Below are 264,955 nucleotides of genomic sequence, written 5' to 3' on the forward strand. Positions count from 1 at the left end.
ACTCCCTAATCCTGATTTTCTCTACGTCATGGAAACAGATGCTTCTGACGCAGCTATCGGGGCTGTCCTTTCTCAGCAACGATCGCCTCAAGATCCTCTCCATCCAGTGGCTTTTTTCTCACGATCTATGTCTCCTGCTGAACGAAATTATCTTATAGGAGAAAAAGAATTGTTAAGTATTAAAGCAGCATTCGAAAACTGGCGACACATACTTGAAGACTCACGCACTCCTGTAATTGTTTACACTGACCACAGGAACCTTGAATATCTTCATTCGAACAAAACTCTCTCTGCCAGACAAGTAAGATGGAATCTTTTCTTTGCCCGATTCAATTTTCAAATTATTTACAGACCTGGATCCAGAAACAAAAAAGCAGATGCTCTGTCCAGAATTCAACAAGATCTTCCTGTGATTGGAACTCCCCCACCTAAAATCATAGGTATCATTTCGTCATTAATAGATGATATTAAACATCTTAAAGAAGAAGATCTTGAGCTTCCCAAACAAAAGAAACTATCAAAAAAGGACGGTCTCTACTACTTCAAAAACAGGTTATACATTCCTCCCTTGTTTAGGAATAAAATTCTCACCTTAATACATGATTCCCCTCTGGCTGGTCATCCGGGTACAAGGAAAACACTGGAGCTGTCTAAAAGATATTACTGGTGGCCTCGCCAGGACAGAACCATAGAATCTTATGTCAAAACCTGTCCAACCTGTCTGAGATCAAAATCTGACCATCATCCACCATTCGGTCAACTATTAAGCCTACCGATCCCAGAAAGACCTTGGCAGTCCATTTCAATGGATTTCTTGGTGGAACTCCCTCCTTCGCAACATCATAACACCATTTTAGTAGTGGTAGACCGTTTCACCAAAATGTCTCATTTTATTCCTTTAAGGAAATTACCCTCTTCATCTGAGCTTGCAAAAATATTCATCGACAACATAGTGAAACTCCATGGACTTCCTGAAGAAATCATTTCAGACAGGGGAACACAGTTCACCTCCAAGTTCTGGAATGAGATGTGTTCCTCTCTCAGTATTCAACGTAAATTGTCTTCAGCCTATCATCCCCAAACCAACGGACAAACAGAGAGAGTTAACCAGTGTGTTGAACAATACTTGAGGTGTTATTGCTCTCACTTACAAGACGATTGGATCACATGGTTACCTATGGCAGAATTCTCATATAACAACTCTGTACACGCTAGCAGTAAAATGACTCCATTCTTTTCAAATTACGGATTCCATCCCTCTTCGATTCCTGATCAGGGACTCCCTTCTTCTAATCCATACGTCTCCAACCACAACGCTTTCATGTCTGCCCTCTTCCTCAAGTTGCGTGATAACCTCAAAAATGCATCATCTGCTCAGAAAAAGTTTTTCGATACTGGCAGACGACCTTCCCCTGCTTACAACGTTGGTGATCTCGTATGGCTCTCTTCAAAGAACATTGTCACAAACCGTCCCTCAAAGAAACTGAGTTCTCTCTTCCTTGGCCCTTTTCGTATATTGTCTCTTATCAACGAAAACGTGGTCAGATTGAAACTTCCACCTACCATGAAACTTCATCCTGTCTTTCATGTGTCTCTGCTTAAACCACACCGCTCCGACCCTTTTCTAAGGGATGCTCTTACCACTCCTGATCCCCTTCTGGTACAAGGTGAGGAAGAATACGAGGTCCAGAGGATCCTGGATTCGCGAATCCATCGTGGTTCCTTACAGTATCTTATCCGGTGGAAAGGCTACGGAGTTGACGAGGATTCCTGGGTGTCGTCCTCCGCGGTGCATGCTCGTCGACTCATCAACGCGTTCCATGCTCGCTACCCTTCCAGACCTCGTTGACAGCATCCGGTGGCTGCTTCTTATGGGGGGGGTTCTGTCAGACCTTCCGGCATCCGTACTCCGGGGACTTCCGGGTAGACGGAGCGCGGCCACTCCCCCTCCTCTGACGCGGTCACTCCCAGGATACAAAGGGAGACCGCGGCAACACCTCAGTGCTGGATCAATTTGAAAGCCTCCCGCGAAAACTTCAAAGCTAAGTGTATCTGTGTTTACCTCTCCTGTGTATCGGACCCGGACTGTTTATCGTTTACCTGCCTTCTCCTCTCCTCGACCACGGACTTGCCTTTGGATACTCTTTTGTCTGCAGCCAACTTAATCCTCTCTGAGAAACATCTCTCATCAAACCGGATTACCACCCCTACAAAGCTAAGTAGAACTCATCTGCCTAAACAGGAGTATTGTTATCCTGCATCTCTGCTTACCTTCTTTTGCTTCACCCTAACTAATTGTTCTGCTGCCATTTAACAATTCTACATTGGAATCTCATCTCTGTTCAGACTAAAATATTGCCTCACCCTAATCTTCTCTGCAAATCCTGCTGCTGCTTAATTTTCTGACAAGGAATTAAAGAGACAGTTCAACTTGAATTTTACTTTATTTCAATTATAACAATTTAATAAACAATTTCAGTTATCTACAGTTGTGATCCATATTGTCAATAAGTGACCATTACAAGAACTAATTTTATAACAAATCAACATAATATAATTATGTATACATAATAAATGCAAAATGCAGTCCAAATTTTGATCCCGGTGCTTTTTCATGTATCGGGATAGAAAAGGTGTGTCTGGATGAGAGGGGTGGAGATTTAGTATTAAAATTAAGACAGAGAGAAGGCTATTGGATTCATACCCTAAAAACAATGCAACCTGAAGGTATGAATGTGGACTTTGATATGGCATGTTTTCTGTGACTGTTTATTTGATTTTTAGTATGAGGGTTTTACGGTGATTTATAAGAGTTTTATGATATATTACTATGCTGTGTCTTTATTTTAATATAACCTTTTTTTTTTATTGTCAATTTTTAAAGCCATCCATTTCTTATATATTTTTTCAATATATATATTTTTTATACTTGTTTTTTATTTACTAACCAATACCTGTTGGTTTTTCCTGATGGGAGTGCCTGTGCATCCCATTCTAGGAGTCCTATTGACTTTTTCCGTTTGAAGTGGAACGCATATGCGTTCCAAGGAGAGTGGTTTGTCTTTTCCGGATCGGGTGGAACGCATATGCGTTCCACACATGGACTTACGATAACTTCCAGTGTCGCCCGGAAGTGACGAAACGCAAGCGTTCGAAATGTGGACTGGCGACCATTTCCGGTATTATGGAGAGTGAGGCTTGGGACGCAAGCGCTTTCAAGAAGCGCGAAAAAAGAAAAAAGAAAAAAGAATTAACACGGACAGAAGAAATTACTTTCAGGTGGACTTATTTGGAAGTTTTTATGATTGGTTAAAGGTTTTTTATGGCAGGGTATTTAAATGTATGTGTTTGTGTACTGTGTATTGTTGCCACAAGCCCCTGACGAAGTCTTCCAGACGAAACGCGTAGGGTGGCAAGCTTTATTTCACTTTTGAAAATTATTTTACTGTGGACTCTTTTCATCCAGTTTTGTCTTTTTATCCTGGCGGTTTCATCTGTACATGGTAGCAGACAGTGGATGTATATATTGATGGGCCTTTTTAACTTCTTTATTTTGTAAGTGTACACAATAAAGCATTTCTTGGAATATTATACAGTTATACACTATGCTTTTTTTCTGTGCTTTGTTTTAAGTACTTATCTTCATACACAAGAAGAAAAGAAGCACTTGAAGAAGACTGATTATACCCTGCCTTTTTACTTCTATGTTTGTTAGTGTTTTATAGTTCCCCTTTTTTTATGTTTTTTAGCTCTTTTTTGCCTGCACTATTGGTCTCCCTTTGTACTTTTAGGTCGTGCTATTTATGGTTTTATGTTTAAGATATTGAAGACCTTGAGGAGTCTTCGCATTTCCTATTTCTGGGTATTTATATAAATTTTATATTTTACCTTTGTAATAGCCACAGAGGGTTTTTTTGCATTCTGTAGTGCAAATCACTTTTTTCTGATTGATATATAACCTGCCTGCTCATCCGTAATCTATCGCGAATACGTGAGATATGCAGTGCTCTTATGTTACAACTGAGACTGTATTTCCCCCAGTATGTACCAAATATTGAACAACTATAAATAAAGAATATATATTAAAAACCTGCTATATTTCTGTGTATGCAATGTTTCAAACTGAAACGCTGCATAAACAAACTCTAAGTACCATGACCATTTAATAAAAAATGAAGAGGACATGAAATGTGTAGTAACTCTTTAATATTTTACAGATGTCAAAATAGCTCATTTTAAATATCTTATTTTTAAATATTTAATTCAGACTTATAATTGTGATACTTTTAGAACCTATACATTAAACCAACGTCTAAAGTGAGAAACATCAATATAAATGCAATATAAAAGTAAGGAGAAAGATCTTGTTGTGTAGTCTACAGAATAGTGTCAGTAACGGTGCAAAGGAATCATAGTAGACAATGCTGACAGAGATAGTGTAGATGATATGCCATGATATTCTACGTATGTTAATGGGAATTTAAAAATGGGATAATAGTTTGACTTGAAGTTCGCATCGAATTACTGTCAGCTTTTCCCCAATGCTCACACATTCCGTAAAGGTTCTCATCACACATTAAAATTCCCTTATTTAATTTCACAGAAAGTTGGCCCAATTTTCTATATAAACGTTGTGAAGTTGTTTGCTAATTAAAATAATTAGATATCCAATTGCATTATTAGATGTGCTATGTTAATTTACATATAATGTAAGCACTTACCATGAGAATTTTTAATCCAGCTAATTATAGCTAATTATGTATATATTTTTTGCAACATACAATGGCATTAGTAAAATATAATAGCTACAGTTATCTGAACTGCTAATTTTTACAATCATATGTACTGTTTTATTTTCTTTAGACAATAATGTAATTTATTTTAACCATTTTAACTCTTTACAATCTGCATAGCAGTAAGCAATATATGTTCAAGCATCAACTACCCGCAGAAGCTTAGCTATCTGAGATCAATAAAATCAATATCCTTTTTTTTCAGTAATACTATCAGCACTCCAGGACTTCATATAAACTAAATGCAACTTTTCTGGTTATATAATTTGAATCCTTTGTGATTGTTCATAGATTTTCCCAACAAAAATATGAAAAATGTGTTTAGTGACAAAACAAGTAACATTGATTAACTTAAAGAACATACTTGGTAAATCTCTACATTTTGCTAAATCATACGGCCCACGTATCTGCCTAAAACAAGCTCTTCCTCTGCCATCATAACAAGTGATAGTATGCATTAGTAATCCTTACCTACAAATATATAAATTCAATTATTGCGTTGATTAAAGTGAGAGGACAAATATAAAAAATAATGCTAATACTAATGCAATGAAATGTAGGATTCACTTTACTGTTACTGTTTTTTTTTTTTTTCAACAATGGCACATATTATAGCATAGATCTCAAGAGTATTAGCATGCCTCAAACCATTTTTTCTGATTGCCTCATCTGTCAAAATCTATCACGTTCCTATAATCACTATTTTTACAATAAGATAAGCTCTTAAGGGGCTTATTTATTTTAAGCAGTTCTTCCTGTAGACACAATTCTGCCGATAGCATTTTCTGATATTTCCTTTCTTATATGCACTTACCAGTCATCTTCTTTTTTTCTTGCAATAATTGTATAACTTTTGAATATATATATATATATATATATATATATATATATATATATATATATATATATATATACTTACCATGTCTTGTTTGTATGCATATACAGTATATACAAAATACAATAAAGATCTAGCACAATCCTTACAGTGACCCTTTATTGTGGTGTCAAGATAACAGGTAACATCAGAAAAACATGTCTTTATCAAACATACAGACCAGAGGAACTAAAGTACATATACACTGATCAATATAATCCAATGGGAACCATGCACACTCAATTATATGCTATCAAACAAAGAGTATTTTTATTTAAAAGAAATAATTGGGATACAGTTATATACTCCAACATTTATGAATTTGTCTTAATTTAGACAATTGGATGGTACCAAAAAAGGACCAACATGGCAATCAGCTTTAGAGGCATACACTTGCACACCATGGCAAATAGCTCTAGATTAATAAAATTGGCACACCATGTCAATCAGCTTTAGAGGCATACCATTTGCACAGCTTGGCAATTTGTTTTAGATGCATAAAATTGGCACATCATGTCAGTTTTAGATGCATAACATTGACACATCATATCAATCAGTTTTAGAGGTATACAATTGACACACCATAGCAATCAGTTTTAGAGGCATACAATTGGCACACCATGACAATCTGCTTTAGATGGATACAATTGGCACACCATGGCAGCTTAGGGTGACAGCGTGGGGGGTGGTGAGGGTTACAGTGTGTGTGGGGAGGTCCGGGTGACATTGTGAGTGGGAGGTGAGGGTGACAGTGTGAGGGGAGGAGAGGGTGGAAGTGTGGGGGGGAGATGAAGGTGACAGTGTCGGGTGTGGTAAAGGTTATAGCGTGTGGGTGGAGGTGAGGGTAACAGTGTGGGGGGAGGTGAGGGTGACCGAGTGTGGGAGGAGGTGAGGTGACAGTGTGTGTGGGGAGGTGAGGGTAAATGTGTGGGTGGAGGTGAGGGTGATAGTGTAGGGGGAGGTGAGTGTGACAGTGTGGGGGGGAGGTGAGGGTAACTGTGTGGGGGAGGTGATGGTGACAGTGTAGAGGGAGGTGAGGGTAACAGTGTGGGGGGAGGTGAGGGTGACAGTGTGGGAGAGGTGAGGGTGACCTCTGTTATCAATGCTTGCTGGAAGAACCTTTAATTGAATGCAAGTTGTCAAAGAAACATGCTACTGAAAAATAACTGTTTAGTAGATATACCCACAAAGAAACTGGGCAGGTAATTGTTTTGCTTTTTTGCATGTTTTCTGAGGTTATATGAAGCCTTAGATCAAGTACTCCTCTTCTTTCCCAGCATAGACTATATGTGGCAGTCCAATTATGCTTTCTGAACTCCACATTTCTCCTTGACCCACTTCATCTGGCTTCCACCCCTTCCATTCTTCTGAGACTGCTCTGACTAAATTAACTAACAATCTAACTGCAGATCAGTTTCAAAGCCCTTTACTCCATATTTATTATTCTAGACCTCTCTGCTGCCTTTTGACATTGTAGTTGATGTTCTCCTTCTTTAAACTCTTTACACTCTTTCTGTGACACCGTCGTGGTTTTTGTCCCATCTCTAACATTATGTTAGTGTCTCCATCACCTCCTCCCCTGCACATGTCTCAGCTAGGGTCTCCCAAGGCTCTGTTCTTGACCCACATTTGTTTTCTCTTTATATTGCCACGCTCGGCAAACTCATTAATTACATTGGATTCCTCTACCAACTGTATGCCAATGATCCCCAGATATATCTCTCCTCCCATTATCTCTCTTACTGGTTGCCACTATTCCATCTCCAACTGTATGTCCTTCGCTCTCTAAACCTCAGTCTATCTAAAACTAAGGTTTATCTTTCCTTCTCATAATAAAAATCCTCCTCTATTATGCAGTTAATGGTATGTGCAACAGCCCATCATTGCAAGCTTGCTGTCTTAGTGTTATCTTTGATTCTGGCCTCACCTTTACACCTCACATCCAGTCTGTTGCCAATCTTGCCAATTCCAAGTTAAAAATGTGGCCAACGTCCAACCCTTTTTGTGCAAGATTCTACTACTAGACCTGTTCATGCTTTTATAATTTCTTTCATTGGTTACTGTAATTACAAAACCATAGCCATAACCATAACCATAATCCATAACCATTATAGCACTTTGTAGTGGTTATGATGCTTGAAGTGTTCTTATAATGTAATTAGTCCCTTCAAAACTTTTAGCTCTAGGCCCATGAGGCACTTATTGGTTAGAGTAGATTTTTTTTTGATTTTTTTTTTTAAATAATAATTAGATTATATTTTTTTTAGAGCCACTTTAGAATTTTATGTTTTATTTGACATCACTTATAGCAAAATGTGATGATTAACAGGAGAAATAGGACAGCAATTTTTAAAACCTATTTTTCTAAGCATATATATATAATGGAAATTTGATGTTTCATATTTCTAAATGTTGATTGAGTAAATATGATTTCTGTGAAAAAGGTATATATATATATATATATATATATATATATATATATATATATACATATATATATATATATACACACCTTTTTACATAATTGAGATTTTATGTTTCATATTCCTATATTCCTAAATCATATTTACTCAATCAACATTTAGGAATATAGGAATATGAAACATAAAATATCAATTACATAAAAACGTGTGTATATATATATATATATATATATATATATCTTTTTCACATAAATCATATTTACTCAATCAACATTTAGGAATATGAAACATAAAATTTCCATAAAAATAATAATAAAGACTTTTTAATGACGAAAATGATCTGCAGCTGTACTATATAAATAGCAACCTTTCAAAAATAAAATATTACAAATCATACAAATCTATTCCTCTACCATTAAGTTAGGACATTTAAGTCTATCTCTTGTAGCTACATAATCAATCCATGAGTATCACTGTCCTGCACATTTAGGGCATTTACATGACAGTGAGGTCAATCCTACTAAGCCATTGTTCTTTTGTAGAGCTTCAGGGCTTCTCCAGAGGGCAGGCACCAACAACTTTATGGCATTAAGAAGGGGCTCTAAAATTGATTTTTATTTATTTTTTTATTTTTTTATTTAGAGAGCGGTAGCAGTGCCACATGCATGAGCATATGATCAAATTAAAATAATGGTGTTGTAATTTACTGCCTGATATTTGGTGCTAATCAAGCTTTTATACTGCATCACCAGCACCGTGTCCCATTGGGTATCAGTTAATGTCTTACTCAGGAGTACTCCAACTAGAATAGGCCCAACATGGTCCTTCCCAATTTGGCAACCCTCCTGACACTAAACCTCATACCATACAAGCTCCCTATGGATTAAATATGTATTTGGCAAGTGTCTGTAAAAATGTCTAATGAGGGTAAAGAAAACCCCATATTGTCACGATCAAGTTGCACACACTGTTTCTTTTGAGACATGCCATTCAAAGATTGTCTGGAGTGTCGCTGCTTGATACTATATATGAAAGTCTGGCAACTTCAAGCCACCTCTTTTCCATGGGATTCATAGGACATTGTGGCGCAGGTGGGATCTTTCTCTCCATCATACATATGTAATCAATGAGGATCTCTGATCTCAAAGCCACAAAGAATGCTCTAGGAAGATATATTGGGATCAAATGAAAAAGGTAAAGCAGTCTAGGCAATATGTTCATCTATATTGCTGATATCCAGCCTAGCCATGAAATATGACGGTAACTCCACTGTTTCAGATCTGCCTGAAAGTTACTGACAAGAGGCAAAAAAAATAGAGCTCATCCTGATTTTCCATGGCGCACACCTCTAAATACTTTATCTGAGTTTTGCACCAGCAGAAGGAGAACTGCAAAGTCTGCCCTGGGAACAGTCACATTTAGCACCTCACATTTCATGGTGTTCATTTTAAGATTAGAAAAGTCACCATGTTCTTAAAATATTCTCGTTAAGCAGGGAGAGATGTTCTCGAGTTCAGAATAGATTTTGTCTCTATATGCAGTGACTTTATGTTCCTCATCATACCATCTGAATGATGTTAAGTTTTAAAATATTTATATGCACGTTACTGCTTATTGCATTGAGGCAAAAAGGCTCTGGGCTTAGGGCAAACAGAAAGGGTGAGTGCAAGCATCCCTGCCTAGACTTGTTACTTATTTGTATATAGCATACAACGCTTAATTTTTCTTGAGACTAGTCCATATGTTCATTACATATAGAATACTGTGACAACTCAATAAAAATACAAACATTAAAATCACATTAGACAACATGCAGGAACTTATAATAATAATAGTGACATATTGATAAAGGGGTCTGAAAGACAATACTTACTAGAAAATTTCTCTCCAGCATGCAGAATTAGCAATATGCAAATCTACCCAAATGTGCAAATTAGCTAGCCGTGCTATTCAGGTAGTGCATATATAGCTGTTGCTAGATCCTTGCAACCAACAGGTGGCGCTGTACAGCCAAATCCACCAAGTTGATTGCAAGCATTAGCATGACAGGAGATAACATTACCCACACACACCCTGCACCCACAATGGACACAGTGTGACTTAAACATAGGAATAGTCCAGGGCCCTACATATAATGTCTGTATGAAACCCCAGGTGATAGTGACTACTGTCACAATATCAATCAATTATTTATTGCCAGGTAGGTGTTAGTTATCTAACCTGACATATCAAAGCCACTGAAGAGAACATCTTGGATATACAGGATCAGCAGACTAACAATTTTTGGGTATCTGAGCTGCATTCACAACAAGTAGACATCATAGGAAGAGTTGATGCCAAAGGTATTGGAGCAAAACAATGGGTACTGTATGTATGTACTTGAAAATGCCTGTATAGACTTGACAAGAACTGCTGCACATGGGTCCTGAGAGACATCTCTACAGAACCCAAGGTTTTGAGTTTTTCATCATTTTGATGAATTGAAAACTTAATTTTCTTTTTGTTCTTTAAAATTTATTTTGACAGCTTTGTAACTAGACAACATTCATGAAGCCTGGCTCGGAGGAGTATCTGTATGATGACTTGAAACTTGTTTGACTGTTTGGAATAGAAACCCTACACCTTCCTTCATATAGATCACCATTACTCATTTCTGTATATTTTTCTGTATGTACTTGTCAGGTGCATGTCTACCAATAGTCTGTATTCTTGTTTTACCAGATTAATGCAATCAAATATTTATGATTTCATGTTATTACATTGAAGACAGTTGTTGTCATTCTCTGTTGACATTTGACACTTTTGTATAATGTTTTGTTTTTTGTATGATGGTATTTTACTCACTCAATAAAATACATAGTTACATAGTTACATAGCTGAAAAGAGACTTGCGTCCATCAAGTTCAGCCTTCCTCACATATATTTTTGCTGTTGATCCAAAAGAAGGCAAAAAACCTAGTCTGAAACGCTTCCAATTTTGCAACAAACTAGGAATATATTCCTTACTGAGCCTAAAATAGCAGTCAGATGTCTCCTTGGATCAAGCAGCTATTACCCCCCTAATTAGAAATTATATCCCTGTATGTTATGTTTTTGCAAGTATTTATCCAATTGCAGTTTAAACATCTGTAATGACTCTGACAAAACCACCTCTTCCCAAAACCCTCTTTTCTGCACCAAGACTTTAGCCACGCATGGACCTCTCTAATCTCTCGCTGCCTTTCTGCTGTAGCACGCGGCACAGGTAATATTTCTGAAAATATTACCTTGGAGCTCATTTTCTTTAGCTTACTTCCTAGTTCCCTGAACTCATTCTTTAAGACCTTCCATTTTCCTCTGACTTTGTCATTTGTACCAATATGGACCATGACAGCTGGGTCATCCCCAGCCTCTCCCAATAATCCCTCCACTCTGTCGGCAACATGCCGGACCCGAGCACCCGGGAGACAGAAAACTGTCCGGTTGAGACAACCTGTCTAGACTTCCTTACCCTCTCGACCTCACCCATACTAGAGGGACTGTTCCCACGGCTGTTAGAAGGAACAGCTTCCTACAGTACAGCTACTCCTGAGCTGATGCTCCCAACATCTTCCCTCAAACAGGCAAATCTGTTGGGCTGCACAAGATCAGGACTAGCTAAACCTTTCCTCTTCCCTCCCCCTCTGCTTCCTCGCCCCACTGTTACCCAGCTATGTGTCTGCTCTCCAACTGTCTCATCTCCTCCCACTCCACTAACTGCACCCACTCAGACTCCTCTCAAGATTGTCAATCCAATGGCCACTGGAGTAACTAAATTACCTCCATTTGTTCAAATATACATAGGGATTAAGGGGAGAGCACAGGTAACTCTTTTTTCTTTGGTTTTTAACTATACAGTGGGACCTCGGTTTACAAATGCCTCAGTTAACATAATTTTCAGTTTACAAATGAAAATTCGTTGAAAATAATGCCTCGGTTTACAATTTTGTTTTGCAATACAAAGCAAGTTTCCCCAGGATGCATTGCATCTGGGAGATTTATAGCACCACCCCCTGCATGCTGGAGCCTGTGGGTAGCACGTGGCGTTGAGTGTGTAGGTGTTGGAATGGCTTTTGCATAGAGTTTTGGAGGCATTCTGGAAATTGTTTGCAGTTGTTTTGGGACTTTTTGGTGCATTTCTCAAGCTGTGGAAAGGTAGAGAGCTGAGCTTTGTCGTTTCCATGCCTTTTATTGTGTGTTCTGCATTGTGGGTTGGTTTCCATGCCAGCTCATTTTGACTTCTTTTCTGACCTCCAGAACGGATTAATTGGTTTTCAATGCATTCCTATGGGAAACCGCGTTTCGGTTTACAAATTTTTCGCAATAAGAAACGTCCCGGAGAACGCATTAAATTCGTAAACCGTGGTCCCACTGTATATTGGGGCTGATGTGTACTGTGATCGTTGCTGCCGCCCAGGAGTAATGGGAGTGAGCGCAGGACTTATCTTTTTGTATTTGTATTCACTTTTTGTATCACACAGCTTTGTTACAATGCTGCCGCCCATCCCATGTGTTCCCTATTAAGGGTTGACGTTGGCAGGCAGGCATTCGTTCCAATGGCCATTGGAGTAACTAAATGACCTCCATTTGTTCAAATATACATAGGGATTTAGGAGAGAGCGCAGGTAACTTTTTCTTTGCTTTTTGCTGAGATTATTGCTAAATTGGCATATTTTTAAATATAAAATCAAACTTTCCCTTTAAATCTAAAAAGAATTATAATACTTCTTTGAAGGATTTAAATGTTTACTAGATTATTTTAGAGATGGAAAAAGGTCAGTTATTTAACCGCTTAACGACGAGTGACGGACCTCGTCCGTCACCCGTTAAAATTAACCCCAGATTGCCGCAATCGTGGCGATCGCGGGGTTAATGGTGCTCCGGTCTGCCTCTGTATTAGAGGCAGCCCGGGAGCACCGGATCCGGCTGTCCCAGCTCATGTGCCCGCTCTGACAGCATGTCAGAGCGGGCACATGTGCTCAGTATACTCACCTCCGCCTCCCTGCACTTCCGGGTTCACTGTGTGCAGGGAGACGGATCAGTGCTGATCCTGCCCCCTGGTGGAAAAAAAAAAAAGTTAAATTAAAATCCCACCCCCCTTTACCCATTTTAATAAAAAATGAACCCCTTCCCTGCCAATTGATCACTGACTACAGTGATCAATTGGCAGGGATTACATTTTACTATGATCTGATTTTTTTTTCAACACCTGAGGGTTAATTCTTTTCTTTTTTTTTTAACCCTCAGGGGTTAAATTTATTTTTTTAATTAATTTAAATATTTTAAAATTATAAATTTAGCTAGCTGGGGAGAGTGGAAGTTAGTGGGGAATTGGGGGATTTAGTGTTAGGCTAACTAGGGGTTAACGTTAAAGTTTTAAAATAAGCTTTAAAAAGTTACAAAATTAAGTTAAAAACAGTTTTAATAACGTTTAAGTAAAAAATTAAAAAAATAAACCCAGTCCAAATAAAAATTAACCCCTTCCCTGCCAGTCGATCACTGCCTACAGTGATCAAAATACAGATCACAGTATTATACTGTGATCTAATATTTTTTAATCCCTGACGATTAACTTTTATTTATATTTTAACCCTCAGGGGTTAAATTTATTTAATTAACTAATTTAAATATTGTATAATTAAATATTTTGCTAGCTGGGGTGGGTGGGAGTTATGGGAAAATGGGGAATTTATTGTTAGTGCTGATTACCGCTAGTTAGGGGTTAACGGTAAAAAAAAAGCTTAGAAAAATGTTAAATCTGTAAAAAAAAGTTTTACGAAAGTTTAGGAAACCTTAAAAAAATTCATAAGCAAAACAAAAGTTTAAAAAATAGTTTTAAAAAGTAAAAAAAGTTTTTAAAAGTAAAAAAATACATTTAATAACGCTCATTACCACTACACCTGGTAAATGCTAGCGGAAAAATGACCCACGCTAAGGTTCAAAATATGCCTGTTGAAATACCCTGGGATGTCTTCTTTAAGAAATGGTATGGCTTTATGGGGTATTTGGATTATATAGCCTGGTAAAATACTCTAAAATGGGACATGGGCACAGCGTAAAAATTTAAAGTTTGAAAAAAAATTTAATGGCTGTGTCCCAAATGTGCCCCTCCGATGTCCACATATACATGGCAAAGGTACATACGGGGGTATTTTTGTACTCAGCAGACATAGCTGAGTAACATATGAAGTATTATACAGTGGTAGTACACATATAGTTTGCAAAATATACTGTGCAAACTCACTTTGTGTGTCAAAAAGGCAGAAAAAAACGCTTATTACCACTACCCTTGGTACACGCTAGCGGAAAAATGATCCCACGCTAAGGTTCAAAATATGCCTTTTAAAAATACCCTGGGGTGTCTACTTTAAGAAATGGTAGGCCTTTGTGGAGTAGTTTGAATTTAAAACCTGCAAAGATGCTTGGAAATTGCACATAGGCCCAGCGTCAAAATTCAAAGTTCGGTACAATCTGATATGGCTTGGTCTCCTATATGGCACTGTAGCTTCACGAAATAGTGGGGGGGTCTTTTTACTCAGAAGACTTAGCTGAGCATAATTTGGGGGTTTTGAACTTAGTGGCACATATGAAATATGCAAAATGCCCAGCAAAAATGCAATCCATATGTAAAAAAATGCCCAAAATATTTTTTTTACCACATACTTTGGCATATATTGGTGGAAAAATGGGGGCATGCTAAGGCACAATATGCACATTATGAGATACCCTGGAGTGTCTACTTTTACAAATGGTAGGCCTTTGTGGGTTTTTTATGAACAGTCAAACTGTTATAATACCCCATATGGAAGCATAGGCTCATTAAATCCGTCTCTCAAAACTCTACAGTGAATACTGAAAAGGGCAGGTCTCCTGTATGGCACTGTAGCTTCACGAAATAGTGCCAAAGACATACAATGGGGGTGTCCTTTTACTCAGAAGACTTAGCTGAGCATAATTTGGGGGGTTTGAACTTAGTGGCACATATGAAATATACAAAATGCCCAGCAAAAATGCAATCCGTATGTAAAAAATGCACAAAATTATTTTTTACCACATACTTTGTCATATATTGGTGAAATAATGGGGGCATGTTAAGGCACAATATGCACCTTATGAGATACCTTGGAGTGTATTTTACAAATGGTAGGCCTTTGTGTTTTTTTTTTTTTTAACAGTCAAACTATTATAATACCCCAAATGGAAGCATAGGCTCATTAAATCCGTCTCTCAAAATTCGACTGTGAATACTGAAAAGGACAGGTCTCCTATATGGCACTGTAGCTTCACAAAATAGTGCCAAAGACATACAATGGGGGTGTCATTTTACTCAGCAGATGTAACTGAATACAAAATAAAACTTTGCACAGGAATAGCACACACCAACTTTACAAAATACAGTTCTTTGTTATAAGTTTGTGTGCCAAAACTACCCCAAAATACAATTTTACTCCAATATTTAGCAGAGGTTGGCGGTGAAATGGCTACGTAGAAAGTGTCAAAACAACCTTAGGTAAATAGCATGTGGTGTCTACTTTATTTAAATATATACTTTTGTGTGGCAATTTTGTTTTCTTTTATGGCTATTAAGCTTACAAGCCCAGGACTTCAGTTTATTTTTGATAGCCACATAAAAACAATACAAGGAGTAAAATACAATTGTGGAACAATTTTAGAATTTGGTATGTTTGTCTTCTAAGTTTAATAGACATCACAGAAACAAAAGTGCCACACAAAAGTGTATATTTGTGTACAGTAGATATCACAGGGTATTAATCCATGGGTCTTTATCATGCTCAAGATGTAGAAGGAAACACCGTCTGGAGTGAAAGAAGAAGCATGAACATATAACACTCTCTTACAGGAGCTTAAATACAGACGCATGACTAGTTCTGTAGAAAGTTGTTTCAGAGAAACTCAGAATAATATGGCCAAGACTCTAGGTGAGAGAATCAAGTTGACATCTCGTAAGCAAGAATGTCTGGGTCTGGAGGTCTGCCAAAACTAATACCTTTGAGCAGATAACAGACAAAAGAATTATGTACGATATTCGTTTTATCTACACACTTGTGACGAGACAAAATTGCAGACTGAAAAAGCTTAATTGTATCATAAGCATGACTGGAATCAAAGGAACTAATAAGGGATGCAGTTGAAAATATTTCCTGCAAGAGATGCACCTGCAAGAAGTTGAAGAGTTTACTGTGAAACATTGTTGATAGCCAACGGTCCTTTCAAATCACCTAAACCTGCAAATGCTGGATGAGTGTTCACTCCAAGTCCAGAAGGTGATAGTCGAAATGCAGCAGTAGACAAGTAAAGCCTATGGGCATCTCCAACAGTGGAATACACCATGGCTTGGATGGCCAAAATGTCATAGGAACCAAAGTTCCATTGAGACACCACAGGTGAAGCAGACTGCAGGAGATTAGGGCAAATGGCTGGAAAGCATAGTGTCTATGAAAGGAAGGGTCTTGTAAAAACAGTCTCCTCTAGAAGACCAAGGATGACCTATTTGGGAGCAGAAGGAGGGCAAGGGCTTGGAATCCTGGAATGTAGGTCATGCAGAAAAGAAGCCTCTGTTCAGTCTTGAACATTGAAATCCACAGCCAGAAAGATGGGCCCTGACTCTTCCAGACCCTCCTAAAACCCTTGAGAATACTTTAGCATATTATTATGTGCCTTGTCTAAGGAAAATTATCCCAGGTCCTTCACAAATAACACTTCAAACTGTAGACTTTTCACCTGGGAACTTTATTCATTGAGAGCTAGGTTGACCAATTTATACTATGTTTTTAGTAGTTCTGCCTCACTGCACTCAGTAGTAACCATGGTTGTGATCCATAGGGACGTGGGCTTTCAGCCCAAAGCTTCTTATGGCTTACCTTCAACAAAGGCATAGATTCACGGAATTCCATTCGCGAGTATGCTTATCTATGTTCAGGGAAGTTTCTCTGAACGTAGATACGTAAGATTCCATTTGCGTGTAAACTAATCTATGTTCGGGGAAGCTTTCCCGAACATAGATTTGCAGTATTCTATTAGCGAGTAAGCTAATCTATGTTTGGAAAAGTTTCCCCGAACATAGGTTTGCAAGATTCCATGCCCTAGTGAAAAGGTCTATGTTCGGGGGAATTCTCCCCAAAATTAGATCTGCTTTCTAGCACACATTTTTCCCCAAAATAAGACCTCCCCCGAAAAAAAATTGGGGGGAAAAAATGTAAATAAGACCCAGTCTTGTTTTCAGGGAAACATGGTATATTCTCATAGAAACCCTTATGTGGGAACAAAATGTAAGTAAGGTATGCAAAATGACAGCTACAAGGTGAAATACCCAAAACAGAGATCCTCTGGAGCAGTGAACAATAGGCATTGTGATAACAATAGGACAACCACTAGGGGAAAACCCAGAAAATAAAAAAGTTCAGTGTTGATTGAAAAAGGCAAAAAGGAGGCATGAGAAGAGTGTGTAGGTAACAGAAAAAAAGCCATCCAATTGCCACACAAGCTGCCCAGAAACTGGTGAATGTGCCAGAGATGACTTTTTGCAGGTTTTACCAAGCCCCATGATAGCTGGATGTAAGGCAGACCCAGTGAGTAACCAAAAAGATGGCCTCCATGTGTGTAAATGCACATGTGCGTCCACTCAGGCTCTAAAAATATGGCCGCTGCAATCGCCTCCACCAGTACTGCCTCAGTGAATATAAGGCCAAGAGACAAGACAGTTGGAAATCTACAAGCTCAGGAAAATGCAGGGCAGTGTGTCAAGGTCACAACCATGACAGGTAAAAGAAAAAAGGAGGCCTCTGTGAGTAGAGAATTAAAAGCAATGTAAGTTAATGTTAACAAAATGCAAATAAAAACCAGAATGAAAAAAAATGGAACAAAGCTAGTAATCTAAGGCTTAGTACACATAGAACATGCCACAAAGCAAAGAAAAAATACAGCAATAATATTAAGTGGGCATCTGAGAAAAGTTCAAGTGATTACAGTACTTATCTGAGGGAGGCTCTTCAGGCACTATTCACAATATGGTGTTTTCAGACAATACATAGAATAAATTATAAAAGCATATTAATAAAACTTTCTATTTAAAAATTTATACTGCAGCCTCCCTTCCAATATAGATAATCTTTATTTTATAGAGAACTTACAAAACACTGTTTGTTCAGACTGTTCCAACCTCAACCTAATGTGTTTCGTGCAAAAGCATGCACATAAACGAGGGCTGTTTTTGTTTTTTTTCTTGAAGATTTTTTCATTTTTACTATAACATAAACTTCTATATTATCCATTAAGGCATTCTGTGTATATCATACGTGTTTATGCAACTCCTCATCTAACATAAAAAAATATTAGACTAAAAAAACCTCACAAAGTTTTGCTTATTGTGACTTGTATAAAATTAGTGCAGCTAAACAAAAGTATAAAAAAACAATGTTACCAAGTTGCCTTTATTTTGGGAATACCTGATTTGCTTAGGGTTTTGTCATATTTATTAAAGTTATACCAAAAGGAATGCATTCTTGTATACAAATGAATAGTCAGAAATTTTGATATATTGGCTATCTAATACTGTTCACCAAACCTAAACATCTTTTGTATGTAGTGTTGATGTTTGAATACAGGGATTTATTTGTGTGCAGTCTTAGCGAGATGCTGAGATGTATGCACATATGCACATTCACATTCACATTCACCTACTTGACTTTCTTATACTTTCTACCACTCTCAGGTCTCTACTAAGAATGCTGAAATGATACTAATCAATTATTTCATCTTTTAATTTTTTGGCACCTCCACCCTCACATTACCTCATTAAGTTGGCTTCCATTTCAAGGTTCCATTTTGCGCCTCTTTCTGTATTCACTGTATGCAACTTTTCTTGACTATCTAATCATTTTCTTTGAATTCACTATACACCTATATGTTGATGACATTTCTAAACAAATGTTTACATCAAAAAAGATACACTGGGGCACTTACCTATATGGCTTTTGGTGCTGTTGATTGCATTACCTGTCAACATTTCAGGTAATATGTTTAACCCCTTAAGACCGCAGCCAAATGTACACGTTGTGAACAGAACAAAACGTAAACAAAACCTGGCATTTGCGCTATATGTCTGTCCAACCGTAATTCACCTCTTTCATATTAAATGCACCCCCCTTATTATATATCATTTTATTCAGGGGAAACAGGGCTTTCATTTAACATCAAATATTTAGGTATGGAACATAATTTAATATAAAAAATATATTAAAAAAATGGGAGAAAATAAGAATTTTTTCAATTTTTTTAGCTCCACGTGACATTTTGCTTGTGGATGTCAAAATACTGTTTGCTTTTACTGCAATACAATACACATATTTGTATTCAGCGATGTCTCACGTGTAAAACAGTACCCCCTATGTACAGGTTTTATTATGTTTTGGGAAGTTACAGGGTCAAATATAGCGTGTTACATTTGAAATTGAAATTCGCCAGATTGGTTACGTTGCCTTTGAGACTGTATAGTAGCCCAGGAATTAAATTTACACCCATAATGGCATACCATTTGCAATAGTAGACAACCCCAGGTATTGCAAATGGGGTATGTCCAGTCTTTTATAGTAGCCATTTGGTCACAAACACTGGCCAAAGTTAGCGTTAGTATTTGTTTGTGTGTGAAAAATGCAAAAAACGCCAATTTTGAACAGTGTTTGTGACTAAGTGGCTACTAAAAAAGACTGGACATACCCCATTTTCAATACCTTGGGTTGTCTACTATTGCAAATAGTATGCCATCATAGGGGTAATTTTCATTCTTGGGCTACCATAGGGTCATAAAGGCAACGTAAGCAATCTGGCTAATTTTAATGTGAAAAAAATGAAACATAAGCCTTATATTTGACGCTGTAATTTTTGAAAACACCATAAAACCTGTACATGAGGGGTACTGTTGTACTCGGGAGACTTCGCTGAACACAAATATTTGTGTTTCAAAACAGTAAAAAGTATTGCAGCAATAATATCGTCTGTGTAAGTGCTGTTTGTGAGTGAATAATGCAAAAAACGTCACTTTTACTGGCGATATGAGCGTTGTAATACATTTTACTGTTTTGAAACACTAATATTTGTGTTCAGCGAAGTCTCTTGAGTAAAACAGTACCCCCCATGTACAGGTTGTATGGTGTCTTGGAAAGTTGTAGGGTTAAATATAGTGCTAGCAAATTAAATTCCCTATACTTTCGGCATGGGTGGTCAGGCAGGTCCCGCTAATTGTAATTAATTAGGATACCTAATTATGTAAAATTATTACATAAATATATGTGTAGAATTAATATATGTATATATATATATATATGTGTATATATACGTATATATATATATAATTTTTTTTAAATATTTTTATTTATATATAGGTATATATATAGTGATATATACGTATATATTTATGTACTTTCTGTATTCACTATATGCAGCTTTTCTTGGCTATCTAATAATTTTCTTTGAATTCCAGTACACACCTATATGTTGATGAACTCAACCCTGAACTCTCTTCTACTTACCTTCATATGTCTTGGTCAAGATTACTTCAGTTCCCACTTCTCTAAACTTAATCTCTTCACAAATCTCTTCAGTCTCTTAAACATGCTTATTGTCTTTAATCTTTTGAACTGCTAAGTCTTCCTTTATGTCAACAGTGCTGCGATCAAACTTACCCCACACGATTGTTGCATTTGTTTTTTACATTAAACGCTTTATTACTCCTCACATCCAGTCAACTGCTGAATCTTATCAATTTTATTGATTTCCACAAGAAAGCTTGTACTCGCCCATTCCTAACAGAATGCCTCAATTGAGTACACTCTTTTCAGAATGTTCCTCCTAGACTTACTCTTCAATGCGCTGTTTTCAACCTTATCCTTCTGTGAGTCATTGCATGGGCTCTCTGTATACTTCACAATTAAGTTTAAACCCATTTTTATCTGCAAACCTCTCCATAAAGAAACTTAAATTTATGATATCTACCGTATTTATCGGCATATATCACACACCGGCATATAACACGCACCTCATTTTAAGAAGGAAATTCCAGGAAATTTTCCCCCCCTCCCAGAGCACACGCTCCCGCCGGAAACCGGAACCTGAAATTGAAGTTCCAGTACCGCGGTGCGCGCTGAACACCGGCCCACGCTTCAAGACAGGTAAGTAAATATGGTATATCGGCGTATAACACGCACCCATCAGTTTCCCCCTATTTTCAGGGAGAAAAAGTGTGTGTTATACGCCGATAAATACGGTAATCGTGAACTCTTTCTAAATTATTATCATGTTGCATCAGTGTTTGAGTGGTTACATTTAAGGATGTCCATTTAAGCATTTCACTGGACTGAAAAAGATATTTGAATATGAACACACTGAATTTGGTAATGCATTGTCTCTTAAGAAGACATGTAAGAACACATGTAATAGAAAATGGTTCCATTTATATTTAAGATGGTAGGGAATTAATGTTGTTTAATTCTTTATTGTGGGCATGGAATTAATATTGTATCACAATAGTAGGCATTTCTGAGAAATTATGACATAGAGAAATATGTTAGTACAAGCCTATCCTTCAAAGCTAATAATCAAGTAGCTACCCCATGAGGTAGGTAGAGAATTGTTTTTCAAATTTTCAGTTGTTTCCTATGATAATGTTGGAATATGGAACTTGCGGCACTCTTTATTATATATCTGCTTCATATTTCTGAGTAGCACTGTTTAAGTGAGTTGGATTGGTCATCTTTCCTGCAACCTGCCTCACAGCCACATGGGGTATAGATAGGTACTCTAGACATTGGCTTTAACATCTCTCTTGCTTTTGTTGGGCATGGAATTTAGAAACACTACTGGTTGACAATGGTCCCACCAAATACTCACAATGACTGCATTATCCCATATCCAACAGCATGTGAATGGCAAAACACTTACTTTATTAACCCTCATATCACCTCCAATGGCATCGGTGAATGGGTATCCTCATTAACAGGGGATCCTGGGCATCTCTGTTTTCTTTATATATTTTATATGTATGTTTTAGTTTTCTCTCATTAATATTTAAATCTATTTCCAAATCTATACATTCAGAGTAAACGTGAATGTAATCGTGTTTCTAATAAATATCCACACGCCCTGTCATTTCTATGCATCGTTGGCATGTTGGGCGTTAACATATTACCAGACTTTGTTTAGATCTGAATTACCATGTTTTGAAAAGTTATTTTGAGTTGAACTGTGGCATTTCCTCTGAATTTTGCAATTGAGATGCTTTTTCAGACAATGAGGAATGTCCACATATGTGATTGTTGTCTATGGTCAATAATTGATTAATCAAGTTATTTTATTACATATGGATGACCCATAATTTGTAATAAGTACAAATCTATACAAATTGTAAAAATGTTCATAACTATTTCTTAGGTGTCACATGTCACTACATGCAAATCATTTTATGTTGTACTCTAATAAGTTGTGCTGTTATATGAACAAAATTCACTGTCCTTTCATTGAAACTTGTTTTAATAGATTCTTTATGTATGACTGTTAATAGAATTATTTTATCCATTTTGCTATAGCCGTTGATGAATAAAGCAATGTTAGATCCATTTGAAGCAAACCACAAAAGATTTTTAAAATACCATTACATTTTAGTTTTGAGTTTGATGAAATAGAAACATACAATAATAAAAAATACAAATATGAGTAGTAACATTGATTTTCCCTTTCTTTAGCATATTTAACCATTAAATCGCTAAGCGCTGGACACAGGTAACTTGAGATGAATTAAAGCCCAGTGAGGACTAACAGTTTTGTATATGTGATTGTTGAATAGATTCGGTCATTCAGCATTTGATGCATTATTATAACTGTAAATATTGCCACGATTAGCTCCTAAAGAAAGAATTATGTAGAGGCAAGGAATGAATCCAACTTTACTGTAGAATTTCAGCTATCAAGCAAAATCAAGCTTTATCCTCCTGGCGAGAGAAACATCGCAGAACACAGAGACAAAACATTTAGGTACATAAATTGTCCAAAATATGTAAAGCATGAAGCATTTGTACAGTCACATTTTATGGTAATTCTTTGTACCTTGAAAATGAAATTCAATTAACAATTAAATCCTGTCATTTGACAATTGACAATGTACTGCTGTCATAAGACATTTCCAAGAAGAACGATAACTTGTATGTTTCTCGACTTCAGACCAATGGAGTATATTTTTTTTTATTTGGAACTTAGAAATTTTTTAGACATATGACTATATGACTATGAAATCTAGAAAATACTTAGATCTTTGGTATGTCTCTATTAAACCCCTGCCGCTGTGTTCCATAATATTCAGTTGTGGCAGTTCATTTATATAATGTGGAACATAGTGGGGGATGTTAATAGTACCAGATCTTCCAATAAGAAATTAATAACACTGGCCTCTCAGATTTGCTTAATCCCTATAGTGTCAGAGAGGTGTGTCAATCCTTGGGCACTCTTGGGAATATGTTAGCACTCTATGTCCCTTAACTGAAAAGACATAAAACACCCACACCGGGATGTTGTTGTTTGAGTTAATAAATATCTGTTTACTTTTTTGTTACATTATTTTATATTATAAAGTATGTTTAACGAAGACCCAAAGAAACACATATTAAAATGTATTCTTATATGTTCTGGACATGTTTACAAATATATATAAACACACAAACTATATATGTATATATCACCTGGGCATATGGGCATAGGTATGAGAGCATTTGGGCATAGGTATGAGAGCATTTCCACCAGGTAATTTACAAAGAACATTGTCTGACCTGTTTGTTCCATTCCAGAATAGCGTGTGTGCCTTAAAATGACAGATTATCATATGGTATAAAAAAAAAATAAACTTTAGGACAAACTTGCCATGAACAAAATGTAACTTGGAATGTTAAATCCTGCAATACAAGATGCTGTATTGGCTAGAGTTTCAATGTCCCTTTATTTTGTAGGCATTTGGCATTTTGCCAATAAAGCTTATTGTATTGCAAGATATTCATGTTTCAGTTCTCATTATTTCAACAACAAGCGAGTGTGAAGCTTGTTTTCCTTTATGGTAATTTATGTCAGACTGGGCATTCTTCATGTGAACACACATTTAGAACGTGAAAGTAATCATTTATCTTAGTGGTCTGAGCCCTCATTTTATGTTTGTCATGGAGATTCATGTGAGATGCATAAAAACAGGAGGATAGCCACAGGATGCCCAGGTTTGCTCTAGAGCAGGCATAGGCAACATTTGGCACTCCAGATGTTTTGGACTACACCTGTCATGATGCTTTGCCCGCATTATGGGTATAAGAGCATTATGGGGGATGTAGTCCACAACATCTGGAGTGCCGAAGGTTGCCTATTCCTGTTCTAGAGTATTCCTGCTACCTTCAGGTGTATTTACTGAAATGGCCATTGTGGGAAATTTGTAAAGTGCAAAATTAAATCCAAAATAGTTGAGTTAAAATATAGCTGTTACATTTTTTGTAAGCCATTTTTATCTTTGTAACTCTATCAGGGTTATTTACTAAAGTGAGAATTGCTGGAAATTCAAAGTGAGTTTCAAATTTTATGCCAAAAAAATCAAACTGAAAAAAAAAAAAATTACTTGCATTTGTCTAAATTGGCTACCTGGACATACGTTTTAAAATGTACTTTCAGTTCCCAGCAAGTCTCACATTTCTGTACTGCACTAAACAGTTAATGTTGAAAGGTTTTGTTTATGTAAAAAACATATATTTAGAATTTTTATTCATCTGAATCCAAATGTTTATCGATTTGTTAAACAAGAATTATGGATAGTGGAAGAAAACAGCAACTAAAGATTTTTCCTTTTTTGGTTTCATAAAATTGGCTTAAATGTCAGCTTCAGACAAGTACAGGGCTTAGGGATCATTTCATGAAGACACATTTTGAACAGGTTATGTGTACCATAGTTTGTAAACCACACATTTGACAAGAGACTTCGCTCCGAGGCACTGCGTCCCGTACTCCACATGGAAAAGGAAATAGGGAAAACAAAACTCATAGAGTTTGACAGCTACTGAGGCAACACTTGCCATTTACAATATAAGCCCAAATATTTTTTTTTTTTGCAACACAACTATATATTAATTTAATAAAATACACAATATAGCTCTTATACACTCAACAATTTGGCTCATATGCACTAAAATTGCAAAAAGAAAATCATAAAAATATGTAATTTGATGTAAACACATTTATATTTTCTTACATTTGCACATTTAAATGGCGATATGATCTTTGCTTGAATGAATAGGACATACCACTTTCCTGAGCAATTTTAGTGTCCACAAATCAATAAATAAAAGATATTAAAGACATTGTAATTTTTTCTTATATAGCAAATTACTTTAACAACCACATTAAAAAAATTAGGTTGAAAAACAATGTCTGCAAATATCTGTGTATATATTTTTGTAGGACACTAAAATTCTTATTATTCAACACTTTTGTTCATTTTACATAAAGTGAATTAGCGTATGCATGTGCAGGACACAATAAATTGACTATATAATTTTATATATTACTATGTGTGTCATGGAAATGCACTAAATGACTGATTTTTTTTATTGAAAATGTTTTGGAATGTTTTTCATTTATGTAGAAAATGGATTCCACAAATGGGTGTTGATGTTTGGTGCAGCTAGGACTACAGCAAAATTAGTTGGGATTTTAATTAGACGCTACTGACGCTTGCTTAAAATCCACCCTTAAATTAGTTAACCCTGTTAATTCATTGGGTTGGTTTTTTTTTTCTCCAGCAAACAGAAAGTCAGCATCTACTACAGTACGAAGTTGCAAAACTCCATAGTCCTGTTCCCTTTTATACCAGATTGTCAAATTTCACCACAATGTTTCCTTGACTTTGTCCAAGGGATTATTTTTTTGTCAAAATAAAGCCAGTGTAATAGTAGACAAAGTAAAATCACAGAAAAGGTTGTGGGGCACTTGAACTGTTCTCATGTAGTCACAAAGCAGCATCAGTGTTTTAGCTCCCCTGCCAATGTGCTGTACCCAGGACAAAATATTTATTTTACTGGGAAAAGGCAAATACAACAAGTCTTTCTGTTCCGTCTACTTTCTTACAGCCACAGGTTCACTTCCTCGACAGTCTTGTAAAAGCTTGTCAATTTCTCTCACAACTTCCTCAGCATCGACTGACTCTCGGCCCATATCACGATTTGAATGCTCCAACTGCTCCAAAACAACGTCCATCTCGCTTGAGTCTCGGCTTACTCTGGAATGCACGTCAGCAAATACACGAGCCATTGGATCTGATGCAATATACTGGGGGTCTTTTGTCTGTTTAGTAGGTGATATGAACTGACTGTCAGAAGATAGGTAAGGGTTAGTTGTTTCTGCCAAGACTCCTGATTTTATTTCACAGCCATTCAAAGGTCCCTTAGTTGAGGCACAAGGCTCAATGCATGTCTTGGTAGGGCTGCTTGATGCAGAGGGACCCTCTTGAAGCAGAGGACTCAGGGCACGCTTGGCTTTTAAATATGGTTTAACATTGGCAATGAGAATGGTGTGCTCTCGTTTGTCTTTTCCAAATGTACAAAATGTCTTTTTTCCAGTGGGGTTCACAGTTTCATATGTTTCAGTCTCAACGTGAGCTTCAACAGTTGGAACAAAGAGATTTGTGCGATAATCAGCATTTTCAACTGGGTTTGTGGTGGGGAACTGTGGCATCCAACACCGATCGGAATGCCCAAGCACTCTGCATTCATCTGTGCAGTTTATGCATTCCTCTTGCTCTGTAAAAGAAAGCACAGTGACTTTAGTGTGTTTTAACACATGATTAACAATGACAGTTATTTCAATACATTCCCGTACATTACAAAAAGGTAAAAATATATTTCAGACATTATCGTAATTATTTATGAAGCCAGAAATTCTCATTTGACAAGGGAATTACACATTTTAGGCAAAAACACATTGGGACATGTTTCCAACTCAGTGATTTGACATTATATTGGCCCCAAATATTTGATTCCTTTGTCAATTAAGCACAATTTTCAGTTCAGTGAATAAACCCTGAAATGTATTTCAATTAGAAGTTCCTGTTAATTGAAGTATACAATTCAGTGTCAGAAAGGAATATTTCAAATTAAACCATAATAAACAAAAAGTATCATGCAGTGAGTAACAAGTAACAATGCTTGATGTGTGAGGGATTTCTGGAAAGGAGTTTCCCTCATTATTTGGAGCTCTTGTACGCCTTACGATATAAGGCAAGGTAAGCACTATACTTAAAATAAATTGCTTACCAACATGATTACAGTCCCTTCTAGATGATGCTTAAAGTAATGCATCATACAAAAATGTCAACCATTTAGTAGATACAACCAAAAATGAGCATTTTTGTATTTATTGGGGAGGAAATATAAAAAGCTAGCTTACGTTAGCTGAATCATTAGTATCTGCAGCTACTGTAAACCAGCACATTGTCTCCAGCACATACTTTTCCATCTGTGCTTGACACTGCCCAATCAAAAAACATGTTACTGAGAAGTCTTGTAGACCCACTGCACATGCAAATGACTGGCCAATCATACACTTCTGAATGAGCTGAACTGTAGTTCATTGAGAAGTGCATGAAAGACAAGCACTCGTACTGGTGTAGCTCCTTACTTCCGATTTGTATTATAGTTCAAAGTAAGCAAAGCAGAAACTTTCTCAACTGTCTAACTGAAAGTCAAGAAGGTGTGGCAAAGGTGTTTTAGTAGCACTTTTATATAATAGGAATGCACAGACAGGCAAGTTAACCATGATGTTATTTTGAATGTTGAAGTTTGGAATGTTCCTTTAAAGGGTTACTTCATGCACCATGACCACATCAGTGTTTTGAAGTGGTCATAGAACTTGGAGTCTGTATGTTCCGAGTTTCTGCTAAAGTGAAATATGTGTATGATAAATGTCCATTGACAGCATGTATAGCGTGCTGGTGACGGACGTCCAATGGCAGTATGCCATCTCCCCATTGCTCCCCTAGTTCTTTATACACTCTGCCTCCAGGACATAGCTTCCCCCTGCATTGAGGGGATGAATTCATAGAAGAAGGAGAGGCTTACAGGGAAAACTGGCAAATAATTGTAAGTTGTGTGTTTTTGTTTTTTAAGGGGGGGGGTGCAAGCAATGGTTACTCCAACCATAAACAGCGCTTTATTAAAACACAGGTTTTCTTTTGGTTGGATTAAATAGTCCAGTGGTTAAGTGTAAATGTTTTTATTCTCATGATAACCTTTAACTTCCTGGAGTTATTTATCATTTTAGTCAAACTTTAGAAACTATTATAAGCAAAGATATGGACAACATCGTGTGGTTTTATTTAAGGAGGTTTTCGAGAAGATCATACCTCTTCTTATTAAAAACTGCATCTCAGAGGGGATATTATAGCATTGTATAATATATTCAGGGTAAAAACAAACTATTGTCTGGAAATCTATTCTTAAACAGGACTATACATAGTCACAAGTCACACATTAAAAATGGAAAAAGGAAATGTACAGATGTTTAAACAGCAACTGGATGAATACTTGCAAAATACATAATATTCAGGGATATAATTTCTAATTTGTGGGGTAATACCTTCTTGATCCAATGAGATATTTGACTACCATTCTGGGGTGAAGAATACATTTTTGTTGCAAAATTGGAAGCACTTCAAGTTGTGTTTTTTGCCTTCTTTTGAATCAAAAGCAATAACATATGTGAGAAAGGCTGAACTGGATGGATGCATATATATTTTCAGCTATGTAATCACGTGACATAATGCAAAAAAGGCCTCAGTCACTGATTTTAAGAATAACCTTAATCACAAATGGGTTAAGTTGTACCAGGAGCAGAAAGAGGGAATCATGGTTTTTGCAAGAAGCTATTAATAATTGGATGATGTAGAACAAGGCTATTTATAGTGTAGTAAGACTTGTTAAAAATGCTCAAATGTAAAAGTGAATATGTCAATAGGTTCGGAAGGAATGTACCATGGGTATTAAAACAGATTCAGCTTGTAGCACTGTTAACTGAACTGTTTAACCAGATTGACATGAGTAGTTCCAGTCGATTGGAGAGTGAAAAATATAGTACTGCTTCTGGAAAAAAGGTGCACACAGGAGACTGTATGGAAATAGCTATAGATTTGTTGCTCTCATATCATCTGTGCAAAATTCAACATAAACACTAATGTAGAAATAATAACTGCAACTAGAGAATTCGTGGAAACTTGTATTTGCTGCATGAACAGAACGCCAGGCAAATGTATATGACCCTTTTAACTTGAAAACTAAAATATTTAACAATCATTGAGCTACAATATATAGCTTTTTGATATTACTTTAGACATTATATCAAATTGTATCACACAATAAAAACTCAAAAATAGTCATTATGAACGAAGGTCAGTTGATAAAGCTCTAGCTGTGTATGTGGCATACAAATTATACCACCTGTAATAGGTGGGAGGTTCAGTATGATATATTAGTATATTAGTAAGTAATCAAATAATTTTAGGCTATTATTATTTGGTAGAAATAACAAAAATCATCAATAGAGGCATCAAACCAAGAACTGGGAAATAAAAATTTAAAAAACTGTAATCAATGGAGTATCATCAGATGGGGGATATCACAGTTTCTTTAGATCATGTTAATTCCTGCATGGCAGAACTGCCCCGATGATGTCAGCATTATTTTCAAAATACAGATTAAGGACTAGCGTACTGTAGTTTTAACATTTACAAGGCTACTTAAAATAACCAATCTCAGCAAACAAATATGAGGACTAAGTTCCACCATAAGGTCATATAGTGTAAAGCCCACCACCATATTTGGTGGGTCCTGCACTTATTTTAACATGGGTCAGAAACAACTACTTTAATAGTGACAGTGCTAAATTATTATGACTAAACTAAAGTGCATTAAATGTATCCATTGTAAGTGCTCTATATCACTCAAAATGTGAGCAAAAACAAACATCAAGTGTCATAACTAAATAATGAAAGTGACAGTGCTTTTATGTATGTATTAACAATGTGTTGTAATAAACCTGCTCTTTATAAAATAAATATTGTTATAGTAATATTGCTATCCAAAACCTCCTCAAATGTATACTTTCCTGTGGTCACCTTAAAAGGGGCAATTGAAACAGAGGGGTGGAATGGGTTGCTCAACCCAAAATAAATCTGGTCAAGACTCCAGACATACATAGAAAAAAGGGGAATTGGGGGCACACCCAAAACATGAATTTATTTCAGCAGTAGTGCTTAAAGGAACACTACAGGGTCAGGAACACTAACATATATTCCTGACCCTATAGTGTTAAAACCACCATCTAGCCCCCCGTAGCCTCCCTACATTTAGTCAAGTCCTACTTGTATTCAAGTCTACAGCTGCCGCCTCTTCCCCTTATCTCCCTGCTTACAGCTGACATCATCACAATGTTTTCCCATAGGATTGGCTGAGACTGTCAAGGAGGTATTGGTCCCACCTGATTGTCAGCTTGGTGCCACTATATCTGCCCAATCCTAAGCAGGTAAGGCACCAAGTATTAACTGAGACCTGGATATCCCAAGAGTGAGCAGGGTTTTAAACCTGCTCACACCTAACATGGAGGATGTTCCATGGTATACCAAGGGGCTTTAAAGCTGACTGTTTCTATGAAAGCCTATATGTGGCCTATATAATGATATTATGGAGTTAAGTGTTATACAGAAAAATATAGCAACATATTACAAATCAGATTCAAAAGAGCATAATATAAAATGAATGGCAACTTAAACAGAGGCCAACAGTGTAATATAATAAGCTGAAAAGTGTTGAAAAAATGTAGAATGTCATATTGGAACCATAAGAAGCAGTAGGAATAAATACTTGTACAAACTGACCTTGATATTTCTATGCTGCTGGGAAGACCCTTACATAAGAGGAAATTAACACATCAGTCAATTGAAAAACTGGAAATAAATTGGTAAATGGTGTAAATACAACTAATAAAACATAAAACAGGACTTCATTAAAAAATATAAAAATCCTGGAAAAAAAGATGAAGCAGAACTGTAATTGTGTATTAGTCTATTTTAAATTATAGGTTTTAGAGGTTAATTGTGGGACTAAAATCCTAATTTACCTTCAGATTGTTAAGGGATGAGTGGGCTGATAATTGTATATTGTATGTACACATACTGCATGATGGTCAGTATATTAACACCTACACGTCAGCGTGGGAAGTCATGATGTTACTCTTCTTCTGGCTTACAGAACTTGAGACAATTGAAATTATGGGGCTAGAACTTCTATTGTCTATTTAGAGGTGATCATCCTATTTTGAGTGAATACATTTTTATTTGTATATATTTAATAACATTTGCATTTTTAATACAACATCTCTTACTGGTTATATTAATAGCTGGTTTATAAAGTAGAGTACACTTCTAATATGTATCTGCTGAGTGTAAGCAAGACATGTGTAAGCAATATTCCCCTACATACAGGGTAGACATTGTACTGCCAACAAACTGTTTTATTACTTGTAATTACAATATAGCAGTTTAAAACACTTAGAGTTTTGTTTAAATTTCAGGGTTTCACAAATGAAAAAAAAGGGAACTTTGAATTGTAGGCTACCAGGTAAAGGTGTAACATATTTGGAACGTATGTTCACGCTAGATTTGATTAGATCATTAGAAATGATTATTCCAATGCATGAGCTGAATGTTTTTCTTTCTTTTTTATGTTCATGTGTTGGCATCAGGGCCAGACTGGCCCACCGGAATACTGGGAAATTTCTCGGTGGACTGCAGCATGCTGGGGCCGGGCAGACAGCTCTAATAATCAGCATGATAAATCCTCCCCTCGGACTGTGCCAGCCTGTCAGTCTGAGGGGAATAAGGAGCTGGAGGCTGGTGTGGCTGCCAGCAGCCGCAAGGAGACCTGTCAGTCTTTCTGCACAGTCTAAAACAATTTTGGTCGCATGCCCCGCCCCCACACGGAAGCTCCACCTCCAGCACACAAGCTCTGCCCCACCCCCTCACACACTGCTGGAAAGCTGCGCACCTGACCAACAGGAAACTAACAGGTATTTATCTTTTTACAGCTCCCTACCCACCATTCAGACCTCCCCACCCAGCATGCAGCCCCCTCACAGACAGTTCCCCTACCCACTATACAGCTTCCCCTACCCACCTCACAGCCCCCCTACCCACTATACAGCCCTCCTACCCACTATACATCCCCCCTACCCTTTACACAGCCCCCTACCAACATCACAGCCCCTTACCCACTATACAGTCCCCCTACCCACTATACAGCCCCCTCACCCACCTCAGTCCCCCTACCCACGTCACAGTCCCCATACCCAACATACAGCCCCCCTACCCACTCACAGTTCCCCTACCCACTCACAGTTTCTGTACCCACTTTACAGAACTCCTACCCACCATACAGCCCCCTACCCACGTCACAGTCCCCCTACCTACTATACAACCCCCTACCCATGTCACAGTCCCCCTACCCACTATGCAGCCCCCCAACCCACCTCACAGTCCCCCTACCCATTATACAGCCCCCCCCCCCACCCACTCACAGCCCTCCTACCCACCATATTAGAAAAAATTATATATATATATATATATATATATATATATATATATATACCAATAATTTGTAAGGCATATATGTATGCATGTATTGCCACCCCAGATGATTGAGTAATATATACACGCAATATATATATATATATATATATATATATATATATATATATATATATATATATATACGTATATATATATATATATATATTGCGTGTATATATTACTCAATCATCTGGGGTGGCAACACATAGCCGTATATATTACATGTGACAATACATGGTGCAGTGACTTATGGGGCTGGCATAGATTTTTTTTCCAGGGCTGCTTTGTATCCCCAGTCCGGCCCTGGTTGTCGTTATGTTGGTACTGTCTAGCATTGTTTGGAATACCTTACCAAGTAAGGTTCCAGACAGTATTCGTCATAGCATTTTGGAAATAAGTAGATTTGGTTATTCTCTGTGACAGCCCTATTCCACAAAAAAATGCATCAACGTCCTTCCTTCGATTAGCATGAGATCAATAGGCATATTGCAAAGCAAGTGTGCATTGCTTAAATATAAGGGGGGAAAAAAACAAGCCAACTGTTTGCATGTATACACAAGTTACATTATTCAAAAACAACCAGTCTTGTTGCCTATTAAAATTAGTAGTGATGTGCACTTGAGAGGTCTGTTATAAAAAAATGTAAATAAGTGAAAGAATAATAGTGAAATATTACTCTATTAATATATAGTCGGTTTTAAATGTAGATGAAGTGTATTGTGTAATTATGCATGTGCACTAATGCAATTACTATCATGTACATTCATCTGCACGGAGGAACAACAGTCAAAAGATTTTATATAAAATGTATATAATGGGCAGCCTGTAGGAATTGAGGATATAGTTTCCCACAATAACAAATTAATTTCTATACACACACACTCTCTCTCTCTACACATGTACACATTCACTATATTTATACAACACTGTCTCACTGCTCAATCTGTACCATTAATAAGTAAAATTATTTTTGTTTCTGTTGTGCAGTCCTGTGCAGTCCTAGGCAACCCTCCTGTGACTCACACAGCCAACATTAAACAATTGTTTTATTTTCAATCAGATCTGACATCACAGTGTTTTTACTTTAGAAGTTATTATTTCCTGCTTTGTTAATCGAACTTTAATCACACATTTCAACTCCTGCAGGGTTTAGCAGGCAATCAACAGGTTAGGAAGGCAATCAAAACATCAAAGGAGGAGACTATATTTAAAAGAAGAAAAACTACCACAACAAGAGGACACAGTCTTAAATTAGAGGGGCAATGGTATAAAAATAATATCAGGAAGTATTACTTTACTGAGAGGGTAGTGGATGCATGGAATAACCTTCCAGCTGAAGTGGTAGAGATTAACACAGTGAAGGAGTTTAAGCATGCGTGGGATAGGCATCAGGCTATCCTAGATATAAGATAAGGTCAGGAACTAATAATAGTATTTAGAAAATTGGGCAGACTAGATGGGACGAATGGTTCTTATCTGCCGTCACATTCTATGTTTCTATGAGACAAGAAATTCTAAATTAAACTGACTGTGACATAAACGTAATTTAAACATTATATCTCTCTTCACATAAAAGTATACAGAGACTGTGTAGGTCGCATGCAGGGGAGGTGTGGGTGGAACTGCAGATATTGCATTTAACTCCTACATTGCAGATAATTGAGAAGCTATACTGCAGGAGCATGATTTACTAAAACATTCTATACAGCTAAAGTTGTTTTGGTGCTTACAATTTGACAAATTAGAAAAAAAAAATCTCCTAGTAAGCTATAGTCACAGCTTCGATATTTAAACCTGAATTTAGTATTTAGTAAATAAACCCCACATTATGTGTTGACTGTTACATCCTGTGCTCCATCAACAATGGGGCATATATTTTCTTCTTGTGATTAAATGAAAAAGTAATTACTCTGTTTTACCAATACATATGTATATTGCTAATTCTGTGAGTTAAAGCAAGTGCTCTGCAGGTTCTATTTTGTCTCATGGACACATATCTTTTATCAAACCAGAACTGTTATATTCTTGGGATTACCTCTCCATGTGAGAGAGTTTGCAATTCTCATCTCACCAATCCCCAACAATAATCTGTGTCAGTATCAGTCATCAAAACAATAGGAGGTTCTGTTAAGTACCAATTTCAAGAGTGATGACAAAGCCTTACTCTATTGATCTCCATGAGAAAGAACTCAACAGAAAAGGAAGTACATTTTTCAACTACAAGATACTGTTATAACTAAAATACTTTTTTGCAAAAATAAATTCATACTGAAGTGAGCTGCAGTGACTATGAGACATACACTATACCTATATTGTAAGTACCACTAATTAAAACTTTTTTTTTTTGCCAATTATATTTATTGCTAAAATATATTGTGTATGGCCATAAAGGACAGATCAGGCTTTTGATCCTTTTTCAATGCATCATGAAGTTGGCCAAATAAATAAATCATAGCAAATAGAGAAACAGGAAATAGCTCTGAAAGTGCCTTGTTTGCTGCAAAGTTTGTTCCTTGGCAAGAACATGCGAGTGATGGAGATTCTTGGCCGACCCTGGTTTTCATATTGTTTTTCATAGAATACAAATAATCTTTTTGAAATCTCCAATTCAGGACTGGATTCTGTCACTAGAGCTAGATATAACTCTGGTAAATGAATAGCAGTTGTCCTATTGATATCTATAATTGAACTACAATTCAATTACCAGAGATATTCCAATCTCTTATGACAGAATATATCACAAAAACTTAATTTAAAAAATACTGTTAGTAAATACTTTGTTTCAATCATTTGATTTGACTTGGGATATTGATAATGTTTTTCTATGATTTACTGTTTAGATTTTAATGCAAACTGAACAAAATGTTCAATATATAATACCCTCTATACCAAAAGAAAGTATACAAGAATAACTGTCCTCCCCATAATTCACTTTATGAACACAGAGGTGAAGGCTTAGATGCCACATCCTAGTCAAGCTTAATCCTAAACATTAGATTAGATAGAACTAGACACTTGTAAGTGTTCGAATGGTTCCCCATTTTCTCACCTTTTCTGCTCTTTTATTAACTGAATTAAATTAAATGACTTCTGAACATAAATGTATTGATAAAAACTTGTTGATATAAATATATAATGTCCATAACCCTTTCTACCATTATTACCATATACCACAGTCACCAAAATTACTAACAAATTACTATCCAGATGTGGAATCTGTACTCACCACCTCAAATGCATCCACACCACATTTAATAAATGTAGGGGCATTTCTCTATGGAGTGTCTATGTGAGTGTGATTGCAAACGCGTTAAGGATCCGTGTGTATTTTTTTGGTGGACCAGTATGTGTGAGTGCAGATGTGAATGTGTGTAGATGGTCCGTATGTGAGTGAATGCAAGGATGTATGTGTGTGACTGTGATTATAGAGTTGTGTTGATAGTCAATATGTGTGTGAATGTGGGGGTGTAGTTGCACCTCCTATTGTCTGCAGCCTCTTCTCCCTTTCCTACGATAACCAATAACTATTTTCCACCTTTGAAACTAGTAATACGTTTTCTCTGTTAGGTCAATAGCTCATTTCCACCCTTATCACATTTTCCACCTTTCCTCCACATATTTGGTAACCCCTTCCATCCTTTTTCCCCTCCATGGCTAATAACTCATTCCCCCACTACCCGAAACCATATCTCTTAATATGAGGCATACCTAATTTGCATACAACTACCAGCAGTGTTGCCTCATCTAAAAGCAGAGCGCCACAGAGTTTATGTGCTCTACAACGCTGATCAGTGGACCTCTGTATAGCTTGCCCTGTAGGAAGGTACATCAATAATCACAACGTACAGCTGGAGCTGTGCTGAGCTGCTTTGATCTGTACTGTACAGCACACCGAGTGCAGCGGTTCTCATTTCCCTAGCAGAAGCTCTCCTGTAGCCTCTGCCGGCTTTCTTCACACTCGTGGACAGCTATGGGTACAACTTATACAAACTCATTTTCCACGTATCTTTTGTGTTAGGGTGACTGTAAATCTTATGTTAAGGTTTTACCTATTTGATAGGAACAGGATGAAGATTTTTTTTAAAATTTACATGATTTAACTGTAAAGTCGGTATAACGCACTGTAGATGTTTTTACAAATACAAATATGATGTTACCATTTTACACTTCTTAATGAAATGGGCTACAGGCCTTCTTATAAAAGAAAAGATGTGTTATTAGCAACAAACATTGATTTTGCATTGTATATCATCTTGAAAGAACAATAGTTTGTGTGTGTCAAAAAGTCATTACAAAACAATAAATTCTTGCTGAGATAATTATAAAGCTATCAAGGTCCAATTCAAGGATAAACTCACATTACAGACAAAATCATGTGTTTGCCGATGTATTCTCTCATTTGTAAATATATTCTTATTCACAAATACAGTTAAAAAAAAATTAATTAATTCCCCACACCTAACACAGATAGAAATCACAAAAAAATTGTAAATGCAGGCATAAATAAACCCTAACACGCAAAAGTTTAAGGTTCTTAATGGGTTTATATTAGAGATTACACATATTTCAAGTATTAACCCTTGGTTATTTGTGCTCCAAAGTTTAAACTATAAGTTAGATATGGACTTCTTGTGTAATGTGCTAGAAGGGGTATGAGCTGTACTTTGCTATTATGTTGATGTCCTCTGAGAGGGGGAACAATCTAATACGCTAATGTTATAGGCTTCCAATGTAACAGCATAGTAGGCTAAACTCAACTGAGACCTATTAAGACAGAGCTAAACATAGGGCAAGCTATAAAATGTTTGTACTGAGCAAGTATACATTGCCCCTTGTTTTGTCTGGTTTGTATAGCTTAGGCTCTCTTGGCAAGGGATTCACGTCTAATGGATATGCCAGACATGAATCCCTCGCCAGCCCTGTAGGCAGTTCTATTTAGAATGACTATCACTACACACTTTAGAACCACTTGAAAAAGGCACTAAGTCAATATGTTGCTATGTTTGAAATCTGTGAAGGTAGTGCTGTTTTATGAATCTGTTTGGAAATGTTGTGATTAATGTTCATGTATAACGGATGGTACTTTAATCATTTTTGAGACTATTGTAAGCATTCTTTTGATTGAACAATTATGAACTGTTTTTCTATTTCTACGTATATGTTAATAAAGACTGCCCTATTACCTAACCAGTGCTTTGTGTTTATATATTTATGTCTATAGTGTTTAATGTTAAGAATAGTGTACCATTAGCACCCTTTTGTACATGTTTGTTTCTTCATTTGAGCCTACAAGAGGTGCACACTATATTATTTATATCATAAATGTTTACCACAGAGTCCCAGCCATGAATTATTATACACAGACCCTCCAACTGAAAATGAATAAAGTATGGAAACTATCTCCATCCAACAAGTCCTATTACTATGACAACTGAAACCTCAAATAAAAGGGATGATTCTTAAGATGCTAAAATCAACATCAGTATAATAAAATATAATTCTTAGTAAATGAATGTAATTTCTCAAACATCGCACATTTTATTCTACATCATTATTACCTTTACTATCCAGGTGAAGATGGGTGCAAATACATCAGCATTTTAACATTTAAATAAAAAAAAAAAAAACACTTAAACTGATATGCATTGTGAATACAGCTTCTAATTGGTTGATTGTAGCTTGATATTTGTATCAATACTAGTCTGTGTGAAATTCACCACCCAGCTTTCTTGAACCATTTGAGTACATCTGGTAGTAAAATATGGTAGTGCCACACAGTGTTTTGATTCTTAAGGTAGAATATGCAACCCTAAAAAGATAACGTTACTTCTATTTCACAAAAACAAGTTGAAATCACTTGAAGCTTTTAATTTAGCATGATGGCAAAAACATTATGCTACGATCATGTGTCAACTCAAATATTTTCCCCTTTATGTTCATTTGTAATGTCATTTGATGAGCAACATTGTAAATAAACCTACTGCTGTATAATAACTCCATGGGAACAGTAAAATATGCAAGGATAATAGGATTTATGCATAACAAGCAAGCAGGTTATCACTAGGTCACAGATGGTAGCAAAACTTGAAAATGAAAATGACAAGTTAAGCATTACTGAATCGTATTACACCTCCTGTCTACTTTGTTATTCCATCACAGATAGACGAACACACTTTAAATTTATAGAGGGCATATTTCATTAGCAAGAGGACAAAGTGTCACTGGTGGACGCCTTACGCATGACCTTATCAAGTGTGTAATGTCATACTCTAACTAAAAATCCACACAACCTAGTTGATGATACAACTGAAGAAAGTAGAAATTAGTCATGTAATGGGAAAATTGTCTAAAAATAATCAACATGTTAAAGGGGCACTATAGTCACCAGAACACTTACAGCTTATTGTATTTGTTTTGGTGAGTAGAATTATTACCTTCAGGCTTTTTGCTGTAAACACTGTCCACTCCTCAGATGGCTGTTAGAGATCCTTCCTGGGTCATGGCTACCTAAAATGCATCCCTCTGCATGCAGACACTGAACTTTCCTCATAGAGATGCATTGATTCAATTCATCTCTATGAGGAGATGCTGATTGGCTAGTTCTGTGTTTGAATTGTGCTGGCTCTGTCCTTGATCTGCCTCTTTGTCAATCTCAGCCAATCTTATGTGGACGCATTGCAATTGGATCAGGCTACCACTTCTGCTGATGCCAGCAGGCAGAAGGAAACAGAGCCAGAGCTAGCAGCTCCAGACTTGAATACTAGTAAGATTTTGCTATTTTGGGGAGGCATGAGGGGAACAGGGGGGCTAGATGGTGGTTTTAACCCTATATGGTCAGGAATACATGTTTGTGTTCCTGACCCTCTAGTGCTCCTTTAAATTAAAACTGAAAAACATAGCTATTTCTTTTAAGAACGATTCAAGTTTACAAGCTTTGGTTTGGTTTCAAAATACTACATATTTCTCCTGCATTTGATGACTGACTTTCAAGCTAAATAAAAATATAAATCGATTAATTTTCAGGTTATTTCAACACACCTTTGCATTACGGAGCTATACATAGTAAAGCACTCAGAAAGTGTACTGAATACAAAATAGAATTGACGTATAAAGCATAGGTAGAAAACACTGCCATAACTTAATGTTTCTCTGAGTATATGTATATGGTGTAATAATGCCCCCTAATATTTCTCTCTCATTCATGATATAATAGAGAATGTTTATTAATCTACATTATCCTATCTGAATACAGATACTAGTTTGTAAAGCTTTCCCCATCTATCTATCTATCCATAGTAAGACAAATGCATGGGGGCCAATGTCATGACTTCATTTATTAAAATATTAAGTGAAATTATACTACTATACACTTATCTAGATTCTATGATATTCATTATATATGTGACATGACAAAGTATTAACTAAGATTAGATTGGTTGCACAGACAATGTTTAGAAAAAAAAAAAAAAGATAAACGTATTTCATTGATGAAAGATTAGAGCACTAGCTAGTTCAGTTATGCACCGTTACATGTATATGATTCAAACAACATTATGTAAATTGTTATATCTGAAAATTGCAGAAGCATACAAAGAGTTGGGTGGAAAGAAATGCCCTAGATTTTCTAAGAATAGTTATACACCTATCTTTTTATTAAAGTGCAATTTTCTTTAAAATGTCACCGTGATTTTTATGCATAAATGTTAGATTAAAGTGCATAATTATAACCTAAATTCCATCTTTATCCATCTGCAAGAAGCAAATAGTGATTTAATTCCCATGCTGGTTCAATTATTAGTCTATATCAGTTTATCTGATTAAAAGTTTATGTGGGAGTGAAATAAACTTGTTCTAAGTCAAAATCTGTAAAGGTTCTCTTCATTTTATAATTCACCTCAAACAATTTTAAGGTTTGATTTAATTGTAAAATATCCACCTTCAATAGCAAACGTGACTGATTTCAGCTACTATACTCATACTTAGAGACATTAGTTACAACCGGGCATGGTCAGTTAAAAATACCTCTGTGAATCTACCTCTGTTATGTGCATGCTGCTGATCTGCTATACTAATGCTTAGATCTGAGGATTGCGGTTGGACAAGCTCTCTCCCTGTATATTATTTATGTATTTATTACTGGCTTTTATAAAGCACCAACAAATTCCGCAGCACTGTACAATTGGAAAAAAAACAAACACAATAAGAACAGAGCGATACAAGAGGACCCTGCCCGTGAGCTTACATTCTAAAGGTTGGGGAGATGAGACGAGAGGTAGCAGAGGAATTTGTATGTGATGGCAGAGAGAGCTAATAGTATAGCTGGTAAGTGTGGGGGCAAGGCGGCGGGAGGAGGAATGGAGCAGGCCAGCCATTGTTATAAACAATTAAATATGCGTCAACTAAAATTCTAACAGCCAGATTATTAGTAACTACATGTAACAGCAAGTACAAAATATTACAGTAGTAAACTATATGAAACAATGGTAGCATCATTATAGTAAAATAAGAATCTTGTATTTTAATAACAAGTAGTAAATCTAGAGGAGATTAGTGAGCTGGTCTGTAGGAAACCATGTTTTGAACCAATGTCCACTTAATTTACTCCTGGTACATACCATCCAAAATTTCAAATTTTGTAATTTTGTAATTTTAGAAGTGTGAAGGATATACAGTTCCTAAAAAAAAGAGTGACAATACGGTAGAAAAGAGGGATAGAGGGATTTAGGCCCACGATAGGGTTGATACCCTTGGGAGGTATGCTGTATTTTGTTCTTATCCCACCTTCAATGTTCAAATACCCTTACAATCCAAGAAAGTTTGTTTTAAGGACCCTGCTCAAATGAGCTTACAATATAGGTAACCTTATTTGGCCAGGATCCTCATTAACCTTTTTTTCGCTTTTAACATGTGTAATATTTTGACTCACTTGCTGTGTTATCCTCATATTAAAACTGTTCAGAATATGTTGGCACAGTATAAATGATTATAATAACAAGAAGAATAACACATGAATAATTGAAAGGCCCACACTGTAAAAAAGCATTGCTCTCTGTTTAGATTTCCTCAATATTTTCTAATGTCTGTAGGCATCTTATGAAAATTACAGGGTTTATTTACTAAAAGGAGATTTGTGACAAGTAGACAACTGAGTTGCAAAAATAAAGGCCAAAATAATAAAATGATTTTCACATCATGCACAATGAGTGTAGTTTTGGAGTGTGCATGTTATTATTATTATTATTATGCCATTTATATAGCGCTATCAAATTCCGCAGCGCTTTACAATGGGTGGATGAACAAACATGTAGTTGTAACCAGACAAGTTGGACACACAGGAACAGAGGGGTTGAGGGCCCTGCTCGATGAGCTTACATGCTAGAGGAAGTGGGGTAAAATGACACAAAAAGGTAAGGATAGTGTTAGACTAGTGACAGTTGCAGAAGAGGAGTCAGTCGGGAGCTATTAACAGTTTAATTGATATGCTTTTATGAAGAAGTGGGTTTTTAATGATTTTTTGAAGGAGTGGAGACTGGGTGAGCATCATGTGAATGCAGGGGTGTTTGTGTGGAGGATACATATGTGTGTATGTGAATGCAAAGATCTGTTTATATGGAGGATATGTGTGTGTGTGTGTATGCATGGGTGTGTTTGGGGTGTCAGTATGTGTTGTGAATGCAGGAGTGTATTTTGTGTGGAGGGTCAGTGCATGTGTGTGTGACGTTATGTTTGAAGGGAGGGATCCATTTTGTGTTGAGGGTCAGTGAATGAGTGTCACATGTGTATGAAGTTAGGAATATATTTAATGTGGATGGTCATATTTTGTATTTGTGTGTATATAAGTGTGAGTGGGAATGAGTGAAGTGAGGGTGTGGATTGACATTGTTTGTGTTCAATCCAGGGATGTACTTGTGTGGTGGTCTCTTGTATATTAATGCAGAGATGCATTGTGACTAAATATTATCTATTTGTCTGTAATACATTTTTCTATAGCTAGTGATTCAAAATAAATGTACAAACATAATTTACTGTATAATGACATAAACAAAATATTGCCAGCTTTTCTTTGTCACAAAACAATGTTGCCTGGTTAACTGTGTAATATAATAAAACATTTAAATGGGCGGCTCTGCCTTTACAAGCCTGGGCATTATTTTTGTCCCAGACTGGCCTTAGTTACAACAATATCTTTTCATCTGTGCTAACAATACAAATATGCCTAATTGGGTTTAGATGACAGGGAGTGTGCAATTTCTGAAAAATTGCTTTCTCTCTGCATTCTTGGCTTGCATTATTGTCTTACATATTTTAAACAATATAGTACCTTCAACAACTGTACAGCAGGATGCAATTCTCAGGAGCTAAAATTACAGCAACAATTGGTTTAGCCAGATGGTATCACTGATAGAGTCATTATATTATTTTCTCTCTTATAGATAGAGAAGACACAATTTCAAAATGAATTATCGTGCACCTTGAAGTATCATTTCAGGTTTTAATTTAAGTGACTTTATTTGTGTATTGAATGGATTACTGCCAAGTAAACTGCTGATATTTTGCAGATTGATATCTTTCCCTTTAGAAAATCTTAGTACTATATGTTATATGCCGTTGCATATACATCAAGTCGAAGGAGAGGATTTACGTTTCCTTTGTATGCGTGGAGCTTGATTTACAACTAAACTCTAAATATAGGCCCGGCTAATGTGCCACATAGCTAAGATTGGATCCACCTACCACTCACACTGTGTTTCTAGTTATAAAAGAACATTTATATGGTGGGTCTTATATGGTAGTTATTTTTGTATGACAAATTCTTTTAAACAATTCTTGATTTTTTTTTTTTTTTATGATATATCGCTGTAGCAGATGCCATTAAAAAATGATTGGAATTGGCTTTAATCATTAGAATTTTAACAAACTGGTTTAAAAACCTAAAACCAAGGGATGAAAGCGAAATTACTATGTGACAAAATAATGTTTCCATAGTGTCTCACAATGTGCAACAGTGCAAGAGTAATGCTTCAGACAAACATGTTTAGTCATACTGAAAGATGAATTTTAATTCTTTACCCAGTTTCTATGGTGTCCTTTTTGTATTTATAATACAAAGAATGTTGCATTAATAAAAGCAAATGCATACCTCCATGTCATCAATATCAATTACCTCAACCTAGCAAAGTGATAAAAGGCGGGGAGCACAATGGGTGGATTGTCCCAGCATTCTCAACCTATCATTCAAATCCAGGTTGGATTAAATTGATACTGACAATACAGAGGTGTAATTTCTACATTATCAATGCAAATGGAAATGGGATGGACTATGAGATGGAGGCAACCAGTGAAGTGTTTAGATGGCTGATCTATGTCTATTCCACATCATATCCAATGAATGAGAGGACAAGAAGAGACTTTTAAAAATCGGCCAGGGAGACTCTCAATCTTATACATGCAAATATTGCATTTGTATATCTTTATTTATATAATTCAGAGTATTATTTCCTCCTGCAGATATCCAGAACCTATACTATTTCCAACTGAGTTTATAGAGTACAGGTGAATTATAGTATTTGAAAAAAATTAAATAAAAAAAAAAATAAAAAAAATATATATATATGTTATCGTTGGACTTCTTGTTCAGGTTTATATTTACTCGTGTAACTAGTAAGATATACAGTGTGTTTGTTTTATTCTTTTAGGTTTGTTCAATCTTCTAGAAATGCTGTAATAGGGATCTTAGTGTGTTTTGCAAGTCAATTATTTAAATGGCTAGTCACCACAAAGTATACACAGGAGTATTTACAGGTCAAACACAGGTCAGACCTAAACATTAAAGTGCATTTCAAGGATTTGGCTGTGGGAAAGAAATTGATTTTGCAGACTTATTTTTTGTTGTTGTTGTTGTTTTATACATGTGTATATATATATATATATATATATATATATATATATATAAATATATATATATACACCTAAAAGTCTTTGAAATTCCTTGCACTCTAGGCTCCAAAATATGCCGGGTGCTTTAAGTCCAGGGCTCAATATACAGTTAGTTCGAATAGGGATAGGCTAGCACTCACAGTGTTGTAGTTAAAAGTTCCTACACCTATATCAACAGGGGAAAATCATAGACTACAAAGACCTGCCGGACAGCGAAACACTTACAACTGCGGACCATTTCCGCTACATCCAGCTCAGAGACCTAGCCAGACAGCCAATCATCAAACAAGCGGGGACCTCGCCCCCAACACCATTTGAGAAAAGATGCTTCGACGCACCCTTGCACTCTGGGCAAATCTCCAGATTATACGCCACCCTAACAACGCATTCCTCACACATCAACCTCACCTATATTGCCGCATGGGAAAGGGACCTGGGACCACCGGAAGAACCGAGCGACTGGGCGGAAATCTGTGAGGCAACAAACTCCCTGACAGTGTGTGTCACCCACAAGGAACAAGCGTACAAAACGCTGTTCCGGTGGTATTTGACACCATACAGACTCCACAAAATGGGACAAAAACCAGACACCCTGTGCTGGAAGCTGTGTGGCGAAGCTGGCTCCTACATACACTGCTGGTGGTCCTGCCCAAAACTTAAACCGCTGTGGGCGGCAATCAGCGGTCTCATAGAACAAATAGTCAACAAACCTTACCCGGCGCTACCGTGGACGGCACTACTCAACAAACCGCTGGACTCCCTCACCAGGAGCGAGAACAAGCTAGCCGCAAGGATAACCCTAGCGACAAGAAGAGCGATCGCGGAGCGGTGGGCCGACCACCAAATTCCCGCACTCTCAACCATCATCAACAAGATAATAGAAACCCGAGACCTGGACGAGCTCACCGCGCAGATCCACGACTCTTACAAAGCATTCCACCGAACCTGGGATCCCTGGGACATAAACTACCCAACGCTGGACACCATGGTCAGAGCGTAAACGCTCCATCGGACAGCCGTCCCCACCAGCCCCACCACCTGGCGGACCTCGCGGCATGTCCAGACCCCGCACAGCGGACCCATCAACGTCTGCACCCCTCTCCCCTGCCCTACAAACCCACTCCCCTCACGCACCACCCCCAGGGGGGGCCCCGGCGGGCGCGGGCGGCCGGGGGGGACAATACCCACGACCCCACCACAGGACTCCCCAGTTGTTAGAGGAGGAGGAAGCCCAGGAAATAAAGGGGGCATCCCGGGACAGATCCCATACCCGCCCCTGACCACGACAATCGAACTACTGCCACCCCACGGGCCGAAGGTGGGAATCCCAACCGAGACGTACACCCGCCCAGAGCCTAAGCACCAGACGGTTGGGGCCCAACACGGCACAGCTCCACGGCTCCAACCATTACAATACGGCAATGGTCCACAAAGACCAGATACCGAGGCCAGAGGCGGGATCCCGCACCGCACAACGACGGGATGAACCCCGAAGACACTAGGCCTCCACCATAGGCCCCCCCGACTACACATTCCAAACCCCCACACACAACCAAGGAAGAAGCAAACAGTGAGAATACCCACCCCCCCACCACCGACACGCTTAGGCGGACAGCCAAGCGCACCACACGCACCCACAACAATCACTGACCCTGGCCCCCCCCCCTTCCTTTTTTTTTTTTTCTTTCTTTTTTTTCCTTTTTCCTTCTTTTTCTCTCTCTCCCTTCTCTCCCTCCTCCTCTACGGTACCCCCTTCCCCCACAACCCCAACAGAAACGGGAAGAGATACTGCCAACAACCAACAAGAGAAGCTCATAGACCCCGGGACCAAGTACCCCAGTTCACCCCCACCCGGTTAAAAGGATAATGTACACCAATCAGTCAGATTGGACATGGGATAAATTTGGGAACTGTTTGTGCTCAGCAGCTAGCAACAGCAACACTACCATGAACAACGCGACAGTGTTAAGAAACCGGCTTTCATTGATGTACCACCATGTCATGATCTGTATGTAAGCCTAAATATGCACCTTTGAAAATAAAGAATTTATAAAAAAAAAAGTTCCTTACTTTATTGAAAAATCATTAAAACATGCAGATCGATGTTTCAGTCCCTGTCCAGCACTTTCCTCAGGATCATAGACAACGTCTATGATTTTTCCTGTGAGTGCTAGGGATAGGCTAGCACTCACAGTGTTGTAGTAAAAAATGCCTTACTTTATTGTCTATAATCCTGAGGAGAGTCCCGGACGAGAACTGAAACGTTGATCTGCATGTTTTTATGATTTTTCAATAAAGTAAGGAACTTTTAACTACAACACTGTGAGTGCTAGCCTATCCCTATTCGAACTTGCCTAATTGAGTTTAGATATATTATCTGTTTCTTACATCTATATATAGGTAGATAGATAGGTAGGTTGGTAGATAGATAGATAGATAGATAGATATTCCAGTGAAACAACTGCTATTAAATGCTAATAACTTCACATTTTCTTTAACTTCAGCGTGTTTGTTTACACATATTAGATTGGAAGATTATTGTGTAGGCAAGGGCAAGTATAAAAACCAATAGTGTGAATCTTCCCATCTGATAATTCTGTGAGCAAAGGATTCAGGCTTAACCTTAAATTGATTTCAACTTCTCATAAACACTTAACTGTTGGTGTTAATTTCAATTTATCATTTCTGCTTCTAGTAAAAAAAATAAGCCTTATTCGATTTTTCCCTTCACTATTAGCTCACTCGTCAAAATTAAAGGCTAATGGCGAGATAAAGATTTCATAATGTATACGAATCAATAAAATATGCCAACTTACAATATATAATATTCTGAAAGAATTCATATTCTATGTATCACCAACAAAGAACCAAAGAACTTGATGACAGATAAGAACCCAAAGGTGTTTGTCATTGATTGGTAGTTTCTGTAAGAAAGAGATTTGAGCACAAATGCTAGTCTGTAGGGCTACAGGGGGCATAAGGGCAGTGGTAAGTGCAAGGTATAACAGGGTCTGTGCTAGGTGCAGGAGGAAAATGGCTTTAGTGGGTGCAAGGGGTAAATAGAGGCTGCACTGGGTGCAAGGAGTATTAGGGGCTTTAGTGTGTGGAGTGGAGAGATAAGGGCTGTAGTTGGTGCAGATGGCATAGGGGCTGTAGTTGCTAATAGGGGCTGTACTTGTTGCAGGGGAGTGATAGTGCTTATAATGTATACAGAGGAATGAGAGGAGCTTTCATGGGTACGGATAGTGGCAGTAATAGATTTAAAGGGTAATAGGGGTTGTAGTGGGTGCATGGAGGATATGGGCTGCAGTGGGTAATAGGGGCTATAGTGAGTGCAGGTCAGGGTTAGAATCTGTAGTATGTACATGGGGCAATAGAGGCTGTGGTGAGTAATGGAGGATGAAATGGGTGCAAGGAGGGTAGGGACTTTAGTGGATGCAGGGGGTAATTGGCACTGCTGTTAGTGTGTGGCAGTTATATTGGCTTTAGTGGGTAAAGGGGATAGGGTCTGTGGTCTGTCTCATGCTAACATGCAGAAATGCTCTTATACAGTAGAAGGAGGGAGGCCAAGTTATTCTTCCTCCCTCTTGGCATCTGGGAGCCTCGACAATAAGGGAGATCTTTGATCTCTCCATTAGCCATGAACATTTGTGCAGGAAAATGTATACTTTTGTTTAAGATAATGCTGCAATCTGGTGCAATCTGTGGAAATTGAAAAATTACTAGCGAATATACACATTTTTCTACATGTACACTCCAGAAAAACAGCACATTTCACAAAAGATGCTCACTAAAGTATAGATTGTCCAGAGATGTTTGGATATCCCCAAAGATCACATAATAAAATGTGCATGAAGTGTTTCTTCTAATGAAAGAATTAAATTAATGACTCCTATAATGATACGGAACAGATCTGGCTCTTCACTTAGGTATTGAGCAGTTATAACATTAAAGCCTTTTTTTTCTGTATTATATCGAGGATGATTTATTAGAAATTTAAAGAAAAGGCAACATTCTATACTAATATTCCATGACATTAAAAAGGAAATATACCCTTGTTTAAGAAACAGAAACTAAGGACAGACCAGTAATGCATTTGCAATTTAATCAATTGCTCCAAATACCAAAATTACATTTGCTCTTTGTCAAGGTTGAGGTACAAGGAATCAACTGTCTTTCTTCATCCAGTTTATTATTGGTAAAGGACCGGGGTGCCCAAAAAGTTGATCCCCAGATGTCTTAAAACTACAGCTTCTATGATGTTCTACAACATCTGTGGATCTAACGTTTGGGCATCTAAGGTATAGGGATCCATAAAAATCACTGCAGCTATATACTAACCTCTACTATGTGACATCATGGAGTTACCTGTATCCAATGTATCATTGTGATTAAATAAAAAAAAAAAAAAAAAAAAAGACGACACAAGTCACTAAAATATGTGATATTCTCTTTGGGAGGACCAAGACAGGAAAAACAGCAAAAAACATAAAATGTGCAATAAATAAGAAAAATTCAGAGATGTATTTTTATCTTTATTTATTTAATAGAACCTGGAGTATTAATTTTAGGTTAATATGCTTAGAATACGCATCTGCATTTTTTGTTCAACCAAAAGACTTATAGAAATGTATCACTGTATTCTTAAGGAAATTAAAAATACCCAAACTACTAAACATGTGCATGTATTTGTTTCATCATCAATAGGCTCTAGAACAGTGAGATCACTGATTGTACTACAAGTCACAAACTGGACACATTTGCAAACTTTTTTTTTTGCCAAACATTTAGTGTCATTAATAAGAAACATATTCATGAGTCAGTACTGACACTGGCACATAGAAGACATTGTTACTCAAAAGAGGCCAATCCGGTTGCTAACCTTCAAGTTAATATATCTTTTTTGATTACTGAAAAAAATAAATTCACTGAATATGACAAGCAGCCATCTTCAGTCAAGGTTATTAAATACAACATTCTTTTACAGGAGCATACAATTCAAAAAGCTGGTAACTCAACACTGAAAATTATTTGGCAGATGGATCTGGATAATGGACAGAGATTTTTTTTATCCTAATGAGAACACTTATTGGTAAATGCATTGCAAATCTAATTAGATGGTTATCTCAAATTTTACCTCCTTATGTGTAGTGTTTATATATATATACATAACATTTATTGCTATCTGTAGCAATACTATACCTAAATATGTACTAATTCAATTAAAATAATAATAATAATTAAATATAGTGTGTGGAAGAATACCACAGTATCAAAATATGCCAATACAAAATGCATAACATCAACAAAATTGTTAGTCTATTCAGTTGTTATGGATTTATTAAAATAAAATTTAGAAAAAAGACCATGTTGTGACAAACTCCCCTTCCCATGTGAGTTCTGAACCCCTTAACCGATCTGGGTGATTTTTAGATACATTGGTCACCTGTATCGGAGCTATCAGGGGATGTAACTTTTGTGGGGTTTTTATGTGTTTTAAAAGTATTTTTGGGGTTTTGCAATTTTGTATGTTTTTTGTGCCTGGAGATAATTTGGTTAGTTCAGTTCCTGAGTCAATTATCTCTCAGGAACAGAGGAGGACTTTGTAACTTGTAACTAGTTCCCACTCAGGTCCAGAATATGGATTATCCTGTTTGTGTGCGAGTGTCAAGGGTGTGCTTAACTGTGTCTTAAATTGTATAAAAGCAGGCCATCTGGCCAGATTACAACATTCCAGCTTGTACTCACAGATAGTGATGTCCCGAACGTTTCGCTGGCGAATAGTTCCTGGCGAACATAGCTTGTTCGCGTTCGCCACGGACGGCGAACATATGCGATGTTCGGTCCGCCCCCTATTCATCATCATTGAGTAAACTTTGACCCTGTACCTCACAGTCAGCAGACACAATCCAGCCAATCAGCAGCAGACCCTCCCTCCCAGACCCTCCCACCTCCTAGACAGCATACAATTTAGATTAAATCTGAAGCTGCATTCATTTTTATTTATTTTTTGTATTCTTTTTTTTGTGAGTGTTTGTGTTTATTATATATTATCCTCCCATATATATCTATATATTCAGAAGTTTCCCTGAATATATAGATATAATATAGGAGGGTAATCCTGCATTTATTGGATACCTTATTGATTTTATGTTTTTGCAATTTGGTGTAACTTTTTGTTGCACACTTTTATTGCGCATGTCAAGCATAAAGGCTTATTTCACCCTATTTTAACCCCTAAAGGACACATGACATGTGTGACATGTCATTATTCTCTTTTATTCCAGAAGTTTGGCCCTTAAGGGGTTGGCAGGTGTATTGCTGTACTGTGATTGATGATATCATCACAAATGTAAAAAAAATTAAATACAACTTTTTTTTAAAATAGATTTAATATCACATTTTTTTGTATTGTGGTATGGGCAGCTAAGAGGGCATTTTTTCTCTTAAGTCGTTATTGAAAATTTTAGAAATTAGATAAATAAACATACATACATTTCTGATACCAGCACCTTAGTTATACTTAACTGAGTGCCAGCAACCCAAGCATTGTTTGGTATTATTTCAATATTTATTCAATTTATTTATGTGCATTATCTAGATTGGTAAATAGTGTACTGTATTTGGAAAACCTATCCTGGCTCCTTTAATGTGTTAGTTCATACCACTACACATTCATTGAGGTGCAAATTAAAAGTAAGATTACTTTAACGCTGAAGTTTGCACCCAAGTGACCTTACATTATATATTTCCCAGCAGCTGTTACACCACATCTATCCATGATATTTAATACACTTAATTCAGCTGTAGTGCCAATTTCCAGTAACAGTAGATAGTTAATGTCTGCTAGGTACAGCCTGTGACAGGGTCCAGAGGGCGCACACCCTTGAGATAGCTGCTATAGCCATTTAGTAAGTGTTAGCGCTTTAATGCACATTCTGCAATTTAATCCGTTACTGCGGAGACCTTGCACCAAACTTGTGATTATAAGAAAAAACAGGCCATTTCTATGAAAAGCAATGTAGAAGGAAAACGGTTAAAGAAAGTGCTGATATGAAGTATTAATATATGTCCAAAATTCCACTAACAGTCTTGTAAAGCCATCAGTTGACATGGTAACCCTTATATTGCTAATCACATGGAGCACTGATTTTTCATAATCAGACATTTTTTCAGCTGCATAACTGTAGTGCAATGAATTAATGTAGTCTTGACAGGCCCACCAATAACTTGAATTTCAGTCATATACCATTAACTATAAGAGAAGTGGTTTCTCATGGTAGCCGAGTATTTTTTTTTTACAAAGAATGAGATTAATACATTGCAAACCTGTTAAATTTGTTATGCTCGATGCCTACCAGATATAAGCTTTCCATGCATGACATCATATTGGTAATCAGGCCATTCTTGTACTACAAGTTAAAGACTGAATGTTCCATGCCAAACCCATCAGCATTAATTTCCCATACTGTGTAATACAGCGATCTATGAAGTCTGTGTTACAACTATATTTCTATAAAATAAATTAAAATTCAAGTGTTTCACCAAAAGTTTTATTCATTCCAAAAAATACAAAATAAGTACGATAATAACATGATAACATGGTAGTTCCTGTGGAACTCTCTTCCCTCCTCCGTTAGATGCTCACCCAGTCTCCACTCCTTCAAAAAATCGTTAAAAACACACTTCTTCATAAAAGTGTATCAATTAAACTGTTAATAGCTCCCAACTGATTCCTCTTCTGCAACTGTCACTAGTCTAATACTATCCTTACATTTTGTGTCATTTTACTCAACTCCCTCTAGCATGTAAGCTCATTGAGCAGGGCCCTCTCTTCCTGTGTGTCCAACTTGTCTGGTTACAACTACATGTCTGTTCGTCCACCCATTGTAAAGCGCTGCGGAATTTGACGGCGCTCTATAAATATAATAATAATAATAATAATAATAATAATAATAATAGAAAAGACATGGGATAGGAGACTATTTTTGTACATTAATGTTTATAAATCATGACTATTTGTGCATTTCTAAATTTTCCCATTTGTTATTTCATGGACAAAACGATCCAATATAAATTGTGTGCTCCATTTCAATTTTATCAGTAAATTCGCTCAGATTGAATTTCTTCTGAGCTGCAACTGTTGAGACTATAAAACCAGACTGTTGGTTGCAGATGGTTTAATGCAATAACATTTCAAAACAGAAGTTTTGAAAAAAACCTCCTGGTCTCTTTATACCAACCCACTAAACATCTATACAGCATTTTGGGGTTAATTGCAACTATTTAGATTGTCTCGAAAGTCAATAAAATTCAGTTTAAAAAAGATATAGCTGTGAGTTACTTATGGAATAAGAACACCCTATATTTTGTTTTCATATTGTATGATTCTACATAGCAATAATTAAATTATGTTGTTGTTGGGTTTTTGTTTGTTTTTTGTGCTTCTTTAATGGTCTACTCCTTGAAGCAAAGTGCACTTATGTCTTTGATTTGTATTCAGTCCCTATAACGTTTACTGCAGACAAACCTAATACATCTGTGCTTGCCTATTAAGGGAAAAGATTGTGGAAAACGTATACTTATAGGGCATTTTATAACAGTACACACAAATTTGGTCATTTTATCTAAGTCAAGCAATATAACGCATGTACAACACTTCAAAAATTCTGGTAGTGATTTGAGCAGCCATCATTCACCAAAGAAAGAAACATTAATAATAAAAGAGTTATAAAAATTAGTATAAATGTTGATATTATTATTAATAATATCATTTTGATTCAAGGAGATATGTGATCACCATTATAATTTCAATGCAGGTTTTAGGCGTCTATTAGATCAACAGCAGCAATACAGGTGCTCAGACAATTGAATAAATGCCCCCCCCACCCCCCTCCCCAAGTTAAATTACTGTTACTAGGTTACCAAGACTGAGATTAGAGAGTACATTCCAAATCCATATATTCTAATTATATGAGCCATATCTGGATAACATTAACATTTCATTCATACACGCAGGTATACCATAAAACATTTATGTACATGTAGGTATTGTTTTTCTGTTCCGAACAAGAAAATTGTCTTGACTGGAAAATGTTCTGAAGTGAAAAGTGCATTTATCACTATGTTGCAAATAAATGGAGAAAAATAATAGGATTTGTGCCTCGTTGTAAACGTTAGGGGTTATGTGACACTTCTGATGAGAACAATAAACTGAAGCAGTGCTTCTGATTGCAGGTACCTATTTAATTACAATTGATTTGACATAAATAATCCGAGGTAAATAAATAGTTCTCTGCATTTGTTTGCAGTTATTAAACGGAGACATCTGCAATATTCACGCTACTGGCTTGTCTATTTATTGTTTTTAATTCAGCCTGTCAACACTTTAAATTGCTTGCATTAGCATACTGATTGGCAGTAAAACAAAATGAACCTCCGCATTTTAAAGCTTCACAAAGGATAGATTTCATTTTTGAGCCAATGTTGTAAACTATATTTTGAGAAAAAAAATGTTAAGCAAAAAGTTTGTATTGATTTTCTAGTCCAGAACTGTCCACCTAGAGGTTTGCTAATCAATTAAAGGCTGCCTGAGAAAGCCACAAACATTAATTTATTTCATTATTAGCAAAGAGCAAAAAGTGCTTTATATTCCATGGAATCATTTGCAAATCTGAGCACATTTAACCCCCCCCCCCCCTAAAAAAAAAAAAAAAACTATTTTCATGCAAGATAATGGTCAAGGAAAGAAAACCTATGAAATGCATATATATTTTTTTTCATCTGTTATAATATGCCACTACAATTGTTACTATTTGCATTAAAAATGTGATCATATAAGCTGAATAAATGCTTCCGTGTATAAATGGCATGTGCCTCTGCAGATAGTAATTGCTATTTATTATGTAAAGGCGAAGTCCTGATATGCATTAAGCCTGCATGTGAAGCACGGTTTCTAGCTTTTTGACATTGAAGAGGAAAGTTTTATCAGTCACGAATAATAACATCAAAGTCATACACCTTGCCCACAGTAGAATATTAATACTGATGACCTAAACTGCTATCAGTTAAAGGAACATTCTAAACACCTGAAGCGCTTTAGATCTTTGTTTATCATTTTGCAAAAACTGGAGATTTCCGTAGAAATTGGCAGTTTTCTAAATTAACCTTGTTTCTTCCCCCTGGCTATTAATCTGACAACCGGTTCTGTTGCATCCTGGCTATCTAAGGCAGGCGATTGCCAAGAGCACCTGCCTTGCAAAGACTTCTCAAATGAGCTGCATTGTGAAGTCTGTGATTGGAGAGCCATAGAAAGTATGTGCTGGAGAAAAATGTGAGGGCTTGCAAAGGCTGCAGATAAGAGATCTGCAGCTTTTGCAAGCTGGTTTCTAAATACCTTAAAAATAGCATAATTAATGCATGTATGGTTTCCTTGGGGATATATCTACTGATCGTATTTATTTGTATTATTTGGGCTGTGGAGTGTCCCTTTAATTAGTCAGTAGGTTAATTACTGCAAAGGGAATCAAGATTGTAAAACAGATCCATCTGGCTTCTTAATTGAATTGTCAGGTAATGTACTAATAACATTTCAGGGGTATAAAATGGAAGTAGCGAATCAAAATAAATAGTATCAATTTTCTTTCAAAAATGTGTACAAGTATATTTTCATAATTTGGAAAGTAAAACCACACACATGGGGGGAAATAAATCACAGTTAATTTAAAACTTGCAAAAACAGAATATTCAAGGATATAATCTTTCAATGTAAGGCTATAACTGATTGATCCAAGGATAAATCTGACTGCCATTCTGGGGTCAAGAAGGAATTTTTTCCTAGCTTGTTGTAAAATTGGAAGTGCTTCAAACTGGGTTTTTTTGCCTTCTTTTGGATCAACAGCAAAAAACATATGTGAGGAAGGCTGAACTTGATGGACGCAAGTCTCTTTTCAGCTATGTAACTATGTAACTATGTAAAAAAAATAGTATAAAACATTGTTTGCTTTAGTAAATAATATGTTCTCTTATTACTGACTTAAAATAAAGTAACCCCTGAACAGTCTAGGCAATATGGTTAACCTTGGCATACACAAGTTAATGATTCCCTTGATGGTATTTGCCTACAAGGAGGCTGATTGAAGATTGGACAAGTGTCATAAGAAGTATGACTCCCAATCATTTGTGGTTCCAAGATTATCCACTGTTCTCAAGCCTTCGTACTATTGCAAAATGGAATTTGTGTTAGAATTCATATATACTTCTGGCACTGACTAATATATGCAAATGATTTCTCCTCAATTTACGAGACTTTTCCCCCCAATTGTATAATAACAACAAATCTGAGCAGCAATGTTTGATTCTTTATAGTCTCAAAGTACTATATCCTATTCTGACAAAGAAATCAAACAGGCCAGTCTTTACAGAGGTATTATTTGGCTTTTCTAAGCAGCTCTGCAGGAAGATATATACAAGACAGTTAATTTGTTGTTTCAGAGGGAAAATGTGAAACATAAAAAGATTCACTCCCCAAAGCTTTACATTTTCTAACACCAAGGGAACCAGATGTATTTGTAAAACTAATGCCTTGGGTAGGTTTCCAGAGTTACTTCTGAACAAATATCTGCCTCTGTGTTAAACACATGCAATTATTCTGGTGCAGTGATGAATCTCAGTGGTAAGTACATGAACAAAATAACAATATTAAGAGGACCGAATAGAAAAAAAAGTCATCTGTATGCTTTTCTCTTACAAATGTAATGTATTAAAATCGCCTTGAAAATATATTAAAGCCTGAATGTCCATTGTTTTGGATAATCTTTTCCTTCTAATACCTCTGCACTTACATCTGCAGACTGTTCTCTCCTAATCATTATTATCCCTTTTGTGTGTATCTGCATGTGTGTCTCTGTATCCAGATGTACGTCAGTGTATGTCTGTGTGCATGCCTGTGTATCAGTGTGTGTGTGGGGGGGGGGGGGGGGGGGAGTGTTTGTGGGTGGCAGTGTAAACATCTCAGCATTCAAACTCAAACACTACATGTAGACATAGCCCTACATTTAAAGGCAAACACTGCACACAGGTAAACCACTGGTTTCAAATGGCAACAGTACATATAAACAAACAAAACACTACATTCACACACATACATATTCCATACAAAAACATGCTGACATTCAAATATACAAAAATGTCTAAGTGCTAAAAGCAACAATGCAAGTATGGGCAAATAGTAGAGCCCTAACTGGCAAAGCATTGCAGGAGTTGTATGACATGGGGATCTACCTTTTTTCCATCCTTGGGTGGTGGGGGCGGTTCAAAAACATTTCTTGAACCTGAGCCCTTTCTCAGTTTAGTTCCACCACAGATTCATAGACATGGATGTCCGAACTGAAGGTATGGAAGGAACAACCCCATCTCCTCAGAAAATCTGGTGCAGCTCTACATGGTTATTCACAAGGGTGAGACTTTAAAATGAATTGAAAGTAGATTTAATTTTTAAGGTCAAAGTTGCCAAACTAGAAAAATCTCTAATTCAGCTATGCTTTGAGTTTAGCTTCATTGGCCCTAAATTTGACATTCACTTGGAAACTTTTTTGGTCTACACCGCCCATGATGCTTTGTCAGCACTATGGGTGTAAGAGCATTATGGGGGATGTAGTCCACAACATCTGGAGTGCTGAAGGCTGCCTATCCCTGTCCTACACCAATGCTCATACACACCCAACATTAATGGTTTATTTGTATTTTTACTGTGGAGCATTGCAATCCACTTACACATTGCATATTACAGTTAATTTTATAGCATTATTATGTGATACATGCTTGTACATTGCACACTGTGCAGGAAGCTGAGTGACATGGAAAAAGGGTTTTTCATTTTTTTTCTGACCTCCATTTTGCATTTCGTTTATCTAGTGCATTTTTTCGGTCTGTAATATTTTAACTTTAGGCTGTGCTGTGTTTATCCAGTTCTAGATAGCATAAGATCTCTTTACAATCTATCAGAATTGTTTAAAGTCAACTCTTCTCTTATTCTGTCAGTATCTAAGCCCGAGTCTGTCTGCTGTAATAGCAGTTGTTAAAATCATGAGTTACTTATCACCTCACACTCCCATACCCAGCTTGCTTTGTCATTTCAAATCATTTGATATAGTTAGTTTTAAAAACCAACGCACAGAATATTTTGTTCTTGTCTCGCATAATAAAATATCAGAACAATGCTGAGAGCATTGCAAATGTTTTTCCTCTGAACAGTTAACAACGGAGGAATAAACTGTATTCTGATATATAACATAATGTGTTTACTCATTATGGTGACATTTGGTTTGATTGAATTAAAACGCACATAGATAGCCGGGATAAACTTCATGATGTAAGAAGGCTTCAGTTCGAGATGAGATGTAATAAAGGATAAACATTTATATTTTTAACAAAACTGGATTGACTGGGTGACTCATCCATTTCCTTTAGAGAATCAGGCACAACACTTCCCCCACATATTTTTGGCATTCTTTAAGGAAGAAATGAAAATGACTGAAATAAATATGGAAAGAGAGCTGTGCACAAACAAATGCACATACAGATGTGTTGCCTAGGTACACTAATGTAAAGGTTTTTTATCAGCTCGGCTTTTGACTGTGGTATATGGTTTATTCATTAACAGGCCCAGTGTGTTCTAATAATAACAGTGATACAGTATTGTTTTCAATTTTCCTTCCTGTAAGAGATGATTACGGCCAAGTGCATGACATTTTAGACAATTAGGAGGCTAACACAATACTTCTCCTTTATTTATTAATGCAAGTCAACAAATAGAGTATTACCTTAAAATTATGTTTATTTCAGTTTTATTTAATATTTTTGAATGGATATCTGTAGAAGCTGCAAATAGCTGTGCAAGACAGTAGCAGTATTGTAATTTTATATAAATATGATATTTTATTTCACATAAAACATATATGAAAATATACAGAGAGGGGGATGTTTTTTTTAATCAAAATCAATGGCAAGCATGCCCCCCTGAAAGTGACCATGTTGGGTCAATGCTCTTCCAGGGCAGACCCCACTAAAGTGATATCGCATGAAAAAAGCCCTGTATTCTGCACAGTGCAAGAAAATTGAATGACACACTTGTGCTGCATTTGCTTGTGACATCCCTTTTTCTCCATAAGTGGCCAAGGAAGGGAACTATGCATGTGTTTGGAGGGAGGTTGTGGGATTGTGTGTGTGTGTGTGTGTAGAGTGAGCTGATTGTGGTGTATTTTTTTGTAAATAGGTCTCAGTTGTGTTGTGTTTGTAGTGTAATATGTAGTGCAGCTGTAGGGAGTGAAAGAATGTGTGTACATATGGGGGCATTGTGTGTGTAGGGACTGTAGTGTCTTTGTGTGTATAGGTAATGTAGTCTGTAGGGACTGTAGAGAGTGTGTGTTTAGGGCAGGGGTTCCCAATTAATTTTTCCAGTGGAACCCTTTGACATAGTGTATCAACATTGTGGAACCACCCCTCCCTCCCCCCAGTAAATGGGCCAGTGTGTGTCTGTGTGTCAAGGTGTGTGTATCTGTGTTTGTATGTGCCAGTGTGTGTATCTGTGTGTCAATGTGCATCTGCGTGTGTGTATGTATCTGACAAACAGATACACACACACTCGCACATAGTGGCACACAGATACACACACCTTGACGCACAGTGTGTATCTGTGTGTGTGTGTGTGTGTGTATATGTGTGTCAAAGTGTGTGTATCTGTGTTTGTATGTGCCAGTGTGTATGAATTTGACACACAGATGCACACACACTGGCAAATAGTGGCACACAGATACACACACTGACACAGATACACACACCTTGACGCACAGTGTGTATCTGTGTGTGTGTGTGTATATGTGTGTCAAAGTGTGTGTATCTGTGTTTGTATGTGCCAGTGTGTATGAATTTGACACACAGATGCACACACACTGGCAAATAGTGGCACACAGATACACACACTGACACAGATACACACACCTTGACACACAGTGTGTATCTGAGTGTGTGTATGTATCTGTGTGTTAAGGTATGTGTATCTAAGTGTCAAAGTGTGTGTATCTCTGTTTGTATGTGCCAGTGTGTGTATCTCTGTGTCAGTGTGAGTGCGTGTGTGTGTGTATATATGTATCTGACACACAGATACAGACACTGGCACATAGTGGCACACGGATACACACTAACACACAGACACACACACCTTGACGCACAGATAGACACACTCAGATACACATACACACACTCAGAGGCACACAGTGATGTACACACAACTTGACTCACAAATAAACACACACCCAGATACACACAGTGACATATACAAACACTTGCACCCACCGATACACACATTGACACATACACACAGCGTCATATACACAAACTGATACACTCAGATACACACACAATGATATACACTGACACATACACACACACATATACTGACATACACACACACGCATATACACATAGTGACACATAAACAAACCTTGACACACATATTCTTTGACAGACACACATACACTCTCACTGACAAGCACACATTCTCTTTGAAAGACACACATACACTCTCACTTACAAACACACATACTCTTTTACAGATACACATACAAACACATATACACTCTCACTGATAAGCGCACATACATTCTCACTGACAAACACATACACTCTCACTGACAAACACACATACATTCTTTGAGAGACACACAAACACATACAATTTTTTTTTTTAAAAAAAAAATGTTACTCCACCCAGCCTTCCTACCTTTGGGAGTGCTGGTATGGAGTCTCTATGTCCATGTGGTCCAGTGGGGCTGCTGGGCTGAGCGTGCGGTACCTGGGGTCCAGTGGGGCTGCTGAGCAGCTGGCATACAGTCCCTGGGGTCCAGTGGGGCTCCTGAGTGGCTGGCATGCGATCTCCCTGCTCAGCTCCCTTGCGCGCCTCTTCGTGATGCCAGATCTGGAGTGATGTCATATTCTGGCTCTGGCATCACTGCTGGGCCCGCGAGGGAGCTGAGCAGGGATATCACTGCCCACTGCTCCCTCGCCGCTCGCCATTTTGTTTTCAGAAATCTTGTCAGAACCCCATTTGTGTTCTCGCGGAACCCCAGGGCTTTGCGGAAAACCAATTGGGAAACCCTGGTTTAGGGAATTTAGTTTTTGTTTGTGTAATCTAGTGTGTGCAGAGGGGATCCAGAGTGTTTTTGTCAAGGGTGATGTGTGTGTGAGTGGTGCATTGTGTGTGGGGTGTAATGCGTGTGAGGGGTATAGTGTGTGTGAGGGTTGTAGTGTGTGAGTGTGTGTGAGGTGTGCAGCGCTTTCCCGGTGGCCAGTCTGGGTCTGGTTATGGTGAAAAAAGTATTTTGGTGCCATCCTCCTGGTTTTCAGTGGTTTGTTGCAGTTACGGTGTTTGCAGTGGCGTTTTAACTATGTTCACTACAATTGTAATTTTAAACAAATACTGCCCTAGTTGTAATGTTATATCAATCAAGACTTGTCTTGGGAATTATAATGTTCTCTACAGGTAGAAATTAGATGCTAATATCGAATACTAATACTAATATCAAATTAAAAACTGCAGGAACCAACTTATTTAATCAATTTCAATCACTCATTAAACTAAACTAAACATATTCCAAGTCAATTATAATTAAATGATTTTGCTAACAAAAGATTTAATATCTGTGTTGACTTATTTTGGTAGTGTCAACCCCTGGTTTAGTTTACTATATTTTATTTTTAAATTCAGAGAATATAAACAGGTTTGAGTATAATATATTCTGATTAGTCTAGGAGTTTTGTTTTGTTACAAACTGAAATTCATTGGAATTTGGGTTGATCCGCATCACTGATCTCTAAGCTACCATATAGACTAATCATGAAGCAAACGATTCATACAATGGATGAGCATGTTCATTTGATTTGTAATTCAGAGTTCAGCTGTGATGGGAAAAAATAGATAATTAATGGGAAAAAAGATTAATGATGGTTAGGGGACAGCCATTAAATGTTGGTTTATTCACAGATTAAGTGAGAAGTGAACAATAGATAAAAAAAAAAAAAGGAGGAAAAATAAAAAAAATTATAAATATATATTTAGATATTTTAAATACATAAATAATAAAAAAAAATCTGCTTCTCTTCTTTTTCCCTATTAGGTTTTTTCACTTGATCTTATAGGCAGGAAAATGCTCCTATCAGTGTACTGCAAATTATATATTTTTTTTTTTTTTCGAACTATGAGGTTTTTTACCCACATGCACCCGTCTAATCCTCACTTATAAGCACAGAGCCCTCATCCACTTGTTAATGTAAGCCAAATGTGTCTAATTGTATTACCATGCATATCTCAGTCACCTATTCTACGGCATTATAGAGCAGGGGTAGGCAACCTTCTGCACTCCACATGCTGTAGACTACATCTCCCATAATGCTCTTCCAGCCATAATGCTGACAAAGCATCAGGGGAGATGGAGTGCCGAATGTTGTTGATCTTTGCTATTGAGTGTGCTGGCACAAATGAAATTATTATTAATAACAAAGAATTTCTCAGTTCTTTATTTATTCTAACCCAGGCCCACATTATAGAATTGATCAAGAGATATGCTCTTTTCTTCTCAACTCATATTTAATAAAATAGCATAATAATGTGATTATCTGCTCACTTCCTTAAAATAAACATTGCAGATCTAGAATTATATGCATATAAAAAAAAAATTGTCAGAAGAATCTGAAAACTATAAATGTAGTTAAACCTTATTAAATAGGGGGCGGGGCCTGGCCGCCGAGCTGGCCGGTCGCACGGCACAACAGCTCCAGCAAATATAGATTGCTAAACTTAAAATATGGACCTATTCCACCCACCCGATGGCACACCGCGGTGGACCGGCACCTAAGGAGACACTGGACACGGGGAGAGGCTGGCGATCGATGTTTCAGTCCCCCGGAGAGGCATGCATCGCTCCATTCGGATGAGGCCTACTCAGGCGGTGAGTGAGGCGGACGGCCGCCGCCCACTATCCTGCCCGATGCTGCCCAGCCAGGCTCCTTCGGCTGGGAGGACCAGGCCCTGTTCCCCCCCCTCTAGGCCGGTGGGGGTAATCCCGGCCTACACCCTGTACGCCCGGTGGCTCCTGCTACAGGAGACTAGAGTACAGCCTAGGCCACATCTAAGATGGCGGCACCGTGATTCTGCAGGCGTGCGTGAGCACCTCTTGCTACCAAGGAGATAGTACCCTCCTGTAATGCACACCTGAAAAGGAAAACCCAGCACCCACTCACAACATGGCTCAGTCCTGAAATTCCGGACTACTATCCCTCCACAACGGCACAGCGAAAGTAATAAGCCAGACTGCAGGGAGAGGACACCAAAAAGCATGCCTTCAGCGTCCAAGCCAACTCAATCTAGACAAGACGAAACAGCCCTGGACTCACTGGGGGCGCATAGCCTGAATAACACCCCTCTTTGGAGCACAAATACCTGCCTACCACTGGAGCGTTGGGGTGTCCCTATAATATAAGCGAGTGACCTCAGGACTCTAAATACCTACCAAGCGAAGACCTCCGCAACAGCACAGTGCACCGACCAACACAGGGGGCACGCACTCAGCCCCAACACGGCATTGGCCGACCCAACAGGGACTTGGACTCAATCCCAGGCATGGTATGCGCTGTAATCCAGCCTCATGTACCTCAAATGGACCCACACGACCATCTATTTGCTAAATGCATCCATGTGTAGCTATAAGTGGCTAGGGGTTGATGGTGTATCTCTCAGACCTTACCTAATGCATCCATGTGCAGCTAAGGGGCGTGGGGGTTGATATTATATCGTATATACTTAAGCATGTACCTAACTAACCTAAGCAATTGCCTGCATGTAACCGTATACTCATTACTTGATATTATGCTGACAGTTACTAAGCGTTATAAGACTCATCTACTAAATCAAAAAATGTGCCAGTTACTCGTATGCCACTAATATGTTCACGACTTTACGAATACTTCGCTTGTCAGAGCTGCTGTGGCTATGCAAGCAATGCTGTAACCTCCTATGCACAACAAAAATAAAAAATTCAAAAAAAAAAATACCTTATTAAATATTCACAAAGTATTTTCCAAAGCATTGAAAAATAATGTGCAGTCTGAGGAAAGATCCCATGTGGATTGAAACATCACTCAATTTATTTTAAACACTTGTACTTGAGAATAACCATTTTTAATTCACTGGATATCCATTTTTACAAAAATTTGTGGATTATTTAGAACAGTTCACTATGTAAGCATAAGAGAAGGAGACACTTGGGCCTATCCACTATACTTTTTTTACCGACTTTGATATTGGTCAGTTAAAAGCAGTTCTGACAAAGGCTCTCCCAATTTTCCCACCCCAACTCAATATTCCCCCAACATAATTCATGGGCATCCTGCTTTTCACCATGTATTTCTATATTTATATTGTCATTGGATCTTCCTTCAACCTTTATGCTAAGCCTCTGATGATACATATACTCATCTCACTAAAAAAGACAAAATGCAAAACCGTATGTACAGCTAGCTACCTGTGTGCCATGTCCATTGTTCATGCTTATTAACGCAGCATGCCTCCTTTTAAAAGAACATTGTCACATCTGCCAGTTTTAAAATTTCTATAGATATACTCATAAAATAATCTGTTAAAAACTAATTACACGCATATTAGTAAATATGGTCAATACATCAACAAAATACTTTTTCTGTCCTGAGAAATAATTATTTTGCAAATAAAACAGAAAGTGGGCAACTAATCTTGAACAAGAAGCCATAAAAATGTTTCATAGCTTCCAACATTTGAAACGTAAAAAGAAGAGTTAAATTTAATGCAAAGTTGACATGGTTGTAGCTGGCCTGAGAAATTTTAGGTGACTTACTATTAACAATTTATGCAACTAAAATGTGACTTAGAACAAGAACAATGTATCTTGCTTATACAGAGTAATTTTAAACACATTTATTGTAGTTTAAAGGGACACTATAGTCACCCAGACCACTTCAACTCAATGAAGTGGTCTGGGTGCCAGGTCCCCCAGGTGCTTTCCTATGGACTGTTTGAATGCGCGCGCCTCTTGCCGTGCATGCGCATTCCGCTCCACTTGCGAGCTGACGTCTGCGGGGAAGGAGAAGTCACCAGCGCCGAGGGAGCCCGGTGCTGGATAAAGGTAACCGGATAAAGGTAAGCGCCGAGGGAGGGGAACCCTGAGGGTGGGGGGTCCTAAGGATAATATAGTGTCAGGAAAATGAGTTGGTTTTCCTCACAGTATAGTGATTCTAGAGTATTATTGCTGTTGAGCTGGCTCTACACTCAAAAACACCAGCAACAGCTCATAGAAAAGGGGCATACAGATAGAAATGAGGGACAGAGAGATTTGGACCCAAAATAGGGACACTTGGGATATATGCTATTTCTAAATATTAATGAGGGAATATAGCATAAGCAAGGAGGACAGCTAAGTGGATATTAACCTACTATATAACATGCTCAATGATAAAAACACTTTTTATGACTATTTCGCGTACACTGTTGATTAATGCAAATTTGGTTTAAGGTGACAGTTAAACTATGAGCTCTTGCAGAGATTTAAATATATATTTTGATGTAATGTCCAGGGAGAGTGTGCAAAGACTGAAAACCTGCTCACTAAAAAGTAATTTGCCCTACTGGGTTTTCTGTGGATGAGGGTAGTAGACAGCTGCTGCTTTGGGAAATTGGGATTGGCCCATATAGGAAAGAAAAAGTATCACAAAAATAAAAGATACAATGATAATGAGCATGCTCCACACTTTTTGTTACACTGACACAGGGATTCATACTAGATTTTTATCTTTTAGTATCCTTTTACTACTGGCATTAATTTATTGAATGATGTTGAATGATTGATACCTGTCATGTAAGAGTGATGTGGTATCACATTATCCAGTGGTTAAAGGGTTATATAGTGTATATAGTGGTTAAAGGGTTACTACCAGCACCAGCTGGCCATTTCAGTGATAAAATCAGTGATAAAATCTGTAAGTGCTGTGCTTTCCTATAAAACGCTGCCGATACTGAGTTTAACACCTTTGCTGCTGGAGGTGTAAGATTGCACTCTGCAGCACTGGATTAGGAAGCACTTCAAGTGGAAACTGTCTGACGGCAACTACAGGTATTCCTAGGCAGCAATGTAAACAGTGCCTTTTCTATGAAAAGGCATCATTTACACTGCTCACCCTGCAGGGCAGGCTATAGATACCAGTACCACTACATTAAGCTGTAGTGGTTATGGCAACTACAGTGTCCCTTTAAATGCCTTAAATAATACAAATATAAATTTGTGCAGCAGTTTTGATTTCTATAACTGATTTTAAGTTGTAGACTCATTAGACCAGATCCCAAAGAGTATCTTACCTCACTCACTTGAATAAACTCTAGTTTAAAACAGAAGTGAATGTTTCTCATTGAGAGGCATTGGTTTCAACTCTTTGCTCTTAAAATCAATGTTGGCGGGTTAAAGTGGTTTCTGTGTATGCACCGTGTGTCCACCTGATTGGACACAAGTAATCAGTAATGATAAATTCACAGGGATGGATCAGAGCTATAGTGAAGAGATTCTCCTGGTGCTAAAATAAAGGGGAATTTAATAGTATCTCCACACTTTCAGTGCCATTGTGAGGAGAATATGAACACAACTATAGTAACTTTATTGCCATTGATATTTGACATTAAACATGCACTAAAATATCCCCAGACACCATGACGTGCAACTGTCACGGGTTCTTTACAGTAAAATATGATCACATAAATAAACAAGTTTATAAGTGCAGAATGTAAAATCCATTTTTTCACATTCTACTTTTCTTTGCAAACAGGATGCATGGAAATTACTTTAAATGATCCTCATACAAGTGAACCCAAAGCACTAGACCATCTCAACATAAATGAATGCTAAAAGAAAATGTCTTTCACTAAGGTCAGACTTATTACATGTGCTGAAACTATGCATCCTTGTTATAAATAACAAAGCAGTATGGGCATCATGAAATATGAAGTGCTATGAAGGTCGTTTCACAGGAATGTAGAAGGGTCTTGAGGCTATGCACAGTTTTAATAGCTCACACAATTTACAGAAACACTTGGAATGGTGGTTATTAAAATATCTTTCCATTGACTTGGTACTGTATAGGGGAGTATAATTGCATCTGGGATGTAAAGAAAGAAATATTGTTACATAAATGTGTGAGAATAAATAACTATTTGGTGTTATGAATGAACAAAAGCAGATATACAACAAGAATAATGGAAATTGAACACTTTGACTAAAGGAACACTATAGTATTGGGCAGTGGCGTACCTACCATGGTCGCAGGGGTCACAGCTGTGACGGGGCCCGTCACTCCAAGGCGCCTGGCCACAGCTGCAACCCCTGTTGAGTGAGAAGTTCACCCCTTTCCGGACACACTCTGTGCTCTCCCAGACACTCTTTTATTAACAGCCTGGGAGAGTTGGAAAAGTATCCTAGAGGTGGGTGTTGTGTTATTTCCCCAGGGTCCTAGCACTGCCGTTAAGGGGGTTGTGGACGATGCTATCATTCAGTGTGTGCTCTGGGGTCTCCTAGACGGCTTTCAGCATGAATCTGTCCGGGTTCCAGCTCACTGAGAAATCTGATCTGATGTTCAGTGGTTTCATGACCCTATACTTCTTCCTGCCGAACTACCCAAGCTGCTGTGTGGGCTGTTCTTCCAGCAGCCCCTCAGGCCAGACAGGAAGGACAGGAGGATGGCTGGCACCTGCCCAGGATCTGGGAGGAGCACAGGAGCGCCGTACAGAAAGCAGAGGACCTGCTAAACCTGCTCCCTGCATGACAAGGAGCAGCTGCTGGAGAAGCTGAGGACAGCGCCCGAATAGAACCTACCCCAAGAAATCACTGCTCTTGTGGGGGTGATGGGAAAGGACCATAAGGATCATGATGTCTGATAGAAGAAGGATAAGATGAAAGAGGTGGGCATTATGAACTGCTGTTACCTGTGTATGCTAAATGCTGGCAGCACTTGTATAATAGTTGAGTGTGTGTGACAGTATGTGTGTGGCAAATTAGAGTGAGTGTCTAGTGAGTGTCTGTGTGTCTGTCAGTGTGTATGGGTCTGTCAGTGTGTGTGTGTCAATCAGTGAGTGTCTGTCAGCATGTGTCAAATCAATTAGAGTGTGTCTGTGAGTGAGTGAGTGAGTGTCAGTTTGTGTAAAATCAGTGAGAGTGTGTGTCTGTCAGTGTGTGTCAGTGAGTGTGTTTGTCTGTCTGTCACTGAGAGAGTGTCTGTCAGTGTGTGTCAAATCAATGAGAGTGTGTGTCTGTCAGTTAGTGTGTGTGTCAGTGAGTGAATATCAGGGAGCGTGTAAGGGGGGCCCTCCAGGGATTCTTGCACTGGGGCACTGTGATTCCTGGTTACACCCCTGATGTTGGAAATGCAAAACTTTTTTTCTAACACTATAGTGTCCCTCACCACACCTCCAATGCCCCTCTTTTTTTGTTGCAGTTAAAGGTTGAAGTTGTTAAGTTAAAGTTGTGTCTGTCTGTGTGTGCCTGTTTGTGTGTACCTGTTGGTGTAACTGTGTGTATGTCAAGAGATGTGTTAAGTGGTGGAATAGGGGAAGGGGTGGGGTTTGGGGTGTTTTGGGGCCAGGTGTTTTTTGACTCTAGCAACACCCCAGGTCAGACTTACAGTATGTACAACAGAACATTTTAATATAACAAACATGCATTTTGTATGAAAGTTTTTTAAACAAACATATATTTTGTTTGAAAAAAAATGACAGCACTGTCATTAAATATTTTAGTTCAAAAAAGATTAAATTGAAAAATATTGGACACATAGCCAGCCTGGAGATGTTTGTGTGATTTTGATATTTACTTTGAGTTCCTGATAATTCAAACTTTATAAGAATAATCCTTTCAGTTGGAATGCATGCTTTAGTGATCTAATAGATAGACACGGTTATTCACCAAAGTGAGAATTGCCAGAAATAAAAAAATTGAGAATGTCAACATATAGGCCGAAATAAGCAAAATTATCCAAGTCAGTTCCATTTTAAAATTTGAAATTCACTTTGATGCACTTTGAATTTGTGGCAGTAAATAATTACTTATAATAATTACATATTATAATGACACTTTAATGCTTTAGTAAATAACACTGCACGTGATTTTAAAGCTTAGAAAACTTTTAATGTGTGGATCTCTGTGAATGACTTTGTAAACGTAAGGCAAACAGATACAATAAAATATGGGTAGTTATTGTCCATAAATGAAAACATTTAAATAAAAAAACAGCTAGAAGTAGGAAGGTGAGACCTGAGGCAACTTCATTTTTCTTATTATTAAAGACTTTAAATTCCATTGAAAGATCTATGTCAAAATCTACGGATGACCTACAATTATGTTGGGTAATAAAATCAAATATAGGATGTTTGTTCTTCGCAAATTGATTTGGAATGTGCCAGTAAATGGCCGGTGAGGCTCAAGAAAGGTTAATAGAAGGTTATTTTATTTGGAAACATAAAATAAACCACCAATTACTAGGGTAATTAATATTCCCTTGAGTTAACTGCATATTGTTCTGCCTACGTTTTACAGTATTGTATTGTACTTACTATTCTGTTGTATTAACCACCAGTAAATAAATAAATATATATATATATATATATATATATATATATATATATATATATATATAATTTTGCAATATAATGCAAACAATAAAAAAATAGTTCAACTAATTAACTTTATTCTTTGTTGCTCATTCTGTAGGTTGATTAGCATTAGACCTTATAACAGCAATACGCGAGGTTCATGGCCAGTCAGTATATGAAGAAGATGTGAAACATATAATGTTTTTTTTTTTTGTTTTTTTTATCATATTATGAATTTCATTCAAAGAGTTCATATTAAGAATCTCTAAGTAGCTCCTAGGAAACACGCAAGAGAAAGGTAAACAGTAATATGTGTTACTTCATGAATCAGTTTGATGCAGTTGATTTGTGTTGCTTTCTTGCTGCGTGCTTTTTGTTGTTTTGTTTTGTCTTCATTTAATTTTACATATTACAGTAGAAAACTGAACAAATCCAACATCCACAAAAACTGGTGGGGGCACAAACTGTATATAAAAGAGTATATGATAAAGTAATTGCCAATTCTTCTCTCCTGCTAGCTCTAGTATTTCCATTGGTTCTGAGTCAAAGTAAACATGTTCCATCATATTATAATACTTTACAATGTTCCAGTCTTCTTCTGTAGATGGTATCATGCCAGCTCTTCCCTACTGCTATTTTATCCATCAAAGAAATTACATAAAAAATTTATTGAATAGTCTAAAAATACACATATATAAACTCACAAACATCAACACAGGTACATCCAGTTACAGGGTACACACTGACAGTCACACATTTTCCAACACAATCTTCCTGGCACACACAATGCTAAACATATACACAATAACATTGATAAATGCAAACACACTGCAATGTGGCCTGCCCCATGTGTGTCCTGAGATTTTATTACCAGGACTGCCATCAGCTGGTTACAGTACGGCTGTATCCCCCTGATGGCAGTCCTGGCGATAAAATCCCTGGAATTCTTCCTTAGACAAAATTGGAAGTTAATACCAGTAGTTCTCTATATAGTATGTAGAAAAATATATACTCCCATTTAATTTTTATTATATTTGTATATGACCACAACATATATATTATGGTCCCCATTTTATTATATACTTTCCAACATCTATCTGATTCTCAAGGAAAAGCTCTGGAAATGTTTGCCGGTGGTAAATATCAATGGAATTAAAAAAACATAACTCACAGTTTGGCAGTATGGTATTATATAATGATATGTAGGGATCGTAAATATGTGTACAGCACTGTAATTAATTTTGCAGTACAGAAATATACATCTCATGCTGTTTTAAGGTTCAAGCGAGATAAAGTCACAATTGTTAATAGGAACACAGCTAACGTGAATAGTAGGGCACATTGTCTGTCTCTCTCTCCAGCACGTTACCTGGCATATCAGTAAGGGGAGAGGACAGAACTGTATACAGCAAAAAATAGCTGTATAAGTGTATGTGTATATGTGTGTCTGTGAGAGTAGGAAACCAAACATTGTTGACACTATAAAACTCCAATACAATATATATATGCGCATTGTGATTAGTTAGATAGTTAGACAGACAGAAAGATAGATGGATATTGTCTGATTCAGCTCTTAATTTAAAATGTTTAAATAAAAACCATAATATTAATGTGATAGTTGAAAGAAAAACAGATATCACATCTATTGAATTGCATTTCAATGACATATTACAGTCGCATGCAAGCAATAGTTTACTGTTTTACACTGAATTCAAATAAATTCAGAGGCAGCTGGATGCTTACATGTTCCTCCGGCAATTCCAGCTATTTAATGCACCTGCGCACCTTCAGGGAATGTTTCGATATCCAGCTGACACACTGGATAGAATGCGACTAATATTAAAAGCATGGTGAGAGGAAAGTGTTGGCAACCACTACAATATCCTCTGGGAGGAAAATGTGAAGCGAAATTGGGCAGAAAGCTATAAACAGAAAATATAACCGAGGTGCAAAAAAAAGCAACTTAAAAGAGAAATATTTTTGATACATTGGTTAGTAAATAATGTTTGTGTTCTTGGGTTTTTAAAAGCTGTCAGAAGAAAGGGAAAAAAGGCAAGAATGAAAGAACAAAAATGGGGGAAATAACGGGGTAAATAATAGCAGTAATCGATTTTATAAAAGCATTGATGAGTTGATAGGGTTCATTTTGGCAGTATGAATTCCAGTTTCCATGCCTTTCAAATTTTAGTATGTTAGTCCATGAAGTAATCAAGCTTAGCTGTTAATTTCTCCATGTAAAAAAAAAAGAAACAAAAACAAAAAAAAAACAAGAAAAACAATATTCTGTTTCGGCAATGATGGGAGCAAAGTCCTTCCTTCATTTTGATATGCAAATAAGTTCTGCAGTTCTTTAAACGGATACTACGGTGCTAAAAATACAAAGCTGTATTCCTAGCTCTATAGCTCCCACCCCAGCAGTGTACGGATTAATAAACCCTTGCTGTACTTACTCAATTCCAGCGCCGATCTCCCTCGGTGCTGGGATGGCATTCTGTCACCTCCAACGTCACACAAAAGGGGGTGCTAACGCGATGCCAGCACATTAGGCCCTCCCTATAGAAAAGCATTGCTGCAATGCTTTCCTGTGGGTATTTTACTGATGCTGCATGTCCTTATGTAGAGCGTGAGGAGGTCCAGCATCAGTAAGGTGACTGAAAAGTTGCCTAGCAAGCAGGAACTGCCTCTAGACAGCCAGGCAATGTAAACTCTGCAATGTAAACTACAATAAATAACATTGCAAGGAGGTTAAAAAGACGGTCACTACACCCAGAGCACTTCAGTGAGCTGAAGTGGTCTGGGTAACTATAGTGTCCCTTTAAGGATCCATTTGTAACTTTTATGCTTTAGGAGACAAGTTCAGCCAACTAGTTGAAAAAAATATTGAGCATGGCTTATTCCCATAAACTGCATTACATAATTTCTTATCAACCTATGCCGTTTAATTTACCAGAGTCCAAAATTAAAACATTGTAGCTCCAAAAATGGCATTTACTAGTGTCTATAGCTAATAATATACACTGGCATAGTAAACTCTCTAAGTGAGCTGAGAAGCTCTCATAATGAAACAGAGAAATAGCAAGGATGAATATTAATTATGACATAGAATAAGACACTCATAAATTGATATATTTACACCAGAAATCCTATGCTTACCTAGGACTGGAGTATCTCTATAACTAATGCTACTTCTTACTTAATGACCAGTCACTACTTACAAAATACATGTTGCTACTTTTAGCAAGTAGTAGCTGTTTAATATCTGCCAATTTCACAAGTAGCAACAATGAGTTATTGGCATCTGCTACAAAAAAAGTTAGTTGCTGAGGGGCGTGGCCTGGCAGCGCGCGAACATGGACGCGTAAGCTCCCAGCTCCGACGAGGGTGACTACTTACACTGCAAATAGACGAGCATAAACTGCCTTACCCAGCACGAAAACTGAGCGGTAAGCTGCACAGACCAATAATGTCCATACGGACGGCCAAAAAAACTACATTGCGCCCGGCAGAGCTACAGATTACATCGCTCACACCACCCAGGAACCGGGCCCAAGATGGCGGCGGAGGCCCCACATCACCAGCAGCATGCTCCGATCGGAGCGACAGCACCTCTATCTCCCTGGGGAATTCAGCACCAGCCTCTGAATCCTCACTGCACAGAATGCTGCAGGAGCTGCAACACAATCTACAAAATGAATTCAGCAAGCTTGCCAGAGATGTTAGAGCTGATATCAAAGCCATAGGGGAGAGCGTACGACTATATTGGAAGAAAAAAACAGAAGAAATCATAGAGGCCCATAATAACCTAGTAGAGGCCTATGACTCCTTTGGAGCTAAAATCGACACTTTAATTGCAAAGGTGGCGGACCATGAGGACCACGATAGAAGGAACAATATACGCCTGCGCTGCATATCGGAGTATATTAAGCCAACGGAATTACAAGACTTCACCATAAAATTATTTAAAGCACTGTGCCCGGATCTTCCAGAGGCAGATCTGCGCCTGGATCGTATACACAGGCTTCCCAATCCACGATTCCTTGCAGCCTCTGTACCAAGAGATGTACTCACTAGAGTACACTATTTCACTTCTAAAGAAAGCGTCATGAGAGCAGCAAGACACAGGGATAACATCCCAAAGGAATACAATAGCATACAACTCTTCACAGATCTGTCGGCAACGACACTAGCTAAACGCAAAGAGATGGCACCGGTCACCAAAGCATTAAGGGACGCTGATATGCCTTACAAATGGGGCTACCCCACTCGGATTATTGTCAGGAAGAATGGAGTGGAGCACCAAATCCATACTGCCAGGGAAGGCGTCCAACTGCTCAAAGATTGGGACCTGCCCATCGCAACACAAGAGATCGCAGACCCGCCCAGCAAGCAACGCAAATCGCCTACAAAAGTGTCCAAAGACTGGATATCAATGTCTAAACACAAATGACAAGGACTGAGTTACAAAAAAAAAAAAATATATAAATAAAAGAAACAAACATCCTTGCGGTTGCCGTTCTCTACCATGGACCTGGTTCACAGACATAGGAATGTGTGAGCATATACACACATGATTGCAGATGTTGTTTTGTTATGAGTAGCGATTATGTCTTGTTTTTATTGTTTTATTATTTAAATGTCATCTTACCAGACAGAAATATAGGTAATATATATAGGTAAGCGTAGCATTATATGTAACCCACCAGCCTAACATTCTCACCCCCAAACTACCACAGGAATATGAGATATCACAAGGGTATTGGGCAGTTTCTCAAGCCTCACGAACACCCTCCCCCACTTTGGCTCCATAGAGCCACAGTTCTCGTTCACAGATGGAAACCGTCTGTACTCCATGTTGTATATAGTTGCCACTTGGCTATCTACCCTTCCCTCCCTCCTCCCTCCTCAAAGCTCACCTATTTCAGGGTACCCACCAGAAAAGTCCTTGACTGGTAAGGTAAACGCGCAAAAAAAGATAAGACAATACACCTTGCCTCTTTCTGTACAAATGCCAAGACAAAGTTATAAATATACACTAATAACTTCCAAATTGGTGCGATATACGCATAAAAGGATTAGGGATAGCATCAATGTACCACTTACATGGCTCTAACTATTCTTTCACTCAACACCAAGGGGCTTAATTCACCTCATAAAAGGAGATTAGCTCTAGCCGAGGCAAAGAAACTACAAGTTCACGTAGCTTTCTACCAAGAACCTCATTTTCTTAGGAACAAAATGCCTAGATTCTCGTCTAAGTTCTATCCTATTGGGTACCATGTGGGTTACACAAAAAAGAAGAGAGGCGTATCAATATTGGTCAGTAAGGATGTCTCTTTCACGCTTCACAAGAAAGTAGGGGACAAAGAAGGGAGATACCTTTTAGTATAATGTCAGATTAATAACGAACCGTACACGCTTCTGAATATCTACGGCCCTCAAGATAACCAAGGTACATATTTAGACAAAATAATTCTACTCACCCAAACACATACATTTGGTAAACTGATTATAAGGGGAGACACAAATTTTCTTCTAGATAGCAACCTAGACACTACATCAGACACCACAGTGTCACACGCCACTGCTAAGAAACGATCAGCCATTACACACCATGTTAGAAACCATATACACAAAGCAGGCCTATTAGACATCTGGAGAGTGCTACATCCTTCCAAAAAAGACTTCACTTTCCACTCCCAGGTGCACAACTCATATTCTAGGATCGATAGATTCCTGATCCCTCACTCCTTAACCCCGATAGTACAGAAAACAAGCATTGGACAGATAACATCATCAGACCATGCACCCATAAATCTTTATTAAAAGACCCCCAAATTGTTCAACACATTAGAGACGACATTAAAACGTACTTTGACATAAATTGCTCAGGAGACTCATCTGTTGACACGATATGGCAAGCCCATAAGGCGGTCATCAGGGGTTCGCTGATCAAACACGGCAGTTATGCCAAAAAGCTGAGAATGGCTAATTATGATAACCTTCTCCAACAAATCATGGTCATCACACACGCCAATAAACAAAACCCCACACAAACTCAATATGACAAGCTTTGAACACTACAAACCCAGCTCAATGAGATGGAACTAACCAAAACCAATCATATCCTACAAAGATACAGACACAATTTTTTTGCACAAGGCAACAAATCAGGGAAAATCCTCGCCTCCAAACTTAAAACACGTACTTCCCACTCACGAGTGGAATTTCTTTTATCCTCAGATAAACACAAACTGATGAACCCCCAAGATTGTGGAAGAATTCGCAAACTATTATAGCTCCCTTTACAATTTAGAGAAACAAGAGTCTACTCACGTCCCCTCTGGAACTCAAATTCAACACTTCCTGGATGACATTGACTTACCTAAACTCACGGAAGCAGAAATAGAGACCCTTACTCGCCCCATCACTAGCACAGAAATACTAAACATCATAAATAAATTGCCCACACACAAATCCCCAGGACCGGATGGCTTTACCAATGTATATTATCAGACTTTCTTCGACCTACTGTTACCTCGCTTAACAGACCTCTTAAATCATTGTTTTAAAACAGGGTCTATGCCTCCGGACATGCTACTAGCACACATTTCCACACTACCCAAACCTGGTAAAGCCCAATCTCTCTCCTCAATAGTGATACGAAAATCTACACTAAAGTTCTAGCAGAACGTTTGAAAGACATTCTCACCCGAATAACACATAACGACCAATCGGGTTTCGTTAAGAACAGACAGGGGTCGGACAACACTAGGAAAATCCTCAACATACTGGCCCATATGGAAACACATAAACTGGAAAGTCTTCTACTGGCGCTGGACGCAGAGAAGGCCTTCGATAGATTGAATTGGAGGTACATGGAGCAAGTTCTCCTAAAATTTGGCTTCCCCGTGACATTCATTACGGGCGTATTGGCCCTGTATTCCAGCTCGGCAGCTAAAGTCTCCAGTGGCGGCTTCTTATCGAACCCCTTTAAGATCACAAACGGCACGTGCCAGGGGTGTCCGCTGTCCCCCCTGTTTGTGTTATCCCTTGAACCGCTAGCATACGCAATCCGCAAGAACACAAACATCAGGGGAATACAGATAAAGCACGCAGAATACAAACTGGCCATGTTTGCGGATGATGTCCTAATATCCATGACCCAGCCTACGCAATCCCTACCACATCTCATGCGCACTTTACACAACTTTGGACAAATCTCGTATTACAAACTGAATCAAGCTAAGACCCAAGCACTCCCTATCCGACTGCCGACCACAACTGCAGTACATTGAAAACCCACTTCTCCTTCGACTGGAGACACTCTCACATCACTTATCTAGGGGTCAAAATTGCTACTACTCCTAGGAGAACAGCCATGCATAACATATCCACACTCCCTCAAATGTGTAAGCAACTTTTACATAAATGGAAGATGTGCAGATCACATGGCTAGGCAGGATAAATACTGTCAAAATGATGATACTACTGAAATTACTATATGTTTTCAGGATGTTGCCACTACCTCTCTAACCCTCGCTGAGCACTCAAATTCAGAAATTGTTATCGTTTTTTGTGTGGGAAAATAAAAAACCTTGCATTCCCCTATCACTGCTGCAAACTCCGGTTAGCTTAGGAGGATTGGGCTTCCCTAATGTTCTACAGTACCATAAGGCTGCAGTACTAGAAGCAGCTATTAAATTACATTCTCCGAAAAATACACTACAGTGGGTTGACATGGAGAATGAAAACGGTACAGGAAGCTCAGTTATACACTATATGTGGACACCTAAACGCCTACGAGACAAATCCCAAGCACTATTACCCCTTATCAGGGCCACCATACAAGTTTGGGATCAGTTACACCGTTAGCAAGCGACTAATAACAAATTCCTAAAATGGGCACCCATAGGGGCACTACAATCTATATCTCCATGGTTATCGTTAGTAAAATGGTCGGAACTGGGAATTACCCATATTAATGACCTATGTTCACAGAGGGACATCATACCCTTCCCAGATTTACAAGCCGCATATAGTCTCCCACCATCCTTCATCTTCCCATATGTTCAACTAAAGAGCATAATCAAAGAGCGAGTAATACTTACACCACAACTTGCAGATAACTCCAGCAAAGAGAGGTTGGCGCTGTATGACAGATGCCGCAAGGCCCCAGTCAAGGCCCGTTCCCTATCCCTCAGTTATGCAGCCCTAAGACATAATAACACGATGCCAGACTTCTCCTTTATGGCACAGTGGAATAAGGAACAAGCTATTCGCTTTACTAAAGATCAGTGGTTGCGATCAATCTTAGCGCTAAAAGGTATCACATCCTGCTACTCACATGTAGAAGCACACAAAAAAATGATTTATAGATGGTATCTCACACCTGATAAACTTAACAAAATATATCCACTGTCCTCAGCACAATGCTGGAGGTGCGAACAGAACAGAGGTACAATGAGTCACATATTGTGGCACTGCCCGAATATACAACCGTTATGGACGGAGGTCCAGACGATCTGTAACTCCTTAGGGGTCCTCCGGGGTAAGATCACACCTGAGATAGGTCTATTTCTTCTAATGCCTATGACCACCCCTTACCAAGATAGACAGCTAATGATCATTGTAATCATGGCAGCACGTAATCTCCTAGCATATCACTGGAAGCAGAAAGAATGCCCACCGTCACAACTATTGTATAGTAAAATACGACAATACCTTAGGTATGAGCAATTATCTACAGCTACGCCTAAACATAGGAATGCCACACACAATAATTGGCATAAATGGATAACTTTTGACACACTGTCAGTACCATAGCCAGAACTTACATCCCACATAGGTGCTGGACAACCAGATAGAAGGGAAGAACAGTATAGAATACCTCACGATAATAGGGAGCAGCACAAGTAAACATATGTAAACTCAGCAGCAACAATAACCAAAGGGCGACCACCCTCGATTGTAGGGTCGAATTGTCCAACCTTCGACGGAGGAACAACCTGCGGGCAATCATGCAGCTGTGCTCTTTAGACAGGAGTTGTTCCTCAATAACACATTCACCTGTAACACTATACTGTTAGGTATGGTATATAACTAGAATGCCACTAAATACAAAGTCAGGACTTGCAAGTTCTGAAATATGCTGACATTGTGAATTGAAATGTATTGGAGTATCATTTTTTTTTTTGGTGTGTACTTACCTTTTACCTTTTATCTCCCACCCCTCTTCTTTCTGTACCCCAATTGTTATGAAAAATTCAATAAAAGTACAAATTAAAAAAAAAAAAAAAAAAAAAGCTAGTTGCTAACAGCTCCCATTATTCTCTTATGAGAAGAGCTTAATAAGTAATTTCAGCCATGCTGCATGTGCAATCTGGCTGTTGGTAGTAGTGATGGCGGATTCTCAGTTTACCATTTGCGCTGGTTTGGTGTAACTTATATCATTACTATTTTGAATATTAGTAAACTGGAACTGTACATGTATGCTACTTCCTGATACTATGAACTAAACTAGTAAATATCATAGATAGAATCTTTTTCTTGCCTACAATCTTTTTAACATGCACTAATACAGACAGATAATGTTTTGCTCTAATCTGCACATGATAGTTAAGGCAATGATTGTAAAAATAAACAACAAAAAACTATTGTTTTACATTCTCCAACTTATTGAACTTTCAAAATATATTTACTTTATTTGTTGTTCTATATTCTATTGTTGTTTAAATTTGTATGCATTTTATTTTATCCTTATGAGTTTTGCAAAGTGTGAGAATTAACATACCAAACCATTATCTATGTTAAGGTAAAATAATTACAGATTACTAGAGAAATATTTGTGCATTAAAATGCACAGCTGCAAAATACACTATTGTTTATTATCCCTTTGACTGGAACAATGAATTATGAACGTATAAAATATCTATATGAACTGTAAAAAAGAGAGCATATTTAACAGTTATTATTTGAAATATTCAAAGACATTTTAAGTTGGGTTTGTTACTATAAAAATCACAACAAAGATAATATTACTGTAATTTAAGTTCCCATCCATACATTCATTGTGTTGAATCGTAGCAATACAATGTTATTTGACTACTACATGTTCTGAAAAAACCAACAAAACAAACAAACAGGCAAACAGTCTAATGCAGTGAAGTGCGACAGCAGCATATAGTTTAAAGTGAGTAAAGGGAGTTTAAATATGTAAAGTGATTTATAAACCTAGTATCTTTGTTGCACATATATACTCAGCCTGCTTCTAGAAGCCATATTTGCATGAATCTATTCTGCTTTGTTTCTCTCTAATTATCTTTTGTGATAGACTGCAGAAAACATATTACAACAAATTGTTAAACAATAAGACCCTTTTGGATCACTGTGATTTTTAGTGGACAGGAAGTAATATATCAGGAAACAACCCTATATATAAAGTATTCTTCAACGTGCAAGAACATTTTAAACACAATGTAGCGTTTGTTCCATAAAGCAGGTCCAGAGCAGCAACAACACCTAACACTAGTAGCCTTCACATCTGGGTGGTATCCAAATATTTTCAGACCAGGCTCACTTACCACTTTACTTACTTTAGTTATGTGGCACACGTATTGCTGCAGACCACAGGCAGTTCTGAGGTTACAACGATTATTTGTGTTTAATAAATTTATTTTAAAAAAAATTGCAAAATAAAACTCCCAGTTGAATATGAAGCTTCAAATTCCACAGATTTATATTTTTTTTTTAAAGCCGCTTCCTATTTAAACTAGCCACAGAGAATTTGTAAATAACTATCCAGAGAACTTGTCTCATCAATTTCTTCTGTACTCTTGTTAATATCTCATTTGGCTTACTGTATTTGGAATATATTATAATTTTTTTTATTTTATTCTGATGCCCAGAATTCACCTCAATTCTGCAACTGCCTCTCAGCAATATTTTTCTAGTTTTCTCCACAAAATTTCAAAATGAATCTGGCCATGCTTACATTTATTCTACTCTCCCTTAAAGCAGAGACAATACATTATTTTTATGATCAAAGTGAATAGTATTGCCATCAGCCCAAATGATGCATGAATATTCTAGTGATACCAGGTTAAAACTTTCACTTTCTTCCCGCGAAATACTGTCAAAATCCAACACTTCTTTGTCAAATGTTCAATAAATCTGTCATACCTGCTCTCACCCTAGGGAAACTTGTATTTTAAATGATTTGGTTCAAAAATATCCCCTGTGCTCCAAAACAAAATGAATTTCCACTGGGCTTTGAATTCTCTCTGTGCTTCACTTAGAATATAACAAGTGAAGTTTGTTTATTTGCTAACATATTAAAGCTAAAATAGTTACAAATAGTCACGTTGCATGGCGTCGCGGTTGTTTATTCTCAACTCTCTGTATTTCTGGCTTTAACCATGAAAATTGGTTCTTGCTGTTTTATAAATTTTTCATGTGCGCATGTAAGCTTGTTTATCATTATACTGACATGTTTGAAATACAGTCCCATGCTGCCTGGGACTGTAACTCCTAACTACTAATCAGCATCGGGACAGAAAACAGCTCCTCTTAACAGCTACACTAACCTATCACGTACACTAACTGATACTCTAAACTCTTACACTACCCTAACACATATACTAACAAAAAACATTCAACCCTTCACTACGCTAACACACTAACCTAGCCCAAACTCTTTCAATTGCCCTAGTACTAACTTTACCTTCAACTCAAACGCTAACAATAACTTCAACGCTAATACATAAAAATTAACCTGAATCCTAACACTCTAATCTAAGCCTAATTGAGAGCCTCAGTAACTTGTTACTACCATAACTACTACATGCCACTGTAGTGGTTATAGTACTTACAGAGTCCTTTTAAAGTTGTACAGAGTTCTTTCATTAAAGTCTTCATGAAAAATGAATGTAAAATCTTAACTAGAAACCACTATTTCTTAAGCAAAAAGAAATGTAAGACTTTCCTTCTCTATGTATACTCAACAGAATGAGACCGAATATACACCTGCATTTAATATCAATTACGTCGCATAAATGCTGCGGACATCACGTGCTGTCTGCAACCTTGTAAATTTATCATAAACTGTCACTGAGGATTTGCAAATGTGGTTTAATTGCAAGATGGCCACCTCTACAAACAAACTTTGACATATGTCAACATTTAGACTCTTTTGTCCTGTAACTTGCCTGAGGAAAATGTTGTAGATATATTGATGTTTGTTTTAAATTGGTTTATGGTAACAGATATTCAGATGACTGTGCCATTTTAATAGAAGTTAATAAATCACTTTACCATCACTGCTAAGATGTGGTTTTCTATTTTTTTTGAAGAAAAATGAAACTGGTAATAGTTTATATTACAAACTGGTCATAGTAGTTTACATTATGGATTTTGCAGTATAGTAGAGTGGTATGAGCAGATAAGCTAACTTTCACATTTAACAAACATATTATTGTGCTGAGGAACCACTAAAAAGTAATAAATGAACAACAACAGATTGCTTCTTATGCACAAAACACATGGAAAAAATAGTAACTAATATCTAACCTTCTGAGCTATTCCTGCATTGCAGAGAGGAATCCTTGATCTCTATGTACATATATGAAAGGACCAAGGATAGAAAAATGTGATATCTATAAGGCACATTAGACCGATTTCCTTGAGAATACTTGAAATAATACCTTTATGAAGGAAATAAAATAACAATGACTTGCAACCAGATATTCACAATAATTAAGAGATAGGGATGAACTTCATATATGAAGAGCCTTGTTAACACGAACGATGTTTTTCGCAGCATAAAATGGGCCATTGAGAAATGTAAATAAAATGTATGGAATATAATAGGGATTTAAGGAGGTGAATCTGTATCTGTAATTTTTTACTATCTTTATACACAGGGGGAAAAAGGTCTGAAAATGTTGAATTATGTCTCAACGCTCAAAGAAGTTGTCATAATAAGATGCTAAAACATAAGAAAACACAAAAAATAAGCCCAGGACATACAGGCAAGACAGGTAAAAATTACATGTACCTCTAATGGTTAAATTAGTCCATTATTATTGCTATTTGCTGAAAAAGAATGGCTGCACATTATCAATAAATAGATGTCTATAATGAATGTGAAATACAAGCTCATGAAATAGCCTATTAAATGTCATTATTTAATAATATATGATTATGCTGTGTGAGAAGGTGAATTAACACGGTACAACAAAGGCTTTTCATGAACAATGTATTTTTTCAGCACTGAAAAAGATTACTCATTATACAGAAGGTGCTATAAGTGTACTTTTACTTTGCCGTCTGACTGGAGAAGAAAATGTCAGTTTTAGAGCAGTCGCAAGCATTTTGGTTTAAAAATAAGGGACGGGGTTAATAAGAACACACATTAGCTGATCACCAGAAGTAAGTGTTTTATAGGGGTTAAAGACCAAAGGGGGTTATTCACTAAATAGTTAACTGTAGTGACATGAAAATTAAATTCCAAAATTTAGGCTGAGACTATAATGGAGTGAATTTTTTTTTTTTTTTTTTTTTTTACAAATCAGCTATTTTTGACTAACGTTTGTAATACGGATTTAAATCCATTACAATTCTAGATCTATTAGTAAAGTTTTCTGATTTAACTGAATCTATATTCCATTTTCTTTATTCTTGGTGGACCTATGACAAAAGGAATTCTTGAGTTTGATAGTTTTGTCATTCTGAAAGAAAATATGCTTGGGATCACATGTGTCAGTTCTACAATAATATGCAGTTAAACGGATAAGTCAGCCATACAAAAAGATAATTCTCATTCTCTATAGGAGAGACTCATTCACTCTGTGATTAAACCACTTTAGATGAAACAAATGAGATTCCTGCCTATCATCCATTATGTCTTTCAATCAATGTGCATGTTTTTAAACTTTTTAATATACTTTCTACAGATGTTTTATCACTGACTCTTAAAGTGCCAGCTTAATTAAATTGAGTTTTATTTTTCAGAAGGTTTATTCAAGATAGCAAACTTTAATATCAATTCACGATATAATGTATTACTTTGTGAAAACTACACAGCAATTTATGTAACCAATTTATTTTTTGTAATTGGATGTATATATTTATAGGGTTTTATTAATATTAATGAACAAAATAGTGAGAGAAGTAACACAGATAATTCTACATTGTGAATGGTTGTTCTATCACAAAAACTTAAATTGGCTCTGATGCCTAAAACTTAATTTTCTCCTGTTCCCTCATTCCTTCTTCTTTCACTATATGTTATTATTTTCTTTATTTATTTCTCTTTAAAACATAAGTCAACATAGCGACTACTGTTTTTCCTATGCTTGGAAACCTTGACAAAGGTTGTGGCCTAAGGCAAGCTCATCTAACTTTGTTAGCTTGACAAAGGAAGTGGTGCTTACCCTAAGACCCACCCATGCTATGTTTTAAATAGAGTAAACTGTTCACTCAGTGGCTGAAGTGTTTTAGAGATTAAAGAGATACTCCAGGCACTATTATAACTTTAATGCATTTAATTGGCTTTGAACTCATCAATATGCTGTATTTATTTGCAAGGTCAAGTCTATTTTTTACACGTTTTGTAGAATGCTGCACCATAAGCCTGCCTCTTTAGCCACACACCCTCACTTGAAAAAAACAAACTAAAAACGTCCTTACAAAATATATGTACATAGCTCAGCTACTGACAGTACTGTATGCAGGGGCGTATTAGCCGCGAGGCAAACAAGGCATTTGCCTTGGGCGGCATTTTCCAGGGGGCGGCAAAAAACGCCGCCCCCATATGCCCAGGGCCTTGCGGCTAACTGACAAGCCCTCTTAGCGGGCGATCTGCTGGGTGGCGCTGGCGGGCGGCTGGCGAGGGCGCACTTCCTCTGAGCTGTTTGCTCAGCTCCCTCGCGCGCCGCACAGTGAGGCTGGGAGCCGGAATATGACGTCATATTCCGGCTCCGCCTCCCAGCCTCACTCTGCAGCGCGCGAGGGAGCTGAGCAGACAGCTCAGAGGAAGTGCTCCCTCGCCAGCCGCCCGCCAGCGCCGCCCAGCAGCCACTGGACCACCAGGTAAATAAAAATAAAATTAAAAAGTGAGTGTGTGTGTGTGTATGTCTGTTAGTGTGTGTGTATGTCTGTTAGTGGATGTCTGTTAGTGTGTGTGTGTGTGTGTGTGTGTGTGTGTGTGTGTATGTTAGTGTGTATGTGTATGTTAGTGTGTGTGTGTATGGCTGTTAGTGTGTGTGTGTATGTCTGTTAGTGTGTGTGTATGTCTGTTAGTGTGTGTGTGTATGTCTGTTAGTATGTGTGTGTGTGTGTGTATGTATGTTAGTGTGTGTGTATGTCTGTTAGTGTGTGTGTATGTCTGTTAGTGTGTATGTCTGTTAGTGTGTCTGTGTTTCTGTTAGTGTGTGTGTGTCTGTTAGTGTGCGTGTGTGTGTCTGTATGTCTGTTAGTGTGTGTGTGTCTGTATGTCTGTTAGTGTGTGTGTGTGTGTGTCTGTATGTCTTTGTGTGTGTGTGTGTGTGTGTGTGTCTGTGTGTCTGTTAGTTTGTGTGTGTGTCTGTATGTCTTAGTGTGTGTGTGTGTCTGTATGTCTTAGTGTGTGTGTGTGTCTGACTGTGTGTGTGTGTCTGTTAGTGTGAGTGTGTGTGTATCTGCTAGTGAGTGTCTGTTAGTGAGTGTGTCTGTTAGTGTGTGTGTGTGTTTCTGTTAGCTAGTGTATGCGTATCTGTCAGTGAATGTGTGTGTGTGTATTTAGAAGGCGGGGCGGGGGAAGGGTTGGGTGGGGGTGGCACGGGCGGGCGGGAGGGGGGCGCCTGAGTTTTGTCCTGCCTAGGGCAGCACAAAACCAGGATACACCACTGACTGTATGATCTGAACTACAAAGCAACCAGCATTAGATAGAGAGGAAACACAGGGATATTTATAGTAAGGATATCACTACCTGTTTATAGTTTCCTGAATGTCTACAATTAAAAATAGTTCACATAGTCTCATGGTTGAGGCTGAGACTATGTACATACATTTAATAAGGAAGTCTTTCTGACATGAGGGGGTGTGGCTAAGGAGGCAGGCTTACAGTGCAGCTTACTGCAAAACATTTTTCTTTTATCTCAAATCCATTCCTATTACAACCACAACTAGTTAAATGCTTTATGCATGTGAAATGCTTGTAATATGATCATTTTTAGTTAAGCATTCCAGCGCATATCTGAAAAATTAAATTATATATATATATATATATATATATATATATATATTCTTCGTAGTAGAACATTTTATAAATGACAAAAGATATGTTTAGTATGTTAGCATTAAAATATCTGAGATGAAATCTTATGTAAAAAATATATTTATTTATAAAATATTTTACCAGGAAGGTAAAATATATATATATTTTAAGTATGTCCTTAAAATTGATCTTGGCAACTGTGACTTTATGGTATGCTAAACAAATTCAGAATAAAAACTACAAAACCTAGTGATGTGCTAGTGATGTATTGCTGGATTTGTACACGAGTTCTCATTCAGCTAGGAATTCAGTTCATGTATTGAGCAGATAACTCAATACCTTGCATTCTTTGCCATCCCCAACCATCTATAAAGCTAATTGCATATTTCAGAGCCTTTTATTGATTTGCAAAGCAAGGCTAAATATAGATTTATTCCAGAGGCAAGATTCCTAATCCCTTGTAGATCGTAAACTCTAGAAAGAAGGGCTCCCTACAGTATGTTTATTTGTTCACATGCTTTGCATGTTCTTTCTTTTGCTTGAATAATGTGGCAGAATATGTTGCAATGTTATACATAATATTCCAAACAAAATATAGGCAGTCAAACATTTACATAAAAACAACAAGCTATCTATAAAAACTGTTACAAAACAAAGGGGTTCCTCTAAGAAGGTCCCCAAATATTGGGGAACATCTAACCTAATTCAGGCCTCCCAATAACTCCAATTTTGGTGGCACAGTAACAAATTTGGGGGACTGTCCTGTAGGTCATGATTTTTTACCTGTCCGAGGGAAGCACATCTCAAAACCATTATAACACACACTTGTTCTGTGAATAATTACCAGGAGATGCAGAGAGCATTTCATCAGCTCTCTCTGCAAGGTCCTGCAGATTGGTGTCGTTCAGACAGGCTGACAGTTAACCTGGCGGGCTAACATTCCCGTGCATTGGAAAGCACACCCCTTTACTGAACAGATATGCCCAACATGGGCATGGCCAGTGAAATGTCAATGCTGGGAGGTATGTTAACTGAAAAGATGAAAGTATTCAAAAACGGCAAACAAATAAATAACTGTGCACAAAAAATAAATAAATAATTGAGACAGTTGCTCAGTCAGTAACAGAGTTTATATTCAGCCTAATATGAGCTCCAATTGCTTTGCTTACAAAAGCACCCAGGAGTGCAGCTCCACTCAGGTCTCACTGTTAAGACTTACCGATGCAGCTTTTATCATGCATTCATCATTTGTCACCCAGTAAACTAACCAGTAGTAAAGGAATTAAAATGGCACCATGAGCTAATCTGCCCTAGTACTTGCAGCTTATGATTGCAGTTTAAGGTTGGTTGGAAAATATAGAAGTCATCTTTAATTTTAACAGCTGCAAAGGAACTGGCCTATAGGGCCTGGGAGAGACCAGGTTTTTGTCAAAGTACTCAAAAATGGCTTGACAGAAAACCACAAAAACCAGCAATAGACGCATTGCAAATAAAACATACTACAATGCACTGTAGGATTTATGGTGCTTATAGTGCCCATTAGAATGCAATGTTAACAAAAAAAAATATTACCATCCAATAAATTTAAGGAAAATGTAGCATATGTTCAAAATATCTCTGCTCTTTACTAATCTGTTTGGGTTCTGTGTTTATTTTTTAGCATTATTTTTTTTCCGATTGGTGAATTTGCAGGATTCTTTTAATTCCATCACATGTATATTCAGGGAGACGTGCAAAGCGTTAATGAAGTTGGGAAATTGGGACTTTTTGGAAAACACACATTTAATTTTTTTCTCTTTTTTTTTTCTCTTTTTTTAAAGATTAACACTGCCTAGATAAAAAGGTAACGAGAAAGAGAGATAATAAAGCACACAGACATGCAAAATAAGGTTCCGTGCGCAAGCAGTTTCTTGTTAAGTGCGAAGGAAGTTGATGTCCGAACACGTCCTGGGGCTTTATGATAAACAGCTGAAGTAAAGCCAGCATGTTGTCTATAAGCAGTTTAGACCGGAATACAAGCTTTATTGTTCTCAAGAACCCGAATATCTCAAAGCTTCCACATACATCGAAATTAAAGTGCAGCTTTTCTCGCATATAACATTAATGAAATGTTATTACTCAGTTTCAACCACCTTGAATAAATTGTGGCTTACGGCCTTGAAAAATTAATCAGCGCCAGTAAACCATAATATAAATTCTGTCTTCTAACTGCAACCAGTGGATCACACCTACTCACTGCATGAAGTGCAAATTGAAGCTGTATGTCATGATGATTGGTAATCACAAGAAAGCAGTCCCTGCCAGGTTTAAGCTGCTTATAATTATGAAAAATAGCATTACCTTATGAAATAATTCTTCTTCTTTAATTTCCACTTGAGTGCATTCTAAAATGTGTTTTCTATAGAAACCAAAATCGTTGTAGTTCTGGAAGTTCTGAATAACAAGGGCTTAGAGAATGCAATTCTTGGGTTCCACAGATTAGGAATTTGTGAACAGCATATCAAATGGAATTCCTCCCTTCCATTAGTCACCTTTATCACAATGTCATACAAATTATCCTATGCTATAATCAAGGCTCTTTTCTCCTACAGTAGTTATCTCATGAAAGATACACGAACTGCTAGCAATTAACGTATCAGGTTGACATATTGTGTGCATGCACCTCATGAAAATGGATCAGCAGAAATACTAAGTTTGGCAGAAGGCTGCAAAGATAAGAGAATAGCATAGCTAAACTGCAAATGTGCTCAGTAATATTTCCTGGCACCACCAATTAAAGGGACACTCTAGACACCATAGCCATCTCATCTTTGTTTTACATAATCACTTTACTTAAGTGATTATGGGGCCAGGAGGCTACTGGAACTGTCCCACTGTTCAGTGTCAAACCACTTTAAAAATACTTTAATACAGAATGAGGGCCCCTGGCTGCATGTGGCTCCAACCCTTGCTAGATGTACAGCATACAATTAATTACATTGCATTAGCTATAGGAACTTGCTCCAATGATGGGATGCAGTGATAAGCTTAGGGCATTCAGTTGCTGGAACCCAAATTTGTTTTAAACTGTTCAAAAGTAGTTTAACACTGATCAGTGGGATGGACCACTGAAGTGAAGTGATTATGGTGTTTAGATTGTCCCTTTAAGTGTATAAATATGCAGGCCTCCCAATCATCCCAACTTTAAACGTGTCCCACGTCTTGGGGAAACCAGGGACACCAGGGTCATTAGACACACTCTTGCTACTGAACAATGAAACCGTGCTCCTTGCATAGTCTGCTCTCAGTGGGATGACTTGGCTGATTGTCAGGGAGCCTGGCCAAGTAGGTCTGCCAATTCTGCAGGTTTACAAACCCCCCCTTGCCAGGCAGTCCACACCTGTTGATGAAATCAGTGATGTAAATTGTCACTGACCCGACCCGCTTTTGCACTTTCCACCGGATTTGGGAGATATGGATATGCATGCATGTGTATGTATATATTAAAACTTATAAAAACTGTTGTGAAAAGGTTAATAATAGTCTCAGCATGTTTATAACACAATGATTAGGCAAATATATTGTACATATAGAGGAAAAAGGAAGCCTGAACAGCCACTATACTATAGTATACCAACGAGGAAAATGCTGTATTGGTCTGCACTGGTTCATCGCAAGCTTGCAGTATTGAAAGCAAAGCTATGCTTGACAAATATGCTATGAAATACAGTGGGAGAAGATTTATACATACAAAATGACATTTTCTAACCACCTCTTATGTTAATACGGGTGTGTTAGATGCATTATTACATTCATCTAAAAGTAAACTTGTCACAAAAAAAATCTATATATTGAGTAGTAAATTGCTAGAAAATATACAGCTGTAGAAAATATAGATTTTAAAACCATCAGACAAGCCCCACACGAGATATCAACAAAATATCAAATGCAAATGAATTATTTTCCAGAGAAACAGTTTTTGCTAGCAGACAAATATTGTTTTTTTAATAACGTTTTAATATGTGGTTTAATATTGTAAAGGTCTTATTTTATTTAAAACACAATAGTTATATAAAAATGAAGATTGCAGGGAGTTGAAAATTATACACAAAAATAGCCAAAATAGAAAATATATTTAGCTCCAACTCACCTATATTTGCCTTTTCTACAATTCCGGCATTAGCAAAAAAACTGAAATTTGTAGTGCTATATATCAATGTAATGCTATATATAAGTGTAATGTGTAATGCCATATGTAAATATTACTTTTCTTTTTATACAATGTGTCTATATTTTCTTTCCTTTGTTAAGGAATCTCTTTTGTTTAGTTATAAGTGTGCTGTTCCATATGTTACATAGTTACATAGCTAAAAGAGACTTGCGTCCATCAAGTTCAGTCTTCCTCAAATGTGTTTTTGCTGTTGATCCAAAAGACGGCAAAAAAACCTAGTCTGAAGCGCTTCCAATTTTGCAACAAACTTGGAAAAAATCCCTTCTTGATACCAAAATAGCAGTCATATGTCTCCTTGGATCAAGCAGCTATTACCCCACTAATTAGAAATTATACCCCTGTATGTTATGTTTTTGCAAGTATTTATCCAATTGCAGTTTAAACATCTGTATAGACTCTGACAAAACCATCTCTTCAGGCAGAGAATTCCATAGCCTTATTGCTCTTACTGTAAAAAAAAACACTTTTGTTTGTCTTCAATTAAATCTCCTTTCTTCCAGACTAAATGTGTGACCTTGTGTCCTATGTATAGCCCTGTTTATGAATAGAATTCCAGATAAAGTGTTGTACTGGCCCCGAATATATTTATGTTATGTTTTCATATCCCCTCTCAGTCGCCATTTTTCCAAACTAAACAGATTTACATTTTTTTAACCTTTCTTCATAACTAAAATGCTCCATTCCTTTTATCAATTTTGTAGCTTGTCTCGGCACTTTTTCTAGTGCCATGATATCTTTCTTTAGAACAGGTGCCCAAAATTGCACAGCATATTCAAGGTGTGGTCTTACTAGCGATTTATAAAGAGGCAAAATTATATTTTCATCCTGAGAATTTATGCCCCTATTTATACATGACAAAGCCTTACTGACCTTAAAGCTGTAATTAGCACTGGTTCAGCCTGTTAATCAAACGGACTCTGCCGTGCATAACAGTCCTGATTTAATCTGTACATAGTTTTCTCTACACAATGTAATATCTAAGCAACAAGCAAATGTACAGATTTGTAGTTATATACAAATACAATATTTGTCAAAAACTATGTTCCAGTTCTATCGATTTTGAGCAACTGGTAGGTACGCAGAGACTCGGTGCCTACTTGTACCTCACCTGACAACATCACTTATTTATGCCAAAATCAAAGCATCCCAAGCTGGGGCAATGCTTGGCTCCAGACTCATCTGTGCCTAAAGATAAGTTAGACAGAGAGGTGGAGATAAGTCATGGCCTTCCTTGCTTCTCCACGTTATGCCTCTACCTTACCTAGAAAGAGCTTGCAGATTTTGCTCCTTAGGATCTAAAAAAACAAAAAAACAAAGCCAGGTATTTAATATGAACCCAACATATTACCTTACTGAAACAGGGATGTTTAGAAATGTTATGTTACTTAGCACTCCCTCCCAGCAGTTACTTGGAGGTCACCCTCCCCGTAAGTAGACTAATGGAGCATTATACTACTGATCGTTACATTGATAACAGGAGGCTGATTTGAGAATGAATTGCATGATATAAAATAAAGACGAAAAAACACTATCATTCTTCAGCCCCCTCCATCAACTGTAGAGATCTGTGACTTTAGCCTTTAACCCCTTCAGGACCGGACTGTTTTGGCCATGTTGTACGTTAAGGACCAGGGCTGTTTTAACACTTTTGTGGTGCTTGTGTTTAGCTGTATTTTTCCTCCCTCTCATTTACTGTTCCAATACAAATTATGTATAGTTTTTTTTCAGGACAAGAAGGGCTTTCTTTACATACCATTATTTGTATCATGTCATGTAATTTAATTGAAAAAAATAATAAAACATGGTGAAAAATTGAAAAACAGACATGTTTTTTGACTTTTACTTGAAAAATCTATACTCATCTACGAAAGCTAATAAAAAGAACTGCTAAATAGATTCAAAATTTTGTTCTGACTTTAAAAACGCCCAGTGTTTACATGCTTTTTTGCTTTTCTTGCAAGTGATAGGGCTATAATTACATTGCTGTTTCAATATATATATTTTTAAAATGTATCAATAGTGACATTGTGACACTGATATTTGTCATAATATCTCTGAATCACACCCCACATTAACATATTTTTTTTTAAAGTAGACAACCCAGGGTATTCATCTAAGGATATTTTTACACTTTCTATGCAGCCATTTTTGCATAGGTAATTTCTTTGTTTGATTTTTTTTTCACATACATTGCAATTCAGGCATACATTCATAGATCCTGTTATGTGTTGCTGCCAAAAAAACACACTAATATGTGTCCAGCAATATCTCCTGAGTATAGTGATACCACCCATGCATATTCCTGTTGGGTCGTTTGGGCGCTAAAAGGCCACATTTGGCAGGTGCACATATCCGTTTTCCAACTTGGAATTTTGACATGTACGCAACCTGCGTCCATGTCCTATTTGGGCCATTTTTTAAGCCGGCCAAAGTATTTTACCCCCATCAAACCATATATTTTTGAAAAGTAGACAACTCAGGGTATTTCAAATGGTGGTATTTTAACATTTTTCATGCACTGAATTTGTCAAACCTTTGGGTAGTAACTTTTTTGTGTGTTTTTTTCACACACATTGTACTTTATGCATGAATTAACAGAACAGATCCTGTTATGTGTCACTGCTGAACGACAACACAATATGTGTTTAGCAACATCTCCTGAGTACAGTGATACCACCCATGCATAGGTTTGATGGGTTGTTTGGGGGCTAAAAGTCCACGATAGAGACTGGTGCATGTCAGTTTTTCAACATGATATTTAGGTATACTTGGCCCATATTCAGTTTGGCGTATTTTTGTATCCCCCAGTTAATGTTACCATCATAAAAGTATATATTTCTTATAAAGTAGACATGCCAGGGTATTGTATATGGGTGTGTTAACATCCTCCCCCAATCATTGTGCTAAGAAAATTTCAGCGAAAGTGCATGGGGGTAATTTTTGTAATTCTGCTTTATGATTTTAGCCAGCTGGTTATATGTTACTGCCAGAAAAGACCCCAGTTTGTTTTCTGCAAAGTCCCGTGAGTACACCTATGCCCCCCTATGCATTGGTTTGCCACGATTTTACAGTAACAAATTTTGGCCATTTTGCCCATTTTGGCTGCAATACAGTGTGCTTGCTTTGCTAGGCACATTTTTATTGAATTTATGGTTTGAAAGTATATATTTTATAAAGAAGACATCCAATATTATAGAAGATGGGGTGTTTTGACTTCTTTCCCCCAACCATTTTGCCCAAATAATTCAGAGAAAGTGTGTGGTGGTAATTTTTGAATTCTGTTTTTTATGCACCTATTGTTTTTAGATTTTGGCCAGCCGGTTATATGTTACTGCGAGAAAACTTTTTAATCAAATGCACCTTTAGCAGCAATCTCTAAACTAACTCCTGCAAAAATAATCTAACTGGAGATTTAGGGGAAGGAAACTGACTAACTAAAATTTGCCACTTTTAAAAGAAACAAAAAGAAAAAAAAAAGTATTACAAAAAGGTCTGTCCTTTTCCATTTTTCTATAACATAATCAGCAACGTTTCTGGGGATTTGCTTTTTTTCAGTTGGCGGTAACTTAAAAATAAAATGTGTAATTCTGGACTCCTCTGGCACTGACCATCTCCATAAATGATTGTAGAAATTGGAGAAAGGAGGTTTTTCCTGGATTATTTTTAAAAAAAAAGTAAAAATGAATTGTGCATTGCTACTTGCATCAGATAGCTAGCCACGTTTTTATACCAGGCTTTTGTCTTTCTTAAGATAAGATATGGCTGCATCAGCTTATCAGCCAGATCAACAACCCCCATGTGCCTGTTATAAGCCCTAATGCAAACAGGTTTGGTCTGTACTCTGCCTCAGGCAGTGACCTCTGGCATGGTTTTGTCGTGGATGGTGGTTAGCATGTTGACATCCTTCTTGTCCTTAGATTTTATTGCAAGCACTTCAGGTTTGCACAGAGCTTTGCATTCACCTTTTTTTTTTTTTTTTGCCTCAATGAGAGGTCTGGGGAAATCTTTGGCATTTGTTCTCACAGTGTTGCAGGCCAATGTCTGCATACCATAAATCGTTTGAAACAAACGCACACTACTATAAAAAATTGTCCACATAAAGGTGGTAACCTTCTTTGAACAAGGGGATCAGTAAGTCCCAAACAATTTTCCCACTTGTCCCCAGAAAGTCAGGACAGCCAGGAGGGTCCAGTTGACCATTATTCCCCTCATATACACGAAGGGCAAATAGCCACTTTCGCTCTCGCAAAGTTTGTAGAATTTTAGGCCATATCTAGAATGCTTTGAGGGGATGTATTGTTTTAATCATGATAATACATTTTGTTGGGACTAGAACAGATAGGGTTGGTGCTCCAGTAAGAGCGAATTGATGGCTTCTTTATAATCCCCATGAGCATAGTAAGAGCCCAGAATTTCTTCAGTTCAGGGACGTCTGTGGGATGCCAAGCATGTTCCCTGACTGCATAGCTACCCGAATTGGTATTAATAAATCGGGTAACATATAGATTAGTCTGGGAAGCAATCTCCTCCCAGATGGTATCCCCTAAAAATAACTCCATATATTGCATAGGGGAGAAGTCATGTACATTGAGATTAATGCCTGTGTTGGCACTAAAAGGGGGATGTTGGGCTCAGCTAACTGTGGAGGTACCCACTCCTCCTCCACATTCGGCGTAACAGGGGAAGCACTACTTCTTTTTGCGGCCGGCTCACATACAGATGACGTGTCACTAGACGTGTCAGAAAACTGACCTGGGTCAAAATCGAATGCAGTGTCAGTGGTGTCAGAGTCTGACGCCAAGAAGGCATGTGCCTCCTCCAAACTGTACCTGCACTGCATATTTCACCAACACACTACCTAACTAACTGACTAAACAAATAACTAACTCATTTTTTTTTTAATTTACAGACTAAAACTTCCTTTAGCAGCAATCTCTAAACTAACTCCTGCAAAAAGAATGTAAATGGAGATTTGGGGGAAGGAAACTGACTTACTAAAATTTGCCGCTTTTAAAAACCAGACTAAATAAGACTAAAGCACTGCTTTTTAACAAAAAATAACCCTTATGGGCAAAAAACACCCCCAAAAACAGGATTTGACAGGGAAGGGGTTAAAAAGTAATTTTATTATTGTTTTCACAGATTCTGGCACTTCTGGCAACATGTCCAGCAACAATATATCACGATCTCTGTCTCTCTCCCTCTGAAAACGCTACAGAGGAGAAAGGGGCAGAGATCACTGTCAAAGTGAATGTTTGTAACACCCACTTTGACAACAGCCAATTGTGAGCGATTGCGTGTCGCTCACACAACATAATTGGCTGTTACTATATGCCTCGCAGATATTTCAGTGAAAGCGATCTCTGATCGCTCCCGTTGCTTGTTTTCCATTATCACGGCTCAGGACCATCACCGGTCCCCGAGGGGATGTTTCCGATGACGGTCCTGAACCGTCATCAATCATCAAGGGCTTAAAGTCCCTCCTAGCAATGTCTATCCCAGGAAAGACAACATATGATATGTCAGGCATACTATGTAAATACAAAAAAAGGGAAAAGGAACTGCGCCCCAGATAGTAATTAATATATAAAATATACGTACATAAAAATTATTAACAATTATTGTAAATCCTCAGAAATAAAAACAGAGAGAAAACATCATAGTGTAGTATTATTGAGTGAAAAATGAAATAGTGGAGTGAATTAGGGTAATTTTACACTCATATTTGGTAGAGCTTTCCAGGAGCTCTACTATAATTTGCTTGGACGGACCAATCCCCGTCTAAGGATTTTTATCTCAGCGAATAACTCCAAATTTCCAATAGTGGTGGTATTATAAAAGGGATAAAAAAGAGAACTCCAATAGTATAGTATGTACTGATAAAATGAATAAAAGTATAGATAGAGAGTGTGGTACTCACATTTACTAGAGCAGAAACTTGCTCTAGTATGATCAGCTTGGGTGGTATAATCCCCACCGAAGGATATGGTAACCAGGAAGTAAAAATAGAAAATAGGTGTATATAGCTTTAAAATGTAATATTTAATAACAAATATATAAAACATAATGGCTATATATAAAAGAAAAAAAGTCCCACTTTACGCGTTTCGCCCGTCAGGCTTCTTCAGAAGTGTGAGAGAGAGTCTTAATACATGTCCTTTATATAGGTAATGCAATACTATGTAAATATTTGTTTTAATTATAACTATATGTACTAACAACTGAGCTTGTACAGGTACAGGTGAAATTATTCACAGATGCAATAATTACAAATACTCATTACAAGGAACCATGTTAGATAGTTTAGAAAGATGGATAGGCAGTTAGCTGATCGATAGACAGACTGACAGACACTGAGGAATATTTAAACATTTAAAAGGAGAGTTATTGAGATATATGTAAAGTTTACTTTTTTGTTAAAATTTTTCTTAGAAAGCAGGTCACATTAACTATGTGTGGAAATCAAAATAAAAACCTTTCTATTTTTTTTTAGAGTAACCCAACAATGAAAACCTTCAGATTGATATATGTAATAGCAAACTTTTCTTTACTTTGCTGTATCAATCTTTAACAGCGATAAAAAATAAAAAGGAAACAGGAGGCAATCATTTATGTTTGATCATGCAATGATCATTTGTGCTTCTTTGCATAAGATTTCATCTTTCATGTCTTTTCTCATGTATAAAATAGCTTGGAAGCTGCTCTTCTCTCCATGAAGCAACATCAACCACAGCATTAAATCAATCTCCACATGTCAAACAGGAAAACATAAAAATAATGTTTCTAGTCCAATGCACTTTGGGGTGAAAAAAAAAGAAAGGCAAATGTGAAGAGCTACACAAATAGACTACAAATGAAAAAGAAAATCTAATCACAGAATTGCAGGAATAATTTGTGTAACCCTCTGAATGCCATAAGAAACAGAATTCAACAATAACAATAACTGGACCTGTCAACACATCAATTCAACAACCACCTAGTCAGCTAAAATTGTAATTAAATCCATTCTACTCTGTTAGACATTATGCTATTCAATAAGTTGGGTGACAAATATGTTGTAATGAGCTGAATATTTTACCATTGACAACGTCAATCCGTCTGTCTAATTACAGTCTATTTCCAATAACTGTTCAAGAAATGTTTAGCAAATTAAAGGAATACTATAGTGTTTAGAATAAATATATATGTCATTAAGATGAAGTAGTCTGGGTGCCTTTAATGGTCCATTAAAATAGCGAATGATGTCACCTGCTATAGAACAGAATGTCATAGTTTAAAGGGACACTATAGTCACCAGAACAACTACAGCTTATAGTATTTATTCTGGTGAGTATAATCATTCCCTTCAGGCTTTTTGCAGTACACGGTCTTTTCAGAGAAAATGCAGTGTTTACATTTAAGCCTAGGGATAACTCCACTGGTTACTCCTCAAATGGCTACTAGATGTGATTTCTGGGGCAGTGCTGCACAGTGTTCAGCACTGCCATTCAGTGTCTCCACCCTCTGCATGGAGACACTGAACGTTCCTCATAAAGATGCATTGATTCAATTAATCTCTATGATGAGATGCTGATTGGCCAGGGCTGTGTATGGCTTGTGCTGGCTCTACCCCTGATCTTCCCCTTAACATTCTCAGACAATCCTATGGGAAAGTATTGTGATTGGCTCAGAACAAAACTTCTGATGATGGCAACAAAGCAGGCAGATTGGGGCAGACCCAGCACCTGCAGACTTGAACAAGTAAGTAAGTAAGATTTTACTATATTTATAAAGGCAGAGAGTTCTATTGCCAATTGGATTTTTTTTGATAAATACGGTATTTAAAAAAAAATGGATATATTCCTGGGGTGTTTAGGTGTATACTAATATATGGGCCAATAGTGTTAAATGATGTTGCAAAATCTAGGCAAAATAGAAAAGGTCTTTTAGGACTTAAGGAAAGTCAGTTAGGTATCCTTAGATATCAAAAGACATAGGTCAAGCAGGTTTGAGGACATCTGGTTATATGGGCTCCACCAAGTCTAACCACTATATGCCAACTGCCAATAGTTATAATTTTATTTTACCGCTGGTATTCCCATAAATTGCAGTGATAAACACACTTGGTGACAGGTCAGATTTCCACCCACAAGTGTTGAGCAGTGCTTTGTACATGGGAGCCTTCCAACAATCCAATCTGGCTTGTATTTTAGTCTTTTCATTGATATGTTTCTCAACAGTGATCCACAATTGTGTAACTGGCACACTCAGTGGGCCCATCTGGTATCATGCCAGCCAACGTTGCAAGAATTACCGTATATACTCGAGTATAAGCCGACCCGAATATAAGCCGAGGCCCCTAATTTTATCCCAAAAAACTGGGAAAACTTATTGACTCGAGTATAAGACTAGGGTGGGAAATGCAGCAGCTACTGGTAAATTTCTAAATAAAATTAGATCCTAAAAAAAATATATTAATTGAATATTTATTTACAGTGTGTGTATAATGAATGCAGTGTGTGCGTATGTGTGTGTGTATGAGTGCAGTGTGTGTATGAGTGCAGTGTGTGTGTGCATGAATGCAGTGTGTGTGTGCATGAATGCAGTGTGTGAATGCAGTGTGTGCAGGGCCGGTGCAAGGATATTTGCCGCCGTAGGCAAAACATTTTTTGCCGCCCCCTCCCCCCCCCCCATATGTCCTGACTTCCCCTCCTCCTCCCTCAGTGGTCCTTACCTCCCCACCCCCGTGTTCCTTCACTCCCCCCCCCCCCCAGTGGTCCTGACTCACCCCTCCCCTAGTGGTCCTTACCCTCCCCTCCCCTAGTGGTCCTTACTTCCCCCTCCCCTCTCATAGTGGTCCTTATCCCCCTTCTCCCTCCCATAGTGGTCCTTATACCCCCCATCCCTCCCATAGTGGTCCTTATACCCCCCTCCCTCCAATAGTGGTCCTTATCCCCCCCCTCCCTCCCATAGTGGTCCTTATCCCCCCCTCCCTCCCATAGTGGTCCTTATACCCCCCTCCCTCGAATAGTGGTCCTTATACCCCCCCTCCCTCCCATAGTGGTCCTTATCCCCCCCCTCCCTCCCATAGTGGTCCTTACCCCCCCCCCCTCCCTCCCATAGTGGTCCTTATACCCCCCCTCCCTCCCATAGCGGTCCTTATACCCCCCTCCCTCCCATAGTGGTCCTTAACCCACCCCCCCCCCCTCCCATAGTGGTCCTTAACCCACCCCCCCCCCCCCCCATAGTGGTCCTTATACCCCTTTTTATTATTATTATTATTATTTTTATTTTTTATTTCTTATTTAATTTATATTTTTTTTTTCGTCCCCCCTCCCTGCTTGATACATGGCAGGGAGGGGGGCTCCTTCCCTGGTGGTCCAGTGTCATTGGCAGTTCAGTGGGGGGGAGAGGGGGGCTGGCAGAGCTGTACTTACCTTCCCTGCAGCTCCTGTCAGCTCTCTCCTCCTCCGCGCCGTCCGTGCAGCTCCCTCTGTCAGCTCACACTGTAAGTCTCGCGAGAGCCGCGGCTCTCGCGAGACTTACACTGGGAGCTGACCGAGGTGCTGAACGGACGGCGCGGAGGAGGAGAGAGCTGACAGGAGCTGCAGGAAAGGTAAGTACAGCTCTGCCAGCCCCCCTCTCCCCCCAGTCTGTATTATGGCAATGCAAATTGCCATAATACAGACCTTGACTCGAGTATAAGCCGAGTTGGGGTTTTTCAGCCCAAAAAATGGGCTGAAAAACTCAGCTTATACTCGAGTATATACGGTACTTATAAAAGCCACAGGCCACTCATGAGGACATTCATATTTTGAATTCAAAGGTTAGACACTATACATATACAATATATGTAAAGATATACATTCTTATAAACAAGGTTTATTAAACACAGATATAAACTAAAGTAAAAGAAGCTCAATTAATTGATTGTTACTATAAAAGCTAAAAAATAAAATGTCCTATAAAAATATGTTGGCATTAAATGCATTCCGAATAGCAGAACAATTTAAAATGTTGCCTTGTTATTAGCTTGCTATGTACAATATATATTTTATTTGAAAAGCCCAGGAAGGATGTCTTAACAATTCACGCTTTCAAATCTTACATATATAATTTTGATCTCCTCAAGTGGAAATTCTAGGTTTTCAAATGGAGCATTTGTGATTATTTCAGGAAACAAGGATATGAAGGCAGTGCTTTTACTGATGTGCTCAAAACACTGCAATATTTCAGTAAAAATACGAAATTAAAGATAAAAAAACAGCATTACATACAATGCACTAACCTGGATTTCAGATTTTTTTTTATTTTTCTCAAAAAGCAATCCTACAGGCAATTACTTATACTTAAAAAGAGAACATATTATAATAAGCAGATTATACTTCTATTATAAGTTGTATACTGTAGAACATTAAAAATAATCACCCATTGAAAAGGAGCACACAACAGCCGAGAAGGAAATGCTATTGTCCTTGTCTGTTGTGATACTTCCATTAAAATAATGTTTCTTAATTTACCTAGTTTGTTTCTTGTATGCTACAATTTGGATACTATCCACATTTCCAAATCCATATATAAGATCTGAATACAACAGTAGTGTTATTTGTTATTGCTACTGTTATTGCCAATACTGCTTTTACTATATATATAATAAAGTACTTATAGTTTTAAAGAGATATTCTCTTTTTTATTATTTTATTTTTATATATATATATATATATATATATATATATATATATATATATATATATATATATATACTTTCTCCTGTCATCTACGTTCCTGGTGTATCCTGCATATCCTGGGTGGGGATAATACCACCAACGCTCTCCATACCAGAGCAAGCCATGCTCTGGATATTGTAAGTAGGATACCATCTTTTTATTCTTTTTATTTATGCTTGTGCATACTACACCATAAGGTTTTCTATTGTGTCTCCCCATATATACTGGAGGATAAGAACTGCAGATCCATATATATCCACAGATGGGGATTGTACCATCCAGGCGATTATCAGCAGAGCTCTCCGTAGCTCAATTAATTGTGAGTGCGCACTTTACACACTTTACTTAACATTAAATATTTCTGCTACATATTGCACTATTTGTGTATATTCTTTCTGTTTTTTTCAAGATACTTTGGAGTCACAGATGTCATCAGATATATAAGTATATATACCTCTGTTTGCACTATCAGCACTGTATATTCACTTTATAGGGCGCGGTTTATTACTCTGTCTACCCATATCTAAGATCACCATCTAAACATCCAAAATATTTACGCTTTGATATTATAAGATTTCAAAAGAATATTTGTATGGGACTACCAACTGTGATGACCAAGTATTATACAATACATGTTATACAGTACATGTTATACAATACAGGATTCATCAGAATTCTTACTTGTTTGTTAAGACTTTAAATATTCTTAATTCTGTTATTTGCATTCAAGAAGGCTGTGTAGTCATCTTGAACCAGAAAAAAAGTTCAGATATCATAAACCCTCTGAGTACCAGATGTAAAATTGATTCAATAAACTGTGTGACTCTGTCATTCAGGCGCGAGGACAGAGCATTTTTTTTTATTTTTTATTTATGATAAGGGTGGCAGAAATACAAATCCAACACTTTTGTTTCTTCTTATTTTGCCTATACCATAAAAGGTTTGCCTAAGTGGCCATGCATAATCATCATATTTTTAAATAGGAAAATGTATGCTAGTAATCTGATATTTTTCTTACTCAGCTCTATATTTGAAGCAGGAAAAGTAATTAAACAACAGGTAATACTAGGTTTAACATTTATCTAAGGAATTGTGACGTGTCTGAATAATCCACAGGATTTTCAAAGGAAGTGAGATGTTCTACATAGACTACAATTTAATTATGTTTGCTGAGGCAGCAAAAACAGACCAGGCAATGTGTATAGTTGTTGAAAGATACTGTCTAGTTATTTCTAGAACTTGCATTGTTATATAATTCCCTTTGCAACATCTGACTAAGAACAGTAGTCTGGCATGAAACATGTATCATATACTGACCTAGATTTTTGTATTATTATTATTATTTATACGATTTGAAAACCATTTCTTACTTGTATGAAAGAAAATTGTTGTGATAACAACAATGATAATATTGAAAATACTAATTTATTCCCAGATGGACTCAATATGTAACTGTTATATATGACAATAAACATTGACAGTAAAGTTCAGAAATATCCTGATAATTTTATATGAAGCTATAATAATTTCATAAACCTTAAATTCCTTTTTAAATATTTATATCTAAAGGAGCTTCTATCACTCTATGGGATAGAAAGCAGCATTTCAGGAATATGGTATAGCAATACAGGTAATATTTGAGTTATAAATGTTGAGTTATCTCTGAGAGGAACATGGCAACATTAGGTGTGTCGGGCAGGTTTTATATACAGGGAGGCAGCTATTACATAACATTTTAAAGGAACACTATAGCGTTAGGAATAGAAATGTCTATTCCTAACGCTATAATGTTCCTCAGCCACTAGGATATTGTCAGGCCTGTCCCAGGGATGGAAAGGTTAAGAAAAAAACTTTTTACGCTTTTCTCTTTCCAGCACAAAATGTCTGTCTCCACCTCTTCTGACATAGGAGATGAGGGAGATTCTGATGCACATGTGCGGCAAGCCTCACACATGCATAAGGCCCTTATGGGGATTTTTAAAGATGGTTGGTGTTCTTATGCAAACCACAAGGATATCCAGCATCAGTTCATGAAGTTAAACTCTGTGTACATGCAGAAATCGCCTCTAGTGACTGTCTGGTAAACAGCCTCAAGGGACAGTCTTAACCCTGCAATGTAAACATTGCAGTTTCTCTAAAACTGCCATGTTTTACAATGCAGGGCTAAGGGGGACAGGAACACTGCACCTAGTCCACTTCAATGAGAGGAATTGCTACCAAAGGTTTATTGAAGGACATAAAAAAAATTACAAATGTTTCTGATTGTCCCCTTTTTCAATATATGTCCTTGAACAAAGTAACCCTATTTAGGCTTTTTCATCAGTGGGAATTGCAGGGACCTCAAAGTGAATTTCAAATCGAAGGTCAAAGTTGCCAAAGTGAAAGCACAACTGACTGGGAGCATTTCTCCTGTTAGGATATTTTGGCCTGAAATGTAAAATTCACTTTGAACTCCCACCTAAAGTGAATAACCCTGCATGAGTTCCTGCAAAGGTCCCTTTAAGGGAAACTAGCAGAAGATGGATGTCATATGATAAGTGCCTAGTTCATTAGTAACCTAGCTGCAGCAGTTGTGTAATCAGCATCTTATATAGTTATGTTTGTAAGCTCCAGACATATTGCAGAAGCACTTATGCAAATTAGCATTTTCTGGAGGAATCAGAAGCAAAATTCTTTGCGTGTCTAAAAAAATATACCACAATTATAAATAACAGGTGGTCAGGATATTGTTCAATGTCCATGCATGCAATTATATTAAAAAAAATACATCATATGTTATTCTCTAAATGTGACAGTTCATTGTTCCCCTGCAAACTGAAATGCTACAGTAGCATTTATTAGGGCAAATAAGGCTGCAGAGCTAAGTAAACACATACCTCCCTATGCTGCACTTTTGCATTTTGAGCAACTTCACCATGAAGGGGAATCCAAACATTCAGGACAAAGTTCCATTTTTAATAAAGAAAGCCTTTTATACAGTCAACTCAATAAATAATCAGCTAAATTATATATTTACCCTTTTGGCATAGAAGTGCGTACAACATATAATTACCCAAAATGCATACCACAATGTGAGCATGAGATGCAAGCATTTTGTGAGTGCTTAGATACTTATGCATTGAATATGAGGGAAAAATGTTTGTAGTTTTTGTTTTTTTTGTAGTGGAGATAACGGAAAAACATAGACACAGAAGTAAACCTTGAAGAGAAACTATAGTCACCCATACCATTTCATCTAAATAAAGTGGTCTAGGTGCAGTGTACCTGTTGTTTTAATCCTGCAATGTAAAACATTGCAGTTTGTTTGTTTTTTTGAAACAGCAGTGTTAACATTGCAGGGTTAAATCCACCTCCAATAACGGTCAGTGTTGGCTGGTGAAGTTCAAGATGGTGGGGTGCCAGTCTTCTCCCCCAGAATTCTGACTCTGACCTTAAACTCTGAAGCACCCATGTTGTGACCAGTGGCATCTGTCAACTTAACATCATGTACTTAACCCCTAACAGTAGTCACTCTTCAGTACAGAGTTACTAGTTATAATGATGTGTTTCTGCTGTTATGAAACATGTCAGCTACACAGTGTACACAGGGTTAAAGCAGCAGCATACGGATATGTTCTTTATTACCTTTTCAGCTGGCAATGTAAGTAATCTGCAATAGTAATATGTAGCCAAAACAGCCGATATGGTTAACAGTAGTAACAATCATTACAGATTATAACAGACTGATATCAGAATCTGAGTCACAGCCCCAGTCTTGCAGTGTGGAGCTCTGCAACTTTTAAGCTAGCCATAGCACACCTCTCAGTTCTCAGCTACCACAAAAAATGGAGTTGCTTAATTTAATTTGCAGTACGAGTTATAAAAACTATTAGTAGCACAGTGCACAGGCAAATACTAAAGCTATTGGAGGAGATAAAATTATATTATACATTAACATATAGCCGAGGCCAGGATCTGCTACTGCTGCTGTGCTCTTTGGCTGCTACTTCCAAAATGGTATCTTACTTTTGTGTACTGTGGATACTGTAACCCCTTATCATGGTGCCATGAGCAAATTATGGCCTCTGAATAAGTAGCTAACAGCATTCCTCCCATATGGGCAGCTGGCTCTGCTGCCTGAATGGCAACTCAATGGGATGCCCCTGGAATTCCTTCTTAAACAAGACTAGGCATGTGCAAAACCTAGTGAGACAGAACAGATTTAAAATGTGTCCAATTTTTTACATTCCCTGTTGCTCTCTTAATGCTTCTCCACATAGCCACTAATGGTAACGTGTTCTGTTAATATATACATTTGTTGGTAATTTAGATAGAGTGAATACTATTTTAGTCATTGCACTATCATACATTTTTTACATGATAGACACAGCAAATTTGGTATTCTTTTTTTGCTATATATTTTAAGTGTAAACATAAATATGCAAGTTAAAAAGCACAAGTGATCTTCTTCAATGACAACGGCTAAATATAAACTGTGAAAAATGATCACATGCATGGCTTGTTCTGTGATGCATTTTACATCAGCAATTACTGAGTGGTAAGTAAACAGCCTTCACAAAGCATACATTTGAAGTAACATGATATAAAGATGTACTAACACATAGGAACATAAATACTAAAATGTTAGAAAAGTGAGAATTCAATATAATACCTATATTTAGGTACAAATAAATAATTAAAAAATATATGAATGCACACGTTTAATTATAAGCACCTTGATATTACGTGTGATTACTGAGGAGCTTATCGCTGTAACATTTTTGAAAATGTAAAATGTTCTACAGTCACTTTCTTAATGGTACTTTCTTAATGGTGTAATGTGTGATTTTACACGTTGTCTCTCCAATCTGCTTTAAATAAAGAACTACAAAAAGTGGATGCATAAGGTTTCTAATGTAACTTGTCATATTTTAGTAAATATCGCCACTAGAGCTATACCCAATTGTATTACATGGAACCATGGCTGGTATGTTCATATATTATAACCATTAACGCTATTATTAATTTTTAACTAATATTGTCACAAGTAACGTGTTACAAACAATAAGCAGTCTAAAACTGCTACACATGAAACACTCATTTTCAGTATTAGCAAACAAGCTAATTAATTGCATATAAAAAAATCAAATTGGCTGCAAACTATAGCTATTAATTATTTGAATAACTGTTTATCATAAACAAATGTTTGGACTTTATGGAGAATCATATTTTTGTGTTTTTTGTTTTCTTTTTCATCATCCAACATCTGTTGTTGTTGTTGTTTCACTCTCCCCGGAATATAATGATGTTAAAATCTTGCAATAAAACAACACACAGACTGCGTAACAATTAACAATAAAACATGTGCATGTATGATCCCACCCTCCCCCCAACACTGATATTTATTAGATTATACTGGCTTTATGTTACATTTGTAAATGTGTTTCCCTGATTGCATCTGGGGGTTTTCAGTGGCAGAAGGACCTCAAGTCACTGTTATAATTAGAATAAACAGAGGATTCACTGAACGGGTGGGGAATGCTGGAATTCCCATAAGTTTTAAAGACGTAATGCGTTCAAAATGTGCATTTCAAAATAAATTTCAAATAAATATATACGCCTTCTATATATACTCTGTATGTATGTTTTCTTGGAAGTTTTAGTGGTATGATCTTCCTCCACTGATATCTGCTGAAACCAGTAATTGGCTTACAGTTCTCTGTAAATTACTGATGTCACACTAAAATCAAAAGGAATTGAATGAACAAGAATTGATTTCTAAACACAATACTACTAATAAGTGTGAGAACCTTGGGTTTTGAATTTTACCAATGACGGTAGGAAGGTTAAATCCATCATTAATAAACATTGGCACCTTCTTAAAAAAGATAAGGAACTGTCAAAGATAATTCCAGAAAAAACGTTTGTTACTTTAAGAGGAGCACCAAGCCTCAAAACGGATTTTAACTGTTAACCACCCCAAAGCTGAAGTACCAAATACCTTTTTAAAAAGTAATAAAAAATGGTTTTTATTCCTGTGGAAAATGTGCGGGCTGCAAATGCAGCAAAAACAAAACTCTGAAAGGCATTAACAAATTTAAAACTAAATATAAGGAAGAGGATTTTTTTATAAATGAATTTATAACATGTTTTAGCAAAAATATTATTTATCTTTTAATCTGTCTGTGCGGATTACAATTTGTTGGCCGTACCATTCGCCCTCTTCATAAAAGAATATATGAACATGTCAATAATATTAAAAAAGGTTTTGAACAGCATAGTGTCTCAGCACATTTTAAAAGATACCATGGGCAAGATCCGAGTGGTTTAACGGTTTTAGGCATTCAGATGGTAAAAAAATCTTGGAGAGGTGGTAATTATATTTTAGACATAGGGAAGGAAGTGATGAAATGGGTACACAAACTGAGTACCTTAGAACCCAATGGACTTAATATCGAATTAGATTGATATAATTTTTTATAATGATATTTTTATGAAGTTCCCTTTTGGTAATATTATTACTATTATTTTATCCTTTTTACTATATATATACTATATATATATATAGCAAAATCCAAATAGGTTATGGTGGGGAAAAATTGTGATTGAAAACCCCTTCCACCTGAAGTCTGTGGATAGTTAATACAATGTTAAACAATAATCTGCACACCAGTCAAGCCATAAGACTTGCTTTTCCCACAGAAATCCCAAAACTGCAGCGATGTTGCAACCGCAAAGGATTCTGGGTGGGCATATGCAAATGTGTTAAACTTATATGTGTAAGATGGAAATAAAAGCAGACTGGGTGTGCTAGCACCTCAGATCATCTTGTACCTTCATGAAGTTTCGGCTCATGTTTGGGGGATTGGAGAACTACACTCTGGGGATTGCTATAATCACTATACTCCCCAGGGTATAATCGCTGAGCTCTGCTAAGAGCTTGTTCCTGTTCCTGCTCTCTGGAATTCGGAGAGGTCCACCTACTGGAAGCTGGACCCTGGTCTTGGGTCCAGAGTGGGTGGAGTCGGCGAGACCCCAACCAAGCTGCTGCGGTTCGTGGGGTCTGCAGTGGTTATGGTGTCAGGCAGAGTGCTTGGAGACCTCGGAAAGCACTAGGAGCATCCGTCAGCAGAGGGTACCCGGTCGGGGTGCCGGCAGTTCCGTTACACTGTGGGAAAAGCAAGTCTTTCATGTTTAAAATGGAATGAGGCAAAAATGTGATTCTTTGTTAAACTAATTTGCATATGCCCACCCAGAATCCTTTGCGGTTGCAACATCGCTGCAGTTTTGGGATTTCTGTGGGAAAAGCAAGTCTTATGGCTTGACTGGTGTGCAGATTATTGTTTAACATTGTATTAACTATCCATATATATATATATATATATATATATATATATATATATATATATATATACTTGAGCTTTTAGACAACATTATGTCCCCCCCCCTTTTTCCTTCACCATCTAGTAAGAATATTTGTAGGTTACTATTAGCAATTTTTTACATTTTTTATTAAGAGATTATTTTATCCTAATTAATAATATATAATTTTTTGATTTTATCTATTTCCATCTACACTGTTTTTTTCTGCATGTTCACTGAGGTTTATAATATATATGCTTTTTCTACTTTCATATAGTATTTTAGATTTTATGCTCTTTTTATGCATCTTGGACTAACTTGAAATTTTGATTAATTAATATGTTGGATACAGATAAAATTCTAATGTTTCCTTTTTCCTTCCCACATAGAAGAAACATTTTCTAACATTGTTTAGCATTTCTTACTACTTTATTTATACTATGCATTTCTTGACTTGTGTATAGAGGTTAGAAACATAGAATGTGACGGCAGATAAGAACCATTCGGCCCATCTAGTCTGCCCAATTTTCTAAATACTTTCATTAGTCCCTGGCCTTATCTTATAGTTAGGATAGCCTTATGCCTATCCCACGCATGCTTATACTCCTTTACTGTGTTAACATGTACCACTTCAGCTGGAAGGCTATTCCATGCATCCATTACCCTCTCAGTAAAGTAATACTTCCGGATATTATTTTTAAACCTTTTTCCCTCTAATTTAAGACTATGTCATCTTGTTGTGGTAGTTTTTCTTCTTTTAAATATAGTCTCCTCCTTTACTGTGTTGATTCCCTTTATGTATTTAAATGTTTCTATCATATCCCCCCTGTCTCGTCTTTCCTCCAAGCTATACATATATGCATTTGGGACATTTACAAAGGAATTTGTACAATATGCTCCCTCCCCTTGTTTTAGTTACAAGATATTTGGACTAATATTATATTGGACACAAAATGTTTATTTATTTTTAAATTATGACAAATTATGCCCTTCAGTTCATTTACATGAATACAAGCTACAATCAGGAACAATCAGTATGGACTTTGAAATTCCCACGCCCATGGAGGTTGATATATATTCAGACGGACGCAGACCTAAGACGTGATCTGATGAAGCCGCCCAGGTGAAACGCGTCATCACACAACAAGATGCACAATGTCGGTACGTGCCACACGAATCTTCTATTCCCGGAAGTGTTCAACCACCTGAGGACCGCAAGTGCTAGCCGCGAGTCAGAAGGTGGGAGGAGTATCACTAACCAGTATCCCAGGGAAGAGATGTTTTTTTACTTTGTAACAAATAAAGGATTTACTTGTTCAAGTTGCCATCCTGCTTGCTACATTCTACTACACCATCCTGCTGTTACATCAGGGTCCTTGATATAGGACACCGAAGCGCATAAAGTTAGAGCAGACTTATACTGCTCTACTCTTGTGAGTTGCCTAATTTTCTTTTATACTTTATACTCTCTGCACAGAGTTACACTATTATTTTTTTCCCTTGTCTCTCCTATTTTCCTATTTATGTTCGGAACAACATTAACTAAATCTGGAAAGTTATATTGCCTCAACTCCTTTTTCTACTTATTAAGGAGTAAGTGCTCTATTTTTATTAATTCTATCACAGAGTGCACAAAGTTCACTAAAAATGTGTGTAAATATTTTGTATAAATATGCACTATTGTAGCACTTTAGTTAGTGCACTGCATTGCACCTTCACTTTTTTTTTCACTGTGTATATATATGTTTAAGTAAAATACACATATGTACAAACTTTTTAAGTATTTAAAGGCATAGCACACTTTTTTGTTCCAACTATAAAATCAAAATGAAACTAGTCAGCATTTTCATCATATGAATATATGTTCAAAAAAAGTTGATCTTATTCATGTGAATAGTAAAATACAATTCAATACACTGGAAGAAGTTAAGTTGTTATGTATGTGTGTGTGTGTTTGTAGGCGGGGGGCCCATGGATCAGTTTTGCACTGGGGCCCAATAGGTGTGTGTACGCTACTGGATGCTTCTAGGGCCACTTCAAGGAATCCAAGGCATATCCTCTTGGAGTCCTGTTTTTACACTGTTCTCTGTCACAGGTGCCTTACTCCAATGCCCCTCCATGACCTTCACTTGAAGAGAGGAGGAAGCATCTCTCAAGTAATCTCATAAGAGCGAGCATTAGGTTGCTAGATTAGGACCTGCCAAAATGGGGTTCATCTGCGTTATGGCAAGCTTATGCAATGTATGTATGTACTATACCTAAACCCAAATGATTTTTGCCTAAATTAGTTGCTTTAACCCCTTAAGGACCAAACTTTTGGAATAAAAGGGAATCATGACGTGTCACACATGTCATGTGTCCTTAAGGGGTTAAATAAAAAAAAAACCTATTACATTCTGTGAGCTCTGAAATTGCTGTAAAGGTAATGAGTGAGCTCTCTGGATCTTGCATCTTGTGTGCAAATATCTATCTATCTATCTATCTATCTATCTATCTATATATATATATATATATATATATATATATATATATATATATATATATATATATATATATATAGATATGCTATACAGGCACACCTTTCTTATAGTAAAATTACCATGAAGAATTCATAATGCAATTTGTGTTGCATCCTACAATGATGAACTGACATTTTAGACATACCCATGACCGGTGTATAGTCGCCATATGGGCAGTCGGAACCTTGGACAAAGCCCCCCACATACCTTCCCCAATAAAACACTGACACTAGGGTATATGGGTCAAATTGTCCACAGCTTTTATTAAATAATTATGATATATATATATATAAATATATATATATATATATATATGTAATGATAATAACCATACTACTATAATAATGATAATAATAACTTAACATAGAAAACATGGGTCATTGCCCCATACCCCGCCCTCTCATCCGTATCCTTCAGTTAATATACAAGGCAATGACCCCCATATAAATAACACATAATATATATATATATAACATTCTTCCAACATCATTTCAACATGAACATAACTTAAAGTGCCAAACATAATTAACCATGGCAGGGGTATACCCGGATACCCCTACCCACACCAAACATAATTTAACCATGGCAGGGGTATACCCGGATACCCCTACCCCACCAGGTTCTGAGCCACCGACAGGACTCGAAACCTACCAACTTACCAATCACCACAATTTTTCCATTTCCATCAATCTTCCTAATGGGCAGCCTAGTTCCTCTCCTTCAGCTCCCTATCCCGCCGCTGTGACAAAACAGGATAACCCACTTAACCAACAAAATCCCAGGGAGGGTGGGTGGGACAAACTCAGCCAGGTAGGTAACTAAAAGAGCTGATTCCAAAATGGCTGCTTATTTAAATAGCCAAACCCCTTACCCACAACCCATCAGTCCTAGCCGCTTCCTCCTAAGCCCGCCTCCTAACCCCTGTCAAGGCCCTTTTCCGCTGAGCTGCGCTTTGGCTACATGGGGCTACATTACAGAATACAAAAAAAACATTCCCCTCCCTTATGTTATTATTAACCTACTTCAAATAAGCATGTCACTCAAGCAGTGACAGGTGTGTAGAGCAGTGAATTGACTGATACGTTGCATATCTTATTAGTTATTTATACCAAAGTAATTATTCAAGTTAGCACAATCATATGTATTTAAGATCTAAGGCATTTTTGAAATATGGTTTGCCCTGCCCTAAAAATGGCTGGACATCAGTCATTGATATAAAAAAAATTAAATATATAGAGGTGTAAGTGCTACGTAGTATGTATATTTCCGTTTTAGTGTATTGAATACTTGCAATTATTTATAGATTTCTAAGTGGACAATTGCTTTACCAAAGAAACATCTTTGTGTCACATATTTTAAATTGTAAGTTCTTAGTCTTTTTTTTTTTTCCACATTATCCATTGATTTAGCACAGGGCATGTTTGCTTGTCTTAAACAGTGACACATGAAACTGGAACACCTTACATAGGTTTTCAGATGAAACACCTTTTTTCAGATTATTGGGGCATATTTTAACATCTGAACATGCAAATTGGAAATGTATGGTCAACATAATCTTCACCATACAGTAAAAAGAAAAATAAAATAATATTCTGTTAGAAAATATATGAAGAAGTAATAGCCTAGGAAAAAAACCAGTTTATATTTTAAACAAGTGACATAGATCAGTCGTTTCTAAGTTCTCCAGCACTGATGTATGTCGGAAAAATTGGTCGACTTGGAGCTAATCCTGCCAAGACTGTAAATTATTGCAAGCATACGGATCCCAGCGCTGTATAAAATGACAGAATCTTCAATTCAAATGCATGTTCTTTCATCACAGACTGCAATAAATTCGATATTGTGACATATAAGTTGAATATAGCTGACATATATGTGCTGGTTTCTTGAACAAGTAGCTAGTGTATTCTGCATGTAATGCTGCAAATTATCCCCTGTGCATTAGGCTTTAAATAACCTCTTCCATGTAGAATATAAACATCTCAAGGTTCAATGTCTCCTTTTGGGAATGAGCTGAAGCTAAACAGACTCTTCTTTGGGGATTACACACGCTTTTAATTTAATTCTCTCTTGACACTTGACCAATTATTTATTATGTTGATCTGAAGAGGAAAGAAAATGAGGCTGTAGTTTTATCCAGTTATACCTGAATTAATACTATACAAAGTAAAATAATTGGTCCATCATTTATAAAAGAAAAAGAAACACATGCAAATCGAGTTTTTGCATAAATCTAAACATAATTGCATCCTTACATATCTATTTGGCAACGCAATGATGTTTTTCAAGGAGGAGACATCATCTGGGAATTAATGCTTTAATTTCAATGGGAAATGATATACTTTACATTTACAAGAAACATGTTAAACGTAATCTAATATACAATCTTCACAACTTCTAAATCCTTCATTATTTTCATGAAGTACCCCAGCTCTAATCCAGCACTTAGTAAGGAGCTAGACTGTTAGGATGAACACTTTTGAAGAATTGAGCAGGGGTTATTTTTTTACATTTATTTCAATTATTTATTTCAGAATTTGAAGGGAACCTATATTTCCGTAAATAATAATTGTATTTATGGGACTGTAGGTTTCCTTACCATGGGACTATAGGTTTACATTACTAGGTACTTATATTCAACACGTCTCAATCCCAACAACCACTGCTACAGAGGAAGGAAGGTACAGTGAAGCGATTGTTTCACTAGCTCCGCCCTTTCCAGACCTGCCAGGAAAAGGGGCGGATCTGCTAGACTTAACGGCAGGTTAGCCTGGTGTGAATACACAATAGGCTGTCTGTCACTCAGGCCGACCCACTGAGGTCAGGACATGCAGGGAGCACTAGTGCCCTTAATATAGCTCGAGCGAGCAGTTTGATGCGCGATCGAGCTATGATTGTAGGAGACAGATGCCTGGTGTAAAATTATCAGTGCACTTATTGCAATAAGGAGGTGTACAGTAGAGAATAACAATTTGGCGTGGCTAGTAGAAAAGGTAGTAGAAGTTTAGAGTCCTGACTTCCTAATTGTGTTTGCATAACCACTTCAGGATGCTTAAAGGGGGTAACGGTAATGTTGTTCTTTAAATATGCAAACCCCAAAAGAGCTTCAAAATATAAATCATTTTATGAAACATGCTACACTAGTACTGCTAAAGGAAGAATTCTATTAACTGAAAAAATAATCAGAAGTGATAATTCCCCCTATTGAAATCATGAAATTTTCGGATAATGAAACTATGCTTGGCATATGTTGCCAGTTTTAGCATACATACTAAATATTAAATGTACTGAGGTAGTATTGGTATAGACTATATGAAGCCCTTTCAGATCTTTCAAAATTCGTGATGGCTACGATAATGGTTAAATTGTAAATAGACAACCTGGTCTGAATGAACCAAAAAAACAACTAGAGAGGGCCTAAAAATGAATTCCACGTTTGTGTAGGGCACCTAAAAAGGCAGCTATTCAAACTGCAGTTGTACAAAATATTATACACATTGAATTTTCATATCTAAGAGTAAGCAGACATATGTAAGATAAAGAATCAGTTCTTATATGACCACAGTAAATTTCATGAATGTTTTTAACTTAAAATACAGATACATATAAAATATGGCTGAATTCATATCCCACAGTAGATGTTTTTACTAACAATAACACATATTGGTCCTTTCATGCACAAACACAATTGTGTTTTTGATTTTTTGCATGTTAGTTGCAAACACAAAATGAAAGGATGTTTTCATATTTAAATAGATCCTTTTGTTTTCTTTATATATATATATATATATATATATATATATATATATATATATATTATTTTTTAATTTTTCTTTAATTTCTTTTTGTTTTCAGCAACAGCTGGACAGGGATAATAGACTAACATCTGTCGTAAACTATTCTGCAATACATTTCTGTACAAATCCCCTTGGATGCAGTAATATGTTAAATGTGTTCAAAATTACTCAAATGTTTCAATTTCCTATATAAAAGTTGCGTTCATAAATAAATACATTAACACTCACATTAAATATTGGTATTTCTAATTTAGCTGTAATTACTGAAAATTTAAATATTTAACATGCAAAGCAGGAATAGGAATGCTTTGTTATTTGCTATACTTTATTTGTATCCTTATTGTTAATCTTCCATTTTCTATAATGTGTTAGTAGCTGAAAATACATTACATTTTACACTGCAATGTTTTTCTTATGGAAACATACTTAGACATTTCCAGTGACTATACTATTAATCAGTCAATAGATCCAGATTTACTTTTATCTTATTGTTGTTACTCATCAGTATGGCAAATAATTGTCATATGTATTCACACATTTTCTAGTAATTATATAAAACAATTGAGACCTGAACATGGCAAACTCCTCCACTATAAGTTAAATTGTTGCCAGGTCCACGTTTGATTATGAAATAAACAGTCATAATAAACTGTAGGTGTTGTAACAAAGATATGTCCTTTAATAGAAAGTCTTTACTAGATGGGTATAACTAGCAAACTGAGTAGTTTATATTTGAAAACAATTACTCAAGAAGAGCTTTATTGCCGAAGGTAGATCATTGGTCAGGTGTCACAATCGTATATAATATATATATATGTATATATATTTATATATATATATATATATATATATATATATATATATATATATATATATATATATATATATATATATATATATATATATATAAATAAACAAAACAAATCTCTACATATAAATGCTAAAGCTTAAACATAAAATTTCCAACGCAGGATAGAGATATTAAGAATAATCCAAAATCCCAAAGTTATCCCATGTTGAAGGAGATAATCATTTGTGTGTTTAATGGCCTCTGAATAAAACTGTAATACTTCTTATATGCTGTACAGGCCATAACATTATCAGATTTCCGAAATGTTTAATCACTTTAATTTCAAAGAACAAATATATAGTAACCTTTAGTAGCTTAATTAGGTGGTAAACAATTTGTTTTGGTAATTAAGATTCAGAGGTAATATCTGTTAAATTCAGCATTATGCAGCACGCTGCAAACAGAACTACGATTTGATAATGGCTCACAAAGCTTTAGGCACAGATTTAAAGTATTAAAGGATAATGGAAGACTTATTAGATTAGCCTATGCCATGATCATTTAGTGTCCTAGAAAATTATTAGTACTGATAGAATTTAGCTCTGTCTGTCTTCGTAGAATTGTACTAGATGTTACCCTCTTTATTAGCTTGATTCATTCCATAAAAATATTTACAAGTAAACAAATAATAATAAAATTAAGCTATTTAAGAAGATCTTAAAGGAACACTATAGTCACCTGAATTACTTTAGCTAAATAAAGCAGTTTTAGTGTACAGATCACTCCCCTGCAATTCCACTGCTCAATTCACTGTCATTTAGGAGTTAAATCACTTTGTTTCTGTTTATGCAGCCCTAGCCACACCTCCCCTGGCTATGATTGACAGAGCCTGCATGAATAAAAAAACTGGTTTCACTTTCAAACAGATGTAATTTACCTTAAATAATTGTATCTCAATCTCTAAATTGAACTTTAATCACATACAGGAGGCTCTTGCAGGGTCTAGAAAGCTATTAACATAGCAGGTGATAAGAAAATCTTAAACAGAACTTGCAATAAAGAAAGCCTAAATAGGGCTCTCTTTACAGGAAGTGTTTATGGAAGGCTGTGCAAGTCACATGCAGGGAGGTGTGACTAGGGTTCATAAACAAAGGGATTTAACTCCTAAATGGCAGAGGACTGAGCAGTGAGGCTGCAGGGGCATGTTCTATACACCAAAACTGCTTCATTAAGCTAAAGTTGTTCAGGTGACTATAGTGTCCCTTTAATATTATAAAATAGCTCAGTTTTCAGCATTATCCTAACCTCAATAGTTATTCTAAAATAGTGTATGTATAAATATTTTGTGAGATATTGTACTTCCCTCCAGTAGTTTTGTTAACAATGAACATATTAATCATGTTGTTGACTGTACTTAATCACAGGATGAAAGAATTACAGGACAACTGTCATCACATTTTCTGTTCTCATTTTTAAAAGTTTATTACATTTAATATATATTTTTTTAAATTACATTCTTTATTTTTGATGGGCATTAGCTTGTACATGAATAGGCATTGATAAATGACAGTTTTGCACAAGGATATGGAGACATGGTTACAATATAGTTTTGTCAAGATGAGCCTCCCTCATCAAACAAGTAAGAATCTGGCAAAATGAAAATAAAGCATAAGAAAAGTCATCTCGATCACAATTCTTTTAAATGGGGAAGGAAATACTGATAACATTCGATTGATGGACAATCCCCGTCAGACAGACATTGGGAGAGCATGGCTTAAGCGTACTAGACCATCATCTGTTGGGGAATTATTAGCAGTATTAACGTGCCACATTTTAAACCAAGTGGAAAACGCCTTTTGGCAGGCATGGTTAAAGAGGGATGAAGTATACTACTCATGGGATGTCAGCTTGTGGAGCCAAATTTAAAGGAAAGAAAAATTGCATACAAATCAAACAGACATAAGAAAATCTGCCATAATAGAACTTTGACAATTATGATTTAAGGGCTGGCTTAAAGGGTTGGGTTTAACAGGTGTCCCGTTAACCTGCAGTGAGATATGGGCAGGTCTATAATTTAGGGAGGAAAGATGAGGAGTTTAGTTTTACAAATATTTTGTTTTAGGAATCTGAAAGACATTATGTAAGAGATTAAAGAGAGGCAATCAGTGATGCATTTCAGAAGAGCAGGACAGAGGTTGGGAAAATTTAAATCTGAGTATGATCAGCATATATAGTATTGAAATCTGAAAGAGTTACAGGGACAAGAAATATATTTTTGAATTGCTATTTAGTAGATTTACCCTCATTAATTTAATTATGGAGTTTTTCATTAGGGATATATCTAAAAACAGCTAGCAAAATCTACATGCCTCTCTGTTGTAGCCTTTGCAAGTCATCTCCTTGCAAGTACACACTCGTCCACAAAAAGCACTTCCGTAAGCTAAAGTGCTTTTGAGGTCTGGAGTGTCCCTTTAATACGATTACCAAGAGAGGCAGTGAAAATGGAGAATAAAAAGGGACCAAGAACTGAGCCTTGAGAAACACCAACTAAGTGGTAGTGAGGAAATGCTAAATAGGATAAAAATCAGGAAAGTACAGTGTCATGGTGGCCAAGGTTGGGGAGGATTTGAAGAATAAAATAGTGGTTAAGATTATTTAAAGCAGCAGAATAGATGAGGTTTATTAAGAGAAAGTAATTACTTTTAGATTTGGCAGAGATTCAATTATTAGTCACTTTAGTAAGTTTCAGTAGATAGGAGAGAATAGAAGCCAAATTGAAACTGGTTGAGGAAGGAGTTAAATAAGAGTTATACATGCAAACACAAGCTGATCAAAAAGCTTGGAAGTGAAGGGGAGTAGTGATATGAGATAGTAAAGGAGAAGGAGAAGTAGGGTCCAGAGATGGCTTCTTTGGGATGAGGTTGACATGTTGCATATTTTAGGGTAGTGGTAATGATGCCAGTAGAGAGAGAGAAAGACTGAAAATATATGTTAGGAATGGGGCCAGACTAGAGGAAAGAGACAGGATAAGGCGAGGTGGAATGGGATCAAGATAACAGGTGGTGGCGAGAAAGGGTTGAATACATTTTTTGACCTCTTGTTCATAAACAAATGGAAAGGAATTAAGAGTGTAAGAAAGAACAGAATAGAAGCGGAGTATTAGAGGGGTGGAGTAATGAGGGGAGAAAATTGGATCAATAATCTGTCAATAGATCTAGATTTATTGTTATGTTATCATTGGTACACATCAGTATGGCAAATAATTGCCATATCGAGTCACATATCTTCTAGTGATTATAGAAAACGATTGCTACCTATACATGACAAAGTCCTCCCCTTTAGCTTAAACTGTTGCCAGGTCTATGTTTTTATCAAAGAGATATGCAAAATCTCTAGCTACGAGGTTAGTTAGGGGCCCGAGTGCAGTGGGAATGAGAAGGGAGTTAAAGGTATGAAAAAGGCATTTAGGGTCATGAGATTAAGTGCTGATTAGAAAGGTAAAACACTTCTACTTGGCAAGGGAGATAGATGGCGTAAGTATAGGAAATTGGCATTAACTTCTGCAAATGAATGCACACAAGCAACAAAGATTAGAATTAAAAACTTACAAATGAAAAGCTGAAGGCACAGGAGACTAGTCTACCAACCTTTTTGACTTCAAGTAAAAGTTCCTCTATCCTCTACCTAGTTAGTTACATATTGCAACATTAAGCGGTTACTATAATCCTTTTGAGATGGGGGACCTTTCTGAGTTCCAGGTTACGTAAGTCACATGTGGCCTCCAGCATACAATTTACAATTTATCTTGTATGTTCAGTGTTTCTAACAGAAACCAACCATTATGACCACTTCAAATCATTGAAGTGGTCATGCAGTTGGAGTAACCCTTTAAGCTTAGTGTGTCCAACTTGTCTGGTTACAACTACATGTTTGTTCGTCCACCCACTGTGAAGCGCTGCAGAATTTGTTGGCGCTATATAAATAATAACATAATAGTATTAATAATAATAATAATAATAATAATAATAGTGTGTTAGTATTGGTTATTGCAGAATAGGCATGCTGCTTTGCTGTTCCTTAAGAATATATGTGGATATGGATCTAGGATTTTATCTATCATTTGGTGTGCACTAATATTGTTTTTCTAGATTTTTGAAAAGCTTGCTCTACTGGTTACACTCTGTTGCTTTTATAGGATACAAGTCACTATATCATCAAATCTTCTGTGATCCTGTAATTATAGTTTTCAGCTAATGAAAGAAACAAATGTGTATTTGAAAGAGTATAAAATAAGAACGCATACAAACTAAAACTGGGGAAATTACATAATTAGATGAAGTTACCTGCTTTGTTAAACTTGGCAAAATGGTGTGAACAGCTGTGATAATTTTATCAACATTTTAATAGTGTTTATATATTGCTCTTATCCAAAGTGCTTTACAAATTTAGCCAATAATTACACATATACATTTTAACATACTGAATAGAAGGAGAGAGAACCCTGCCAGTGGGCTTTAATCTAACATCAGTAGAACGTTTTTACAAAGTGCTCCAGAAGACGGCTGGGGAGTTTGTAATCTAAACAGAATTCTTGGTATATATAAGTCCATCTCAAGAGAACAGTTCATTAAATGGACTCTCAAAGTGATGCCATCATTCACTATTTTAAAAAGGAGGTCAAAGTTTAGAAAAATAAAGGAATTAAAAATGTGTACAAATTAAAGTAGTGCTGGCATGCGCAGAAGATGCTGTTAGGAAAATATATATATTTTATGCGTGTTTCACTTCATCACTTCATGTTGTGTTTTGATATGCCTGAATATTTCTACTCATTAATTTATTCTCCCACTCTACAGGATGAGGATATGGCTTGACAGCTTCCATGGTGAGCTTTGGACATGAGAATGGATGACGCATTATGTATAAAACATCACATTGAGGAATATAGAAGCCGTTTGGTGCGGGTATAAAGCACCACAATAATATTTCCAAAGCTGCTTCAAAGATTACATTTTTAAATACAGTCTCTCCCCAATGTATTGGATATAATTTAATATTGTAGCTCATTCTTTTACCTGTTAGTCTAGGCACAATTTCAAAATCCAGTCAACATATTGCCTACACTATAGGGCAGGGGTAGGCAACCTTTGGCACTCTAGATGTTGTGGACAACATCTCCCATAATGATCTTACAGCCATCATAAGCCACAATGGTCACAAGATCTTAAGTGCTGAAGGTTGCCTACCCCTGCTCTAGGGTGCAACAATTTCTAGTCCTGTCCCTTTAAGTTAACAAATATAATATATATATCTGCGATGGCTATCAAAATGATTAACTGGAGCAATTGTTTTCCATAACATGCTTTTAAGCTACACAAAAAAAACCACAGTAAACACAGTAAAAAAAAAGAAAACAAAAATATTTTTTTGCAATTCAATTACATTGATGTCTGAACAAAATAAATATCACCCAATAAAAACACATTTACATAGTAAATAACTGTACAACAACATATACACTAATCAGCCATAACATTAAAACCACTGGCAAGTGAGGAGGATAACATTGCTTGTCATTACCATGGTGGCTGTCAAGGGCTGGGAGATATGAGGCAGCAAGTGAACAGTCAGATCTTGAGTTTCATGTGTTGGAAGCAGAGAAAAGATCTGAGTGACATTGGCAAGGGCTAAATAGTGATGGCTAGATGTATCAGAGCATCTTCAAAAGTCTTGTGGGGTGTTCCCAGTATGCAATGGTTAGTAGTTTCCAAAAGTGGTGCTAAGAAGGACAAATGATGAACTAGCATCAGGGTCATGGGTGCCCAAGCCTCATTGATACACGTGGTGAGCAAAGTCTAGCTCGTCTGGTCTGATCACACAGAAGAGCTACTGTAGCTCAAATTGCTGAAAAACGTAATGCTGGCCATGAAAGAAAGGTGTCAGAACAGAACACACAGAACATACATCACAGTGTTGTTGCAACTGTAGACTGGTCAGAGTGCCAATAGCACCTCCAGTAGGGACATGAGCATCAACACTTGACCAGAGAACAATGGCAGTGCCTGGTCTGATAAATCATATTTTCTTTAAGATCAGGTGAAGGACAGGGTATGTGTGCATCATTTACCTCAGGGAAAGATGGTAGCAAGATTCACTATGGGAAGAAGACAGGCCAGCAGACACATTGCTCTCGGCAATGTTCTGCTGGGAAACCCTGGGTCCTGCCATTCATGTGGATGCTAATGTGACACATACCACCTACTTAGAGATTGTTCAGGAATGGTTTGAGGAATATGACAAAGAGTTCAGGGGCTTCTCTTTGCCTCCAAATTCCCAGGATCTAAATCCTATTGAGCATCTGTGTGGTGTGATGTGCTGGTACAGAATATCTGATCCATGGAGGCCCCACCTTGCAACTTGCAGGGCTTAAAAGATCTGCTGCTAATGTCTTGGTGTCAGATACCAGATGATATATTCAGAGGTCTTGTGGAGTCCATGCCTCGATGCCTCAGAGCTGTTTTGGCAGCATGAGGGAGGCCTACACAATATTGGCAGGTGGTTTTACTGCTGTGGATGAACAGTGTACATATCAGATTGATAACATTTTACATATAAATATTTTTTCTTTGTTCATTAAAAGCATGTATTGGTGCATCCACAGATGTGTATTAATAGTATACTGTTATGTTTGATTTGATTATACTCTACAGTAGAATCTTTATATATGCATTCATAAGTGAGCAGATCCACACACAGCACAATATTCTTGCACTCTGGAAACCAATGTACATATTAGCATTTATTGCATAATATGTCATTTATTCTGTTAATTTGTCATATTAATCATGTTAATCATGTTAATATAGAGTGTGTCATGGGATGTATACTAAAAGCATCCCTTTCAGTATATAAATATAATAGCATAGATATTGTTAAATAGACGTCATCCATTTATATGGAATAGTAACTCCATATTATCGCAAGGGAATAAAAGAAATGCTAGCTTAAGTCCCACGAGGTACTAGGTTTACACAAAGCATTTTAGTGTATGTAAATTGCCAGAAAAAAAAATACAGCTTCTCTTGTAGGCTATGGTACTGCTAAGAGTATGTTTTCTCCTGTTCACAACCTTTTATATCGTGGATCATACTGGATCAGGACAGTTTTTTCTTCCTTCGTAATATATTTATATATGAGGTACTCATGCTTATTATATTGTGCATTAATATTGCCCAGGTATCAGGAGAATCCTATATGAAGTAGTTCATTTACATATAAGATCTGTAAACTGGGAGACTCAGTTTGAGTCCTCAGAAAGTGAGTCAAGATAGGCTAACAATATCTATGTGCCTACCTCAAATCCTCATAGATTGTAAGCTTGTTAGAGCAGGACCATCTTAACCTCTAGTCTCTGTTATATGATATGATCTGGATGTCGATTATCCCTAATCTATAATTGTAAAGTGCTGTGGAATGTGTTGGTGCTTTACAAACAACATACTAACAATAAAAGGTTGAAGTGTATTAACTTTGTGACTGGTACCCCTGTTTCTCAGTTAATATGAAAATTGACTTCCATATTAGCCATCCAATATTTGACAGACAACTGTGAGAAGTTAAATTAGTGCAACTATCTGGTTTTGCTTAAGCCCACTTTTGAGCTACTAGGTGGAATCCTTACTGAGTGACGTAACATGGCCACTATCGTAAAAGTATGGCATTAATATTGCCTAAAGCTGTGACTAGTTGCTGATGGTAATGTTTAGAAAACTAAAGCCAAGCTATTAAGGCTAGAATTACAACAATTAACTTACATTGACCCATGTAAAAGTTGGTAGAGTTATCAAAAAGTTATCAAAATAGTTACCTTGCAATTAAAAGTATAGTAAGTCATCTAATTATCAGCACAAATTTGCAGTCTGCTTTTATGGCTCAACCAGTTTAATTGTGAAGAGACACTTGTTTTAAAAAAAAAAAACTATTTAGTAGCTGTACCTCCAAATAAAATATGCATGTTATTTTTTTCCTGGATGTTTTTTTTTTGTGGGTAGAGAAAAAACAGCTTGCAAAAGCTGCAGACCTGCTGCTGTGTGCAACCTTTGCAAGCCCTCCCCTCTTTCAGTCTGTGCCAGAGAATTCACCAAGCATGTGCACACATTGAGAAGACATGGTACTCTAGTTTAGCACACCTAACACTTCCATTTGCTTTGTGACGCTAACGGAGGAAGAAGAAAAACAATTTGCCTCTCTGAGTGACAGCCAGTGAGGTGTTTCTGCCCCTATTTTGAAAAGTGCCAATTTCTATTGAATTTTGCCATTTTATAAACTGTCAAAAAAATTATAGACTCTAGACCCAGAAAGCACTTTAGCAAGTGTGCGGAGTGTTCCTTTAAAGATTGTAATTATTGTAATACTCTGTGCAACTAGTGAATAAATAACTAAAGCACTGTGAGACCTGGCACGACTCTGTTAATCAACAACTCAAATTTGTTCATATTTAGTTTACATTAGAAATAATTAATTTTGTTAATTGTACAAAAACATTTACCCTAACCAACCTGCTACTAAAAGTAAAATATATTATAAAATACGTTCACTCTTTTCCATTTGTTTTTAGAAAAGTGTGTATCCATGGGATATTCTAGCAATGTATATTTAATTGGTTTTGTAATTCATACAAACAGAAGAAAATGTTAATTAAGCCAATGCCATTTTATGTCATCATCACACTTGGTGCAACGCTAGTGACAAAATCACATTTTTAAAGGATGATATTTTTCCTCATTTGCCAAGATTACACTCCTTATACAGCAATGACATTTTTAAGAGTTTATAGCGACAAAGTGGAAATGACAACTTAAGAAGACTGTGTGAAGTGATCATCTGGAAGGGTGATGTTTCAAATCATATTCAATTTGTGTGAAATATTTACCGTATGTTAGAAGCAAGGCTAGAATTGAAGCTGTAGCTGCTACACTTGGAAAACATTTTCTAAAGCATGACATGACACAAATACAGTTTTTTTTTTTGTTTTTTTTTTTTTAAAGGATGGAAAATGCGTATTTGGTAGTTTGTTTTTGCTTCTGATTTTTATAGTTATGATTTTTATGTTTAAATATTTGATAGCATACTGCTGTTTTATGCTTAAGTTACTGTTTTCTAAACCATAAACAATGTTTTGCATCATCACTTGATATGGCCCTCTTCTAGATTCCACACTGTCCAATAAACACAACAATTTGGTGCTTACAAGTAAAAGTGAAATGAGACACCTGGGGTGTGAAATACAGCTAAAAGTTGTGTATTATCCATACCTACCAACTGTCCTAAATTGGGCCCAACTCCCTCTGTCTCTCTTTTCTATCCTTATGTTAATCTTTTCTAGGAGATTCGTATTGTTGGTGTGTCTCAGTGTATCACAGAGATTCACAGCGGTAATACTCTCAATAGTGTGTCTTTAAACAACAATAAATGTATTTAGAAATCAGTAAAGAAGATACGTAGTTCTAAATTACAGTTTAGTTGCATAAATTGCTACCATTAAGTCACCTAAAAGTTACCAGACCAGCCCCATCCCTGGCAACAACCACACTCAAACACCTGAAATTAAAGTGTCCTTAAAGTGTTTATTTGAAATGTTGAGGGTATGCTAATACTTTAGTTGAATATAGGAGAATGTGATGGTTAAATTATAACTATCTGTAACATTATGATTGAGGTATGTGGAGGGAATTTAACCCATAGTTTACCAACAACATCTATTGGAACGCTGTTTTGTTTTGTATCTTAAAGTAATACAAAAAATAATTTAGCCCCTAAAATATTTTAAATTTTTCCCTCAGCTGTGATTTTCTCCCTGGTGAGAAACTATTACTTATACCTGAGCTCTGTTTTGAGTACAACACCTTCTTTCATCACTCTTTAAAAAACTAGCTAGTTCAAACACATGGCTGTTTTTTAGCAGTAAGAGGGGTGATGGTTGGAAGACTCTGGACACACCACATACACTGTATGGATGAATTACAGGCTACCCACCATGCAATGCCACATACAGTAATACATACATTGTTTTACATTATACCATCAAGTCCCTCACATAATACCAGTAAAAAGTGTACTTACAATTTTTTTTATATTTTTGTATATTTTTATTTTCATGTTTGCTTTATGTGATAAAAAAATACTTCTGCTTATATGCAGGATTGGATTAACTAGGGCTAAAAAAGTTAAAGCTTCAGGCCTATTTACATGTAAAAGGTCCATGCTTTTCTAAAAAGATTTTCACCTTACACGTTTGCCTGTGTGCACCTGGAGCTTGTTGGCAATGGTTGTGTGGAGTGTAAGTGATTTTTTTGTTTACACCTTGGCCGACGTGCTTTCCTGTTCGACCTGTGTGTCTTGTACCACTATGTTATATGTTTTATTCAACACCAAAACAAAAACACTATGAGGCCCTTAATACAGCACTGTTTCTGTGCAAATATTAAAAATCATGTCTTAACTGTTTCATGATAAGGCAAGCCATCTCTCTATAATGTTATGTTCTTTCACTATTGTTGTAAATTAAAATAACAAATGTGCAAATTTGCATAATTAGTTTTTTTCTATCACTGAATGGCAGACTATATATACATATACAAAACACATCTGCTTGTCCTTTGTTTATGTGCTAGCTATACATTGATATTTTCTATATTTAAAAAGAAATGAATGTGGTAGTGAATGGGGGTTAATGAAAGGTTAATGTGTATATTTGTTATGCTAATCAGATATAGAATGATCTATGCCAGGACACTATATTCACCAAAACCACTATAGCCTGTCCCTGCAATGTTAGCACTGTAAACACTGACATTTCAGAGGAAAACTAGAGGTGCTTCCTGCGTCAATGATGTGTCACTGCTGCACAGTGTGCAGTGTCTCCACGCTCTGTATGGAGGCCCCGATCGTTCCCCATAGAGATGCATTGATTTATGTGTTGTACATGCACAATAGCCTCCGAATGCTTTTCTATAAGAAAGCATTGCATTGGCTGAGATCATCAAAATTGATAATCTCAGCCACGGAGGCGTGGCCAACCGCGGCAAGACCAGTGCGGCATGGGAGATTACCTTTTTACTGTGGTCTAAGGTGAGCTGTGGACCTCATTATGCATTCCAGCACTATAGTGTCAGGAATAAAAATTTGTATTTAATGAGTATGTACTATACTGTACTCACAGTACACATTTTCTTGTTCAACCAATAGAAACTAAATATATATTCCTGCTCCAGCTATTTATTCTTTAATAAAAACTTCTATTCAGCAAACAATTGTGTATGAACAAACATATATATAAAATTGTTGTTCAAATTTAAAGTTGCCATGGAAACAGGAGATCCATTCAATTGTGCACTAAAGTTCTCTTGTTACCACGGAAGCCTCTTGCCTGAACCATTGGTTTATGTATGGCTGCTCATAAGTATTCCCTTATGCTTCAATATTTTCATGCAGACTTTTATTTGGAAAACAAAATGCATTATTTTAATAATGAAACAAAAAATCATAAAATACTACCAGTTATTATGAATATGAAACAATATTTATTTCTAATCCATGTGTACAGTTTATATGTTTATATTATTAACCAAAGTGAGATTAGATATTAATAGATACTTGTATGTAAGTGAAAATATATGTATAAATAAGCATACAAATTATCTTTCGCAAAAAAGTCTTACTTGTAAGATTAAAGGAACACTATGGGGTCAGAAATATAAACACGCATTCCTGACTGAATAGTGTTAAAAACACTATTTTGGTAGCCACTCATCCTAAATAATGTTAATACTCACCTTTATTGCAGTGTCCCATGGGACTGCTGACAATGGCCCACCCCCAATCCGCCTTAACAGCTGTGATAATCAGAATTGACAATCCAATATTTTACCATAGGATGGGGGCCAGAGCCAAACGTTGCACTGGCCAATCAGCATAGCCTCATTGCGATGCATTAAATTAATGCATCTCTATGGGGAAAGTTCAGTGCCTCCATGCAGAGCGTGAATACACTGAACGTCAGAGCTGCACGTTATACAGCATTGTCCCAGGAATCCCCTCTAGGCAGTGGTGTATCTTGGTTTTGTGCTGCCCTAGGCAGGACAAAACTAAGACACCCCCCCTGTGCGCGCCACCCCCACCCAACCCTTCCCCCCTGCCCCGCCTTCTAAATACACACACACACTTTCACTGACAGATACGCATACACTAGCTAACAGACACACACACACACACAGTCAGACACACACACTAACAGACACACACACACTAACAGACACACATAGTCAGACACACACGTTAGTTGGACACACAGTCAGACACACACACACACTAACAGACACACACAGTCGGACACACAGTCAGACACACACACTAACAGACACACACAGTTGGACACACAGTCACACACACACACACTAACAGACACACACAGTCGGACACACTAACAGACACACACACACTAACAGACACACATAGTCAGACACACACACTAACAGACACACACAGTCAGACACACACAGTAACAGACACACACACAAACAGACACACAGTCAGACACACACGCTAACAGACACACACAGTCAGACACACACACTAACAGACACACACAGTCAGACACACACTAACAGACACACACACTCACTCACATTAATATTCACTTCTCTTTTTTTTTATTTAACCCCCCCCCCCAGCCTCCTTACCTTTGGGAATGCTGGGGAGGGAGGGGTTCTCCCATTCCCTGGTGGTCCAGTGGCTGCAGGGCGGCACTGGCGGGCGGCTGGCGAGGGATCACTTCCCATGAGCTCTCTGCTCAGCTCCCTCGCGTGCCGCCCGCAGAGTGAGGCTGGGAGGCGGAGCCAGAATATGACGTCATATTCCAGCTCCCAGCCTCACTCTGCAGGCGTCGCGCGAGGGAGCTGAGCAGAGCGCTCAGGGGAAGTGCTCCCTCGCCAGCCGCCCATCAGCGCCGCCCGCCAGCCCAGCATGTCGGTTAGCCGCAAGGCTAACAAGGCATTTGCCCTGGGCATTTGGGGGCGGCTTTTTTTGCCGCCCCCTGGAAAATGCCGCCCAAGGCAAATGCCTTGTTTGCCTTGCAGCTAATACATCCCTGCCTCTAGGGTCAGTCTGAGTGACTGCCACTGGAGATATCCCTAGGCAGCAATGTAAACACTGTCTTTTCTCTAAAAAGGCAGAGGTGGCAATACAATGCCTGCAGGGACATAGTATACTCACCAGAACAACTGCATTAAGCTGTAGTTCTTCTGGTGACTATAGTGTCCCTTTAAATTAATTTATAGAATAAACACATACACATGTGATTTGCGTATGATATGATTCTCTATCACACAGATTTAGAGAGTGAAAGAAAGGTGGAAATGGAGAGAGCATGTGAAAGAGATAGAGGAACGGGAAAGGAGAGAGAGAGAGTTAATCAAGGATTTTTAAATTGGCTGAAAATGTATTCAGCAATAACTAGTTCTCAATCATGTATTTATCTATTCACATAAGTAACTGAAGTGTGTTACAGGTGAGGTAAGAATAAACTACATACAGATAACATGTCCTAAAAAATGTCAGTATGGAGGTACATGTATTCAGACGGCAGAGAATACATGTAATCATGATATATTTACATACATCTATATTTCCTTGGCTTTTTTACACCATCTGTAATAATGTATACAATTTAGCATGGTGTTTGTTAGTTGGCTCTGATGAGTACCAAATAATTGTTTTCCATTAGTAAGAGAGTAATTGTATTTTCCAAATAAAGCATTGTATATGAAAGTTAGTGCAAAGAAAGCATGAGTGTGTATGTATGTATGTGTGTGTGTGTGTGTGTGTGTGTGTGTGTGTGTGTGTGATGAGCACACATTCTAAGAATAATATATGCTTGTTTAATTGTTGAAAGTAATGTGTTGGGTTTCACTAGAATAAAAGTAAATAGCAGACTTTGAACTTATTGATGGCATAATCATCAAACTATAACAAGTCAGCAGAACGCAAATATATACCCAAGCAAGCAAATGCAGTAGAGACATTATGCTGCTGTATGAAGATGCATATTGATAAGGTTCAACCCTTTGGCAATACGTTCCTCCAAGGGTTATGGCACAATACAGAGTAGCATCTCTTTTTGGCCGGTGTGCTAGCTTAATTAGCATAATGCATTTTCCTTAAAGCAAATTGCTGGTTATGTTTTCACTCCTAATGTCCTAAAGTCTAGCAAATCTGAAAGTATAACTACTTAACTTTTGCTGTCATCTGGTATTTATTGGTCCTTCTTATTTAATCTCTTTAAGTTATCATGCAACTATCAATTGCAAGCTGCAGAAAGGAAAATAATGCATACACCTGCCATTATTTTCTGGCTCTAATAAGGACTTTGCTTTTCTACATTAGGTAATCAAGTTTGTACCATTACAGGCCAGAACATTGAGAAAGATTTAAAACAATTCATGGGGACCATCAGCCATATAGCAACAGTTTGTGCCACCACTGGCACCATCGGTGATGTGTTTAGAGTCTGTACTGCCACTGGCACCAGTAGTGATGGAATTACAGCTTGTGATGCCATTGCCACCTTCATGGAATTTGTGCAGTAACTGGCACCCTCAATGATATATTGAGCCTTTGTTTTGCTTTAGGAAAAGCTAGGACAAGATCCTTTTTTTTTTTTTTTTTTTTTTTTTTAAACCACCATAGTCATATTTTTCTTCTTCCCCCATATGACTCATTTCAACTACTTTCCACATTTCATTCTCAACTAACAATACACTCCTGCATTCGTGTATATGATTTACAACAACCTGTTCTCCTCTCCACTAAAAAAAAAAAAAAATGTCTTTGACACTCCAGTGTTCCTTCCTTATCCTTTAATTTATAGTGGATACAAAATTTAGGTGACAAAACTACCTACTATACAGTATTTAAGTTATACACTGTGGATAAGAGACATTTTTCAGATAACTTATACCTTGTGTCAGTTGAATACCCATCAAATGTTTAGATTCTAAAATGTGTATTATACAACCCAGATATTTTCTGGATATTTACATGAAGATCACCTCTTCCACACTTAAACTGACAAAACACACATCCCATACTTCTTGAGATAGGTGGGTTGCATATATAATTTTTTTTGTAGATTTTACAACTATTAAAAAGGCAGAGTGGTGAAGATAGAGGCAAAACAATAAATAAAATAAATAGTAATAATTCGGCTAGAGCAATAAAACACATTTGGGTTTGACAATCTATTGATGGAATGTTATTGGCTCTAAAGTGACATCATGTTATTTTTATGACAGATACACTGGCAAGAATTCCCATTGACTAATTAACTCATAATGAACTAATGCATGCAATAATAGTATTGGCAAACCACATTGAAGACTGTTGAAGATCTAGCTTCAACCCTTTTGATGCAGTGATACTACAATTCCCATAGGGCTAGATTCTCTTAGTTAACCCCTTAAGGACTGAGCCAAATGTACACATTTTGATCAAAATAAAATGTAAACAAAACTTGGAATGTGACTATATGTCTGTTCAACCGTAGCTCACCTCTTTCATATTAGGTGCACCCACACTTATTATATATAATTTTATTCAGGAGAAATAGGGCTTTCATTTAACATCAAATATATAGCTATGAAGCATAATTTAATATGAATAAAATGTAATAAAATTGTATGAAATTAAGACATTTTGTTATTTGTTTAGTTCTGCATGACATTCTAACTGTAAATGTGATAATACTGTTTGCTTTTACTGCAAAAAAATACACATATTTGTATTCAGCAAAGTCTCACGTGTAAAACAGTACCCTCTATGTACAGGTTGTATGATGTTTTGGGAAGTTACACGGTCAAATATAGCTAGTTACATTTTTCATTTTTTTTCACATGGAAATTTGCAAGATTGGTTACATTGCCTTTGAGACCGTATGGTAGCCTAGGAATGAGAATTACCCCCATGATGGCATACCATTTGCAGTAGTAGACAACCCAAGGTATTGCAAATGGGGTATGTCCAGTCTTTTTTAGTAGCTACTTAGTCACAAACACTGGCCAAAGTTAGCGTTAATATTTGTTTGTGTATTTGAAACATGCAAAAAAAATTATTTGAACGCCAATTTTGGCCAGTTTTTGTGACTAAGTAAAAGATGTACATGAGGGGTACTGTTATACTCAGGAGACTTCTCTAAACACGAATATTAGTGTTTCAAATCCTTAAAAAATATCACAACAATTATATTGCCAGTGTAAGTGCCATTTGTGTGTGAAAATGCAAAAACCTTCACTTTCACTAATGATATCATCGTTGTAATACAATTTACTGTTTTGAAACACTAATATTTGTGTTCAGCGAAGTCTACCGAGTAAAACAGTACCCCCCATGTACAGGTTTTATAGTGTCTTGGAAAGTTACACTATAGTGCTGGCAAATAAAATTCTCTGGATTTTCTGCCTGGGTTATAAGGCAGGTCCCGCAAATTGTAATTAATAAAATTACTTAATTATGCAAAAATATTACATAGATATGTAGAATTTATATATACCGTATTTATTTGAGTATAACGCGCACATTTTTTTACCGATTTTTAATTTAAAATTAGGGGTGCGCGTTATACTCGAATAAATATACCTCCCAGGACCGCCAGAGCTGGCCGCGGGTCTCGCAAGATTTACACTGGGAAGCTGGAGGAGCTGCACGGAGGTGAGTAAACGCTTGCTGCCCGCCCCCCCAGGACCGCCGGGCTTGTAATGAGCCCGGCGGTCGGTATTATCGAGCACCCACTCGAATATTTATTCGAGTATAACAAGCACCCTAATTTTAGATTATACACGTGTGCGCGTTATACTCGAATAAATACGGTATATATATATATATATATATATATACATATATATATATATATATATATATATATATATATATATAATAAACAATACACAAGATCCAGCGCACCCCATCTTTGGCAGGGGTACATTGACGTTGTGGCAGGCTTATGCAATGTATGATCATATCATGTAACTAAATCCCCATTATTTTTTTTGCCTAGATTAGGTGTCAACATTGAAGTTGCTGTTTAGTAGATAGGAGAGTGCGCTGGATCTTGTGTATTGTTTATTGTATAATATGGCCCCCAGCAGCACCACATTTAAGCATGTTCAGGTGAGTGCAACCATCCCCCATGTTTCATATATATATATATATATATATATATATATATATATATATATATATATATATATATTTAATTAATATCATTCTACATGTATTTGATATTAATATATACGTGTATTTTGATATTAATATTAAAATACACTTAGACAGTGTATGTGTCTGTATGTGTAAGTGTATATATTTAGATTATATCTAAGTATATATTAAGTATATATTATTTTATTTTACACTGTTTTAAAACTTTATTAAACTTTTTTTCAGGCAGAAGGGGGACTACCTGTCATTCCAGGCACTCCCCCTGCTGGCACTGCTATGGACGGCTATTTTGTCCATGTGATCGTGAGGTCCTCGCAATCACATGGCCTAGGAGAGCCAGATCGGCAGCAGGGGACTCCCTTGGATGTCAGGTAAGTGAAGGATGGCGTGGACCGCCGCCCGCCGGCGTTTAGAGCCAGGTTCCCAAGGGCGGCATAGCACACCCGCCATCCATAAGGGGGTAAGAAAGCTTATATTTTGTAACTGAATATCAATTTTTCCATTGTCTTCTATGTGAAAAAAGCTATTTAATTACAAGAGAAACTTGTCATCTAATAGAATCTGGACTTTAATCCTTTACACAAATCTCATGGTACTGTCTTACTAAAATCAAAGCCTATGATTTAAGCAGAGGTATAGACATTTTGAGAGGTAGGTAATTGTAAAGGCAATTCAGAGTAGAGTGTTTACTCTTTTATTTTTTTAAATTTAAATAATTTAGGGTTCCACTGAAACAACAAATGTCTAAATAACAATTAATTATAATGTTTAATAGAATTGTTTCAGAATCTTTTCTTTATTTTTCATTACTGCTGTAACCTACATGCCCAATTAGGTGGGAACCAGACTATTTTTTTTTTTTTTTTTACTTATACATACTAAATAGTTTTTATTTTTTATCTAAAAAAACAGCAATATGTTGGCAAATGTCACATAGCTAGTGATTAAACTTATTTACAGTTACACAAAAATACTTACAAAATCAGCTCTTGCTGTTGCTGAGATTCTTTAAATACCAACGAAGCTGTGAATTTTACACATAATTAAAAAAAAACATATCAGATTTACAAGACTGCACATAGGCAACACGGAAATTAGTGAAATGTTAAGCATGCAAGTCTAGTACCTGGCATGTAAAAAGTATCTACACATTTGCATGCGTATTTAAGAGATACTATATAACATGCAGCAATTAACATTTTGAACTACATTAGCTTCAGGTTTGACACTTTATATGTGGTACACGTATACTAATGTTTGCCCAAACTTATTAAAGCAGAATATATACAGTGACTTATACCACTCATCTCTTTTTATTGTTCTAAGAAGCAAATTATAATTTACATTTATGTTCCTTTGTGTAATTTTTATGTCCTTTGTGTCATTGCGATCTTTTTCTGTGATGATGAGACAAAGGGTATATAAAGTATTAATATGCATGTGGTGGGTTACAAGGGAAATCTGATTCACTTGGTATATATAAACATTTTGCACGCATTTACTCTGTACTGTATGCTTGATAATTACTTCCAATAACCATAAGTTAAGTAGAAAGGTAAAATTACTAAAACACTATTTATTTGCATTTAAAGATGGCCTCAAGGGGGGGCCTGACAGCCGAGCTGGCAAGACGTGTGCTCAGTGAGCATCGACACAAACGGGCTCAAAACTACCTAATATCAGTAAATAATCTTGACTATAGCAGTCAAGCTCACTGATTACTCAAGGCTGAATCATGTGGGGACTCAAGGACACCCTTTTTGAGGATTTCCACCGAGGAAAACCACACTCCGCCGATGCGGCCTAACAAGGACAGCAGCCTAGTGGCAGGGAGAGGCGGCCGATCTCCCGCCCTGGGGTCCGCCAAAAGCAACAACGCTCCTGGAGTCCCGCATCCCCCCCCCTCTGGACCAGTGGGGGTTATCCCGGTCCCCACTGGGGAATCGCATATACATGCTGGACGAGGCTGGACAGCCGAAGCAGAGGACACAGTTCAGGCCCAAGATGGCCGCTGAGCAACAACCCCTGCACTATCAAGCATGCCCCACAGCCTAATCCTGGAGAGAGCAATTTGAGGCTCGATTTGATCAAATATGCCTGACATTCTGGCAGCGTATGTAGCGCAGAACCACCTACCCTGCTCTATTTGTCACAAAGGAGAAGGAGGCCGTGGCGGCAACTTACCGGCCCAGCACCCACACAAAGTCTTGTCTATCTTGCAGACAGGCCCGCCGTCGGACTCTCCCGATGCCTCTCCGCAAAACCGCAAGACAACACCAACCACCTGCCCCACGACCTCGCAACAGCCTCCCCACAAGTCTCTCAGGTAGGTGCAACCCCTATGCACCACTCCGACAGCAAGGCAGATTCCGAGCACAGCGGAGGCCCAGGAGAGAGGAGACGACTAGACAAGGTGGCGAGCCTGCTGCCGCAGACCGAGACCACACGGGCGTCCGGGACCGGAGCGACCCTCCCCCGCAGAAGGGCGGACTTTTGTTCCCAGGAGGAAACAGCCTACCATCCGCAGGCATCGGCTAAACAATCCCAGGCAGAGACAATCCCCAACATAGAGAATACCCTCACCTGCTCCCAGGGAACGAACAAACTGACTCCAATGACTCACCCACCACTCTCCCTCGGTGTACCCCCTGAGAGAAGTACTACCCTAGGGTCATGTTGCCAGACTGGCTAGTTTTCACTTTAAACTTCCAGACCCTGGATGTCACACCAACCATACAACCAACCCGGGACTGCACCTAATCTCAGTGGATGCTGTACTCTCGTTGTCATTTCTTTTTTATTGCATTTTTATTTCACTCTTATTTTCTCTTCACCATGTGATTATACCTGTCCCACCAATCTAGCTTGTTACGCACTGCACATAGCCGGCTGACTCCAAGCCTAACAATTACCTCTGCAGAAACGCAATATACTCACACATAGCCTGACACTAAGTACCCAGTGGCTTAAACACTCACAGTTAATCGTTGTTTAGCATATTATACAGTTAACTCTTATAAGACACACCTGCTGTCAGCATACACTACTCTAACATAAACTTGAAACCAAACCACCCGCTGACACTAATTGTCTTAACCTGTGAACCACGTCTTGATATGCTTAATTACCCTAGCATGTTAGTTACATAGTTACATAGTTACATAGCTGAAAAGAGACTCGCGTCCATCAAGTTCAGCCTTCCTCACGTATGTTTTTTGCTGTTGATCCAAAAGAAGGTAAAGAAAACCCAGTTTGAAGCACTTCCAATTTTGCAACAACCTAGGAAAAAAAATCCTTCTTGACCCCAGAATGGCAGTCAGATTTATCCTTGGATCAAGCAGTTATTACCCTACATTGAAAGATTATATCCTTGAATATTCTGTTTTTGCAAGTATGCATCTAGTATCTGTTTGTTAATATATGCATTGTTTATTAGCCTGTTTGTTAATATATGTTAATATATTGTTAATATATGCATTGTTTATTAGCCTGTTTTTCTTTGTGATCATATAAAAATGTGCCGACCAAACTGCCACACTTTTGAAAATGCCTGAAAACGCATGTGGACGCTGTTGTGGCTCTGCATGCTTGTTGTCATCATATGCACAAATAAAATAAAGAATTAAAAAAAAAAAAAAAAAAAGATGGCCAAATGTTATAAATGTTAAATGTTCATGGCGGTTACTTTGCTGGCCAACAATTTGTTTACTAATGTTTATATGTATAAAAAGATAGATAGAGACAGACAGATAGATAGATAGATAGATAGATAGATAGATAGATAGATATTGCTTAAATCAAAGTAAACAAACAAATGTTCCATTATAGTATAACTAGTTTAACATACCGTGCCCGTGCCCTCTACCTCACTCACACCAGATTTCAAAAGTTTAGGAGACAGCTGATACATATAAAAACACTGTGTAGATGGCTATGTGTCTGTGAGTGTGTGTGGCTATTTATGAGTCTGTATAAGGCTGAGTATGTGAATTTGTATGAAATTGTTTGTGATTGTATATAAGTTGCATGAGGGTGTGTATGTAAGTAAGTGGGAAGATCCCCCGGAAAACATAGTGATGCCCGGGGGTCATAAGGAGATGCACAGGAAATATGGGGAGATGCACTGGGACCATAGTAAGATGGACTTGGGTACATGGGGAGATTTACTGGGAGATGTTGTGATATGGGCTGGAGGAGATGTGGGGATATTGGTAGGTAGCAAGAAGGCAGCACTGTGTCCTTGGATGCAGGCAGAACAGTATATTGGACCTGCCTATTTATATTCATATACAGAATTGTTGTATGTAAACAATGAGTATTATATTAATCATGGAACAGCTAAAAGGGCAACTGTAGCCCCTTGTCGTCACATCCCTCTGAGTAACAGAAGAAGAATTATTTTCCCTGTCATGATTCTTGCAGTTAAGCTAAAATTGAAATGCAACATTCTTTACATGTTGGGGTATGCCTGTTTGATGATTGTTTATCATTTATTCAATGAGTAGATGAAAGTCCAGTAACTATAAAATTAATCACTACACTACAGAAATCGAATGTGCAACACAAAACAGCTATATGTGAGTCATCTACAGATGTTCTCATTCAACAAACACAGAGCTCTCAAAACTAGTATTCAACACCCTCTGTGATTTTGATAATGTGAGCTACAAATGTCTTACTGTTTCCGTGACAGATCCTTTATCTGTCCTTATCTTACTCTTATAGATATACATGTAGATTAAGCTGAGCCTGCATCTATATGGTGTAATATAATTTTCTAGCAAATAATGAATTCCTGATATAAACAACACCAGAAACAATACATTTGCAGTAAATAAATTCTTGCGCTCCAAATTACTCTATTTATTGAAGGGAATTAAAATTTGGTGAATAATTGTCACAATATGTGTAAAAAGAAGATGAAAAAATGACAATGATATTAAATTAAATAAGCACAATGTTGTCAAAAACTGTGTTGTTTACCAGTCTTAAATAATGTAATACACACTTTATTCTTAAACCTAAAACACTGTATATAGATTCCACTAACTAGATATTTTTGGGTGATTTAATGCATACAATAACAGAGTATATTGGCAAATCGAGTCCATAGCAGTTAAAGGGACACTGTAGGTGCTTTAACAACTTCATCTTATAGTGCCTGCAGTACTGCATCCTCCCCCCTGGTGCTTACTCCCCCCCCCTCTCCCCCCAATATTTAATAATATTCTAATTAGAAGGCTAGGAAGCACTCCAATCCCTTTCTTTATGACAGCCAGGAATCTTACTTCACAACTTGCATATTGTTAAATACTATGATGTCACAAACGCATGTGCATTAAATACAATGATTCCCTATGAAGGAATTGTAGGTGCATTGCGGTGAGTGCCCCACATGTGTCTGCGTTCCTTAATGCTCCTCCTATTAGAGAGGTGTGTTGCCACAACTTAGTAGCTACTTCAAAAATCCTTATTGGTGAAATGCATTGTTGGATTATTTTATTATTTATTTTATATTGTTATTATTAATAAAGACCTGAGATCCCTCTATTTTTTAACCTGCTTGTTTGCCTTTATTGTTATTTTTATAAATTGTATCTGTTTCTGGCATTACCTGAAGCACAACATCCTGGACTGCTACTTTTAAATTCTTGGTGGGGATTGATCTACCCACACTGCAAATACTAAGCCAATCCATTGATCAATATATAATATTATGCAGAGAACACTATATTCCATCTCCTTTTTCTTATATGTGTGAACACCGCTGGAGGACATGTGAATCAACTATATCCCTGGTTGTGGATAACACCATCTTACAACTGAAGATCTGAGCTATAATACAAAGCTCTACACTTGTAAGTGTACATGTAATATTCTGTAGTTATAATATTGCACTATTGGATTTTACTCTGTCATTTCATGTTCTACTGGGGCCCACAAAAATGACTCTGCCTACACCTATATCCACTAGTGGGGATAATACCGCTACATGCTGATATTATTGGAGCTTGTATGAAAGCTCCAAAAATGTGATTGGGCATTTAAGCACTTTGTTTTTTGTCACTAATCAAGTATACTTAATACTACTCTATTATTATACCTATTTTTTCACTCTTCTATCCATATATCCACCCAGTGAGAATGTAAAAGACTGCAAAAAACTCAGACCATTAGACGAATTTCTAGATTTCTAGACTATTTTATTGCTTATTTTTTTTATTGTATTTCATTTTATATATCCTCTAGTATCTACTTTTTGTTCCCTTTTTTATTTTAGTTATTTAGTTATTTATTTTGGCACAACCTTTTGTTTGTACTAAGTGTCACAAGGATGCCCATTCTCCGAAGTACAATGTGCCTATTAAACACAGCTATTTTGACTCCTAAATCCATCATAACCACCATAGCCACTAAATACATGCTTCTATGGTGGCTTTCCTGTTTAAAAAAAAAAGGTATTACTTGATTTTCTACGCTGGAAGTGGCTTGTTCTTATCCCTCCTGTTAGAGAGGTGTGTTGCCACAGCATCATCTTTATTTCACACCTGATTGCTATGGCTTATTTACTTATTTATTTCAGGATGTGTTGGGAGAATTGTTTGGGACATCATTCCTGACCTATTCTGATGGCAATTCATGGCTAATTTGGATAATCCTTCTCCATATCAGGACTAATCAATTCAGACTTGGATTTGCTTCATTTGGATGACTGCACATTTTGTGAATGTGCTGTGATTACGAGCCTCTGATCGTTTTGTTTGAATTTACAGAATATGCCACAGAAAATATGTCCTTTTAGTGAATGCTACTCTATATATTGTTATAAAGTAATTTCTACCCCAGACATGCACACAATACATTCTGTGCAATTTTTATAAGAATGTTCTGCTATGATACATTCTATTAAATGAGGGTGAAATAACAAGTCTGCCAAATATTGAAATAGTATTTTTAGGTAGATGAGAAAAATACACAATAGAAAAATAAATAAATTTTGCTTAAAAAAAAAAAAAAAGAATGTCGCCCTGTTTTCTAGTTCAAGGAAAATATTAAATCAAAGAAACCAAAAAACAGCAAAGAAATCATCATATACGTTGGTTACGAAACAGAGTTCTGATCAATTTATACTTTATCAAGGATAGACATTTTAACGGCTTACACTATATTTTATGCAGAAAATCACAGTTCACTTATGTATACATTTGAAGTACAAACAATCTCCTTAAAAATGTAGAAAATAAATACAAATCATTTTATTTTCCTTCTCGATTTTCTATGTGTTAAATTTTTTTGGTTGCACACAACAAAAGAGTAATTTTTCTCGTTCAGAGTTCATTGTACTTGACATGTGACTCAGTTTAATTAAGCCAGCAAGTCAACACTATGGGCTATTTGCATCAAGCAGTTACACCCATTATATGAGATGATCATTTTATTCAGTGTCCTCCTGCAGTAATGTTTCACTGTAATTGTGTGAAGTCATGTGAAAAATGATAGCTTAGAAAAATGGAGAAATCAATACGGTCAATGATTGTAGCCTGTACTTATTACTGTTAAAAACACCACACAGAGCTTGCTATACTCAATCGTTCTCATGTGATTTACTTGCTAGAGACAATCATTAAATTAAAAAAAAAAAAAGAACCACTTGTCCACATAGAGGAGATGTATAAAAGCTTAGCTGGGAGAAAATGAGTGCAATTGATGGTCAAATGGTAAGTTGTATAAGTGCCTAAATCATTAAAACCAAAGCACCAATGGTGTAAGCTCTATTGGTTTCCATGGTGACTGCTCTACTCTTAGACTTTTGCAGCACTTTAAAAAAGTGATGTGTGCAGTAAAGTGCAAGAATAACCAGGAACATTGATGTAAATTCAAGGTGAATATACAATTTAAGGCCAAAATAGCCAAACTAGAAGCATAGCTGACTGGGAGAATTTTCCCATCTCAGATATTTTGGCTTTAAACTTAAAATTCACTTTGAATTCCTAATAATTCATAACTTTGTGAGTAACTGAGCACGTTAAACCTGAAGAAATGTTTTCCTTCAACAAGGTCAAAACCAAAATACAATCACGAACCTCATAAACTTGGATTTGAATACAAGTATTGAAATAAGTTAAATATTTTATCAGACACAATTTAACAGAAACTTTTAGGATTTTAACTCATAGGCAAATCACTTCAGATGAAATGTGTTGAAATTCATATTGTGCATCATTTTCATGCACCATTTAATCTTTTCTATTGTTTCCTAGCACAAGATCATATATTTCTCTATTATATTGCTAGCATGTTATTAGCTTCACACAAGTTATGTATAATCTAAGCCAAAATGTGAAGGTGACTGTAAAGTGCATGCTGTGATTTTTAAAGTTTAATTAACATTAGCGGCAAGGAAGAAAATGATAAATTATATAATTTGCTTTAACCAGCTGTATATTTTCTTTGGGTTAAATAAAATTATCCCTCAGTACAAAAGCAAAGGCACATAGATACGACAATCTGTAAGTAAGAAGGTTAATATATTCCACTCTCATTAAATATCATAGCAATCAAAGAACTTGCTCTGCATCACTCTCCCCTATTTTCTCCTTTTAAGAGGAAATTCATAAAAGTACCGTTCACAAAAAAAGTAGACAAAATTCTACTGGACTATTTACCACCTAAATAAGTAGACTCTATGGTTTCCAGAGTGATTGCCTCACCTTTAGCATGTTCAGTTTTCTATTAGCAACAGTTTTATAACTTTCACTTACCATACCAGTTTTCAAACACATTGTGTTTGCAATTTTTGAGGTGTTGAAATTAATGTAAAAAAAAAAAAATCACATTGCCAATCATAGCCTTAAAAGTAAATAACCAGATGCGAATTCCCCAAAATTTCTAAGAAAGAAGTAAAACACTACCTTAAAACCAGTAAATCATAATTGGAATTATATACATTGAAAATATACACAATTATATGAATTAAGTATGGATGCATTGGAGTTTGTTGTAGACTTCAACCCAGTGAGAAAAAAAAAATGTTCTCTCCAAAACTCATTCTTTATACATTTCAAAATGTACTAAAACGACACTTTGTTTTATCTACACTGGAGAATGAGATTATACCTGGTTATAGTTTCCTTTGCTAGTGAAATTTTTCTTGTTTACCACACTTCAGTACATTTTCCTGCAAGGGGTTTATCATTTTCATTTAGTTGCACAATAAAATCTTTAAATGGACTCTTACCTGTGCATACAGTCTTGCATACAGACTTTGCATTACATCGATCCACATTTTTACAGCAGGGATCTGAAAGGGCAAAAACAGAGTGCTCTCTGCTCAGCAGTAAAAGGGACATTTAGCACTGTCCATTCAATACATTCAAAGCACATCACAAGCTTTTCAAAAAGTTACAAAAAAAAGTCTCAAAACTATTAATCTAAACATGTCAGCAATGCAGATTTTTAAGATCACAAAATAGCCAGCTCCGGTTAGGATATTGGATAATGTAATGCTTATATTGTTATAAAATGCAAAACTTGTCAATAAAAAAATATTTGAAAAAAATAACGGAAAATGAAATATCTAACAATATGTAAGGCTTTCAAAGGGTTAGTAACTAAACTGATATTTTGTGGCTAAATTATAAGCGGATTATAAATAATAATTTTAAAAATTGAAATTATGAATTTAAAATATATTTCAAATTCTTTGATCTTTATGCTTTTTCATAATGTGACACAAAAAACTTTGAATAATAAACAAAATATATATATTTTGATCTGAAATGTGCAATTCTCATGTCATTTCTTCACAATCACTTGTTTATTGAATTACCCTTCTGTTTCCTATTCTAATTTTTTGTGGTCTAATATATTTATTAATGTTTTATTAATATAATAATAACATAAATACAATAATGTATAAACTGCTGTCAAATAAAACAGATAAATAAGTGAAATACACATAAAAATTATAGTTACCTATATAAATGAGATAAAGTATGTACAGAAGCATGGGCGTCCGCAGGAATTTTTCCGGGGGGGGGGGGGGGAGGGGGGCGGGCATAATTGTAATGACATCCATGCTTGGCCCCTTTTTGACACTGTCATGAAGGGGAGGGGCGTAGTCATTATCACATAAAGCCTGGTTGAATAGCGTTTTCACAACTATGGTGTCAGGAATACATGTTTGTTTTCCTGACACTATAGTGTTCCTTTAATCAAATTAATGGAACATTCTGGTAACCATAACACCTTCATCTAAATGAAAATGCTATAATGCAAGGAGACCCCTGGGCGCTCTCTTTCCTTTAAGGGGTGAAACCACTCTTAAATGGTTTAACCCCAAAGACTTCCTCCAGGTCCAGATCTCCAGGTCGCTCAGTGGTATTCTGCTTCTGAAACGGAGTGTCAGGAATTGCAGATTGACTTTAGGCATGGATGCCGCTAATTGGCTAGAGTGGTTAGCTGATGCTCTAAGCCAATCACTAGTTCCCAATTCATAAAAATGTTTCACATTTTTATGAATGGGGAGCTACTGATTGGCTTTGAGTGCCAGGTGACCGCTCTAGCCAATCAGCAACACCCCTACCCAGCGGCACTCTGTGTTTCCTGACACTCAGTAAATAAAAGTGAACACATTAACACTGATATTTTTTTTACCTGGGGGAGATGAGAAGGTTCAAAGTTTCCCTGCCAGGCCAAGGTACCACAGCCTTATGAAAATTATGTTACCAAATTTTAAATGGAGGATGGAGATGGTTGGCAATATCACTTAGTGATGTCACTTCCGCCAACCATTCACACCATTGGATATTTAAAATTATGTTACCATTTAAAATGGAGGATGGAGATGTTTGGCAATATCACTTAGTGATGTTACTTCCGCCAACCATTCACACCATTGGATATTTAAAATTATGTTACCATATAAAATGGAGGATGGAGATGGTTGGCAATATCACTTAGTGATGTCACCTCCGCCAACCTTTCACACCATTGGATATTTAAAATTATGTTACCATTTAAAATGGAGGATGGAGATGGTTGGCAATATCACTTAGTGATGTTACTTCCGCCAACCATTCACACCATTGGATATTTAAAATTATGTTACCATATAAAATGGAGGATGGAGATGGTTGGCAATATCACTTAGTGATGTCACCTCCGCCAACCTTTCACACCATTGGATATTTAAAATTATGTTACCATTTAAAATGGAGGATGGAGATGGTTGGCAATATCACTTAGTGATGTCACTTCCGCCAACCATTCACACCATTGGATATTTAAAATTATGTTACTACCAATGAACATTACGTAACTAAACATCACTGATGATTGACAATTTTGTCAACAAATGAAAATTCTCTACCACAGATGTTTTCTCTTGTAACATATAATGTAGAGTGTAACCTGTTTTCCAATTTGTGATTAATTCCACACCATGTGACTTCAAGAGGAGGATCCACAAGGACTTTCGAACATTTAAAAAGGATTCCTGAGGCTATCATGCAGCTACTGAGGAAGCTCATAGAGTGAAACGCGTTTAGCTGATTATTCTGGACTTTTTATTGGACTTTTATTGGATCTTTTTACTTTCTAAGTACCCATTTATTTTGTTTTTAATGCATTATTAATAAATGTATATTTACTATTTTATACTTTAGTCCAAAGTCCTTTCTAGCCATCAGGAACTCCACTGGGGAGACTGCTATTCCCCCTCTAAAGTAGCACATTGTTTATCAACCTCAGAGCCGGGATTTCAGGGCTCTGCAGAAGGTGAGCACAACTATTTATATCTCATAATACCATTATAGTATGCGCAATTCTACACAGTTGTTTTTCTGCTTTTCTTCTCGTTGTATACTCCTGGATGGATACTACCTGGGACAAAAGGGTGTGTTGCTGCCCTAATAGCATAAAGGATCCTTTTACGGAGCCAATACCATATAGGCTCCTGTCCATGTGAGTGGTTTCAGTCATTACTTACTACCAATTATCCATTTTTGGAACATCTGCACTATTTTTTTTTTGTTTCTTGTTTTTTTGTTTCCTTTTATATGTACATTCAAGTTTTTCAAGACTGTCACTGTACCAAAGGGGTGAGTAAACCCCTCTACTGTTTAGAGCGCTCCAATTGTTTGGTATAATTTGTATACCTTATTTCTGTATATTTGTTTTTTATTGTGGGTAAGGGGTATTCCACTTTTAGTGTTGAGCAGCTTTTACATTTTGGGCACTGTAAAGAAACACTTTCTATCTCTTTTATTGAGGTAGTTTTCTCTATTGATTATGATGTGGTGTCCAGAATGAAGTGGAGGGATCACTTCACTTGTCCTTCCTGCTCCAATCTCATTTTCTTCTCCTTCATTTGACAGTCTTCTTTTTCTTCTGACACTGTCTTCTCTCCTCCTTGGCTCCTTCTGCTCTTTTACCTTTCTGCTACTTTCTGCTTATTTTGCTCCCTTCTGCTCCTTTCTCTTTCTGATCCCTTTCTCCTCCTTGCAGACAATTATTTCTCCTTGCAGGCCCTTCCTGCTCCTTACTGCCTCTTCCTGCTCCTTGCTGCCCCTTCCTGCTTCTTGCAGTCCCTTTTGAGCTCCATGCTGACCCTTTCTGTTCCATGTAGACCCGTTCTGTTCCATGTAGACCCTTTCTGTTCCTTGTAGACCCTTTCTGTTCCTTCTCCTACTTTACCTTTGTGCTCCTTCTGATTATTTCTGCTCCTTGCTGCCCCTTCTTTTTCCTTGCTGCCCCTTCCTGCTTCTTGCAGACCCTTCATGCTCCTTGCAGACCCTTCATGCTCCTTGCACCCTCTTCCTACTCCTTGCTGCCCCTTCATGCTCCTTGCATTCCCTTCATGGTCCTTGCAGACGCTTCCTACTCCTTGCTGCCCCTTCCCACTCCTTGCTGCCTCTTCCTGCTCCTTGCTGCCCCTTCCTGCTTCTTGCTGACCATTCCTGCTCCTTGCTGACCCCTCCTGCTTCTTGCTGCCCATTCCTGCTGATTTCTGCTCCTTCTACTTTACCCTCCTGCTCCTTGCAAAACTTTCCTACCCCTTCCTGCTTCTTGCTGCTCCTTCCTATTCCTTGCTGACTCCTCCTGCCCCTTGCAGAACCTTTCTGCTCCTTCTACTTTACCTTCCTGTAGGCTGTCTCCCCGCCCCCATCCCTCACTTGCCAGATCTGTAGACTGACCCCCATCCCTCATTTACCTGATCTGTAGGCTGTCTCTGCAGGCTGGGAGTTGCTGGCTCCACTCTGTGCTGCTCCCCTGCGGATTTAGTCAGGAGAGAGAAGCAGGGATAAGGTGTAGCTTCCTATCCCTGCCTCTCTCCACACACAGTGCCACCTTCTGTCCGGCACCAGTATTGCAGTGTATTCTCACACAAACAAAAAATAGCAGCACAAGCTGAAAAATCCATCCGTTGCCTCCCCTTTGCGAATGCCCATGTACAGAAGTGAAAATAAATTCAAAGAATAAGTTATAACATGGAACCAAACAAAAAGTCAGTAATTAGAACAAGCATTCAGTAAAGTCTGTATTCCTTTTTCACACCATCTTCCCACATGAACCATTCAAGTTGCAGTATAGATGTGAAGGTAGATGGTTCACGGAAAGCTAATTCACATATTTTATTTTAAATACTACAGATAAGACTTCACCCACAGTTGGTATAGAGGGTGATTTCCAGAGTCAGGAGATGATGGAATTTGCTGAGATTAAAAGATGGCCTAGTATAATTTGTTTATATCTAGGCAGGTTAGAAGGAATTTGCTTAAAGAGACAAAGACACGGGGATAAAACTACATCGAATTTTAACATTTTATTAATTAATTTGAGAATTTTCAGCCAATAAGATTTGATTTTGAGACACGAATAGAAGATGTGGAACAATGTACCAGTATGTGTCTCCAACTTTTATTATTTTCTCTAAGATTTAAGTTAAAAAGTATTCCACCAATCCTTGGATTTTGTAAAATGGATAATTTAAAGTTTTTTTGTTCCAAATAAATTAAAACAAGGGCAGAGCGGATTTTCCTAAAACAGGATAGAGGTATACGGAGAGGAACAGTCCTAAGTAAGTTTTTGGAATGAGAGTCATTTTGGAATGAGAGTCATTTTGACCGAATTAATTCTACCTAACCAAGAAATTTCGAGACCACACCATCTCTCAATGTCTTTCCTAGGTTCATAACAGACCTTTTCTAAATTACATCTATGCATCTTGGACAGATTCTTGCACAGGTTTATGCCCAGGTAAAACATATATGTGTAATCCCTCCAATCAAAATCATACATTTTCTTCATGGTTTATAAATCAAACCATGGTATAATGAATTGATACGCTTAAGTTTTTGCTGTATTTAATTTATAATATGAGATATTGCCGAATTCTTGCAGAATAGTCATTAATGGAGGTAGTGAGGTCAGGGGATTATTTTTTTTAAATGTATGATATCATCTGCAAATAGACCAACTTTATGTTCTTTATCCCTTACAGAAAAACCCTCAATGTCAACCGATTGGCGTATCAATTCTGCCAGAGGTTCCATCGCCAGCACGAATAAAAGTGGCGTTTGATAACTCAAATGTTTCAGACATGAATACAGCCGCTGAAACTTTAGCCGTAGGTCTGCAATAAAGTGCAAACACATCCCTGATGAAAGGAACAGGCAAATTGAAATGTGACAGTACCTCCCTAAGGTAATCCCAATGAATACTATCGAACGCCTTCTCTGCATCTAAAGAGAGAAGCAAAGAGGACGTGCAATCCAATTGAATTTGGTGTATCAAATTTATGAATCGGTGTATGCTATCCGTTGCCTGACGGTTCATAATAAATCCCACTTGATCATTTCTAACCAATGACAGTAAAATTGGGGATAATCTATTTGCTAATATTTTTGAGAATAACTTTGTGTCAATATTTATCAATGATATGGGTTGAAAATTTGAGCACGCAATTGGTGCTTTACCAGCCTTAGGCAACGTAATTATTTGAGCATTCAAATTCTCCTCTGGCACTGGACTGGGAGATCCTGTGTCGTAACTTGGAAGCTAGTAATGATGAGGCTTTATTGTCTTTAGCATAAAAAGTTTGTTTTAGTCTCTTTAGCATCAGGGCTGTGTGAACCAGCTTAATCATATTTATTTTGTATTTGACATCAAGTAGCTCTCCAGCAAGGGACGATGAAGGATCAAATTATTCACCAGATTTAAATTGTATAATTTCGTTTCTAAGTCTCTTAAGTTCTTTGATCTAGTTTTCTTGAAAAAGGAAGCTCGCTGAAGAAAATGACCTCTTATAACAGCTTTATGAGTGTTCCATAATGAAGTAATATCTAATTTGGGCTTTTTCCTATTCTTTATGATATTCCTATTTCTTTATTATTGAAGATAATAATAATCATCATAATCCGTTCGCAGTATTCCTAAAAGTAAGTGCAGCTCTCTGAAATATTATGTTTTTCACATTGTGTACATATAAACAAAACCCTCCTCTTTATTGTGGGACATTATGTATAATAAGAATCAGAGCAACCCTGATGTGACTTCTTTCCATTTGCTTTCAAACAAGATAATTTGATATGTTCAAAGCTTAGCAATGCTTTTTACCATAATGCAGGTATCATACTTGCCACTCAAAATCTTAAGACATGAGAGGGTCATTGAAATGTTAATATAGATTTAATAATTACTGAGGGTCGATGCGTTGCAAGTGACTAAACAATGCAAATGAGGTATCGGTTGAGTGTTTTGAGAAAAGGAATAATGATCACAGTAAAGCAACCTTTACCTTCTGTATTTGCGTAACTATGATTTAAACATGTAAACAAGCAGCTGTGGTAAGTATGTTTGAAATTAATCATTCATCACACTTTCAGTGTCTATTAAAAGAGGACAAATGCAAGTTTGCAGAAGGGGAAGCCAACATACTGATTAAGGCTTACTTCATGTCAATCACTTCTGTAAAGTAAGTCAGCAAAGACTCTGCCATTGACTCTTTTGACTGACAACTGTTAACAACTGTACAACAAACAGCTAATTATAGTGTTGCTGTATATAAAATAAAAACTTTTGAGAGACGGGCCTGCCAAAAGTACCTGGCCTTGCCCTGTCCTGGCCAACCTGGACCCAATGGTAAGCAGAAAGAAGGGTAGCTAAAAATATCAACGCGTGGGTTGTTTTTGGGTGTGTTACAGTGTGTGCCTTGCAGTTTGTGATTGTATAGCATTGTGAGTGTTTATCATTGCATGTGAGTCTTACACTGTATGTGACAATGTGCAAATATTAGCCCTGGCAGTGTGATTTTAAGTGTACCACAAATACCGCAATACCATGCAAATACACATTATAGCACAGCCCACATGAGCACAAATACAATTCTACAAAGAAGACGCAACACCCATACATAACACAAGCTGTATACGATAACACAGAAGCATAATTTAAAAAAAATAATAAAACCGGAAAACCATGGGCCTTCAAAATACTATTTTGTCACAGTGCTACTTAAAGGTTGCCTATCCTGTACTAATGTCATGTGGTTTGAAAAAAAGAAAAAACTTCCAAGGGGTGCAAACTAATGCATTAATATAACATGTTAATCCTGAGTAAAACACATCTTATAATAGGATTTTGTAACACAGATGTGTATTAGAAACAAATTGTACATTTTTTTTTTATAAAACTAGTGTACAACACAATTTTCACAACGTCACACATGTTCATATCATGTTACATTGTATTTGATTATCAGTTTTCTAATATAAAAGGTGCTGCTCATTCGTACTAGTAAACCACTGATTGAGTGCTATTGAGCGTTGTATGAAAATAAATTTGAGAAGATCTGTGAATTTATTTTTCAATGGTTTTAAATGTTTGAAAGATAACACCATCATGTAAAAAACATTCACTGTTGACGAGGAAGGAAAGGCAGTAAGGATATCACTGCTCTGATGCTAGGCCCAATACAATTAATAATGAAACATTAAGATGGTGTGTATAATGCAACTTTATATACACACTTTGTTATAGCAGAGTACATTTAGACTAAAAAACATATAAAATGTTGACTTTTATTACGTCTTATTAAAAATACAAAAAAAACATAAGAATAATTGTTCTAAAAACTTACACAGCATTCTTCTCTTAAAAGGACTCAAAGTGGTCTACATGTTATATTTGCACAATTGAGTTTGTGGTTAGAGTTAACGTTTCAAAGGCTTGATTGAACAGATATCTGTTACCTTACACATCTGTTTCTCTAAGTCACTGATAATGTATTAGTTCCATAATTAGCTGAAATATAAAAGTGTTCATAACATTATGGAATCTATGTTTATATGTATCTGTCTTGCTAATGCATGTCTGAATGGGTGGATATACCATATAGTTCTATCTATAGACATATGCACTACAAAAAGGCGTTCAAAACGGTGTTATGTGTATGTACAGAAACATCCCCAGGCCAAACACAAAGTGATAGAATACACTACAGTAGCTTGCATATAGATAATGTAGGTGCCTCGTTGAGAAACTCTAGTCAAATCTTTGGACAAAGACACCAATCACAATTTTCACAATGGATTTTTGTTCACTGGCTAGACCTAATAGATAGGTACAATATCAAAAGTGCACGTGTAACTACTGTAGTTTGCATTATTATGCGTTATGTATTGTTTGTATTGTTAACAAGGCTTAGGTTTTGTAATTTTACAATATAAGACAGTGCTCTCAGTTTTTACATTAACCATTTTTTAAAATGGCAAAAAGATACAGAAACTAGGCTTTGTGACTTATGTGTCTGATACAAATGCTAAAGTATCCTAAGGTGTTTTGAGGAGAAGTTATTAAGTACCCCTGCATTATTCATATATTTTTTCCTATTCCAATTTAGTGGTACACACAAAAACCAACAACTCTTACTCTAGGTCTCATTTTATTTACTTAAAGGGACCATATAGGCACCAAGACCACTTCAGCTCATTGAAGTGTTCTGGGCGCAGTGTGTCTGTTCCCTTAACCTGGCAATGGTAATTAATGCAGTTAATGATGACAATAATTACATTAGAGGGTTAGCGCCACGTCTAGTGGCAGTCTATTAGGTGGGTGAGCAAGGCGGGGGCGCTATAGAGGCAGCAATTTTGTATTTCTGGACTATAGTTCCCTTTAACAGAAAAACATTGACATATGAAGACAGGTGCATTATATCAACTGTAAATATTTATTAAATTTTATATGTATTTTATAATGTTTATCTCTGTAATCAAATCAAAATTAGAAACATTGCTTATCCATATTTTACAGGTATAAATAATAATAATATTAATAATAATAATAAAGGATTTAGGCATGTATGTGAATTAGTCCATTATATTCCCCTACTGTAATATTGACCATGTGCCAATAAAATACATATAAAATGTGGCCACATTTTCACAATTCCACATGAATTATACTGGTAAAACTCTTAGCCTTTCACCTATGAATCATTCCTTAAAGGATAGAGTCTACAACAAGATAATAGAGAATAATGAGAATTTAAAACATAGGAAATAATACAGTGGGACAATAACAATTTTGGCAGTTGAAAACACCAGTTTATTTACTTGAAACTCAATGTTCTCCCTAGATTTTAACGAATCATTCACATTATTGGTGCAATTTATCCTAGAACAATGCAAGCAAATGACAGGTACATAAATAAAATGCTTTCATCATCCCCAAGGGTCGGATAATTCTATGTACTGCACTTCAGATGATATCCTGCATCTTAAGAAAATGATCTCTTAGTGCCCTTTCTTTCATTTCAATTTAAAAGTAGTTTCTGAGACACCAACTGTTAGCCTTAGATAATGATGCTGACACAAACACTCTTTGACTTATCGAGCAGAAGCTCTTCCTTGCTTTTATTACAGCAGTACACAACAAAACAATGCTATGCTAAACGTCTGCACCTTACAGGATTTTCAAGTGCAAACAAAGAACAGTCAATAAAATGTGTGTTAAAAATGAGATTGACTTGCAGTAAACCTTTTAAATGATACCCTAGTGTTCTCAATTATTGGATGTTTTTTTCCCCAATAAAATTAGGAACACTAGAAAAGGATGAACAAAGCTCTATTCTTTTAAACTTATTTCCACTGGGATTTTGGGAGTGCAATATAAACTGGTTTTATGTTCACTCCATAGACAGAATTAAATGAGGTTTTTATGTGGTGTAAAGGTCATGTACGAGAGGACAGCATTATTATAGCTAATCTCCAACTACCATTAGAATTGTTTTGCTGAAGAAATAATTATGTGTGCATTAGTTTAAAGAGCAAATCATCATTAAAATATTATATGTCCTTATATCCCCTTGTTGAACGTATGATTGCATATTTTAAGAAATTCATTTATAAAATGATAATGTTATTTCCCTTAATCTTTCCTCATTGTAAGCAGTTGATATAGAGTATGGTATCAAACATTGCATCTGGGGCTATAAATGTGAGAGTTTTAGAATTTATTTACCACCAAATTAACAATTATAAAAAACCCAAATTGTGTGTTTCGAAAATTTATATGACAACAACTCTATAAACATAATACAAATCAGAGGCTTTGGTCATGTGATTTGATCCTAGTTTATTCAAACTTGCCTATCACGTTATGCGTTACAACATTGTGGAACCAAACTCTATGCTTTTGAGGTGTTGGGATAAGTATAGTCCACCAACGCCACGATTAAAAGAAAACATGTAATCCTGACACTATAGGTCTAAATGTGCCGATTAGGCCCCAAGCGCACCTGTCAGAAAGGTAAAAGGTGAGTTTACTCATTTTTTTCCAGTGCCGCGCAGTTCTCATCAGAGATGGCTCCGCCCCAACTCTTCCCCATTGGGGACGCGAAGCTCAGCCAATCCCATTCTTTCCCATATTAAAATGTTGTGAGTCTATAGCACATGCTAGTATTACGGTTTAGGAAAACAAACATCCCTACCCATCAACAAAACTATGACAACTGAAAGAGAAGCATTGGTTTGATTCACATAGAGAGGCGTAAATATGCTCCTGAGGCATTGTCTTGCATCTATGTGATTAGTATGTCTCTATACTAAGAGCTGGGACAAAATTAATACAAAATCTATGAAAACAGAGTGGGTAGAGTGACAATTTACAGAGACCAACCTAGACTCTGCTACATCGTGTAGCATAGCTCGTAAAGGGTCACTCCAGATCCATAAACAGCTTTAGCTTGCTGAAAAGCTTTATGTGTGAAGATTGTGTCCTTTTTTTCAATAGAAACTGACACTTTTATAAATTAACCTGGTTACAACCCCTTGGCTTTCATGATACTTCCTGGTTTCGTTAGCTCAATACAGCTGACCTCAAGAGGCAGCAATTGCCCAGAGAACCTGACTTACAAAGCCTTCTCATTGAGCTGCATTTGAAAGTCTGTGATTGGACAGCCACAGAAAGTATGAGCAGTGTTAGAAGGGGAGTGGCTGCAAAGGCAGCAGGCAGGAGATCTGCAGTTTTTGACAGCTGTTTTTAGATATATCACCAACGAAAAAATACATAATTAAATGCATGCATGTTTTCATTTGGGGTATATGTATTAAACAGTTTTTTTTTTTTTTTTATTTGGGCAGTGGAATGTCCCTTTAATATCTGAACAGTTGCAAACTTTATGTAGGCATGTGTCTTTTAAAGGGAACATGCCAGCCCTCCACACATGACATGCTACAGCATAGACATGCAAGCAACAAGCCTGTAAGCTCTGTTATGTTCTAAAATCTGTCATAGCATATGCACATGGGCATATCACCCTAAATCACTGACACCCGTGTAAGCATTGTGATGGTCAAGAGGAACCCAGGTGAGTTAGGAGCTCTACTATAGTACTAAATTGTGGCTTTTTGCAATTTATTTTGCAATTTACTTGTTATCGCATTCCAGGGTTGTGATCTTTTACACAATTTTTCATTGTTTGACAGTATAGTCATTAATATTAATCAATTCAGCGAGATTCCAATTGAAGCATATGTGGCCAGACGTAAAATGGGTATTCCATAGTGGTCTGTTTTTCTCCTTGGAAAAAAATATGACACAAACATGTATATTATTGCTATTAATTATAGAGAACTCCAGAAATCAATTCCCTTTAATAATTTACTTTTGAAATGCACAGATGTACTGTATACTGCTAAATATATTTTGCAACAGTTTGGAAAACATTATACCATAAGTGACAGATAGCATATGCTGCAAAATTAAACATGTGGGGGAGAGTTTAAAAAACGTAGAAAGAGCAAGCCTTAAGGAACATAACAGGCTGGTATAAACTTCAATTTTAATGATAGAGCAAGTGATAATGTCTGCCTCTCTTTTACATAGGCAGGTACTTGCATTAGCCTTTTCTCAGGTCTATACTCGAACAAATTCTATGTATGCTTTCATTTTAATGACACTGTTATTTTGAATGTAATTTTGAAATCCTGGTATATATGAAAGTACTTGCATTGGAAGAGCTATTTCCCAGGTCTATGCTCTTGCAAATGCTCTGTAATGCTTTCATTTGTAATGACAGTTATTTTAAATTCAATTTATGATTTCCTTAAATAGGACTTAACATTTTTTTGATAAAATGCTATCTGACATAAAGAGTTCTTCTCTGATAATTTTTGTTTTGTTTAAGTGTGCATATAAAACTATTTTGCATTATGGGACCAAGTTTTCATTAATTTCCATAGACTCCAAGACATACTGGACATTAACTATTCTCATCCAATGGGGGAATAAAGATGAAATCCCAGTCGGATTACTATTAGGAATCAGTATTTTGAATGAAGAAAAACAAGAACGAAACCAAAATGGGAATTCTGCACAAAGGAAGCAGGACACATCATGATAGTTGCTTCGCCAGCTGTTTGGGTAAGCCATTATATTTAGCGTGAGGAAGGTAATGTTCTTTAGCTATGAGTGGTCTATATACAACTCAGCAAAGGAAAATAATCAGAGATTGTTTTTATAGACTTGACTTTCTGGAATTGTCTTAATACATTGGCAGGCTGTGTCCTGTTCCGAGATGCAGGTGGTGCTGCATTCTCACATAAGTTATAATAAATAGTAATACCTATATATATTTGCTGTTATATTGTCCTAAATCCTTGGATGGTTCCAAGTTCTTCTGTAAGTGCTGCTTTCTATCTCTGATGTGACCCAGTCTTTTTGGATTGTATTTCCTCTGCCCTCTCTTTGCCTGCATCCTGTATTGTGCCATATGCCAAACACATAAATATCTTAGCCTAAATGTGCCTAACTTTGCAAGCCTTCCTCCCACACTATCTACTCTGAACTAAAAAAAAAAAGCTCAATGTTCACCATCCTTTCAATCAGTCCCTCCTCCGTGCCCTTTGTTTTCAGCTTAAATGATATAATACCTCTCTAGGTGTTCCAACTACATACTTACTTTCCTGATATTTCAACAGTTGTTGCAAATGCCTATAATAGATCTCTGGCCATCACCTTCAAATTCTACCTGCACCTTCTTTTCTCAACTCTGCATCACAATTTCTATATTGCAATCTCACATGGTATCAATCCATGTACTCTGTATAAACATGCTAGATGTAAGCTCACAAGCAGTGCACTCCTTTCATGTTGTACTGGTCTGTGCATTTTGTAAGCTCATGTGCTTTCAATGCAAGCAGTTGGTATAAAACTACTGTAAATGCAAGATCTCAAATCGTGGGCTGTGCCCTCTGTTCCTTTTTTCAAGTTGTGTATATACTGAATGGTTTTCCCCAGTTTACTGCACTGCAAAATATGTTGTAATTTATTAATGCTAATCGTAGTAGTAATAATAATAATATTATGCATATTTCTATCTCTTCGGCATTGTACTGTATGTCTCATGATATCTTATATCCAGTATTGCTGATGTAAACTCTTTAATGGGGATTTGGTTACATTCAGTACGCACAAACCAGGGAGTTAAACTGTTGTGGGTTGAATGTGTGCTACTGAAAAACTCTGCTTGGACATTGGGGCATGGACATTGGACATTCTCTAAAAAAATTCTATAATACAAATTTGGGCAAACCACCAGTTTTAGTGAAGGCAGTTCTATCGTTGAAATGGTTCCAATCAGTTGAAGCTTAATTTGACATTGTTAATAGTCTCTGATACATGTACCTCAACATATAAATTCATATTGAATGTGCAAATTGTTGACACTATACTAGAAACTAATTGTGAAATTGTGAAGAGAACACCTACACACACAAATACACCAACAAAACACAAAGTGCAACTGGGCATTATCAGCTATATTGGGAAATGACTTGGACCTTTGTGCTAATAATGTATTCACAATACATACTGTATATATAAGAAAATAGGTTCCACGCATACAATGTACCATAAATGTGTCCAATGGAAGATTGGTAAATTTGATAGCTGGTCCATTCAATGTAAAATGAAGTTGAGAAAGGGCCTATAGTTATGTAGTCCTAAAACATTATCGCTTATTAGTCTTTTATAATCCACTTGATCACGCTATATTTGCATGTTTCCTCAACTAGAAGATAAAGTAATGTCTCCACCAAAGGTATGGTATACATATGACAATACCTTACCTTACCATCCTTCTCCATCTCAAGGTGAAAGCTAATCGGAAGAATACCTGACCACTTTTATATTTTACTGTCATACTTACAGTATGCTATAAAACTGACCTGTCCTTTTACACTGTTTTTGCAGGCTTAACACAAGACAAGCAATCCAGTATAATGTGTCATAGATTTCACACTTATATATTGCCAAAACACAGTCCATGTGTATAAATAACACTTTGTCACAATTTCACATGCTAGCTGTGCATCCAATGTGTATTTTTTTCCCCTTTGCTTTCATACAGTCACAAGGCACAAATATAAAGGACGACCTCTTTCAGAAATAAATATAATTAATTATTAACCTTGATTTTTTTTTAGATAAAAAAAGAAACAACACATTTTTTTATTACAAATAATTTTCACAAAAAAAGCTTAAAATGAAGTGGTCATATGGACTAACATGAGACATAAACCCCCATTAATGATTCTATCATATACTTTTAAAATGTTTAATTTTCCACTAAGAGGTACTAGACATGATTACGGTCAAAAACATTTTTCCTGTCGTAGGGTCGGAAAATCACGATCAAGTGGTTAATTCATTTCTGGAACAGTAATAGCTGTAATGTTCTGACTTTCATTTCAATTGGAAAAATGCATTTTTAAAGATGCTTTCATTTGAGTAAGGAAGAAAAAAAAATGCTTCTTAAAATTAAAAAGGGTAACTCTAGTGTGAAATGTCTTCTATAAAAAGGCCACAACATATTTATACAGATCAATGTCCAATTATAAACAGAGAACCACTATGGTAAAAGGTCAGAAAATAATAATCTTTCTGGCATTTATTACTCAGAAAGCAAGGTCTTGTGCAAGGTCAACCCTCAAAATATACAATCTAAAATTACATTGCAGCATTTTAAGTATTCTGCACAGCACAATTCTGCAGTTTTCAGAACGGGAGAAAGAAAAACCTAAACCAATAAGCAACACATATGAGGGTAGCTGTGTTGGCTTGTGATATATTAAAATAAAATTAGTTCCACATCTTTGCTTTATTTCAATGGACTAATCTCGCACAAAAAAAAGTCATTACAGTGAAGTGTTTTTTTGATGGATGTAAATGTAAGAAAATATAAACGTAAAATCAAAGAAAACTATTGACCAGTCATGTTGGAGAATAATTTAATACTCTGCAAATGTTTCACTTTGATGCTTGTAATAGATCCATTTAATAATAACTTGGAGGTAGACATTTTTGCAGAGAAATAAACATAAATATATATATATATATATATATATATATATATATATATATATATATATATTATATGCCTGCGAATGAGACATGCAAAAAAAAATAAAAAAATGTAGGATGTCTGGTTTATGTTTAGCATTTTTCCCCAGATTGTCAAACTTTTTAGTCTCCTCCTAGGTACACCTGTACTCCTTAAAACAAATGCTCTGGTGAATTAAACATATTGTGCAAGTAATCTCATAGTACAATATGTGCCATTCATAACATGGCAAATATTACCCAAATAACACCTAAATATGCTAAGGTACCGGTTGTACTGTGTATTTCAATGCAACAGTATGTCGTACTTGTCAGTTTGTAGATCAGGTTTTGATGCTGTGGTAGCTAGCATCATTTAACCCTGTTGTAACCTTTGCTAATGATTGATAATGCTTCATTTCTTCAGTAAGAATTGGGGGCAAACCAGGATCATGCATTTCCCAGCAATGGTGCTGCCCGAAGACATCAAACATAATATATAATACATTCACAATGCCCTTACAACTGATTCATTAAATACACTTTAGTTCATTTAGGACTAGCACTATTTAATTTCTTTACCGTGTTAAAATTAACACCAATAGTGAGGTACATTGGCATAGTGGTGGGGTAAACATGATATGGCCATGTTATGCAGCTGAGTCCCCATAGTAATTTGCTAAGATTTGTTTGCATTGTAAAAATTAAAACTGTATTTTTGTGTGTTCCTTAATCTGCATTTTATTACTTCAGTAATACATAAATCACTTCTTGGTTTATCACTCATATCTATCTAGAATACCCATTAGGTACCATTCTAGAGCGATATGAGTGATTAGCCAAGCAGAAGAGGCATTGTGGTTGAATCCTTGTAAAATATGTGGAAGATCAAGTAGCCTAATTTCAAATGAAAGTAGAGGAAACACTCTGGGATGCATGAATCAAAACTTATTAAATCCATGGGTATGAGATTTCCAGAAGTTAATTAAATATCAAAACTCTTAATTAGTTCTACCATTTCAATAAATGTTTTCTGGCTGAAACAGTGTTATTTAAATGGGAGGCATGCTGGTCACATGGTATGAAAATCTTATTGATTGAGCAGTGCATGGGTTCCACTGTATTACAATATTTATTACAAAAAACATAGCCCTCCAACCAAAGATGATAGCTGATTCACCCACAATACAAGGTTGGACAGTACTGACTTTGAAATGTAATCTTCCCACATTATCCCAATAATTCCTGTTGGTGATGGCCCAAACCATTTAGAACATTTCCCATTAACAAATGAAACCAAGTAAAAAAAAAAAAAGATCTAGCTTAAGAAAAATGTTTAAAAATCTCCAACACCATAACTGTTGCAATCCACTGTAGTGTATATAGTGTCAGGAGTGTTCTGCTGCCCTTAACCCCTTAAGGACACATGACGTGTGAGACACGTCATGATTCCCTTTTATTCCAGAAGTTTGGTCCTTAAGGGGTTAAACAATAAGTAGTCAAACTATTTAAGAATGGTTTGACAACTTACATGGGATCGTCCAGGTGAAAAATTACTAACATCATCTCTTGGTCTTCATGTTTTAATGAACTGCATCCAATACATAAAGTAACTGTAATGGACAATAATGTTTTGTAATGTAGTATATGTAATGTAGTATATGTGATTTAAATACCCAACACTTTCTATTTGATATCCAAGTACTATTTGTCACTATAAGCAGACGCATTGTTCCCCAGCCCACTAACAAATTGTCTATTTTGGTAAAATTCACATTTTAATCTTATGAAACATAAAGAATAGTAGCAAAAAAAATAAAATGTCATGTAAATTTCTCATATACTAATGGTAATTCCATGCATTGTACATGATTATAGCATTGAAAAAAATGACTAGTTACTCTAACTAATCATGAATCTACAAGCTAAATATCACGAGACAGGCACGAGTCATCAGCTTCTGAGAATAAATTCTGATTAATTTTTTCGATTTTATCTCAATGACTACAAATGTGTAACATTGCAATGTAAGCTCTAAATAAACAGACAGGGAACTGGGAGATTACAAAAGCAAACACTTAAGATGGTGAGTGGCAGGTTGACAGAGCAGCACAATTATATAGAATGTGTGATAAATACATTATTTCTTTTCTCAACATATAGCATGAATATGAAAAAAATTAATTAATATGTTGTAGGCAAAATAATACCCAGAATATGAAAGGCACTTGGATCCATGGACTATTTACTTTTATGGTTATTCTTGGTTGATCATAGCTACGAAGAAATGTGGTCATTGGTTCTAACCACTGGTTGCCCAAGGGAGTAGACCATTTTGCTTACCTGAAATGAGCACTATTGGTTTACACACACCAGGTGAATCTTATATAAAATATTTTTTTATGCTGAACAATACTTTGGAAAATACACCTACCAAATAATGTAATGTTTGACCCATGGACTACTGGTGGTTATGTTTATTTATCCATTGATATTTTATCCTTAAAAATACACTGGCTGCTTCTTGCTCGCTGCAATTTATTATTATTTTTTTTTATATTACAGTGAATTGTGTGGACACCTCGGCTTTTCACATGGACATGCTGTACAGGTGGCTCACAATATACCGTGATATATTTTTATTCTGCCTTGTAAAAGACCCACAGGCTAACTTAAACATTTATGGCCACTACAGATTCTCAGTAGATGGCCGACAAACCATAATCAATAATATTGTAAAGTGATAAGTTAATTGTAATTAATCCGGTTTATGGAGTTCCTTTTACTCTTATTCACTGGAGCAATGTTCTAGTGAAGAGATTTCTAGGAACGAAAACAACATACACTTCCCAGGTCAACATTTACAGAGCTGTCTACCATTCTGTCTAATTTCCTTCAGTGGGCAAAAGATAAAAAACATATATATATATATTTGTTTTTCATGGCACGCTCTCTCGTGACAGGCTTATAGATCAGCTGAGAGATAAGCTGTCAAGAAAGCAAGCTTTCTCTCGTGACTCATGTGGCAAAACTGCTGTAGAAGATTTAGTTACATTTTCCTCTTATCAATTTCCTGTAATACACAGTTTATTTTACCGTGGGAGCAATGAGCGATTGTGACCAAGTTGATCTCTTGTCTCTGTGCAGATTTAAAAAAAAGTACATGTATTTTTCAAAAAGATTTTGCCTTTACGAAATCAAGATTTATTTTTTATATTTAGTGGCACTTGAAGAAACATGAGATTCAAACACGATGTGTTTACAGCACCTTCAAAAAGTAGATTTGGGTAGATTAGTTCTGAATACCAGTTGTGAGTAACTTCTTTGCCCAGATGTTTTACTAAGGATTTTTGGAAATGGATTTATGCTTCACTGGTTACATGCTACGAGTCTAATACTATCCAAAATTTGGAATATGAAATAGTCAAGTACAACAATCCGACGCATTCATTCCTTGCTGATATTTAATGGATTTTTTTATTTTGTTTTGTTTTTTACATTTATTCAGCTATACTGCTTTCTAATTACAAAATGACTTAACTTAGATTTGATTATTCAGTTGATGCAAAAATGATATCTTTATGAACATAATATCATAAATGTGATGCAAAGGTGATACCTTATATACCTTTGTTTTGTACTTTAAAAATGGACCAGAATTTGAGTTTGGGTATTGTATCACAGTTTAACTGTAGTGCTATGACACTTCACTGTGTCCTGCTGAACAACTATCAGTTTCGCTGACTTTTCATAACTCTCTTATTGAACATCACCTTTTCATATTACTTTAATCAGACAAATACCACAGCATCTGCAGGCAGGCGTATCTTACCCTAAGTAACATCTCCCTGTTTGTGTGTTTGTGTACATATATATATATATATACACGTTTCAGTCATATTAATATCATTTTGCGAAGTACCATTGCATGCAAACAATGATGATAATCATCGTGATTATCAAAATCATGTGCAAAATGTATTTAATGTTTGTACACAAACACACAAACAGGGAGATGTTACCTAGGGTAAGATAAATATACACATATAAATATACATATATGTTCAGGTGAGTGCAGTCCTCTTAGTTTTATAGATTAGATACACACATACACACATATATATATATATATATATATATATATATATATATATATATATATACACACACACACATACAACAGCCCTCTTTATTATTTTATTATTATTTTATTATTTATATAACGCCATCAGATTCCGTAGCGCTGTACTCTTAAAAAACAAAACAAAAAACATATATATATATGTTTATTTATTAATATTTAATACAAATGTCACCTTTGCATATGATTTTTCCCAAAAGTATGTTTTTGTATTTATTATACCTGTTTATTGCATTAGCATACTTCCCTTCTACATAATTTAAAAAAATGTAATGTTTTCTTGGGAAACCTTTGTCAATAAAATCAAGCATCCAAGATGCAAAATATAATGCATTTAGTGTGTGATGTATAGGCTTTGACGATTGTAAGAGTGCTGGGGTTACTCACCTTGCTCCAGTGACTGACATTTAACTGTAGTAGTTTTCATCTTAAGTGCTTCCCTTACAGACATATCACAGCAGGAACCTTTGTTGGTATCTTGATCACTATCAGCTTGATCACTATCTCCATGGCCACTGTCCCTCAGGCTGGCTCGTTCCGGGTCCTTAAAGGTTGAACTACTGATAGAATTCAAAAGAAAAAGAATTCAATTTAATTGCCCAGTAAAGAAAATATTACATACGACTGCACAGTGTAAATGATAATGCATATAATATTATTTACAATGCCTTACCTTTGAACAAACTGCTGTCTACTGCCCATGTAATTGGGCTCGGTGGGGAAATTGTCTGTCTGTAAAAAGGAAAAAAAGAAAAAAAAAACATAAAATAATGTATTGCTTAACAATGGACAAATATCCAACAGAGCAGCTAGAGTTTCTGGTGTATATAAATGATTAATAATCTTGATATTCTATTCATCTACAAATTTGTACATTTTAATTAAATTGAAAAATTCTGGAACACAAGCATACATTCGGGACAATTAAATGAATCTATTACACAAATTACCTGTTAAAATAAACATTAAGCCTTTTTCCACCATCGGAAAAAAGGCATTGTTTATGTGTTTTCATTACTTGCTTATTATAATTGAATGTTTGCGGGAACAGAAAAACATTACCTGATCACTGCATAATAAAGAAGTGAATTATTTAATGTTGCTCATTTTTATTAATATCAGTACATCATTTGCTAAGGTTTTAGTACCAGTCTGCTATCCCCTTATTATAATCTAAAAAAATTAGGAAGCAAAGCAAGCAGTATGAAAAAAAAATAAAAACTAAGAGATTTTGTTCAGATGCAATCTCCTAGTGTATTTGTTTCTCCTTTTTAATTTGTACAAAAGCTGGCTTTGCGCATATAGATAATTTCATCATTATAATTACGTTCCAGTCATATTAATATCATTTTGCGAAGTACCATTGCATGCAAACAATGATGATAATCATCTTGATTATCAAAATCATGTGCAAAATGTATTTAATGTTTGCTGTGCTTAAATCATTTTAGTAGAATGACTTAAACCATAATAACGAGTGCTTACTTTGCCCAAAAATGAGAAATCGGCAGGTTCGCACCAATTAAAACTATCGGGATGGTTTTAAGAGGCATAGCCAGAAGCAGTTAAATTGAGGAAGATGCAAAAAAATAATAAAAAAACATATAATTTATAAACCTTTATTTGCCATGTATCTGCTAGAATTGTGCGTGTCATGTGGCATACATTTTCATAAGAATCTCCTTCTTAAAGGAATATTTGGTCACGCTTTTCTATTTTGCTGTAAAAATATCCCATAGCTCATCTCTGTGGCATTCGGAACTATGTCTCTGCCCCTTAGAGCTGACACTATGATGCATCATTTATTTTAATGCCACGATGCCGCAAACTTTTTTTTTTTTCACATAACACTTAAGAACCACTGAGAGAGCACTTAATTAATGAAGCAGAAAGCCGAAGGTAATGTTTAATGTTGCACAGCAAGTGTTTACAGAAATAGCTAATCTTAAAAATTCTGCTTTTCTCTCCCCCGTGTTAATTTTTGTTAGTCTTTGCTAATCTTACTGGTTGTATTGTGTCATTACAAAGGTGATCAGTACAATGTCATATGTAAGGTTGCAAGATATTAGAAATTCAGAAATACAATATACCGTATTTATCGGCGTATAACACGCACTTTTTCTCCCTGAAAATAGGGGGAAAATGATGGGTGCGTGTTATACGCCGATATCCCATATTTACTTACCTGTCTTGAAGCGTGGGCCGGTGTTCAGCGCGCACCGCGGTACTGGAACTTCAATTTCAGGTTCCGGTTTCCGGAGGGACTGAAAGGAAGTGTGCACACTTGTGCACACTTCCTTTCAGTCCCGCCGGAAACCGGAACCTGAAATTGAAGTTCCTGTACCGCGGTGCGCGCTGTGAAGCCGGCCCACTCTTCAAGACAGGTAAGTAATTATGGGACAAGGGAAAGTGCACTATGGGACAAGGGGAGGGGGGACACTATGGGAGGGGGGTGGAGAATACTATGGGGGGGGAGAATACTATGGAAAGGGGGTGGAATACTATGGAAAGGGGGGGAATACTATGGAAAGGGGGGGATACTATGGAAAGGGGGGGATACTATGGGATGAGGGGGGTAACACTATGGGATGAGGGGGGAAAACTATGGGATGAGGGGGGGGACACTATGGGATGAGGGGGGGAACACTATGGGAGGGGGTGGAGAATACTATGGGAGGGGGTGGAGAATACTATGGAAAGGGGGGGGAGAATACTATGGAAAGGGGGGGGAGAATACTATGGAAAGGGGGGGACACACTATGGGATGAGGGGGGGGATACACTATGGGATGAGGGGGGGGGGGATTTCCTGGAATTTCCTTCTTAAAATGAGGTGCGTGTTATACGCCGGTGCGTGTTATATGCCGATAAATACTTACTTATTTACTTCAAATATCTAACTTGCTTTCTTTATCATTTACAATAATTTTCTAACTCATTCCTTCCCAAAAGCTATAAATGCGTTGCATGTAATTCTATTTTGCTCTGAACTGCAGTCTAAAACTAAACCTAACTCTAACTATGGGTGTAAAAAAGATGCTCAACTCCTAACCGGGACTGGAGCACACAAAGCTCAAAAAGCAACCAGTGAAACAGGATTAGACACTTTATGAATATTTTATATGAACTTATGTGCAGGCTTGAGAAGTAGCCTGCAATATCCTAAGTCACACTGATGCCTGGTTTTCAACAGGTAGCTGTATTTACTAAATGGAAGCATTATTTTTGCAGTCTTATGTGTTTAGATTACTTACAGATACCCAGAAGCAGGGTATTCGAGAATATTACAATTCACTACTTCCAAACCTAGTGTATATGGTAAAATATATAAAAAAAATACATTTAAAAAAAATAAGACTTCAATCACTATAACCACTATATGCGTTTTAGAGCATTTTGACATCTTACCTGGGTCCATCAGGTGCTGTTACCCACCTCCACTACAGACATCAGAGAGCCAGAAGCCATCAGAGTGGTCGCGGTGCAGGACTTGGCTCATTGGCTGAGAGCGATCAGCTGATGTTTTCAAGAGAGCTAATGGAAGCTCCTAAGCACTGAGAGGAGGCAGGAATGTTACCTGGAGGACCCCAGGCAAGAAGTCAAACTGTTCTAATGAGGCAAGAGGTGGGGGTATGCACTACAACGCTCTGTGGTGTTTATGGTGCATGAAGTGTTCCTTTCATTTAAATGATCAGGCTGGAAGGTCAATGCCTTACAAATTCTGATACCTTAAGTACCCATCATTATATTTAAGGAAAAACATATAAATAAAAATAGAAATGCTATGCTTTAAATTTGTGTTACCTAGCCATTACAAATTTTAAAATAAATAATATGGTTATCTTTTTATCAAAAGCAACTCTCATTTAAAGACTAGGAATCATCTCTAACATATAGATTTTTCTTTCTGTTATCTGCTATCTGAAATGTGTCTAATTAATGAAAAACTGGAGGAAAAAAACACCAGGTTCTGTATAAATTAAAATAATTAACTGAACAATTTAACTGGAGTTCTATTGCAAATTGCATAAACCTTTTTAAATATGCATTCTGCCCTTAAATTGTAGTTCCACAAAACAAATGTAGAGTTAAATGGTCTTGAAGTGACTGGTACTTCACCAAACACCCAAATTACCTTGACAATTGCTTGTTCTTTAAATGTTCAACACTGGTATCATCTCGTTTGTGAAAAGTAACATTCCCTTTTATATTAAAACTGTACATAACAAATTTGAAAAGGCAAAGTATTTATTAATGCTTCATTAATTCTTTGAATTCATTACCGCTAAGGTTTTAATTATCATGGGACAGAGATCAAACTATGTAACTTGATGACTGACCCGTAGAGTAAACCAATTTCATCACAAAAAGACAGCATAAAGTGCACGTATCGTGATAGCATGTCAGAGACTTTACATAAAGTCAAGCAGGTCCATTATTAGGAATACAAACATGCATCCCTAATGCTATAGTGTTCTGCTAACAGATCAGATTTGGCCAAAAAAACAAAAAAAGTATTACTTACCTTTCTTACCTCGTCATGTTGCTTTCCGCACTGTTTCCCTGTCTCCTTGGCTAAGAGTTTTCCGCTAATCCAATGCTTTCCCTTAGGAGAGCACTAGGAGACTAGTGTGCATGTGAGGCAAATTGCCACCCTGCACCAATTAATTTCAGTTTAATTTGACTCTAACAGGGAAGTGCCACTAGTGACTGTCAGGAGGACAACCACTAGAGGTGTGTTTAGCTCTGCAACTAAATATTACCATATCTACTAAACGGCAGTGTTTAAGATTGCAAAGTTAAAACGACTGCACCCAGACCACTATATTAAGAAGAAGTGGTCTAGTTACCTTTAGCAGCCCTTAACTGAACACTACAGTTTCAGGAATACAAACCTGTATTTCTGACATTATAGTCCTGAAGTGGCTGTTTAGGTTACCGGCCTCTCCTATCAAGGTAAAAAAAAAAGTAATTTTCCTCACCTTTCCTTCTACGCCGCACTGTTTTCATCATGGCTAGCTCCACCTCCATGGCTGACATCATTAATCTTGATGATTTCAGCCAATCCAATGCTTTCCCACACTGTGCAACACTGGACTAGGAACACCTCTAGTGGCCGTCTGAGTGACTGCCTCTAGAGTTGCTACTAGGCACCAATGTAAACATTGTCTTTTCTCTGAAAATACAGTGTTTATATTAAAAAGCCTGCAGGGACAGGCTACAGACACCAGATCCACTACATTAAGCTGTAGTGGTTCTGATAACTATAGAGTTTAACAATTTAAATAAATATGCATCCACTCTAATCCTAGTTTTAAAAACACTGTAGATAATTATAACCAGGGCATTAATTTGCATGGTTGCCAATTAGTTCCAGCACGTAATATGGTCATGTGAAATGTATATACACATGTTTTTTTTTCTTTCTTTATCAAGGTATTCTGTTCTAAAAAGTGATCTAAAACCAGTGGGACCAGCAGGAACATTCTATTGGTAACTCCTCCCCTATTACAATTTTGCAACTAGTTTGATAAATAACCCCCAATAATTTTCCAAGATCCAACAAAAGTATCCAAATTGGGAACCCCTGGTACACTGCCCAGTTTTTGTTCCCAGGTGCTAGCATTTTGGGATACCAGAAAAAGTTCTATAATATACACACAGGTGCATAATTTACTGCTTTATGGGCTATCCAAATGCTTTTCTGTCCATTACTTTCTGCAGAGCTCTCTGCACTGTCAACTATGGTTGTTAGTTGGACACATCATACAGTCTAAAATGGACTACCACATATATCTATTATATATTAATAATATTGTATCATTAATACCTCCATCTGGTTACACCTTTCCTCAACCGCTTAGGAGAGAATGAAAATTATGGTTTCTCTATCTCCAACAAGGCAATACTGAATTACACCACCATCTTATGCCATCCTAGTAGTAACACAAGCCATTTGGATTTTACACATTTGTGAATGTGCAATCCCTGGATTATGAGGTCCTAAAAAAAGTGCTCCATAAAGAAGCATAGTAATTATCAAGGTGATTTTACAATTTCCACTTCATCCAATATCTCTGCCTCATTTTATATCAATATGCAAAAAAAGGTTTCTTAAAAATATCAATTTATATGAATAGTAATAAGATATGTGCATGAATGTTTACCTCTCCAGTATCTCTCCTGCCCCCCTTGGATTCCTTCCTCTCCAATAAACTGTGTATCATACTTCCCAGTCACTTTTATTTATTCCCTATGATTTTCCCCATGAGTCTGCCAATATTCTTGCCATTAACACTATTATTCTTACTGCACAGTTGAGAAAGATTTCACTGAAGTCTTGACAGAACTATTTTCCTTCTCTTAAAAAAGGTTTGACAAGGCAAAGAGTTCTGATAGGACATTAGTAAGCACTGGATCAGCCATGCTACAGTGGATAGTGGCACTAGCAAGTTACAGAACTGAATAGAATAATTAGCCCTAGGCATGACACAACAGTGACACATATACACTGCTCATGGACAGCCACTACAGGTGCCTCCAACGGAATAGTCAAGTAAAACTCGGCTACTTCATTCAGGTGGTCTCAGATGGTTTCCCAAAGGAAAGCATTGGATCGATTGAGTTCATTAAAATTAATCTCAGCCAAGGAGGAAGGTTCAGCCAAAAAAGCAAGCAGCTTTGCATGGGAGAAAAGATGAGTAAAATATTATATCTAATAAATCCCCTTATGGGTTAGCGGGGGGTCAGGTCACCTAAATAAAGGTTATGGTGCTCCTTCAAAGTTTAATATGTCCTACATCTCTCAGGGTTACTAAAGTGAGAAAAGTCAGAAATTCAAAGTGAGTGAATTTCAAATTTAAAGGGACACTATAGTCACCAAAACAACTTTAGCTTAATGAAGCAGGTTTGGTGTATAGATCATGTCCCTGCAGTCTCACTGCTCAATTCTCTGCCATTTAGGAGTTAAATCACTTTGTTTATGAACCCGAGTCATACCTCCCTGCATGTGACTTGCACAGCCTTGCTAAACACTTCCTGTAAAGAGTCATCTAAAGTTTATCCTTCCTTTATTGCAAGATCTGTTTAATTTAGATTTGCTTATCCCCTGCTATGTTAATAGCTTACTAGACCCTGCAAGAGCCTCCTGTATGTGATTAAACTTCAATTTACAGAGAAAGAGATACAATTGTTTAAGGCAAATTAGATCTGATTGAAAGTGAAACCAGTTTTTTTTTCAAGAGGTGTGAGGTGTGACAAGGGCTGCATAAACAGAAACACAGTGATTTAACTCCTAAATGGCAGTGAATTGAGCATTGAAACCTGAGAAACATGATTCATACGCTAAAATTGCTTAATTAAGCTAAAGTTGTTTAGAAAACTGAAGTGTTCCTTTAAGTCCAAAATAGCTTATATGAAGACAATTTCCATGTCAGCTATGCTTCCATTTTAGCTACTTTGATCTAAAATGTTGAATTTGTTTTGGATTCTTTACATTTCTCACTTTATTAAATAAACATGTTTGTGTCTCTTGTGGATCCAAAAGAAAAGTGATTTCAAGCAATATTTATGTGCTTTTGTGGGCTCAGTTTAGTGATAAAGTATATTCGAGAAGATACGAAGAAAAAATAAAATAAAAGAAGATAAAAAAGATATACAGGGATGAAAAACAAACCTACACCAACATCAGGTATGCAAGGCTAACTCAATGAAAGGTTTGTGTTTTAAAATAGAGTCTCATTAACTGTATGACACAGTTACACCAGAACCTAGTGGAAAAGGTGAAAAGCAGGCGCAACACCTAAATTCCCACTGGAGTTGCATAGTGAGAGGGTCACAGGAGAAAATATGCTTCATAATATTTAAAGCAACTATGAAACATGGCTAATTAATGAAAAAGTGGAAAAGAGAACATATATTGTAAATTATTAACACTGTCAACTATGTTGTCAAGGGAAAATATGTCAACATTAACCAAAGATCTATTTTTAAAGTATAACAAACAAACTTTATATTTCACAGATTTTTAAATGGATTATGTTCCTTGTTTTACTTTTGAAGAGTTACTCTTAAATTAATTGCATTTTGCTCATAGACCTCACCATTGTCCATTACTGAAATGGGCATTTTTTATAATGTCTGTCCGTTTTCTGTATTCTTTTTTATGTTTTCAATAGATTTAAGAAATGGTACAGAAATCAGTGATTTGCAAGTTGTTCACATGAGTTCCACCAAATAACCATAACAAAATGAGTTTCAGAACAGACATTTTTCAGCAATATACACTCTTTGTATACCCATATGAAGTTTTCATAGCTACAGATTGTGTATATATTTTTTTAGATAAGAAATCTCTTACATAAAAATAAAATCTATAATATATATGAAGGTCTGATAATAATAATGCCTGCACCTACAAATTGTCAGTCTGTGCCTTAATGAAGACAAAGTTTTTCAGCTAAGTGCATGGGATCCTGGAATTTCATTTTACCTTATTCCATCTCTCACCAAATTATAATGTGGATATATGATTAGCATATAGGGTATATCTGTAAAGATGCATACCTCCCAACATTGGGGGGCACATGGGACCCAGAAAGGGGGCAGACCCACCCAGAAAGGGTTTGGTGTACTCAATGAAAAGTCTTGTCAGACTGGTGTCAAGGATGCCACACTGACAGACAGCCTCCAGGCAGGCCCTCAACACAGACGATCATGAGTGAGTGTTGCTGAAGTTAACAGTGTACTCAGACTGTGCTGCCTAGGGACAATTCCCTGGTGTCTCTGGATGCCAGTCTTCATGGAGAAAAATTGGGATAGTTGAGAAGCCTGAAGATGTCTTTTATCCATACAAAGACCTTTCCAAACATGCTCTATATTTAACAAGTAACACCTGATCAAATTTTTGGGTGTGGGGGTTCACTAGGCCCAACTGGTTACTATTGCATTCTGTAGGATCCCACGTTTTCCTTTGTATAATCAATGACTAGCTGGGCAGCAGGTGTGGGTGAGAGAGCCATCGACTCAAGGTAATGATGGGGACTCACAGACCCCATCGTTTTGTGTATTTGGCTTTGGCACTACCAAAAATAGCAACTGCAATATAGTGTAGGCTGACTGGGCCTTTTTTGCAGTTGTTGTGCTGCATTTTTTTAGCACTAGGTTCTAGAAAATTGGTCAGTGATACTTTATTTACTATTTCCTTGGCCATGCATTCTGTTTCCTTCATAGCTTTTAGCACTGTTAAATGTAAATAGTAAGTGCTTGTAGATTGTTTTTACTATTTTCAGTCTTAATCAATTAACTACTTTCCCTTCATTTCTCATTCTAAGGCTTACAGAACCAATAAGCTCAAAGCAAATGAGAAGAGATACTTATTTAGGGAGGATTAATCATGCAAATCTTGTGATTAATGTACTTAAAGTGACTGATTTCTCTGGCATTCAAATTAGGTAGCTTTGAAATAAACATATTGGTTGTCTTAGTATTTAAAAATCGCTACAAAGATTTATTATAAGGAGTACTCTAAGCATTTTAACCACTACAGTTATTGTGTTCGTTATGGTGTTAGAAGCATTACGGTGCAGTCCCCATTTGCTTAAAATCCCTTTGCTCAGATGTTAAGGTTTGGGCTGTATATTCTACACCTTGCCCATGGGTTTTTATGCCCAAGATGCATTATCTTACACATATCCACATTAAATGCCAGTTGCTATAACTCTGACCATTTTTCTAGTTTACCTAAATCATTTGCCATTTGGCTTATCCCTTCTTTAATATCAACCCTGTTGCAAATCTTTGTATCATCAGCAAAAAGATATACCTTACCATCAAGACCTTCTGCACTATCACTAATAAAACTATAGAAGAGAATGGGTCCATGTACAAATCCATGAGGTACTCCACTGGTAACAAGATCTTGCTTCAAAAATACTCTGTTGAATACAACCCACTGTTACCTGTCACTCAGCCTGTCCTTCAGTGTGGAAAGAGAAAGTGCTCTATTAATTTTCCTAGCTGCATCTGCAGAGGTAGCAGCTACTGTAAGACTCAGGCAAGCAGCAGAGAGAGAGTGATTTCATTTACTGTATTTATTTTTTATGAGGTGGGTGAACAAGGGGATGACCTGTCCCCAACTGGCATTACTGTGACACAATGTTTTTGTCACATCCTAATATGGAACAAGAACTAACAGTAGCTGCTCTATTATTGTCTAATTCTGATGCTCCATTGGGGAGTCAATAATAATGGAGTGGCTAGAAGATAAACTATGGGTTGACCTCTACTGTTCCAATTTTTTTTCCACCATTTCTATAGTGGAGTTTTACCATGTTCTAATATCCTGCAGTAGATGGTGTGTGGAAAGACCTCTTACTCCTGTCTCCTGTGGCTAGCCCTCACACTACAGTTGAACTGCCAGGAGGTCCTCCTACAATGCTCAAGTCTGGTAATTCCTAGTTAGTGTTAAGTGACAGAGGCTAGCAGGACAATGCTGCACTAACCATTAACAAGAGTGTAAATGTAGGAGTAGCTAAAGAAAGAAAACAAAAAACCAATACATTTTAACAACCATGTTGTTGTGATTCCAAGTTGGAGTTATCTGTCAGTGGCCTGCAGTGCAACATTGCATAACATTGTCATACATAGACATACATAACATTGTCTCACTAGTATGAATGTAGCATGCTAGTTCAATCACTCAAAGTTTTGTGAGTGCCAATATGGGAGTAGGGGAGAGCAAAGTTTTTGCTTTTCACTGAAAAAAACAATCTCAGAAAAAGGGACTGTCTTTCTATAACCACTTAACAAATAAAAAAAAACTCTATTAACAACTGTATATCAATAATCTAGTTTTGCACTAGGATCAATGACAAAATGGCAATTTGTCCTCAAAGTTGTTTGTTCCAAACAAGTGCCGCAGACAGTAATTAGCTAGCTAGATACAGCAGCAAGATACAGCAGCAAGCTAAACCAAGTCTCACACCAGAAACAATAACCCAGGCAATTTCCCACTCATACACAGTCAACATTTTAGTAAACATAAAATGATTTGGAAGATGTCACAATTGATTACAGTCACAGGTTGGATCTGTCACCCCTCATTTTGCCTTCTGGATTTCAATTCACTACAATTTGGACATTGGTGAATAATTCTGAATGTGTGTAAATATATTTATATATGTTTGTGATGTGTTGGTGTGAATGTGTATGTGCAGAATGCACATGAGTGAATGCATATGTGCATTTGTGGTGTTCCAGTGTGGGGATGCAATTGTATAGGGGTATTAAGGGTTAGCTTGTGTGGATGCAGGTGGGCTTGTACACTGCTGTTTCCTATTCCATCCCCTATCTAATAATGCACTTCTACACATCTACCCCTTTGTGTATTTTTCCATTCCACGCCATTATTTTATGTCTCCACACTTGTGTCCATCTCCTCATACTCCCTTTGTCCACTACCCCCACTTGTGTTTCTCTGCATAGAATTCCCTTTCTCCACTTGTGTCCATCTGCTATTATCCTACTACCCCTACTTGTGTTTCTCTGCATAGAATTCCATTTCTCCATTTGTGTCCCACTTTATCTACCAGATCAAAGCATGCACACTCTTGCAAGGTTCTGTGAAGTGCTGCTGCATGCAGTGTGCAGAGGATGGAAATATGACGTCATATTGTAGCGCTCTCTACTGGCATAACAGCCAGTAGTATCTAACTAAAAGGTCCTGGCAGAGTGTGTGGTGTACTTGTTCCTCGAACTCTTACTCATATAATGATAATGATATAGTAAGTACCCTCCTGTTGGCTCCAAAACTAAATAAATCATTTTGCATACAGATACTCAGCATGGTTACCTGTCTATCCAAACCGCTCAAGACCCACTTGGTGTCCTAGAAATACTTACAGCACTATGAAAGCGGTACATGAACTCATAAGGACTTTCTCATAAGATTGCATGAATGCACCCAGAGAATAATTGATTGTGGGGATTTTTCCTGGAGACAGAAATGCTGCAGATTTAAGCGTGGCTTATTTATTTACCTCCACTATTCTTCTTCCCCAATAGTAAAACAGTGTGTACTGAGGTGTTGGATTGGGGAACTTTATTATGAATTCTTAACAGGGTTTATACAGTTGAACATATTTGGGAATATTAAAACATCATTATCCTGATGTACTGCCAACAAAATGCATATTCAAATAAATGCGGTCTCAGTTACCTGTCAAATACACTGGATTATATAAACAGTAATGCCTTGCCAATAATGCAGAACAAATTCCTGTTAATTGAGTTTTACTGACAATACTTTCTCTTTTCATTCTTGATCTTCTTCAGTTTAATAACACCTGAAAATTGGATTACATGATCTGCTTTAGTCTTTTTTTTTTGTGTGTGTGTGTGTGTGTGTGTGTGTGTGTGTGTTATATATATATATTTAGTGCAGTATACAAATGTAAATTTATTTGTATTTTTAGTTAATCTCCTCACATATTGAAATATCCTTAGTTCATGAGGTTAACTATTTGTTTTGTTTTTGGTTGGAAATACCACTTATCTACCAGGAATATACACAATTTGAAGGGCTGAAAGTAGCCCAGAATGCATTTTGCATATAATGTTGCTATTTATGAATGCTGGCTTTTGATTGACTACACGTTTTTTGGTTTTTTTTTTCCTCAGGTAAGCTGAAGCTGGAGAGTTGCTGTCCCCATAGAGCAAGGGTAAACCAGGAGGTGTACCAAAAAGAGGTATTGACATACATGCATGCATTTCAAAATAATACACACAGTGGCAGTAACAAAAGCAGTATTTTATTTTGAATAATGATTTAAAAAAAGGAGCATTCCATTTAACTAAACAGTGAGCTGGTACCTTAAATGCAAAATGCAGTCCGAAATGTATAAAAAAAATCCAAATTAAAAGGGATAAAGCATTTTTTTTTACTTTAGTGAACATATCCCAGTATGAGTTTCAGACAACAAAACAGCATACCATCAGTAACAAACCATTAAATCTCACTCACTTATCACAACATAGTTTATATTACCATATAAAACCCTGTAATTTAAAATGTCAGTTTACCTGTGTCACACATTGGCAAAGCACCAGGGGATTGGTATGAAAAACTCCACCTGTGTGAAACAACATCTGTGCCGAGCTGGCTAGGAAACAACATTTCTAAATCCTTTGAGTTTATCTATTTCATTATTCATAAAACATGTTTCTATCTAGATTCCTAAAATATATCATCCATATTCAGATGGAGAGATTACTTGAAAGGACCTCACACCTTTACCCCGTACCTTTAATATTTGGGTTAACAGCAAATTGCAGCATATCACCAAGAAGTAAATATGTAAAAAAAAAAAAAAAACAATTTAAAAAATATTTTAAGTTTGTCTCCAACAAACAAACAAACAGATAAGCACAAAAAAATACTTTTTTATTCTTAGGTTCATTCAATTTTTCTGTTTACTCCCACATACTCATGAACACAGGGTTCTGTCTTATTGGGACATTCTTGCCAGATTGTGAATGAACCATGGCTATTAATCTGCTACAATTGTATGTCATTCCAAGTTTGTTTGTTTTTTTCCCTTTATGGTAAGGAATACCGGTACTTGCAAACAAAGAATCGGTTCTTTTTGTTCAATAGATATCAGCTTGATGTGTATTTTCCTATATTGTCTGGCTGAGCTTGAAAAGACTAGGAGGCATTCACGTAACATTATGTGTACAAATGGAGACAGAGGTTTGTGTCACCATAACATTTTCCACATCCAAAATACAAAATTAAATGTACAAAAACTCCAGGAACTGGAGAACTGGAGAAACCACTGGAGGATATAGAGATGCCGTATTAGCTTTGTTTTTGAGTGTGCAGTACCACAGAGGGGATAATTGATGATATTGTTGTTTTATGGTTTACACAGATTTTTATTTTTTTTATGTAAGCTAATTTTTCTTTTTTTTGTATAGGCATTTTTAAAAATAAAATACATTTTAATATAAATATAGAAATTTTAATATATAAAGAGATTAATTAAATCTTGTCTATTATATGCCCAATGTTAATTACAACCACCCTGGCACTCTAAGGGTGTTTTATGAAAAAAGCGTGATCACAAAAAATGTGTGCTAAAAAGTTATTTATTGCATAAATTGTATTAACAACTCTTTCAGTCTATAAGAAAAAAAGATATAATGACACCTAAAGGTCGATGAGTTGAATCCTCAATTATATTTTCTGTGAGCAGATGGGTGCAGTGAAACTTAATGATTGAATTTGAAACGCTTTAGTGCATCTTTTATCTGCATTACCCACCCTGCTGGCATTACCTTAACACTACTAACCAGAGATCATGTTTACAAGAATTAGCCAACTGGAATGATATGTAATATCCTATTATGTGTGGCTTATTAAATCACAAACTGAAAAAAAACATGTAAAGCTGTTTTCGAAAAAAGAAAAATGTTAGAATAAGGAATGTTTAATGGATCCATGACTCCTCCAAGTAAGGTTTTAATCTATAAAGGGACATTCTAGACAGATAAGTAGCATCTGATAGAGTAGCATGCAAAATTCTTTATTTTGCATAGGATCAACTGTCAGTTACATTGTCAGTTCCTTGTAAATATAGACACCTGTAGTCTAAAAAGATCCTATGTTGATCATACGTCGATTATACTGAGTAAACCATGTAAATATTGAAAAAAAAACCTTAAAGGGACACTATAGTCACCAGAACAACTACAGCTTAATGTAGTTGTTCTGGTGAGTATAATAGCTCCCTTCAGGCATTTTCATGCAAACACTGCCTCTTCAGAGAAAAGGCAGTGCTTACATTGCCCCTCGGGACACCTCCAAGTGGCCACATCTCAGATGGCCACTGGAGGTGCTTCCTGGCTCAGGGCTGCACAGTAAGCAGCCCTGCCATTCAGCGTCCCCACGCTCTGCATGGAGATGCTGAATTTTCCTCATAGAGATGCATTGATTCAATGCATCTATATGAGGAGGTCCTGATTGGCCAATATGGCAGACCCGCGCGACGCTGGCAATTAGGTGAGTTTTAAACTTTCATAGGGGGACTAAAGGGGGGCAAGCCACCGAAATACATGTTTGTGTTCCTGACCCTATAGTGATCCTTTAAGATGTTAATTATTTGTAATGCTTTCGTAATGCTGCATTGAAAAAGCTGCTGTACACTTTTTGACATGTTGGATGGTGAACTGATGGTAAACTGCTTGTATAGTTTACTACTGTAATATTTTGTACTTGATTTACATGTAGTTATTAACCCCTTAATGACACAACTTCTGGAATAAAAGGGAATCATGACGGAATATATCCGTCGTCTGTCCTTAAGGGGTTAATAATCTGGCTGTTATAAATTTGGTTGCCAAAAGCTAACTTGTTTATAGCAAATTGCAAGCCTGCTCCATTCCCCCCGACCCCTCCCCCAGCCCCTCCTGCTTGCCATTCTCCAGCGCTGTACAATTGGGAAATAAGATGAAACACAATAAGAACAGACCGATATAACAGGTAGAGGACCCTGCCTGTGAGCTTACAATCTAAAGGTTGAACTGGGGAGATGAGACAAGAGGTAGCAGAGGGATTTGTATGTGATAGCAGATAGAGTTAATAGTATAACTGCAGCAGCTGATAGCATGTGATAGGGAGGTGATTGGCTATGGTTCAAAACAGCTGGAAGAGCATGCTATATAGTTAGAAAGAACCAGTAATATTAAAAGGCCGAGTAATATTAAAAGGCCTTCTTGCAGGGATGTATGAGCCGTAAATGCTTTTTAAGTAACTGTTTTATCTCTCTTCCTTAGCCCCAAGTCATCATACATCCCTGCAAGAAGGCCTTTTAATACTTATACTATTAACTCTATCTGCTATCACATACAAATCCCTCTGCTACCTCTTGTCTCATCTCCCCAGTTCAACCTTTAGATTGTAAGCTCACGGGCAGGGTCCTCTACCTGTTGTATCGGTCTGTTCTTATTGTGTTTTGTCTTATTTCCCAATTGTAAAGCGCTGGAGAATTTGGTGGCGCTTTAAAAATGCCAGTATTAAATAAATAAATAAATATTTGAGGCAGAGATTAGAAGTTTTTAGATTTTGGAGATAGCTGGAATTAGCATGCTTTTCAGTTAATGTGGACATTTTACGGAGAAGCTGTTATGAGTCAGTTAAGAAATGTGTAAAGTAGAATTGGATTCACAGGTATGCGAGCTTTGTAAAGTACTTAGATTGAAAACCCAAATAACATAATGCATTATATAGACTGTTTACAAAGATAAATCTGAAGCACAGATACACATACCGCATCCCTTTAGACTTAGAATAGCATCAATTTTTGATGAACAATCTGCTTTCCTATAATGGGGAAATATTCCGAACATCATTTTTCAATATATAGGCCTTATGAGAGACTGGGATCAAATTAGATTCCAAGAGATTTCCATAAACTGACTGTTGACAGTTAAAATTTGACTGCGCAGATGGATATTTAGTTTAAGTTTAAGTTCCAAACACATTTCATATGGTTTTGTCAGGATTAAAGAAAAGCTGGTTATAAATCTGTCTCTAACCTTTGAGTAATCTTCTTATAATACAAAGTTTTGGTAACTTGGGACTAATTGTCTAGTTTGTGGCTTTCCTGCATGTGTGTACTCAGCTGAAGCCATGCAGACCCTATGTAGGTCATGTATAAATAGAAAGAGCAGAAAGAAACCAAGAATTGAACCTTTGGAGACTCCATATAACTCAGTGACAAGGAGATGCTGTTGTTAATAAGCACACAATGTACTGTGTCAGAAAGTACGAACCAAATCAATTTAGTGACAGACCCATACCTGGATTTTTTTTTTATTTGAAAAATACCAGTGTTATACCACTGTGTCCTCATTCACAATGACCAACAGAAGCCAGGTGAACAGTTCAAGATAGAAATAACTGTAAAAGCACCCAGCTTTCTTACATTCATTAAGTCATTATTACATTACCTCTTTTTCCTAATTTACCAGCCCATCGCAATATTTTATTTCTCCATCACTTTTCTCCTCTCACCAAGCCTTTGCTCCCTTACAGACCCTTTGGCATTTTTACTCCTCTTTACATACATTTTTGATTTTATTATATCTTTAGACTATATTCTACCTTTTTTGCATTTCTATCTGGGTCTCTACAATGCTTATCAAACTTATTGTTTGTATAAGATGGTGTTGATATATTACTATTCTCAAAACAACAGCACATGGAGAGACAAAACATGCCAGGTGCAAACCATATAAGCGCTCCCTCAAGTGCTTTAAATATTCAAATGTATATAGAATATAGAATGCACACCATAACAATCTCAAAAAATATTTAAATTTTATTATGTACAAAAAAGTACCAGAATGAAAACATATACGAAAAAATAAATATAAACAAAGTAACAGAAGTAAAGGCAAATACAATAAAATAATAGTAATAAATTACCACAAAAATCCTTACAAGCCTCAGACAGAAACACGAGTCACCAAACCCCCCAACGTTTCGGCACCAACTGGCTGCCTTTATCAAGGGTATTTTTTTGAGATTGTTATGGTGTGCATTCTATATACAGTTGATATATTACTACACATGAGATCTGATGTCCGTCAGAAAAAAGAAAAAATCTGTAAATTAAAATGTGGGATCTGCAATGTGCATGCTTCCGGTGGGCATGTAATTACTGCGATATAAAACCAAATATATATATAATGGCTATTTTCATGTAAAATGCCCTCTATTGATCACCTATAAAAAAATAAATACAATTGTATTTTCAGTTGGATTTGGGGAAACCACTTGAAGCATTCCTTGTATTGAGCTATTTCAGTTGCCTTTGTTTGATTGATTTATTGCACACAGCTGAATGTCTGTAAAATAAACCTGATTTTCAATGGGGGTTGAATAATTTTCATTCCAACTATAAATTACAACAACAAAAAAAGAATCGTACAGCAATTGTAAGAACTGTTGCTGACTAGATCAGCCTGCATATTTTATAAGTGCAGACGCCTTCACCCATCTGTAGCAGAATAAGAGTAACTTTTAAAAGGGACACTATAGGCACCCAGTTAATTTAATCTCATTGAAGTGGTTTGGGTGCAGTGTCCATATCGCCCTTAGTCCTGCAATATTTACACTGCACAAAATTATAAATGCAACACTCTTGTTTTTGCCCCGATTTTTCATGAGCTGAACTCAAAGATCTAAGACTTTTTCTATGTAAACAAAAGGCCGATTTCTCTCAAATATTGTCCACAAATCTGTCTAAATATGTGTTAATGAGCACTTCTTCTTTGCCAAGATAATCCATCCACCTCACAGGTGTGGAATATCAAGATGCTGATTAGACAGCATGATTATTGCACAGGTGTGCCTTAGGCTGGCCACAATAATAGGCCACTCTAAAATGTTCAGTTTAACTGTTTTGAGAGAGTGCAGGGGGGTCAGAAAACCAGTCAGTATCTGGTATGACCATCATTTGCCTCACGCAGTGCAACACATCTCCTACACATAGAGTTGATCAGGTTGATGATTGTGGCCTGTGGAATGTTGGTCCACTCCTCTTCAATGGCTGTGCGAGGTTGCTGGACCTGGATATTGGCAGGACCTGGAATACGCTGTCATATGTGCCGATACAGAGCATCCCAAACATGCTCAATGAGTGATATGTCCAGTGAGTATGCTGGCCATGCAAGAACTGGGATGTTTTCAGCTTCCAGGAATTGTGTACAGATCCTTGCAACATGGGGCCATGCATTATCTTTCGGCAACATGAGGTGATGGTCGTAAATGAATGGCACAACAATGGGCCTCAGGATCTCATCAAGGTATCTCTGTGCATTCAAAATGCCATCAATAAAATGCACCTGTGTTTGTTGTCCATAACATATGCCTCCTCATACCATAACCCCACCACCACCATGGGCCACTCGCCACAATGTTGACATCAGCAAACCGTTCACCCACACAACGCCATACACGCTGTCTGCCATCACCTATGTACATTGAAAAACCAGGATTCCTCCATGAAGAGAACATCTCTCCAAAGTGCCAGACACCATCGAATGTGAGCATTTGCCCACTCAAGTCGGTTACGACGACGAACTGTAGTCAGGTCGAGACCCCGATGAGGACGATAAGCATGCATATGAGCTTCCCTGAGATGGTTCCTGACAGTGAAGATGCTGGAATGGGAGGTCCTGGGCTGGTGTGGTTACACATGGTCTGCGATTGTGAGGCCGGTTGGATGAACTGACAAATTCTTTGAAACGCCTTTGGAGATGGCTTATGGTAGAGAAATTAGCATTCAATTCAAGCAAAACAGCTTGCTTAGCGTTAAGTTCCCCCTATCAGCTGAAGTTGGCAGAGGTGGAGCACAACCTGAAATAAAGTAAGTGAATAAACGCTTTTGGTTGTTTTACCCTTTCATGGATGGGGGGCAGGAAAGGGCAGAGGGACACTTTAATGTAAGCAATACATCCTTGTATTCCCAACACTAAAGTGTTTCTTTAATTCTCTACAGGCCCGGACTGGCCATCGGGCACACCGGGCAAATGCCCGGTGGGCCGCGGTGGCCGTGGGCCGAGGCCGGCAGGGAGATCACAGGATCTCCCCGGCCGGCCCCTGCAGGGCCGGCACTATCCTAGCGCCGGCCCCGCTGTATTCCATGGAGGGCCGGTGGGGAGATCAAAGATCTCCCTCACCGGCCCACATGCTGTCAAAGGCGGCCGCCGGCGGGGAGAGAGGGTGGGAGCCAGCCTGCCAGCAGAGGAACCCGGCGGAGCTCTATCTTGCAGCTCCGCCGGGTTCCTCTCGCGAGATCCGGAGCGTTGCCATGGCAACGACCGGATCTCGCGAGAGTGAACTCTAGCCCGCAGGCTAGAGTTCACTCACCACTGGACCACCAGGGATGGTGTCGGAGTGCCGGTCCCCCCCACCCACTCACCAGCATGCCGGTCCCCCCCTCCCAGGCTAAAAGGTAAGAAGGGAGGGGGGGACATACATTACTTATTTTTGTTTGTTTTTATTTACCCCCCAAAACACATTTTATATTATCCCTTTTATAACACATTATTATTTTATCCCTTCTCACGCACATCATCCACAGCACTCACACACATCATCCCCAGCACTATCACACTCAGCACTAACACATCATCCACAGCACTATCACACTCAGCACTCTCACACACATCATCCACAGCACTATCACACTCAGCACTCTCACACACATCATCCACAGCACTATCACACTCAGCACTATCAAACACATCATCCACAGCACTATCACACTCAGCACTCTCACACACATCATCCACAGCACTCACACACATCATCCACAGCACTCACACACATCATCCCCAGCACTATCACACTCAGCACTCTCACACACATCATCCACAGCACTCACACACATCATCCCCAGCACTATCACACTCAGCACTCTCACACACATCATCCACAGCACTATCACATTCAGCACTCTCACACACATCATCCACAGCACTCACACACATCATCCACAGCACTATCACACACATCACACTCAGCACTATCACACACATCACACTCAGCACTATCACACACATCACACTCAGCACTCTCACACACATCACACTCAGCACTCTCACACACAGCACTCCAACACACATCACACACAGCACTCTCACACACGTCACACTCAGCACTCTCACACTCAGCACTCTCTCACACACATCACACTCTCACACATCACACACAGCACTCTCACACACACACACACACATCACACACAGCACTCACACACACACATCACACACAGCACTCACACACACACATCACACACAGCACTCACACACACACACATCACACACAGCACTCACACACACACATCACACACAGCACTCACACACACATCATCCACAGCACCCACACACACAAATCACCCACAGCACCCACACACACAGCACCCTCACACAAATCAATCACACACAGCACCCACACACACACACACATACTGCACCCCTCACATACACACATACTGCACCCCTCACATACACACAGAATCCCCCCGACACATTGCACCACACACATACACAATACTTCGAAACATATATATATATATATATATATATACACACACACACTAGATTCCTTGTAAGCAAACACATACTACACTCCTAAACACACACTCTCTACAAACACTACATCACTTATACACACACACACCATAGCCTGCATGCACACTCTTGCTACATCCCCATATACACACACATTCTCTACAGCCCATAGCCACATATGCATTACATTACACCACAAACACAACACGACTAAAACCGACCTTATAACACAATACCACACCACAATCAGCTCACTCTGCACACACACAATACCACAAGCAGGCTCCAAACACATGCACAATACTCTTTCCTGGCATTTTTGTCTCCTGGTATCCATTTATAGAGACACCAGAGACAAGTTGCAAGGAAACACAGTGCAAGCATGTTATTAAAATTGCTTGCGCTGTGCAGAACAAATACAGGGCTTTTTTCTCATGCTAGAGCTCTTCAGCAGAGCTCTGCGCATGGTCTGTCCTGGAAGAGCATTGAACCAACATGCTCACTTTGAGAGGGGGCGTGTTTGTCATTAGTGATGACAAAACACACCCTCTCTGCCCCGCCCCCTTCTTAGTGGGCCGCTGGGGTAAAAAAATGCCCGGGCCGAATTTTTTTCCCAGTCCGGCCCTGATTCTCTAAGTGCAAAAAAAGTCTGAAAATATCTGAAATAGTAATACATTTTATTTTTACATTTGTATTGTTTTCTTTGATAACCTAATTCCCTTCTAAATTCAAATCACACTATGCATAATCATGCACTAAAATCTAAATCATGCACTAAAATTATATTTTTAAGTATGAAAAGTGAATCTAAAGTTTCAGATTTTAGTAAATATTAAGTACAGCCTCTAAGAAAGTAGGATCATTTGACTACATGTTAGTAAAGTATATTGGTTTTAGAATTATATTTTCAGTCAACCATCATTGTTCTGTTGTAGATCAAAGATGATTTACAATGCAACTTTAATATTGAGTATATAAATATGCTGAATTCTGTTCAAGTTTATGTATTCTGTTTTTTTTTTTTAGTAAAATCAGCTCTTTGATTGATGGAAATGATTTATGAGGCTTATTACTTTATGAAATATTGGACTGGAATAGCCCTTCAATATCGTTACCATAACCTCATAACCTTTAACCTTCATTAATAAGAACAGAATCACAAATTCCAATACCAAATGACATAGTAATTTGTTATAATTTTGGTTTAGGTTGGTTAAGTACTATTTGCTGTATGTCTTAGTATTCATACAAAGAGCACAAATAAATATTGCCCTATTGAAAACTTTCATTTGTGAAAACAAATGAGAGGAAATGAATAATGAGGTACTATTGAAATTCTTAATCATATTTTTTTTTTAATATAAACAACCATGGGTGGCTGACAGTTGTGTTTTATGATGAAGGATTGAGCCGAGAATTTTTCCCACACTGCTGATTACATTATTTGTGCCAAAAGCATTAAATCCAGAAAGCAAGATTAACAGATTTTCATTAAAACCCTTTTCTCCAGGTAACAATTTACAAACTTAAATTCACTTTGTGCATATATAGTGACAAGGCAGTCCTTTAGAAACCACTGTCTTCTCTTCTGGGTTATGACTAGCGAGGTCAAGTTCAACTCTGATTTGTGAGTTTATTAGTTCGGCACAACAGCATCTAAAACATGAAAAATTCCCATTCTTTTCTAAACACTTGGAAAACACAGGTCGCTTTATTACCTACCACCTGAACAAGTAGTATGAAAAAGTGACATAAACACAACTTTATGACAGTCCAGCACTTTCTTCATGAAGCATTCACTAATCCAGGCATAGGCAACCTACGGCACTCCAGATGTTTTGGACTACACCTCCTATGATACTTTGCCAGCATTACGGGTGTAATAGCATTATGGGTGATGTAGTCCACAACATTTGGAGTGCCTTTTAATAAAGGTCTCGCTCTGCTTTATGTGCTATAGAAATCTACAGACAGATGGATATATTTATATTATATTTTTTATATTATATTAGTGTGCTGCATCCATAGTCTATGCACATTACAAAATCTATGCATAACCTAGCCTGAAGTTTGTTTTGCTGGAGCACCAATTTATCATACTGGAATAAAGGGACGGGTAGGCTCGAAAAAAAATTATGTTTTTTGTCCTGTTAATTGTTCAGAAAAAAAAATGGAATATGGAATATGTTTTAATTACAAATACTATGTTTATGAAATGCTGTTCTTATATTTAAACCTCCAATATTATTTCTAAAAGTTATATAATTGAAGAATTTATGTAAAGTCTTAAATCATTGCAATTCCTCTTCTCTGAAGACCAGCAAATCCCTGGATAACATTCAAATATAAAAAAATACGGAGTATGTCATTCTCAAAGAATAGAGAAATACGCATTTCTGTCTCTAGGGGCAATGCAAAGAATTTGGTTATCATAGCTTATTGTGCTTGTTGGCTCCATCTTGTTGATATAGTTGATTATATTTCTGTCCTCTTGTAGGCCTTAAATGAAAGGTAAGTGTTAACAATCCTCCGAATTCTGAAAATGTAACCTTATTTACCAAACGTAACCAACTACATTTGTTTATGTCTACAACCTTCTCTAAATGATGACTTGATTCCTACTAAGGGTTTGCTTTGATGCAACCCATCACCCATCAAGGCATAGTGTTAGTGGTCTGACTACAAAATTGATTTTTGTTTTCCGCTTCTTAGCAAAATGGTTAGACCAATATCCATCAAAAACCTGCTATGTCGAAACACCTTTCCAAATGCTAGCATTATGCACTCTAGACATGCCCTAAAGACATCAAACAAAATACCTAAATGAATTAAATGAGTACAAACTAAATCAAATTCGTCTTCTAGGAAAGTAATGGCAAATACTTCCCTTTGAGAAATCTCGCTACAAGTTCTTACTGAGAGATAAAGCCCTTCTGGCTATAAGCTTAACAGCCACGGAGTATTCCCATTCTATTTTATTAAAGTACCTATTTCATGAGAAGGCAGTTTAATAAAACAGGATAGGAACACCCCAGTGTCTGTCAAGCTGAGAGCCAGGAGGTGTCTCCCCCCCCTCAACCCTCCCCCCCCCCTCCTCTCAGTACTAAAGGGAATCTCCTAAACACCCCTAAAACACTTCAACATGCTTATTACAGGAAATGGGTGATTTCTCTCGGTTTGTGGGGGTGCTTTTTGTCATGTACTGGCAGAAGAGGTTCCTTAGAGTACACATGCTCTTAACATATAGAGTTAACAAAATAGATTATTTTCTGCATAAGCTGTATTTTTGTTTCATGCATAATACTCTTATAAATGCAGCATTTTATGTTCCCAATGTATAACATAAAGACTTTCAATTTGATAAGAGTCCTCAACTCTACTCAACTTTCAATTCTTCCAAAAATGTCCTTTATTTCTGGGAAGGAAGAGAAAGGGACAAACAACTTTTTCATTTTTTTTTTCCATGACTTCAAAATTCTCAGAAATTGTTAGATTTGAAACTAGAATATTAAACATTCTGGATAAACTGATCCCTGGAAACACTGACACAATTTGTAAGGCTAAAAAGATCTTTCTTGCACATCAAGTATAGTTTTCAAGAAGTTTATAAATCTGACTATAGCAGCACATTGTGGCAAAATTCAAAATAGGTAATTTCACTAAAGAAAAATTGTTTAAAAAATTGGAAATCCACAAATGAGTAATTAGACAATAGGAAGCAAAATGTACATTTTAAGTTGACTTAATAAAATATATGACTGTACACAGAGGCGGCTCTCTAATTAGGCGATTTAGGCGGCCGCCTAAGGCCTCGCGCTGATGGGGGCCTCGCGGCCGCCTAAATCGCTTTAGGGCAGTGTGACAGGTCGGGTCCTCGGTCACAGACCGAGGACCCGACACAGGAGGGTGCCCGGCGGCTTGCCCTTAATGCCGCCGGGTGCGAGGCCCCTCCTATGCCTGCCCGGGAAAGCCAGCCTGTCTGCAGCTCCGCCGAGCGCAGAGCTGCAGACTGAGTGGGTCTCGCGATCTCAGCCAATCAGAGCGTTGCCGCGGGTTACCACGGCAACGCTCTGACTGGCTGAGATCGCGAGACTAAACTTACCACGTGGTCTGCAGCTCTGCACCCGGCGGAGCTGCAGACCGTAAAGGGAGCCCACCGGACCACCAGGGAAACAGCCTGGCCGCCCACTGGACCACCAGGGATCCTAAGGTATTTATGCCTCCGCTCCCCACCCTGCCCTTCTACCACCCTCTGCCCCAGCCACCCCACCACCACTGCCCCCACTGCCCCAGCCACCCCACCACCACTGCCCCAGCCACCCTCTGCCCCAGCCACCCCACCACCACTGCCCCAGCCACCCTCTGCCCCAGCCACCCCACCACCACTGCCCCAGCCACCCTCTGACCCAGCCACCCCACCACCACTGCCCCCACCACCCACTACCCCAGCCACCCCACCACCACTGCCCCAGCCACCCACTGCCCCAACCACTCCACCACCACTGCCCCAGCCACCCTCTGCCCCAGCCACCCCACCACCACTGCCCCAGCCACCCTCTGCCCCAGCCACCCCACCACCACTGCCCCAGCCACCCACTGCCCCAGCCACTCCACCACCACTGCCCCAGCCACCCTCTGCCCCAGCCACCCCACCACCACTGCCCAAGCCACCCTCTGCCCCAGCCACCCCACCACCACTGCCCCAGCCACCCTCTGCCCCAGGCACCCCACCACCACTGCCCCAGCCACCCACTGCCCCAGCCACTCACTGCCCCAGCCACCCCACCACCACTGCCCCAGACACCCTCTGCCCCAGCCACCCCACCACCACTGCCCCAGCCACCCACTGCCCCAGCCACTCACTGCCCCAGCCACCCCACCACCACTGCCCCAGCCACCCTCTGCCCCAGCCACCCTCTGCCCCAGTCACCCCACCACCACTGCCCCAGCCACCCTCTGCCCCAGCCACCCCACCACCACTGCCCCAGCCACCCTCTGCCCCAGCCACCCCACCACCACTGCCCCAGCCACCCCACCACCACTGCCCCCACCACCCACTACCCTTAGCCACCCCACCACCACTGCCCCAGCAACCCTCTGCCCCAGCCACCCCACCACCACTGCCCCAGCCACTCCACCACCACTGCCCCAGCCACTCCACCACCACTGCCTCAGCCACCCTCTGCCCCAGCCACCCCACCACCACTGCCCCAGCCACCCCACTCCACTGCCCCAGCCACCCCACCACCACTGCCCCAGCCACCCTCTGCCCCAGCCACCCCACCACCACTGACCCAGCCACCCTACCACCACTGCCCCAGCAACCCTCTGCCCTCCTACTACCCTGTCACTGTCCTCCTACCACCCCCTGCCCTGTCATAGTCCCCCCTACCGCCCCAGCCACCCTCTGTCCTCCTACCACACCCTGGCGCAGCCACCCTCTGCCCTCTTACCACCCCCTGCCCCAGCCACCCTACCACCCTCTGCCCTCCTACCATCCTATGCCCCCTACCATCCCCTGCCCTGTCACAGCCACCCTACCACCTTCTGCTCCCTACCACCCCGTACCCTGTCACTGCCCTCCTGCAACCCCCTGTCACAGCCACCCTACCACCCCGTACCCTGTCACTGCCGTCCTCCCACCCCGTGCTTTGTCATAACCCCCCTGCCCCAGGGGAACCCTACCACCCTCTGCCCCAGCCACCCTCTGCCCTCCTACTGTCCTCCTACCACCCCACTACCCTGTCACAGCCCCCCTACCACCACCTGCCCCACCACCCCCTGCTCCAGCCCCCCCACTACCCCCTGTCCTGTCAAAGTCTCCTACCCTCTCACAGATCCTCTACCCTGTCACCCCACACACACCCAATCACAGCCTTCCCACACACACGCATTGTCACAGCCTTCCACCGCACACCTTGTCATTCCCCACCCGTACCCTATTACCACACACACTGACACCCCCTTCACATACACTATCACCATTCCCAAACACTTTCAGACCCCACACACTGCCGCCCCCTACACCCAGCCAAACTTTCATAACCCCTCCTAATCCTGTCACTCTCACCCACTGCAACCATACAATACTCCTTGCTTTGCCACACCTACCCTATTGCATTAACCCCCCCATCAACCCTGTCAGACTCACCTTCTCTTGCACTGTCACACTCACCCCCCGACCCTGTCACTCATCCTCTATCAGTCTGTCCCACTCACCCCCTTCACCATGCCACACTCACCCTATTACATAAACCCTTACAATCCTGTACTCCAACTGTGCAACACTCACCCCAAACCCTGTCACACATAGGTAGACAATGCCAGATACACTCATATATACATACACCGGCACTTATGTATACACGACTGCAAGGCTATGTAACCATACCCCTCAGTCATGTATAAATGATTGGCATAATTGCTAATTAAATTTGTTTATTGCAAATTAAGTTAGTTTTCATATTATGTCATAACTACAGTCAGAGAAATCATAATGCGGCGGCACAGGGAGCCGCTACACTGCAAGCCTCTGAACGATGAATACAGAGACTAGCTCTCTGTATCCAGCGCTGCAAGCTCGTCCTTAAATACAACAACAGCACCTTATACACACAATGCAACCCCTATTTTTAACTTTAGGTGTTAGTGGGGGCCTCATGTTTGATTTTCGCCTAAGGCCTCACAAAGTCTAGAGCCGCCACTGACTGTACAAAAGTGAAAGCTCACAAAAGTGGTGACATATGTTCTCATATCTGAACTCTGACCCACTCATTTCTAGGACCATAACTGAGACGAATACATCAGCTGCAGAAGTAGACCTCAAAGTCTTCCACTAGACCACAAGGATCCAGAACTGCTCCTAGACAACCAATCAGAGTTAAACCCTGCTGGATCAGCAGGGATCATCGCCTACCTTCCTGCAGGAAGCTAAGCAGGAGGGAGAATACACAAAGCACTATAGCAAAGGACATACAGCCAACAACACACAACATATACAAACACATCACATATAGTCAGCACAAACGTATAACAGACAACTAGCACAAAGAAAGAGACTATCAGTGTGCAGTTAGTGTGAAACTCAGGGTAATTCAAAAACTTCAACAAATGGCAAAACTTTTCCAGATTTAGAGAATTCTTTCAGATCGACTTGTGTTGCCTCCATTTTTCCATTCTGATTTATTTTGTAAAAGTTTAGCACACAGCCCTGTCAATGTCCAAGTTTTTTTGCATGGGTCACAATCTTTGTAATTGACATTATTAACAGGACAAGTAGATTGGGCTACTACTTTAGTGCCTTGGGCATTTTTTCTTTAATTCCATACCCCTGTAAGGATACATTCTCAGACTTATTACACCCCACTAAATTTGTGTTTGCACTTTGGTATTTGCAATGTAACAATTAAAAGTTACCATTCTTCATTATATTCATGCTCCCCTTACTCTTTTTTTGTTTATTGTAATCAAATATTTCCTGAAATATCTGTGTGGCTCCTGTAATGAGGTGGTGTGCCACGCAGTGCCAGAATCTTTGATTAAGATAAGCAACAACTTCTTTTAAAACTATTTTTTAGCAGCTTTTGGTGATGGGGTGGGGTGAGGACATAAAGAATAATCCCAATAGGGCATTATACCAACAAAATAGGGTTGGAAAACCCCTTAAAAATAAAATTAATTTAGGCCTCCATTTTCAGTTGCTGAGTTTTACAAAAAGATATGTGTATATAATCCTATATTTATGTATGTTTTTAAAATTTTAGCAAATATAAAACGTTAAACCACAAAGATTTGGAAAAATCAAATATATTTTGTTAAAATTTAAGAAAAAAACTGGATAATGGTGTTTTGTCTAATTGTAAGCAACGAATAATGTGAGTATTTTTAAACACCTAGTCTGCTGAAAAAGCCCAACATTTTAGGGTTGTTCATAAAAACTCATCAAAATTAAATGCTTTCAACACTCCAAGCACCATAACTACTACAGCTTGACGTAGCATCTTATTTGAAGTCCATTATTAAAGCTGGACAGCCAGAAGCTCCTAAGATCCTCAGTGATGCTCTAAGTCAGTGAGCTAAATCCTGTACTGCAGGGCTTAACTCAGGAGAGCGTCTAGCTCTCCTGCATTAATGGTGGAAATGGGGAACAGCATTTGGTGGTTCCCAGGTATAAACTCAAACCACTCTAAAATTGTTTGACTACTTATGGGGATATTGCCAGGGCACTCTGCTCACCATAACCACTACATAAGCTGTAGTTATTATGATGACTGGAGTGTTCTTTTAATGTAACAAGAATAAAAAAAAAAAAATAGTCTCTGCAGCGGGATCAAGAAAAGTCTCATCTTCATACATTCTATCAGTATTTAGACAATCTATATATCCTGCGTAGAAAAGGAAATACAGGGGTAGGAAACCTACGGCATTATGGCTGTTAAAGCATTATGGGAGATGCAGTCCACAACCTCTGGAATGCCAAAGGTTGCCTACCACCGAGGTATACAATGCTTCTATTTAAGGCTGTGGAATTGTAAACCTTAAAGGGATACTCCAGGCAACCAGACCACTTCTGCCCATTGGAGTGGTCTGGGTGCCAACTTCCACCACCCTTAACCCTGCAAGTGTAATTATTGCAGTTTTAATAAACTGCAATATTTAATATTGTCTATGAGACAGCCACTAGAGGGACTTCCGTGTACATAGAACACAAAAAGTGTTTTAAGCAACGCTGGACGTCCTCACGCATGCGCATTAGTTCTCCCCCGCCGGCTGACAGCGGGGGAGGAGAGTAGGTGGAGAGTAGGCGGAGCATGACCAGCGCCGAGGGACATTGGTGCTGGACTCCGGTAAGTCACTGATGGGGTTTTACCCCTTCAGCAACTTGTGGTGGGAGGGAGAGGGGCACTACAGGGTCCTGCAGTGCCAGGAAAACAAATATGTTTTCCTGGCACCGCAGAATCCCTTTAAGAAAGGATATAAAATACCACTCATATTAATACCAAAAAGCATAAATAAGCAATATTAAAATAGCTTACATATTATGCTGCTTAAATTCAACCTTATTATACTGTTTAATAAAATCTGCATGGTTTTTACAATTTAAATTACAATTTAAATATATCACTGAATTATTACTTCTGAGCATTAGTATCTGCATTACAGGTATTGTCATTTCTTCCACTGTAATGATTGGGAGATCAGCAAAGAACACAAAGGTACTTTAGCTCTCTATCTATTTAATCTTGTACATGATCATCAAAGCAGAATTGTCTTTATGATCTTCAAATCTGCATATCAAATTACACAAGAGTTATGCAAAACTGTGAAGATGGTATCAAGTTTTCAGGAACAAGGATTATCTAAATAGACTGGTATCCACTATCCACTCTAGATACTGCCCTATTAAAAACCCATTATTCATACAATGAATTCAGCGACACTAAAGAAATTGGGATAATTAAGTGCACTAACACAGTTCTTTATGTGTAAGACGTGGAACTGCAGCTGCCTGCTGTGCCATTTATAAAAAAAACTGTCTAGTACATTTAAACAATATAAAAATCAACATATTTATGTTGAAAGTTATGATCACAAATAATCTACTTTGCCATTACTTCAAAAAAAGAAAGGAGAAAAACAGCACTCGTGATACATTCTAACACAATTTGGCATAATTTAATTCAATGTTATTGAATAGTTCTCACAGCGATTGTATTCATAAGTGGTTGCTAAGCAATCAGCAACGATCTGGGTGGAAGTATTGTATGGAAAGAGATTGATCGAAACTCTGCTTAAATAAGAATGTTTATTTACAATAAGGAGTGTTAGGCAGAGGAATGAGAAATCCATATAAATGTAAAATTGTTTAGGCAAAGAAAATAAATATCTCCTAAAAGTACAACAATAACATCACTACAATCATTGCCATTTATTTGTAAATATACTCCCAACAAGTTGAACAAAAAAGAAATAAAACACAATATGTATATAACAGAAGTGCAAGGAGATGAGGAGTGCTTTGAAGACTTGTAATTGATTTTTAATGCAGAAGCCTTCAAAACACTACAAAAGCTGTTTTAAGCTGATAAACACAGTAAACAGGAACATGTCCTTTAAATGCTCTCTTTAATGCTTTCCCTTTTAATTAAAAATAAAATCAAATTAGGACACAATGGCACATATTTTTAAATTATAAAGGTTTGTGATACAAAATTGTCTCATTTTATTATTCTATACTTGTCTCTCCACAAAGATTTAAGCTGAATATAATTATTAAATAGTATACCTTTTATAATTGTTTAATAATTTTGTGTATTAGTTAAAAACAAACTAGTACAAGCATGAAAAAGATGTATAATCCTAAGGACACTAAAGCGGCTACATTCTTGCAAAAGGAAGAGTCTGAAACGGTTTGCCTAATGCAAGTCCCTAATGTAATGTCTCAGATATTAAACTTAAGTTAAAGGGATACTACAGTCATCAGAGCAACTGCAGCTTAATGGAGCTTTTTAGAGGAAAACGCAGTGTTTACATTACAACCTAGGAACACCTCAAGTGGTCACTCCTCAGATGGCCACTACATGTGCTTACAGGGCAGTGCTGCACATTGTGTGGTACCGATGTTCAGCGTCTCAACACTGAGTTGAGATACTGAACTTCCCCCATCAATGCATCTCTATGAGGAGACGATGATTGGCCACAGTGGTGTATGGCTCCACCCCAGGCCTGTCCCCTTTACTGAGATCATCAAAATTGACAATCTCAGCCAATTCAATGCTTTCCTATGGGAAGCATGATGAGATCATCAATTTTGATGACTCGGGGTTGTAGCCAGTGCAGGTGGACCAGCGCCGCACTGGAAATAAGGTCAGTCTCTATTTTATTTACGGGCGACTAGCATGTTTTTTAACACTATAGGGTCAGAAATGCATATTTGTTTTCCTGACCCTACAGTGTTCCTTTAAGTTTCTAGACCTAAGCAAGGTCTGATATACATTAAAGAGGCACTATAAGCATCAAACTTTATCTTTAACAACTTTATCTACTCATGTTCCTGCTAATTCTCTGCTATTTAGGAATTAAATCACCTTGCGTATCAAGTCTCAGCTACATACCACCTCTCTGTGTCCTATGAAGTCTTCCTACACATAATCCTGTAAAGAGGGATCAAATGTTATCACTTCTGTTATTGTACAAACAAGAAAAACTCACAGGCACTCCAAATGTGAAGCCACAGGCAGATTTATTGCAACAAAATGCACAGCAATGTTTCAACCTGACTAGAGGTCTTTGGCAAATACCTCTAGTCAGGTCGAAACATTGCTGTGCATTTTGTTGCAATAAATATCTAGTCAGGTTGAAACATTGCTGTGCATTTTGTTGCAATAAATCTGCCTGCGGCTTCACATTTGGAGTGCCTGTGAGTTTTTCTTGTTTGCCTTATAGTGGTGGGATTGCTGGTCCTGCTCCGGAGCACCCATGGCCGTTGGGAGTGAGTGCGGTTCCTGCCATCAACCTTCTGTTATTGTACAGTCGGTTTCATTTTAAATGTCTTATCTCATGCTCTGTCAGTAGCCCTCTTGAGCCTCCAATCAGTTTCAATCAAGTTTTCATCTCCTGCTTTATTAATTGAACTTTGATCACACACCAGTGACTCCAGCAAGCCATTACCTAAGCAGAATATAAGATTTGTTTAAATTAAAGGAACACTATTGTCACCTAAACAACTTTAGCTTAATAAAGCAGTATTAGTGTATAGATCATGCCTCTTAGGTTTTACTGCTCAATTTTCTGCCATTTAGGAGTTAAATCACTTTGTTTTTGTTTATGCAGCCCTTGCCACACCTCCCTGGCTCTGACTGACACAACCTGCATAACCCCCCCCCCTCCCCCCCCCAAAAAAAAAAACTGGTTTCACTTTCAATCAGATGTAACCTTTCTTAAACAAACAGGGTCTGGCAAGCTATTAACACAGCAGGGGATAAGAAAATCTAAGTTAAACAGAACTTGCAATAAAGGAAGGATAAACATTAGATGACTCTTTACAGGAAGTGTTTAGGAAGGTTGTGCAAGTCACATGTGTGACTAGGGTTTATAAACAAAGTGTTTTAACTCCTAAATGGCAAAGAATTGAGCAGTAAGACTCCAGGGGCATTATCTATACACCAAAACAGCTTCATTAAGCTAAAGTTGTTTTGTAACTATAGTGTCCCTTTAAACACAATGTGCAAAAAAAAAATTGAACTTTAGATCTCACTTTACAGGAAGTGTTAAGGAAGGATGTGTAGGTCACATACAGGGAGGTGTGGCTAAAACGGCATAAACAAAGTGATATAACTCCTAAATGGCAGATAATTGAGCAGTGAGACTGCAGGGGCATGAACTATACTTCTTTGTTAAGCTAAAGTTATTTTGGTGCCTATAGTATCCCTTTAACCCCTTAAGGACACATGACATGTGTGACATGTCATGATTCCCTTTTATTCCAGAAGTTTGGTCCTTAAGGGGTTAACATTGTGGGAAGACATACATACAATGTTATCGGGGTGGGCACAAGATCTCCTGTTAAATTATTCCTATGTATTTTAGTTCTGGGTTGGGAAGTTCATTGGTGGTCTAGTAGTGAGGTAGTTTATAACTGTGCTTAGAGTTGCATAGGTCGATTATTGTATTATTTTGTTCTACAGTGGGCTCAGGGATTTATTATCATATCACAAGCCCACTGTGTGTAGTTCAGCATAGATTAGGGAAAATAGCTCTATGGTGAAAAGATACTGAAGGGAGGTTGAGAGTTTGAGGTATCATGGGACTCAGGGCTCAGCTACTTTACCGTATTATTGTTCCAGTGTAAATCAGTCTAAAAGACTGAAATAAAGAAAATAAATAGCATAGGCGCAAAAATCAAAAGCAAACAGCACAAGGCCAGAACATGTTTCACGGCAATAGCTTTTAGCTTATCTAACTAGTGAAAATCTGGATGAATTAATTACAGAGGTGGAACAGGAATTAGCCAGCAGGGAATTCAAGAACTCAATGCAAAACAGCCAGGCAACTGTAAAAAATGTCTATGGCCTGCAATAAAAATTATGCAATGTGTGCCAAATCAGGAGTGGTATGGGGCAAATATACATAGTTATAGAATACTGTACATTTTATAAAGGAAGTCACTCTGACTTAGGCCTAATGCATATTGTCATAGGACTACCAAACGATACGTACCATTTGGTCCTACATCTCTATAGGTCACCATACCTCTTGGGTTAATAATAACCTTGTAAACAATCAGATGTAACAGAAATTCTATATATATATATATATTTATTTTTTTTTTAATTTGTATTTTATTTATTTTTTTATGTCAGGCAATAACACAATGAATAATTATTAATATCAATGTGTATAAATCTCATCAGGTTAATACAGGCAATACTAGGAACATTGTACAGTCACAAAATAAATTGCCAGAGTAAAAAGCCAACCCAAGAGGAAATCATGAATACAAGAACAAAAACAAAATAGATGCAATTTTAAATAAAAAAAAGATCAAAATGTGCACATGGTCAAATCATATGTTAAAATATTTTTCTTGTTTTGTTTAATTAAAATTAATTAAATTGGACAATATAATAATGCATGCATTACAATGACAACGATACATTTTCCATAAGTCTGTATTATAAAGGATAGAAATTTAAATTATATGCAGAATAGGAACCATACAATGACATGGCAGATAGAGCCCAGTTATAATATAAAGTCCTAGAATATAACAGGCAGAAAAAGTCTGTCAGTAGAAGTGTCCTGGGATGGCACTTAGCTTTTTCTGATAGGCAGGTTTCCGTTTAAAGCAAGTATGAGAATATTGTTTAATTGTATTATGCCCCCACTATTAATGCGCTTCTATCGGCCATATGGACTGCATGATCCCCACTTACCCATGGTCCAGCAAGACCTCCAAACCATTGGAATATAGTCCATATAACAACACTAGAAAAGGTTCTGATCTTGAACTGCACTAATTGACAGTAGAAAAAATCAGTAACACCAAGCTTTGAGCATCCATAAGTAAATACTGCTTTTGGCTTCAGTTAAAAGACTTATGAGAGAATTCCAACAAGACAACCTTACATAACCTTATTTTTCATACTAACCACCTTTACATGAAAAAAAATTAAAAATAAATAAAAACTTTGTCCAACTAAGAGCTGTTTTAAATGCTTTGCCTGGAGAATAACCAATCACATGTCCTTACCTGAAATGGGTCAGTTAAATATATGCCTTGTCATCTTCCATGTATTTCTTACCAGCAATGCACAATGCAGGTCAATGAATTAACAAGAAATTTGAATATGAATTGCTTACGAAATATAAAGCTTATTCATTATATCTGCATATACATGCAGATTAGTCTATACATCTATATATGAAATGCTTTGTAATGGTACTGTTTCCAATGTTCTAATTACAATATGAGTGTGTGCAGGTTCTTTGAAACTGTTCTGTGCTATTTATACTTGAGTTGACATGAAAGAGTTATGATATCCATTAACTCTATGAGACTACCCAAATTTGCAACACAGCACAAAACAATAAAAGCGAATAACAATAGGTTAGTGCAGGGGTAGGCAACCTTCGGCTCTACAGATGTTGTGGACTACATCTCCCTTGATGCTTTGCCAGCAATATGGCTGTAAAAGCATTATGGGAGATGTAGTCCAAAACATCTGTAGAGCCGAAGGTTGCCTACCCCTGGGTTAGTGGGAGATAATAGTGAGATAGTCAACATCCACAAATGAATATATACCATATATACTCAAATCGAACACGTTTCTTCATTGGCAACAAAATCCAAAATTTGAATGTGCATTAGAGTTGAGTAAATACATCGCTCACAACTATTTGTTTAAAAAGATTCACAAGTTTCAGTCTCAAAATCAAATATTATTCTTAAGGGTGCTTTGTGATCTTTACAGCATAATGGGATGATGTTATTACAACAATAAACACCCATCACAACACAGTTTTATTTTGAGGATTTAACAAATGAGCATCCGTGTTTATTAGATACGTTTAAAAGGCCAGGAACAAATGCCTTGAAATTATTTAAATATATTCATTCCCACTAATCAGAACAAAGCATATTTCTGTAGATTAGTAATATGCAAGCTTCATTTCCAACCTGCATTAAACCTTTGATCACAAAGCTTGTTAACGTAAATGGTTTGTTATTGCTAAAATTCCTTTTTCCATAATTACACAGTTAGCAGCCCACCTTTACACAAATATATGCAAATGCACCAAACCAATTCAGCAGGTTCCACTAGAGACAGAGTAAACTGAAAGAGTCGTTTCAATACATCAAACAATTTGAAAACGTTCCAGGTCAAGAACTATACATATCAGTAACTATTGTGCCATTTAGAATTGAAAAACATCAAAAACCATACATCCAACATTCTGATGGCTTGTCTGTAGTTACAACACAATTAATATATACTAAAAAAAAAAGTAATACGTCTGCATGGATATTTTATACAGTAAGAAACATCAACAGGACCGTATTGTAACAGGTATTCGGATTATTAGGGAAATGTGGCAATAGTATTGTATTAGTTATATGGACCAGTCTTTCTAAAGCAGATCTGAGACAATTGCATCAATATTTGCAACTCATTTATCATTTTCTAGGTGCTGCAATTCACCATTGTGTAGAGAATAATTTTATCAATATAGACACATAATTTGCCAATTATTTCCATGCAAGAAACCAACTAACCAAAATACTATGCTAATTAGTCTGTTCCTGGATTGCTTGTGCATAGACAGTGCATTTGTCTACATTTTACTCAGCAAAGCAGAACAAAAAAATTAAATCTGAGTCCTTGATAAATACATCTAGGATGTTACTCTTCAAGATTAACAATATTGATGTTATGCTATATTATCTGGGTGGCAATGCTTGAAACTCCACATCCCATGAAAACAGACAGCGATGAAAAGTTCCAAACGTGATGTGTTCAGTAATCAGATTGTGGTGTGCAGAGAGAAAGTCTAATCAATCTGATCTGACAGATCATAGCGAAACCAAACTGTAAATGCTGAGTTCTGAAACTCTGCTGTCTGGACAGATCAATAGAGTCTTGTGATACATCCTACCCACACACAAACCAACTTCTGTGCTATTTGAGCTCCATGCACCTAAAATAATTATTTTCTAGAGTTTAAATCAAAAGAACCAAACATGAAAACTCAGCATTTTGTGTTGTAACATTATTTAGATTGCTTTTGTAAGTGTTGTTCTGGGGAAGTCTTTGAGCCCACAACTTGATTTGACAGATAGACTAAATATGCTGGGGGAATAAGGCTTGTCAGTAAAATAAATTCAATACAAATAGACAAACTTTGCTTTAATGATACACTTTTTCCAATGGGTTTTCTGTTATAGGCTGTTAAGACATAAATATTAGATATTGTTGTGTATACATTCATTTACACAAGAATATAAACTTGGAAAATACACTTTATATTTTACATATACTATACTAAATGAAATAGTACACATTTGAATATAACAATAATAGCATTTACACATTAAAATCGACTAAAAACCATTTAAACTCACTTTTTTTCCACCACCAGAAGGGTGTCCTCATTGCAGCTCTGCCCCAGCTACTGTGAAGTAATTATTACTTATGACTTATGTCCATGAAATGCTTCTCAAAGAGATGCATCAGGACACATGATGCATGCATGGCAATCGCTTTGATCCATCAACAATGCTTCTTATAGTGAAGCATTAAAACCAGTGCTTCTTTATATGAGTTGATCAAGAAGAAAATGAGTATGATATATATATATATATAACAGACTGACTGATTAGATAGATAGATAGATAGATAGAACATTAAAATTCTGTTTTCCCACTGCTACACCCTATAACACCATCATATATCTAACATATCTAACATCAATGTATGATACTGATTTTATGCCATTATGCACAAAAAATGAGCTGTCAAATGTGTATAATCAGAAGCTTTTAGAATATGTAATACCTGCAACTCTTCAAATATTTTAAAATATTTGACAAGCAAAGGGCAGCAATTTATCAGACATCTCTTTCCTAGCACAGCTGTTATGACAAATAGATTTAAATGTTATCAATGTATCTTTTTTAATACAAATATTTCCATATACTCAAGCAATAAAGATAGTGACTGCTCTAAGTAGCTAAAACAGAACAGATGGTTTAGCATTTTGCTCTATTTACACATACAAAAAAACAAAACGCAAGCACATATTTGGCATAGGTTACTTCATTTGTATTGAAAGCTTGAAAAACAAACTAATCTATATCATTTTTGCTAAAACAATACATTAAAGTGGCACTGTCATGCCGAACGTACCTTTCTTTAATAGATTCCTTTTCTCTCCCTCTCTCAGGATCTGTTCTTCATTTCTTCCTGTCTGCTCTAGTTTTCTTTAAAACATAAGACAAAGTAGGGACTATTTGTCTTATGGAGGTTTCCTACGCCTGACCAGCTATGACCAGCGGAGGAGCAAAGTGTGCTTCATTTCTGGTGGTCAGAGAAATTTTCCCACAATTTTAACCTTTCCTCCGTGTTCCTGCAAAGCCCCCTTTCACTTTTCCAGAACGTCCTGTCATTTAGACAGAACGCTGGCAAAACTACCGAATTGGGTCCTAACAGAATGAGAACAGTTCGTCCATTCGTGTTAGGACACATCTTGCAGCCGCTTAGTAGATAACTCCCTAATTCCCACGGTATTAGGGAGCTATCTACCAAAAGGCTGAAAGACCTAAATTGGTCTTTCAGACAAATTTACTAATACTAAGTAAAGGTTACATAGTATTAGTAAATTCTACCATACCACAAAACTAACCCTCCTTGTGTCCATCACCAGCCATCACAATTTCTAGCCTCACTAATTCATCTTGTCACTTTTGCAATTTTAATTCCTCTAAAGAAGAATGCCAAGCTTACCCAAATAGGTCTCCCTCCTTCCACGAAATATAAATATGGAACAAGCACAATACATGAGAGCTCTAGAACCCTTTATAAACGTTTATTAGTGACGTCCAGGTCCAGTCTCATGAACAGAAGATTATCATCTTTTATCTAACATCAATGTATGATACTGATTTTATGCCATTATGCACAAAAAATGAGCTGTCAAATGTGTATAATCAGAAGCTTTTAGAATATGTAATACCTGCAACTCTTCAAATATTTTAAAATATTTGACAAGCAAAGGGCAGCAATTTATCAGACATCTCTTTCCTAGCACAGCTGTTATGACAAATAGATTTAAATGTTATCAATGTATCTTTTTTAATACAAATATTTCCATATACTCAAGCAATAAAGATAGTGACTGCTCTAAGTAGCTAAAACAGAACAGATGGTTTAGCATTTTGCTCTATTTACACATACAAAAAAACAAAACGCAAGCACATATTTGGCATAGGTTACTTCATTTGTATTGAAAGCTTGAAAAACAAACTAATCTATATCATTTTTGCTAAAACAATACATTAAAGTGGCACTGTCATGCCGAACGTACCTTTCTTTAATAGATTCCTTTTCTCTCCCTCTCTCAGGATCTGTTCTTCATTTCTTCCTGTCTGCTCTAGTTTTCTTTAAAACATAAGACAAAGTAGGGACTATTTGTCTTATGGAGGTTTCCTACGCCTGACCAGCTATGACCAGCGGAGGAGCAAAGTGTGCTTCATTTCTGGTGGTCAGAGAAATTTTCCCACAATTTTAACCTTTCCTCCGTGTTCCTGCAAAGCCCCCTTTCACTTTTCCAGAACGTCCTGTCATTTAGACAGAACGCTGGCAAAACTACCGAATTGGGTCCTAACAGAATGAGAACAGTTCGTCCATTCGTGTTAGGACACATCTTGCAGCCGCTTAGTAGATAACTCCCTAATTCCCACGGTATTAGGGAGCTATCTACCAAAAGGCTGAAAGACCTAAATTGGTCTTTCAGACAAATTTACTAATACTAAGTAAAGGTTACATAGTATTAGTAAATTCTGCCATACCACAAAACTAACCCTCCTTGTGTCCATCACCAGCCATCACAATTTCTAGCCTCACTAATTCATCTTGTCACTTTTGCAATTTTAATTCCTCTAAAGAAGAATGCCAAGCTTACCCAAATAGGTCTCCCTCCTTCCACGAAATATAAATATGGAACAAGCACAATACATGAGAGCTCTAGAACCCTTTATAAACGTTTATTAGTGACGTCCAGGTCCAGTCTCATGAACAGAAGATTATCATCTTTTATCTATAGAAACTGGTTCATGAAATTAAAATATAATTTCAGAAAGAGTAAGTGCATGCATTAGGCAGCTCTTTTGTTTTTGAACATTTGGGTTTGTCGTCTATGTTGGTATCCCAAGTATTTTTATGGAATATATTTTTTCCTACTGTTTTCACTCATTTGCCATATTCTTCAGAAAGTTTATTTTGCTTCCAGACCTCTGTTTTTGTTGGGTGGTATGCCAACTGGATTTCTATTTGTTTAACTGCACTTGAAAAATACCTCTCTCCACCCCTTATTCCATGGAAACCTAGTTTAAGCTAAGACATGAGTTTTATTTGTTCATCATTTAATATAGTGACTTGCCCTGATTTTTTATTTAAAATTAAATTAAGTTGTGTTTTTTTGGGGGGGGATGGAGGGGATGGAGAAAAAAAACTGTCTCACAAACAAGATTAGTATAGATTAAATGCATCATACATATTTTTTTTATTAAATTCATGCTTACATTTAAAATATATAAATGTAATTTATTGCATCATATAAAAATTGTGAATTTGTATAACCCTGGACAACCAAAATAGTTTTGGAGGTTTTTGCTAGGTTGCAAATTTACTGAATAATTTACTGTAAGATAAAATGGAAATTCCCATTTAGTTTGATCAACACTATCACAGCCTAATGAATATTGTGAGAACATTTTGCATTCAGTTCCCTAAGGGACTACAGCTGTTGATTCAAGCGTACGTTGGAATTAAAGTCAAGTACCACTCATTTGCGTTAAACAAAAAAATTAACTTAATGTAAACTCTCCATGTACAGTGTATCTGCATCTGTAGTTATTATTGATGTTGCCTTTAGTGACGTACAAAACCATTTTACGGAATTTATGAGCCAGAAAGCTAAAATCAAGAGCCAGACTGATAATTAATAATCAGATCCATAGAATAAAAATAAATAATAATTCTAACAAAGTAAAAAAGACACAAAAACGTACAGAGTTCATTACTATATCTTAAATTATCAGGAATTTGTTGGGGAAATGCACAATTTTAGCCAAAACAGCTCAGTTTAAAACAAAACCGAATTGCTGATTTTTTTTTCCCTAGTTAGGTTTTGGCAAAAGAAAATTTTTTTTTTTTTGTAAATTCCTAGTAAAGTTAAAATAAAAAGTGAAATTTAATTTCATTCCCAGTTTATCTATTTTGGCCAAAATGTTCAATTTGCTGTTCTTTAAATAAGTTCCATAAAAGGTAGAAGTAACATTTTTAGAAACTGTGGCTCCCTTTCCCTGATTATCCATGACATAGATGATACATGCAACATTGCAAGTAATTAACCTTCATGAGATACAGACAGCAACACATCAACATCCACCATTAACTGCAATGTTGATATTGGCAGGTCACCAACGACCACATGGCAAATGAAGCCTCAACCAGCAAATACCATATTTATAGATAGGGTCTCTAATGTAGAGAGCACTCTAGTGCAAGACATTTTTTGGGCCTCCATATACCACAGAGGTGGCAAACTAGTAGGTCTTCATTTGTCATAAACCTCCCACAATGCTTTGCCAGCAGAAGTTGATGTAAGTCTGTGCCTGGTGTAAGCGGTTTTCCCCTTCCTCTCACTGCTCCACTCCCTCCTATTGCAGTTCTCTGATAAGCTAGGAGGAAGTGATCTGTACACACTTTCTTCTAGCACTGCAGCTGAACAGCAGATCCGACAATGTTAAAGAGCCCTATGTACAACAGGCCCTATCTACAACAATGGGCACTCACAGCTTGCAGCATCGGCTGCACTGCTAGTAGTTCTGCCACTGCTGGGCCACTTTGACACGTGGAACACCAAGGGCCTGGGTGCAATCATGACCTTTGCAACCCAGTGTGTCCCACTACTGTTCAATGCTGTGGCTCATTTTTAATCATGTGCTAAAGGGAGTCACAAAATACAGCCATATTCTCAATAAAAGGTCTCTCATCAATTGGCAAAGACAACAGATGCATCTATAATTAAAGGACCATTCTGTGTACCAAAAACACTTAATGTCATAGAAGTGGATATGTGCCATGATTCCACATGTTTACCTTTAAGTGGAGAACTCACATACCAGACCGGCTTTATCTTTGGCAGTCCTCTCAGATGTGGAAGCATTCACTGGCCACACATACAGAATAATGCTTTTCAATGGTTTACCCTTTTATTACTATTATTATTTATAACATGTGTAGAGTTGTATAATAACTGGACTAAGAAATGTGTTTGCAATAAGACAAATTGAACACACATTCTACATTTGGCTATCACCCCTTTTCTAAATTTTTATAATAAAAAAAAAAAGTGTAATAGTAAATAAATAATACATTTACATAAAATATTTTAATATTTTGCGGTGAGGCAGCAGCCCACATGCCTCTCTAGACTAGTGACTCCACAGTGTAATTGTCCCCCTGCCTTGCTTGCCACCCCCCCATGCAGTTGAACACTTTAATGCAGTTTTCCTATTTCTAATTTCACTTTAAGTCAGTGTGACGAGAGCAATCTCGCCACATTGCATTGGAGAAGCCTGGTTGCCCACCTGCTGCCTTTGGACTATGGCCCTGGGAGATTGGGCCCTTTAAAAAACGTATTCGGCCCTAACAGAGTGCATGTCACTCATTCTGGCCCTTTAAATACAGTGAGGTCATTCGGTACTTGCCCTGTGTGAGCGGTGATACCCCAGATAGCTATGCCATGGAGCCCATTCATATAATGAAAGACTATGGGAAAGACTTTAGCTCCATGGCAATTGAACTGTATGTGTGTGTTCTGAGCGCCATTCAATAATATGCGGTTAGACCTAATCTCTCTGGGGATATGTTGAATGTCTTTATTTTATGTAGTAAATGTAACCTTGTGTATTTTATTGTATTTTATGTCTTTTTGCAACCATGTGCTCAATGGAGTCTGTCTCTTTGTCTCCAGGAGAGAGGGCTCTGTAAAACCGGTCTGAGCCGGAAAGCCATGCTGGCAGGGGTTTTTAAAAGATACTTTACTAACTTTTGAACCCCTGGTCTGATTCATGCCATTTTTTTTATATGTTGTTCCCCTGAATGGATTGATTGTGGATATGTATTTTTATGTGAATGTGATGTATGGTTTTAGAGTTATGAAAGTTGGGTAGAAAGTATGTTTTCACTGTATGTGTAATTGAGTTTCCTCTCAGGATAAGGGGAGGGAATATGTGGGATGTAACTGTGATGTGATTGGTTGTTTTATACCTCCCTGTGGGCAGACCTGTATTTGCAACAACTGTAATAAAAACCAGGCTTGGTGTGCCAGCACCTCAGACCACTGCTTGACCCTCAACACGGAGCCTTGTCTCGTTATTGGGGGGATTCACTGTATGCTGTTAGAGACTGATTGCCAGGAGTGTAAGCTGATTGTATGCTTTTCCTGTTCGGCTGCTAGCAGCTATTCGTGAGGTTCCAGTTTGGAGTGCTATTTTGTATCCAGTTCGGGAGTTTGGTGTTCTGCAGTAGCTGTGCCTGTCTCTCAGAAAGGGGCATATCGCCTAAACGGATTTTAACCCCTTGTCTGCTGAAACGGCCCGTTACAGTCAGTAATGGCTAACTTTGGCAAGTTTGTAAACTAAATATCTCCTGATTTTCAAAACAGCCTTTAGCTGTGACTGAGAATCTTGAAAAATGCAGTTCACCAATATTTACAGGGTTTTCACAAATATGAGAATTCAAAATGAATTTAAAATTTAAGTAGCCAAACTAAAAGCATAGATGAATAAGATAATTTCTCCAGTTTGGCTATTTTGATCTTAAATGAATAACCTTGATAGCGTACTAAGGTTAGGCTTCCCTGCTTTGGATTACCTACAGCTTGCCAAGCAGATTTGTCTATTTAGATCTTAAATATTTCCAGTTCTTTAATAGGAGATTTCTTTTAATAATTAGACAGATTATACATGTTGCTCTTCTACAAACTACTTTTACTTAAATACACTGACATGCTGTCATTGATATATCTATCTACATATGTCTGCATGACACTTTTCAGAGTTGGTTATTAGAGACATTGCAATCAAACTCTTTAAAGAGCCCTTAGACTGATTCATGTTTGACATGTCTTATCTACAGGAATTTAAAAAAGAAAATGAAATAAAAAGCAGGAGTGAATTCAACAAAAGTAATACATATTTACAACGTGAAATGGCTTAAATGTTTAAGATATGACACCATCTCAACTTTGGTGCTAAATCTCAGCATGTAAGAGGATGAAGTATTAAGTTGACTATGCTGCTTAGCATGTCAGCCATATGGTATCTGCATTAGAATGCTAAATACAAATACAGCAATATCCTGTATGTCAGTGGATTATAATCAATTCTAATTGGTGTGGATTCTAGAACTGATCAAATTGTTGATATAACTAATCAATCAATAATTTGCAAACAGCCTTACAAATAAATAATAGATGTATTATGTTATATTCAATTTGCAAACAAAAAGAAATCATGCTTATCAATACAAGACAATTCATGCAATTTGCAATTAATTTAATTGCGATTCTTTTCAAATGCCTTTGATCCAGTGGGAAAACAATAAGTTTACAAGTGGATAATGTGTGCTCCATATAATGCTCGTTCCCCGATCAAAGCTGATATATTTTTGAATTAGTCGACTGGCTGCGATTGATAAGGGTTGCAATAGTGTTGGATGGCTGCAGGGAGGCACACATTTTCATTTATTCTCATAAAGAACAATCAATTAAAAAAATAAATAAAAAAATAAGGAGTCCTATATTGTAAAACATTTGCATTTGACCTGTGGTGTAATATTACTAAAATGTATTTTGATCAGTGGTTTCTATTTATGTCTAATGTCTTGATACAACCGGAATGATGTTTTGAGATTGAATTTGCTGGAAATACTAAACAATACAAAAGTGTCTTGTTTACATTAACCGTAGGAGACTGTCTCAAGAGTAAACTTAATACAGAAAGTGTCATTAGTGAATACATTGGGGGTTGCAAATGTACATATCTCAATGGTTTAGTAATAGAGTGTGATATTAAAAAGATCTATGTTGTAGTGAAGCTAAAAATGTATGATGCTGTGCAAATGATTTATGTAAATATTTTACTAATTATACTTGTGCACCTCCAAATTAATTCACCAGAAAATAAATGTTTAGTTTGGTTGATTCGGGATGAGTCCATGTAGCGTTCCAGTTCAGACAAATTTTGTCTATGCAACCATAACACAAAAAATTATTTGGATGAACCAAAAGCGTGTGAAAATGGTCCTAACAGTGTATTGTAAACGCAAAACATAAACATGTATAGATTTTGCAATACACTGATAGGCATATTTTTGCACCATTTGGTTCAAAGAACATGGGAGAGGTAACCAAAAGAGGAGAACAGAGGAGAAAAGCTACAAAAATATATTTATTTATATATTGTTTCTGATAAATAATAGAAAGCCAATTAAAAAAACATACGATTTGTCAGGTTACAGCAAAGTTAAGTATATGAGCAACAAGTAGACACTAGGAGAACCGAAAACTGGAGACCAATGTCTCTATTTCAAACATAAATGGAGCAACTAGTTGAATATGGTTCAAGTAAAGAAACATTTTAAATAGTTGTCACTTGGGTAGGCTTAAAAACTACAGTAAATAAGTAAATCTTAAATCAATATTGATAAAAGGCATGTAGTAAAACTATGACCAATTGTTGGGTGTGATTATCTATATAAATATAGAAAAAACTAACACAACCCAGATAAAATTTAGCAACAGTGGAAATAGGTAAAATGTACCTTAAAAAGTAGGTTATAAAGAAGATTCCTTGATTTCTTCTTAATAGACAAAATATAACATAAATAATCTGCAATATAAAATAGAAATACAGACACACTAGTATAAAATGTATAGACACCAGGTAGGGCTTAACAATATAATGCACTAACAAACTTAGATGGAAAATGAGCAGAACGCAATATGTATTATACGAAACCTGCGATGCGATATGCATTTGACATACAGATGCTGGAAAGCCCCTAATGAAGTCTGAGGATGGACGAAACACGTAGGGCAGAGAGAAGAACTTGGTGACAGTTTATGTTACTGTTTTTAATAGTTTTTTTGCCTATTATTTGTTCCTGCTTCTGCAGAATTCATAGATATTTCATTGGTCAAAGTGGAGTTGGACATTGATGGTCCTGTTTCTAATTTTTATCTTGTGAGTGTTTACTGAATAAAGCGCACATGTTATTTACATACAGTACTGCACTATGTTTCTTTATCTCTCCTCACTTCCTCTGTTTGTTCATCTGGATAAAGAGAGAAGATAGAGAGATTCTTCCGATACATATTGCGTTCTGCTCATTTACCATCTAAGTTTGTGAGTGCATTATATTGTTAAGCCCCTATCTAGTGTCTATAAATATTACACTATTGTGGCTGTGTTCGTATTTTATATTGCAGATTATTTATGTTATATTCTATATAAATATAGGTGAGAAATAATTTGTTTATTTGAAGCAAATTTGCTTTTTGCAGTATGATAGCTCTTGCAAAAAGATATAAAGCAGTGATCCTTAGGTGAGGGGGAAAAAAACCCTCAAAGGCTAAGTTAGATGATAACCAGGTAGGTAATAGATGAGGTTGCATTGTTTACTAGGAGGATCTCCAAGAATATCTGAATGATACAATTGCAAGGCGAATAAGGGAAGAATAAACATTTAAAAAGGTGGAAAAGGGTATTGAAAAAGAAAACGAATATAAGGCAATCGAAACCAGGGCAAAAAAAGAACAAGCACTTCAAAACATTACATATTAATAGTGATACATAGATAGACAGACAGACAGACAGACAGACAAATAGACACAGCCATGACAAGGGTATCTATAAAGAATAATATAAATGTCCTGATTGGCATTTTAAATTATTTTTCTAGCATCACACATCTGTTTTTGCACCAAATGTACTCTTATTAAAAAGTATTTTCAACAAGTAGGTTTGCAATGACGACAATAAACAATGAAGAGTACATATTATTGTATGTATACAATTTTTAGTGCTTCTTGTGCCAAACTAGCAAATTAAAACCAACTTAACACAGTTTGTTAATATAGCATGTTTTTTTTAAATAATTATTCATACCTTGAACCTCTCCAGTTTTGTCATTGAGACTTCAGGTCTGACAGCTGGTTTTTCCCCGGAGACTGTTGTGATTGTACAACACTTCTTACATTTTATTAGCACATGCCTCTCATAATTACACATTTATAAAGTGCTAACATATCCTGCAGTGCTCCTGAGGCGTTTACATGTCTGATTATAGGAGGAACTGTCATCTACAAATGATGTGGAAGACGAGATAACCTTCAGGTAGGTATGCAGTTAATCTACACATTGTCCTGGTAAGATATGCACACTTGAATTGTAGGAAGGTGTAGGGATATTTAGTGTAATCCATTTAAAATATGACCTCAATGTTATTTACATGAAAAGACAAAAGAATTGCAATATAAAACCTTTAAAATATATATATACAAGTAAACATGACATACTTGTCCTAAAACAAGAAACATTTAAGAGCGGAGCATTTTGGGTACCTATATAAAGCAAATCACATTTCACCAGACAAGTATGAATTAAAAAACTCAACAAACTTGATAAAGACGTTTGCTGCCTTGCAACAAATTGTTCTAATTTAACTAGAGAGATGATAAGCATGGTAGAGATGACTATTCACCAAACATACATCATGCATTGGTGTTAGTATGGTTTTGCTACAAGATGCCTGACATGCAAGAGGTTAATAGCTTAGCATGTTATCTGGCAAGTAATGTAACATCGTTCAAATGAAATGTATCACAGATTTCAGCTTAAACTAATTGCAAAATAGACATTTTTGCACAATTCAGGTCAGGAGTTCGTTACATCAAATCCTCAAGGCCTGAATGCGTTGAATTGGATCAATCAGTGTCTCATTTTTATTATTTACATGAGCTTAAGGTTTAAGGTGGGATTTACTCAAAGGATTTCACATTCAATATCATTAACATTATAATGCAAAATGGTATTAGAATATATACTGTGTTGCAGGCATAAAAGCACAACCAGTATAAAAAGTATAAAATGTGTCTAAAAAGGCATCCAGGGTTGATTTTATAATGTTTAATACACACTAGAGATAATGTCATATACAAATTAACATTCTATAAAAATAAATAAATACTACCGAAGGTTTTCCTTTTCTTACCTCCTTTGAAGTAGTATATTTCTGCCATTGAAGCAATAGTGCATTAAAATGACTACATGAGAGTGAGGCATTGTGAAAACATTTTTCATTAATTGATTCCCACAGGGAAAGCAATTTCACTTCTCAGAAACAGGGTTATTCACTAAACTGTATTTTTTTGGGATTTTACCATGGAATTGTTGGCAACAGGCCATGTTTTTAGTTCAGTTATTATAGTCATAAAGGGTTACTCCAACCACCATGACCACTTCTGCATTTTAAAGTGGCCATGATGGCAGGAGTCCAGATGTCCAGTGTTTCAGCTTGAAACACTGCACTTCAAGAGTTATTTTTAATTGTGTGATGGGGCTAGTTTCACCCTTAGCACATGTGACTTACTTAGGCAACCTGGAACTCTGTTCTGATCCACCTAATGTCAATTCTGTGTATATTTTATGTCTGTAGTCAGTGTGCACTGCAGATGTATCTGCTTATTCCCTTGCAGGTGAAGCCTGCAAGGTGAGTCTTATGTCTCCCATCCCTCCCTCACTGAATATAGCCCTCCCACCTCTCTACACCCTCTGCTAATATTTTTTTTTCCAACCCGCCCTCCCTCCACCTTCTTCTTGACCTGCATTCATATCCCCTTCCATTGTTGGCTCAGAATGCGTGCATACACTCTGAGCCAATTAAATTGGCCAATCAAAGGCTTTTCTATGAGAAGTGATGTCAGACGGGCAGGTTGAGCAGAGCCAGAAACTTCTCATGGTGCTGGATGAAGGTAAGTATAACTTTATTTATTTATTTTGTCAATCTTTGTTTATTAGAATATTTTTCAAAGTATTAAGTGGTACAGAAAGTAGAAATAGAATAGCATTTAAACAACACATTAAGGTAAGTACATACATCCTTCAGGCTGCTACCCCCCTCGAAGCGTACACATCAGGGGTTATGTGGCTGGGTATTTACGTGCGTTGGTGGTTGGACTTCAGTTTGCATGACCCCTAGTTGAAGTATAACTTTATTTTAAAAATATTTTTAAAGGGACACTATAGTCACCTGAACAACTTTAGCTTAATGAAGCAGTTTTGGTGTATAGAACATGCTCAATCCTCTGCTCAATCCTCTGCCATTTAGGAGTTAAATCACTTTGTTTATGAACCCGAGTCACACCTCCCTGCATGTGACTTGCACAGCCTTCCATAAACACTTCCTGTAAAGAGAGCCCTATTTAGGCTTTCTTTATTGCAAGTTCTTTCCATGCAGGCTCTGTCAATCATAGACAGGGGAGGTGTGGCTAGAGCTGCACAGAAACAAAGTGATTTAACTCCTAAATCACAGTAAATTGAGCAGTGAAATTGCAGGGGAATGATCTATACACTAAAACTGCTTTATTTAGCTAAAGTAATTTAGGTGACTATAGTGTTCCTTTAAGACTTATTTTGAGGGGGTGGGGTGAGCTAAAGAATAATGCCAATTTGCAGTTTTACTTAATAATTTGAAAGTCTCCAAATTTGGTTTAAATTAGACAGATATATGCTTTATAATGGAAAATGGTAAAGTAAAAGTATATAACCCGGAGCTTAGAAAAAAAATAAAAAGCCAATCTTGCTTGCAACTAGATTTAATGTAAATTACATGATTTTGCTATTTCATGACGAAAAGTCATGATTTTATAAAAGACACGGAGGCGAGTATTGCTTAACCCTTTCTTTACTGTCCACCAATAGCAGCAAAGTATATTAACAGTAAGAAAGAACAGTAACCATAGAGATAGGACACTCCCATATCCAGTCCCAGTATAATAGGCAGCACCTCCTCCTCCAATTCCTCTTTCTTTGGAGATGCTACCCGCCAACAGTAACCGGAAGTCAGGAAACAGTCAAGCACTAGAAGGGCCACGGCCCAGAGTCCTTGTTGATACAGGAACAGCGGATGCCCTCGAACATAGGCAAAACCGGGAATGAATGGTGAAACTTTAACCATAGGGAGTCCATCTCTTTGTCAACTCTTGAACTTCAGCTAACTTGTGGAAGTCCTGAGCATAGAGACGTCCTTCATGCGATGCGCTTAGAAGTGGATCAACCTGTGAAGACATAATGACAGGAGCCCAAAGGTTAAATCGGTACTAACACTATTTGCCCATGTCAAGATACGATACATTGGAAACCAAGCCACCCGTTAGTGTACCCCCATTCGTACCTGAGTCAAGAGTCCCCATGTATGTGAAGTGTCATGAGTCAGATGTACATATAAGTCATACATTCATGGAAGGCAATGTTATACTTACCGCCCGAAGCGAGAAATGACAGGGGGGGAAATTATATAAATAAGTAATAGGGAGGGGCAATACTCGCCTCCGTGTCTTTTATAAAATCATGACTTTTCGTCATGAAATAGCAAAATCATGTAATTTTATGTCAAGACACGGAGGCTCATATTGCTAGTTTAAAGCTGAGCAATGACCGACGAGAAAACGTGTGGCTGAGGTCGGAAGTAGAATTCCCTGAAAGTGGATTCTCTGGACCAGTCCGCCATCCTCATAAGGTCTTTCAGGCGTGCCCCCGAAGAGGCCATGGACGTGGCTGACGCCCCACGTGTGGAGTGGGCGCTAAAGACGGATATATCCACCCCCACTTGCGACATAATCCACTTCACCCAACGAGCCAGAGTCGTGCTGGATACAGGGGTGAATGGTCGACGGGTAGCGAGGAAAAGTTGAGGCGTTGGGTCCGACCTATGGGCCTTCGTTCGAAGTTCGTATTCCTTCAAACAGGTCACTGGGCACAACAGTGGGTTAGACGGAAAACTCGGGTACGAGACTGAGCGTATGGCCGTCTTCATCCTTCTGGAGATATTGAATGTCACCCCATCCGGGGTGAAGGATCTCGCAGCATGGTCCAGGGCACGTACCTCCGAGACTCGTTTACATGAAATGAGGCAGAACAGGCATACCAATTTGGCAGAGAGTTGTTGCAAGGTGAGGTCCGAGTAGTATCGCCGTCACAGGAGCCGCCACGGGATCCAGGTCCCTAGCCAGGCACCAACCAGCCCTAGCTCTCCAAGCTGTCCCATATGAGCGTCTAGTGCCGGGAGCCCATGCGTCAGCCAAGAGGCGTCGAGTTGTGTCCGAAACTCCTGGGACTTCCCAGGGTCCCCTGAAATTCTCCATGCCAGTAACCGTAATGATCTGTCCAGTAGGAGGGGGTGTTGTTGGCCCATCGGGTTCAGCAGAAGGTCCCGGTTGGGCGGCAGAAGAGCGGGAACGTCTATTGCCAGTTCCAGGAGTTGAGGGAACCACGACTGGGTACCCCAGAATGGGGTTAGCAGGACCATATCCGCCATCTGGTGCCGTACCTGGAGTAGCACTCGGGGAAGAATGGCAAATGGCGGGAAAGCGTAAAGGCGTGAGTCGGGCCATTCCTGTAGGAACGCGCCCACTGCCTCCGCGGCCGGGTCCGGGCGCCAGCTGTAGAACCTGGGTAGTTGGGCGTTGAGTCTGGAAGCGAAGAGGTCTATAGAGAAAGGCCCCCAAAGGGACGAGATAGTGGAGAACACCTCTGTATCCAATTTCCAATCGCTGGTGTCTGCGAGATAGCGTGAGCTCCAATCCGCATGGGTATTGTGAAGGCCAGGAAGGTATTCCGCCTGGACCGTCAGGTTCCTGGCTAGACAATAGGTCCAGAAATCTTTCGCTAAGTGGGCCAACATCGCTGAGCGTGTGCTGCCCAGGTGGTTGACATACCGGACCGCTGAGATGTTGTCCATACGCAATCTGATGCATGCACTGGCCGTGCCGTTCGCAAAGCTCTTGATCGCGAAGGAACCAGCCAATAGTTCTAGGGCATTGATGTGGAGTCGGGACTCTGCGTCTGTCCCTCGACCCCCAGTGGTCACCCCGTTGCAGTGTGTGCCCCAGCCATGGAGACTCGCATCTGAGTCCACCGTGAACTCTGGCTGAGAGCCGAAGATGGCCTTGCCATTCCAGGCGGATAGGTTGTGGATCCACCAGGTCATCTCGTCTCGGGATTCCGAGTCCAGGGGGACCAAATCTGCATACGAGGCCCCTTTGCGAAGGTGTGCTATCTTCAGGCGTTGAAGAGCTCGATAGTGGAGCGGAGCCGGGAACACCGCCTGGATGGACGAGGTCAGTAGTCCAATGAGTCATGCCAGGTGTCGCAACGACAGCTGGTGTCTCGTGAGGGCACGTCGTAGTTCCTTGCGGATTAAGCGTATTTTGGTTGGAGGGAGACTGAGAGACTCCGCTTCCGAGTCGACCGTGAACCCCAGGAACTCCATGTGTCGGGTCAGGGATAGGCAGGACTTCTCCCCGTTGAGCAAGAAACCTAGGCGACTATCGGCCTTACCCCGCGACTGCGCAGCCAAGCCATGGCCAGTCGCATCAATTTGGTGAAGCACCACGGAGCAGACGAGAGTCCGAACGGGAGGCATGTGAATCGCCATGTTCCGCCTTTCCAGAGGAACCTCAGTAGGTCCCTGGATGACTCGGTCACCGGGACCGTTAGGTAGGCATCTTTGAGGTCTAACTTTGCCATCCAGTCTCCACGTAGGAGTAAGTCCCGAAGGAGGTGGATTCCCTCTATTTTGAAGTGTCGGTAGCGCACTATGGAGTTTAGGGCCCGAAGGTTTGTAACTGGGCGCATCTGGCCGCCTTTCTTTTCCACCAGGAAAATGTTGCTGATAACCCCAGCATGGTTCAGTGGTGCCCGTTCTATCGCTCCTTTCATGTGGAGTGACAATAGTTCCTTGTCTATTAAGGCGCGGTTTGCCTTTGACATTACCATAGGGTGAGGGGGAGGAATGCGACCCGGGGAGTCTACCAATTCTATGTGGAACCCCTTTACCGTGTTCACAACCCAGGCATCTGAGGTGATCTCTAACCAGGCATGTAAAAAATGACGGAGTCTGCCCCCTACACAGATATTGGAAAAAGCATAAATTAGGTGTGGTCTTACCGTAAGGGCGTCTGGAACCGGGGTTCCCTCTGAAGCGCCATGGTCTTCCATGAGATGGGAAGAAGGGAGACTGGTGTCTCGTGTCCTGATAAGGTGGCCTCTGGTTATAAGAGCCTCGTCCCGATCCTCGGGAGTTAAAATTAGATCGGCCGGACAGACGGCTCCTGAATCTGCCGGCCCTGGAAGAGACTCGTCCCTGAAATACTCTCCTCATGGAGGACTGGGCCTTGTCTAAGGCTGTGAAAGCACCTACAAAGCGCCCCAGATCCTTGATAAAGGAGTCTCCGAACAGCTGGCCCTGAGCGTCTTTGCCCGCCTCAGTGAGGGCGAGGTTGGCCAGTTTGGGCTCGATTTTAAAGAGGATGGCTTTACGCCGTTCTATAGACAGGGAAGTGTTCACACTACCGGCTATGCAGATTGCCCTCTGCACCCAACCACGGAGTTCTTCCGGGTCAACCTGTCTGTTCTCAGTTCTGGCCATCTCGGCCAGGTCAGATAATTTTGCTAAGGGACCAAAAATGTCCAGGTGTTAGATTCCAGACCCTTACGGGGATTCCAACCCATCTTTGCAAGAAACTGCGTCATTTTAGGGTCTACAATAGGTGTCTCGCAGACTTTATTAGGGATAAGGGGTCTAGGGCATTCTGCCCTGAGCTTGTTGCGCGCCGTCTTGCTAAGAGGGCGCCTAACCCAGTTCTCAAGATATTTTGCTACATGGTCGGCTGGGAGCCATTCTGCCGACCTCGGGTGATGGAGAGCATCTGGGTCAAACATAGGTTCTCCAGCCGGGTCCATGAGAGTCGAACCCGCGGTAGGGTAGGGGCAAATGGGTCAGTGTCCTGCCCGTCCGACTCGTTCTTAGAGTCATCCCCGGACTCATCAATAGCCTCCTCACAAGACCCGATTTCTGAGTCGGAGTCGCTCTCTGTAAGTGCTCTGGCACATTTCCAGTGCCGCGCCCATTCTGCCTGGCGCGGAAAGGCTCTTTTGCGTGACACAGGCACGCTATCTTGGATGGCTATTTTCACACCAGTCTTGGTGGTTCTGGAGGCGGGAGGGATCAGGTGTTTAGATTTGGCCTTAGCCTTTCTAGAGTCGCCCCCTGGGAGGTTTACAGAGGGATGCGCTAAGCGTGTAGGTATGGCAGACGCTTCTGCGGGTACAGGTTGTGCCAACAAAGCCTGAGAAATAGTCTGAGACAGGGTTGCGGACATTGAGCCCATGGCAGCCATAATGGCGTCTGTGACTGAACGTTGCAGTGCTAAGGCCTGGGCATCATCCGGCACCGACATAGGGTCGCCCGCAGAAGAAGGGGGGCCAGAGCTGGCAGAGATAGGGTCAGCCAGCGCTTGGGGTACATCCCTATCCTCAGGGGAAAGAGGGGATACAGACCCTTTAGGTTTAGGCATAATAATATTAACTGAGGCTAAGGTCAGGTCCAAATAATATATATATATATATATATATATATATATATATATATATGCAGGGAATATGCAGTATAATATATAGGGAGACAACCAAAATATATACTGAGTAGTGAATAGAAAATAGAGCTGCTAAATATGTGGAGGATGCAACTAGCAGGAGTTAATCACCCCAGGCTAGGCAGTGTAAACAGAGGAAAAAGGAGGGAGCTCACCAGGGTCCAGACCGGCAGATAAGGAGAACGGAGGGAAAAAGAGCGCCAAAGTGACTGATAGAAAATGGCCGCCGGGGGGAACACATAAAACAGGTGAATCCAGCATTCGAATGAAAAATTCGAATGCAGCAATAGGAGAATAGGCAGGCAGACTGGTTCACATCAAACAGGTGAATCCAGCATTCGAATGAAAAATTCGAATGCAGCAATAGGAGAATAAGCAGGCAGACTGGTTCACATCAAACAGGTGAATGCAGTCAGGCGTTCGCATAGAAAATTTGAATGCAGCAATAGGAGAGAAGACAGGCAGACCGGCAGAGTAATGGAGGAAAAGTTTAGAGCGATACCAAGGGAATCAGAGAAGGTAGAGCAGGATAAAGCCGGACAGGGAAGGTCTGGGACCCTGGGCTCAAACAAGGTATACAACAGAAGGTCAAATAAATACAAAATACAATCATACATTAACCAGTGAATAGTACAAAATGTCAGCAGAGAAAAATAATTTGTGAGGTACTTATCTGTCTGGTAGCAGCAAAGAAAGAGGAATTGGAGGAGGAGGTGCTGCCTATTATACTGGGACTGGATATGGGAGTGTCCTATCTCTATGGTTACTGTTCTTTCTTACTGTTAATATACTTTGCTGCTATTGGTGGACAGTAAAGAAAGGGTTAAGCAATATGAGCCTCCGTGTCTTGACATAAAATAACCAATTTTGTAATGCTGAATAAGTCAATTTAGTTTCTACAATTGGAAATATGTGTTGACAGCTCAATTGTATAAATAATATAAGGATTGAAACTAGTGTGTTTATATTTTAGACAAGCTAAAAATCAAAAGCATACTGAAATCTTTAGCCGATCCAATTATAATTTAGTTGTTACTAGATTTAGTGATAAACAACAATGTCATTTCAAATAGTAAAGGAAAACTGGCTTGATTTTTATTATAATTAAAAATTAAAGACTACGTGTGTTATAGCCTTTGTGTATACTTGTAATATAATAATACATACATATGGCTAAACACATCCTTTCAGTCCAACTCCAGGCTTATCCTTGCTGTATGGGAGTAGCCAACTTTAAGTCATCTTTGGTCAGAAACTAATCTGCTAAATCTGACCCCAAAAAAAGCAAAGAAGGCTTCCAAAAATTAACCGCTAAAGGAATGTTGGACACAACAAATAAGGGATGCAGATTCCATGCCAAGACAAACCCCTCCGTGGTGTTTTACCATTGGCAGATAGTGGAAGTGGCTCACATCCTACCAGTGGTTGGAAAATGCAGGACTGAAAGACAGCATTAAGGTACTAATCCTAGCAGCACAGGAACAGGTACCCAGCACCACTCAATAGATCTACCACACGAGAGATGATGCAAAGTGCAGACTTTTTAAGGTGACCTCAGAGATAATCCGATGTATAGTAGCTAGGCGCATGATGATAGTAGGGATAGCACAGACTAAGATGCAAAAGTCGCTGGTATTGTTAAAGGAAATATCTGATCAGAATATGGGCCTAGAAGATGACAAAAAGGGTAGCTGAGAATCACAAGGCTAAGATCCTGTTGGACTATCAGATCCAAACTTACAAGCAAATACTGTGTACTTGAATAGAAGGTCCAAATATACTCAAAATATCTTACAAGTTACAGACTTAATAGAAACATCAAGCTAAAATGACAACATTACAGCTACCAACTATAACCTTTCATGTTGGTGGCTGAAATGTTGTCACTTTGGCTTAATTTTCCTATTAAATTATTCTGCACCATAAATATCTTTTGAGTGCTTTGACCTTCTATTCAAGTACACAGTGAAACTCTGGGGATTTGCTAACCCATAGGTCGGGTTCACCTATTCTATGTCTGTGCTCTTTTGGTTATAAAATGATGCAACAAAAACAGAGAATATGCTCACTTGTGCCATTACAGAGTGAACCTGTGCCATTACAGAGTAAACCTATACCATTGCACTTTAGTCTGACCAAACCCATAAGGTCAGTCCAGAACCGAAATACCGGCAAGATCTCTTTGAATGAAAGATGAAGCAACCCCGGATTATCTTAGTTTTTGTTAATATGCAATTTGCTGGAAATCTTCCTAAGCAAAAAGGGTAATTCTGACGTGGACCCCAAGCTCACGGTGTCTACAGTAGTAGCAGCTGCACCTCGCTAACAAGGCCCAAGAAGACCAAAACGATTGTCTAGGGTTGATGAATCTTCCCTGCAGGGAGAACTTGCTGACATTTTAGTTGTGCACCCTTATGGGTAGGAACAGTATGATATGTAAATGGTATAGGTTCTGTTTGTAATGGTACAAGTGAGCAAAAACATTTGTGAGATCTGAGTAGGGACTAACCGAAGGGCAAGCTACTGAGGTTCTCTAAGATTTTTTCTGTTCTTAGGGATCTCACATTCTTTGTTTTTATTGCAATGCAATTTTCTACAAAAAGGGTAATCCAGATGTGGGCCCTGTGCTCAATGTGTCCAGAGTATTATCATTTACACCTCACCCCCAAAAAAGGATGAAACAGTTGCCTGGGGTTGCTGTATCTCCCATAGAGATAGAATTTGCCAGCATTTCGTTTCTGGACTGCCCTTATGGGAGGAATCAGTAGGATATGCAAATGCTATTTGCTATTTCTCTTTGTAATAGCACAAGCGAGCAAAAACCTTTTTGAGACCTCAGCGAGGATAACCAAAGTCCAAGCTTTCTCTAAGCTTTTTTATGTTCTCAGAATTTGCTTATTGTTAGTTTTTGCCTTTAAAAGGCAAGCAAATACTGTCCAAACCAACCCAACATTGTGGTGGTAGACAAGGAATGGAAAACTGCAGTGGTTGTGGATGTGGCAGTGCCCAGTGACCATAACATCAAGATGAAGGAGCAGGTGTGCTCACACCAAGGGCTGAAAGAGGAGCTATGGAAGATGTGGAAATAAGAAGGAAGCTGTCCCAGTTTTGATAAGAGTATTTGGGGCAGTAAACCAGAAGAGTGCAGTTAAGATAAGTTAAGATACCGTATATACTCGAGTATAAGCCGACCTGAATATAAGCCAAGGCCCCTAATTTTACCCCAAAAAACTGGGAAAACTTATTGACTCGAGTATAAGACTAGGGTGGGAAATGCAGCAGCTACTGGTAAATTTCTAAATAAAATTATATCCTAAAAAAATATATTAATTGAATATTTATTTACAGTGTATGTATAATGAATGCAGTGTGTGTGTATGAATGCAGTGTGAGTGTATGAATGCAGTGTGTGTATGAGTGCAACGTGTATGTATGAGTGCAGCGTGTGTATGAATGCAGTGTGTGTACGAGTGCAGTGTGTGTGTGTGTATGAATGCAGTGTGTGTGTATGAATGCAGTGTGTGTATGAATGCAGTGTGTGTATGAATGCAGTGTGTGTGTATGAGTGCAGTGTGTGTATGAATGCAGTGTGTGTGTATGAGTGCAGTGTGTGTGTATGAGTGCAGTGTGTGTGTGTATGAATGCAGTGTGTGTATGAGTGCAGTGTGTGTGTGTGTGTGTGTGTTGCAGAGCCTTGGTGGGGGGTGGGCAATTTGTTTTAATTTTTTTAATTTTTTTTATTATTATTTATTATTATTTTTCATTTAATTTCATTATTATAATTTTTTTATTATTATTTATTATTATTTTTTATTTAATTTCATTATTATTATTTTTTATTATTATTTAATTTAATTATTATTATTAATATATATTTTTTTCGTCCCCCCTCCCTGCTTGATATATGGCAGGGAGGGGGGCTCTCCTTCCCTGGTGGTCCAGCATTGGCAGTTCAGTGGGGGGGAGAGAGGGGCTGGCAGAGAGTTTACTTACCTGTCCTGCAGCTCCTGTCAGCTCCCTTCTCCTCCGCGGCGTGAGTTCAGCTCTTCTGTCAGCTCACACTCTAAGTCTCGCGAGAGCCGCGGCTCTCGCGAGACTTACACTGGGAGCTGACCGAGGTGCTGAACTGACGCCGCGGAGGAGAAGGGAGCTGACAGGAGCTGCAGGATAGGTAAGTAAACTCTCTGCCAGCCCCCACAGCCCCAGTCTGTATTATGGCAATGCAAATTGCCATAATACAGACTATTGACTCGAGTATAAGCCGAGTTGGGGTTTTTCAGCACAAAAAATGTGCTGAAAAACTTGGCTTATACTCGAGTATATACGGTACATGCAGAGCCCTCAGACTCCCAGGCTTTTGGTAGAGAACCCAAGAATGGTGAATACACAAAATACCACACGGAAGGTTGAAAAAGTAATATCTTATTATATATTTCCCTAACAGTAGAGCATGACAGTTACGTAAAGTCTTAAAGGAACACTATACGGTCAGGAACACAAACGTGTTCCTGACCATAAAGGGCTAAACCAACCATTTAGGTGGCTTGCCATCCCCTTATCCCTCTTAAAAGTTAATAAAACTCACCTTATTTCCAGCACCGTGCAGGTCTGCTGGTGCTAGCCCTGCCCCCTTGGTGACATCATCAGAATTTCTGATTCTTATGATGTCTAAAATCGACAAGGGGCGGGGCCAATGCTTTGAATCAATGCATCTCTATGAGGAAAATTCAGCGTCCTCATGCAGAGTGTGGAGACGCTGAACGGCACTGCTACCTACTGTGCATCACTAAGCCAGGAAGCGCCTCCAGTGGCCATCTGAGGAGTGGCCACTTGGAGGTGTCCCTAGGGGCAATGTAAACACTGCCTTTTCTCTAAATGAGTATACTCACCAGAATAACTACATTAAGCTGTAGTTGTTCTGGTGACTATAGTGTAATTTTAATTAGGTAATAGTATATTATATAGCATCATTAAATGTACTCGATCCTCCTTAATATATCTGCTTTCTGATTAATTATTTAACTATCTTTATTTATTCAATAGAATTATAAATTATTTTTGTTTGTTTGTAAGTTAGACTTGTCTTAAAAGCAAGATCATGCACCAAAAAAATTGTATTACAAGACTGAATTAATAGACTTTGGCACTCTGCCTATACGTCTAGAAGACATGCTATTATAAAGTAGAAGGTTTATACTCCATCATTGACCTCGCTGACATAGTATGTACAGTATACACATGTATCAAAATAAGACACTTTGATAATTTTACACTCAAGTGTGCTGCTGAATCAAACAACGTTTACTAATGATACAACCCTACCTTGTGGATTCTATTTTAAGATTTCTTGCCTAATTAATATATTGGAAAAATATGAAAGATAAATACACTCTGCTGTCATTACACAAAATGTGCTATGTACATTTGTTTACATAGAATTATTTTAGAAAAATAAAATTCCTTTCAAAACGTGACAAAAAATCATTATTATATAAAAAAATTAGTTTTGAAGTGACAGTTGTCCTTTAACTCCTAAATGGCTAAGATTAGAGCAGAGCGATAAGAGAAGTGAGACTGCAGCAATTTATAAATCTAAAATGGCTTCATTGAACTTTGGTTGTTTTGGTGCATAGAGTATCCCTTGAACCTTTGTGTATAAAAATCAATGAAGTACATACAGCCCACTGGTATAATCAGTGCTATTAATCAAGCATATATTTACTCATCACGAGGAGTTGTTTAATATTGTCAAAACAACTTTATTTGTGCTACATGTTGTAATATATTCTAAGGCAGCTATGTGTGACTGTTGCTTCAAGCAGTTAACTGTTGCTAAAACAGCACAGCAGCTTTGGGAGGGGGGTACAACTCATCTATTAGAGGCAGCCAATGCCCCGCTCCCTTTTTAACCTGCAGCTGCCAGATGACATGCATTGCTATTATAACAACAAACGTGGCACCACCAATAACTAGACATATAATTTAGCACTCTTTAAACTAGTTGTTCACTGAAAACTACACACATACTGAATTCTGAAGCTGGCTTAATCACCAGACATCTAATTATTATATCTACAATATCGGAATAATAACTAACCTTTGGCACGCCAGCTGTTGTCAACTATGGTTGCCATGATGCTGAGCCAGCCGTCATGGTACAGTTGTAAATAGCAGCTGACAAGCCAAAGGTTAGCCATTGTTCATTTATAGTAAACTATTTTACTTCTAGAATTTTGAATATTCACCAAAAAATCACCATCTCAAATGAGTTAAGCAATATGAGCAATGAGAGTGTATGTAAATCAAAACAAGAAGAGGCAATCTCATTATATTAAATTGTCAGTTCCCTGCCCCTGGAAGCTCTAACAACACTGAACCAAAGACTTTAAAAAAAGTTTTAAAAATGTCATTAAAAAAAAACCCCAAAGAAAACCATTCTGCTGTTCTTTTTCTCTTTTGCACTTGTCTTTTTTTTATTCACTCGAACAGTGTTTATAGCAGCTCTACTTAAATACTGATAATAATAATTAGCTAAATGCTACATAATGTCAGCTTTTCAGCTAAAGTAATACATATATATATATACTTTAGTTTAGAGGAACATAGAAGCAATGCCTACCCTGTTTGCGCACTAGTTCAATATATTAATAGATTAATATATGTATAACAAGATAGTGATTACATATGAAAAAGAAAGGCTTTTCTCTCAATCTGTATGTTTCAGATTAAGAAACGGATACTCCTTGGCCAGGGGTAAAATATCATGAATCTCATAATCAACATACCATTTCCAACAAATGTGCAGGGTATTTTTCAACAGTGGCATCATTCTTTAATCAGTAGATCCTTCTAATCAACACTATCCTCACCCCATGCACAACTCCACCTTGTAATGTTTGTTTTAGAAATGCTTTGACTTGATATATCTATTTAAGAAATTATGCAGGATAGAGTGGGTGATAAAACATAAAATAATAAAAGAGGAGAAAGGTTTTGCCATTTCACCATGCTTTAAAAAAATAAATAGTATTATCAGTTAAAACATACAAACCACTTATATGAAGTCTTAATGCGACATTAATGCATTGGTAACATATGGTATTTGATATTTTCATTTGTATTTTCAGTGTCACATGTTTGCTTAGATATAATATCGACCAGCCCTTATTTTTATTTCGCTTGTTTGTAACAACATATAGAGTCTAAGTTTTATCACAGGGGTGTTGACACCTAATATTAAAAGGTAACTGATATTTTAAAAAAATGTTTTGTTATAAACATGTTAATATGCTGCTATTGTTCAATTATGATTGTAGTTTAATTGTAGAACATTTTCTATATATTGTGATAGTCAAAATGATATCAAATGTACACCTTCAATGCTAATTCATGTCAGTCCCTACTTTGAACTCAAGCTCTCTGTCATTCTTTTACATTGACGTACCCCTTTTTTGGTAGTTATGCTGTGTATGGGTGAGTAACAAAAATGACAATACTTATCCTTCTTTTGTTTATACATCCCTGTTTTTGTGTTATTTTTCCTTGTATTTGTGTTTTGCCTTTATAAAACCTGCAAAAACACTGTACTTCTGCAATGTCGTAACCTGTTGATATCATTGTATCATGACTTATTTGTCTGGTGATTTTTTTTATGTTTTGCTTGACTTCTTTTCAAATAATACAAATATATAAATAAAAACAGGGTAAGAATTCCAGTAAAAACAAAACAAATACATTTTTAAATTAAAATATTGAACATTTCACATGTCATTAACTTTTTCAAACATTTGTCTGTATAAGTAAAATACATAGCCTTATTCTAAATTACATGTTCATTAAAAAATAGTTATCATTTGCTTATGAAATCAACTAAAACTTTCCTGTCAAATTTATGCTAAAAAGAAAGAAAAAATATGCATCTGAAATTTTCTATAAACCGGCAGAAAATAAAATATTACATATCCCACTGATATATATTAGCAGGTAATTTTACAGTCTATAGAATACATTTTGATGTTTGACATTGTAATCCACAGATTTTGTGGATTTTTAATAGATACCTGTCATTGTACTTACAACTTTTGCTTTTTTGAAAGAGCATAACATTTCATCTATCAATTGTGTTAGCAGATTTGCTAGCAAAAATATATATATGGAAAAAAACAGCAATTTAAAAAGTAGGTCTTTCTACCACTTGCCAGTCAAATCTTTGTCATAGATTCTATGCCGAAGGATTGACAGACAAGAATGACATTAGGTCCTTCTAATGTTCACACACGTGCAGTGGTTGCTATGGTAACGCTGTAGCTAGGGATTATAGGAATGTATATAGTGAAGACACCATTCAGACACCATCATACTAGCAAAAAAGCTAGGGGGTTTGCCCTGCATGGGGAAGTGTAAAGTGTAGAGAGTTACACCCAAACTAAGAAAACGGTGGCACTGGATTGGAGATAAGGTGAGTATATATTTCTAAACTTTACATTTAATGCATCATGTATCTCTGTGTTGTTGGATACATTCAATGCATTTGGGAATGGTTTATGCTAAAGCAACACTATAGAGACAGGAACACATGCATGTATTGACATTCCTCATCCCGCTTACAAATGGTTAAAACACTATTATCCAGTGCTGCGCGGGTCCAATGGTGCTGGCCTTGCCCCTGATCTGCCTCTTTGGCTGACATCATCAGAATTGATGACCTCAGCCAATCCCATAGGGAAAGTATGGGATTGGCTGAGATCACCAAGGAAGCGGGGTGGGGGCGGGGTTAAATGCTGGCCAGGCCATTTAGTATCACCTCATAGAGATACATTGAGTCAATGCATCTCTACGAGGAAAGTTCAGCGTCCCCATGCACTGCCCCAGGAAGCACCTCCAGCGGCCATCTAAGGAGTGAAAAGACAGTGTTTGCATGAAAATGCATGCAGGGACTGTCTGTACTCATTAGAACAACTACAATCACTGTTGCTTAGATATATTCCAAATGAAAACTTGCATGCAATTAATAATGCAATTAATAATTTTTTTCATTGGATTTATATCTAAAAACAGCTTGTAAAACCATCATACATCTTGCTTGCAGCCTTTGCAAGCCTTCCCCTTCTAACCCTGCCAAGACTTTCTGTGGCTGTCAAATCACATATTGCCAAAGCAGCTCAATGAGAAGTCTTTGAAAAGCAGGTGTTCTAGGCAATTGATGCCTCTTGAGTCAAGTGCAAATAAGTTAACCAAGCTTGGAAGTATCAGGACAAGTTGTCTACTTGAAAAGCCAAGGGAGTGTAACCAGTATAATTTATTTAAATGTCTATTTCTATTGAAATCTGCACTATTTCCAACATGAAAAAATAGGACACACTCTTCACACATAACGCTTTTCAGTAAGCTAAAGTGCTTTAGGGGTCTGGAGTGTCCATTTAGTTCCTTGACATCATCTCATGCTTATGTGTCAAACTGTTTTGAACAGTTTGGCACTAACTGTGAGTCCTCCACCTCATTTGAGATTTCACTGCAGAAAAGTTCTCATTAGCAATATTAATTTTGTCTACGTTTTTCAAACTTCACCAGTTGAGAATGTCAGTTGATAGCTCCAAGCAACTGAATTCTGTCTAAAGACAATTGGAATTGATATTGCTAATAAAGAAGGGGAGATATATCTGCTTTAGCGATATCTCTAGTGAGGAGTAGTACCACAGATATACAAGGAACCCACTGTCATTATCGAATCATTTGAAAACAGTTTGACACATAAATGTGGGACAGTATTAGGAGACTCCTGCCACCATATTCACTACAGCAGGCTGTAGTGTTTACAGTGGTACGAGTGCTGCTTTAATTAAAATAAATAAATAAATGTTTTATGTGACAGATCCACACTATTTAACATGAGTACCATCCATGTCAGAATCATGTCAGGTAGGTAATTATAAACCATGCCTTAATTAATTAAATAATTTGATGCTCTTTTTTTAATGAAGTGACAGTACATGTTTTTCACTTTGTATGGGTAATTAATGAAATAACCTAAGGTATTTCACAAGAACTCTTCATTAGTAAGGCACATGTAAACTTGTAATCTTTGACGAAACAACGACATCCAAAGTGTTGAAATAACCCTACCTGTGGTATCGCTATCCATGTTGAAGTGCTCTCAACGTCATTCACAACTGCTCCTGTCAAAGTGCTCTGACATCCTACATTTCCATGGGCAACAGTCAGATTATCAGAGGTTGGCTTCAGATACATCACTTCTGAATGGGAAGAACTCAGGGGCAAGCTGGTTTGATAATCAAAATACATTGGTGATGTCACAAGTGATGGACTACTCACGACATTCATTGCATGCCTTTCTTCTACCTCACTCTGCACCAACATTATGTCATTTTTGTTGAGTTTTTTCTTTTTTCTTTTCACATACGGCGGTTCTGCTTTTCTGTTGTATAGGCCTAATTCTTTACTTTCCTTTTTGCACTTAACAATAATGGTGACCATTGCAGCAAGCAGTAAAATAGAAATGGTGATTAGAGTAATAATAACAGGTAAATAAACATCCCAGTCCTTGTGGTCTTCAGACAAACTTGTCTCTCCTTCTGGAAAACAGGCAGCATCTGTTTTTAATACGAGCTTTGCTATGGTTGAAAGTGATGGTTTTCCATTGTCTGTTACTTTGACAATCAGCTCTACTACAGGAGTGATATCCTCCCAATAGGGATTTAGAAGCCTTATCTCTCCGGTTACAGGATCTAGGTCAAAGAGATGGTCTTCATTCCCATGGAGAATTTCATATGTCAGTCGGCCACTTTCTCCAAAATCAATATCCATTGCTTTTACTGTGCTTACAATGTGTCCCATGCCAACATTTCGAGGTACATGGATCTCTGCTGTATCATTCTGCAATGTCGGCAAAACAATGACTGGTGCATTATTATTAACATCTAGTATAACCACTTTAACGGTTGTATTACTTTCTAAAGGAGGGAAACCTAAATCTTTTGCAAGAACTTTAAATTCAAAATATTTTGTAAGTTCATAATAGAAAGTCCTAAGAGCATAAATTGCTCCATTTGTGGGATTTACAGACACATAAGTGTACACCGAAACACCATCAATATATGATGGAAGGATTGAGTAAGAAACAGTACCATTCTGCCCTAAATCTGGATCATGTGCCAAGACAGTCGCTAAATACTCCCCAGGAATGTTGTTTGCTGAAACCTTCAACACATACATAGCTTTAGAGAAACGCGGTGGGTTGTCATTTTCATCCAAAATTTTTACAATGAAAGATATTGTGGAATTAAGAGGAGGGCTGCCATTATCTCTGGCAATTATGGTTACGTTGTATTCATCTTGTATCTCACGATCAAGGGGCCTGCTTGTTACAACAGTATAGAAATTGTCATAATTATCTTCAAGCTTGAAAGGTACGTTGCCAAGAACTCTGCACTGCAATTGTCCATTTTTCCCAGAGTCTTTATCAGTAACTCTGACTAATGCAATGACTGTATCAGGGAGAGAGGCCTCGCTAATTGCTCCTGGACGAACTGATACAAAACTAATTGATGGACTATTATCATTTTTGTCAGTAACCTTAACGGTTATTTTGCAGTGCACAGGTATAGGATTGGGCCCTTGATCTTCTGCCTGTACATCAATTTCAATGAGCCCATTTTCTTCATAATCTAAGTTGCCTTTTACTTGTATCAAACCACTTTTAGAGTCAATTGAGAAAAGTTCCCAGACTCGATCTGAAGCGTAGCCACTAAATGAGTACATAATTTCCCCATTCAAGCCTTCATCTGCATCGGTAGCATTAAGATCAATAATAACTTTACCTAAAGGTGAATTTTCTGCAATATCCACAGTATAAGATTTTGCTTCAAAAACTGGACTGTTGTCGTTGGAATCTATAACTTTGACATTTATTAGCATAGTGGCTGATTTGGGAGGATTACCTCCGTCAACAGCAATCAAAATGAGTTTGTGATGAGACTGCTCCTCTCTGTCTAGGGATTTTTGAATAACAAGTTCAGGAACTTTTGTACCATCACTTCTGGATTTTATATCCAAAGAAAACAAACTAGAATCACCCTGCATAATCATGTAATTTTTCAAGTCATTATCTCCTAAATCTGGATCTTGTGCTGTTGTCAGGGGAAACCGTGTTCCAGGTGATGCATTTTCTGAAATATCAATATCAATCTGCTCAGACGGAAAAGTAGGCGGATTATCATTAATGTCCAATATTTCCACTTTAATCATACATATCTCTTTATCATTCGCAAAAACCTCTAGGGAAATCAGACACTTAGGACTTTTGCGGCATAGTGTCTCCCGGTCAATGCGCTGTTTTGTGTACAACAGCCCATTATCCTGATCCACGCCCAGCAACTGTGGGGCAGAATTCTCCAACACTCTAAAATTAGTTTTCTTCCCTTTCTCTGGTAAGTCTAGGTGAGCGTCATTGTTAATATTGCCAATAACAGCCCTTGCTCCTCGTTCTTCTGAAATTGTATAATTTAATGTTCTTAAAGCTTGAGAAAGACCCCAAATGGAGTATACAAAATAAATAGAAAGGTACATCCCAGAGGACATTTGTTTGCACATTTGCTAATTTTGCAATTATAAGTAATGTCCCAAAACAAGAAAGAAAGGAAAAATAGTGATACTATAAAGATAAGTCGGTGTTAATTAGTTCGATATGAGGATAAAGTTGAGTGAGACTGTATTAGAAGATTGATTTCTGTTTCCAAGAAAATCACCCTTTCCTATCTCCAGAGCTATAAAAACAGCTGATAATTATCTTTTCCAGAGAAGATTAGACATACTTCAATCTGCTGTTCAACTTGGAAGCAGAGTGTGAATTATATTTTAAATAGGTCATTACATAAAACAATCAAGACGGCTAGCCTATTGACAGTGTCCAAAGCTGAATTAAAAGATGTCCAGTACTTTCAGTAGATCGTTATTAGTCAAAACCATGTTATAATCTTTAAAACAGCTTCTGAATTTAAACATCTAATCATAGATTGGCTGCCAGCTGTCGTCTAAAAGAAATTGTCTTTTTTTCTATTTTCCTTCACATTCTTTTTTTCTCAAGCAGATATTCATGAATATTAAATAATGCAGGGATTTGCAGATTATCTGGGAAAAATCCAAACTGCAAAGACCTATCAAAGTTGATCATCAATTGCAAAGTATTACAATCACAGCTTGGATTCAGTCATTTCACACTTGGGCTTTTTTTCAGTAAGGCCAGTAGCCACATCAGCTTACAACTGACAATTGTATTCAGTTGAATTCCAGTTTTCATTCTGTAGTCTGGAACAAATCAACGGGCAAACCATGGCTGGATGCACAGATTATAAAACGGAAAAAAGAATCACAGTTGAATAGAGAACAGTTGCTGCATTCATTGCAAGGTTTTCTCAATTGCTTTGCTTTCATTTTTGACGAACATTGCTGTCTTATCACTTCCTCCCTATAGTCTTCGGCACGCAATTGATTACGAAAAAAAACCAAAAAACAGAATTCAGAAAATCCAGATTTTCAAATGTTGATATGACTATACAATTATTGCTGTGCATGATATACATGAACATGCAATCAATAGCTACCGTGTCTCAATGGACTCCACATTAGAGCAGCTTCAGCAATGGTTGGTGCTTTTTCAAGATGATTATTCCCTAAATATATTAAGAATAATAATGTTTTCTCCTTTATTTTCCTTCACAGACGAACAGGTACAATGACAAACTATTTAGATCATTCGGCATTTTGAGAGCTTGCATACAAAAGAAGATCTGACTGTACCTACAGAGACTCTGCTGCATCGTTCTCAAAGCAATTAGCTGTGTATCTTACATAGTCTCCTTCACAGCTCGACATGCTGCTGTACAAAACCTAAACAATCTCTCTCTATGTATATGAATATGCATACATTTCCAGTCGTGAAGTAAAGGAGGATTGAATCGGTCTTACTTACACTAGTGTCCTTGCAACAGAGAGGCAGAGAATCTACAAAACACAGCTATCCAACAATCCAGGGGATTATTAATTCTCTTCAGCTTCTGAGCATGGAAATGCCAGTGAGCTCGTATGTAAAATAATAAGTCGTGTTCAGGATAAGAAACCCACGAGAGATAGGATTCCCGAATCAATGAAGATGTGTTGGTTTCTTTCCACAAGCCATTTTTTGTTTCTTTTTTGTTGTTGTTGTTGTTGTTCTTTAAATCCTAGAGACAACGCAGTTAATTCTGCAATCTGCTGCATCCTTTGTATTTGCCTCCGCTGGTACTTCAGTCGTTCAGTCACTGCCTTCAGTAGACTTTGCACTGCGATACATTAGATTTGTGTTATGAAAAAGCTTTGCAGCATATTGTAAGTTGCTCAAATTCAACAGTTTAGAGGTGTCTTAAATCCTGTGATCCTCCATTTGCCATACGCCAACCTTCACTCTCAGTTCTTCTCTTTGACTGACTTAATTTCTTCTTTTTCTTTCTTTCTTTTTTTTTTTCTTTTTCTTTTTTTTTCTAGTTTGAGAAAGTCCAAATTTAAAGATCAGCTTGTTACTGCCACCTACTGGCGTTCTCTTAACAATACAAAGGTTTCATTTTGTAGAACCTGTTTGATAATAACTTGCAAATTGTGTTAAATGTATTGCATGTTTAATTAGCTGCACACTGCCTGTTCACTGGATATAATTTATTTTACATTTCAGAGAGTTTAGATATGGTTTTAAAGTAAGATATATCAATGAAAGGTTCTAGCACTATACCTATGTAAATCTACTATTTTTCGATATTCTCATTTGGCAAGCTGCACGTATGAAAATATACATGAATAACGTGCGGAATATGGGTGAATTCGTATCCAGCTACCTAATGGTTAGCATGTGGATCAAGTGTGTGCCAAATATATGATGCCCCATATAGATATACACGATCAATACACGATTTTCTATTAGGTTTTCCTTGATCTCTATTTTAAAGCTAATTAAATTGCTCCACCATGGTAGTGATAGTTTGCTACCATGTAAGGGCCAGATATTTTCATTTCAAATAACATTTTACAATTTATTCTTCATTCGTCTCCAGCTACCCTTAAATCTAGTCCTGACTTTCATCGAAATCAACTGCATACAAGCCCTGAGCAGGGTTAGATCAATTTCAATTCCAAGGTTGCATCAACTGTTTAACCTCTTTAAAACTGAGTGGTAGTAGACCTATAATGCAGTGCAGATAAATACTCAGGTGGCCTTTCTGACAGTAGAACGTATGTATGTTTGCAGTCTGACCCTGCGTTGTGCTTTAAGATTTGGATTCTGGGGTTAGGAGAGAAAGCAATTAATTTTCTATCATAAAGTTTAATGTGCATGACCAAATCAGCCTCTTCTCCTTTCTTCTGTTTATTGATGCAGTGATTGTTTTAAAAGACAGAAATTTAATTTTCTAACACTTGCTATTAAATAAAAGATCTCTTGCCTATCAGAGATTTAGTGTATTCATTGGATTATTAATATAAAGTATTATTTTTAATAACTAAATTGCCTTTGAAAACCAGCGTCCTACATTTTGCACTCTATTTCCCATTTGGTTAATTCATAAAGAACAAATCTTTTATTTGACCATTACTGGAAAAATCTATTTACTCCAGCAAGATAAGAAACGTGGCTCATTTATATATAGTGCAAAATGTATTGTCATTTCCTTACATTATTTGTTTATTGAACATAGTACACAAAATGAAGTTCTTATGTTACTAAAATACAACACATATGACAATACATATTTAAATTATGTTATGTAACTGTACTGAATCTGGAACAATAGTGTTTTTGTATCATTATTTACACATTAAGATTAAACAATGTGACTGCTTCACAGCCACAGAGACAATAAATGGCTATAATATAGGCTTAAATTATTGCAAGTAAATATAATAGAACTTTGTCGTGTCCCTTGCAAGTGACAATACTACAACTAGCAATTGCAAAAAAAAAAAAAAAAGATAATTTATTTCCCTCAAACATACAAGTTTGTATTAGTATGTGTTTGGATAGATACCAAGTGGTATAAAGCCACAACACAATTCAGTCTTGCTGTTGTTCATAAAAATGACAGTTGTCAAAACCAATATCAACAAAATATTACACTAATGTAGAGTCACATCACTATAGCAAACATCTTATATTGCATTGATTATTAAAAAATAATTGACAAAATTTGAACAAACGGAAAATGTAATTTATATGCTTTGCTATACATATCTGTACCAATTGTATAGATCCAATTGTATTGTATTGTTTATGTGTATGTTTACACCTGTACTGTCAGTATAGAAAGGTACATTCCACTTGTGCCTGTGAAGTGGGCAATGTCCATGCTTTCATGATGCACTTGCTGTGAAGTGGGCAATACCTATGCTTTCATGATGCACTTGCTGTGAAGTGGGCAATGTCTGTGCTTCCATGTTGCACTTGCTGGGAAGTGGGCAATGCCTATGCTTTCATGATGCACTTGCTGGGAAGTGGTCAATGCCTATGCTTCCATGATGCACTTGCTGTGAAGTGGGCAATGCCTATGCTTTCATGATGCACTTGCTGTGACGTGGGCAATGCCTGTGCTTCTATGTTGCACTTGCTGGGAAGTGGGCAATGCCTATGCTTTCATGATGCACTTGCTGGGAAGTGGGCAATGCCTATGCTTCCATAATGCACTTGCTGTGAAGTGGGCAATGCCTATGCTTTCATGATGCACTTGCTGTGACGTGGGCAATGCCTGTGCTTCCATGATGCACTTGCTGTGAAGTGGGCAATGCCTATGCTTCCATGATGCACTTGCTGTGAAGTGGGCAATGCCTGTGCTTCCATGATGCACTTGCTGCAATCTAGTAATGCAAGTAGACTATCTAAAAAGAAATGTGTCATACATCCACTTATTGATGATATATCCATTTACTACAGCAAGACTGCAAAGCAGTTCATACCATATCATTATACGAGTTCTGTCCAGAAAGTATCTAGGCATTGTTAATATAACGAGAATGGTGTGAGCGACATTGATGTAACCTGACAACCAAGGAGAGTGAACTGGAATGCGCATGCATGAACAATGACGACTTTACTGTAATAGTCAGTGGGGGCGCTAGATGCTGTTGAGTGATCCTTTGTGCTGGCTGGCCATTGCATTCAAAATTACTAAGCGAGTAGTGCAAGGAATCTGCCTCAAATTTTGTGTTAAGCTCGAACATTCCGTGGAAACTATTACGATGATTCAGAAGGCTTTTTTTAGGGGTGATGCAATGAGTGCAGCGCAAATAAAATTACTCAGGTGGCTAAGCCTCCCTACAGCCCAGATTTGGCGCCCAGCGCCGAACCATAAGATAAAAATCACCTTTGCAAGGGAAGAGATTTCAGACCGTCAAAGAGATTCCGGTAAATATGACGAGGCAGCTGATGGCAATATCAACTAAGGAATTTATAGAGTGTTTTGAACAGTGGAAGAGATGCTGGGAGAACTGTGTAAGGTCCCAAGGTGTCTACTTTGAAGGGGGCTGTGGCATCCTTGGTACAATGTTTCTTGTATCTTGTAGCTTAATTTAATCTTAAATATCTCTATTATTCGTACTACATGGGTGGATACTTTCCCAACAGACCTCGTATACCATTAACACTGGAATTAAAACTTGGAGGTAAATAAAGATTGCTATTATGAATAGTTTTATAATATATCACTTTGGGGTATAAGGCAATGTATTTAACATAAACTTTAACAGATTTTCTTAATCTGGGGATAAAATGGCATGTGCTTCTAGTGATACATGACATTTGTCAGCTTGTAAGCTCCATTCTTCTGTGTGATACATGCATGATGTTCTGGTCGAGTGGCAATCTTTTACTGCTTCCTGAAGCAAGTGGTCATTTTTATATAGAACCAACAAAGGGCACTCTTACTAAAAACAATAATGTAAAATGTTTACCGTCTGCTGTTACTGGTTGGCTTGAGCATATGCTTATGCTGACAGCAACCACCCAACCTCATCAGCAGCAATAGGTCTATGAGCAGTTCTGAATGTTAAACGGCATGCACAATTCAAATATTAACTAAGGCAATTCATTAGTCTAATTAGTATGATATCACTGGTTCAAACAACACAAATATTTTATTACGAAATTATTTCAAATTACACTGTATGCATTTGATATAAAATATAAATAAAATGTGAGATCCAAATGTTACACTACTGATGGTAATTTGATACGAGCTATTGAGTAACTGGGAATGATAGAGACAACGCCCCCCAATTTTTTAGGAACTTTTAAATCTTAACTGTGTAGATTTACATTTTAAAAAAATCCTCTAAGTCCCCAGATAGCTATAAAAATGTATGGAAACTTCTATTCTCACATTTGTAGAAGTGACCAAAAAAACACTATTAAAAAATAATTTCTTTTGTATGTTTCTTTTCAATGGGAGATGAGGTTTCTCATTCCTACTTTGGACCAGACATTTTGTCAACCCAAGTAAAGGAGCGATAAAACAAGCAAGATATGGACCATCATTTTCAATATATCATAATACGTAGACAGATTTCCTTGGTATTTACCAATCATAAAAAAAAAATCTGTGTGTCAAGGAGATCTAGAAAATTGGTATTTCAAAAAACACCAGTTACCAACACCACTTTGACATTTGCACAGTGAAATCATATCAATTCACTAAAAGGCAGATTAATCTGCAATTGAAAAGTCATTAACCCAATGGTTGATTAATAGCAAAAGTGCTAATTTATTGGCCATTTATTTTTTGCAATTGTTATGATAATATTCCTTTCGTCTAGGATTTCTACTGCAGTCTATTCATATCACGCAACTGACAATATAGCAAATACAACATATCAAATGGAGATACCATCAGCCTGAAGCTGAAAAAGACCACGCCATAAACATTCAACAGTCCTTCCAGTAATATTTTACAATACAAATCAATCTTTATACACTAAGACTATTTCCATTGTCAAGTAACATAGGTAGTTATTCATGCACTTGTTTATTTATGTATCAAACGTGAAAAAAAAAACATTTTGCTAAATATTGTAGTGTTATTTTCTCCACTTTTTGAGTGAATTAAGGAAATTGTCATTCACTTCATCATACAATAACCTTGGGCTTTCCATTATTTTGGAATAAAAAATATATATGTTATAAGTTTCTACACAGAATATATATCTCTTAGAAGAAATAACTGGATTGTGTTAAGCAGGATTTAATAAAAAAAAAAATGAAATATTTGGTTTAGTATGTAGGTGTTTAGGGTGATTTACTGAGAATTTAGGTTTTCTGCAAACTGACTGTAGTGAAATATGATTCTGTCGGAAAAGTGGGTATAATTAAGAAACAGTTTGCAACTGTTGAATTAGAGAGAACAGATAGGGAGGGATATCACATTTTGAGCAAATAAAAAAATGAGCAAAACACTCTTAATTAGATTCCATTGCTAATTCAACACATTAATAATTACTGTTTAAATTAGAATCTATGATATTTATGGATTTCCTAAAAGTGCATTTTTTTTTTTTGGTCATTTTTCAGAAGAAAACAAATCTCGTAGGAAAGAAGGGATATTTCTGGATAGGGAAACACACAATGTCAATAAGAAACCTATCTCTCATTTATTAACAGTTTGAGTGCCAAACAGAAGGCACCCAAAGGTAGTTGTCCCATTACTGTGATATTAGTGTCTGCAGCAGAGGCAAAGTACAATCACGGGTTGATAAATATAGTGAATGACAGTGTTTACACATATAAGGAGGAACATCACTGGGGTAATATATCACCATCACAGCTATAAGTCTAAGGGGAAAGATCAATATCATCAATAAGTCACACGTCTCATACTGTAGATTCAATTATTATCAGGGAGGAAACCCAATGGTTAGGGTTTGACTTTATCACAAATAATATATATTTTTTTACATGTGTAAAAATTATGCCTAGCTGGTTTCTGTTGCATCTCAAACAGAATATCACACATCCCAAATTATCTTCATCATCTTAAGCACAGTGGTTAATGAAAAAGTGCTATATATAAAGCAAAACACCGTGTACTGATTTGACTCAAAATTTTTCTAAAATTAGACAGATGTTATTGGCTATTTCTTTTTATATTTTATTTTTTTATTTTTTGATGTACTGGTTGCATTCAGTATATTATACAAATGTGTGGTCAAGAATATCTAAAAATGAAAAACATAAGTAAATATGTAAAAACACAAATTAATTGGAAGAGAGAGACCTCACATTTTAAAATAAAATGAACATCCAAACTACATTTTTACATTTACCTGTGCAAATAAATATGAATACTTGGGATTCTGCTGCCAAGACGGAAATCTGGCATTTTAATTGAGATGTAAGATTGTTTAATCTCCTAAAGTATGCAAGTTTTCAAATCGATAGCTCTTAAGAGGTAGGAGAGGAGGAGGGTGAGCAGAGTAATATATTGTGCTATGATTTACATTGCATTGTTAAGATATGCATATTATCATGAGTGCTTATGAGTTATGTTCTCCTAATCATGCATTATCTGCTGTAGATACAAATTAAAGCTCCTTTATATATATATATATATATATATATATATATATATATATATATATACATATATATATATGTGTGTGAGAAAACGCAACACACATATATTTATCCCATACATACAAACGTACAAAAACAGCTCCTCGTGATTTGTCATGCTAAAGTGTCAAGAGAGGGCAGCTTAAAACAAGTTTACATTGTCAAAATTCTGTAATCGCATATCACTGCTTAATAAACAATTTCCATGGAAGATCAATACTGTTTGATGCACAAAAAGTGTTATTGTTATTATTATCATTTATTTTAATTAGGGATTGAAATGCATCTGGCACACATGTCAGACGTACGTTATCATTTTAATGCTATTATTGTGGTTCACGCTGGAGCATTACTTGCTCTGCTTGACATTTTAAATAACACCCACCAGTTGCAGAATGAAATAGAAAATATGGATAAAAAATGACAAGGCTTCTTTGATGCAACTCAGCATAGAAACGTACATAAAACAGGCTGACGTTTATTTTGTGCAGTGCTCTGTGATATGAAAAGCAGGCTAAATTTTGCAAAAAAAATACATTGTGTATAAACAATTTTATATAGAGTGCTACTGGGTTTTAAGTAAACCTGTAATACCGACTTCATTGCAAGCATCTCAGTGCTCTGAGGACCTACAACACACTCCACACCAAATCACTCTTGCTCTTTGAAGCACTGAGGTTATTAGGCTTGAATGCATCCATAAACACTGCAATTGAATTTTCATCTATGGGTATTTAAATGTGCAATGTACATCTCTTCTAAAAAGCACCATTCGCTCAGCATATCATACTTTGAAAGAGTTTATAAACTTTACCTTTTTAGCAAACACCCTCCATAAAGTCTACTACAAAAATTCTTACAAAGCAGTATACATTTAAAGGTGTTCGGAAATAGACACATTTCTGCTCAGATGTCATCTGCAGAAACAATTACTCACCCCTGAACACGAAGATCTAAGTTCAAAACAAAAAAATATCTTCAAGCCACAGCAACATAAAAATAAAGACATTTGCTTATAGGTTAATCATACAATGCTGCCCCCTTTAACTGGCCATACCTGAATTATAGACATCCGGTTGGAAGAAGTCTCGGTTGTATTGCTCACTGGTCCAGTAAAACTGTTGTGGCATCCAACATGGCCTTGAGGAACAGTCAGATTATTAGATGCAGGTTTCAGGTACATCACTTCTGAACGAGGAGAACTTAAGGGCAGCCTAGTCTGATAATCAAAATACATTGGTGAAGTAGCAAGTGATGGGCTACTAACAACATTCATGACATTCATTGCATTTCTCTCCTCCACTTCACTCTGAACCAACATAATGTCATTCTTGTTTATTTTTTTCTTCTTACTTTTTCCTAATTGAGGGTGACTGTATTCTGCAATTCTGCAGTTGTAAGTTCTGATTTCTTTATTTTCCCTCTTGCATTTGACAGCAATGGTAATCATTGCAGCCAGCAAAATTATAGAAATTGTGCTTAAAGTAACAATGAGAGGCAAGGACATATCCCATTGATGCTGTTTTCCATTTACTCTGGGTTCTCCTTCGGGTAGAGATCCTGTGTAAGATTTGATGATGAGTTTTGCCACTGCCGATAACTTTGGTTGACCATTATCGGTCACCCTGATGACAAGCTCTACAACTGGTGAAACGTCTTCCCAATAGGGATTAAGAGTTTTGATCTCGCCAGTCACTGGATCTATTTCAAACAGGTGTCCTTCATTCCCGTATGCAATTTCATAGGTCAGTTGACCGCTTTCTCCAAAATCACTGTCCATTGCCCTAACAGTGCTAACTACATAACCCACACCAACATTTCTTGGGACATGGATCTCTGCTGTATCATTTTCCAAGATAGGTAAGCAAATGACTGGTGCATTATCGTTAACATCCTCTACGTTCACTCTCACGGTAGTATTACTTTCTAAATGTGGGGATCCTGAATCTTTTGCCAGCACTTTAAATTCAAAATATTTTGTCTGTTCATAGTTAAAAGATCTAAGGGCATAAATAGCACCATTCGATGGGTTGATGGAAACAAAAGTGTAGATTGATACATCCCCAACATGTGATGGCAGTATGGAGTATGAGACACTGCCATTATATCCTAGATCTGGGTCTTGAGCTAAGACAGAACCTAAATACTCACCAGGAATATTATTCTCTTTAATCCTTAAAGCATTCAGAGGCTTATCAAACTGAGGAGGATTGTCATTCTCATCTAATATTTTAACAGTGAACGATTTGGTGGAGTTTAATGGGGGATTTCCATTATCTCTAGCAATTATGGTGACATTGTACTCACTTTCTTTTTCTCGATCCAAGGGTCTGTCTGTTACAACAGTGTAGAAATTGTCATAATTTTCTTCCAGCTTGAAAGGCACATTGCCTAGAACTCTACATTGTAGCTGACCATTTTTCCCTGAGTCCTTGTCAGTTACGCGGACTAAGGCAATAACTGTGCCAGGGGGTGCTGCCTCACTAATTGCTCCCTGCCGGACTGACACAAAGCCAATTGATGGGGCATTGTCGTTCTTGTCAATCACCTTAACAGTAACTTTGCAGTGTGCAGGGATTGGGTTTGGGCCTTGATCACGTGCTTGTACATCTATTTCTATAAGTCCATTTTCCTCATAGTCTAGATTACCACTTACTTGAATCAAGCCTGTTTTAGGATCAATAGAAAAAAGCTCTCTAATTCTATCTGGTGCATAGCCACTGAAGGAATAGACAACTTCACCATTGGACCCTTCATCTGCATCTGTGGCATTTAGGTCAATTACAACCCTGCCTAGTGGGGAGTTCTCTGGGATTTCTACCATATAAGATGGTGCCTCAAAAACAGGACTGTTGTCATTAGAATCAATGACTTTGACATTTATTTGCACTGTTGCCGATTTCTGAGGATCACCACCATCCAAGGCAGTGAGAATTAGTTTATGATGAGTTTGTTCTTCTCTATCCAGTGGGTTTTGAATAACTAGCTCTGGAAATTTTGTTCCATCACCTCTGGATTTCACGTCTAAAGAGAACAAACCGTAGTCATCTCTTGTGATCACATATGTCTTTAAACCATTTTCCCCAGAATCTGGATCATGAGCAGTAGTGAGTGGAAATCGCGTTCCAGGAGACGCATTTTCTGAAATATCAATATCAATCTGCTCAGAGGGAAAACTAGGAGCATTGTCATTAATGTCCCGGATATCAACTTTTATCATACATATTTCTTTGTCATTTGCAAAAACCTCCAGGGACAACTGGCATTTTGCACTTCTCCGGCAAAGATTCTCACGATCAATCCGTTGTTTAGTAAACAGGATCCCACTGTCCTGATCTACATCAATCAAATGTGGTGCAGAATTCTCCAGAACTCTGAAGTTTGCTTTCCTGCCCCTTTCAGGAACACCCAGCTTTGCATCTTTGCTGATATTGCCAATAACAGTTCCAGCTCCCTCCTCCTCGGGTACAGAATAATTTAAGTTTTTCAAAGTCAGGGCAGGAGCCCATAAAAAAAATAACAATAAAATGGAAAGGTACATCCCCAGATATATTTGGAAAGATTTGCCTGTTTGCTTCACTCCTCCTCTCACTCCTATGAACCTGTTGATTTAAAAACACCTGCAGTTAGATAGGCAGCAAATGGAGCATGGCAGCAAAGACTGGCAGGGTTAAATCAGTGCTTGTTTTCTACTGCAAAAACAATTCTTCACAAGCACGTCTGTCCTAGTAGTCCTTTATAAATATTAATTGGAAAAGACAATTTAATTTAAATAGCTTTTAAAGCAGAAACATAGATGTTCTCTAAAGCTACACATCAAGGTTGCAATATACTTTTCTTATACAGCATGCTTATAATCTGCTCATTAAACCCATGAACCAATTTCAATTCTCAATTACAAGAGGCACAATATGCACACACAAAAATGACTGGAAAATAGAATTCATTTGAAATGAAAAAATAACCTTGTTTTAAGATTACACTGACATCATGGAGAAAACAATTATTGTGTGTGTGCAATAAACAAAATATGGGATTGGGGGGTGGGGGGCTAATCAATTTATTTATGAACAATGTATCAATATCTTTAAAGAATAACACAACAACAAAATCCAATTCACATCTTGCTTTCAGTCACTCCACAAGGCAGGGTCTATTTCCAGGAAAGCATCTAACTGCATTGGCTTACAAGCACCAGTGTTCAGTTCATTTTCACTTCCCATACCATAAAGAAGATCAAATCAACAGGCAAAGCATGGATGGGTGCACAATTGGAGAGGAGAAAAAAAAAACAATTTACAGGGGAGGGGGGGGGGGGAATAATGCAGTTGATGCTTTTAAAAAGGATCCTTGAAATGAAACACATAGGGGAAAAAAAAAAGAAAATGATTAATGACAAACCAAACTGATCCCAGCGACCTAAATATGCTCCAGACATACACATTCACACGCAAAACCACAGCAATCATATTGGAAGATACATTTGTAGTCTGTGCATGTTTTTTTTGTTGTTGGTTTTTTTTTCAGTATGATCTGTAGTATTCTCTACTGAAAGTAATTATCAAGCAAACTGCATTTATAAAATGTCTATTTTCATCGCGGATCCTTAACATGTGAATGACACATACAGAATACAGATGCTTTAATAGCTGCATGAGTCAGATGCAAGAACAGATAAAATGCAGAATCTAAAGACTGCTAACTTACTACACTTATTTTAGTATTTTTTTTTTATTATTTTTTCTGGAGCATTTTTACAATCTGTTATAGCGCTGGACATGACTGCAGTGAGTATAGAAGGGAAGGGAGAACATATTGTGGCTTACCTATAGCAGAGCTCAGGGATCCTGGACCTACAGATCAAGGCTGTACATGGGGCTGGAAGATCTCTGCTTTCTCATATCCACAGACTGAACAACCAGCGGCAAACATGCAAGCCACACAACAAGATCCACATAAAAACAGCAGCAACATCAGTAGCTCCAGATCAGTTCCAAAGTGACCCCCTCATTTCTGCTTCCTCAAACTATTAAAGGCGATTGTAGAATGGGTGACAGCCTGGCATTTCCCCCCCTCCCTCTGCTGGCTCATAGCAGCTCGGAAGAAGAATTATTTCTCCAGAGTGTTCTTGGATTAGAAACAGACAACACAAACACATCCATTCGAATTTTGCAAGACTTTGTACAATTCAACAGTTGAGTGGTAGCTCTAATCCCTTATATCCTCCTGCATTGTCTTCACTCAAACCTTAGCTCCGGATAGCTCTTTTCAGACTGACTCAATTCACCTCACGCTGCTGCTTAAACATTGACACTGTTCTATTGCCAGCCAATGGCTACTTGCAGTGGGGACCCTCCTATTGCAGAGCTTTCCAATAGCTGCTGAAGGGATGGTTTGATGGGCGTCCTCAGCCTGTGAATGCTTTGTGTCATTGATTAGATCAGTTAGGTCTGACACAGTAACAATGTTAGAAGGGCTGCTTGTAAAATGCTGTCTTTCGTTTCCACTGTCTCTTGGAGCAGATAGACTGTGAGAATCAACGTTATGACACTTATTAGAGAAATGAATAGAATCGATAGATCCCTACGTCACTGGGGACATTATCATATCCTCATCCTGCTTTATTAAATAGAGATTAAGGCGTTTTAATAGCAGTGTTAGGTTTTTCACGTAAACTGCAGTTTGGATAATCTCTAAAATAATAAACAGGACTCTGACTCGCTGAGTTTGTAATGTTCTGGATCTGCACTTTTCTTCATGCCATTTTATTCCGTTTTAATAATACCCTGTCTAGATCTTGTTGTCTGTTGATAATATAAACGCTATATAGGCAACTAAAATATTCATTAAGTACAGCCTCTACATACACCCCCTGAAAAATCACAGTACCTGGACAAATGAATGTATATCTAAATGTATAGGATATAGTGTGCTTAGTTTAATATGTTGCGTTCTAATGCAGTAAAGCAGACTTTTGACACTTGTAATGCAAAAGCAGGTTAGTTAAATGGGTACAATGTAACAGATCTGCACTCACATGTTTAAATAAATGATCAAGAAAAAAAAAAAAAAAGATCCCAATGAAACTATCTTCCAGAACAAGTTTTAATTAGGTGCTGATCTCACGTGCATATTTGGTCACATGATCAGCTAACCTATTGGTATGCATAATATGTGATATTTCTCCAGCAATGCAGTGTGTGTGACATGTCTTTCTAAACATCACCTCCCCTGTTTCTTTACAAATACAGTTTTTCATCTTGTTTTTTTTTTCTCTTGTTTTTTTTTGCCTAGCTCATGTCTTCAAAAGGAAGCAGAAGCCAGATTCAAATTCAGCTACATCACTATTATCACTATTAATACGTAGGCGTAAAAATAGTTTATTTAAAAAGCAAGCGACTGTATTTTCTATAAATACATTTTCCTCTGTGTCTTTGGATGCTCTAAAAATAGTCAAAATAATTTAGGAGGTAGTCAGGCTGGAATACTTTGTTTTTTAACAGAGCTATAGTTTGCAAATAAAATTCTCAAGAATTATTATTTAATATATTGCACATGCATTTTAAAACACGAGATGCATTGAGTTAGGAGAATTAAAATAGTCTGTCAGACAACATACGTTTCAACATTGGGATGTATGGATCTGGCATGGGGAGGGTGTCCAGACAGGGGGAGTTGATCAGTGGCACTACCTAGTAATTGTGGAGAAATTGCAAATTTCGATCCAAAATAAGCACATTGGAAAATAAATTTAGGAGCAAAACAAGTTTTGTTTAAAATTTGTAATATCTTGTCAAATCTCCACATTTCACAAATTAATGAGCAAATCCCAGGTATAAATTAATGCCAGTTCAGGATATATATGTTTTTTTTTTGTTTTTTGAAGATTTATACCGTCAGTTTAAAAAATGGTCCTTTTACAAAGGTCAGTTGAAATGGTTCAACATTCTGACATTTTATTAGATCAGTTTTAATTCATTTTTAATGTACTAGGGGTTAATGATATGTGTAACTGAGATACCTATCATTAAGAAGCAAAGTCAATAGTCACATGACAAAAAACAAATCAATAACTGGGACTTCACAAATCGGTATAATCAATTTAATGTAGAACATGAAACAAGAGAATGACTTTGCCTTTAGGATCTGGCAACCATTCCTGTGTGTTCTGGTGTCTCCCACTATGGATGACATAAATTAGAACAAATGGTCTCTATGAACCATTAGGGTATCTTTCCCTTGTGATCTATTTAAGTGCTGTGTATCTAATACAGCCTGTTTTCTCCTGTTCCTGTTTCCTTGTATGTCTGTCTCATTTATTGTCTCAGCCTCCCATATCGGTTACTCAACCTCTCCCCCACATCTAGGACGTGCTCGCGCATTCCAGCTTATTTTCTTCTACCTTCATTTTTAATCAGCTGCTTCTGATTCTTTATATTGGCCTCTTTCTCTCTTATCCCAGTGTCCCTGCCTCTCAGGCCTGTCCTTTTTTGTATTTCTGTGTGGCAGTCTGTCATGTTAGTCTTTTCTTACTTATCTCTAACTCTATGTTAGTCTTTCACCCTGCTTATCTCTTTTTTTTCTCTGTGTCTGTCTCTGTATCCTTGTGTATGTGTATGTTTTGACCTACATATATATTATATATATAGTCAATACAATGTTAAACAAAAATCTGCACACCATTTAAGCCATAAGACTTGCTTTTCCAACAGAAAGGACAAGTTTGCAGTGATGTTACTACCACAAAGGATTCTGGGTGAGCATATGCAAAATAGTTCAGTATATATATATATATATCACCATGTCTGACTTTCATAATTTCCGTTGTTACTGTCTTTCTGTTTCCCCTTAGTAGTATATGAGTCGGTGTTTGTTTAAAATATGTGTACAATATAGTTATATATTGATATATATATATGTTTATATGTGTACACAAAGATAAAGCATCACACTTACAGCAGCAGTAGCTTAGTAACCAACAGCTTAAAATACATAGTAAAAACAAAGAGAACGTTACCTGCGCTCTGGCCTAAATACCCATGTGCATTTAAACAAAATGGAGGCTCTTTAGTTTAATTCCAATGGCCATTTGAATATATAAGCTCACCTGCCACGTCAAGGCAAGCCTCAATAGGTGAGTTCCTACACTAGCCATTAGATATGGTGATATCAGCCAAGAATCTCCAGTGAGGCAGGAAGGGGTATTTTATAAACCCTTTAACATTTAACCCTTTTATATTACTTCTACACATACAATAAAATTTGCTGATATCAGACAAAGTGAGACAGAAAGGGGTGTTTTATAAACCCTATCAGCATATCTAATGGCTAGTGTAGGAACTCACCTATTGAGGCTTGCCTTGACGTGGCTGGTGAGCTTATATATTCAAATAGCCATTGGAATTAAACTAAAGAGCCTCCATTTTGTTTAAATGCACACGGGGATTTAGGCCAGAGCGCAGGTAACGTTCTCTTTGTTTTGTTTTTACTATGTTTATATGTGTGTTTCTTTGATCTACACATTGCTTGAAGTCTTTTTTTAATGCATTGTTCATTGTGCATTGATCACTCCTTAGGAGACATTGTTCTTGTAGTCTCTTTGAGCACCCCTTATGTGACATTGTTCTTGTAGTCTCTTTGAGCACTCCTTATGAGACATACTCCTTTCAAATTTTGCACTGAGACCTGGCTAGCTTAAATCGCAGCCTCACAAATACCCAATCTAAGCACAAGCAGTTTAGAAGATTTATTTTAGGACATGTCAATAGTTGACTCGATATTCTCATTTATATGACATCCAGAAACACTGTTACCAAGGTTTGGAAACATTTCCAATAGATACATCATAATAACAACAATAAATGATTTGAGGATGATTGAGTACCTCTCCTAATGACCCCTTAAAGATTGCCTTGAATATATCATGCAGAATCCTATTTTGAGTATAAGATTATTTTGTATAATGTGCTAGATGAATGGCTAGCAAATTAACAAATGTATGGATTTGCATTTATAATGATGAATGAAAGAAAAACTCGTAGCAACCTTAGTACTGCAGCACACCATAGCCAGTAGTATCCCATCTCCACCCTCCCCACTGTAAGTAGTCAAACCGAATTAGAATGGGTTGACTTCTTACCTAGGATCTTCCGTACATTGACCCATATTTTCACCTTCCAATAACACCTATTTTTTGTTCTGTCCTTTTAGGTAAGTTTATAAGGATCTACTTACCATGCAATAGGTATCATGACTTGAAAATGTCCTAATTGGACGAAACACGGCAACGTGAATACATGTTGACATCACATGCTGTACAGCAATTACAGGGGCTTTGGAGGATTGGTTTATGTTCGGAGAGCATTGACCTCTGTTTGCTCTTTGTGGATATTTATCTACTGCCTTTGGACTATCTGTGCAATGGAGTCTTTTGTTGTAGCACCTAGCTTTGGGCATAGACTTTGTTCATTCATTGATAGTGCATTCGGAACAAGCGTGTGTGGGACGTTTTATCAGTTACCTGCGTGAAGAAGTCATGCCTATTGGACTTTGGACTGTTCCTCCCCAAGATTTGGTGATATGTGTTTTATAGTTACATAGTTTTAAAGGGACCCTATAGTTACCAGAAAAACGACAGCATATTGTATTAGTTCTGGTGAGTAGAATCATTCCCTATAGACTTATTGCAGTAGACACTGTCTTTTCAGAGAAAATGCAGTGTTTACATTACAGCCTAGTGAAAACAACACTGGCCGCTCCTCAGATGACTACTAGAGGTGCTTCCTGGGGCAGTGCTGCACACTGTGCAGCACTGCTATTCAGTGTTTCCACCCTCTGCATGCAGAAACTTTCCTCATACAGATGCATTGATTTAATGCATCTCTATGAGGAGATGCTGACTGGCCAAGCCTGTGTTTGACTTGCACTGGCTCTGCCACTGATTTGCCTTCTTGACAGTCTTAGCCAATCTTATGGGGAAGAATTGTGATTGGCTGGGACCACCACTTCTGATGATGTCAGCAGGCAGATCAGGGGCAGAAGCAGCAGCAGCTGCAGACTTGAATACAGTCAGATTTAACTATATTTAGGGAGGCAAGAGGGGTTGGTGGTTTTAACACTATAGGGTTAAGGATACATGTTTTTGTTCCTGACTCTATAGTGCTCCTTTAATGCTTTTTTGGTCTTTGCTTCTACTTACTGAGTTTTATTTATCTATATGCCTATTTCAATTTATTTCATGACTTTTAATATAGTAAAGGTTATGCTTTATATTGACACATCCTACTTCTTAGGTGAGCAAACAACAAAGAAAATGTAGTATGCTCACGGCAGTGTCAAAACAATCTTTATACATTTCACCTAGTGCAGCAAAAGTGTTTAAGGCTGCTATAGTTCATCAGCTGCAAAATGTAACAGCAAAACGATGAGGTAACGCAATGTGCAGCTTAGTAGATAAAGCACACTCATGGAACCATATTTTTATTTGAAGAACATATGAAAGACAAACATTTCGGGACCCCTGCCCCTTCCTCAGTGTACAAACACCTATTTATATTGGGTGATCAGCCCATTTATATATACATTTTATAATTGCTATTCCCACTATTTAGTAAGTTGGCGTGAAATTCTGTATCTACTGAATCACATATTTACTGTTCTGACAAATTGTGTGCAACTTGTTGATGTCATACTCTTTACTATGTCCGCTTTACTTACTCAACCATGCCTAAATGTAGGAACAAAGTGAAAGTTCACATTTGTTGTCATTTAAGCCATTAGAGGTGTAATGTGTAACATGCATCAATTTTATTTTACTCAGTTTGTATCTATTCTACTGGTTAACATGGTCCCATGTAAATCAAAGTGGAAATTCTCACTGTTCATTATTGTTTTTACAGACAATGATTCATGTTATGCTCTCAATACTCCATCTGTTTATATGATATGAGCTAACTTTATGCGGCAAGCCGAGCATGTCACCACTTTGGTTTCTGAGTAACAATATATGCTCCTGTGGCCTTTGATTACATTTTGTGTCCTTGTATAAAACAAATGAATCAACAGAATACATGGGTGCACACGTGATGTTAGTTACTCAGAAATGTGTTGGCTAATTAATTAAAATACATTGCTCTATGAAAATCCCCCCACTATACCTGCACCTGAAATGTCTGCTACTATCTCATTTCTCTCTTTTCAATCTTTTCTGTAACTGATCCCTGCAATTTAACTTGCTAAACATGTGTACCCAGGAAGGTGTAACTGCCATACCTGTTTATTTATACCATGTTTTCATTTAATTAATTACATGCATTTGATGTCATAGTGTCTGCATGAATACAAAATTCTGACATGATTGGCTCTTTTCATTTGATCTTCTCATATCTCAAGCAAATTATGTTGGTGTTTCTCTGCCCAGCATTTGTTTCCAAGACTTTTGCCAGCACTACATGCCAGCGAGGGGCTTTTTACATGTTTATTTACCTATGAAATTTGTAAGTAATTTGCACAGTGTTATTTCTAATTTACAAGTATAATTAATTGTATGTCTTACCCTGGCTTTTTGTGACAACTCAGAAATTGACTCCCGTAGAGGTACATCAAATTATATTTGTTTGAACCATAGTTGCATGCTGCATCTATTTCATCAGAGATATTTTAATCTTATGTTTGTTTAGTTCACAAACATACTGGTGCAAAAAGGAGTGTTTATATGTGGCACTTGTACAGCTTAGTTACACTTGTTCTGGTTCAAGAGTCCAAATAACTGGCACGCTAAATGTTAATTACTATGCTACTGAAATCCTGCTGTAAGCAGGGATTTCAGTAGGACATAAATAGAAAGTCTTACACTGGAACAAAGTGCAGGCTAAGTCCAGTATATCCCTTCCACCAAGCTCTCTGTCTCCATAAAGAGACCCCCTTTATGTCTAATATAAACATGTGCTTCCAACACATTTCTGCCTAATATATCTTACCCCTTGACAGGTGCCATTGTAACAATATAATCAATGCTATTCATTTCAACTGTAAGTGATTTTAATGTTGTGGTCGATCAGTGTATATCACATCACAAAAAGAATCTACACTATTACGTAGAGAAACTGCAATAACAAGATATTTAGCATTACGTAACCAAGAACTAGAGAAAAATAACAGGATAAAGCACAAATAAATTCTGAATTATACCAGTAAATATAAGAAATGTGCATCAGAAACTGACCTTGGTCAAATGTATCCGATAAACTATTAGTAATAATAGTCTCATGATGGTGAGAATTTAAGAAATAAAGGTTTAGAAAAAGAAAGAGGGTGACAAATGGTCTAAAAGAGAGGGATATAGGTTACAGGGAGCAAAAAAAATGGTTTTAGTGATTAAAGAGATAACAGTAAGGATATCCATATTAACAGAGGAAATATAGCCTAAAGATATGAGATGCATAATAAAACACAAGATTATTTGACATTGCCTGAGTATATGCATGAGTCCTTCCCACCTTGAAAGGAAGGGCAGAAATGCTACGTGTGCAAACCACACAGGAAAAAAAGGGAACAGTAACTTGAAAGGCTCCCTAATGCTATGTACTAGATACTAAATGGATATATGGAATCAAGATACAGTTAGAAGAATAATGGACCCTGTTGATGTTCCAATAGGTTGTACCACCAAATAAATCATCATGTCAAGAAATGAAAGCAATGCATGAATAGATAACTAATCCCCAAATTCCAATGTTAGAATATGGATTTATAACTACTGAAGCTCCAAGAATAACCATTGTTATATTCAATGTTCCATAAGCTGCTGTCAAGACTACCATTAAGACTTTTAGCAACAGAAGATACAAATAGAACAATGACTTGAATGCAAAGAGAAAGAGTGGAGAAAAAGAATGAAAAAGGAAGTAAAAAGACATGCAGTGGAGCATGATAGTTCCATGTGAAGCAGGGTGAGTCAGTCATAACTGTCAAGGTGGAAGAGAGCTCACATAATTCAACAGTTTATTGTTCTCAAAATATGTAAACAGAAAGTCCAAAGACACCTATTCATTACACCAACACTAAAATTATGGGGGTTACATAAAGTTGCAAAGGGGCACTCTCCCCCTATATTTAATTTTTTTCCTATCTCATATAAAGCCTGAAGGCAGGGTGCTGTATGCAGCAAAGGCCCATGAAAAAGAGGCCATTACAAACATATAAATTGCTCGAAACAGCACTGACTCTACCATTATTGGCATATACCAGGGCATGGATGTCAGACATGGGCTGTTCCCTCTCTGACAAGGAGTGGACACATAAAACTTGTATAAATATTACTATGAGAAATTAACTATAAAATACTATTAAACTGGTAGATAATCCCACACGTCCTACATCTACATTTTCTATCCTGTCCCAAAGAATGCTGGAGGTGTCAGGAGGAGGAGGATATACCTATACACTTATACACTTCTGGTGGACATGTCCAAAGCTAGACTCTGGTGGCAAGGCATCTTAAAATGCATTAGTTCCATCACTCTGGTATGATTATCCTTTTTAATCATACCACTCAAAGTCCATATACGGTTTCAGTATCTTTAGGGTGAGCTAATGTGATACCCCTCTTTTGTAGATGAACCAATCCTCCATCATGTAATGGTTGTAATGAAACAAACTAGAATCATTGAGGAACTCCAACTGATCCACAGAGAATTAGGGATGTATGGTGCCCTTGGGCAACTTATTTAACCCCTTAAGGACACATGACATGTGTGACATGTCGTGATTCCATTATATTCCAGAGGTTTGGTCATTAAGGGGTTAAACAACCTATTTGGTACCTAAATTTGTGCAACCTATGTATCAGACTGTAATCCAACTGTAATTTGACCCCTGACATTTGTGCCTTATTTATGGATGTGTAAGTATTTGTAATGTTCAGCACGAGTGTCTTGGCAGCGGTAATGTTTTATGGTCTTTTGGGGGCACTTTCTTAGTTTGGTGAATTTTCTGTTTTCTGTTATCTCTTTTTGTGTACTCTAAACATTAACTCACTAGCTGGGGCATTACTTGTTACCAAAGGCTACGATGCTATCTGTTTATTCTTGACAAGCAAACCGATTTATCTTGTGTCACATTTCTTACTTGAGTACACTGTGCTGTCATTTGCCGGACATTCATTGTATTTATTCTTGCTGTTTCTGCTTGCAAAATATGTTCTTTTTTCAAAATAATATATTTAAAAAATTATAAAGAAAGTCCACTATTCATATTATCAGCCTTGTGCCAGGTAAGCTTGACTTATTTTATAGGCAAAGAAACTTGAAAGCCAGAAGTGTGGAGAGGAAGATCCTTGCACTTACCTAAAGTTCATGTCATACCACCCATACTGCCCTTTAATGATCCACAAAGGCCATGATTGGGTCATGTAAAACATATGTACACCACCAGGAGGTGCCTATGAGGTTTAAATGACATGAGAGCCCTCTGAACAATGCTTCTGCTTTTTTGTATGCACTTCATAGTTAATTTTATAGATTCGTATCTAATGTGTAATTAAGCAATCGATTATTTAAAGTGGTTTAGTGTTTTTTTGCCGTTGAGTAGTTGACATGAATGTACATTTGCTTTACTGGATGGGCCCCTATCCCAGTTCTTCCACTAGGAGGAGATAAGGTATATTGTCTATTACACTGCTTAACTGTGTTTTACTGCATGCATGCATTGGTACTTTAATCTAAATCCTGCATAGTTATATTCTGATGGTAATAGAGTTCAGCTCATTTTCATGTAGTATGGACATTTGATTTAATTCGTAGAGATTATAATATGGTAATTATGATTGGCAGTTGTTTTGTATACATGTATTTTATATTGTTAATAATGTGGAATAAATTGCTAATGAGATTGCCGGATCTTTAAAATTTTATAATGAGTCTGGGACTTTCCAATATGGCGACCTTGACCTCACAAGGACCGCTTACAAACCTTCTGGTATTGGAGGAAGATGTCTGACGTCAGACGCAACGTGACGCAACGTGACGTAAAAGGAGGCGGAGATAAGGAAGTCCGTCCGGCGGGAACAGGAAGTAGCAGGACAGCAACAAAATGAAGAAAAAAGGCGCCAACTTGAAACACCTGATGGGTATTTAAACAAGGAATTCGGACAGATGATTTATGCACTTTGAGAAAGACTGCCATAGTCGAAACGCTATTGCTGCTATTGTTTATTTTTCACTCTTATTTACTTTTTAACCCTGCATTTCTTGTCATTAAATTTAATTTTACCACATATCCCCACCTTTTTTGATGTTATTTTATCTGCTGTATCCTGCTGTATCCTGCCACCAGCGGTCATATTTGGAAGAGTGGTGGAGTGGAGACATTAAGTGAGGGATTTCTTTAAGAACCTGAAAAGTCAGAGCCTACTATAAGTGGCTCTGTAAAGTGTGAGTGAAACAACTACAGTCATTTTCTGTGTTTATGAGTTAAAACAGTATTATGTTATGTATCTACTTTCTTATTTAGCTGAAATATGAATGACAACTAAGGATTAATAAGTATCAAATTTATTATTTATTTTCTATTGTGCCCCCTATCTTTATCTGTATTTGATTTCATGCTTACATTTTTGGAGATCCATATAGTGATTATTTAATAAAGTGAGAATTCAATGTGAATTCAAAGTGAATTTTAAAGTTAATGCCAGAGTAGCCAAACATAAAGCATAGTTGACTTAGAGAACGTATCAGTTTGGCAATTTTGACCTTAAAGTTGAAATTCATTTTGCATTCACCTTGAATTCTTAGTTTAGTAAATAACCCTGCATATATCCTTAAACACATGGGATTCCATATGTATGCAGTATTTTCACAATTAAAATAAACTGTGAAAGTGGACTATGCTACTGTAGTGATCCGCTTAATACGCTTCATGTTGCATTAACTACAATATTGCAGAATTCAGGAATACTGTGAAACAAAAATGTTTTTACATCCATCAAATGAAGTTTGCATACTGATGAACCTGTATAAACAACAAACCATAATGACACGTTGGTTTTAATTGATTTATTTGATACAGTAAAGTGATACATTAAATTAAATATTCCACACAATGTGTTGTAATACCTATCAAGATGAAGATCACTGCCTGTTAATGGGGCAACACATGATCCCACGAGATCTTTCTCTGCAAATAAAAAAGCTAAGAGAAATTTGAGTATTAAGAAAATTGAATTAACTAATGTTGTTCTATGTTACACACACTCACAGTATAACCCTCAATGTAAAACAGCAGTGATGTGGATAAGAAATATGTAGTCTACAACATATTTTCTTTAGATCTGCCTAATATGTGAGAACAAATAGGACATCCAACCATTTACTCCTCCTGGGTATCAAGGGCCCCTCGGTCCCAAGTTCTCTTATTATATTACATTATATTGATTTATATTTTTTATAACTATGCCTGCTGATGCTTATGCAGTAAATAGACCTATGTATTATTGTTTTTTTTACTCATTTCTGAGCACTAAAGAGCTAATTTTGCTGAATATTTTTATAATGATTATTTATACATGCCTCATATGTTCTGCAGCACACTAGCATTTCCGATGTGGATATAAAGACTGCACATACATCCAAATAAGTAGATAGGCTTGAAGGTTTCTCAATATACTTCAGATTTTTCAGAAATTGTTTCTGACTTTTTATATTGTACATCTATTGCTGATTACATACTTACTTGCATCTTGAACCTATCCCTGACAAAATAAAGAATTATAAAAAACATCAAATACATGACAAGACCAATGAGGTAAGACACCACAAAAATAATAAGAAGCTAGAGGTCAGTGAATTGCAGCGATGAACAAGCTGCCAAAAGATGCCAAACGTTACATGCAGAATTTGTATTTGAAAATTTGTTATGTATGGAATAGTGTGTTACCACATCCCATATTGGAGGTCTGGCACATAATTAACGTTAACACATACAATATAATGTGAAAACACTACCCAACAGCCTGTCTCTTGGCAATGTTTACAAACCATGCATCTGGATTCAGAGGAGATGAAGAGTTAAGCTTTCTAATAATTGACTTGGCATGGGAAATAAGTATGCCCCTGGCGTCATTGTGGTCACTTGAGGCATCTAATTTAATTAACATTTGGTCAGTGGACATAGAAACACAGAAACATAGAATGTGACGGCAGAGAAGAAACATTCTGCCTATCCAGTCTACCCTATTTTCTAAATACTTTCATTAGTCCCTGGCCTTTTCTTATATCTAAGATAGTCTTAAGCCTATCCCACACATGCTTAAAGTCCTTTAGTGTGTTAACCTATATCACTTCAACTGGAAGGCTAGTCCACGCATCCACTACCCACTCAGTGAAGTTACACTTGCTGGTATTTTTTTTATACCTTTGCCCCTCTAATTTAAGACTATGCCCTCTTGCTGTGGTAGTTATCTTCTTTTAAATATAGTCTTCTCCTTTACTGTGTTGATTCCCTTTATGTATTTAAAAGTTTCTATCATATTCCCCCTGTCTTGTCTTTCCTCCAAACTTTACATGCCAATATCCTTTAACCTTCCCTAGTTAGTTTTACCCTGCAATCTATCGACCAGTTTTGTAACCCTTCTCTGAACTCTCTCTAAAGTATGAATATTCGTCTGGAGAAGGTTAAAACAAATACAGGTCTGTACAGTAAACAAATAAAATAAATTTCTATATATTTTTTTCACCTTCTTATAATCAATCAAATGGGAAAATGACTATTGCTATAATTTGACTCCCAACACTATTTTATAACATTTAATTTTTTAGTGTATATGGAAGAGGAGATAATTGGTAAGTAAACTTAAAGCATTTTAGTTTATTCATAAAATATAAGGCATTGGTCTTTATCTCCCAAGCTTTTTAATTTGTAAGAAAACTGTTGTGAGAACTGTTATTATCCTGTATTTTATTTATAAACTGTAAACTTATCCCACAGTGCTGTACAATAGAGCGTATAAACAAATTGACTTACACTGAACATTACACGAAATAAAAGATCCGGAGTGTCCTTGCTCATGAGGGCTCACAGTGTAATTGGAGCAGTGCCACAGATGAGACATAAGGTTAGGGATCAATACATTTTCAATCGCCATATAGTGCTCCTTTAACACGCAAGTCTTCAAAGAACATTTTAAGCTCTTGACGTTGGCAGAAAATTTCATCGGGCAAAGTTAAGCATGGTTTATTCATGTTCCTAATATTTTTCTTTTGAAAATGTGTTTCTCTTATTCTAGGTGTTAAACACTGCTGCTATGTTAATTACTATTAATACCTTAGTGAACAAGATATCTCCAGGTTTCTGTGTGTTCAATATCGAAGCTGTTTTGACACGTTTTCTTTGTGTTTCACCATAATGCCACACATTTCCTTAATTGGATCCATATATATTATCCATATTTTTAAAGGACAAATATGATTTTGTTCAGATACCTTATTAAAATACATAACATTATATCAGGTGTGAAAATAAATAATATAGCATCAGTTCATAACCCCTAACAATTGCTTGTAATAATTTATATGCAACTAGTAAAACTAAACAAAAATACATCAAAATTGATTATTGTAGAGAGCAAATAAAAGGGTACAAGAGAAAACTAAGAATGGACAACAGCTCAAATAGCCTGCCCCCACTCAGATTTCGTGGGTCCCCACTCAGATTTCAAGCTGTTTTAGCTCATCTTGTGCCAATACAAAAAGAACCAGGGCCATTTGCATTTTAGACTCATTCCACCCAAAAGAGAAGAACAGATCCAAAATGCAGGCCGGCTCTCTCTGCACCAGAGATACAGCAAACCCAGACGATCGTTCCAAATGATAGCCCATGGTCAGGGTGGCGGTCCGAACCGGGACCCCTGTGCCTGATGTACATGATGAGAGAAGTCTTCAGCGTGGAAGTGGATAAGTAGGGCATGGTGCAGGGAAACCACACGCCCCCTGGTGTTGAGCACCAGCATTTGAGCGGCCACAAACCAGAACCCTGAAGCAGCTTAGCGTAAGCCAGAAGCTATATGATAAGCTGAGATGTATCCAGTACTAGAAACAAGGTAAGACTAGAATAGGCACCAAACATGAAGACAAGACAAGACTAAAAGAACCCAGAATCGTAGAAAGACAGAAAGCAGACCCCAGAACATGTACACAATACATGAGGGAAACACAGAACATGGGCAGGACAGGACAGGACTGTACATGAAGTAGGAATACAAAATAAAACAAGACAATAGATATAAGGCAAAACAAGAGGAGACATAACTTAGTACTATATATGTAAAACATTGGAGATTTAAACATACATAAATGTCCAAGATGTATGCAGCCCACCACTGCGTAATGTACTCCAATTACAGGGGGTCCTAACTGCCTAGATATGCATGACTAAATAAACAATAAAACACACACACTGTACTTACCTGCAAAAAAAGGGGCAGAGGACATGAAACCACTGCCTGCAGGAACCAACTGATACAAAAGGATTAATGGAAACAGAATGGGTGTGGTAACATAAAATAAACATTTAAAGGAATCCAGGAGACTGGAAATTCCAGGAACGGAATAAAGGAATGAACCCAGAAAACCCAGCATAAAGAAAACCAGGCATGGAATATAGAACCAGAAAAAACAAGAAAAACTAAACAAGAATTGTAAAAACAGTACTGGATACCAGAAGCCAAGGTCAGACATCGGAACAGGACAGAACAGATCCTGACACCCATACCCCAAGAGGCACCGTGATGAAGAGTTCCACGTCTGGATTACCCTTTAAACTTAGGGAGTTTCTTGTATTAGTCCTAATTCATGAAATGCTTAAGATATCTAGGATTTGAATATAATATATATATAGATAGATATGATATTAAATAGTCCTTGCACTCAGGCTTGAAGACTTAACCCCTTCAGGACGGAGTCAATAGTGCACGTTCTGATCAAAACAAAACGTAAACAAAAACTAGAATTTGCGCTATATGTCTGTTCACCCGTAGTTCCCCTCTTTCAAATTATATGCACCCACACTTATTATATATAATTTTGTTCAGGAGAAAGAGGGCTTTAATTTATCATTAACTATTCATATATGAAACATAATTTATTATGAATAAAATTAAAAAAAAATGTGAGAAAATAAGATTTTTTTTAAAATTTGCATTTCCGTCTGACATTTTAACTGTGAATGTCATAATACTGCAAAAGAATGCACATATTTGTAATCAGCGATGTGTCACGAGTACAACAATACCCCCCCATTAACAGGTTTTATGTTGTTTTGGAAAGTTACAGGATCAAATATAGAACATTCCATTTTCAAATTGAAATTTTCCAGATTAGTAAGGTTACCTTTGAGACGGTGTGGTAGCCAGGATTGAGAATTACCCCCATAATGGCATAGCATTTGAAAAAGTAGACAAGCCACGGTATTGAAAGTGGGGTATGTTTAGTCTTTTTTAGTAGCCACTTAGTCACAAACACTGGCCAAACTTAGCGTTCATATTTGTTTTTGTGTGAAAAAAGCAAAAAACTAATATTTGGCCAGTGTTTGTGACTAAGTGGCTACTAAGAAAGACTGGACATACCCCACTTGCAATACCTCGGGTTGTCTACTTTTGCAAATGGTATGCCATCATGGGGGTAATTCTCATTCCTGGGCTACCATACGCTCTCAAAGGCAACATAACCAATCTGGCAAATTTCAATGTGAAAAAAATGAAATGCAAGCCTTATATGTGATTACAAAACAAGAGGGTAATAGGCGCTCGCTATAGTAGATGATGAACAGGCAGCAGTGTACAAAACAAGGATTCCCAAAACCTTGTATGTGAATAGAAATTGGAAAAAAAGGGTGTATACCGCGCCTAGAGGTATTAGTATAAAAAATTATACATACATATATTCGATGGGTATTTCAACAGTAGATGGTAACCTCAAAATAAAAAGTAAACATTAATAGTGCAATACAGTAAATAAGTAAAAAGGTCAAATAAAGCTATACACAGTCCACTTACATGGGGATGAGCTATAACAGAGCTCAGCTGTGATGCGCCTGAACGGTATAATCCCCGTCTCGGGATATATGGTGATGTTGCTTCAGGGGTTTTTCAAGGTGCAGTAGTACGTAGATCATAAAATGAAAATAAAGCAGCAAATGGTGAAGTAAGTACTAATAGAATAATAAAAAGTATAAATAGTATTGTACTTACAATTTCTAGAGCATAAAATGACTCTATTCGAATACCGAGATAACTACACCATTAATATTAATGATGTTTTCAACGAGCTAGAAGAACCAAATATAAATGCCATGACTCTATTCGAATACCGAGATAACTACACCATTAATATTAATTATGTTTTCAATGAGCTAGAAGAACCAAATATAAATGAACCTCAAATCATTTTTGTACCAGAACTACTTAAGGAATTAGAATCTTCATTGACAAAGGAAATGAAGTTAAGGTGGGAGATAGCCACACTAACTAAATATATAGAAGAAAAAATCACCCCGAGAGGTCTTAGACTTTTCAAAATGCCTACATCAGACACTGAAAATACAAACTTTATGGAAGAGTGGTATAACCACTTAGAGTTTTGTACTTTCGGATTGATGAGGAGTCTCATCAAAGTCAAAAGTGAAAAGCTTTCCACATTAGACAAAAAAATAAACACTTTAAGAGAACAACTAATTCCGTTTGGCGATACGGAAGAATTTTATAATTCATCACAAAAAATTAAAAAAACTGTAGAAAAAATTGAAATAGACACAAAAAGGATAAAAATTCAAAAATTAAATCGAGATAAATATGATTATGCACATAAACAAGTTCGCACTTATAACATAAAAAAACCCAATACACAGAATAGATGGAAAAATGCTGAAATACACTAATACACGTGTAGGTCATCATTTTAGACCCAAAAGGTTTCAAAGTAAAGAATTTCACGAGAGGAAATACTCTCACAATTATCGGCACAGATCACCAATTAAATCTCCTGTAAGATATAACACTAGATATGACAAATTTCACACTAAACATCACCAAAACACCTACAAAACATGTGAAACCAAACCCACCCACCACTTAGAAAAAACTGAAGATCTAGCCAAACACAAATATGTTACACATCACGATGCCCTCGATTCCCCTCTCATAGTGAGACCCAAAACACACAGGTATACTTATATACCAGATTCTCCGAAACCTCAACGCATTAACAAACACTCTTGGGAAAACCCAATTTTTTTTTATAAAAGACAAGAAGAGACTAAACAACCATCCCCACATGACCTAACTAGAAATAACAGATATCATGCCTTATCCTTTTGTGAACAGTTTGACGAAACTTCTTTTTTAGAGATTGCATCCAACAGAGAGAGACAAACCCACCGCCTCTGCATCTCCCCTATAAAAAATCGCAAGAGAGATTTAGAGGAAGGAGGTCAGGAAAAAGACAACAAAAAAGGAAGATTAGAAAGCTTTTAAACATTAAACCACCATCACCCCCTACAGGTATTTTTAACCTGTCTGATAAAATATTAAATACTACAGAGATAAACATTTTAAAACGAGGCCTTAAGTTTGCCCCAACCCGACATTACAATTCATTTCTTACCTATATAGATGTAAATAAGTTTGTAAGAAATGCAACCCTAAAACGCTTTTATCTAAGTAAACCTAATGACCACCAATTAATGAAGGCAAAAGATATTACAAAAGAATATAGATGCAGCGATCTTAAGAACAAATCCACATTTTACCCCGCTTACTTTAAGTCTAGCGCTCTTGATATATTTGAAAAAAAGGTATGCAAAGACATATATGGATATATGGTGATGTTGCTTCAGGGGTTTTTCAAGGTGCAGTAGTACGTAGATCATAAAATGAAAATATAGCAGCAAATGGTGAAGTAAGTACTAATAGAATAATAAAAAGTATAAATAGTATTGTACTTACAATTTCTAGAGCATAAAATGACTCTATTCGAATACCGAGATAACTACACCATTAATATTAATGATGTTTTCAACGAGCTAGAAGAACCAAATATAAATGCCATGACTCTATTCGAATACCGAGATAACTACACCATTAATATTAATTATGTTTTCAACGAGCTAGAAGAACCAAATATAAATGAACCTCAAATCATTTTTGTACCAGAACTACTTAAGGAATTAGAATCTTCATTGACAAAGGAAATGAAGTTAAGGTGGGAGATAGCCACACTAACTAAATATATAGAAGAAAAAATCACCCCGAGAGGTCTTAGACTTTTCAAAATGCCTACATCAGACACTGAAAATACAAACTTTATGGAAGAGTGGTATAACCACTTAGAGTTTTGTACTTTCGGATTGATGAGGAGTCTCATCAAAGTCAAAAGTGAAAAGCTTTCCACATTAGACAAAAAAATAAACACTTTAAGAGAACAACTAATTCCGTTTGGCGATACGGAAGAATTTTATAATTCATCACAAAAAATTAAAAAAACTGTAGAAAAAATTGAAATAGACACAAAAAGGATAAAAATTCAAAAATTAAATCGAGATAAATATGATTATGCACATAAACAAGTTCGCACTTATAACATAAAAAAACCCAATACACAGAATAGATGGAAAAATGCTGAAATACACTAATACACGTGTAGGTCATCATTTTAGACCCAAAAGGTTTCAAAGTAAAGAATTTCACGAGAGGAAATACTCTCACAATTATCGGCACAGATCACCAATTAAATCTCCTGTAAGATATAACACTAGATATGACAAATTTCACACTAAACATCACCAAAACACCTACAAAACATGTGAAACCAAACCCACCCACCACTTAGAAAAAACTGAAGATCTAGCCAAACACAAATATGTTACACATCACGATGCCCTCGATTCCCCTCTCATAGTGAGACCCAAAACACACAGGTATACTTATATACCAGATTCTCCGAAACCTCAACGCATTAACAAACACTCTTGGGAAAACCCAATTTTTTTTTATAAAAGACAAGAAGAGACTAAACAACCATCCCCACATGACCTAACTAGAAATAACAGATATCATGCCTTATCCTTTTGTGAACAGTTTGACGAAACTTCTTTTTTAGAGATTGCATCCAACAGAGAGAGACAAACCCACCGCCTCTGCATCTCCCCTATAAAAAATCGCAAGAGAGATTTAGAGGAAGGAGGTCAGGAAAAAGACAACAAAAAAGGAAGATTAGAAAGCTTTTAAACATTAAACCACCATCACCCCCTACAGGTATTTTTAACCTGTCTGATAAAATATTAAATACTACAGAGATAAACATTTTAAAACGAGGCCTTAAGTTTGCCCCAACCCGACATTACAATTCATTTCTTACCTATATAGATGTAAATAAGTTTGTAAGAAATGCAACCCTAAAACGCTTTTATCTAAGTAAACCTAATGACCACCAATTAATGAAGGCAAAAGATATTACAAAAGAATATAGATGCAGCAATCTTAAGAACAAATCCACATTTTACCCCGCTTACTTTAAGTCTAGCGCTCTTGATATATTTGAAAAAAAGGTATGCAAAGACATAAAAATCCTAGATACTAGACACAAAGAGAACACATCGAATTTGAATAGAAGAGAAATGAAAATCATAAGAGACCTATATAACGACACTTCCATTGTAATTAAACCCGCCGATAAAGGCGGAGGTCTTGTAATCCAATCAAAAGAGAAATATGAAACAGAAGCCTTGAGACAACTAAATGATTGTAATACATACGTTAAATTAAACAGTGACCCCACAACAGATATAAAGAATAAACTAAATGTGTTTTTAAAGAAAGGTAAAGATATGGGGATCCTAAATAATAAGGAATACAACTACATTAACAATCCGTCCCCTAAGATTCCGGTCATATATTTCCTGCCAAAAATTCACAAAAACTTAAGTAATCCCCCTGGTCGCCCAATTGTATCCGGTATAGGATCACCCCTCTCCAACCTTTCCGAATACATTGACATAATGCTACAACCATATGTGAAACAAACAAAATCATATCTAAAAGACACAATAGACCTTTTAAAAAAATTGGATAATGTTGCCTGGGATACAGACTATATACTGATCACCTGTGAAGTACAGTCTTTGTATACTATTATAAAACATGATAGAGGTTGTAAAGCAATTAGATCTAGTCTGGAAAGGGATGATTCTATGCCCCAAGAACATACTGAATTTTTAATAGAGGGCATAGACCTGATTTTAAAGCACAATTATTTCTGGTTTAAGGATGGTTTTTATTTGCAAAAAACAGGAACAGCTATGGGTACCAGGTTTGCACCCAGTTATGCCAACCTCTATATGGCGGAGTGGGAAGACCAGTCCATTTGGAGGGGGCATGACTGGGTGGACTGCCCGGTTTCCTATTCCCGATACATAGATGATTTATTTTTTATCTGGAAGGGATCTGAGAGTTCAGCTAAAGATTTTATTTCTCTTTTAAACAGGAATGATGATGGTATTATTTTAACTGCAGATTTTTAGCAATTCGATGGTTACTTTTTTAGATTTAAATATTTACATTAAGAACAATAAAATACACACCAAAACTCATTTTAAAGATGTAAATGTGAACAATTATATAAGTACAGACAGCTGTCACAACAAGATATGGCTAGATAGCATCCCCAAAAGCCAAATTATGCGACTTAAAAGGAACTGTTCAGATACATCAACTTTTCTCAAACAAGCAAATACTCTAAAAAAAGCTTTACACAAAAGGGATATGATGCAAAAAATATAGATTTAACAATTAAGCAAACAGCTACAATAGATAGAAATCAGCTAATACATAAAACAAAACCTCGGCCGAATCAAGGAAACCCAGATTTTATTTTACCTATTGTTTTAGACTATAACAACAAAAATAAACAACTGAAAAATTTTTTAACTAAGCACTGGCACTTACTAAAGGAAGACGAGATTCTGGGTAAAATAATCCCAGAGAAACCGAAAATAGTATTTCCAAATTTAAAGATGCATCTAACTAAGAATTTTACAAAGAATAGTCCTAATAAAACCAATAATTTTATGGATAAAAAAGGTTTTTATAAATGCAATTGTTGCATAGCGTGCAAGAAAACCAAAAAAAACAAAAAAAAAAACAAAAAGAATGGTGACAGAATTTAAATCTAATAATACAGGCAAGAAATACAATATAAAGGATGTTATTACATGCAATAGCAAGAATGTCATTTATTTACTGGAGTGCCCATGCGGCCTCCAGTATGTGGGCAGAACTATTAGATCCCTATAAACAAGAATAGCAGAGCATTGTAGAAATGTTGAAAAAGGTTTAAAAACTCACTCTATACCTACACATTTTTGCTTGCACAATAATGACCCCAAGCACCTTTCATTTACTGGTATAGCTGTAGTGAAAAACCATTGGAGGGGAGGAGATATCGTCAAAAAGATCGGTCAGATAGAAATGAAGTGGGTGTACCAGCTAGACACCCTACACCCCAACGGGCTGAATGCAGATTTTGACCTTTATAATTTTTTATGATTTTTAGTTTTAAACTATTTTTTCATTATATCAATTTTTAATGTATTTTTATAGATCTGCTTATTTTTACTTATTTTTCATTTCTCTCGATCTTTTTTATATTTATCAACACCCCTCCTATAATTCACTTGCTTTGAATGTTCTTATTGGTTTTATATACCTTTCCCTGCCTGGAGTAATACATTATGTTATAGCCTTGATCTCCACGTAACGTTATGCACGATATTTATTGTAAGATATTATGTTTTACTTTTTTATGTAATATATATGCTCTGTCATATGCATAATGTTTATAACTTAAACTTCTTCACTATATTTATTGAAAGAAATATTGCTCCACATACTGATGCTACCCACATATTGCTATATATATATTGTTTTTAATGCATTACCCCTAAGTTCAATATTATACCACTCTTATGTTATACCTATATCTTTTTAAAGTTGAGTGTAATATATATTGAAGTACTATCAATATAACCTTATGATATACATATTCGGTGCCCATAACAAATATGGCGGTTATGCATTCAGATAACCATGTTTACACTTATTTCATCTATTGCAGCTATGAGCTTACATACTCGCTCTGGAACGCAACGCACGTTGTTCTTCTAAACGTTGCGTGCGTTCCACTTGAGCGTCATTACCATTTACGCCAATATGCCATTCCGGAATGACGCGCATATCACGTCACTTCCGGTGCGACGCGAGTGCCGCGTCATCAGTTTGGCGACACTTGCGTTCCACACAGACTACCCGGAAATAGAAACATGAGCGTTCCAGACAGAAAACCCGGAAATAGGAACCACCACACCATCAACGAATTTTCTTAATTTACAGCCATATATAAACGGATCCATGAGGGAGATGATCCACACTTCTGAAGAAGCCCTGTGAGGCGAAACGCGTAAAGTGGACTTTTTATACCTGTTATTATACTTGTTTGTTTTATATATTAAAGTACTTTTTATGGTATACTTTTCTATATTTCTATTACTTTTTTTACTCCCTGGATCCTGCATATCCTTGGTGGGGATTATACCACCTAGGCTGTTTACACTAGAGCAGGTTTTATGCTCTAGAAATTGTAAGTACAATACTATTTATACTTTTTATTATTCTATTAGTACTTACTTCACCATTTGCTGCTATATTTTCATTTTATGATCTACGTACTACTGCACCTTGAAAAACCCCTGAAGCAACATCACCA

At 37.3% G+C, this 264,955-nt stretch overlaps 1 protein-coding gene across 6 annotated transcripts; it reads right to left on the minus strand.

Annotated features, from left to right (window-relative positions):
• Positions 1-25,574: 25,574 nt before the first annotated feature.
• PCDH17 (protocadherin 17) lies at positions 25,575-242,404 on the minus strand. Of its 6 annotated transcripts, none has more exons than XM_063425949.1 (6): positions 241,976-242,404; positions 238,207-240,751; positions 162,046-162,104; positions 161,760-161,929; positions 141,588-141,650; positions 25,575-26,938 (listed from the first exon to the last, which is right to left on the minus strand). In XM_063425949.1, the coding sequence occupies exons 2-6, from the start codon at positions 240,688-240,690 to the stop codon at positions 26,256-26,258; spliced, it is 3,459 nt and encodes a 1,152-aa protein (XP_063282019.1). In that variant the 5' UTR covers positions 240,691-240,751; positions 241,976-242,404; the 3' UTR covers positions 25,575-26,255. The 6 variants fall into 6 exon arrangements, with proteins under 6 accessions (XP_063282019.1, XP_063282017.1, XP_063282018.1 ...); XM_063425947.1 differs by having other exon boundaries at positions 161,760-161,932; XM_063425951.1 differs by lacking the exons at positions 238,207-240,751; positions 241,976-242,404 and adding exons at positions 133,328-133,373; positions 226,637-230,078 and having other exon boundaries at positions 26,827-26,938; positions 161,760-161,932.
• Between the last annotated feature and the right edge of the window lie 22,551 nt (positions 242,405-264,955).

Source organism: Pelobates fuscus, chromosome 1, assembly GCF_036172605.1.
Source record: "Pelobates fuscus isolate aPelFus1 chromosome 1, aPelFus1.pri, whole genome shotgun sequence".
Taxonomy (NCBI): Eukaryota; Metazoa; Chordata; class Amphibia; order Anura; family Pelobatidae; genus Pelobates; species Pelobates fuscus.

Coding starts and splice junctions, on each gene's coding strand:
- PCDH17 (XM_063425946.1), bottom strand. CDS start 229,123: ATGTGCAAACAAATGTCCTCTGGGATGTACCTTTCTATTTATTTTGTA. Junction 162,105..226,636: donor CATGGATAGCGATACCACAG/GTAGGGTTATTT, acceptor TCCTTTTTACAG/ACAGACAATTTCCCCACCGA. Junction 141,651..161,759: donor ATGTCAGTCACTGGAGCAAG/GTGAGTAACCCC, acceptor TTGCCCTTTCAG/ATCCCTGCTGTAAAAATGTG.